General features: G+C 37.6%; 6 protein-coding genes and 1 long non-coding RNA gene across 16 annotated transcripts; 4 read left to right on the plus strand and 3 right to left on the minus strand.

The window, feature by feature from the left end:
- The first annotated feature begins 50,415 nt into the window (after positions 1-50,415).
- On the plus strand, positions 50,416-61,683 carry LOC306856206 (fibroblast growth factor receptor 4). The gene is made up of 20 exons (XM_079395312.1): positions 50,416-50,988; positions 51,924-52,105; positions 54,143-54,324; positions 54,412-54,550; positions 54,781-55,044; positions 55,151-55,240; positions 55,331-55,497; positions 55,588-55,711; positions 56,418-56,608; positions 56,707-56,845; positions 56,936-57,129; positions 57,234-57,379; positions 57,466-57,587; positions 57,672-57,782; positions 57,866-58,056; positions 58,718-58,840; positions 59,163-59,233; positions 59,486-59,623; positions 59,706-59,811; positions 59,899-61,683. Exons 2-20 carry the CDS (start codon positions 52,015-52,017, stop codon positions 60,073-60,075), a joined length of 2,766 nt encoding a protein of 921 aa, XP_079251438.1. The 5' UTR covers positions 50,416-50,988; positions 51,924-52,014; the 3' UTR covers positions 60,076-61,683.
- Positions 61,684-84,946: 23,263 nt separating this feature from the next.
- On the minus strand, positions 84,947-93,545 carry LOC306856042 (zinc finger protein 346-like). The gene is made up of 7 exons (XM_079395010.1): positions 90,541-93,545; positions 90,068-90,171; positions 89,014-89,103; positions 88,777-88,924; positions 88,244-88,459; positions 87,254-87,353; positions 84,947-87,164 (listed from the first exon to the last, which is right to left on the minus strand). The coding sequence occupies exons 1-7, from the start codon at positions 90,659-90,661 to the stop codon at positions 87,029-87,031; spliced, it is 915 nt and encodes a 304-aa protein (XP_079251136.1). The 5' UTR covers positions 90,662-93,545; the 3' UTR covers positions 84,947-87,028.
- Positions 93,546-93,570: 25 nt separating this feature from the next.
- LOC306856043 (uncharacterized protein) lies at positions 93,571-109,770 on the plus strand. 2 transcript variants are annotated; one of them, XM_079395011.1, is made up of 18 exons: positions 93,571-94,178; positions 94,455-94,530; positions 94,633-94,757; positions 95,226-95,471; positions 96,429-96,911; positions 97,598-97,658; positions 98,361-98,446; positions 105,960-106,346; positions 106,563-106,808; positions 107,476-107,537; positions 108,033-108,148; positions 108,238-108,293; positions 108,451-108,661; positions 108,821-108,878; positions 108,988-109,096; positions 109,181-109,229; positions 109,316-109,361; positions 109,460-109,770. In XM_079395011.1, the coding sequence occupies exons 1-18, from the start codon at positions 94,071-94,073 to the stop codon at positions 109,611-109,613; spliced, it is 2,679 nt and encodes an 892-aa protein (XP_079251137.1). In that variant the 5' UTR covers positions 93,571-94,070; the 3' UTR covers positions 109,614-109,770. The 2 variants fall into 2 exon arrangements, with proteins under 2 accessions (XP_079251137.1, XP_079251138.1); XM_079395012.1 differs by lacking the exons at positions 109,181-109,229; positions 109,316-109,361; positions 109,460-109,770 and having other exon boundaries at positions 93,581-94,178; positions 108,821-108,882; positions 108,988-109,039.
- Positions 109,771-115,701: 5,931 nt separating this feature from the next.
- LOC306855946 (uncharacterized protein) lies at positions 115,702-129,040 on the plus strand. Of its 2 annotated transcripts, none has more exons than XM_079394919.1 (10): positions 115,702-115,838; positions 118,524-118,784; positions 120,671-120,845; positions 123,221-123,457; positions 124,055-124,170; positions 125,189-125,336; positions 125,467-125,519; positions 125,649-125,746; positions 125,848-125,998; positions 126,400-129,040. In XM_079394919.1, exons 1-10 carry the CDS (start codon positions 115,818-115,820, stop codon positions 127,732-127,734), a joined length of 2,595 nt encoding a protein of 864 aa, XP_079251045.1. In that variant the 5' UTR covers positions 115,702-115,817; the 3' UTR covers positions 127,735-129,040. The 2 variants fall into 2 exon arrangements, with proteins under 2 accessions (XP_079251045.1, XP_079251046.1); XM_079394920.1 differs by lacking the exon at positions 115,702-115,838 and adding an exon at positions 117,950-117,995.
- Positions 129,041-134,984: 5,944 nt separating this feature from the next.
- LOC306856211 (drebrin-like) lies at positions 134,985-212,418 on the plus strand. Of its 8 annotated transcripts, none has more exons than XM_079395330.1 (14): positions 134,985-135,124; positions 186,501-186,556; positions 188,478-188,590; positions 189,537-189,626; positions 194,453-194,599; positions 195,304-195,381; positions 199,546-199,697; positions 199,785-199,848; positions 200,153-200,263; positions 200,556-200,670; positions 205,755-205,862; positions 207,648-208,102; positions 208,322-208,427; positions 209,922-212,418. In XM_079395330.1, exons 1-14 carry the CDS (start codon positions 135,042-135,044, stop codon positions 209,972-209,974), a joined length of 1,731 nt encoding a protein of 576 aa, XP_079251456.1. In that variant the 5' UTR covers positions 134,985-135,041; the 3' UTR covers positions 209,975-212,418. The 8 variants fall into 8 exon arrangements, with proteins under 8 accessions (XP_079251456.1, XP_079251460.1, XP_079251457.1 ...); XM_079395334.1 differs by having other exon boundaries at positions 200,210-200,263; XM_079395331.1 differs by having other exon boundaries at positions 199,785-199,842.
- A 77-nt stretch (positions 212,419-212,495) lies between these two features.
- LOC306855679 (proline-rich protein 7-like) lies at positions 212,496-224,922 on the minus strand. The gene is made up of 3 exons (XM_079394484.1): positions 224,575-224,922; positions 222,379-223,118; positions 212,496-217,791 (listed from the first exon to the last, which is right to left on the minus strand). Exons 2-3 carry the CDS (start codon positions 222,677-222,679, stop codon positions 217,355-217,357), a joined length of 738 nt encoding a protein of 245 aa, XP_079250610.1. The 5' UTR covers positions 222,680-223,118; positions 224,575-224,922; the 3' UTR covers positions 212,496-217,354.
- Positions 224,923-237,777: 12,855 nt separating this feature from the next.
- LOC306856265 lies at positions 237,778-240,505 on the minus strand. Its single transcript, XR_013782991.1, has 3 exons — positions 240,460-240,505; positions 240,235-240,272; positions 237,778-239,250 (listed from the first exon to the last, which is right to left on the minus strand). It is a non-coding gene; the product is annotated as an uncharacterized lncRNA (long non-coding RNA).
- Positions 240,506-241,347: the final 842 nt, after the last annotated feature.

The following is a 241,347-nucleotide window of genomic DNA, read 5'->3' on the forward strand; positions in this document are numbered from 1 at the left end:
GAGGGCGTGTTTGAGGTTAGAGAACCGTTATCGTGTCGACTGACGACGTCGTTAAACATGTTTCTCGCTAGCACCTCAAAATGAGATTTGCGAAAGATGTCAAAATGAATGTGGAGCTGACAGAGAAAGTGTTTCAGCGCTGTCTGTGGGCCTGCTGCTTTCCGCTTCGCCTGAACAGCGCCGCACCTGACAGAAAACACGGTCAAGTTTCCCAGCCTCGCTTATAAACTATATCATCTTAATATGGTTTCTCTGTCTGTTTTAAAACGAAGGAATACATATTTCTCAGTCAGATATGTCAGGCTCTACATTTAGCCTAATTCAACACACTGGCATCTGAAATATTGCACACTGTCTGAAATGAATGATTACTAACTAATATGAATAATTTGGTTTTCTGACTTTTTTTTTTCCAATAGTGTTGAAATTTGACCAATATTGAAAATCATTAAAATTGTATGAATTCTTAGTTATTAGGTCCAAAAATAATTAATCAGTTAGCTAAATATTGATGAAGTAACACAATTTAATGAAGAAATTTGGGACACAGTTTCAGTAAAATATGTCCTTTTTCATTTTAGGTTTCATAATATCTATATTATAAAATCTATTATTCTGCTATAAAAATGAACAGTAGGTATACATCTTACATTTGCAATTTTTAAGTATTTCACAAATTCATCTCTGTTGTGCACCTCTATACCAGCACTACACCTTATATTTAGTTAAGTAGGCCTATTGGTTTTTGTTGTCATGTAAGAGAAATTTACCTTTAATGCTGGGGCCTACAGACCCATTGCACCCTATTATTTATTTATATTCATAGGTAACAAATATAATTTTACTATTTTGCTAACTTATAATGAATAACTTAATAATAATTTATAATTGTATATAATAATTGTAATTATAATATATTATTCTTTTCTGATAAATTACTACCACACTTTTAGTAATTGTAAGCCAAAACGCATTCTGCTCTTTCTTACGCCCCCTAGTGGTGAGTCATTGTTGTCTTGACCTATTACCCTTCAAAAATCGTTCAGTAGAGCTTTTCTCCTTTGGTGATTAGATGACAAGACTTTTGTTGATTTTTTTGTTGACTCATTTGGTGTATGAACAAATAAAACAGAACCTGGATATTTCACTTTGACAAAATGCAGTTAAATAATTTTCCTACACTACAAATAGCCTACACTAAAACGTTAATCCAAGAACTGATATTAATAAGAAATCACTACATCGTTAGGTTAATTTTAAGAAAATATTATTATTAGACAAAGGCATAATTTGTTATGTGTTAGACAGTGCTATATTTTAATTGACGGCCTACATAAAATCTCCACAAACTATCATTGTAGTAACAAATGCTACTGACAGGGGGCAGCACAATCCAGCAAAAGAATTTCAGAGGCCCACTGCCCTATTCCCTGTCCCAAATGGCGCACTTGATATGGATTTGCATTTTCTGGTGCATATGTCAGTTAGGTCTACAGCAGGGCTAGGCAACGTCGGTCCTGGAGTGCCGATGTCCTGCAGAGCTTAGCTCCAACCCTGAAAAAAACCTGCCTCTAGCCCTAGTAATTCTGAAGACCTTGATTAGCTTGTTCAGGTGTGTTTGATTAGGGTTGGAGTTAAACTCTACAGGACAGCGGCACTCCAGGACCGACGTTGCCTACCCCTGGTCTACAGCATCATATTGATATATTTTACATTTTATAATTTATGATTTCCCACATCAGTGCTTCCTTAGTGCAGTGGACTAGTTCCTACGTGACAGTGTTACCGAAAAGGTTAAGAGGCACTTAGGACAGGGCCATGGAGTCTCCTCATGTTGGTGAGTAGACGCTATCCTACACGTTACGCTAGCATAGAGCTGCTGATCTGATTGTCACCATCTCTCAAAGAGAGTTCCGGAGGCCCGCATGTCTGAGTCTGCGTGTAGAAGCCTTTTCCTGTTGTTTGAGATTCCTCTCTCCACCCCCGTTGTTTTCCTGCTTAACCTCTGACCCTCGCCATCCCAGCTGACAGCTGTCTTCATTTGTGACAGCTCTGTCCTGCTTTTTATCTGTCTCACTGCTTCCCTCCTTTTCCACATCCTCTCTTACTCAATTTACTCAACTCAAACCAGTGTCGATAGCACGAATTGACATGAGTGGTTGAGAAATTAAAATAAATGACTCACTCAATGTTTTATTGTACATCCTGTATAAACAAAGACTGCAGCTTTACAGCACAAAGACTTACAGAAAGTAAATGCACAGCAAACTGTTCACTTCTGGGCAGAGGAACTTAAACGGCAGAGCTTAATCCTGGTTTTAAACCAAAAACGACATAGTTAACGATACATTTCAAGTTTAGACCTGTAATTTGACTTTATGTGGATGGGGAAATTATATTTTGCATGCTACACTTGAGCCAACTGACTGTGACAAATGACGTCTTAAGCTCATCTTGAGTAGGGTTACGTCCTGTCTTGTGTTTGGTTATGATTCAGAGTGAGTTTCAAACTGTTGCCATGTGTTGAATCACATTCAAGCAGAGAGTCATTCTGTCCACTAGATGGAGTCAATCACTCTTTCATAGATGATGTATCTGCAGGCCACACTACCAAGATTATTCTGGAGAGAATACTGACTGTTATTTCTAAGCATTCAAACTGTCAGCATATATCCATTTTATTCATAGAACTCGTTTAGCAAATTTGAGATTTCTGTGAAGAAGACATTTTTAGTAAAACATGCTTAGAAAGTGGTAAAATTGTTGGATATTATTCTGTCATGGGCTAGAATCAATGAGTGTTTTCTGCCCTAAAAACAGCATAAACCCCACCCCAAAACCAATTTCATTGGTGAACTCCATTACACGGTTACCTGTCAATAAAGATTCAGTTCAGAGTGCAGAATTATAATGTATGGATCCGAGTGAGATAAGCAGTAATGCTATCTGTAAGGATGTTCTACCAATGTTAGGTTAAGGTTAGGGGTTACTATTTATTTTAGTGTTGTTTAGCCAGTCAGCATTGACATGACCAATGAAGTCTTTAGAATCAGCTGCAGGGTGGGGTTTGTGCTTAACTGGTTTGAGGAAATAAATAAATGATGCAATGAATTGTATCTTAGCATTTTATCTATAATTTTCCCTAAACAAATAAAGTAAATTATGCCATAACGTGACTAAACACTGTAGAGACTATGAATCAGAATCACGAGGTTAAGCCTCGTTAGAAGGCAAATGTAACTGATAAGATTAGTGTAACATTTCTATCATGCATTTAATATGTTGATGTAAATTCTTAGTTATTATTGACATACAATGATGGGAATCAATATGCAAATGAAATTACATTAAGTTTGTAACCTTGGAGAAATGTAGGTGTTCTTATACTGATTATTTGAGAAAGTTCATTTACTGGTTATTTGAGAATGAGGTCTGATATAAAGTTGTGTTTTCTTTAATAATTTATTAGTCATTTAAAGATCTGGAAAGGAAGAAATACCATATGTGTGCTCTCTATCACTATAAATGCCACAATATTGAATTTAAAACCATTCAAATGCAGATATCCTCTATATACTTACATTAGGAATAAGTAAAATCTGGACGGATGGCAACAGTTGCCAAGGTAGGATTGATCAGAAATATTTTCAGAATAGCAAAAGCTCATTTTTGGCAGCAAAATCTCCACTTTTATTGGTTCATGTTTAACCATATTTTTAATACAGTTTAAACATACTGATTCAACACTTAGCATGAGGTTGATATGACTGTACACCACAGAGAATTAAAAACATAACTGTTCTTGACTGCGTCCCGCTCACACTAGAGTACCCTTCTGTTCTCATCACTCCAGCACTCGTCCATAAAAAACAAAACAAAAGCGGGCCTTTAGCTGAATGCCAAACAAGGCACAAAACCACACAACCGTCTTGATGAACCAACTCCCACTTCTTGTCATGGGAGACCATTAAAAAAATGTCATTTCAATTACCCCTATTCTGTGCTATCCAGAGCTCGGGTCTTTCATTATGGACACTGACTTGCGCACATGCACACACATAAAAAATGTGGTGAAAAGAAGAGGAAGTCTTGAGGACTTTCAAAGCACCATTGCCGGGGAAAGCCTCTTGTGCCCGGAGAATGGGAGCAAGATGAATAACACGCACAGGGAAACAGCCGCCCGACACAAAGTGAACTGGAGTAGTCCATTCTAGTCGGGCGAGAGGGTCGACTTCTTCAGGGAACGGGAGGTGCGGGGGGAACCCGGGGGTCCTCAGGAGCCCAGGACCTGCTCTTAATGAGAAATTCCTGGGGATTTGGAGGGGCGCAGAGGTCTTCATTTTCTCACTGCGCCCAGAGGCTCCTGGAAATGGGAGGTGTGGGCTTCTTTTGAGTATCTGTGGGGTGAAGGAGGGGAGCGCTATTGAGATGAGGATGGGTGGGGGGTGGAGGTATGTGGTGAGATTATGTATATGAGCTTGGGGCTCACATGTGGACCGCCACCTCTCATAGCATGGGTGGGGGGTGGGGGGCTGGGGCTTTTTGAGAAGGTGGAGGTGTCCCTCTGAGAGCTAATTCTCAGAGTGTCTAATTAAAAGAATAAGCACGAAAGATGAGGAACCTCATGTGCAGCTGGGCCGCCAGGAGCTCCGTTAAGAGGCCCTGGGGCTCCTTACTTACTTACTACCATACAGCGCTGAGGGCATCTTGGCCCGAGCCCCGAATGGCAGGGCCGGACATTGTGTGAGGACAATTGTGGAGCTCCTGCTCGGACTGAGTACAAACAAACCCCACTGGGGCACTGCCGGCTGTTCGAGGCTGGGGATGGAGTCCCCCTCTGGGATGCTGGCCCTGAAGGACCTCTGCATGTGGGATGGAGCCAGGACACAAAGCCCAACTTGTGGCATGCCACAAAAATTAGCTGGAGACTTTGGCGATTCACATCTTTACAGAAATCTCTTCATGGAGCGTATTTGCAAAAGTTTAGCACTGTAGGTGGTGAAAAATGCAGAGCTAATGACTATTTGTTGGATTTTGAGATGCAGAGCCACTTGTAAAAACCATCTTTATTCCTTACAGTTTGGACTGTTATTTCGACAGTCATGTCTTAGTCCCTGTAGTTTAGCAAAGCCGCTAACTCTGAGAAAAGGTCCGGGAAAAACCAGAGACGTTCTCAGACTTGATCCTCTTTTAGCTTTGTATGCAGATGAAGGGTATCTGAAGCATTCTTTTTCCATGTTTAACTATCCATCTTTGAGTTTTTGTGCACGTCAAAGGACAGGCTTATAATTCAGAACCCCTAATTTAAAGGGATAGTGAAAATTCTGCCATCATTTTCTCACCCTCATGTCCTTCAAAGCTCATATGACTTTCTTCCTTCTGAAAAGAAGAGAAGAAATTAAAATATTTTGAATAATTGTTTTTTTTTGGTCCATATTATTAGTTAATGCAATCTAAAACTTTCAAGCTCCGAAAAGTGTATAAAGGTAGTGTGAACTACCTGCTGTATTGTGTGTCTTCTGAACTGATATATTCACTTTGCATGATCAACAGATCAATATAAATAATAGCAACATGAACCTCAAACGTCATTATGTACGAGAACCAATGAGGTTTGTAACAAGCGCACATAGACCCATGTGATGTTGATCAATGTTGAGATTTGATTGGAGCTTGAAAGTTTTGGACCCCATTCACTTTCACTGTATGGACAAAACTGTTGAAACACTTTTTAAAATATCTGCTTTTTTGTTCCTCAGAAAAAATAAATTCATATGAGTTTAGAACATTTCTGGGTGAGCTACTCCTTGGATTTAACTTTACATGTTTGCATCAATTATAATATATTTTCTGAGATTCCATGTGAACGGACAATACTCAACACGGCCGAACAAGGCTGACAAGAAAGCTGACCAGAGCAAGTCAATGGTCTGAGTCAATGGAAATGCCTATTGATATCTCTAATCACTCTTATTTGGACGTGCACTTTGCTCTCTCTCAGATCTCAGCTGACCTGGTTTGCCTGAGCTCGGCCCATCTCCAATGTCTGCTCTCCAGGCCAGAGCAAAGGGCAGACCTGCGAGGCAGGACATGACGAAGGTGTCTCGGCAACGGTCTGCCCTGTGGGATGAGTCTGTTCACCCCTCTTTCGTAGACAAAAGCTAGAGGTCTCAGTTTGGCCTCTGTACAAAGACACTGTGCTACTCTTGGCAGAATTATAAACATCCTTTCCTTTATGTGAGACACTTGCCGATGGTTAAGGAAGGACTGGAATAAACAGCACCAAGATGTTCTTCCTCTCCTAAATCTCATATGTCCAATTAATTAGTTTATTAAGGTGGGGGAAAACATGTGCACCTCCTCTCGGTTGTTTCCAGACAGGTTTAATGTGCATTTAAGGCTGAACAATGGCCTGCTCATTCATATGCAAAAGCGAGGTATATGGAGCAAGCCAGTTTTTGTGGGCAATGACTCAGACACCGATTGAGGGGCAGTGGGGCATGACGAGAGGCCCTCCCCGTATCTGCCTGTCGCAGCTCTCTCTGCTCCGAAAAAAAGAAAAAGGTCTCTACCCGGTGGGGTGAAGTGGGGGGGGGGGGGGGGAGGACAAAGAGCACAGCCGTGAAATGGCGCTTGTAAAAGACTGGCACCGGCCCCCTCATTGAGATGTCAATCTAAATCGTGATTCTGTGGGATGAGGTCTGTCATATAGCTGTTGATGAGACAGTAGAGGGTTTAGGGCGGGTCACGATCTGATGCTGTTGAGAGCCTCTTCCTTCCCACCGTTCAATCCAAACCATTTCGGGATGGTTTGTACTTTAGTATTTTATTTTGTTTGGTAAGTCATCCTTTGCTTTAATTACAACAGCACTCAAGTTCCATTAATGTCACAAGTTTGTGTAAACGCCATAGTCACATTGTCTAGCATGATTTGAGAATAATCATCTTGTACTGCAAGAACATCTGTCTGACAGCAGAATCTTAATGTTGAAATTAATGTTTTTTTTTAATTATATGTGTGTTTAATGATTATTGTGACAAATTAATATTCAATCAATAATAAATTCAAATATGTGTATATATATATATATATATATATATATATATATATATATATATATATATATATATATATATATATATATATATATATATATAATTCTCAATTTAACAATTATTTCATTAATTAAACTTTTTATCTAGAAGTTTTGATTTTGAATCCTACCTTCTTTTTTTTTATTATAGTCTCAGACTTTTGGAACCTGACTGTATTTTCAACATATGTGACCCTGTCTGTGAAATCAGGCTAAAGTCTCAAAATCTAATTTTGAGATAACAAGCTTTAAAGGTTGATTTCAACCATTAATTTCAATCTTTGACATGGCCGTACTCAGTCAATATAAAAGATATCAAGGTTACATTTTCACAGAATGTTCTTTAACTTATGAAGGATGATTTTATGGAGAAAACAGTAAATGACCAAAAAAAAAACACACAGACAGGGTCACATATATGTCCTTTAATCTATCTTTAATATTTGATCGTATTATTTTTGTACTTATTGTTCTCCACAACACTGATAAAAATGGGAATGATTATTTTTGAGGACAAGATGAGAAAGTTAGGTAACTGGGCAACATTTAGGAAACTCCTGTTATATGCATTCTTAATTAATGTAATCAATCTCTGCTTGTTGATTTTCCATTACACTGATGTAGTCATAAAGCCCAAATTGGATAAGTTATTAATATGTGAGCTCTAAGACAGTTTTATTGCAACCAGTTCTTTGAAATCACTAGAGTGTGACAGGACCAGTGTGCGTGTGTGTTTCTGAGAGAGACAGAGATGTCAGTACAACTTGCTTCAGAACTGAACCTGATGGACAGAGAGACAAAGGGACTGTGTGTGCATGATTGAGACAGAAAGACAATATAGATGTTCCTTAAGGCTATAAGAGCGGAAGCTGACTGACAGAAGGCGGTAAGAATGTTGGACAGAAACAAAAGGAATAGAGGCCTTGGAAGACCTGCAGAAACAAAGCAAGATTTTAGTACCATAGCTTTATGTAAATGTCTTTATTTGTTTAACTTAAAATGCCAGCTTTTGCATGCAAATTTGCTCTTTGTGTGGATCAAGGAAGACGGAAATAAAATGACAGATGTATAATAACTCATACTGAATAAAAAAGTTAAAAATGAAAAAAGCTCTGTCATCATACAGGTACATCTCCAAAAATTAGAATATCGTGAAAATATTGTGATTCTGATTCTGAAAAAGGTCAATATTTTTTGTCACTCATTTCAGGAAGTGAAACCCATATATTATATAGATTCATTACACATAGAGTGAAATATTTCAAGCCTTTATTTCTTGAAATGTTGATGATTATGGCTTACAGAGAATGAAAACCCCAAATTCAGTCTCAGAAAATTATAATATTACACAAGATCAATAAAAAAAGGATATTTTAAACAGAAATGTCAGGCTTCTGAAAAGTATGTTCATTTCTATGCACTCAATACTTGGTTGGGCCTCCTTTTGCATGAATTACTGCATCAGTGCGGCGTGGCATGGAGGCAATCAGCCTGTGGCACTGCTCAGGTGTAATGGAAGCCCAGGTTGCTTTGATAGCGGCCTTCAGGTCATCTGCATTGTTGGGTCTGGTGTCTCTCATCTTCCTCTTGACAATACCCCATAGATTCCAGGTCAGGCGAGTTTGCTGGCCAATCAAGCACAGTAACACCATGGTCACTGAACCAGCTTTTGATACCTTTGGCAGTGTGGGCAGGTGAAATGAAATCAACATCTCCATAAAGCTTATCAGCAGAAGGAAGCATGAAGTGCTCTAAAATTTCCTGGTAGATGGCTGCATTGACTGTGGACTTCAGAAAACACAGTGGACCAACACCAGCAGATGACATGGCAGCCCAAATCATCACTGACTGTGGAAACTTCACACTGGACTTCAAGCAACATGGATTCTGTGCCTCTCCACTCTTCCTCCAGACTCTGGGACCTTGATTTCCAAATGAAAAAATGCTAAATTTAAATTGATCTGAAAAGAGGATTTTGGACCACTGAGAAACAATCCAGTTCTTTTTCTCCACAGCCCAGGTAAGATGCTTCAGACGTTGTTTCTGTTTCAGAAGTTGCTTGGTAGCCCTTTTCCTGAAGACGTCTGAGCTTGGTGACTCTTGATGTACTGACTCCAGCTTCAGTCCACTCCTTGTGAAACTCTCCCAAGTGTTTGAATCAGCTTTGCTTGACAGTATTCTCAAGCTTGCGGTCATCCCTGTTGCTTGTGCACCTTCTCCTACTCAAATTCTTCCTTCCAGTCAACTTTGCATTTAACATGCTTTGATACAGCACTTTACTTTACATGTAATAAATCTAAAATATATGAAAGTTTCACTTTTTGAAATAAGTTACAAGAAAAAATTAACTTTTACACGATATTCAATTTTTTTTAGATATACCTGTATGTTTTGTCAAAAATTAAACATAAATTATGTAGCAGTGACAGTTTTGTTTTGCTTTTTAATTTACTTTATAATAAAACATAATTCTGCATCACCAAATAAAAAACAGGTTTCTTGAACACTCTCCCTGTATGCCATTCGGTCAGACAAATATAGTTCTGCCCCAAAATCACACTGTTGGTCAGGCTGCTCAGGATGCTTTAACAAACATAACATGTTTCAGCACTGCAGTACTACATGTTTTCAGAGAAATCAGCCTATTAATGGCTTAGTTAACCAAAAATATTGTGACTTTGGCTTTTAACATTTCCTTAAATTTATAAATGCACAAGTAAAAGTATGCTTATGGTTTGAGTTTTTGAATTCACCTCTGAAGAAGGTGATTATTGTTAGTGTTCCTGTTGATGAATCTTGTGTATATTGATCTTTTTTTTAAATTAATTAATTAGGTAATTGATTAATTTATTATTATTATTATTTATTTTTTTTAATTTTGCAGAAGAACAATTTTGTTACAATGTAAGTTCTGCCATGATAACTCTCGAAAAATTTAGCATGGTAATATACATGGCACAACTCTGCACTATACATGGTCTATGAGCATATAAGAAATTCTGCAGCTGCACATATAAAATTTATATGGACAGGTGGAGCTGGGGAAGGTGGCGGGTTTATGAAGGGCACTGCACCTGCTACAGCAAGCACTGGCCATGTATTTGAATGTTGAACAGCAAGCTTATTGGCTGCTCATGTGAAAGAAACTAATAAGCTATATGCCATGTGAATAATGATGTGATTATATCAGATTTAGTTAGAAACTATCTGCCTGCACCATCTAGAATTTCATGACAGAACTCTGTAGTAATGCTTAGGTTAGCTTTTATGTTTTTTTGGTCAATTACATTTGAAGTCACTTTTTGAAAACATTATATTAATTTACTTCATTTAACTGTAATGTAAAGACCACGTTAGTTGAATTTGGTTTTGCAATATTACTTTAACATGGTTAACTTACTCAGATTACAAGTTTCCCTTTGCTGCTTATCTGAAAACAGTTTTGCAGCTTGCCTTCTGATGGTCAAGGTTTAGACTATGGTAGGAAGACCATGTTCTGAGCCCACACAAAAGGGCAATGCCAATCTCGCCATTCTCACAACCTTTGCCTTGGAAACTGACACTATTGGTCATGATGACACTATTCATCATGTCACTCATAAGGTTTGTTTCAGGTCATTGCCTCCACTAAAAACAGGGATGGTTCATTGGCTTCTCCCCTTCTTGTCTTCCCTTTCAGGGTCTGCAGTAAACAACCAGAGGGTATTTAACCACACTCATTGCCCCTTTATGCAAACCTACTTAAGGCTTTGGTTTCATGATATATGAAGAAATATATCCAATATTGTAGTTTCCAAAACACAAAACTGGCATGAGCAATATATGTTTCCTTTTAATTGTATGAAAGTTGTTTTTTGCCTTAGTGTCAATTCATGGACCCTTTTGAACATTTATGTAACATTTATCTTGCTTCTCGTGTTACCTCTTTTGTTTCAAGTCATTGCGGTTGTCTTTTTTTTGGCTGATGGCGAAAGAAAATGTTTCTGTTTTAGCACTCACAGTATAAGAAATTAGTTTGTTTTGAAAGTTGTGAATACATTAATTTTTTCCAGATGGCCTATAAAACCATTTCAGTTTTAAATGAAAATTGCCACACCATTTTGGCATAATAACCCAAGTGGGAGGAAATGTGAAGAATTTTTTGAGAGGAAAAAAAAACTTTAGTAAACATTTAAATGTACATTGAATTTCTGTGGCCTTGACTTTTGTGGTCACCCCAACTTTACACAGTGAGTCTTTCTCTGCATCAGCATCATCTGAGGAGAACACCTCCATACAAAATGTGGCAAGTGACAAGAGCTTAGAAACAGGGACATGTGGAACAACTTTGGTTGTGGGCACGAAAACAAAGAATATGTGTTCCTGCTTTTAAAAATGGAAGGCCTATATTTTAGAGTAGGGTTTGGGCCTTCGAGAGCAGCTTGTTTGTTTAGGCTGGAGGTAGTAATGTGGTAGAGGGAAACCAGGGAGACATGCGAGGAATGCAGCCAAAGCCTGATTTGGCCCCATCAAAGCTGAGGCCTGCTGCCCAGGACACTGCTGCCCTTCTCAGAGCTGTCCTCCACCAATGCACCCCTCCATACACAGAGAAAAAGCTTCTCTGATGGCCCTCTATGGAGCCCAATGGCCTCTCAGAGTCTGAACAATGAGGGACAGTGTGAATGGATTGAGACCGTTAGCCTCCCACTATCTGTTCATGTCTCGCTTCAGGCTGAGGAGGGTCTCCGAAGATGATGAAGCTGTGTTTGTTTTTCTAGAAGGTGCAACATTTTTACATATGGTATTCATTTATCTGGCACAAAAGCTACAGGGATCTCAGGGTGACAGCATCACATTTATAATTTACAACATTTAAATGTATAATTGCATAAAAACTGCATTGAAATTAACAATAAATAAATAAAACACTCTAATTTAACTGAAAAGATTCAGCTATCATTTAAAAAAGTAGGGTAAATATACTGTGAATAGATTCACATTAAATCATCTGTTCTTTGAGAGTAGTGGATATTGGGAATCATATTTTGTTTTTTGATCCGAATGAACTGATTCATTTAAATGAATGAAGAGAAAAGATATTCCAGGAGAGTTTTGAACATAAAGAGAAATCATTTGTTTAACCAATTCATTTTGAATTGTCTGAACAGTCAGTTCACTAAATTGATTGTAAAGCGAATGGACATTCTAGAAGGGCAGTGGACATAGGGACTTATCTTTAAAATCATTTTGAATCACTTTTTATCTTATGAGCAATATGAGTTATGAGGAAAACTTTTCAACACTGAAAACAGCTAAGATATTGTCTTTCTACTGAAATTTTTTTGAAAAGAAATATAACTTTTAGATTATTGACACTATAATTTTGCCAAGGTTTTGTCATGATTTGCAATCTGGAAGTCAAGACTAGTTTCCAAAGTCAGAACCATCTGCAGATTTTCCCTTTTTTTATTGCTTCATACAATGGCTGCATTTAATAGCCAAAAAAAAAAAAAAACAGGATATGTCCACATCCTTTGATTGTCTTCTGTGATACATTCATTTGGTTTTTGAAGACAGCATAGATGTTTTCATTGCTTTCTATGAGATCCCACTATCTTCTGTGGGATATCCACTATCCTCGGTTGGTGGTCAGCTGGTTGGTGTAATAAATGTATGTTTTTGAACAACCTTTGACTTTTACTTTTGAAATTAGTATTATAGTAATAAATATTCCCTTATCACCATCACCAGAATTCTCTTTATTTTGTAGTAACTCATTAGAACATTATGCTGCCTCAGAAGCCTGTCGTTTAGTGTACGATCCCCAGTTTCTTTCTCTATTTACAAAGTCTCTCTATTATCTCTATTTACAAGGCATTTTGAAATCTTTTCAGATTTTAAAAGTCATGTAGTTTGTTCTAGACAAAACCGGCCCGGACAGTTGGCTACATGCCAGCCATGTTGTCACTTTGCCAGCCAGCTGAACCTTGGTGGTGAATAGGTTCAGGAAGATTGGAAGATTTCAACCTTCCCCCTTCAACACCGAAGGAAAAGCCAGGGATTTCTTGCAGAGTGTGAGAAAAAAGATTAATGTTAAACCAAAGGGCTGAGCAAACACATCTTAAGGTTAAGACACAGCTTCTGTCTGAGCATTTAAGCAAACATACTGTGTGCCGTCTCATGTGGATCCGACAGTCTGCCATGTCCTCATGGTCACTAGCCCAACTGTCACCTCTCGTTGTAGCGCCCACCGCCGGCAACGTGCCCGGGAGCACCAGAGTCGACGCCGTTTGTTTGGCTCAGGCTAAGAAAGCATTGGCAGTTTGTTTTAATTACCCCCATGCTGGGTCTCCTCACTGGGCTCCGTATGTGAAAGCTGGCCCTCACCCATCACCCTGCCAAACAGGGGTCCAAATCACTTGATCTGAGCTCTCTGCACCTGAGGAAAATAAAATAAGCAGATGAACCATGCTTTTTCGGTTCAATGCCATTAGCGCTTATAAGAAAACATTTTGTAATGTGAATAGGTTGTTATGTGCACTTTTCCTAAATTCCACAGGTCACATGTTGTTTGTTATATAAAACAATATAACCTTTAAATGGGCACATTATGTACTTATTCACATTTGTATCTTGACCTTGGCCCCTGTAATTAATAACTTCCATGACACAGAGATGCATAGGTACAAAGCCTTGACCTGCAAATAATAACAGGATCTCATGGATGTAGATGAAACTGCATGTGGTCTTGCCTTCTGGCTCCAAATTGCAGGGGTGGGCAGTAGCTTTGATATTTGTGGCGATGTTTGAGGATCAAACAAAACCTCTCGTGCACCTCATTCGACAAGCTTATCTAACCTCTTTGAAACCTGAGGCTTATGCTACGCTAAACTAGCAGTGCCTTGCTTTACAGGTCTGGCTAACTGTTGGCTTTATGTAACTATTAAAATCCAGATGGAAATCCAGAATTCACATACCAAAATGAGCAGTGAGGGCTTTCTGAACTCAAATTTCAGTGTGATATACACTTTATAAGATAGGTCTCTTACGTTTCAGAGTTCACTCAAAAAATGAAAAATCTGTCATTATTTTCTCAGCTTGATGTAGTTCCAAACATGTTAGACTTTATTTATTTTGTGGAGAAAGGAGATGTTTTGAAGAATGCTTTTCTCCATTCTTTGACAGTTTATAGCAACCACGGGCTGTCGAGCTCCATAAAGGAGTAAAACAAGAACATATGACATAAAGTTCCAAGTCTTCTGATATGACAGCTTTGCGTGAGGAACAAAATAAAATGTAACTCCTTATTCACTCTCAAATCAAATATAATGTCTATGTCACAGTGTAACTGTAATATACACAGTGTACTGTAGCATCAAGATGGCGCCGCGCATGGCAGCCATTGTGCTTGGCTCTCCAGTTGTTGTAGTGTTTTTGTTAGTATTTCCTGTTTTTTGTTTGTCTAACACGGTCAGTTTCACCAAGGAAGAACTGCTGAACATTCGGCAGAACACTCCACAAAATCTCCAACCGGTTTTAGATTATTCAGATGTTTTGCTGAACATAGTAGTCGGCGGAGCTGCAGCGCTGTTTAGATGCTTCAGGACGTGCAGACGGGGGAAGCGAGCCGGCGTGCTCGTGAAGCTCAGACAGCGTAGATTTTGAATGCCGTTGCCCAGCATCCATCTGGAGAATCTCCGCTCTCTACCCAACAAAACGGACGAACTCCTTCTGCTATCCCGGTTTAACAAGGACTTTTCAAACTCTGCTGCTCTGTGTTTCACGGAAACCTGGCTGAACAACACCATCCTGGACAGTGCGTTACATCTGCCTAATTTCACGCTGATCAGAGCAGATTGCGACGCGGAATCAACGGGAAATCACGCGGCGGCGGGACATGCTTTTACATGAATGAGAGGTGGTGTACAGATGTAACTGTGTTAAAGAAGATGTGCTGTTCAGATCTAGAAACGCTTTTCATCAACTGTAAACCTTTCTGCTTGCCGCAGGAGTTTTGCTTGTTCATTCTCGTGAGTGTCTACACTCCACTGCAAGCGCACGTGAGCTCAGCTTTACAGAAACTCGCTGATCAGATCACAGACACAGAACAACAACAGGACTCTGTTTTAATCATTCTCGGGAACTTTAATCCCGCAAATCTCTCCCGTGAACTGTCAAAATACAGACAGCATGTTACATGTCCCACCAGAGACAGTAATATACTGGATCACTGTTACACAGCGATAAAGGAGGCATATCACTCTGTTCCATGAGCAGCTTTAGGACTCTCTGATCACTGTTTGGTTCATCTCATACCGACCTACTGGCAGAAACTGCAATCTGTTGAACCTGTATTAAGGACTGAAAAGAGATGGACTAATGAGACAGAGCAGGTTTTACAAGCCTGTCTCGACCTTATTGATTGGAGTGTTTTTGAAGCTGCTGATGATCTGGACGAGCTCACAGAGACTGTGACATCTTATATCAGTCTCTGTGAGAATATGTGCATTACTACCAGGACTCATCTAACTTATAACGTTGACAAACCGTGGTTCACTGCAAAACTCAGACAGCTCCGTCAGGCCAAAGAAGATGCTTACAGGAATGGGGACAGAGTCTTGTCCCAATCTTCAGGCCAAATACACACTGGAAAAGGAGATCAAAGTGGCAAAGAGGAATTATTTTGATAAGCTAAGGATCCAATTCTCTTCCAGTGACACGGTTTCAGTGTGGAAAGGTCTGAAAGACATCACCAATTACAAGACACCATCCCCCAGCACTGTGGAGAATCAACAACTGGTAGACTATCTTAATGAGTTCTATTGCAGGTTTGAAAAAAAAAACATTCACACCTCCTGCAACCCCCCTCTCCCCCACACATGAACTGCAAATAAGAGAAGATGACGTGCGCCAGATCTTCAAAAAGAACAAGAGAAGGAAGGCACCAGGCCCAGACGGTGTGACACCAGCCTGTCTGAAATCCTGTGCTGACCAGCTGGCCCCCATCTTCACACAGATCTTCAGCAGATCACTGGAGCTGTGTGAAGTCCCCTCATAGTTCAAACGCTCCACCATCATCCCCGTCCCAAAGAAACCCAAGATTACAGGACTTAACGACTACAGACCTGTGGCTCTAACATCTGTGGTCATGAAGTCATTTGAAAAACTGGTTTTGGCTTATCTGAAGGACATCACTGGACCCCCTGCACTTTGCCTACAGAGCAAACAGGTCTGTGGATGATGCAGTCAACATGGGACTGCATTACACACTGCAACACCTAGACTGACCAGGGACTTATGTGAGGATCCTGTTTGTGGACTTCAGCTCGGCCTTTAACACTATCATTCCAGACCTCCTTCTGCCCAAACTAACTCAGCTCTCCGTCCCCACCTCCGTCTGTCAGTGGATCAACAGCTTCCGTCAGACAGGCAGCAGCTAGTGAGGCTGGGAAAATTCTCATACAGCACCCGCACCATCAGCACTGGAGCTCCTCAGGGTTCCTGGGCACCACAATTTCTCAGGACCTGAAGTGAGACATGCACATTGACTCTATTGTGATTAAGGCCCAGCAGAGGTTGTACTTCCTTCGCCAGCTGAGGAAATTCAACCTGCCACAGGACTTGCTGAAACAGTTCTACTCTGCCATCATTGACTCCATTCTCTACACTTCAATAACTGTCTGGTTCAGCTCAGCTACCAAATCTGACATCAGAAGACTACGGAGGGTAGTCCGGACTGCTGAGCGAATCATTGGTACAACAAACCTTCCCACTCTCCAAGAACTGTACTCATCCAGAGTGAGCAAAAGGGCTGGTAAAATCACTCTGGACCCCTCACATCCAGCACACTGCCTCTTTGAACTGTTACCGTCTGGTCAACGCTACAGAGCTCTGAGCACCAGAACGACCAGACATAGGAACAGTTTCTTCTCTCAGGCAATCCATCTAATGAACACTTGAACTCTTAACAATAAACACTATCATACTTTTTATTTTTATTTTACACACATACTTACATACTTAGACTTCAAATTTGCACCTAACATACTTGTACATACTGAATTGTCTATTTTGTATATTGTGTTTGTGCTATTTGGCACATTGTCCATTTTTGTATATTTGTACACTTATTTAATTTTTTTTACTATCTGTATCCTGTCCTGTTGCTGTCATTCTGTAGCACTGTGGAGCTACTGTCACTAAAACAAATTCCTCGTATGTGCAAACATACCTGACAATAAAGCTCATTCTGATTCTGATTCTCTGGTTCTAATACTACATTCCATGCAATAAATTAATTTTAAACCTATTTATTTGTTTGTTTGCAGCAGCATGAGAAACTAGCTGAGGAAAACAGACTCATTTTTATTGACAAAATAATTTAGTTCATTTATTTTATTATTATTATTAATCTATTAGTTGGAGAGAGAATTTAAGCTGGCATGGTCATGTTACAACATACCCCATCCATAGTGTGTATGGGGCATAGCATAACATTTCACGTTAGCTTCTTTCCAGATATATAACTATAATTATGCACTGCATTCAAGAAATAAGACCACATATTTGTACCAGAAATGCAAAATAAAAGAAAAATAGTGAGTAAATAATGACAGAATTTGAGTGAAGAATTCCTATAAAATTATTTATGCTAAGAGCATATAGGCTATGTTTGTTTACATAGAACATAGAATTGTGTAAATACAATTAGCAAATGTTCTTAGCATTCATTTTAGCAAACATACATGTTCCTAGCATTCATGTTAGCAAATGGACATATTAACCATGATTTTACTACAAGTAAAACCAAAGAAATCATGGTAGTTAATCCATGGTAACCACAAATTAACCATGGTTTTGCTATACTAACCATAGTTTAACCATGGTATTTGCATTAAAACTGTGGTTGTTCAAATGGTAATCAATACACCAAAAAACCATGGTTTCTACAGTTTTAATATGATAAAAACATGGTTAATGTTTGTAAGGCATATTCTGTAGGTTATCTCTGTGTGGAAAAGGCCAGAACATCCTGTATTGTTTATCCTAGTACAACTGAAGTGTTTTTTACCCAGAAGTCATGACGTACCCAAATGCTTTTTATAAGACTACACAGAAGCCATAAAGGGACCCTGGGGCCATTTGAGAATCATTGATAGATGCTAATTGAGACACAGTTCAAAGATCTGGCTTGGATTTTATTAAAACCCTCACAGGCACTAAAGCCCTTATCATATCCAGTCATTTGACCTCCTTTAAATCCAGTTTTATGCACACAATGTAGGCAAGGCTGGGCACTGCGGTTACACCAGAACACACACACCAAAAAAAACATTTTTAAAAACGGGTAAAAGAAGCTTCCTGTCCGGTAATTACACACTGGTCTCGGAGACCACAGTTTGGAAATTCAAGTTGTCCGTCAACTTCCCCAGAACAGCCTTTGCAGTTGGGAAAACAGGGAGGCTGATGAGCCCCTCCGTTGTTTCCTGTTCTGGCCTGCCGGGCCAGACGCGTGCGAGTCCTTAGCACATGTCCGGTTTACTGTAACGGCACTCATTAAGACTGGAGGTACGCACAGGAAACAGGACATGGGCCCGTCTCTCAGCATTCTATTTGTTTAGCGCAATCTGCTGCACCCCAACCACTCTCAGAGAGAGAGAGAGAGAGAGAGTGAATGAATGTATGCGTGTTGAAGGAAGAAAAAAAAATGTTTCCTGGTTTTAAGCGAATGTGACTATTACCGAGGTATTAATGCCTGCAGATTGCATGCTTGTTCCTGCCCCCACATCCGCCCGCACTTCTCCATCCACAGCCGTGAAATTGGGACCATGTGTTCTGTGCACTGCTCCAGTCCGGCAACAAGACACAGGGCTGTTTTTCTTTCTCGTTCCCTCTGCCGGAACTGCGGGCTCGGGAAAAAGTTGCGCTAAACACACACACATACCTCGTGCTTCCAATACAAAACACACGTTCAGTGTCATTATGTTGTTGGTGGGATCTCAGTGCATGTATTTTCTTGTAATTCATTTCAAGGAGTGCCCTTATTTATGTTTGGGTGTTATTACTTTAGTTATGGAGAACGTTCGTCATTATCTTACCTCGTCCTCCCTAATTGTAAAACTGGTTGTATTTTGAACTCCTCCGCACTCATGCTAAATATATCAACTGCTTGGAAGTGGTTGGAACAACACATGTATCAATGGATCTGTGATAGTTTGGCGCATAAATACAGATTTTTTTGTGATGATATCACATAAGATCTTTCTCAGTCCTGATAGTATCGACTTCAAAGAGGTTTTATGGGACAGTTCATAGAAATTCCATGTCAGCCATGTTTTGTTATATTAAGAGCTCTCAGCGGGGGTGTGAGTGCATTTTAGGGTGCTCTTGTTGAGCGTGCGAGGTTGAAACTTGACCTAAAAAAAGATTAGAACATGCATATCATAGACTGACATTTCTAAGTTGCTGGTGATATTTCTTTTTTAACCAGCTGTGGACACATCGGGCCTTGTGCTGAGAGCTCAGATTGATAAATTAATAATCTGGAATGGGAGTGCCGTTGTATTTGTCCTCACAGTCTATAGACTTTGATTGCGCTGACTTGTTTTGTCCAACATTGGTTTTCTTGGGGGAGTGTGGGAAGACCTCGGTTTCCCAGCATGCCAGGCAGTGATGCACACATGGACTCACATACGCTGGATTGATGAGCTTCGTAAGAGCACCATCACCCCCAACCTCTCACATCTCTCAGGTCAAGCTCTCTCTCCTTACCTCCATCGTTCTCTCGCTCTCCATATGTTCTTCTGGTTCAGGCATATGTTCCCACCTCAGTTTCCTTTTCGCACATGAACTTTCAACCTTCCTTTAACAGTGATTAAAATAGAAACAGATTTGAGCTGAAATCAATCTCCTCCCACTACAATAATGATTAAGGAATGTGCCAGGATTGAGTAGGCTAGTTAATAAAGCTGTTGCATTTAGCTAAAGCACCTAGAAACTGTGATACTATGTTAATGTTATTTTCTATCTATCTATCCATCCAGCTATCTATCTATCACTCATTTATTTATTTATTGTTAAGCAACCTGATTATTCACTGTAAAAAATAAAACTGAATAAAGGCCTTTCCACACTGAGCGCGGAAAAGCGAAACGAATTTCAGATGCGATGACACGCTGGAATAAAACAACAGCTTCCTATGGATGCTTCCACATAGACCGCGAATATTCACGCACCGAAAATGCGAATGTTTTTTTTTTTCGTCCAGTCCAACGAATCTTTTCAGTTTCGCAAAGCGAAAACACGGGCCGTCCAATAAGATTTGAGTTAAGATTATGTGACCGTAGCAGCTGCTGTTGCACAAAAGGGTGAGAATGGTGGCGCTGTTTCGAAAAAAGAAGAGTATCCCGGTAGTAGTATAGTGAGTAGTATAACATTTCTAATAATTCTCCACTGAATTATGTGATCTGTAGAGCACCGTCCGTTTTCTTCCGCGTGCGCGAGTGTTATGAGTCAGAGCGCGTTCAACTCTCTAGATCTTCCATATTTAAACAAACATAAAAAATAGAGAGAAATATTTTTCTGCACATGAAATATGAAAGCAAATAGACATGATTATGAAGATATATTTTCTGTATGTGTTTTGTATGCAGCTCATGGTATTTTTTTATAGCAATAAAGGATGTTTTTGACAAATATTAGCAGTGTAGCGTTATTAAACATACAAAGAGTGCATGTGTCTGCTTATTATAATCAAAGTCAACTGTAAATCACAATCGGAAGTTATTACAAGCATTCGATGATGGTTTAAAGTGGGTAAGCAAATACATTAATGATTAAATACATTTTCAAGTGTAGTTTGATGCTACTTCTAATTATATTTTAGGATAGCCTATTCTTGTAAGCATTATAGATAGTTTGTGTTTCTGGTGTAGAACCAAACTTTGTTTATCTTAATTTAGATGTTAAATCCACATACGATACACACATCTGAGGAAAAATACATCGTTGGCCAGCGCCCCCTAGCGTGCAGGTGAGAATTAGCAGAAGGCGAACATTCGTTTCGCGCTCGGTGTGAAAGCAACGTTCGTCGGCCATTCGCCTCGCTTTTTCGCATCGCACTCAGTGTGAAAAGGCCTTAATGTGGTATGCTGTTTCTGGCATTGCAAATCATTAAAGGGTTAGTTCACCCAAAAATTAACATTATGTCATTAATTACTCACCCTGATGCGCGTGGTGGCGTAAATGCTGATCCAGATCTAGCGTGAAGATGTTGAACACAAGGCAGGTGTTCAACGTCATTTTGCTGGATCTGGATCAGCGCTTACGTCATGTACTGTCCTGAACGCATGTCCGCAACAGTAGGGACGAAAATGTGGAATACAATCATTATTTTTGTTTTCTTTGCGCAAAAACTAATCTCGTGGATTCGTAAAATTACGGTTGAACCGCTGATGTTACATGGATTATTTTACCGATCTCCTTGCTACGTATTCTGGACATGGGAACATTTCAGTTGTGTTGCTGTCTATGGAGGGTCTGAGAGCTCACAGATTCAAACAAATTTATCTTAATTTGTGTCTGACGATGAACGGAGGTCTTACGGGTTTGGAGCGACATCAGGGTGAGTAATTAATGACATAATTTTCATTTTTGGGTGAACTAACCCTTTAACTAAATAACCTTTTTTTGTAACATAAATGCAAAATAAAAATTGTGATCATAGCAGTCATATGTACATAACTGATGACAAAACAACTATTTAAGTAAAATATCAAATTTCATGTTTCATACTGGAAATCTACTTTTACTGATTTTTACTGTAAATTAAATAATTGCTCACTTTGATCTAAATATATATATATATATATATATATATATATATATATATATATATATATATATATATATATATCAGATCAGGTATGTATAGCTCTTTATATAACAAACCAAGTTATTTTTATAAATGTAAATTATAGAAGTTTTGAGAACATTAGCTTAAAATCCTCTAAAATTTAAATGATCGGCACAGATGAGGACGGAGACATGCTGGAGCTTTGATATCTGCAAACAAATGGCCTCTCTGATATGACCCTTTCACTAGATAAGAGCGAGGTCACAGGAGAGCATCTCTTAGGATTCATCAACCCAGGAGGGAGATAGATAGACAGAAAGATAGATGAATGAGAAAGTGAGAGATTGACCAGCATCCACTCCCTGAAGCCCAGCGGAGATCTGACCCCTCCACCTGGGTAAACATTCAGTCTTGATCAGGGGGCTCAAGAATGCATCAACCAAGAGACGCGGACTCAGGCTTGAGGGAGGCGAGACAGTGTATTTGGGGGGTCACTTCTCCACAGGAACTGCTAGCTATCTGGAGGGTCAAGTTTATTTTTCTTGTTTGGTTTGGTGAGGGTTGACGGGGTTTTAGGAGGGGCGACAGGGGCAAAAGGTTGGTCAAGGGTTGAGAGAGAGGATTGTAATACGCAGACCAGTGAGGACAGGAGATCAGACATTAAAGTGGAATAGCATAGAATCATCTGGTCCGAGTCAGGATGTAGCCAAACAGGAAATACAACAAATGCTTAGTACTTAACACATGTCCTGGCTCTTCAACTTATCTCTGTGACTGACGTAAAGCTCATCTTCTGCCAGTCTTTACAGGCTGGGAATCATTTCATGTTGAACAATGATGAAAAGAAACAGAGTCACTGCAGAAGCAGATGTTTTTTCTGAAATGTTTATAGTATAATAATTCAAGTATAATAGAAAAAGTTATGAATTAGTTTTTCTACGATACCTAGATCATGAAAGGACCAGACTAGGTCTACATTAGAATGCTGTATTTTGTAACACACTGGAACCATAAACTTTCAATTTTTCACTGATGAGACCATGGTGTTTTTTTTATGCTTCTTATTTGCAAAAAGATTTAGCTTAAAGGCTTCCTTTGCACTATGGATATCATTAAATGTTTACAACACTTTCCTGACTGTACAAGAGCAATATTACTAAAACAATAAACACATTACCCATAATCCATGTCTTAAAAACAGGAAGGTCTTTAATGTTGATTGACTAAATTCCTTGGATGATTTACTTAATACGTATGATGACTGTCTAATCAACAATTCTCGTTCTTCCGGGAGCATTTTATACACTGCACAAAAATAATCTTGTTTAGCCTTTGAATTAAGATTACTTTTCTTTCCCCATTGGCAGATATTTTTGCTTGTTTTAAGCACAATTGTTTTAATTGTGATATTTGTTTTTCAGAAAGCAAGACACGTAATATCTTACGTCATTTTACTTGTCAAGTAAATGCATCCTTATTCAAGATTTTTTTTTTTTGAAAACAAGACATCATTTTTTTCAGTGTATGTCAGCTATTGTTCTATTTATGTCTAGTTTATTTCTCAGATTTTTGAAGAAACATCCGAGACAGTTTATACTTTAAAGAAATATAATTCCTCGACAGGTATATTTTATCATTCTATGACATTATTTTGTCATTGTGTATGAAGAGTTATACAACTTGTCTATGTAATTTCTTCTAGCCACAATCAGTAAACTGAGACCTGGGTTTTAGATACAGTTCAGGTCATGGGAACATGAGGCTTTTATCTTTAGGGGTTTGCTTGATTGACCACGGCAAAACCCAGTGAAGGATATAAGGGCTCCTTTTGTAAGACTCTCATTAAACCATACCGCCTCCCCAGTGTTGTTTTATCCTCCTCGTCTCCTGTTTATCTAACATCCTATCCCACTGCTATGGAGAACACTATCCCAAAAGCCTTAATCCGATTCTCCTTTGCCATAGAAATGACATTGGCAGATAAAAACAAAGGCCTATCTCTGCTAGGTACCTTGTAGGGCCAGGTCATAGATAGCTGATTTTAGGACAGTGTGAAGGTTGTCTTCCAGGCCTTGAGACAGCACTTTATGCACTGTAACAGGGTGGCTGTAGTGTCCTTTGAATCATCAACAGGGCTTTGACTTTGTTCGGCAGCGGCCCATGTTGCAGTTGTGTTTCTAATTAAGCTGGAAAGATGGAGACAGACAGGCTGCCGGTTGCCTCTGGTACTCTGGTGTGGCGCTGCTGTAAAAAATTTATTCCCCTCACCTCCTTGCCTACGCACAGTCTGTGACCCTAGTCTTTCATTCCTGTGCTGGAATTCGGGTTGAGTTCTTAGCGCTGTGGGTATTTGTTAGTTGTCATACTTAATTTTTTAATATACATATATAAATTATTGATCTTACTTGAAGCTTCTAATTAAGATAAGTCACAAATGTGACATGATGCTGTTAAGGGATAATTAAGAACACATAATCTGTCAAATCAAAGTTGCCTGTATTATGCTAATCATCTGACTGTATATGCGTAGTTCAGTGAGAAGTTTACAGTGACATTTACTCTGACACCAACCGACAATTCAGCAAACTTAATTAGAAGATTAGAAGTCTCCTTTTTCTTATCCTTTCTCTGTATTTCTGCCCTGCTATGTCCTCTCCCCCTTTCATGCATCAAAGACCCCCTTATCTGCCCCCCTGAGGTTCTGCCACAGGGAAGAAGGTGAGTGGACATACTGCAGCTTATCTTGTTGGGGAGGCCACGGCGATAAGGCTTAGCTTTCGCACCCATCTGGCCAGTTTCATGCTGACCCTGATTCTCCCACTGCTCAGCCTGTGTCACCCATTAAAATGAGAATATAGATTACATCAGACCTCAAAGTATGTAAGCAGATTTCACTCTTTGGCACCTCGAGCTAAAAAAAAAGTTGAGAGTGGCTGACCATAGCTTTCCCTCTTGAAATCTGGCACATCTTTGAGTGAATTTTAAGACCTATAAGATTTTTATTGTACAGTATGTCATTTCCAATTAAGATGTATTTTTTTCAGATTATGAGAAAAGAAAGAAAAAAAGAAAATGTTATTTAATAGTTTCATTTGTATAATTAATTGCTTCGAGAAAAATTATACAATGAGGTCTTGAAAACTGTGTTCCTAATAATAAAAACAATGCAAAAATTATAATAAAATAGTTTTTGATGACCTATAGCATGTCACTGAATATATAATATCATTTTATAATTTTGTCTTTGCATGGTTACATATTCATTGCTTTCTTTCTACATTGCAGTACACACTTTTATACAAGTCTCATCTTATCTCTGATGATGTGAAATAGGAAACAAAACTAAATGCTGACCGATAATCTATTTCAGTGTTTGCTTCCCATAAGAGAGGTGTCTTTGTCTCACGCACTCTAAAATCTTCTCGACCACTCCTCTGCAGGACTATCTCTGTTGATATAGCTCAGTGAGATCAGGCCTAGCACTTGGAGCCAAGCCGTCCCGCACAGACTCCTATCCACCCCAGCAGCCCTGATAAAACGGCACAGCAGAGGAGGGCTGCAAAGCGGCAGGACAGCATTGATAATGCCTTTGGGAGAAATCACAGGAACACATGCCCCCTTTGATAAAACATGCTGTACTACTGGAGAGCATCACTTACCATGTTCACATATCTTACAGTCCTGGCAGCTGAAAATTACTGGTGAGTGGTGACGTAATGGCTGCAGTGAGCTATTCCTATATCCTGCTCAGGAATGTACAGTAGATATGAGATTTACCTCTATAAAACCAGTGTATATATATATATATGTTACACTGAATGTAGGATATTAAGGGGGCTTTAATCTTTGCTGAAGCCAACGCCCTATCTAGCTTAGCTTGTAAAACAATTAGATGATAACATTTATGCACAGAAAAAGGTTTATTAGGCTACAGGGAGTACTTATGCTCTTAGAGGCGAATAGCTTGTTGTGTATTTTGGAATGAACACACATCGTTTTTTTAAAAGAATATTTTGTCTTCTGCATAACAATTGTTTTCTTGACAGTTTGAATAGCTGTGTGATGAAAAACTGTTTTTGTGCCAAAAGTGATGTGATGCAACATACAAGTGTTTAAGGATTGCGAAAAATCCCAATTATTTTGGGTAAAAATAAAATCCAATTATGTGACTACATGACACATCTTCAAGTTGTTTTTGTGGGCAAAACCAAATGTGACATCAAATGCACTGAGCTATAGATTGTGGTTCACTCAGAGACCAAAATAGCACATTTATTGTGAATAGAGTTGAAAACCGTTAAAGTCCCACCCATGTTTTATAGAGTCGAGAGGGTGCTGTATTTAATTCAGGAGCCAAAAATAATAGAACATGAATGTTGCCTTAACGTGCTACCAGTGGACTGGTGCTACATAGGCAAAATAAATGTATTTGAGGGGGTTCACTACTATTTTTGTTTTTTAAATAAGCCATTTAGGCTATGAGTCTCTAAGTCTTTTGGTGGGCCAAGAAAAAATAGCTGAAATGTTTGTTGACACCACTCTTCTACACCAAACCACACAGTTGGGTTTCTTAGATGGCAGTTTCTATGCTGTAGAGCTGCATTCAGGGCCTCTGAACATGCTCTCAAACCTTCCTTGTCAAGGGACTTTTCAGTAGTGGGTCTACATTAAATATACCTTTGCCCATAAAACCTGGAACTGAAGTGAGATGGCCTCAGTTGAGCCTTGTATCCAGTCACTCAACTGAAGGAGGGAGAAATGCCTGGTGTGAGTAGATGTGGTATAACCATGGGCATGCCCCTGTTCCTGCCTCGTCCAACCTACCATTCACTCTGAACATAAAGCTCCTTCTCGTCGTGTGCAAAAGCCACAAAACACTTGTTGTGTAGCACCCTCCCTTTCACCGTTCTGCCCACATCACACTCTTCCCCAAACGTTTAGGACCAAAAATAACCATGAAGAGTTTCCTGTGTGTTTAAGAGATTCTTTGAGATTTTGTGGAGGTTTGAGGGTTGTGCAGGAGCTAGCATGAGTTAAATTTGCATTAAGACAAATAAGAAAATAGTTCAATTACCATGTCAGAAACTTTCATCATTTACTTTCATGTTTCGTTCCAAACTTGTATAAACTTCAGTCTTCCAGTGGGAAAAAAACTGAGACTTTTTTTTAAATAATGTTTTCCATTGTGTTTCACAGAAGTAAGAAAATAATAAATGAGAGTGAATAAATGATGAAAGAATTTTCATTTTTGGATGAACTACTACAAACGTGTGCTGATATTCAGTACTACAGCACAATTGCTAGTGTGAAATTGTTTACAGACAACAGTTCCATAAACAAGATCTAAATAATAAAGAATATATATAATAAAGTTCCAGAAATTACCTTCTTAATTTGTATATAAAAAAATTTATAAAAACTGCTCCTGCCTGCAGCCAAAATTACTCAATTTGCTGTCCTTCCACTCTGCACTGCTCACATACTTTGGTCTGGAATGCCATTAACACCAAGCATCGCAGTGCTCTTATATTATATCTACATAAATATCAGTATCAATATTTCTGCTTGGTCAGTCAGATTAAAAGACTGTATATAGCTGCAGAATTATATTTAGAATTTAGAATTAATCATAATTTGGGTGGTGATGGCGCAGTGGATAAGACACATGCCTTTGGTGTAAGAGACCTGGGTTCGAATCCATTGTGAGACACCAATGTGTCCCTGAGCAAGACACTTAACCCCCTAGTTGCTCCAGAGGCGTGCGACCTCTGACATATATAGTAATTGTAAGTCGCTTTGGATAAAAGCGTCAGCTAAATGAATAAATGTAAATGTAAATAATTATAAACAGCTGAATTTAACTAAATATTAATTTTGCATTAAATTAAGACCTAAAATGGTGCACAGTTTTTTTTAGAATTATGAATCAGTGTTCATTTACAGTATATAAATACCTGAATTAACCAATTCAATAAAATAAATCAGACTTTCCAACGCCACGTATGAGAAACAGAATAGTTTAAGAAAGAGCTTTTGAATTTATCCACAATTATCGCCATTCACACCAGTCAAAAGCAGAGCATTTGCAATATGCAACAGAGCTTTTTTGTTGAAGGTGAAATAGTGTGCTTATTCAGGATTCAGCCAAAGGAGCATGGAATATTCTGATTTACTGGACCAAATAAATGTCTGAATGCAGTTAAAGTCAGCTTGTGTAGTTTTACACATACTAAGGTTGCTGGAATTTTGTCCAACTAATGAATGTAAAGCTTACGTTCATGTAGGAGGAGGGTTTCCCAAAAGTTTAAAGTTGCATAAAGTGTATTCCATATCATCTCCTTTGCTAACACAAGTTCACTCTAGTGGTGACTTACGAGATGTCAACCCCTAACAAAGCCTGATTGTTTGAAAGAAGTGTTAATGTCATTCAGGAAGATCACAATAATCTGCCAATTCAAATGATTGACTTTCTTTCTTTTATCCATCTTTCCTCCGCTTTCTTTCATTTAGATTCTTGTGCACAAAGACCTCTTTGAGCCAGGAGCGTTCAGTCTCTACTGCCCCCTAAAACTCAGGGAGAGGTTCAGGAACTATGAGGACTTTGTGGAGAGGCTTGAGAAAGCGAGAGGAAAGGAAGCGAGGAGGGAGCTCCGGAGGAGAAAGAGGAAGCCGTCTGACTGTAATTTACAGCCCTAATAAATCCCCTCTCTTTAGCCTCTAACCCCCATATCTGCCCGCCGGCTCCCTAAAAACTTAATCACTCCCTTGTTGCCCCATCAGTAGTCCTCGGCGAGGCCTATGCTGTCCTTGTGCCCCACTGCATGAGGCCAACATCGGCCCTACTGTAAAAGCAAACAGCTTCCTCATTATCACCTGTCTGTGCCACCACATTGGCCAAGAACTGCGGCCCCCTGAGTGATTCAAACAGATGTGGATGCTACCCCCATTGGATTTACTTATAGTGATAGTAAAGAATTGGTGTGAACCATATGAGTTTGAGTTTTGATATAACACTATGCACACGTTTTCGAAAAAGTGCAATATTGTTGCAGCTTTTCTCTTAATGGCCATGCTCAAATGATGGACAAGAACTCTGTTCCATGGGGTGGAAGAGCAAATCTGAGAGGGTAAGTTAGGGAGTTTGGCGCTGTCTTTATCCTTCTCAAGTTCCGCTTTTTTATCTATGAGCTGTTAAACGGAGAGGGAAGGTTTTCATTAGGGTCTGGCCGGGTCTGGGAGTTCCACTGGGAAGCAATGATGATCCATCCATAGCCTCAATCCTCCCGTCTCCAGGCCGGAGAAAATCAAAACACCGCAAATAACATTTACCCCTCATCCTGATTACGGAAATGATTACAGAAATACGAAATACAAAGTGGTTTTTTTCATTAGAAGTTCATTGACATGCCCTGAAAACGTCCTGTGGTCATGAGCGAGTTTATCTGCTGTACTTTCTCAACATAGAGTAAAAGGTTTCATGAATGATTCACCAAGCTGAGAATGTTCATTATAGTGTCTGTACACAAACAGAAAGACAAGACAAAACAAAGAGGTTTGTGGATATGCTGTAGTTAAAAAAACGAAACAAAAGAATAGTCAAACAAAGCCAGTTTACTTTGCAGTTACTGGGAGACACTTAACTGTGTGGAAACGCAGTTGCCAGGACAAACAAGAAGTGGAACATAAATCACCGTAAGTGTCGCATTCACACTGCATTTCACAGCCCTGCAAATTATCGAAGACAAACCACAGTTTATAAAACGCGCCAAAGTTGCATTTAAAGTGCGGTTTAAGGGGTGATTACTTATTCTCGACATCAGAATTTCATCTAACATGTACATTTCAAATTCTCTGTGGTATCTGAGGTCTGTAATTGTTTGAAAACAGATCATGGAGAAATTATTCAGTTGCATGCAATTTTGCTCAGACTACGTCAATGGCACTCATATTCAGATATCCAACCCCAGAATTTTCCCTTGTTTTTCCTTAACAAGGGTCTCAGGGGCACAGACTAAGGTCGCCTTTAATTAAGTGAAATGCAGGGTTCAGGAGTTACTGTGAATACTGTCTGCAGTAATATCACAGAGCTGCAATTTGAGAGTTTCTGTAGACCTAAAGCCGAACCACTATCAAATCAAGATTATAGAATCAGAATCATCCAAATGAGCACTGATTCACATATACGCTGACTCAATGGATTCTCAGTGACGTTGTTCTGAACTATTGTAGTGTTCAATGAAGTATGTAATTTCATGGACGCACATACCAGAAGGTTTGATTTGTACCTGGCTGCACAAATTGTCTGCGGACTTGGCAGTCACAGGGTTTTCTATTTGTCATTTTAGGTTTGAAAAAGCTTGGTCAGTTATTTTCATATTTTTTTTAGCAGCAGCATTCAGTACTGCTATACATCCTTCCTCTTTATCTTTGTGTCCTTAGTTGCTATCCTATTTTAAGGAGAATATATAAATGACATAACCAGTTATATGTGATATAATGGAGATCTGTTCTTCCCCCACATCCTCTCCCCTTCCGCCTTCAGCTGTCTTCATCTGCCAGTTCTGACACATTGACTGCTTATTTGAAATAGACTTCTCCAAGCGCCAAGAGTCTTACCCGCATGCCCCCAGTGCCAAACCAAAGGGAGACAGTCAGCATGAGATGCATGTTTCAGAACCAGATGCAAAATCATGCTTCAAAGCAATTGAAGGACAAACAAGCTAATTTGTGACCCGGGATGAGCAAGTTCAAAGAATTTTGTGCTGTGGACAATTTGTTAGCAACTATTGAGGTGTTAGCAATCATCACTCTCACTATATGGACAGTAAATTTTAACAAACCTCTAAATCTAAGTACTTTGATGCCAAATTTGTCCCCCACTGGTTGCACTACAAACATAAATGAGACCACACATTATGCTGTGCGCTTGTTGATGACAGGTGTGTTGTTAATTTTTATAACTGATCGGAAATGTTGAAAAATTTATATTGACACATTAGGAGGGAATGCTATTATAGAAACACATGGTATGAAATTTGTACATTTATTGCAAAATATGTGTACAAAATTTAAGTAGTTTGAGAGAATAGGTAAACTGATTCTATCACATCATTCGTAGTGCTTTATGGGAATAGGCAGGTGCTAGAATGTTTTTTTTTTTCGTTCAGAATTTACCCATGGAGAAAATTAATGGGGTTTTTACTTCAGAAAACTGACTGTTGCACTCTTTAAAGAAACCAAGAGTAATTCATCCAGTGCTTGGTTGGTGTTGCTCAACTGAAGAATTCAAGCTGTAAGTGCCACATGTAGGGTCACCATCAGACTGTCTCCCTCACAGAACGAAGTAACCACAAGCCCCCTGAGTACAACATCCAGGAAACACGGCGACCACAAACACACACTGAACACGTATTCTTCTCTCTTGTCTCTCTCTATTTCCAATTCTGAAGTTTTGTTCACTTAAGGGAAAGCTCTTGTTCTCCTTTTTAACCTTTCTCTGGCCTGTGGTTCTGTAACTTTGCAGATGTTTGTGGATGTCAATGAAATCAAAATGTATTCCTGAAAATCTTTTTTCTTTCCCGCTCTCCCTTCCCAAATTTTACTGGAAGGAAGGGCAGAAAAAATGAAGTGATATTTTACCCTTGGTTAGATGGAAGAGCAGGACAGGAAGTTATGGAACCTGAGCCAGTGGAGGCTATTCAGGGCCGGATCTTAGTGTTTTGTGGGTTTGTGTATGTATGTGTGTGGATAAGGGAGTCAGGATCCTCCTGTAGCCAGTTAATTCCTCCCTTCATTCTCCACACAGATTCCACAAACAGCTGGCACTGCTCTTAAATGTCATCAGCATTTATTGGAGAATGTATCTGCTTATTAGTGTCAAACGGGAGCGATTCAATGCGGTCTGCTTCACTTTCCTGGACTCGCCGTCTCTCTCCTCCAAGTCTGTTAGATGAGATAAATAAGGGCCCTTTTTGGTTGAACGGGAAATCATGCCGCAACCACATCATGTAGACTTTTTAAAATTAATTTTGGGGTAAAATGGTCTCTCTGAACTACAAAAATCATAACCGTAATAAAAGTGTTGTCTGTAAATACATTTGAAACTTTATTTAACTTCAAATGTACTTTATTTTGGATGGTTGCTTGTCTCAGTGATATGCTGGTCTCTTTATATGGTTTTGGCCCTTCCTTCAGTGTAACTCTTAAAGGGGTCATCGGATGCAAAATTCACTTTTCAAGTTGTTTAAACATAAATGTGTGTTGGAAGTGTGTGTACACATCCATCCTATAATTATAAAAATCCACCCAGTGTTTTTTTTTTTTAAATCCCTGTTTTTAAAATCTTCTTTCTCAAATCAGGCTGTTCTGAGATTCCTGTCAGAATGACATAGTTCTGTACAGACCACTAGTGATAGTGAATAGTTGATCGACACGGCCGTCTTACCTTAGACTCACCCTGAGTGAACTGAGTGAGCTGTAAACAGTCCAACGGTGCAGGGGAAGACACAATGTCTCAGATTAAGCGATTGAGGCGTTTTGTTTTTGGATGTAATAATGAATATAGCAGTCGTAATTTACTCCTGACATCTGAAGACGCAGAGGATTAACGTTATTTTCGCTCTGAAGTGAATGCGCTGATCCCCAATCTGCCTAAATGCGTCTATGTTCGCGTCACCAAATCACCTTTCCTAATAATGTACTAGTTAGCCAGTTTCGTGGCTGAAGTAAAAAGTACTGCTTGTCACCCCACAGAAGAGAGGGGCGGGGTCAGCAGAGCTCATTAGCATTTAAAGCAACATGGACTAAAAATAGCTTGCTGAAAACAGAGCTGATTTTGACAGGGTAAAAAAGGTGTTTTTTTACACTACCATTGAGAAATTTTAACCAAAGTATGTTATAGACTTTTAATTAAAACCCTAAAGAATTATATCAACTTGTGCAAAATGGGCATCCGATGTCCCCTTTAAATAAATAAAATATTAAAATAGCAACTTAATTACATCTCTCAAGCTGGATGTGTTACATGTCAAATTTAAATTGGGTTATTGGACAAAAAAACAGTACCAGTATATTTAATATATACTGGTACTGTTTTTTGTCCAATTGTATTCATTGAAATCTTTATATTTCAAAAAGTGGCATCTTTTGATGTGGTTATAGAATGTCTTGTCTTTTAAAATGTATTTTCTTTCAGTCTCATTACTGAATGGATGTTTGGGCCACTCTGGCTTGTTCCAGCAAAGCTTTGTTCTGTCAGTGTGTAAAAATAAAGACACATTCAAAGCGCAGCCAATGAAGCTTTGATTATGTCGTCTACAGAAATACGAGGGTGTTTTTATTACCTCTTTTTAAGAAGATGAATACAAGCGTCAAATATGTGAGGGCGCTGCTCAGCTATCATCTCTGCTTAACACATGTAAAGATCAGTTTGATCTCCCTTTTCCATTTTCATGTGCAACTAAGAAAATTCCGGAAAAAGACAAAAATGGTATGTTTACAATTATCACTTTCCCTTCCGATTCTGTGTTTGTTTTCTTAGCCAGCACGAAAATGAGGTTTGCTTTCTTGGAAGAACTTTTTCACACACCTCTAATCCACAGACTAGTTCCGTTGTGAAAAATCCTGAATGAAAAAGCCACAAAGAATGACTCATTCACTCAGTATGACTACTGGATGACTACTGACTGGCCGGATGTCATCATGATGTTGAAACATCTGTCTTATTCTGTCTTACAATGTGTGCAAGCCATGTCAGTCTGCATGTCTTCGTGAATTAAATTTGCCAGGATTTTGGAATGATTAGTGTTTTCCTAAGCTTTTGACAAATTAAAATAAATCGTTCACTCATTTACTCACTTGTTTTAAACCCATTTGCTGTTTTTTTTCCCACAATGAAACACAAAAGTAGAATTTTTTTAACCCAGGTCCAAAAAAAGTGTACATTATAAAGAAAATAACAGTCATATAAAATAATAATTATAGTCATGAAAAATGTTATTTTAAATCTGTATTTCATTTTTAATGATTTTTAACAAATGTTTCCCTTGAATCATATGGTAACTTCGAAGAACATCCAAAAATCCTTTAATTTTGATTTTTAAAAATCATATAAATCCATTAATCTTGCACTAAACTAGCATCTAGCCCCATTTGCACCAATAATTTTATACACACACACACAGGAACCTGTTTTGCCAGCAATCTGGATGTTTACTTGTCATATGACAAGCCATTTAAAAATTGTTTAGTCTTAAAAAAAATCACCTTTAGTTTTGCACAGAAATAAAATAAAAGCATATGGGGTTGGAACTATAATAATGTCTGAATATTTGGATAAACATGCCTTTTATGACACATTTATTGTCTAATACTTATTTATTTGGGAAACTGCACCCAAACCATAGCTTGGTCAAAATATTCAACAGTTCCCAGTCGCTACTTGTTGGAACTTCATCTTGAGTCTTTAAGTTGCTTGTGCAACATTAAGATAAGCAGGTAAGCAGTCTAGGTTCTACTTATCAGAGCTCTAGATCAGCCTGTAAATGCTCAACAGTGAGATTAGTCTCTAAGTTTGCCAATTACTTTATCACCGGCCTCTCTAGTTTGTCAGGCAGCACTTAGCATGGGGTCATTTCCTCAAAAGTGGACGGCAGCATGGCGCTGCAGTCGGCTCTTCTGTCCGTTGGCTTCTACGTAATCCCCAGGGGCCGCTCTCTGCCTGGATGAACAGCACCACCCCTGGCCTTCATATCCAGACACTCCCTCCGAATCCCGGGGTGGAGGGGTCGGTGACAGGAGTCCATTGTAAGGGATCAGCCGGATCCGAAATGTTGGCCTGCGACTGCTGACATCGCCACAGCCCACGTCTGTCTTGTTATTAGACAGGACTTTCACTACACGGGTGTTGAGAGAGGGGCCTCAGACAACCGGCAGCTCAACACTGAGTTTGTGGTTTTAAGGGAGTCCAATAAATTTAAGTGGATACTTATGGTGCCTCTGAGTCTATGGAGCAGGGACCGAGGGGTCTAGACCGAAATGTTAATAGATACATGTCTATACCAACAGGATGCAGGGAGCACTTTTTGGGTCAGCCAACTACAGACTTACATTGAGTTGTAAACAAGGTTTTGCTTGATTTTGAAGCTAAGCGTAAATAGAGGGCATTGATCTAGAGAAAAATAACTGTGGCCATATGAGGTGTTCTGCATTGTAAATGTTGTGGAATCTATAGCTCTCCAGATTTTTTCTGTCAATAAGCAATCAGGTTTTTTTAAGGATTTCTGCAGAAATGTTTGGAAATTATTAAAGATCAGCACCTTGACCTCATTTATATACATTGTAAATTTCATGATCCCAACTTAATTTTCTTGTGATCGCTACAAAACAACATTTGTTTTCTTGAGATCTCAAGCTGTGATTTCAAAATAACAAAATTTGTTTCTCAAGATCTCAACTCAGTGCAATAAATATACTTCTGGGTCATGGACAACTATGTTTCTTTTTTATTTTGAAATAGCTCTGGGTTTGCCAGTGATGGACCACATACAAATTGGTGTCCATCATTCAAGAATGGGACTATTGCCATTAGAAATGTCTGCATTCTTTGTGGCTGACCAGAGAAATGGTGAGTGATATATATATGCAGGTACATCTAAAAAATCTGAATAACGTCAAAAAGGTCAATATTTTTTGTCACTCATTTCAGAAAGTGAAACCCATATATTATATAGATTCATTACACATAGAGTGAAATATTTCAAGCCTTTATTTCTTGAAATTTTGATGATTATGGCTTACAGAGAATGAAAGCCCCAAATTCAGTGTCTCAGAAAATTTGAATATTACATAAGATCAATAAAAAAAAGGATATTTTAAACAGAAATGTCAGGCTTCTGAAAAGTATGTTCATTTCTATGCACTCAATATTAGGTTGGGCCTCCTTTTGCATGAATTACTGCATCAATGCGGCGTGGCATGGAGGCAATCAGCCTGTGGCACTGCTCAGGTGTAATGGAAGCCCAGGTTGCTTTGATAGCGGCCTTCAGGTCATCTGCATTGTTGGGTCTGGTGTCTCTCATCTTCCTCTTGACAATACCCCATAGATTCTCTATGGGGTTCAGGTCAGGCGAGTTTGCTGGCCAATCAAACGCAGTAACACCATGGTCATTGAACCAGCTTTTGATACCTTTGGCAGTGTGGGCAGGTGCCAAGTCCAGCTGGAAAATTAAATCAGCATCTCCATAAAGCTTGTCAGCAGTAGGAAGCATGAAGTGCTCTAAACATTTCCTGGTAGATGGCTGCATTGACTGTGGACTTCAGAAAACACAGTGGACCAACACCAGCAGATGACATGGCACTCCAAATCATCAGCTTGCGGTCATCCCTGTTGCTTGTGCACCTTTTCCTACCCAAATTCTTCCTTCCAGTCAACTTTACATTTAATATGCTTTGATACAGCACTCTGTAAACAGCCACACCTTTCAGTAATGACCCTCTGTGACTTACCCTCTTTGTGGAGGGCGTCTATATTCGTCTTCTGGATCATTGCCAAGTCAGCAGTCTTCCACATTTTTGTGGTTTCAAAGAACAAGAGATACCCGGAATTTATACTGTAGGGATGGTCATTAATTGAAACTCAAATGTAACTATTCTAATATTTTGAGATACTGATTTTTGATTTTCATGGGCTGTAAGCTCTAATGATCTAAATTAAAACTTAAAAACCTTAAAAATATTTTACTTTGCATGTAATGAATCTAAAATATATGAAAGTTTCATTTTTTTAAATAAGTTACAAGACAAAATGAACTTTTTCACGATATTGAAATTTTTTGAGATGTACCTGTAATTTCTCACAAGGGTATTAAGTTAACATCACACAAAAACACTGAGATCATAAGAAAATAATACATACTCTTTGGGCTTTCATATGCATCATTGTGATGGAAACAGTTTGAATTTTAAATTGAATTTTTAGAATGACAGTGATACTGTTTTTGAAGTAAAATGTGCTAACAGATCCCATAATGCAATTTATCTTATATGACCTTCTATTACCTGCATGATGAATGAACAGAGAGTGATATCATCCACAATTATTTGATTTGACTGCCAAAAGGCAATATTACACAAAATTAAATCAGAAGATGATAACTGGACGTCATGTGACAGCTGTTTCTGTTTGAAAGCATTGCATATGACATTCTGTCTTTCATAATTTTTAGTAGGCAGTATGAAAGCTTGCATTCTGTGTTGAACATTACCATTGTTCTGTATTATGTATACTTAAGCATCTACCATAACATAAGACATAAGTTCCTCTGTCCCTCTTCTCTGTGTGTGTATGTGTGTAAAAGTGTGTAAGGAGGAACAAAAATCACATTGAGTGTGGAAAGAGCAGCGAAGCAGAATGAAGTGCCGTGCAGGATATACTCCTGCTGTCCACACCGCTGAGAGGGAAACACAAAGAGGAAGTGGGAATTCAATCAGCTGCCTTCAAGGTCCGTTTGAGCTGAAAGAGCCCCCACCTAGCCCTCAATCACTACCGGAGGATTCTGACTCAGGCTCACTCATTGGATTGGTAATGTTCACTCAGTTGGTCTCTCTCTTTGATGCTCAGGACTGAGCTGAGGTCACATATAGTTGCTTTAATCTAAAACGACTTGTGCTTATTGCAGGGATAGTACACCTGGATCAACCTGGGGCCCCAAATTTTGGCACTAAAAAATATTGTGACACTTTCTGGTTGTCAAACATTAGTGAATCATGTTGTGATGAACCTGCTCAAGCTTGAGGTGAACTGACTTCCTACATCCACTAAAAATCACCAGTTGATAATAAGCCATAGCAAAAATGCTCTGAAAATGACATGGTTCTGAGAAAAAAGCTTGTGCAGCATTTGTTCGCATCAACATTTTAAGTGTGGACATTTCACTCAAAAATTATTTGACCAGCTTATGTCATTCCAAGCATGTACGACTGTCTTTGTCTGTGGAACACAAAAGAAGGTATTTTGAAAAATGTCTAACCGTTTTTAGACCAGAAAATGACAACCAGCGGGTGAAGTGTTATTTTGGATGACATTAGCTTTCATGAACAAAAACAGTTAAAACATTTTTCAAAATATCCTCTTTTGTGTTCCACAGCATTTTAATTTTGAGTGAAAACCATCCTTTTATGCATCTAAATCCTCTGTTTTTGGGACCACTGTATCCTTGAGGCTTCATAATTAGTTCTAGACTGTTTTGAAAAACGTAATCATTTAATATGAGTCTAAAATCTCAGGACATTAGAGTATTAGCACAGTGTAAAAAATGAACGATTTAACACTTATTTGATAACTCTACCGTTCTCCCATTTCCTTTTCCCAGCCATCTTTTTTGTTTATGTGCTGTCATCACACGGAGCATTAACACATCATCCAGCCAATGGTTAGGAAGCTGAGATTTGCCATGTTAAACACAGCAGCTGCCATCACTTAGACTGCACGACCTACGCTTTCCCCAACGGTGTATTTGACCAGGGAAACATGGCATTCTAGGACCTTCCAAACAAAACGTCCTGAACTTAACAAATCGGCCTGTGGTGCTATTTGAGCATCTGAAGCTATTTCACAGATAATTAATAAACATAATTAGAGGGTGAATTGAAGGCTTCTCGTGCACTGTACCCTGACTTGCATTTCGTAATCTGCGTCACAGTGCATCGCAAATGCCTGGAATCACTTACAGCCGTATGTAAAACAACACGGGAAGGAACACGTGGCGCACGGAAACGATATGGCTTTCTGCTCAGCTGAGATCACAGACCACTACAGCGCAATCAGTCAGGCCATCACAAGCCACAAGTGAACGGCTAGCTATTTTTAGGCTGGCATAGGGTGGAAGGCTCGACGGGACATGAAAAACATCAAGATGGTTTTATTTCTACATCTCTGCAACCCAAAGCATTCCTTGTGAGATTTTCTTAAAATGATAGATCACACAAAAATAAACATTGTCATCGTTCACTCACCCTCATTTTGTTCCAAACCTGTTGCTTGTGAAAAGAAGTGTGCTTAATTGTATTGTGCACATAATAGTATATTTTAAAAAACCTGTACTACAGATAATATTAATGAAATAAAAAGGCACTTAAATGTACTTAGCCATAGTACACTTTGATGACTGTTTCATGACACTTAAGTAAAAAGTTTTAAAAATTGCACTTTGTTATAAAGTTTTATTTTAAAGTACGACTTTTACAACATTATGTTTTAATAATAATATTTTGTGTACATGTTTCAGTAGAAATAGGTAGTTTACCATGAATGCTTGTCACACTTTAAACCTATTTCAAAGACTACAGAATTTAGACAACAGAAAATTATAAGATTACATTTAATTGCCATTAAGCATTTTTAAGAATAGTCATGGCACTTAAGTGTATTATTTCAACATATATTATTTTCATAATAACTACTTGTTTCAAATAGTATGCTAAAAAAAAATGATGATGATTTTTCTGTGAACTATCCTTTTAAGTGATGTTCTCTCATTCACCCAGTAGATACACTAAACTGATGCTGTTCATCTCACTCACATAGCTATGATAAAAAGGGTCCTCTATGGTGAATTTGGCTCACATTTGTCTTCTGCAAAACACACATTTTTCCATAGAGGCCACGGTATTGCCAGGGGGGTCATCCTTTTCAGCATGATGGAGAGGGTCTACATCCGACTGCAAACACCTTTCGGGACCCTGGGGTCGGTCCACAGCTGTGGCCCTGTCATATCTGTCAACAACACATCACGTACACTCTTACCTTCTGTCATTCTGGGGCCCAAGCAGTAGGGCTTACTACTGGTTCGTAAAATCCCTGAATAAATGTAATGTATAAAAACATATTTATCCAACATATTTTTACTAGTCTCAACGAGAAAAAAAACAAAAAATTCTCCCTGTCATGGTAGAATAACCGTGACTACCTTTAAGACATTTTCAGAAATTAGATTTCATTAAACAGATTATCTACAAATAATCATGTGCCTTATTTCCTTCTGCCCCGAATTATCCCATTTGAGACCGGTGTCACTCTCAGGGGCCTGCCCCTTTAACCTGTTCTCCATAACGTCCAGAAAGACATCAGCTCGGCTCCTAATGAGAAGTTCCATCCTTCCAGCCGCAGGGCACTGATATGTCTCATTAACCATGCTTAGCTTGTCACGGTACACTAAGCTGCTTAGCTGCATATACCTGTAATTTCCTCTCCTTTCAGCTCAGGGGTGTCTCTACGCCCCGTTACCAGAGGGGGCAGGAGACTGGGAGGAGTGACTGAATGGAGCCATATTGTGCGATCTAAAGCAGCAGAGCCATAAACCGGGCGACAATATAGCCAGCGCCTAATTGTTCAGTTTAACGCCTGGCGATTACTGAAGCCCGTAAAGTCAGGCGTTTCTCCCCCTCTATCTCAGACCACACAGTGCGAGTTGGGCAGATCAGCAAAAGCGCCCTTGCTGTTTCTCATTTCGCTAGCAGGGGAGGAGAAGGAGGACTCAGGGGAGGCCCCAATTCATTTAGGCAGGGTAATAAACACTAGCAACTAAGGGCATTAATTGACCATTTACATGGATAGGTCGTGAATCATCGTTTTGTTGTTGGAGAACATTAGCACCTTGTTCTGACATTAGGCAATATTTTTCAGCATTTGGCACCTGCACTTGATTTTTATTGACATCATGTTCAGCTCAATTGAAGTTCATTTGTATAGCACTTTTCACAATGCATATTGTTACAAATGTATATCATTTTTCAAAATCACAGTCAGGAAGTATTATCAGTCAGAGATGAGCGTGTCAAAGTAATGTCCATATAGCAGTATACAGCTATAAGATAATACAATGTGGTTAGTAAACATTATGTATTCAGCTTTGTATGTCCAAGTTGGATCATGTGTTACATTAGCTAGGAATTGAAAATATATGGAGCCCATTCATACTTCTATATATATATGAAGAGTTCAGATGCAAAAGCCTCTAAGTGCCACCTGAAATTTTAGTCTAAAATTAGCCGTTTTATCAGGCTCCTATGTTTAGGTTCAGTAATTTTACTCTAATAGCAATATATAGGTCCTTTTCTATGCAATTAAAGTGAAATAACTAAACATAAATATAGGAGCCTGATAAAAATGCTCATTTTAGAAGAAAATTTAAAACGGCACTTACAGGCTTTTGCATCTGAACTCTTCATATATACTCACTACTATGTTAACAGTACATGCACTCCGTGAGAACTGAACCTGTGATCTATATATTGCTATTGCCATTTAGCTGCAAGTTAATGGACAAGGGGGATGGGAAGTATCCCGGTTAATAAGTGCATTTAAATGTACTTTTTTTGTTAGATTTTGGTCAGAATACAGAAATATTTTGTGAGTGTAGTTGCATTTTGCTATGCAAAATCCCTCTAAAATAAAAGCGTACTGGGGGAACAACAATTATTTTATTTTTTTTGAACTTCTGGTTCCATCGTTATATGATATAACATATACCAGTAATACTCCTTTACTTACCTTTTGCTAACAGGTGGCTAAATGGTGCTATAGAGATTGTCGAGGACATTACGCCATCACATCGGACAGGAAAACCCATCTACTCACTAATCCGCTTTTACAGCCTCATTGTGTTTATTGCACTCCTGCAAACTATTGTACTTCAAACTGTCAGGGAAAATGACTTTTAAATAAAGAGTTGTCGGGAGCTCAATGGTGGCGACACTGAAGTCATGAGACCACTGTGTAGTTTGTTTATAGCTTACATTTAGCATTTTACTTCTGGCAATTGTATTTAGGCTACAAAATTCATAAAAGTTGTGTTTGTAAAGATGACATTGATGACCCAAAGGTGTAAGAATAATAAACTTTTGTTTGCTACAGAACTTATTTTCTGCAGTAATAATAATAATTAAAAAATCCACTTGGGTTTTTTGCTGAGGGAACCAGGGTGATGCTAATACGTTAGCATTCCATTATGGCCCTGGCTTGAAACCTACCAACCAATAACCTATTAAAAAGTGATCAATCAATCATCTGTGATATAAGATACATCTAAGAGACTTTGTCTTCAAACAATTCACTCCACAATTCCTCACATTTTATGCAAAGACAGATGAAGGAGCGCTCTGTTTGCGCAGCTCAAACGCCATCCATGTTTGCTCTTCCCTAAGCAGCTGAATCCATACTGAACACAATGGTGCTGACATCATCAGTGGACCTTTGGTCTTTCTCGTTCCTATATCCCAACATCTTTCCCTGAAAATAAAAGAGGACTGGACTGGGAGAAAGTAGTATGATGATTTAGAGAGGAATTTCTTAGGGTTAAGGTTTATCGAAGAGGGTTTTCAAATGTAATTTCAGTTTGGTAAACTGTAGAACAGGAGCTGCCATTGATGTGAATGCGTCTTCTCCAGAAGCCTGTGGTAATTTGCAGGGTGTATTGTGCTGAGGTCCTCAGCCCTGGCTTGGAGGAGCTCTCATTAATGCAAGAGGCGCTGTGCTTCCTTTGTTGTGCTAATCAGGCACAGATGTGGACTCCCAAAACTGCGGGAAATCTCCAGGGAGAGTGAACCAACAGTCAAGGCCTAACACACATACTGAGAGAGTGTTTATTTGTTTTTCTTGCTTGTTCATACATGGTAGGTGTATGGTATGAAGGATAAAATTTACAGGTAAATATTAAAGGGTATTTTGTAATACCCTTATTTTTATTTTTTTCTAATTAAAGCACACCTAGTCAAGAGTAAAACAACATTTTTAAAAATATTATATATTAAATATTAAATAAATCAGTAAAGCATAAAGCAAAGCATACCATGTGTGTGTGTGTGTGTGTGTGTTAGATTTAACACAAACTCAAATATATATAAAAAAAAAATATATATATATATATAAATAGATATATATATACACACACATAATTATATATTATTAATATTTGCTTTGTTTTGTGTGTGTGTGTGTGTGTGTGTTATATGGAATAAAAATGCAAATCAAAATAAATTAAACAATAATTATTAATATTACATTTGAAAATATAAAATAATACTTAATAAAAGTCCTAATTGTAATGATAAGCACAAGCCTTTTATCAAAAAGACATTTTTCTGTGCATTTTAAAACCATTCTAAAAGCTTTTTCTGGTCCAGTCTCACACTGGCGCTGTCGATTGAAACCCTGATGCAGCACTCCAGGTGGCACCTGGTCCCTCCTGTCTCTGTTTGGAGTGTAGGTCCTTTTGTCTCCCAAACCGTGACTGAAATCTCAAAATCCAAACATACCAAAAACCTTCACCCCCCCAGGAACCCTCCCCCTTTGTCTCAAGAGAATGTGAAGACGGTTTGCCTCTCTCTTCTGGAGATGAGTTCAAGAGCAACACGCCACTGAGCGTTACGGTCATGAGAGCGAGATATGGAATCTCCAGAGGGTTTTAACGACTCCTGGTGAAGACAGTCTTCTTCTTGGCACCCACCCATGGCTTCCTGAGGTCAGGTGTAGATCAGGGGTGGGAGGGCTTTTATAAGCAAGATTATTGTGTTGTTCTGATCCATACATACACACAGCAGGCACATCTGTTGCCTGCTGGTCAAAACACTGGAGGGCGGCTTATTGAGATAAACTGTTTCAAGTGCTTAGAGGACATCAATCATCATTACTAACTCCTACATACATGGGCACTGGTAGATAGTAGAAGATATGAACTTCATAAATTTAGTAGACAGCATACTGTGTAAGCAATTGAAGAGTTCAGATCCAAAAGCTTCTAAGTACCATTTGAAAATTTCTTCTTAAAGAGCATTTTTTAGACTCCCATGTGTAGGTTCAGATATTTCATTCTTCTTTTTATTGCCATTAAAGTGAAATAACTGAACTTAAACATGGAGCCAGGAAAAAAGTCTTCAATTATAACTCTTCAATTATAGCTGGCAATTTCAAAATATCCTCTTTTGTGTTCCACAGAGGAAAAAAGTCGCACGGATCGAGAATGACAAATGATGTAAATGATGACAGAATTTAATTATGGGGGCAAACTATCTCTTTAATTTGGCTGACACATGAAATATTTTCCGGAAATATTGGTTTGGTGGAGGTGAATTAATTTTATTATGTGATAAGAAAGATACATTGGAGTGATAGAAGAGACACTTAAACATCCCACAAGAAAACAGAACTATTTTACACAGTGGCAATTTCATAATTTGTACGAAAATGGACAATTCTTAAAAATTGTAAACATAGAGGTCGACTCCTAAACCTGGGGGTGCAGATCGCACAAAAACATGCCACTGAGATCTTATAAATTCATACAAATTAACAATCAATTCGCCTAAATGCACATCAAATGGTCCATTCCTAAACACACAAATGGTCCATTCCTAAACCTAACCATCAGTGGGGCGTAAGCAGATCACGTGAAAACTTACAAATTCATATGAATTAGCCACCAACTTACCAAAACATAAAATAGTAATGAATTGCCATGAGAGTGTGTTGCATTAACAGCTATGCAGCACATTTAGCAACCAGTTTAGTGTTTTTTATACAAAAGTCTCTGACCTCAGAATGCTGTTATTGATTAATGAAATTCAGGCTCAACTAAAAAGCATTAAATGTGGGTAAAAGAATGGCAGTCACTACTATCAGCTGCGGCTACTTGTGCCATTCTACTTGGAGTAGAGAAATCTTCATTCAAAGGGTAGAACTGAAGAAGTAAAGTCTAATCTCAGCACATCCTATTGTTTACACATGAACCACCGTTAAAAGAAACTCTTCACTTTATCCCGCAACAATGTGTCAGATGAGAGAAAAGTGAAAAGCTGCGAGCTGAGAGGCAGGCTCAGGGCTCCCCTAGAATCCTCAGAAATGACGAGAAGCTCTTAATCAGGCCAAACAATGCAACCTCCCGCTCCTGCTTTCTTCAGCAGCCCGATCTAATAAGCGGCAGAGAACTTTGAGCCGATCCCCCTGGATTACCTCTGAAGATAGGACACAGCAGGAAGCCCTGGAGAAGAACCCTGGATACTCCTTAATTTAAACTGGGGAAGGCGACCCTTTGAACCCCACAAGGCCGGTCCACAAAGAGGGTGGTGGAGCCAACAAAGGATAGTGTGACGTTGTCAAACAGGCTTAATGTCTTCATAAGACACCTTCCTAATGAAAAAAAATCTCAGGAATCTGTCACATTCAGTTGAAGCACATCATCGAGCTAATATTCACTAGCTCACTTTGATTAATTAAAATTGTCAGTTTTAATCTGCCTCGAACTTCAGTGTTCTTTGATTCTGGCTCAAAAAACATTCAATCACGAATGTTGGACGTCTCCAAACCCTTGGAAGCGGAGAACACTGGGTTTTCAAAAACACTGAAATCATACCTCGCACTGCAGATAGCCTGAAAAGGGCAGTTTCTCTGAGATTTGGATGATCTGAGAAGATCTGGTTACATATAATTCCAGCTATGTTATTTCTCCTTGCGCATGTCTTGATCCCTTTAGCGCAAGCTTTATGAACATAAACACAGACTTCAGAGTTACTGCCTGGGTGCACTGTTTCTGTTTTCAGCTGTAATCAATACTCCACCAAATATGGTTTTGTTTCCGTGGAGATAACATCTATAGCAATTGGACATAATCCTCAAAAGAAAGGTCCTCAGATGAAAAGCTTGTCAGAATGAATCAAAATACACACCTGCTGACCTCCTGAGTTCATCGCAGCTCGGCCTGTATTTATGGAACGTAATCTCTTGATTCTTTCATATGTGCAAAGTTTATCAAAGGGCTATCGTGCTTAGTCACTTGGGTGAGTAATTCTGCAGAATAAATCAGACATGCACAAAAACATGTGTGCGTATGCATAAGACCCGATATGTTGTATGCAAGTACCTGTCATGGCTATATCAGCGTCTGGAGTGAGAGTGTGAATTGCCTCTTGAGAAGAGCTGTTACACTTACACAATGGATTGTTTTAATGAGACAATGATGCATTCACCTAATTCACTCTCACAGAATTGGAGTTTTAAATAATGATTAACTAACCTAACGCCTAACCCACTGAAATTCTCTCTGCAACATTAATGTGGAGAATTGTTGTAATTTTTTTCTTGCCTCATATAAAAATACGACCTACAAATTCTGATCATTCCAAAAAATTAATCTATCTATCTGTCTGTCTGTCTGTCCGTCCGTCCGTCTTTTTTGTGTGTGTGTTTTTAGTTTTGGAAATGTTGAAAATAAAGAGATTATCATATTACATTGTATTATATTGTATTAAATAAACTTTGTTTCTTTATCACTGTCAGTTTGAATGCACAATGGCTTCCAAATGAAATATAATTTATTTGAATAAATGCATTTTTAAATTATATATTAATACAAAAAGCATATTTTTAGTGTAATGTGTAATGATGTTATATTTTAGAATGAACAATTATAGGTCAATAGGATATTTATTATCTTAAAGATTTTAAAAACTAAAACATCTAAGACTGAAATTAGTCACAAAATAACGATTAAAGGAAGTCGTTGTTCTTCAAACAGATTTTTCTTTTAAATGTGAAGAAGATTCATTTCAATTTCTAATTACTCCTGGCGACTTGAAACATCTGATAATCACATGCATTGATTAACACATATGCTCCCTCTTTAAGAAATCATTTACACATTCTATCCGATTCATCAATAGTGTGGAGTTCAGGGAAGGTTCATCTAAAGTTACCCTCATCTTTAATGAAAAAAGAGAAAACCAGAGAAGAAAAAAGAGGGACCCAATGAAAACAGTGGCTGCCGGGATATCCATCTCTGTAAAAACAGCTGGGTGTGTGACCCTTGCAGAATATGTTTTGGCAGCAGAAGTCAACTTGCATTACAAAGTAGACCTCTCTGTCATACCATTGTCTAGCCTGGTTTGGCTAATAATTAACACAAACATGAGACAATAGCCTGGGACCAACAAGTGATGCAGTTAATGAGCGACCAGCCCCACCTTACATTCACATGCTCTGTTACTAGGCCACTCATTGGCTGCAACCCTGGCTAATTATTCACAATGCTGTCTCCCCTATCACAGCCATCAGTGGGGCTGCTCATTAGCATAGTTATGCAACTATCAATACTTCAGACTCTTTCAGGCCTCCCAGCTGGCCGAGGCGTAAGGACCATCCAGCGTATCAGTAATGTAATGAGATAAGAAGGAGGTGGGGAGGAAAAGGAGAATGTTGCTCTTGATTTGTTGCCAACATGCATGATGGGAATGTGGTTCTCAAACAGAGCGTTACCTTTGACTTTGCAATACACTAGAGCAGGGATGTTTTCATTAATGACTCCCCAAATATGGATTTTTTTGTTTTTTTTATATATATAAAGCTAATTATATTTCAAATGATAAATGCATGTTTGTTTGCTTTATTTCTTTCTAATGTGATTTTATATACCATATATTATAAAATGTGTATATAAGTCTATCCATCTATACATCCATCTGTCTATCTATCATCTAACAATATGTATATCAAATATCTATCTATATCTATATAAAACACAGCAATGTCATATCATTGAACTTAATTGAATTACATTTTTATTCATATATTTACTTTCTTCATTGTTTTTATTTATCTTTAGAAATTTTCCCTGGTTTAAAAAGTACTTGCACTAGAGAAGTATGAGTTGTTTCCTCCGTAAAAAAGGCTTGAAGTGTCATAAACATGCGTTTTGATGCATTATGATCAGTGTGTCATACATTACTGTGCTCTATTGCTTTCAGGATTGGCATTAACAGGGACAATCACATTAAAGCTTAAACTAAACCGTGAATAGTAAAAGTCCAAAATACTTTTTAAAATTCGGAATATGCTTTAATATTCTGGTGTAATGCCATTCTGAGGTTCTCTGTGACATTTTGGAATGCAATACAGTAATGTTAAGACAGCTGCTTGCACAAACACTCGCTTGTAATTGCTTGTGTATTGCCCAACACCGTTATGAACTTTGGACCCACCTGCATCACATTAGGCCAAACAACTAGGTAGAATAATGTAGTATAAACATCAACACTGGCTGCAATAACATCCTATCAAAATGCATGCATATGACTGGAAGTGTAGGTCTTTTCATTGGAGGGAAACTGAATTTTCCATATGCAAAAGTGTAAAAAAGTGACAAAAGTGCAAAGTGTATTAAAAAACCAGACCAGAGCGATGTTTCAGCCCATGCTCTCTTCAGTGCTCATGAGGCAAAAAAAAAGCAACACCACACTTATATAGGTACAATTGCAAATTAATGACAGCTGATCTTAATCAATGAGGGATAACTGTCATGCCAACAATTTCCCTTTACAAAAAAACATGCAAGATCCATCTCTTCATTTAATCCTGTTGGGGTTAATGATTTCAACTCAAAAAAACTCTCTTTGTAACAATTTTCTATCACAGTTACCACCTCTCCTATGCACAAGAACTCTCTCAATGCTCAGGAATTTGAAATCAGAAAAAGAATGTTTTGCAGACTCAAAATTACGAAAAACCGGAGAAGTGTGATCCTGTCTCCTGATAGCACTCATTTGTTCAACAATTTCTTTTTTTTTTTGTTCTGAGCGCACACAATTCCTGCTTGTTGTATTTTCAAGCCATGGATTCCTTGCATAGTTGAGAGTGAAATTATTATGTGCAATTATTAATGGCTGAAGTCATTGGTGTTCTTCCCAGCATACTGCCCTCTTGAGCTTGTTACCCATCATGACCTTCATTTGCAGCTTCCATTTTTGATGTTAATTTATTCATTTGGGCTTTTAATTCTGAAAAAATATATATATATATGTTGAATCTGCATTGTGTTGTTGTTCATGGTTGTTTTTTTATATATACATTTCTGAGGACTAAACACTAGATATAATTGTGAAATAATTTGTATACCTGATTACCTTGGTCAGCCAAAGCTTTGGGGGGAGAGTTCTTTTGAGGGTACGGTTAGAAGTGGATCTGCAGGGCCACGAAGAAGATTCAGATAATAGGCTTTAATGGGGCATTCACATTCAGCAGGCTATAACAAAGACCAGGCAGTGGGATTTGGGAGAGGGGCCGATTGTTGCTCCAGTGTGCTTTAATTCCTGGTCTTGGAGACACAAGCTGAGGACGATGGTGGGGGAAAATCTGGCATTGTTCAGGGGAATGTCAGCAGTTTTTTAGGGAGGCCAGAGGATCACGTTAGAAAAAGTAATTGATAAACAGACAGAGGGAAAGAGCGGAATGGACAGTGAGATACAGAAGCAATCGAAGAAAAGACAGGAGACCACAAGCTTTTCAATATGCAGAATCTCTCTTTTATTCATCCAAGTTGCAGAAAGGCAGCCACTCTGCCCAGCGTGCAACAGTGCACTTGTACATAAAGAGCTGGAAGGCGACAGTACACTGAGCAGCACACTTCTTCCTGGCCAACTGTGTCTGGCACGGTTTCTAAATATAAGGACCATTTAGAATGATTTGTAGAGAATGCTAAATATTCTTTCTACTGTTAAAATGTATTATCTAATATAACTGGATTTTTGTGTTTTTAGTTTCAAAAATGTTCCTTGTATATCATGCTATGACAGGATTTTACAGGGATTTAAGTTAAATGTGTATTTTTTTTCTCTCTCTTTTCCATGAGTGATGTGTAGGCTTTGGTCAGCATAACTCGTTTGATCATCTTTATCAGTTAGACGTATTCGGGTGAAATGAATGTGCACTTGATGTGTGTAAAATGAAAGGTGTCAGACTCTGAGAGAGCTTCTCCTCTGGACTTGTTATACACACAAACCGTTGATGAATGAGAGAAACGGGATCATTTCAAACACAGTGTTTCCCTTAAATCCGCCTCGTAAGCCTCACTCTCTCCGCCTCGGCTTTAGTTCATTATAACACCTGCACAGTCCCGGGACCTTGGCCATGATCAATTCTCTTACAGCTTTCACTTTATCCAGCTGTATAATAGACTATAGCTACATGTGCTACTTAAGCAATAGCAACTCGAAATAAAAGTGATTAAGTGTCATTTACAGCTGTTGAAATCTATCTGTCTGTCTGTCTGTCTGTCTGTCTGTCTGTATGTCTGTCTGTCTGTCTGTCTGTCTGTCTGTCTGTCTGTCTGTCTATCTATCTATCTATCTATCTATCTATCTATCTATCTATCTGTCTGTCTGTCTGTCTGTCTGTCTGTCTATCTATCTATCTATCTATCTATCTATCTATCCCACTATCTATCTAATAAATAGCATATGTTGCTGGGGGATTTGTTTTTGTGGGTGGGGGATTTAACACCCCTCTTCCCCCTCTCTCCCTCTGGTTTTAGTCCATTGTTGTGAACCTTCCCCTCAGAGTGCTGCTGTATCCCACTGCCAGTGAGACTTTTGCTCTGCCCCAGAGTGTAAGCAGTGAGTTGTCAGATAGAGACTCCGCGGCACTTCAGTTTTAAACTGTGTGGAGCGAATCATTCTACAGGAACCCAAGCGAGAGAGAGAGAGAGGGAGCTGAACCCCACTCCACTGTCATTACGCACAAATCACATTATTCATGTGAAAAAGACAGAGGGACGCTACAATGTGTTTGGTATTGGATGCTTTCCTTAACACAATCTAAGGCAGGAGGGTGTTTTTTTTTTTTGTTTTTTTTACATTTTGAGAAGCAAAGGAAACGGTTTAAAACCTTCGTGTCGTTCATTTCTGTGGATATATATTGGTTTTTGGACTCGGGAGCGCTCACGAGCACAGCGCGAGACACGGAGAAGCTCATCAAAGGAAAGCAGCACTGGACTTTGAATCTGAAGATTAGTAGTCTTCCCTTGTACTATCAGCCTATTGGTTTTATTTTTATGGATTTACCAGTGTAACTCAGACTTTCTCAAAAGTTGCTTATTGGATTTCCAAGGATAAATAACTCTGGAACGGCGAGGAAAAAAGGACACATGAATGTCTCGAGGGCCAACAAGATCCGAGGGCACTAAGAACTGCTGGTACCTGATCGAACCTAACACGCACCGTGCGAAGTACACGCGAAAATAGGTACAATTATTATTTGCGGTAAAACTGGGGTCAGATTAGTTGTATGAATATTATTTTTATTGATATTTATTAAATAATCAGTTGCTTCAGATACATTAAACTGAAAATGAAACATTTTTCAAGGACTTGCAGTGATCAGTTTTATAAATTAAATAGCCTAGTGTTTAGTCTGAATTTCCCTAATTTAATGCGTATAATTTTATTCGTGAAATACACATTATTATTCATTCATCTTGTTCAAATCTGGTTTCCATTCATAATTAGGCTATGTATAGGCTATATTTTTGTTTCTGGTCGGATTTAGGTTTATTTGCGCTCAGAATGACTTTCATTAACCAAGTGGTTTCACACTTGTAAATGGATTTATTTAGCTTAACCAAACTCTCACTTCAGTGTGAAATTCTCGCATGTTTTGAGAACACTTGTGTATCCTCGTACCCGGAGAGCTTGGCGTTTGGTCTTATTTATCTCTCATGCTGAGCAAAATAAGTATTTTACAAACACATTTGGAGTTGTAATCTCTTCATTGTAGTCTACATGAATTGTGGCTAAATATCTTAAATGTTTAAAAGTTCTAAATTAGCCTGCTTTAATATCTATACTATATATATGGAAAATTATCTGTTGCAATCTTAGATGTTCCGGATACAATTCATGGGTTTATATAGAAACTGCCTATTAAAAGCATGTTGTACAGGTCCCATTCATAAACTGTCCTTAACTGCTGAGCATTTGTAGCAGAGGGTTATTCATGTCCATGAAGGACGTAGACAATGTCCAACATGATGTAGATGTGCAATAGGCCATTCATTTTCAAATGTGGTTTGGTGGGCAAGGTTGGGATGTGCAATGCATTATGCATTTATGTCATTTTAAAGGTTCATCTTTCACAATAGTATCTGTGAATTGTAAATCAGCTCTGCTTTTTTTCTCAGGTTTGTGACTACACTGAGGTTGCCAATGCCTGGAGTCAGCATTTGAAGCTGACCAGCTGTCTCCCACACTTACAAGCATTACCTTAGCAAGATGTTGAGCATCTTTAAGGTTTTCATTATCGTCTGCTTAACGGAACTGGTGTTTTCAAGAAGCATAACATCCGGGAAGGTCCGGGCAAAAGGTACGGATTTAAATGATACATTTTTATCTTTTAAAATTCATAATGCATCCATAATCTGACCCTCTGTAATGAATGGTTGGAATATATGATGAATTATTCAATATATGATAAATAGAGCCGAGCTGATCGTGAAGAATTTAAGTCCAGGGGAAGTTGGAGAGGATGTAATCGTTTAGAGAGTAAAACAATCCCAGTATTTCCTTGAGCCATAAACAGTGCTACCTGATCCTGCCAAAGCCCCGAGGCTCGGAAGTGTAAATCTGTCTGGCCCAGTGCCAGTAACAGGGGATTGTGGGATGCTAGGAGGGGTGGGAAAGATGGGTCTCCTATTTAATTGTACAAACACTGGGTTGTCTATATTTTGTACCAGCCAGGAAGGTATCTGATTATCTCCGAGAGCTATTAAGACTTTCACAGAGTTGGATTCTGGAGTTTTTTTGTGTGATAAAGCCTCATGCATACATATGTTTTAAATCACAGTATTAGCCATAAGCTTTATGTCGCATTTTGTGTTGGGCTGTTGATATGCTTAGCCTGAGTGCACCGCTCTGAGTTCTAGAGAATGAAGGGAACAGATGTAGTCATGGCCTAATGGTTAGGGAGTCAGACTCGTAATCGAAAGGTTGCGGGTTCGAGTCCCCGGCCAGCAGGGATTGTATGTGGAGGGAGTGAATGTCCAGCGCTCTCTCCACCCTCAATACCACGACTGAGGTGCCCTTGAGCAAGGCACCGAACCCCCAACTGCTCCCCGGGCGCCGCAGCATAAATGGCTGCCCACTGCTCCGGGTGTGTGTTCACGGTGTGTGTGTGTGTGTATGTGTGTGTGCATTTGTTCACTACTCACTGCTGTGTGTGTGCACTTGGATGGGTTAAACGCAGAGCACCAATTTCGAGTATGGGTCACCATACTTGACAATACGTCACGACTTTAAAGACTTTAGACCCTTGTGAAGACTGGGGCAAAGTGTTCGTTAAAAGCATCTTTCTCTGAACACTTGTGAGCTACAAACAGTGCTAGGAAGGCGATAAAGGTTGAAACCCCTGTCGTGCAGCCCAACAACGCCTCACTAAGTTCCTGCCAGGAGAAATTAAAGTCATTTGACAACTGCAATACTTTAATGGACAAAGCCACCTAGACAAGTGAGAAATGCAGAGCTAAAAGAACAAGAAGAGGCAAAAATGAACTTATTTAGGGGGGGGGGAGTACAAATATGAACATTTCATAGTAATAATATGATTTATCTGCAGTTAAGTAATATAATGCCTTGATTCCAATTCAGAAATCACACTAGAATCATTTGTGGATTTCAGAGGTTATAATAAACATTTTACTGTATGCAAATTTTTAAAGGGCCTTTATAAAAATTTCAAAGTTTCAAAAAGGAAAGGTAGTTTTCCAGTAGTTCATTAGCAGTGTACGACACTTCAGGATTGCAAATCACCCACTTATGATACCGTTAAACCTAAAAATGTGTACTGCATGGGCCTGAAATCTCAAAAAATTATATATTTCCCTACAAAATATGTATTTAAGATACATATTATTATGTAAAGTTTGCCTATTTTTAGTGTGCGCATGTGTTTGTGTGTTTTGTTTAGCTCGTCCTTTATTTTCCTGCTGACCATTCACACCCTCTTCAGGGTCAGATACCGGCCAGGCCCTAGTTTTATTCAGTGAAGTTCATTAGTGTATTGGTGGAAGAATGTTATGCTTCAGTGCTGGAGGTGACATTGCTTGGGTAGGGAGCGTTCTTCACTCAAACGCTCAAAATCACATTCACCTCCGGGCCGCAAGGAACACTGCTGTGAAGTCAAAGTTAGGTCATTCTCAGCTGAGAATTGTGTTTCTGTTCTCTCTTTTGTTTGTGGCTTTGTTTGCCTGATTTGCTCCAAAACAGTGGTGATCTCTGTGAGAAAGGCTCTAGTTAGCAATTAGCGAGAAGTTATGTTAATTAGATGTGTTTATTAAATGTGGTTTATACTACAGACTAATTACAGTAGTAGTTGTTCAAAACCTTCCTTTCTCCGTTCCGCCAGATATCCGAGTTTCACGACCAATTCTTATTCCTGGATTTCCTGAGAATGCTACTGTGTTGGTTGGAGGACATGTGAAGTTGGTGTGTAAACTCCACCAGCCAGCCTCAACACGTCTCCAGTGGTTCAAGAAGGACAGCAATCGCCTGGGGCCTGATGGATCACCAATTCTTACAGCGCTTACGGTGAGAAAGTGATTTAAAGATCCTCTATTATGCATATTTTCTGTCTTCAGGAAAGAGGGAGTAATGTTACATTTGTTCCCCCTGCAGCCTCTTCTTGAGAACCTCTCCAAAGTCAACATTCTTCCTTTAGTGAATGTCACCATGGAAGATGCTGGGGAGTATGTATGCAAAGCGGAAAACTCAGTTGGTCAAATTACTCGCTCTGCCTGGGTGGAAGTCTTATCAGGTAAGCCATATCATCATCTAACCTTCTCATCATCAGAGCAGATCTTCTGTCATTCTCTGACGGGTCAGCCAGGTCAGCCATTGGTGTTATATTGCCATGAAAACGGGTTTATGAGTATTTAGGAGGACAAAACTGACCACTAGAGTTGAAAGGTCGCATTTAAGAAGTAAACTTGAGTTTAGTGTGATAATGTTGCCATTAGTAACTTTCTTTTTCATGTTTTGTCCTAGAAATTTCTGAGGACCCAACTGAGGAAACATCAGAGCATCTACTCCTAGAGCTTGGAGATGTAATAAAACTCCGTTGTGATACAAATCGTCCTGGAACTGTCCAGTGGTTCAAGGGTGGTGTACGGGTGCAACACAATGCCCGTATCCAGATAAGGGCAGCAGTCATGGAGATTGCTGATGTCACCTTTGAAGATTCGGGAGTGTATGTGTGTATGCTACGTGGCACCAAAGAGGCTCAACGCAATTTCACTATCACAGTGGCAGGTAGGTTCTGCCACATGCTGACCTTTAAGCAGATTTGTAGTCTTCAATAATAACCTTTCTATTGAATGCTCATGTAATAACTTGAAAACTTAATGCTTCTTTACAGATGTTGTAGGATCAGGAGATGACGATGAGGACAATGGTCTTGACGATGCTGGTCCTGAGACCGAAAATGACCAGGTCTACATCTCCAGAGGTTAGTATTCATTGCAAGTTCAGTTGCATTCAGTTGCATTTCAGTTTTAGAGTGATAGCTTGAAATGTGTCATTGGTTTCTACGTTTTAGCACCATACTGGACTCACACTCAAAGGATGGAGAAGAAGCTCTACGCAGTCCCAGCTGGAAACACTGTCAAATTCCGCTGCCCTGCCACAGGGAGCCCTCTTCCCACTATTCGCTGGCTAAAGAATGGCAGAGAATTCAGAGGAGAGCACCGGATCGGAGGCATCAAGGTGGGAGATTATTTTTGTCTTTTGTAGACTTGCCAATATATTAAGTATCACTTCATGCTCAACAAAAGTATCACCATTTTCTGTTCATAGCTACGACATCAGCACTGGAGCCTGGTCATGGAAAGCGTGGTTCCATCAGACCGTGGGAACTACAGTTGTGTGTTGGAGAACAAATATGGGTCCATCGCTCACACCTACCTCTTGGATGTGTTGGGTAAGAGGGCTTCTGATTGCCTGCTCTAGACAGCCGCCTGGCTCCACGAGGAGTCATCGCAGGCTTGCCATGCTTAGCAAATGTCAGAGGCAATAAACATCAAATCAGTGAGATCCTGTACCAGCAGCTCAGTGGCGTCACATAGCGAGACAGGCACCAAATGCACCTCAGAGAGAGCCACAGGGCACAGTGCTACACCACAGGCACCAGGGTTCACTCGGGGCTGTACATGTCTGTACAGATATTTAAGCTCCGCACTGGAAGAGGGCAATAAATATCATCACAGCGGGAGAATGTGGAGTTGGGGCTGGCATCAGTCTGTATGGTACGTGCCTGGAAGCGCTGTGGGTTGAGGCGTTCAGACCAATTTTCTACCTGACCTGTGACAGACCTGTTTGTTAAGACTCCGGCGTGGGGTCAACTGCTCTGTCCTAGCAGGCAGGGGGAAAGAACAGGGAATAAAGAGCCCATCAACTTCAAAGCAACCCAACACATGGGCCTGGCTCTAAAAATCCTTTAATGGAACTAATTAGTGAGCGTTGATCAGCTTTGGAAGTGCCGCTTGTCTATCCCTGTGCCATGCTCTTGAATGTCAACTTTCATAGGCAACATTATTTTGTTGGATGTTGAGAACGTTTGAAAGAACGGTTAAATATCTTACAGATATAGTGTAGAAAAGTAAAGACCTTCCAATTTCTTTTTTCAGAACGCTCTCCACACAGGCCCATCCTTCAAGCTGGTTTACCCAAAAACACTACAGCTATAGTGGGTGGAGATGCCCAGTTCTTGTGTAAAGTCTATAGTGATGCCCAGCCTCACATCCAGTGGCTAAAGCACATAGAGATGAATGGCAGCCGTTATGGGCCTGATGGCATTCCTTACGTGAAGATTGTGAAGGTATTTAGCAAGTCATCCATTATATTTTCCAAAGGTGAAACATATCTGTGTGGAGAGAACAAGCATTAAAAAGTTGATTGTTTCTTCCAACTTTTCAGACAGGAAGCTTGAACATGTCTGAAGTTGAAGTCTTGTATCTTACCAATATCACAATGGAGGATGCAGGAGAATACACCTGCTTGGCGGGAAACTCTATTGGTTTCTCTCATCAGTCTGCTTGGCTTACGGTCTTATCAGGTAGGTTTGTATAGACACATTTATGACACAAATCCTAAAAATGGGTTGAGACTCAGAGGTACAAGTAATGAAAACTTGTCAATTCCACAGAGGAGGATGTGGCCAAGGAGATGGACCTTATGGAAGCCAAGTACACTGACATCATCATCTATGCCTCTGGGCTCCTGGCTCTGGTAATGGCCATTGTAATAGTGGTCCTCTGCCGAATGCAGGTTCATCCCAGTCGGGAGCCTTTTGATACTCTCCCAGTGCAGAAACTTTCCAAATTTCCTCTACGCAGACAGGTAAGATAACACTTCTGAACAAACCTCATGTAAATTCCCCAAGAACATGCTATTCAAAAGAACTTTATGGATTCTAATCCTGTATGTTTTGGACCCTATCACAGTATTCAGTGGAGTCCAATTCTTCTGGAAAATCAAGTGCGTCATTGATGCGGGTGGCTCGTCTTTCCTCCAGTTGTTCCCCAATGCTGGCTGGAGTTATGGAGTTTGAACTGCCTTATGACCCTGACTGGGAGTTTCCAAGAGAGAAGTGAGCAGTACCAGCAACCATAGCTGTAAAAAATTTCCTTTTATATGATGCTAAACTAAATATTTATTTGAATTCTTTTGTGCCAGTTTGACTTTAGGTAAACCACTTGGAGAGGGCTGCTTTGGTCAAGTGGTGAGAGCTGAGGCTTATGGGATAAACAAAGAGAATCAAGATCAACTAACAACTGTAGCTGTTAAAATGCTAAAAGGTACATTTGTGCTTTTAGCCATTGTATTTAAGTATTGAGCATTTTTGAATTGCAGACTAAGAAGGATTATTTGGTCATTTTCAGACGATGCAACTGACAAAGACCTGGCAGACCTCATCTCTGAGATGGAGCTAATGAAGGTGATGGACAAGCACAAGAACATCATAAATCTTCTTGGTGTTTGCACACAGGATGGTAAGTTAAACACTGTGGCATCTCATGGTTGCACAAATTCATTTGGCCATTTGACTTAATTTCAATGTATATTTCTGGTTCAGGTCCGTTGTATGTGCTGGTTGAATATGCATCTAAGGGTAGCCTACGGGAATATCTCAGAGCACGTCGACCTCCTGGCGTGGACTACACCTTTGATGTGACCAAGGTTCCTGAAGAACAGCTCACCTTTAAAGACCTAGTTTCCTGTGCCTACCAAGTTGCAAGAGGCATGGAGTACCTGGCCTCCAAAAGAGTAAGTTGCTCGCAGGGCTCAATTAGCTTCGTTTTGAAAGCAGACCCCCACATCTTATCAACACATCCCTTTGTCTGACACGTGATGCCAAGCATTCCTTAGTGGAGTGGTGTTGTGTCGTGTTTACCACTGTGTCCATCCTGTCTATGTGGGCTTTGTCCTTTTTAGCACTGCCATAAATCTGTTAGCAAGCAGGCGCTCGGACCCGCCTGTGCACTGGATTGTATTACTCGTATTTTGTGGCCTGCTAAGAATGCAGTCGTCTGAAACCCCTCCATTAAGGGCCACAAACCAGGGGCCATTTTTGTCCTCTTTTTCAATCCTCAAATACCACTAACTATTTAAAATGAAAACCAAAATAAACTTAATGACATGCATTTACATCAGAAACCAGCTCTGTGTAGTCCAAGTCTATATAAAGTTGGGGTTGTTTAAACTTTTGCTAATGTTGCTCACTATATGTTGATTCAGACAGCATTCCTCATATAGAAAGTAGTTTGTCATTTCTGTTGGGTTTTCATCTGGTTTGCGGGAACAAAACTCTAGACTCACTTTGAACATGTTTATCTACTTACCAGAAGTGGAAAAGAATCACCAAAACATTGTTTGGGTCAATTCAACTAAATAGAAATCTCTTCTTCTTGTTTTTTTGTCTCAACAGTGCATTCACAGAGATTTAGCAGCAAGGAATGTTCTTGTGACAGAGAACAATGTGATGAAAATTGCAGATTTTGGTTTGGCAAGAGGAGTGCATCAGATTGACTACTACAAAAAAACCACTAATGTAAGTAACAATTCAATTCAAAACTATATTAGAACTGTAGCTAGACGTTTTTTTTGCTATTTTGAAGACATCCCATTTGTAAGCAGGGCTGTATGACCCTGTTTGTGCCCGTTTAATAACTTAATGCCTTTAAAGACAGATGTGTAATGTGTCCATGCTGATTGGCAGACAGCTTAATAGAAGATGATTAGGGAAAGGGGGGCGGGGATAAGCAAGGAGTGGGCAGTCATATTTTTGTGGATCAAAAGGAAGTGGAGTTCTTTGGCTCAGCCTTTGTGGCAGCTAACTGTCCCACTCACAGCCCTGTTGTTTCCAATTTCAGGGACGTCTGCCAGTGAAATGGATGGCACCAGAAGCCTTGTTTGACAGAGTCTACACACACCAGAGCGACGTGTAAGTCTGGCTAATCATTACAGCTATGCCAAAGAATCAGCTGAATAGGGATCTCCCTGGCTGGAATGTCGGCCCGTTCGGATTTATCAGAATGTACCAGTACAGTTTAATCCTGATGCTGGATGTTTTTAACGGCTAAAATATATGGCCTGATGACTAAAAAAATTTTCTCAACAAGAAGATTGAATTTGTATGGCTCAAGCTGATTACCCTACGTGATGCAATGACATTTTTGGTCTCTTGTTTCCACAGTTGGTCTTTTGGAGTTTTGATGTGGGAGATTTTCACATTGGGAGGATCACCATACCCTGGGATACCAGTAGAGGAGCTTTTTAAGCTGCTGAAGGAAGGTCATCGAATGGACAAACCTTCCAACTGCACCCATGAACTGTAAGCATCAATCTGTTCGCTCAAAAACATGTTTAACGTCAGTCTTCAAGGTTATGTACTTACATTTAAATTGCTTTTATAGCTACATGAAGATGAGAGAGTGCTGGCATGCGGTACCAACACAAAGACCAACATTCAAACAGCTTGTAGAAGAACTTGATAGGGTGCTGGTGTCCATTTCTGATGAGGTAAACACCTATTTTGGCAATAGTTTGAGTCCTAGAGTCTTGTTTTATACCCAAACCTCTAAACCATTTGTATTTTTACATTTTCAGTACCTGGATTTGTCCACCCCTTTCGAACAGTATTCCCCATCTTGTGAGGACACCTCCAGCTCTTGCGCTTCAGACAATGATTCCGTGTTTACCCATGATGCTATGTCAACTGACCCATGCCTTATTGGCTACCACGATGTGTGCTCTCGGATGGACCTGAAGACGACAATGCGATAGTCCTTTTTGGGCACAAGCTTATGGACATCAGATCTTACTTGGAAACACTTTTATGAAAAGCGGTACAAGGATTTTCACCTTTGTTGCTCTGCCTAAGAACATTATAACAATGCTTGGCACTATGAAACTTGGTGATTGGTAATTTTCACAGAGAAACAGGACCGAGTCTGGTCATGAGCTTTTTTGCATAAAGTTTTTATTGAATGGGTGCTGCTGTATGTAGAAAGCTATGTTGGAGCAGCACACAAGAGTGTTTTCAAACCAGATTTCTTTTTTCTTTTTTTTTCTTTTTTAAAGAGAACATTTATTTTGATATAAAAAGCAGATAGCATTGATAAAGATAAATATCTCTCTATATAAAATTATTCTACTTTTTTTTTATTTAAAGAACTGTTTTAAATCTCAGGATCTTGCATGTTAAAAATTGCTGTAGTGGCAGCAAAGTGCCAGATTTTTTATTTCCTGTGAATACCTTAAAATATTTTATGTACATATCATTACAGAAGACAATTACATTTTATAAATTATTCTAAATGATATAAAGTGAAGGTGTTACTTAGGTGAAGAAATTATGTAAATCTGTTCTGAAGCTATCCCTGAATGATTCTTCATTTCATTGACACATTTACAATAGCTATTGTTCGCTGCTCGTACCATTGTACACTGTCAAGGCTAAACCTCTGAGCACTCAACTTCCTGATGTTCTGTTCATTTCATGCCTCAGCGTTTGGTAAGCATGGTTTGCCGTGGTCTTCTCCCCAACCATTCATCTCATTCAAACTGCATCGCATCGCTTCCATTGTCAGCACTGTACAGAAGAAAAGGACTCAACTGAATGTGAAATGCCTTGATATTGATTGATTTCAAATGATGAATCCTCCATTGTTTGGCTTTAACCTTTTAACCACTCCAGTTTGTTTGCGGGGTCCAGGCATGGGCCTAAGTGGACAATGGTCTCATGCAGCTGTAATGTGTGTGACTGCTGGCTAGGGTGATTGGGGGGCTGTCTAAGGCCTGTGTGCAAATGAGAAAGCCCCTTATTATGCTAATGGCTCCAGCTGCCCATCTTTATCCTGCATCTTTTCATATACACATGCTAATTCTGGCCTTTCTAAACAAACTCAGCAATGTCCTTCAGGGAATGCAAAACCTCATCCCACAAGCTGATAAGAAGCCAATGCCTTTTTTCAAGTTAATTTACCTTGTACTCTGCATTCTTAGCCAGGGACGCTCCTACAGTTCCCTTTGGGCACATTTTGGGACAATTGGTGCGCATATTCCGAATGAGTATGCGAATTGATTTCCCCAATGTGAGCAGAACTATTCAATTCGATTTATCACCAGAGCTCAATCTTCTTTTCAGGCAGCTACAGTGATGTATGACCTCTAAATAAGAATCAAACGCGTAAGCAGTCCATAACACCTCCAGAATTGTAAGAACACATTTTTGTGTATGAAATTATAAACCATATGACATTCCATTTATGTATTCCTCATTGTAACAATCAAACAATGTTATTATAAATTTCCCCTCAAGAGAGTTATTTTAGAAATATTTAATTTATTTGTTTATTGTTCGTTTTATAGTAAATAAAGTATAATTTAAAATACTGGCCCATATTGTCTGTGTGAATGTGATCAAATTGCAGAAAATGTCTCAGATCTTTATTTCTATTTAACAAGGTAGTTATTTGTTCTTCGGACATCAAATCAACACATTATTTCGTGCTATATTTTTGTACTATATTGTAAACTGTTTGTATTTCGATCTTCAATCATGCAGATTGACTTACTGATCCCACCTCAGTGTCTCCCTCTAAAAGTTTAGACGCATATCTACTGCATCACTGACTTATCTCATGTGTAACAATCCATTAAGAGACAAGCAGGACAACTATCACTAGTCCAAATGTGTCTGTCTCTCCATGGAAACAATCTCAGCCAGCTGGTCTTGGTTAGATAAGAGCTTGTCCACCAAAGAGTGGGAGTCTCTCATCTTTGCATCTTTAGCCAAAGGGCAAAGGCCCAAGCCAGTCTACCAAATGCCATGAGCTGCATCAAGCTCTGGCTTCCTACTTCATTTTTTCATAAAATAGGGTGACCAGATGTCCGTGATTTCTGGGGATAGCCCCTATTTTTGTTGGCTGGAGCTGTCCTTGGAAATATCCCTGCCAAAATACATCAGAATTGTCCTTGTTTTTTTTGTCAGCAATCCTTTAGAGACTTCAATTAAAAAATTGTCACTGAATCATATTTGATGTTGAGGTTCAGTTGTCTTTCAGTAAAAGTTAGTGGCAGCTATTTTGTCTTTATTGATTAGTGTGTCTTAAACTGACCCCATTCCTTCTGCGAGTTATTACTATTTTGAAGTTGCCTAGCTGCCGAGCTGCCAACCTCCATCAGCACAATTGCTCAAAGTTCAATTGTTCTGATGATCAAGGAACTCTTGGTTGGCAGCAAGCAGTTGGGGTCAACATCTTCCCCTTGCTTTTTCTAAACTGAGGGTATACAGTTGATGGGTTCAATCATTTGAACCCATGACCTTAGCACTGTTAGTACTATGCTTTACCTACATTAATAATGCTAAATAATATGGTAAATGGTACTGTGAAAAAGAAGCGCACCTAATTGAACTGAATGTGCACTTGCAGTATACTTTAGATCCTTAAAGTATATAAAAACTGCATTTTCAGATCATATATTACTTTAATAAAGACCACTTAAGCGCACCTAGAATACACTTTTGTGACTGTTCCTTAACACATTTACACTTTGTAATAAAATGTCACATTAAAAGTTGACCCAGAAATTTATATTTATAATGAATGTTTTAATCTTTAAAGAAGTGCACTTATTTTTTGTGTTAACATACTAAAGCACAAGTAGTTGATTATAGCTTTAGTGTGTTATTTGATATTACATTTAAAATATTTTAAATACCCTATTGCAATCTACATGTGTAATTTCAAAGACATTTTTAAAAAATAGAATAGCTTTAATAGATATGACATTGTTCAGTTTACCATAAATGTGTGTCAGTACATTCGGCTGTATACTTTTCATTTCAAAGACAATAAGAAATTATAAAATCACACATAAAGATCAGTCAACAGTCATAATTAAATTCTACTTATTAAAAAAGAAACACTCTACAGAAAAGTTCAGCTGATTGCATTTAACATGAATTTAAACTATAATATATTTTTATTTAATTGTAAATTACAAGCAGTTAAGTATCCAAAACATTTATTTCAGTTTGCAGTTCAGTATATATTGCTTTAAAGTATATTATTCCATAGTAAGTTATGCCAATCTTAATATGTATTTCTAAATGAAGCATATTCTTTTTGTGCACGTGTAGCCCTGAAAAGTACATTATTATGTTACATGCAACATGGCATAATTTGTCAATCTTCTTATCAAAACCTCTTGAGGAGTAAAATTGCAAATGAAAACATCTTTATGTTCATGTTCTATAGACACTATGTCAATGTCATTTTTATCTGCAGAAACCAGTGTTTAGTGTAGTAAGGCCAGCCAGAGTAATTATGTAGCAATTACTTAGAATATTACATCAGCTGTTTGCCTTCCAGTATCCTGTTCCAATTAAGGTCACACACTTACAAAATCGTTCTTTATTTGGACAAATTCCCTCATATAGACCTACTTTGTGAAGAAAAATGAACTAATGAAATACACTAACGAACATTAGACTCATTCGCAAAATCAACTCTTAGGGATTCTTACAGTATATTTAATCTTGTATATTTTCTCTCAACATGATGTAAAGACTCGCTGTAGTTGGGTCATACTAAACGTTCAGCAGTTCATAGTTAATGTTCAACCGCTTAGCCTTCAGCTCAGCGCTCCGGACGAGAACACAATGGCTTATCTGTGTGTGTGTGTGAGTGTGTTTTCTCTTTCTCTCTATCTGCTGATCAAGGGAAGTATTTGAACACTTGTCTATACACAGAGCCTCTGTGGATGGTGGATAATGCCTAGAAGTGTGTGAGGCCAGGAAGTGTGAAGGGTAAACATCCCCCAGTAAATGGCGCCATTTTATTTGGGCTCTTACGCTTCCACACAGGTTTGGACTGCTTCACTGAAACGAACAGTCAGAACTGGCCTGGCAAACATCAGATTTTATGGTGAAGATATACTGCTTTTAGATTATATGGTGGAGTTTGACATTCTGCCTAGTTAAACTTGACGTCAGACTCATCTAGTTTTCCATGAGGACTTCAGGACACTAAAATGTAATGTCTTGAATAGGCTCAAATTTATGTAGATTGCCTTAACATCATTAAATAATCTCTCATGTGGGCTTGACTTAATTGATTAGTTTTACTAACCCTAACTAGTTTGCAAGCAGACATGCTGTTTTTTATCATGTAATTTCAGTTGAAATGGCTTAAAACAACAAAAGCTGAAATCGCACAAAAGATAAACTAAGAATTTTTGAGATTAGATTCCCAGCATGCTGTGCAACTAGATAAAAATTGTTTATTCTATAAAGTTAACTGTTATGTTGTTCGTTTTTGAGAAAAACTAAACTAAATAGAGACTATTATTATGTTAGCCAACACAATCTCATGAGAAAACGTAACTATTTTACTTGATAATTACGTATGAATTATAAACGAACATTAATGAATTTGGTAACACTTTAGAATAGGGAACACGTATTCACTATTAACTTTTCCCTCAATAAATTCCTAATTTGCTGCTTATTAATAGTTAGTAAGTAGGATTAGGGATGTAGAATAATGCATTAATATGCGCTTAATTAGTACTAATAATATTCTAGTAATATGCATGCTAATAAGCAACTAGTTAAGAGACCCTAAAATGACATGAATTTTTTCAATGTGATTTATATAGAAACATGATTTTTAGGGGGAAAAAAGTTAGCATGAAGCTCCACCCCTAAACCTAATCATCAGTGGGGTATCATATGAAAATGTATGGATGAGGTTGTACAAATTCATACAAATTAGCCACAAATTTGCCAAAATGTAAAATTATTACGAGCTGCCATGAGAGTGTGTTGGCACAGCTGAATCACAGCCTTCATTAAGAAACTTTTTGCATGTGTTTATGAAAGCTGAAAAAAAAATTAATAAATGTCAACAAGAAAATGCATTAATTTTATTTAATTATAAATTATATAATACATGATTAAATATAGTAGAAATACAGTAATATTAATTTGTCAAATTAATATGATTTTAGAAGTCCTAAATAAATCATTTTAAATAAAAAATTAAATATAGTATTTTTTAGACAGCTTTTCAAATATAAAATATTTACGCATGTCAATAAAAAAAAGGGGAAAAAAGTGAGATTTCATCCTCCATTAAGGCTCCCGAGAGCTCAAGGGCCAATTGTGGAAAAAAGATAAATGTCTCACAAACTTTGTAGGCTACAGGAGAAGCAGGGCGCTTGCTACACACTGGATCACATATCCCAAAGCTAGACTGTAGGTCATGGACAACAGCAAGCCTTGAAACTAGAGACACAGGAGGAATCGAGGGGACAAATCAACAGTCAGTGAAAGAAGAAGAGCACAAGGACGACGGAAGAAGGGGGAGCAGAGGGAACCACGAAGGAGCCGTGGGCCTCACAGACCCTCATAACTCCTTCATATTTTTCTGGGGGGTTATTTATTGCTCTGTAATTTTGGAGGTGCCGGGGGAGTGTAATTGATTTGGCTTGGATTTCAAGCATGGGAGGAGTGGGATGGGCCCCTGCGATTGGAATGGGGAATCTGGGCCCCTTCACCGCCTCACTTCCCTTCACAGTCTGCCATGATCTCCAAACCAACCCACTTTATCAGCATTCCCACAACAAGACGTGCGACGGCGCCTATTAAACACCAGTCTTGTAAACCAGCCAATGGTTTCAATGACCTGGAGCGGCACGGCAGAGGGCGATGAGAAAGGGTAGAGGGGTGATTAAATGTTTGTCAGTATCGAATGGCTAAACCAACACAATATGATCTTCCACGCAAACACTTGAGCTAAGGAGCAGCCCGCATGCCAGGGGCACAGACTGGGATCCAGCCCAAGACTGGGCAAAATGGTAGCTTCCAATCAAGAGTGTAACAGAACCAGTTACCAGACACTGAATGTTGAGGCATAACAAACTGTCAAACTTTTACTTGAGACCCAAATGAAGGAAATGTCTGTGCTTTAATGAAGTGGCAACAGCGTTGACAACATTTCAGCTCTTTAGTGTGCCTAAACATTGAGAAGTTCTTTTTAGGCAAGCCAGTCCACTTGGCTCTTTTCTTGTCATGCAGTTACAGCCCTTACAGGAAATACAATCTTCAAAATTTTAAATCTTCATTACTTTTTTAATCTGCTTTCTGACTGGGGTCCCAGGCCCCAAAAAAATGTTTATCGAATTTGAGATCATTAATCATTTCATTCTGCTTTCTAAAGACCAGTGTTTTATTGTTAACTGAAGCTAAAACTATTTTTGAGGTATTGAAATAAAGCTGGAATAGCTTTCTTGGAAGCTTAAACTAAAGAAATGTTGCTTTGGCGATTAACTGAAATACCCTGAAGGGTCACACTTTAGAATAGGTAACACTTGTTAACTATTAACTACAACTTTTCCCTCAATAAATTCTTAATTTGCTGCTTATTAATAGTTAGTAAGGTAGTTGTTAAGTTTAGGTATTAGAATAAGGCATTAATATGTGCTTAATTAGCACTAATACATGGCTAATATTCTAGTAATATGCATGCTAATAAGATGTAACCCGTAAAATAAAGTGTTACCTTTCTTTCTTTCTTTCTTTCTTTCTTTCTTTCTTTCTTTCTTTCTTTCTTTCTTTCTTTCTTTTTTGTGGAAGTTTAAACTGAAATGAATTGAAAAATATATTTTCTTTAGGTTTAAACGTAAAACAGTGAATGGAAAAAGATCCAGTCAACTTAAAAAGTTTTTAGTTTTTTTTAAATAATATTTCTTTTTATCAGGGTTTAGCACAATAACAATACCTATTAATACTTTTAATTATATTAGATTATATCTTATCATATAAGCATTTTGTTTTGTAATATCATGTTTTTTATACATATATACATAGGAAACGGTCCCTCACAAAGGGTTCATCATATTTGTCTTAAATATTTAATTTGTCAAAAAGTGTGTAAACTCTTGTGAAAGACCAGATGTGGCCTTTTTCAATAAAGCAATCAGCTCATTGTCTTGATGAATGTTTCCTGCTTATATCACTAAACAAGTGTGAAGGCCAAGGCAAATGCCGTGCTGACAGGATATACCATTTACAGCTGAAAATAAACAAAGAACTTCATTCACAGACTAATTTGTAAATCTGTCTTTTCCTTTAGAGCACATTCCTTTCTTTTCCATTTCAGCTTTGAAAGAAAATTGATCAGATTACAGGGTTTAAAATGTCATTCACTGCAAAACATTTCTCGCAGTCATTTGGTCTTAAAAATACCCTCTGGTTCTTCAAACCACATTATAGAAGTATCTCCACACTGATGCTATTTTGTGGGCCAGGCTTTGATCCATGGCCATATTTATGTGTGTAGAGGGGCGAGCACAGGCTAAAATTGCTTAGGCAGGACTGCAAAGCCACAAACTCTTCCAGATTCCAACGCTTGCCTGTTTACTTGACAGCATTCAATCAGACGCTTAGCTTTCAGATGCAGTGAACAGCCAACAGGACTCCAAGTTTTTGCAAATCTGGATCAGTGACTGTCCATTAACAAGTGTGGAGCAATACGGATGTCGCCACCCCTTCCACAAGCCCTGCACGCTCACAAACATGCTCGTAACCCACCCATCTCAGGTAATTGGCTGTAAGGTATTATCTGCCTAATTATCAAATAAATCCCGCTCTTCCTCTGTGGCGCTGCATTTACACAAAACAGGAAGGGGGATTAGTGGGGGTGCGCTGCCCTCAGATCCGGAGCCCTGCAACTCGCTGCAGGAAATCTACTCAGCATTCAGCACACACACACACACACACACACACACACTGTTATAAAATTAGAGGGCTTGAAAAAACATGTTCTAAATTGTTCTCACTCAAAATTAATTGTCATACAAAAATGGCAGTTAAGAAGTTTAGTTGTTCCAGATTTTGGTCATGCTTTAATCTTAAATCAATGTTTTATTTTTACAACAGTGGACACTCACACACACACACACATATATATATATATATATATATATATATATATATATATATATATATATATATATATATATATATATATATACTCACACACATATATATGTAGGAATATATTTAAATATATATATATATATATATACATAATAGGGCTGTCAGTTTAATGCGTTAACTTAATTAATTAGTTATGAAAAGATAATGTGATTCAAATTTTTAACACACTGGTCTGCCCCCAGACCTGTACGCCATCTTACATTTCATACAGTTGACTGTTAACAAATATGATGCAGGGCAACTACTCCATAAATGCAGGGGGGGGCTCCTGTATGAGTAATTACTTTTTAAACTTTGATTTCTGCCCTGAATGGGTTGATGATTTTGGCTATATACACTGCCACTTAAACAATACATTGGATCTCAATGAACATAATATTCAAGTTGAAAATCTTTACTTATATTAATTTGTAATTCATTGTGAATAAAAATTATAAGAATTATGAGAATAAAAGTGACAATGGTCAATGAAAGCCAAAATAATCAACCCACTCAGGGCTGGATTCAAAATCACAACAGAAATCAAAGTTTTAAAAAATAAAATAAAAAAATAAAAGTAATTACAGGCTGTTTCAACTTGCATGAATTTCCTCACAGCAGCTCATGATGTAAGACCTGGATCAGGGAGATCTCCTGGACAGTCTGGGGTGCTAATTGGCATCTTTGGATGATCCTGTATATAATATTCCAGCGGTTCTCGATTGAATTCAGGTCTGGAAACATGAGAGCCGCCAATACCTTCATCATCCAAAAATGGCATACACACTCCGGCCACATAAGGTCAGGCATTGTCATGCATCAGGAGGAACTTAGGGCCCACTGCACCAGTATAAGGTCTGACAGTGGCTCTGAAGAGTTCATCCCGCTACCTAACTGCAGTAAGTGTACGGTTGGCTAACACATGGAGGTCTGTGTGACCCTCCACAGATATTCCTTCCCAGACAATCACTGGTCCACCTCCAAACCAGTCATGCTGGATGATGTTCTCCATGGCTTTTTCCAGACTCTTTCACATCTGTCATCTGTGAAGAGAACGGTGCGCAATGATGGACCTGCCAATTCTGGTGTTCTCTGGCAAATGGCAAACAAGCTGCATGGTGCTGGGCTATGAGCACAGGTCCCTCTACAGGATGTCAGGCCCTCATGCCACCCTCATGGAGTCTGTTTCTGACAGTTTGGTCTGAAACACGCACACCTATAACCTGCTGGAGGTCATTGTGTAGGGCTCTGGCAATGCTCCTCTTATTCCTCCTTGCACAAAGCAGATACCAGTCCTGCTGCTGGGTTATTGCCTTTCCACAGCCCTGTCCAGCTCTGCTCATGTAATGGCCCATCTCCCGGTATCTCCTTCATGTCCTTGAAACTGCTGGGAGACATAAAACCTCTTTGCGATGGCAACATGTGCAACATGATTGGGTTGCAGGTACTGCCTCATGCTACAAGGAGTGACAAGGAACCTAACAAAACACATAACTAGAGACAAATCTGTCAGGAACGATAAGGAGAAAGCAATTGTCTATGGCCACCATCTGCAAAATCATTCTCTTTTGGGGGGTTGTCTTGCTGCTGGCTTTCCAGTGCACCTGCTGTCACTTTCATTTGCACCAAAGCAAGAGAAACTGATTCACAATCACTTATACTTCCAAATTGAAGTTAAAGTGAACATGAGCGATTGTGAATCAGTTTCTCTTGCTTTGGTGCAAATGAAAGTGACAACAGATGCACTGGAAAGGCAACAGCAAGATATATTAAATATAAATCCTATATTGTGCATATCTGCCACATAGACCTCCTGCAAAGTTTGAAGACACTGGCCTTAGATTAACAGGTGGATTTAAATTAACACCGCGTCTCAAACTTTCCCTATTCTTAACCCAGAGCCAGAGATTTCTCAGGAGATGAGCGACTCTCTCTGTGTTGAGGGGTCTGCTGAACATCTGTTGGATATCACACTGGGGTAGCAGAATGGGAGAAAAAGGCCGAGACAGGGTGAAAGAGGGCCCTAACTCTTTTTCCTCTCATAGGCATTATCTCATCCCATGAGCACTCCCGCTCCATCCTTTCCTGGCTGGCTTCATGCACAGAAGCATTATGCGCATCTGTCACCCATTAATCGGCAAATTACGGAAGAAGTGAGCGTCAAAAGCCATTAGAAGCAGTCTGTCCCTGGGGCTCTCGGTGCTGTCTCTCTCCTTCCTCGCTTCACCTCTGTTTGGAATTCCTTACAAATGAGAAAACTTAAACTGTAAATATATTCTTAAATTATGCTTAATAAAACCAAAACCTTCTACGTCATTTTTTATTTATTTTTTTGTAGATTTACTATTATGAGATACTGATTTACTACTTTTTAAGTCTAAAAAAATGGCAGGTGAGTGGGATTAATGCTTTTTTGAGGACAAATAGGCAGGCACTGGAAAAATCTGATTTAGTCCCATTTGTCCGCTTCCCAGCATGCACTGGGGTATGAATACTTCATATGGTTGCTTTTTTTTACCATTTGCCTTTTTAAAAAAAAAATGATTTGTCAAATTTTGAAACATCTTGAGACGTCATGGTGCATTTGTTAATGAAATTGTTCATATTAAAATTTATCAGTACATTGAAACTGCTACAATAATGGCAAAAGTCATGCAAACTTGATATCAGGGCATTTAAATGATATTTAAAATGAATCATAAATAATAAATACATTTAAAAAAATAACAAGCAAATGATTTTTATTTGTTGATGTAAACTTATTCCATTCAAAGCAAAAGCAATTTCGATGAAATGCAAACATAAATAAACAAATGATTACTTCACTGTAAAAAAAGAAAGAAAGTTGAGCCAACTTAAAATTTTAAGGCAACCAGCTTCAGCAGATTTTTGAGTTTTCTCAAATTATTTTTTTAGGAAATTTCAATTTCAATTAAAATAAGAAGTTGAGAAAACTCAAAAAAAAATGTTTACAGTGTTCCAGGCATTATACTAATCAATAATGAGTGAAATATTCTGCACTAATTTTCTGTAAGTACATTGAGTGCCACAAAATGCTGTGAGCAGGTAAATGATCTCCAAAATATTAGAGGTTCTAAATGGCCCTTACAACAATATATCTGTCAGCAATAAATCAGTGTTTTGCCCTGTTCTCAGCACTGCCGGCTGGAGTTTGTTTTTATGTTGCCACTAAAAGTGTCCCTCTTGATTCACTGTTTCACTTGTGCTGAGCTTTTCCCAAGAGTCATAAATTCTCAATAAAGTCAAAAGCACAATGTCCCATTGGATTCAGAGTTGTTTTGTAGTGTTGTAGGGCTTACACTGGCAATGTATTACAGATCAGACAATCAACCACAATAAATGTCAAATAAATCTCAGATATCAAAGGCATTTCATTTGCAAAAATTCAATCTGTCTCATCTAAAACTTTCATCGTTTTCGAGACATACAGTCAGAATGTGCCAAGTTCTCAGAGCTAATAATGTAACAGAGTTTGGTAATTCGATTATGTTCGTGGCCTACAAGAAAATCCTTGTTTAAAGATTGCTTTCAAAAGGGAACTGTATTGTGAAATGTTCTGGGAAGAGGACAAGCTCTTATGCATGATTTGTAACTTTAATTAAACAAAAGAGATGCTTATATTTTGCAACACCAAAAGCCCTGGCCAAAGTCAATGGGAAAACTAAATTAAGTGCGCCAAATTAGTTTTGTAGAAAACAAACACAAATATTTAGAATTATGTTTGGATCGCTGTTTTCGCTCAGATAAGAGATAAAACACACTCAAGGGCAGATTTATGTCACGAACCGAACTTCGTTTGAGCTCTTGCACAGCTGTGCGTCTGAACATTCATTTAGCCTCTCAGAGGAGCACACCAGTAATAAAGGTCTCAGGGCAAGAGGCCGTGGAGGATTAAATTGTCCTTGCACTCCCATATCACCATAAGACCAGAAGTACTTTGCCCCTTCACTCTCTCAAGTGCTCTGTTGACAGAGAAAACAGTGCAGTGGAATAGAAGCCAGAGGAACTTCAAGACCCAATTGCAGGTCTCCCTCAGTGTTGGTGGGTCTTCTGGCTTGACAAAGGCCCTCGTTTCAGGTAGGGCATAGCGGTAACGTCACGTCATAGAACTGTGGGGTGGAGGGGAGCCACGGGGAGGCCGGCAGTGGCTCAAATCGCCCTTTCACAGCACGCAGGGAACAAAGAACCACTTATGTAGCTAGCAATGACAGCTGAAAACATCTTTAAGCTTTGACTATGGCTGTGTGTATGATTGAGAGTGACTGTAGAGACGCTGACCACTAAAAACAGCTATATGGCAATACAATGTGTAGATACAATTCAAAACAAAATGTAAAATCTAAAAAGAAATACATATATTTCACTATAGAAAATGCTCCATGTCCTGACCCAAGACCACTCACAGAACTAATTCCAAAAAAGCCCACTTGTTGTAAGTGGAGGGATCTGGCCAACTCAATTGAAGAACAGCAGGCCTCCATGCGTGACCATGGCCACAGGCCCAGGTCTCACCCCTCCTCCACCACAGCTGTTGTTTTGAAGGTTTATCTCAGGGCTACAGGTCAAGACTCACAGACCAGCACAGCAGACTCAATGTGGTCTTTGTGTGTGAATGGACAGTAAGGTCTGCCCTTTGGCTTGGCGGCCCAACAGCGGGGCAAAGGCCCTTCAAGTCTATTCAAACGGAAAGCAAGATAAAAAATCAGGGCAAATATTCTACTATTCAAACCAAGAGCACTGTGACTTTCCATACCTATAAAATTATTTTCACTGCAGTCAATTTATGTGCTTTAATTCAAAGCAATCCATCTTATAAGGGGTACTATTGGAATACATGTTTATGGATATTTTATTATCAAGATTTTAGTTCAAAATTTATATGTATAAGTGCAGTTAGTGCACTGTAAAACTATTTTTCAAATCTGTAAATAAATTAAAGATTATTAGAGTACATTGTACAAGAATATTTTACTTTCTACCTCAAAATTTCATGTTTATTTCAATGTTACTTGCTGTTTCTTAATAATTGATTGTGAAAATTACAAGCCAAAAAAACAAGAAAAACATCTACACCAGTTGTTTTTTGGTTTTCAGTTTGTATAATAATAGGTCCTGTAACTGTTCATTGTTTACCAAATCACCTTTTATCTTTTGCCTTGGTTTAAATAATTCTGCTGTGTGACAAGATGTGTTCCATGTCATAAATATTACATAGTCACAACAACAACAACATTAATAATAATCTTTCTTTCTTTCATTCTTAAATTAATTCAAATTTGTATCATTAATATTTAATATTACATTTGTACACTTTCAAAACTTTTAAAAAGGTACTAATATGTACATTAATGACTAAATGTAAATATAAATGTACACTTTAAGTACTACTTTGTACATTTAAGATAGGCTACTAATACTGTATGAACCATTTAGGAAATACAAAAATGTACATTTTAGCTTTTACCATCGCAGTGACAGGTTCTTCTTCTTTTTCTGAGAGTATACTAGCAATAAGCCATATGTCATATTATATTATATTGATAAACTGGCTGAAAATAATCTGCATTAATGCATATAAAATGTAACTTTTGACATTATTTCGATGCAATACTACAGCTCTAAAATGTATAGAAACAAACTCTACAAGACTCATCAAGTTGTAAGATGAGTGTATTGCACTTAGTTGGAGGAGACTGTTTTTGACCTTCAAAACGAACAGAGCAAAACCAGAAAGCATGATTCTGAAAGAAATCACTGGATTTTAAGAAAATGTAAAGTTCCGAGAAAATATCTGGAAATAGATTGCTGAGATCTGTGGTCAGACATATTTATGTAGTTTGTTCACAGAAACCATTTGGCAGTGACTTTGGATTCTCATCCATTCCAAACCCAAGATTCCTCTGCTGGTCACCGCTGTTCCCTTGACTGTGTTCATTCAGCAAGCTGTGCTCACTCATACTTTCTGACAATTACATATTCCTGGTGCTTTTATTGCTTTGGCCAGTAAAGATTATACAGCAAATCACTTCCTGAGGAAACGTCTCCTCCACTGACAGCGCTCCTGGAGGGACTTTCATGCTAATCTGGCAATCCTTAATGTTGCAGAATTCATGCGGCCGACATGGGGAAATGCACCATGAAACACAATAGCTCCAGACAGGAAACTGGAGTCCCGAGGAGGAAGAGGCAGAAAGCAAACACGGTATGTTTGCCCTCCTAAAGCTTACACCTTTGGCTTGCTCAACCCGGCTGAGTAGGGCAATATCGTGTTTTTAGAGGGGGTCCTGTCTCTACCCAATTTTACAGCTGGATGGAGAGCTTCAATGGAGTCTCTGATGCCGGGGTTAGACAATGAACTGGTAGCCAAACCGGCACGCCAACCCAGGATTTCCTGGCTTACGGCACAAAAAAGTTAGCCACCGTTGCACAATGAAGAATGAGTCTTGTATTGGGTTGATCTGACTCACAGTTCCGAACCGTGCCACATCTGTATGTTGGAGTTTACGCGAGAGAAACTCATTCATCCTCTTCCTGTAAAGGAAGTGCTTAACTGGTATTGCAAAGGGTGCTGTTGTGAGACAGTTGAGTTGGCAGTTCAAAGTTCAGTTATGCATAAGACTGTTCACAATAAAGGAAGACTTTTCAAAAAAAATCTAATTTAAAAGAACTTCTAGGAACTTGTGTGGAAATGTTTAGAAATTCACTTTTTATTCATGTTAGATTGATATGGTTTTGAAAAATATAATGCGGTAAAACTATCAATTAAAAAATATATTCATTAAAACTGATACATGTGAATGTACACATCTTCATAGTTATTTTAAATAAAAAAAAGTTCATCCAGTTTTTTATTATTATTATTATTTTGTTCAATCATGAAGTTTTGAACTAACAATGGCTTCGGTCAAATGATCAAGTATGTAAAAATATAATATACTCTTTATGATATCATATTTTGTCTGCATGTTTCTGTTTCTTAGTTGATTTTTGTAGTAGTATTTTGTAAATACATAAATATTACACTTTAGTTCGATAGTCCACCTCAGACATTCTAAGTAAGTTTGCAACTACATGTCAACTACCATTAGAGGTTTAGCAGACTAGTCTGTTAGGGTTAGGGTTAGTAAAATAAGTCGACATGTACTTGCAAAGTTACTTATAGTCAGTAAAGTGTATGTTGGGGACCATAAAAATAAAGCATTAGCAGATATTGACTTGTAGTTGACGTGTGCACAGCTACTTACAGTTGAAAGTCTAAAGTGGACTATAAAAATAAAGAATGGTTACACTTTATTTTAAGGTGTCCCTACATGTCCTTACTATATGTTAGGGTTAGGGATACTTGCATGCAATTATGCATAATTTATAGTTATTTTAATAGTAAGTACATATAACATGTAACAAGGATGCTTTAAAATAAAGTGTTACCTAAAGAACATTATGCCATGTTATTTAATACATTTTTCTTTTCAAGGCTTCATTCTTTTAGTACGCCTTTTTTCTCTTACGACATCAAGACAGACATTGTGACATGTTTTATTTTAAGAAAAAAAGGTGTATTCAACTGACTGAATGTGTGAATATCATTTTAATGTACTTTGGAATAAATAAAAAACAGGACAAAAAAGAGCATTCCAAACATGCCACTCCTGAGAAGAAACCGAAGCGGAACTGGCCTAAAAATCTCTTCCGCATTGGACTTGCATGGGGGCTGTAAAACCTTGTTAATGGCCTTTAACTGACGTTGTGCCAGTGTGCCATTCTCCAGGCTTTAGTGCTTAGGGTGTCTGCTGCCAGGAATTTTCCAGATTAACTCCTGATTTCAAAGAAAGGTCCCTGTGGTCTGCCTTTGTGCAATGCAATACGCTTGTATTCATTGGTGTAAGGAACTATTCATCCCTCTATTTTCATTCATTCACTGAATAGGGTCTAATTTTATAGACCCATCCTTCACCTGTTTCAATGTACTCATGCAAACGGCTCTTCCTCCCAGATTAACAAATAATTATGGATCCTTCTGCATTGCCAAAACCCCTAAAGCACAGAAAGAGCACCAAGGAGATTCTTTTAAAAATGTTTGCATCTCCAGCTAAGCATGATATCACCTGCATTCTGCTATTTCCTCATCTCTTCTTTGAAAGTCGACCAAATAGTTCACAGAGGGAAGTTTTGAATCTTAACGGAGAGGTGCGACAGCAATGCTCTTTCTCACTTTACCGGTCACTCTTCAGCTCCTCTGATCTCAGCAGTAACGGCTGATTGGGCCGATACCTTCATCCTTCCTGTCCCTCCCTCCTTCATCCATTCATCCCGTGCTTCCTACCACCCCTGGGTGAGTACATAAGCCTCTTAGAGGCAGGACGGAGCACTGAAAGGCTGCGGTGGAGGCTGGCTCTGTTTGTCTTGCGCCTGCCGTTTGGGTGGCTAAGCAAATGCCGGGGAGGGCTGCCGAACCGTACAGGCTCAACGCCTTTAAAAAGGGCCCAACAGAGCGACCATTGTCTGTGTGGAACAGGAGAAGTCACTTATTATAAGCAGAAAAGTGAAATATCCTTCCTCCACAAGTCTGAAAGAAGGCTAAAACCCAAAAGCCTAAGATGTGCCTTTTGTTTCACCCCATCCCCCAGAACAAAAGCGCAATTTGAGCACAACATCCAGCTTATAAAGCAACAAGTAAATTTTGGCCCTCAATTTCAAGTTTCCGAGAGGATACAGGAAATACAGATTTTAGCTTTTACGAAAGTTCATTTTATGAAACACTTCAGATAAAGTCTTTTTGAATGAGCCCAGTTTGAAATATACTAACAGGGATTCTGATTCATATATTCACAAAATATTCACAAAATATGGCGGTCTGTTCGCCACACGGGTTGAGATTCATTGACTGATTGATAATTCACAGTATGTGAGAAGAACAGTATGTCAGAATATATAGAAGAAAATTCTTAAAACAGCAGGCAAAAATACCTGGATGACCTACTTCTGCAGAGATTTTCCAAAGTGCACATATAACGAACACTTTACTTTCCCATGAGGCCACTAGAAAGGAGTTCTGAATGGCAGTGACATGACTGATTGTGTAAAGTCACATGATGCATGTAGCACATCCAGATTTCATTCATGCTGCACACATTCTTATATAAAACTTCAAACGTTTTAAAACTCTTTCATTACAGTTCAAGACCAAACCTATTTTGTAATATTAAGAAGTTTTATTATTGTTTATTAAAATGTTTGTGATTAGAAATCTACTGAGAGACACCAGAAGGAGTGTTTAAGTATAATATTTTCTCCACTAATGACAATAATGCAGCTTAATAAAGCCTTTGTGTACATGGAAATATAAAAGTAGTTTTAATGCATCAATTATGTCTTGTGATGTACCTTATAATGCATTGTAGAATCTCATGAATAATTGTAACCACAGTTAATACATTATAACACTTATTAATTAATTGTTTTAGTGAAGTGAAGTGAAGTGACATACTAGGTGACCCATACTCGGAATTCGTGCTCTGCATTTAACCCATCCAACGTGCACACACACAGCAGTGAACACACACACACCGTGAACACACACCCGGAGCAGTGGGCAGCCATTTATGCTGAGTTGGGGGTTCGGTGCCTTGCTCAAGGGCACCTCAGTCGTGGTATTGAGGGTGGAGAGAGCGCTGGACATTCACTCCCCCCACCTACAATTCCTGCTGGCCAGAGACTCGAACCCACAACCTTTGGATTACGAGTCCGACTCTCTAACCATTAGGCCACGACTTCCCCAATGTGGGTTCCCATTAGGCCACGACTTCCCCAATGTTTTAATGTGGGTTATAATTATATACTACAAAATATAATGTATTACAACACACATTACGAATAATTATAATGCATTATACCCATTAATAACCCTTTATAATGCATTATGCATAAAGGCTTTAAGCAAAGTATTACCAAATTTTTTATCTATTTTGTCAACTTTTGGGCATTACTTTTAGTAACGCTAAAACAAACAAAATAACAATATTTGCCTAAATAAATAATAACATCCTTGTGTAATTTTAGTGCATGTATGGTTTTTACACATTCATAATTTGTTCACTCTTCTCTCCTTGTTGATGCCAAACTGTTTATTTCCTGCAGTCAAGCTGTGTTTTCCAATTAATAGGGTCCCTATGAAGTGTTCACTGCTCCCTATTCCCTTAATCTGTAGAAGTCCACTTCACTTGACAAAATAGGCTGTGACATCATCACACAGATGAAACTTGAGCCATGCATATTAGAGGAGTTTAAAGTATGATGACATAATATACTTCTGTAAACAAATACTATACATTTGATCTTTGGATTTAAATAATCAAATACTTAAGAGACTGATTGGATCATTATTGCAGTGATTAATATGTTTCTGGCATGTTGTATGCTTGGCAACATTTTTTTTTTTACCAGAACTGATGCAGTAAAGCTTTTCATTTCTTAAACAGCCATGTAGAAAGACGTAGATATCCAAATGTGACAGTGTCAAGATTCACTAGGCTCAAATTGTGAAATAGTGGTTCAGTGAGCATGAGGAATGATTTGGTCACCACAGTTTCCTGACCTAAACCCCATTGAATGTCATTGGGATGTGCTGGAGTCAACGTTACAAAGTGGTTCAACTCTTCCATTGTCAATACAAGATCTTGGCCAAAAGTTAATGCACCACTTGATGGAAGTAAACATTGTGATTGCATAACATTGTGTTATGCAATGTTAATAAAGCTAAAAGTGGTCCAGTGAATTATTAGAGTGTGCAACTTTTTAGGACAGGCAGTGTAAAGTCGACTCCAGAACATCCAAAAGACTTTCAATGGGGTTAACGTCAGGACTCTGTGCAGGCCAATCTTTCCCAGTTTGAGCCTGATGGATCCTGGCATTGTCATCCTGGAATATGGACATGGGTACATCTTCTGACTTAGTAACTTGGTTATATTTTAACTGCAGTCACAATATTTGCATTGTAACTGTTCAACTTGCGCACTTTACATCCGTAAACAAAAGCCCAATGACTGGTAGGTAAATTTCCTTGTCCACTGTCTGTGATGAATCAATCTTCCTTTTTTCCCATGCTATTCACAGTGCCCTTCGAATCCCACTTATGGTGGAATACCCTGTGAAGTCCACTTTGTAGGGCACTTACAATCGAAGATAGCAACTGAACAAAAAACAGAAATTGTCCTTAGGAGAATCCAGGGTTGAGTCATGTTCCAAAATCCCTCCCAAACTCACTTTTTTAAAATTTCATTAAAATGTGAACATCTAGTCATTTTACATTTCTCCACATTTTTCTAACATTTTATACAAAAGCAGGGCAAAAGGTAGGCTGTTATACAGGAAGAGGCTCGGAAACACCTTGGCACTTCGTTAAGCAGGTAAGGATCTTTTCTGAACCAAAAAAGGGAGCTCATTCTCGCTTGCGCTCCATTTTCCAGCAAAAGGTGCTGAAGCTGGAAAGTCACTTTACTAGTTGTTGTACAAGCATCCAACATGCCAGCTGCCTTGAAAGAGAAGCATTGTCCCGGGCCAGTTCTCTCCCGGCCAGCCTGCTTTCATTATCTCACTGTTAAGGCCACTGCCACAGATGCTTCACATTGACTGGATCAAAGCACAAGGAACAGGTCCTGCAATGCAATAATGTGCATCTACAGAGGAACCCTGTTCTGGCAAAGTTCAATAGGTTAGAATATCAGTAAGATTTGCCATCTGACCGTAACCGCTCACCTGTTGTCTGGTCTAGATGGGATCTTAGACCAGCACTCTGTCTCTGCTTCTTCGGACACGTAAACTATCAAAATGATATCCATCTTTTGGTATGCTGTGGGAAACACCCCCTTTTTGGTATGAAGAAGAATAGTTGTCATCTTGAATAGGTTCTGAATGAATCAGAGACCCAGAAGAAAAGACTTTGTAACTCAAAATTGTACTTTTCTATGGGATGTAATGCACTTTACGTGACTTTTCAAATGTGTAAAACTTTTATATTATTTATGCACAATATGCCCCAAAAGCTGTGCCTTGCGGTGCCTATCATGTGAGAGGGGTCCTGACAGGTGGCTGTCCTAGCTGCCTGTTCACAGGTTGTAGCACTTAATTCCAGCCTGACCACTGCAGATTAAGTGTGTCCATCTGTCAGAAGAATTAGGAGTAATCTGCAAGAATTCTCAGATCACGGAAAGGTTTGGTTTGTGGGGTAAAAGGAGGGCTAGAAAGGAAGGAGGGCCCAGAGGGCAGAGGAAACTTTCATTGGGGTGTAATCTGAACCCCTCAGCCACCTGCATGGTCTCAGAGGCCAGGAAATGGAGTACATGGGTCTTTCTTTCAGCTCTCATGGTGAACTAATCCTACTTGAGAGTTGCATGCAGACATATACAGCTTCCCTCATGGGACTGATGCAGAGAGGGGTTTGTTTAGGGGTGGTATGAAGTTAACTGCAATGGCTAACAGCAACTCGTTTAGAAAAATCCTGCTAATGTTAGAAATGCCTAGGAGATAGTCTTTGACTCTACAATATTTGCTTATGTCTCACTTAAAACATGTGAGTGTCTTTGCATTATGTGCCTAAATTTTAAACCAAGTGGCATTTATTTTAAGCCTCAATGATGTGAGGATCTTGATATCTAATGAAGAAAAAGGCCTCAGTAAATGTATGAAATTCTTGAAAAGAATTGATTTGTTAATATTCATTTTTTATATTTGAACAAAACTGCTTATTAATATTTGAAAAGCTCTGCCCGAAATATGATACAGCTAACATGCTAAAACAGACCCTTGTGACTGTGTGCCATGTAATAAAAAAATCTGAAATTTTTATCTTTTTTATGGCAACATAAAAAATAAACAAAAACATGTAAGAACATTTTGATTAAGATTGAAAATTTCATTAAATTGAAACTTTGACTTGAAAAAGAAAGAAAGAAAGAAAGAAAGAAAAAGAAAGAGTATACAGAAGAACTATGAATACACAGTACATGTTTAAGAATTTGCCACATGCTTCAAACTTGTATAACATGTAATTGACCATAAGAAAGAACAAGCACACTTTTCAAGCAAAACATTTCATAAAAATGTTTAGTTATTTTTTTGGTTTGTTTGCAAGCTAAAGCAGTCAAAAACCTAAAAGTCCCAGCCATCAGGCAAACAAATGAATGACCCTCTCTTATCACCAGTTCAACATTCTCTTATGTTTGTTGGATTATGTCAAGCAAACATCCGATTTGACATTATGAAACAGCCTTTTTGTAACTGCCCATGAACGTCTGGTTGTGTTAATTCCTGGAAACATGGCTCTAGGGAAATCATGATTCTGATTTTTTTTATATATATATATATGTTTGAGCTGAAATAGAACATATCTTATAATATCTGTTTGTTTCTGGAGGATAAACACATGAAAATGATTGCAAGACCTCAGGAGGAAGGCTCAAACTAAGCTTTTGTTCATCCAGGGTGAAAAATGTGAGCCAACATCTGTGTTCATGTCCATTTCTAATGTGTCTATGAAAGGAGTTTTTTATCATTTTTTATAATTAATATTTTATATTATTATATCAGTGTTATCCATTATTTATTAAAATATTAAAAATAAGTCATAGTCTTGACAAAAATCATATTTTTTTACAATGGATTTATGTATTTATTAAATGTATTTTTAAAGTAAAGGTAATTTAAGGCAAGACTTTATTAATCACAGCATTTCAAAACAACTGTTTTGAATTCCATTTTTTTTTTTTTTATAAAATGTGCAAAAATGAGGCACAATCTAAATGAATATGCACTAATTTGCACACATTTTAAGAACAGAAATGCTGGTTCAAAACTGGTTCTTGTGTCATTATGTTGGCATATTAGAGTTAAAGGTTTCTCATTTTATCTATCCATGAATTAGAAATTATGTGTTATATAAGTCAGGGCGAATTATATATGTTCGAACCATTTTGTAAAAACTGTAATGTTTGGTGTATGTAAGTGCTAATGAAGTGGCTCAATGCACGAAAAGACCATTAATAAATAAAAAAGGCCTTTAAAGATATGAATTGTATTTGAATTATAGAATAAATATTTAACCATATATTTTTGTTGTTTTTCCACTAGTTTGAAACAAAACATGCCCAAGATCTCAAAATGACCAGTGCAAGAAAAAAAAAAGTATTTATGTGTTTATCTACTGTTATTTTCATTTTATTTTATTTTATTTGTTCTTTTTGGGGTTTGTCAGGTCACTTGAAAAATTGTGTATGTTCCACAGCATTTATTTATTTATTTTTATTAATTAATTAATTTTAAAATTTTTGTTTGTAGTTTTGAATGAAGTGTTGATAAGTAAAAGACAGAATTTTTATTTATTTACTTTAATAAGTGTCCCTTTATGAGAATACTTACGGGATTGCGTTATTAAGAATACCTTCATGATTCATTACATGCAAGCCTCTATAGCTTTTTTTTTCTAGAGTGTTAATGTTAAGGAAAAATCATAATTATTTTGAATGTTTTAACTCTCATGGATGTTATACAGTTTGGGTGTGTGGACAGTCAGGATTCAGGAAATAGGGGTTGTGGGGTTGCTCATGGGTGAAGAGAGAAAGTGTTGCTGAGGGGCATGTGGGCAGCAGGAGGCTGTATTCTCTGTTTTGCCTGTCACAGTTTCAGGGGGTTATTGTCTAGGATGGAGACATCCGGAGGTCAATGCCTCAAACCCTGTGTGAGGCAGGGAACAAAACAGCCCTTTATAAGAACAGACCAAATGGGAATCACAGGTGGCAGGAATGGGCTACATCTATATGGAAATGAGCTCACTGTTCTCAACGTCCCTCTGCAGCCACTGCTAATTTGCTTGATGCGCTGCTGGCCGCTTATTTTCACATGGGAGGTGAGTTGTTGGGTGGATCTCACAAAAAGTCCAGCAATTTTTTGTAATTGCTATTTTCTGAATGTTAATTCTCCTTAATATAATTTAGCTTTTAAAAACGTATTACATAGCATAAATTAATGCCAAATACACCCATTATAAATACTTTTATTATGTATTAAATACTTTAAGGAGAAAAAAAAATTATATAAAAAGAAATAGGACAGTTTGCATTAGGTCTATTCTGTGCAGGCCACAAAGCTCCCAAACAGCAAATAAAGGATGAGTACACAACCCAAAGAGGGTTTCAGCAAACAGTGCTCGGTTCAAACAAGTGTCCATGTGGCCATTCAATACACAAGGGCATGTTTGGAAACGCGAGTGTAAACTTGAATGGGTCTGCCAAAGTCCAGCTCTCATTCATCAAGTTACACTCAACATGACCCAAAGCTCTCTGGGCCTCATTTTGGATGAAATATAGGGGTCAAACTATGAAACTACAGACTATAACCACTAAAGTTACAGCACACTGCGCTACAGCCAGCTCAAAACAATCCTCTTTTCACAGCAAGGTAATTCTAAACGTCTTTGTCGGGGCAAATTTGTAGAGATTAATCTGTCATCCTCGTAAATAACTGCAATTCACAGGAGAGCTAAACCTAACATGGTGCTAATATTTCTGCAGTGAATATACATACGGAAAAGCTTTAAATGATGGTGGGTGGAGTTTGTTGGCCTCACACAGGGGAGTCTATGTTTCAGCATGCTGGGTAGAACATAGAACTGGGTTGTTTATACAGTATGGCACCTCACCGGAGGGGCAGTACCCCTCGCTCTCAGTGAATGGAAAGCACCAAATACCTCCCCCTTCGAGTAAATAGATCTTATCAATGAAAATAGTCAGCTCTCCTCCTCACTGCCCTTTTATGAATGGAAATACCTGACAAAAACAATCCCTATTCATATTTACAGCACATGAAGGATATAGAAACTGTATATAGTGCTGTTAACTGCTTTTGTTTTAGTGGAGTTGATTAATTACCTCTGTTTCAGTATAAAAACAAAAAAGGTTGATAATAACAGTGCCAAAAGGCATAGGGAATTCTATGAAGTTGCTAACAATCCATACTTGATTTACAGATGGTTCTAGCAACACTATGAAACAAAACGAATAACATTTTTATAGACTTTGAGAGGTCTACATTAATACAAATGTATATCAGAGAAGATTTATCAGAAAAGAAAATGTTATTGTCCTCCATTCACCAAAAGCAGTGATCAGGAAAGGGGCTAGCATGTAAAGGACGCCATCTAGAGGACAAGATCTGAATCCATGCAACCTTTTTTGAAGGCATCATGGAAAAACTGTATTTTATATATATACTGCCTGGCCAGCGAATAAAAAAAAATCATTGCCTTCTGGATTTAAATAAGCAAACACTTCAGATTTTAGGATTGAATCATTATTACAGTAATTGATATTTCTGACGTTTTGTCAACAATTGTTTTAACCCTACAACATCATGGTTAAGAAATTAAAAGCTACACTGCATCATTTAGGGTAAAACAATTAATAAATAAAAAATATAAAAAAGGTTGCCAAACATGCAATATGTCAGAAACATTAATCACTGCAATAATGATCCCATCTGTATTTGCTTATTTATATATAAACTAGGTAGAAAATGTTCAAACAAACAGGTCATTCAGAAGTTAAACTATACACATTAAAATGTTTAAAATGGCTAGAATTCAGTATTCAGCAATTTGACAAGAGAGTTAATTTATATACAGAATTCTTAAAGGTACAGTAACAAAACTCAGGGTGAGGTAGGGAGACGTAAATATTCCAAAAGGCTCTAGCAAAAGTTAGCAAGGTAGCTAACATTTCTTATGGCAGCTTTATTGAAAAGGTAAATAAGTAGATGGAAAATGGTGAACTTATATAAATGTGGACTTCTATAGTGAAATGTAGAATAATAAAAGCTGCCCTGTTGAAGTATGCATCTTATTTTTAACATAGCAGTGGCACAGCTGTTCTAACTGAAATGTGCAAGGCTTTTGGTGACAGGCCATTTTTGTTTGTTTTAGCTGTACAAAAACAATTACACTTAATAGCTTATTTCAGCATTGAAAAATAAGCTGCATATGAGAGCAATTTGTGTGAGTGCATGTATGTTCATTTAACCAGTCTGAAATACTAAGGTTTTTGGTTTGTTTTTTTTTCTCTCAAAACATTTTACTGGATGAAAAGTAATGTACATCTCTTTAGGCTCACACTGTCTGTTGAAAAAAATTAATTGACCAATAAAAGCGAAATGACAACAAAAACATATATGCTACCATGTTTGAAGGCCTTAATCCAGCACATTATTGCTGTTGTGCTGCTAAGAGGCCCTTAACATTGCAATTTGTCAATATAACATTTCAGGCTCCCACACTAGGCAACACTGTACTTACAGTAGTCCTTTTGCTGACTTCTTTTGGGTTCACTGACAGATTTTGATGAATCTGTATTCATTCCCAACATACATCTATCATAACAGACTTGGGAGAAAGAAAAAACTAGGCCCTTTCGGTTTGAGAACACACAAAGATTAATGGTCACGCTTCAGTCTTTCACAATGACTTAAAAAACTGCCCCTAATAAACATGAATCATTTTGTAAGCTTAATTATGATGGTTCTAAACACTCATTGAACTATTGCTGATTTTACATATTAGCATTAGCATCAGTCTCTTGCACCAAGAACAATCTGCAATGCACATTGCTAAAATAAACAATGCAAGCCATACATTACACATATGCTCAAGTCATCGAAAACGTGTTGCATTTTTGCTTCATACTTTACATTTTCGCTTTATAAGTAGAGTGTTTTCACATGAATCCTGAACAGAGGCTTTCAACTTACACGTACATTTATGACTAATCAGCTTGTAGTACTAGTTTGACTTTGTTAAACAGTAACACCAGAATATACTGCAGGAATCTATGCCGTGACAATGTCAAGATGAAATTTGTACCTAAATATAAACTAAATAAATAAATCACCATCATCTGGCGCTAATTTCCTATAATTGGACCGCTTTAATAACTGGGAAAAGTTCAGTTTGGATGTTAGAACTGAAGCACTAATTTACCTTATCTTAAATCTCTAGTAAGCGTATGAAATTACAGTATACTTCCTACTTACAGATTTACGTTTACATGGAAATGAGCCATGAAAAATGAAAGACAACTAATGTCCAGCCTAGAACAAACTGAATAAATCACTAAAATTGGTTAAAAATTCATTTTTTTTTCCTTTCAAAATTGACATAGAAAATCTGAAATTAAGAAACAAAGCACTCTAAGCTCCCAAAAAACAAACTTTCCATATGTTGCACACTATCAAATTTAACAGCTTTGAACTTCACAGACATTAATTTAACAAAACATGGAGCTTGAGCAGTTAAAATAATGAGCAACAAGTAAGAGTATCAAACATATAGACAAAACATCTCCCGAAACCCCCTTCAGGACCTGCATCTGTATGTGGAGATTGTGGAAATGAATTTTTGTAAACCAAACAAACACGTAACATAACACTAATAAACAATACTAACACTGGAAAAAGCAGCACTCTTAAGTTTTGCCTCCTTGCCTTCGGTTTTGGAGCAGGAAAAAAAACAAAAAAAAGTTTGTGGTCCCTCAACTGTGTGTGAGAGCGACAAGAATGAACAGGAAAAGATGTAGTGTGGTGAAAAGCTGGCCTTAGGAGATGCACAGTGCAGACACACATTGACCCGTGCCTAAACAGAGGAAGCTTGTCACAAATGAGAAGAGTGCAGCGCAGTCTGACAGTGTCTTCTCACTCATAGCCCTCGTTGAAGCTGTCCCATTCGCCCACGTACTCTGGTCCTTCCTGGTTGGGTGGATACTGGAAATTGGGCTGGTAGCTCTCAGGGGGGCCGGGAAATGCATTTGGCCCTTTCTTGAGTTTGACGCTGTCAAATGTGGGAATATGTTATTAGCCGACCAACAAAATGGGGAAATCTTTTCAAGAAAGCTGTTGAAAGCAGCATGTGGTACTCACTGGTTCTTGTGTTTGGAACCGCTGATGTGGGCCTGGTACTGCTCCACGGAGTTCAGCTCAATATTGCACACAGTACATGGGTAGCCCTTCAGTGTGGAGGCTGATAAGAATTGCGACAAAAACAAAGTGACCACAAATCCTCAATTTCAAGGTTAAAATGGAGTAAGTGTTATACATAAGTGTATCAACTAGCGCTGTGTTGACAATACTGATGAAGTGATTGAACCAACATTCAAAAGATCCATTTTTGAGTCTGTTTTCTGATGATGTGCAATAAGCTTTTGTTCCTTTTAGTATGAAAAAGTCTCAGCTTTCAAATTTCTGACATTTTATCACAAAATTGAAACAATAAATACAGTTTCGACGCTGTTTAATTTGTGCATGACAGACTGTAGCCACTTCAGCTCAAATGGTTTTTGTACTTCGATATTCACAGACACCAGTACATATTGTGTTTTAATTCACGGTATAGTCTACTTGTGCTTTATTCACCCAAAATTAGCCAAATTCCATGGCATTCTGCATTACACTGTAAGTCCCATATTTATGACTGGATTCTGTGATTCCATCTGCATTACTGTATGCATAAACACGCTGCATTTGAAATATAGCTGCAACCCGAATATAGACCTTAAACATAATTTGAGGTGCATCTAAACATGGTCAATGCTATTCCTTATGTTTTGTGCAACTTGTTCAAGTTAAATTTGAAGTTAAATCAACTCTGGTTGATTACCATAATTTTGTTTTTTTTTTATAATATACTTACAATGTAAGTTTGCAAATGCAGTAGAACATTCACAGAATTGTGAAGTGTGCACCTTTGTTAAAGCACTTCATTGGCTTAATAATTTGTATTTGAATTATATAAATTATTCTATTACTAAATAAAAGGGGAACTTCTGGCTGTGTGTTACTGATGTAATTCCCACTTAAAGTCCACATCAAGATCTACAAATGTGACAGTGAGACCCACTTCTATGTTCTGACCTGGTGCAGAGGACGGCCCATAGGTCTCCATCAGCTTCTGTTTAGTCAGGTGTTTTTTATGTTTCTTGCCATTGTAGTGCTGCTGAGCCATGAGTGGATTGTTGAAGGAAGCCTGGCAGATGGAGCAGAAGCGGTTGGAGTCCAGCTTTGCTGGCCCCTGCCCACCTTCAGGCAGCCCTTCATCCTTCTTCACCTGCACTTTGGGCTGAGGTAATGCTGGAATATGAGCCAAAACACAGCAGGTCAGCTATTCAGCGTGAAACAGTATGAAATGCATTATCATCATCATTTAAAATGTTTTTATGAAAATGTGTAACAGAAAATATTCTCAATTGCTTTGCATTTGTGGCATAAAATATACTTAGATTTTATTAAAAATGAAACCTAGGAATACTGTATAATGCATTACGAAAATACCCAGTACAAAAGAACTGATCGCAGAGCAAGTCTAACATGTTTTTACAAGTGTACAACTCATTCTGATAATTCCAGGAGTTTAAGCACTAAATGTGATGATAATCAAGTCTTCTTACCAGGAGTCGGCTGACCAAAGGTTTTCAAGCGAAGGTTTTTGGAGTGAACTTTGCCCTGGTAATGTGACTGTGCCACTACCGGAGAAGAGAATGTCATGTTGCACACACTGCAGGCTTTGTATTTGTCCCCATCGTCGACATAAATGGTCTGCAAAACATAACACTAGCCATTAATGCCGGATCTGTGATCCAATATTCAATAAGTCTCCATCACATCTGGCCATTTATCTGACTTACGTCACCTGAAGGCTTGAACCGCTTTGCGATGGGCTCTTCATTACTATGAATGCTCATGTACCGGCGTACCTTGCTCTCATGTTTTTTGCTCTGCAAGAGAAAAATAAATTAACATTAGAAGGTATGACATTAAGTAAAGAGCTTTTGTCATGAGATAATTGTCATGAAACATTTTCCAAGCGTTATTTACAAAGCAATAGTCAGTTATCATGCTGGAAATAATACATGTAGCATGTTTCATCAATGTTTGGGTAGAAAATGTCTTACATTTTGACAGTATCTGATCAAATAATGAGCAGAAGTTAAAAATCATGGGTGATGTAACAAAATGCTGGAACTGGAAGGTCATGTTGAGCACACTTCACTGTTGGATACAGCCTGACTTGGTACCCACAGGCCTGTCCCAATACCCACATACCCAATACTGTCCCTTTTAAGGGAGGTCAGCTTACTGGGCGACCATCTTGGGAAATCTTCTATTTATTTCAATAGTATTTATTCTGTAACGAGAGTTTGTTTACTAGAATTGTCATATTGTGAACACAAATGTTTCTCATTTATTGTAATTCAAGTGGCTCGACTCTGCTATATTTTGTCTCTGATAGTACACAGAACCTTTCCCTGTTCCCTTACAAAAATCTTTTGTTATAGTAAAAGTGTAGTAACCATATGTGTGTGTGTTTTTTTTTTTTGGCGCATTGATTACCATTTGTATAGCCACAGTTTTACTACAAATACCATGGTTAAACAATGATTAGTGTAGCAAGACGATTGTTAATTTTAACTATAGTAACCATGTTTTTTTTTTGGTTTTATTTGAAGTAAAACCATGGTTAATTTTCGTAAGGGTTGTAGTCTGGTTCTTCAAAGCAAACATACATCAAAACAGAGCATACTGCAGAAGTAGTATGAGTAGCATGCTAGTATGCCATTCTGAAACACTTGAAATCAGTACTATATAGTCCCCAAAACCCCGTTTTGTACTCTATTGGCTGAGGGACAAAGGAAATGATGCGATCATTTAAACTTTGTCCACGTGAGTGTAAATTCATACCTGGTAATGTGCAAGTTTCTGGGATTCTGAGATTAAGACAGCGCTACACACTTTACACTGAGAATCAGAGAACAAGTCACTGTGCTCCTTTATCATTCGGTTCACTGAAAGAAAGCTCAGCATCAGAAACAGTAACTACAAAGCGGCATTTCATTGTCATATAAAAGACACGCATACAAAACTGCTTTGAGGCAAAGTATGCAACGCTGAAATCAAATCTAAAATAGACTTTCTTTGCATTTAGGTACAAAAAATCAGACTATGTCTTACATCGACCTTGGATACGCTGCTCTTCCTAGACACTAAAGCAGCAGTCCTAAGAGCACTGAGGAGCTTGAGCTATGCTACCATGCTTTACACTCCCTCACACTCTCAGTCGCAGTACATTCTAGGAATAAATGTCATGTTTTGCTTATAAATAATGCATTGAATGTAACACCATTTATTCTGAATGAATGTCGCCGGTCTCTTACCCTCGGCTGCCCCTGAAGGTAAATATGGAAAATCTCCATTCGGCTCTTGCTGCGCCATGATGTTTGCAGGAGGCGGTTCGCGCATGCGCAGACGATACATGCGCTGCACAAGTCTATTCATATATCCTGTAACCCATTTTTTTTTATCTATTTTCAAACAAATATGTGAGCCATTTATCCTACATTCTTCACAAAATTATATCTATACACGTCTACGCAACCACTAAGCAATGCAGATGACGTAAGGATCCGTATAGGGGGTAAATATGTGTCTTGCTGCTATGCGAGTTGGTTTATTTTGCTAAGAAAATCGTTACGTTACTTTCTAACATGGAAAGTGAAGCTGGCATTCTTTTAAGTTACGTTCTATCTCCCATCTGGCATTTTACCAGTTTTAAGTGTTTAACATTAATAACTATTATTAATGCACAAATGAACAATCTTAATTTCGCTTACAATTTGACAAGAATATGTAATTATTTGCACCTCAAATCTTTTACTGATTCTGGGTGTGATTAAAAGTGCAACGTCTAGTTGGAGAATTGATCGGTTTGTGGAGTCGAATCCTTTCAGGAATAACAACTCACTGAACAACTATTTTGTTGTAAGAGTAAATTCAATTTAGTTTCGAAATTACCTTTTCTATTTCGAAATGAAGGGTTTTGTGAGCTGAATTTTGGCTTCAAATTGAATTGGGACCCATTATGTTATAATGAACATCCTTAATGGATTAATAAAAAAAGTGACTATGACTTAAAATTTATTGAGATGACTTAAATTTTATATCCATCAAATTTAGTGGAGTTTTAAATCCCTGTTTTGTTATTAAAACCCTATATATTAGTGATGCGATGTCATTTTAATGCAATTTTTTTATGTAGTTAATATCACATTCTTATGTGGATTAAGTTTGTCTTTAAAACCTAATAAATGTTGTAAAAATGTTGTAATTTTTGTTATTATTATTATTTAGTCATTTAGACGACAGAAGCAATCTTAAAATTAAGCCGTATTAAGTGTTTATGGTTTCCTGCGGGAGGAAAACGCTTAATGAGAAACTTTGCATATTGCGTTCATATTCTGCAGTTCTGGACGGATTTGCGGGTCTTGTCTTTCTGTTTCTCCTACAGATGACTTGCAGGACCCTGTTCGTTATTGTACTAAATTAGTTTTAATCGTTTAACCCCCACAGCGTCTTGTGTCGAATGCAAGTGACGGAGAGTGCAAGCAGCGATTGAAAGAAAGTGAAAGTGAAAGTGAAGTGACATACGGCCAAGTATGGTGACCCATACTCGGAATTCGTGCTCTGCATTTGAACCCATCCAAAGTGCACACACACAGCAGTGAACAAACACACAGCAGTGAACACACACACACACCGTGAACACACACACACACAGCAGTGAACACACACACACCGTGAACACACACACAGCAGTGAACACACACACACTGTGAGCACACACACAGCAGTGAACACACACACACCGTGAACACACACAAACAGCAGTGAACACACACACAGCAGTGCACACACACACACACAGCAGTGAACACACACACACACAGTGAGAACACACACAGTGAACACACACACACAGCAGTGAACACACACACACAGCAGTGCACACACACACACACACAGCAGTGAACACACACAGTGAGAACACACACACAGCAGTGAACACGCACAGCGTGAACACACACACACAGCAGTGAACACACACACAGCAGTGCACACACACACACAGCAGTGAACACACACACACAGTGAGAACACACACAGTGAACACACACACACAGCAGTGAACACACACACACAGTGAGAACACACACAGTGCACACACACACACAGCAGTGAACACACACACACAGTGAGAACACACACAGTGCACACACACACACACACACACAGCAGTGAACACACACACACAGTGAGAACACACACAGTGCACACACACACACACACAGCAGTGAACACACACACAGCAGTGCACACACACACACAGCAGTGAACACACACACACAGCAGTGCACACACACACACACACACACACACAGCAGTGAACACACACAGTGAGAACACACACACAGCAGTGAACACGCACAGCGTGAACACACACACACAGCAGTGAACACACACAGCAGTGAACACACACACACAGCAGTGAACACACACAGCAGTGCACACACACACAGCAGTGAACACACACACTCAGCAGTGAACACACACAGCAGTGCACACACCCGGAGCAGTGGGCAGCTATTTATGCTGCGGCACCCTCAACGAAACAACAAGCTGTTCGAATTGTGCAAGTTTGCTCATTCTTTAATGTATTCCTGTGATATTGTTAAATCTGCCCCCTAGCATTTTAAATTCTTTTGTATTTGTTGTAATTGAATTTGTATTGAATGTGTTGACATTCTGCGCAATAATAATTAAAAAAAAGTAAAAAAGAAAAAAAAGAGTGCAAGTCAGATGCTGCGTCTGTGTGCCTACTTATACTACGCCCTCAAAGGATGTACTCTTTTGGTGAAGAAAAAGTACACACTTTTGAGGGTGTAGTAGAAGAGTAGGCAAGCTTTGGGACATACTATCATCACACAACTGCGTCTTTACCGCTCTGTCGCACCCTGTCACTGTAAACTGGCCTGTCAATCATCTTGTCACAGTTAACATCCTCCACATTTCATTTCATTTAACTTCCTACTGTATTAGAGAGAAAAGAAGTAGCTCGTTGATCTGCCAGTCGCGGGTCTTTCATGCGGAGAATTCTGCTCATATCTTCTGCATAATGATGCATTTAAACGTTAACGACCAAATGGATGTTTATAAAAGTTCACATTGCGGTTGCAGATGAAATATAACACGGATAACAATAAATAAATATTTTTTACCAGGTTAAATGTTGATTATTAGTAACCCAAACCCCTTAATGTAAACCTCTCTAACTAACCGTCGATCGCGCGCATCCGCCACGTTTGTAGTTTTTCTAACGAGTTTTATACGTGTTTGTAGTTCTGGACCGAATCCTTCTCCGAAGCGCAATGGATTGTGGGCAATTTTAGAGTGTGCACGGATCCACACTTCAAAAATCGACCTGAAATAGTAGACCATCCGGGGACTTTTGACATACTCTTTTCACCATACTACGCTTTGGGACACACTTATTGTAATTTCACATACTATTTAGGATGGATAGTATGGACATTGGGACGCAGAGAGAGAGAGAGTGCAAGTGCAAGTCTGCAGCCAGACCCTATTGAAAAATCGTGCTAGCTCGCGCGCTGTCGGTTGTGACGTAAACGTCTTTCCTGTTCCCTCATGTCACGTGACACGACAACAGCTTGTGAAGATATCTTGAAATCGAAATACTTGTTTTTCAAGCCTTCGACCGACGGAACTAACGGTGTATTATCGAATATGAACATTGCACGTGTTCAGTAAAAGTTTGTGAGCAGTTAGCATCTCAGAGAGTGTGTCCAGAGGTGTTCACAGAGATAATTAATGTTGTTGAGGTTGCGTTAGGATGCCCCGCCGGAAGCGCACAACGGATGAAGGCGGAAGAAGAGCGAAAGTCAGCAGAGTGGAGCACAACGAAGAAACCCTGGTCATATCTGATTCTGAAAATGAAGAGGTACTGGGTATACAGTAGGCAGCCACATACTGTGTTCGGCTTCGTTTGAAGGTTTATGTGTGTTTTAGGGGTTGTCTAAATGGGACCGCAACAATTTTTCCTAAATAATTATCATGGTTTCTAATAAATATCACTGTTAGTGCCAGATATTCAGTGTTGGGTATGCTGTGCTAGTTTCTTTTCCTGTAATATCACCAAATGGAACTTGCAAAAAAAAAAAAAAGTAAGATTTTCCAAACATTCCCCCATCTTAAAATTAGTCTTTTTTCTCCTCAGGAGGAAGATTGTTCATTTAAACTGTCCTCTCGGACAGCCCGGTGGAAACGAAGGGAGAATCAGTCTCAACTACAAGGTACCATAACTCCGAATTTCACAACAAATCATTCATTTTGATTGAAAAGTTATGTGTGCATTTGATTCAGACCTGTTTGGGTTGTTCTGCTTGTGATTTCAGACATGACAGAAGAAGAGATGCTGGGCCTGGCTATGAGACTTAGCGCTCAGGAAGCAAACAGTGCTGCCCAGAAACAACAGCACGAAGACAACAACATACAAAAAGCCACAGCAGAAAGTCTTAATGTTGGTGAAACATTTGTTCTCATAAAGGCTGTAATGCATTATATGACGTTTAAAATTGGAACAGATTTGAAAACACTAAGCATCGTTCACTTTTGTAATTTGTAAATGGAGAAAACTGAGCGTCATCTCACATTACTAGACTTTGTCATTCCGAAAACATACAAACAAACTCACTTAGAAACATGTGCCTCGTTGCTGTGAGATGCATGAAAAAAACTATATAAGTTCTAACAACATCTCAAAATATCAAACATTTCACTATTATACACTACGTGATTTTTAGTGAAATCTGTCAACTCTGACTGCCCAAAATCTTCAGACTGGCTCTGACTTTCATCAAGTAGCGTTGACTTGTCTAGACTGCAAAAATTTGTGTAGTGTATTCCAGCCTTAAAAGTTTCTTTTAGAAGTTTGACTAGTCAAAGTGCGGGATGGTATTAATAAAAAATGCTGCTTGTATTTCTGCAGGCAAGCACTGTAAAAGCATCGGACGGTCAAGATGAAGCAGCCAGGTCTACAGATCAACCACAGCAGAATGTAACAAATGCGATACCACGCTTGAGGCGAAAACTGTTGTACACCGGCCGAGATCAGACACACAGTGAGAATGAGAGGGTAACGATTAGTCCGCTTCCAGAAATGCCTGATCTATCACAGGCGACCTCCTCGCAGAGTTCTCCAGCTCAGGTCTCCAGTCCTTCTGCTACCACTCAGGTTAGTTGTTATGAAACGGCTTCACATTTTATCAAATTATTGTTTTCTGCTTAATCCTATAAAACCTTATCATATTTCATATGCACACTTCTAAGGCCCCTAAAGGATCAACTTTATCAAAACTTTGCTGATCTGTTGTACACAATCTTCTACATGCCTCCTGTTGTCTGATTGCGAGTTTAAACTTTATTAGGCCCTTTATTATAATTTTAAAACTATCCCTTTCAGTTTGTGGTACACATCTTTTTGCTGTGAAATCTTTATTGACGTTAAATTTAAGAGTAAAGCTTATATTGTTAATAATATATTAAGATAGATAAACAACTTGGGTTTACTGGATTATCCATACATATTTTTATTTTAGTAAAATCATATTTAAATGTAAATATTAAATATGAAACATCAGATTTTGAGGATTTATACATCTCTATGTCAGTAATCTATTGCATTCCATGATATGTTTTGCCCCCAACAATAAAAACTACAGAGCTTTGATCATAAAGCTAAACATTTAAATATCATCTTACTTGGACATAAAATTGGGTGATGTAGAGTGACAGCTGGTGTTTATATGCATTTTATGCAAGTAGTCTGCTGTATCTCTCAATTTTGTTTCATTACAAGCATTATAAAATTTCATCTTACTCTTTAGCTATATAAATATGAGAAACACCTCCAAATTGTATATTGATCAATAAAATACGTTTTTTTTTTCTTCTCGGGTATGAGCTCCATATTCTCATTTTATTATACTATATGAGCTGTAAAATTCTAATGTATTAAATATGATACTCGGGAAAAAAAGAAAGAAATGCACATATGCATACTTTTCAAAGAGTATTAATTAAAAAAATATAATAATTGGGCATGGACATTTTTTTGGTAAAGCTTTACAGGATTAATTACTAAAGTATTAACCTTCCCCTTTGTTTCCCTTATGCTCATGCATATCCCTAGGACAAGACCTCAGATAAACAGACAGTCATCAGCAACACTCCTGAGCTCTTCAGATCTGTCTCCGATTCCCAGTCCCAGACATCCCCTCTCTTCACCTGGCATGGCAGTTTCATTCGTCAGGCTGTAGTATGTGTAGAGAAACTGAGTCAGGACCTCATCCCGTCAAGCACAGACTCAAAATTTCACACACAGGACAGTGTTGCTGCTTCATCCCCCAAGCAGGAAGATTCGCCCTTTTCCAAATTCAAAGTCTTCACTCAGAAAGACTTCAAACGAAAAACTGATTTGCTAGAGGACAAAGACTGCTGTAAAAATACTAATGCAAGTGAAGACGATACTCAAATATCTGATGAAGATACTCATTTACCAACACAAGTTAGCCAAGATTTGAGCACAGGTCCAGATACGTGCCTTTCACCTTGTAGAAGATCAAGCCCCAATTGTGTGCCTAAAAACAGCAGTGAAGATGTCACTGTAGCAAGTGTAAGTAGGACATCTTAGAATAAAAGGTTTTGCAGGTACACTACTGTTCAAAAGTTTGGGTTTTGATTTGACCAAAAAAAAAAAAAAAAAAGTTCATCAAGGATCAAAAAAGTAAAGACATTTATAATGTTGCAAAACATTTTTATTTAGATAAATGCTGTTATTATTAACTATCTTGAACATTTATATTAAAATGTAAAAACGATTCAGAATATTATTGTTTTACTGCATTTTTGATCAAATGACTACAGCCTTGGTGAGCACAAAACTTCCTTTGAAAAGCATTAAAAAACAAATCTTACCCCGTAACATTTGAATGGTAGTGTGTATTCCTCAGAGAACTGTATTATAAGTCGCTTGTATTTGTAGAAGGCTAGCTTTACCTTGTTAAATTTTGAATGGATTAATCCTTTCTAATGTTCTAATCATTTTAAAAAATGAGTTTTACTTAAAGTTGCACAATCCTGCTACTTGAGACCTACCCAGGAAGGTAAAAATCTGCAGAAATAGTATGGTATCTTTAAATGCTTGGCATACAATGTTGCTGATTCTCTCACCTACTGTATATGATGCATAGTATGTGAATTGGGATTTGGCCTGTATCTCTAGAGATGAGATTGAGCACCCCTGACTGACATTTTCTTCTCTGTTTGTGTTCTAACTCTATTGTGTGATCATTTGAACAGGAAACCCCTAATCTAAAGCAAGTGGAGGATCAGACCACTCAGAATGCAAAATCTGACACTGGTATGCCATTTCTTGCACTACTCTCCTCTTCATGTTTGCACTGTTTACTGAGAAGAACTGAGAGTTTGTAGTTTTCAAATTATCATCTTTGTCTGATGCCACTGCACAAATATAAATGAACATGCATGCTTCATTTCCAAGTGGTATGAGGATGCACAGGTTCTTTAAGGCCATATAGTTGTATCGAACTAAATACTTTAGCATTTAGTAAAGAATCAAGGCGATTTTAGTTTGAGTTCTGGCAACAGAAAAGCAGTTTCTTAATGCTTGAAGTTGCATGTGTGGTTGACCCACTGTTGCTGCAAGACTTAGCAGTGTTTTGCAGTATTTGGTACCACACAGATTGAGTTTGGTTCCTGCCGACAGGGCCTGTCAAGTTATTGGGTTCTCTGTGCGATGGTTCCATACAAATTAAAATTCAGCCAGGCCATTATTTTATTTTATTGTTTTAGAAATACATCATTTAGTTTAGCAAGGATGCATTAAATTGATCAAAAGTGACAGTAAAAATAGATTTGTGCTTCAAATAAATGCTGTTCTGTGAAACTTTCCATTCATCAAAAAATCCTACAAATGTTTTTTTAAAGTCTAAGACTTTAAACAACACAAACTTTTGAACAGTAACGTATGATAGTTATATATGTGATTTTGTACAGAATGCTTGAATTAGCCCTAATAATTTCATTGTGTTTTAAACTGCAGAAACTGCTCCAAGCACTTGGAATGAATTTACTAGTCACATGGTCTTGCATTTAACAGATGAGGATGATGATGATGCCAGTGAAGAGGTAGGTACTGTACTTTTATAGTTAGTAGTTTGTATATTAAAAATAACTGCATGTTTAATGGGCTGTCAGCTGAACAGAGGGGTATTACATATTCAGAATATTTGGTCATATTCCTATTGGCTCATTCCGTGTCAAATCAAACAAATTTCAAAAACTTCCCCGGCTCAACTTTTGGATTTTGCTGGTGTTTGTTTTTTCCTGAAGAAATACAGACATTTATAGTGATGAAAGCCAAAATATTAAATGTCATGGATGAATATTGATTTAGTAATCCACTATTTTGTAGAGGGGGGTTACAAATGGCAATTTTCACCTGAGATTCAGACATTCTGCTTTAAATACAGTTAGTGTCAGCTGTATACAAAGTAGGGGTGTAAATCGGATGGTTCGTCACGATATGATATCGATTCTCATACCCAGTGATACGATATTTGCCGATACCTCAAATTCTACGATACGATTACGATTCAATTCGTTACAGGAGTGTATCGATTGATATACCGATATTATATACCTATTTTAAACAACCATCTACATTTTTAATATCTCACAAATGCAACCAAAATATATAACATGAACATTTATCTGAAATTTTCACATCCTGTACCTCAATTGGGACATTCACACAAAAAAAATAGGCTTAGCCTTTTTTTTTTTTAATAATAAAGAAAATAAGCAATTGGAAAAACAAATCTGGCTGCTACTATGGGCTCAGTGCTAAAAACTTTTTTACAGATTTACCAAATTACAAGCAATAGCAGAAAATAAATACAATAGAACAAAGACACAAGTTCAATAAACAGTGCTTTTTAGGTTTTCAGCTCAGTCTAAAATAAATTTTCAGGTACGCTATAGAAATGTAATAATCAATTGTAAAATAACTGCATAGTCTTCACTGTATAAATTACATATAGATTAATCATTTTTGATGTTACAAAGGTTAATTAGTCGGGAGCAGTGAGCACTTGTATTTTTCTTTGACAGCATCAGATTTATTATTAGTTTGCTTTCCCTTTAAGAACAATGGTTGGGGGGTTGTCACAATGACACAATGATTTTCCCGTGGACCATGCCCCTTTTCTTCTGTCATATACAGGTCCTTCTCAAAAAATTTGCATATTGTGATAAAGTTCATTATTTTCTGTGATGTACTGATAAACATTAGACTTTCATATATTTTAGACTCATTACAACACAACTGAAGTAGTTCAAGCCTTTTATTGTTTTAATATTGATGATTTTGGCATACAGCTCATGAAAACCCCAAATTCCTATCTCAAAAAATTAGCATATCATGAAAAGGTTCTCTAAACGAGCTATTAACTTAATCATCTGAATCAACTAATTAACTCTAAACACCTGCAAAAGATTCCTGAGGCTTTTAAAAACTCCCAGCCTGGTTCATTACTCAAAACCGCAATCATGGGTAAGACTGCCGACCTGACTGCTGTCCAGAAGGCCATCATTGACACCCTCAAGCAAGAGGGTAAGACACAGAAAGAAATTTCTGAACGAATAGGCTGTTCCCAGAGTGCTGTATCAAGGCACCTCTGTGGGAAGGAAAAAGTGTGGCAGAAAACGCAGCACAACGAGAAGAGGTGACCGGACCCTGAGGAAGATTGTGGAGAAGGACCGATTCCAGACCTTGGGGGACCTGCAGAAGCAGTGGACTGAGTCTGGAGTAGAAACATCCAGAGCCACCGTGTACAGGCGTGTGCAGGAAATGGGCTACAGGTGCCGCATTCCCCAGGTCAAGCCACTTTTGAACCAGAAACAGCGGCAGAAGCGCCTGACCTGGGCTACAGAGAAGCAGCACTGGACTGTTGCTCAGTGGTCCAAAGTACTTTTTTCGGATGAAAGCAAATTTTGCATGTCATTCGGAAATCAAGGTGCCAGAGTCTGGAGGAAGACTGGGGAGAGGGAAATGCCAAAATGCCTGAAGTCCAGTGTCAAGTACCCACAGTCAGTGATGCTGGTGTTGGTCCACTGTGTTTTATCAAGGGCAGGGTCAATGCAGCTAGCTATCAGGAGATTTTGGAGCACTTCATGCTTCCATCTGCTGAAAAGCTTTATGGAGATGAAGATTTCATTTTTCAGCACGACCTGGCACCTGCGCACAGTGCCAAAACCACTGGTAAATGGTTTACTGACCATGGTATTACTGTGCTCAATTGGCCTGCCAACTCTCCTGACCTGAACCCCATAGAGAATCTGTGGGATATTGTGAAGAGAAAGTTGAGAGACGCAAGACCCAACACTCTGAATGAGCTTAAGGCCGCTATCGAAGCATCCTGGGCCTCCATAACACCTCAGCAGTGCCACAGGCTGATTGCCTCCATGCCACGCCGCATGGAAGCAGTCATTTCTGCAAGTATTGAGTGCATAACTGAACATAATTATTTGAAGGTTGACTTTTTTTGTATTAAAAACACTTTTCTTTTATTGGTCGGATGAAATATGCTAATTTTATGAGATAGGAATTTGGGGTTTTCATGAGCTGTATGCCGAAATCATCAATATTAAAACAATAAAAGGCTTGAACTACTTCAGTTGTGTTGTAATGAATCTAAAATCTATGAAAGTCTAATGTTTATCAGTACATTACAGAAAATAATGAACTTTATCACAATATGCAAATTTTTTGAGAAGGACCTGTATAACAGCATGTGTTTATAGGCAGCTGTCCCTTTAAGACCGAATGCATGGATCCAATATACTGATACACATGCTATTTCTTTCTAACTTGTTTTCGTTCACTGAAGATGAGTGACTGCGTTATCGAGAATGATTGTTGAGACGTCCATTTTCACATAATTCTGTATGTATGCGTCTGTTCAAACACAAGGAATGCGAATGAAGAATGAACTCGGTGTTCGCGCGCGCTTAAAAATCTGTGCGCGGGCGCCGTGTCCGGCAGCTGTGGCCACAGATCAGCGCACGGACAGTGAAATAAGTTCTATTCGCCTCGTCTTGCGCTGGAATGGTTTAAAATCACTCGAATGTGTAAATTGGCAAGATAAAACACATACAAATGATAAACGTTCACTGTATGATGGTTCATTTTTGCAATTAGTCTGTTAATCACATGCGAACCGAACCTTGAGGTCTGGTTCGTACGGACCACGGATCAACTGCGATCAGTTTCACAAACACTACTATGATTACACTCACCTTTTAATAATTAGTGTGTGACTAACGTCTCCTCCACTATAAATTACCAGACTGTAAATGAATCGAGTGACGTCACTGAAAAGCTGCAGCCGTGGCGGGGATGATTTTTGGTGTGGCGGGCCGCCACGGCAGAATGAATGTAGCGGAAACACTGCACAAAAAAGCGGAAGAGAGCTCAATTGACCATATGCACGGAGCGCTATTTAGAACTTCCGGATAAAGATAAGCCAGCTCGTAATCTTCCGGTGAAGCTCATTTGTGCTATATATAGGTAGAGACTCTCACAGAAACCTCTCCTGCCTCATTCTTATCAGAAACTGAGAAACAAAATAACTGCAACACCATAAATAATGATAGCGGAATTAACATACTGTTTTATGTTATTAAAGAACATATAAATTTATATGTAGAGTCTGGTAGCCTAATCCCAGAAAGGTATACTCAGACATGCAACTGTACATTTAATGCTGACAAATAAACACTATCGTAACTGTTTAGGCAGTTAGGCTAATCTCTTAAATGACATCATGTTATTCTCCATAATCAACATCTTACACACATTTTTTAAATCTTATAAAATTTTAAAGCCTTTATTGTTTCTCTGTATTTATTATAGCCTTTATTATTTCTTATTATAACTCTGTGCAGTAAAAATCACTTTATTAAAGGTTCACTATTCATTCATGTTTTAGACTTCTCCTTATTTTTATATTTTAGACATCCATCAATTAGTGCTGAAAAAAAAATTGCCACGCTGGTGAAAACAACACAAGACCGTGCTACCGCGATTGTCAAGAGCAGTGTTTAGAGTCCCGCAGCAGAGAGCCGTCAGCACAGCTGAAGAGTTCTGCATTCATTTACGCACGCAATAGGCTAAAAGCTTGCCGCAAAGCCCCAGCAGGTAATTACCATGAATGTGTCAGGGGAAAGTAATGAGATATTTGAATTATTTACTAATAAACTAGTGTTTTCAGAGTCCTTGTCGCAAGGATGAAGTTGCCGATCCTGACTCACCGTCTCCTCATTAGATGCGCCTTTAAAGCTTTCTATAGCCTAGATATGTTTATCGAGTCTGTGAGGCATGTATTCGCTAGTTTTGGTTCATTTTTGTGAAGCGCTCCTGTTCAAGACGAGACGGCAGTATAAAAGCACATCGTTTTTGTTGATATTGTGAGTGCACAAATAAAAGTAGACTTCACTTGTCATTTAAAAAAACCGACAGACAACAGCCTATAATGCTTAATTATTTAAATACCTACATAGTTAAATACAAATTAAATAAGTTGGTACAGCAATTAAGTAGTGCATTCAATATTTTGAAATGTTTAGATTTAATATAATAATTACATTAGGGCTGCCACTAATGACTATTTTTATTTAGATGAATCTATCGACTAATTTATCGATGAATCTAAATGACTTTACAACTGATCAACGCACAAGTTCAAATGTGAACCAGTGAAGTTTTGGTCACTTAATATATGCACTTGCATTTCACACAGTCGAATATTAGTTGGATTTGAATTGAGCGAGAGTTTTGCTATATCAATTTAATATCAATGATATGAAGGGGATGTTTCTGCTAACATGAAACAGCCGAGAGAGAGAGATTTATATTTAATGCTTTTTCTTTGGCTGAGTCTGAAATCTGAAAACAATCTGAAAGAGAGAGAAATAATAACGTAATTTTTAATATTACTTTGACTGTTAGAATAACACTTTACAATAAAGCAACATTTGTTGTATTAACTGCGTTACTTCAGTTGTATTTTTTTCTTCAAAAGTCAAAATGTAACCTATGTTCCTGGTTGGTTATTTGTTACATTTTTAGACATTGTGTTTGCACTAAAAAGATAAGAAGATTTGAACATATTTTCATCTTATTACTTCAGTTACCCTATTTTTTTTTCTCCAACATCAAAATGTAACTTATGTTCCCTGTAGGTTTTTTGTTACAGTTTGATACAAAGGTATTAAGATATGAATTGGTTATTATTATTATTATTAAAATTGTTTTAAATTCACTAATCTTTTGAGGCTGGTCATTTGTTACCTATGGTATCGATTTAGTATCGATACCAAGGTATTACATTCTGGTATCGTACCGAAGCTAAAATGATGGTATCGAGCCATCCCTAGCGCAGTGTAGACATGGCTGTCTGTGTGCGTGCGTGCGCTTCAGATGTGTGTGCAGAAAACGTCTCACACAGCACTCGAATGTTCCGCCAACAATCCCGAGCGTCTTTAATGCTCACCTTGTGCCTTCGGGCAGTACTTATATCGAGTCCTGCTACGTGAGTTTGAACGAGAATGCACGCGTTGGCGATAATGCATAGACAGACGTTATGTGAAAATGTGGACAGTGCCGATATCAGATATCGATATTTTACGCGTGGCATCGATGCATCGTATCCTCAGACACCGATGTATTGATCCATATCGATGAATCAATACACCCCTAATACAAAGTGACCCACATTAGTTTTCAGCCGCTAAAAATAGGTAATATTCAACAATCTGAAAATGGAGCCTCATTGAGATCCACATGTCTCTAGAACTGAAAGATGTAGGGCCTTGAAAATTAAGATTCTAAAAGAAAAGTTTATTAAGAACTAGAATCTAAAATCATATTACGATATCTTTAATACTTCTTGAGGTATAGGCATGCAAACTTTGAAAAACTATATATATATTTATGGCATTCAGACAGGTACAGTTGAAGTGAAAAATTTACACACACCTTTCAGAATCTGCAAAATGTTAATTATTTTACCAAAATAAGAGGGATCATACAAAATGTATGTTATTGTTTATTTAGTACTGACCTGAATAAGATATTTCACATAAAAGATGTTTACATATAGTCCACAAGAGAAAATAATAGTTGAATTTCTAAAATACATACACTTGATGTTAATACTGTTGTTACCTGAACGATCCAAAGCTGTTTTTTGTTTTTTTAGTGATAGTTGTTCATGAGTCCCTTGTTTGTCCTGAACAATTAAACTGCCTGCTGTTCTTTAGAAGTTTTCACGCCCCGGCTCTTAATGCATGGCTTTTCCTTCTGGAGCATCAGTGAGCGTTTGAACCTTCTGTAATAGTTGCAAATGAGTCCCTCAGTTGTCCTCAGTGTGAAAAGATGGATCTCAAAATCATACAGTCATTGTTAGAAAGGGTTCAAATACACAAAAATGCTGGAAAACCAAAGAATTTGTGGGACTTCAAGGATTTTTCTGAAGAACAGCAGACAGTTTAAGTGTTCAGGACAAACAAGGGTCTCATGAACAACTATCACTAAACAAAAAAAACACAGCTTTGGATCGTTCAGGTAACAACACAGTATTAAGAATCAAGTGTATGTAAACTTTTGAACAGGGTCATTTTTAAAAATTCAACTATTTTCTCTTGTGAATTATATGTAAACATCTTTTATGTGAAATATCTTATTCAGGTCAGTACTAAATAAACAATAACATGCATTTTGTATGATCCCTCTTATTTTGGTAAAATAATTAACATTTTGCAGATTCTGAAATGTGTATATAAAGTTTTGACTTCAACTGTATGTATATCTAAAAGGGCATTAAGCTATCTTTAATCCTTTGAGTTACAGGCATGTAAACTTTGGAGAAAAAAAACCTGAAAAGTGCTGTTTCCCCATTTTCGAATGGTCACCATTGGCACATAATGCAACAAAGATTGCTAAAGTCAACAGATTTTACTATCAGACCTACCGATCTCTGTGTAAAATAACATAAAATAAAATGATGCCGCCATCTTTCTGGTCATTTTTACCCTCTTGTAATTTGGCTCAGAATCTCAGGTGAGAATTGCCATTTTGACCCCCCTCTACAAAATAGTTGATTACTCAGTAAATATTCATCCGTGACATTTAATATTTTGGCTTTCATTACTATACATATATGTCTTTCTTCAGAAAAAAATATTAGCAAAATCAAAGATTTGAGCTGGGGACCTCTGGTTGAGTTGACACGGAATGACCCTTTTATGTAAGCCCTTTATTGCCATAACCAGATTGAGACAATGTTATGGTTTCTAGAGCTTTGAACACAACATCTGACATATGCCTCTACTCAGAATTGTGGGTCCGGATGGCAACCATAAAATGAACATTCATTCATTCATATCTGTGTATGTCCAAACAAAAAATATTTTTTGTGACATTAGATATAAACAGATAGAAAAAGTACATGCATGTCATAGTTTATTGGGGATATGCTTGTTACGTGTATACAGGAATATTCCAATAGCTATAGAACATGTTAACAGCAAGGTTTAACCAGAATATCGTTCTTATGTTGTAATCTGTTGTCATTTCCAGGTTCTTTCCCCCAGCCCACTGTTTTGCAAAGAAAAGATTTTTAAGCCAATCAAGACTGAGCTTTCCCCAACCCAGTCCTGCATCTCTCCAGCTACCGTCACAATCTATTCGTCTACACAAGACACACAGATGTCTCGGTCTGTCCTGGAAGAGGACTCAAAAGCATCCAAGGGTGTGGAATTCAAACCCTCCCACTGTAAATCTCCACATTGTTCAGCGGAAAAAGGAGAATGCACTATCTCTTACTACTGGGGAGTGCCTTTCTGCCCCGTGGGCCAAAACCCGGACGAGTACATACGTGTGATCATGTGTCAAATGGAGGTGTACGAGAAGAGCCTGAAGGAGGCCCAGCGAGAGCTGCTGCACAAAGCAGACTGGGGACAGCCAGTGAGTGACATCAGCTGCATTCATTCAGTCAAAACGTCATTTACAGCAGTTATATTCAGGGGCATAGGATCTCAAACTTACCAGCTTTCCTCATGAAGATGAATTATGTGACGTATTTACAATTGTTTTATGGCTGCCAAAACCACTGTAACAATATTGTTTTAATACAATATTTTAATGTAGATTGCCCAATGATATATTCTTTTTTTAATATAGGTGTTTCCTGGCTCAGGGAGGCCGTTTGGTGTAAGGAGATGGAAGCGCCACAGAGCTCCTCAGCTGTCAGAGGATGAGGAGGAGAATGAAGAAGAGGCAGAGAAAGAAAATAACAGAACAGAAGTAGAAGAAGAGAAGGACGAAGCCAAGGAGGAGTCTGTGGTGGGGTCACAGGAGGATGCTGAGTGCGGACCGAGTGAAACATACGTAGTTTTGTCATCTCCAGAGACAAAAGATGAGCAAGTGGTTAGTATACTGTTCTTGATATCACTCTTAACTCTGTCATTGGGTTCGTTGTAGATTTAGGAATGTCACCATTTGAAATGATTATGTAGTCAGATTTTCAGCACGTCTGCTTGGATCCATGGCTTTAAGTAGCTTCTGTGAATATATTTTTTTTTAGAAAGATATGTTATTGATATTATATGCTGTATCCTCTGTAGAGGGACATAATTATTTGGAAAAAAGACACTATAGGCAAAAACAAGGTTTATATTCACCGATCAATTTTCAAGTTCCAGGCCTTTTTTTTTTTTTTAGAAAACTTTGTACAAAGATGATTCTCAACCTATGAATGATATTACAGGACGATTTGGTATGCTATTTTACTTTACACAGTATGTTTAAACTTTGCCATAGTGGATATTCCTTTTCTATGCATTGTATCTATACATCGAAAAAAAGGGTATTAATGAGAGTAACAACTTGGCAACATTTATATAAGAATCTCTTATTTCTCAGGAATATATTTATTTATTTATTTAGAGAAAATATATTTTTTTACTTGTATATTGGTGTAATACCATCATCAACCACAAGATGACGCTCCATTTATTATATGTACTGGAACAAAGACCAAATGTTAAGAATGTTGCTTCACCTGTTACTGATAGCTTGTTTGCTTTCTCAACAGGAAAAAAACCCTTTCCTCAGCCATGAGGAGCCTGTAACTGCCGCTTTAGATAAACCTTTCAGGTAACCTTGTAGGTGTCTCGTTCCCTCAACTCTTAGATATAGTTACATTAAAAAGAGGAATAATTTTTTTCCACAAAAAAAAAGAAAAAAACACGTTTGTAAATTGCTCTGGTGTTTATATTTCCATCAAAGTAGATTTTTGCAACTTATGTTACACATTCCATCCATTGAAAGAATTGGGTGATGTATTTATGTCAGAAGCACAGTCAGCATCAAATTTGCTGCAATTACTGCTATATATATATATATATATATATATATATATATATATATATATATATATATATATATATATATATATATACACACACACTTTTTTCAAACAAAGAATCCTGCAAAAAAAAATAGGTTGTACATTGTGTAATGTTTGAGTTATTTTTGAAAATAAAGATAATGACAGGAAAAGTGAAAGTGGACAGGGTTTTACTTTAGAAAGAAAGGACACATAGCACCACAACAGTTTTATAAAGCTGTCCTAACACATCTCATTTATAGGAAAAGTGCTCCATGGGGTACTTCAGATGAAACTCAAATACAATGTTCAGCTAAGCAGGAGGAAAAAGAGGCCCAGAATCCCGAGCCTTGTGAAGAGGATGTGATCATTTGTCCAGGTATGTGACTCAAGTTTCCAGCCCTTCAGAAGACGACGATACCTTTTCCTCTGATATAAATGTAATTTAGTTGCATGTTCTTCATGCAGAGACTCAGATGACTCAAAACAGCACACCAGAACTAATGGGGACCAGTCCTGCACAGGTACAGTAGCACCATACAACTCTGTTCCAATTCAAATGCAGCATCCTAAAAAGAACCTCATACAACAGACCATATAGACTTTCATTTACAGCCAGACAGGATCTGAATGAATTTCAATAAGAACTTCTAATTTTAAATGAGCTTCCCTCATTCACAGCCCCAGTCTCACGCTGACAGTGAGGTGATGGAGGTAGAGGAGGGAGGAGGTGCTCCTGCTGTAGAGGAGGAGATGATGGAGCAAGAGGCATCTCTTCACAATCAGTGGATGGAATGCCCCATGTGCTCCAAACTCTTCCCCTTTAGCAAGATCGAGATGCACGCAGCTTACTGTGATGGCGAAGCAGACCACCAGGAAGAGCAATCACAAGGTTAGCTCTCTAATAGCACTTTTTTAACTTTTCAGTATGCAAGTAGATGCAAGAAAGAAGACCAGTCGAATTCAGCATGTATATATTATGATGCCAACATTACTGTTAATTGTGGAATAGGTCAAGAAATTTGTGAAGTGAAATGTTTTGTTATTGTAGTTGTTGCCCGAAGGAAAAGGACCAAAAGACATTTTGATGAAACTCCGCAATCTGGCAAGTAGGTACAACAAACATTCAAACACTAAAAGATAATTTTGATCAAGTTGAACAAATTAAAATAGCAGTGTCATAAAAATATATTTTTTTTAATTGTATTTTCTTTGCAGATCAGCACAGATGGAGAAGTGTTACATGTGTCAGGGATGTTTTACACTCCAGGAGTATCCAGAACATGTCAGTTTGTGCATGGGAAAGAAAGAGTCAAGATCTAATCAGGTAACATCATTTTTAAATGTCTAAACTTTCTCTGAGAGGTTTTGTATTGTGTTTGTATCAAGTGTCAACGTACTACTTTTGCAGGAAAACGGCCTGCTTTTTGCTCTGGACCGGACAGAACGGAGACAAACTGGTGTGTAATCTTTCTCATTTCTAGTGTTTATGCCAATAAAGCTTGACAGATGAGGGCTTTTATTTCATTCAATTCTTTACTTACAGGCACTGGTGAACCTGGTCCATCTGATGTTTCTTCCACAAGCAACTGGTACAGTCCAAATATTGTTTGCTAAACATGTTTAATGTGCATATGCACATTCACGTTTATCCAGATCAACATTAATTATTACATTAATGGTTCCCCAGTGGCCTTGCTGATCCTTCTGAAAGTGTAGACTGCTCAGCGATGACTTCCTGTACCAGTAACACCTTCACTTCTCGATCAGAGAACACTGACTGCCTTATTGACTCCTCTAAGAACAGCCAAAGACTCTCAAGAAAGAGAAAATTCAAAAAATAGTGTCAACATACTTTTAGTAACAGTTGTATCTGTGCTTTTCAGTGCCTCTCCATTTGTATGGCTTTTTATAAAATTAAAAATGCACAAATGTATATATTTAAGTCTTTGTTGTCTTATAAAATTGCATTAAATAATATTGGCACCTCATGAAAAGTCTAATTTGATCTGTATGTCTTTATATCGTTCATCTGCCTGACTGCCAATCCATATAGGAGTATATGTGGGGGGGGGTTTCTCTAAGGTGTGGTCACATTTACTGTTGCTTAGCCAATTTTAATCGGAAATCGTTTTTAGTAGTTTATTTAAACTTATATCAGTAAGTTTTAGGATCATAGGTTTTGTATGATTTGTATGCAGAAATTGTGGTAATAGCGCCACCTTGTGGAAGTTGCATATTGCAGCTTTTCATTATAATTTACATTAGGTAATATTTACTTCATACAAGCTGTTAAGATTTCAGGGCTTTTCCTCTCCAGGGGTTCTTTTTAATTCTTACCTATTTATCAAAAATTAATTCTCTCTAATGCTTATTTAGGCTGCGTTTACTTTATTAAAATACAGTAAACAGTAATGTTGCATATTAAAAATGCAAATAACTTCCATTTTAAGATATTTAAAAAAAAAAATGTATTCCTGTGATGGCAAAGCTGAAGTTCATTACTCCAATCTTCAGAGTCACATGATCCTTCAGAAATCATTCTAAGCAGATTTGGTCCTCAAGAAACATTTCTTATGACGGTGTTGAAAATAGTTGTCTGCTTGATATTTTTGTAGAAACTTCTAAAGAACAGCATTTATTTAAGAATGTATTTTTAAAAAATAATTTTAATTACATCTATCACTTTTGATGAATTTAGTAATTAAGTGATTTACTTAATCCACAATGTACATATATATATATATATATATATATATATATATATATATATATATATATATATATATATATATATATATAAACCACAACAATTATTTTATATATGGTGTTTAAATATATAGCACATGACTGGCTCTCAGTATATGTCACTTGACTCCTTAAAACAGATTACAAGAACAAAGATGACTAAATTTGTCTGTGTCTTGCTGCTCTGCCCTGCACATGTGCAAATGTGCTCGAAGAAAAGAAAGCATATGGAGGGAAACACGAGGAATGCATGTCACAGAGTGAGGGGGTGGGGGTGACGGCTCTCTGTGGGACAGTTCTCATTCAAACTGCTGTGACCCAGATATAGGGATTCATGAGCATGTCCTAAAGTATGGACAAAACATACTTTTTGTGGACCCAATATCTGCAATTGACAATAAAATGTGGTGGCAAATTTAACACAATTTAAAGATTGTATTTATTTTATGCTTAAAAAATTTACATAAAATCATATTTTAATGATACATTTTGTTTCATTAATTTTTTTTATCACTTTACAATAATGCTCAATTTATTAACATTAGTTACTGCATTAGTTATCACAAACTAACAAAGAACATTTATGTATTTATTAACCATTTATTAAGTATTAAGCATTTATTCAGTCAAGGTAAAAATCTAAAAATATTTAGATTTATGTTTAGACACCGTTTTAAAAATTGATTAGTATATGTAGATCAATTGCCAAGATTAATACATTTTTAGGTTATAACAAATGCATTAACTTACAATTTACAATTAATGATCACAAATTGACCTTTACATTTCCTTTATTGATTTAGTTTTTAGTTGTTGTTTTTTTAATAAGGTTTTGTTACTTAAATATTTTAATATGATATAATTTTTTTAAACCTAAACTTTAAAGTAAAGGTTAAATAAACAGGCTTAAAGAGCTAGTAAGTGTAATTATTAAAGTAATAACTCTTATGATGTTTGCTGGTATTATTGCAAAGCCTTGAAACAAGTTCCCATATTATTGGACGCTGAAATATGCTAGTAGCTAGAGGAACTGTATGTGAATGATTATGCATGCAGAAATTCTTGGAAATGCTACACCCTAATTTCATTTTAGATAACACCGAGCATGCAACGCTATCTTGTCAGACACAAAAGTAAGGAGTATCCTGAAGTGGGGAAACCAAAAGTTGGTACATACGTTTTAAATGAGGCGTGCATGTCTTGATTTAATTAAAGTCGGCATAATTCACAGAAAAGTTCAAGTTTGTGAAGTATATTCTATTCTGAAAAATGCTGAAACAAAGGCTTCTGTGTTGTTGAATTTGGAATGGGTTTAGCTTAAAGCATTTCAAATCCAGAATGAAATGGGTCCAGTTTTGTTTCATTGACAAACTAGATTATCGGCCAAGGACTCTTCTGCTCTGTTTGGCAGAAACCCAGAATCCCTGTGTCCTACAGCCTCTAGGGCTGCTGCCTCTGACTTGTGGGAACTGATAAAAAATAAGGAAGCTCATGCATGAGTTGTTAATACTGAGCAGTATTTCTTGCAAGACTGCAAACTTAAACATGAAGTGTCATATTTCATATTTCATTGCCAAGAGAGTGCTGAAAGGAAAACTGCTGCAATATGTTGACATTCAAGCTATCTGATTTCAGGATGCCACAAACGTCCTGAGAAGCTTTGTGTTCCACTGGGTCAAGGTCCGTTTTTAAAGAAATTAAAGTAGCTTTAACTCAAAAGTACCATCGCTATGTTGTTTTGTCCAGTAAGCATTCCAGCCATTTCAGCCGCTTCCTGTGGAATGTTTCCCCTCTCTGGCACTGCTGCCTATAGGCTCTTGTTTATTTTTGGTATGATATCATTTTCTCTACCTAAATTAGTTTAAATACTTTACCAGCCCACCCAGTGCTGTTTACCTATTGCAATATTAGTGTGTGTTTGTGTATCTATCTATCTATATATAAGTGCTGTCAAACGATTAATCGCGATTAATCGCATCCAAATAAAAGTTTTTATTTACATAATATATTTACATTTAGTCATTTAGCACAATTTAGCATGAGGACAATAGAAGCAATCAAAACCAACAGAAGAGCAACAACATACACACACATATATACAGTATGTAAACAAAAATGTTTATCTTGGATGAAATTAATCACGATTAATCGTTTGACAGCACTTATCAAGGCATTTTCATTATGCATACTTCAGATTTTTACGTATATTTTATTAAAAAACTGCCCATAAATAAAATATTATAGCCTTTTTACCTTCCTTTTGGAATATGAGGAAGACTTCAACTCTGCTGTGGGCAAACAGATATGCATGTAAGCATGTTATAAAATACAACCTGCGTGAGACAAATGCCAGAATATATAAGCAAAACGAAACATCATAAATCTTTAATATTAAATGGCTGCACAGACAATGAAGACATTTGTTCAAACAGGTGGTTTCTATCAAAAGTTTCTCTATCTTCAAGATTTCCAGGTTAAAACATTCATTTCAAATGTCCATAAGAAACAACAGAGTTAATTTCTGTCTAAGCCTATTAGAATTGTTTGCATCTACTGTACTGTATATCTTGAGGCAGCCAGTAAGTTTGATGGTTCAGGGATTTTAATATAATAGTACTTGGCTGTACCAGAAAAAAAGGAGGCAAATTTCCTGGTTTGGGATCTAGGAGGACCTAAATTACCTGATTCTGTGTTTAGGGTAACATGCCTGAACTGAACCACAATAAATGTGCGTCAGAGAATTTGTATGCATGCATGCATTTATTTATTTATTCATCCGTCCTTCTCCTAACATGCATTTTCCACATTTGCCTGTTAGCATTATTTTGGGCTCTTGTTTAAAAAGTATCCTATTAACATCATGGCATTGGTTGAGCCAGTTTAGCAAATAGGAACTGTATGATGCTGCAATTGCTTGTAGATAAGTTTAAGTGCATGTTATTTACAATTAAATGAAAATGTATATATTTTTTTTTATTTAGATGAATTTGTTGAATTTAAGAGTGCTTTTCCGACCAACTTGAGGACCTTAAATACGTATATTTGTACATTTATTGTCTTGTTTTTTTATTGTCAAATTTTTTGACAATTATGGTAAACTAAAATATATTTTAATGTAATTTCTATTGAAGCTGGTATGTCGTATTTTTAAAAACTATTTGACATTACACGTTTAAAATGATGAAGTTGCACTTTAGTAAATTTGAACTATACATTAACTTTAAATGTAATATTGAATAGGCCTACTTTACATGTGCTTTTTTGCATGTTAGTTCAAACATCAAATTAAGTGTACTTCTTTAAAGCATGACAAAAGATTATTAAAACATGATTTTATATAATAAAACGGTTCATTTCTCATCATCACAAATTTTGAAAGCTTAAGTGTTACAAAAAACATATTCGTTGAAAAGTATCTCTTTAAGTGTCCCTAATAGCCTAATATTTTATCTGGAAGTGCAGTACATTTGAATTGCATATTCAATACAATTAAGCATAAATTTAACTTTTTTTCAAATACGTTATTGAACAATTTACAAATCAACTTCGATGCAGTATTTCGAGAATGCTGAACGTCTAAGCACTTCTCAACTGTCATATCTCGTAGACGTTTAGGGGTAAATAGACTGACAAGAATTCACAGAAAATGAGCAACAGCTCTCCCTTGAGGTCTTTTAAACGCAGTGTGAGGACGAATGCTCCAGCTTCCTGTGTTCTTAAAAGGCATTTTACTTTTACGATGAACTCCTCAAAAATAACTTAATTTTGAATATTGTTTAAGAAAACACATAATTTCATTACGTTAATGTAGTTTGAGCATTTGTGCTGATATGCAGAGCCATATGTGAAACAAGAAACTATAGTCCTGCTATGGCACAATCCATAATTCCTCTTATTTATTATTATATTTTATGAAATATAATTCCTTTAAAACTATTATTTGAATCCAATATTCAATTACCCATTTTATACATAATATTTATACCACTATTATTACAGTTTTGTGCAAATTTGTATAAAGCTTGTTGTGGATAAAACGGAAAAGCGATCATATTATTATTAATCATAATGATCTTATAAAAAACAGATCCATTTCAAAATTGTTGATTGATTTATTTATTTTTAAGCCATGCATGGCTCCGTGTCTGAAGACTATATTTTAAAATGCTTTTAACATAGATGAAAAATTAAGGGTCGCCGAATAGAAAAACTATGTCCAGTTGCATCACATTCACCAGACATTCTAGAATAAAAATGCAAGTGAAAGAGACTGTTTGCAATAGTGGTGTGACCTCCTGCTGTCTGTCACATATCCTCTCAGGACTGATGGGGGACAGCATTTGTTCTGCCGTAGCGGTGTAGTCAGATCATGGGGGAGGACACATGCCTCCAACTATGGGAAAGAATCAAATTCTCAATAGTATTTGCAATCAATATTGTAAACATTGAATTTGTGTGTTGCCATCCCACTTGAACAATGAAGGTTTCCTGCCACTATTGTTATGTTTCATATCAAATTATTAAATATCTATATTTAATATGAGGATATGTTTCCGACGAGTCAACCATGTTTTCATCCAATTCAGCTTTATGATATCAGCAAGAGCAGGAAAAATGAACATTTCACAGCCATTGTCTTGTGGAAATGATCACGTGCACACTCCCCCTGCTGGAGAACAACATATTTTAATTTTATATTGTTTATTATATAAATATTTTAATATCTATTTTACATTTTAAAACGGGTTCATCTAATTCAGGAAACGACTGTGCTGGCCAACAAGACTAGTGTTTAAATGTTTATTTTCAGAGGAAATATATGATATGTCAAACATTATATAGCTGCTATTGTATTATTTAAAATAAATAAATAAATAAATAGCATTAAAATAATAAATATTTCACACTGTTAATGTAAATCACTCTTAGCTTGGTGCATTCAAAATGAGCTCTTTCATTAAAAATCAACACGCATGCTCTGTACTGTAGATATAGATTTTGTCTTGAAATGCTGATTTCAAGGCTCCATATTGAAATTGTGTTGTATTTACTGCTCGCTGTTAGTCGCTGTATTAAACTAAACAGCGAGCATGTTTCCACAAGCAATTTGATATACAATGCACAACATATATTAAAGTTCTTTTGGCAAATGGAGTTAAGCCACACCTAGATCCTGCCCTATTTTCACAAAAAAGCACAGCTTTTCTTCAGCTACGTTTATGTGTGTGCCGGTGCTGTTAGTACCCGGCTGTGTAACTTGATAGGGGGCATCGAGAGGGATAAGGGAATGTTGAGTTGCAATGGAGCAGAGTACGATACAGGTAAACTGAATTATAACTTTAAATTGTTACTTTATTGCAGCTCGAGACGGTCGCCGCGCGAGCTTGAAATTTGCTTCTTTGTTTTGTGAAAATTAAAATCGTTATTTGTTTATCTATGCTCCCTCTACACGTCGTGATATTTGAATATTTGAATTGATTTCTACCCAATCAAGCCAACGCAGACTTGAAAATATTGTCTCGTATTTCGACGGGAAACTTTTATTTGTTTTGAAATATATTTGAAATTTCCTCGATGCGAAATCGGGTTTGTGTCAAATTTTATTGTTATATCAAGAACGCGTGCTTTTGATATTTCGATTTTTTTCGTTAATGATTAATTTCTTTGTGTCGTGTTGACTACCTAGATTGCCCCCCCACCCCCACATTTCACATTTACCAAACAGATTTGGTTTTATTTTCTATTAAAAACAATACGAATCCAGTCCTCGGTTTTAAAGGGAGTGCTGTATTGTTTTTATTCACAATCTGTCGACGCATATTTTCGATAAAATCTCGCGGATATTAAGCATGATTTTAAAATGACGTGGTAATAACTTGTAGGAAGAGGTAAACTTGGTGAAGCTGCTGATTTTCTTTGAGACTAAGAAGTTTTTTCGTCATGCTTAAGTTATTTGGTCGGTATATTACATTTAAAATGTTGTTTAGTCAGTGTTGTTCCGTGGCTTTTAATATTAATATGATTACTCGTGTTGGCTAGAAATGCTAGGCTATACCAGTACATTTTTTTGAAATGATATATGAGACTTTTATGTATGTGGCAGTAGGAAGTTGCTTAAAATATGTTGTTGCACGTATTGAATGAATACCAGTATTATTAAGCCTCACAAAGCACCCGGATTGAGGATGTTGTTTATCACTGTTGTTATTTAAATTATTATACGTATAAAATATAGACATTTTGTATCGACAGATGAGCGTATTGTCATTTGCATACTAATAAATGTAAACAATTTTGGGCACATTAAAAGCTCCAAGGTCATTGGTTATTATATATTTGCCTTTCTAAATCTTTCTCAAGCTCTCCGTGTGTTTAGATTTGGGATGATACATTCCTTTTGGTGTTTGTTGGAGTACATAAAGTAAAAAGTTGACAGTCACAGACGTGTATTGTGGTTTTTAGTTCTCTTTTTTTACCAGCAGGCGCTCGACATGTGGACGCCGAATGTTGTGGCTTGTGATTGGTCGGTTTTTCGGTGAATATGTGGGTTACCGGTGGGGGTGATGGACCTATGACTCTGTATTACCTCGTGAACGCGTCCTGTGATTGAGGCACACTGTAACAATGGAAAACATATGATATACAATGCTGTGCATGTGCTGATCATGTCCCTTTCGGAAAAATGAAATAATTGCATGTTGCATTGTTTATAAAATATTTATTAATGTTTTAATATTTTAAATACAAACAACGAAAACCAAAAGATCTTGTATAGATAGTTCTTGCAGACTGCTGTGATTATTATTTGTAATGTTTTTGCAATGGAAATAAAAAACAAATTATAATATTGTAATCTCTATTATATATATTATCCATACATACACTTCCCTCATAAAATATGAATTGAATTAGTTTCAGATGAATGAATTCCTGTGAGCCTTTTGTATTATTTAATATTTTTAAGTAGTTTACTTTTATTTGGTTTTATTATTTATTTTTGAGCTATTTTAGTATGCTGATGCAATAACAATAGCTTGTTATAAGGTATTAAAACAACGATAATAATACAAGTATTAAGACACACATATGTAAAAGAATATATTTAAACCACAGTATTATACATTCATGCTTTTAACCCAAAGAATTTTTTCATTTGTATCGACTGAATTATCTATGGTATGTTTAAAAAAAATAAATCAGTCTTCATATGCGTCTTTAAATATTTAATGTGTTTGTTTGTGTTATATAGTGTAGCCTTCAGTGAGTCACATTTACTGTCCATTTTAGTTAGATTTTATATTTGATAGCAGCAAACCACATTTTAGCACCATCATTATAGAAATTGTATATTTTACTTTCCATTAAAACTTTCCATTATCTTTGTGTTTTTTCCGTTGCTATCAGGCCATTCTTAAGTAGATTAATACATTGGAATGTGTTTTCAACCATGGAAACCAATGAAGACCAAGCAGTTCTGAGTAGGTTATGTGAATGATTAGTTCCTGTGTAATTTACCCCTGCTGTATAGTATGTTTGGGAATTTAACTTTTTTTGAGCGACAACACTGATAAAAATCAGATAATTTTTCCTACAGCTCAGCTGGTTTGAGAAGACTGCAATGCTTACTGCTCAGACAGATAATTTGAATCATGTGAAGGGTGTTTGCATGTGTGTGTTTGAGCTTCATAGGTCGTATGCATAAGTTTTCTTCAAGAGCTCTGACTGTTATGAAGTGTTTGTGTAATGACAGCATTTCTATTTGCTTAAAATACCTGCTCAGGAGCAAATTCCAAGTGAACTATATGAATTGATAAGTTGTTTTTTAACCATCGGCTGTTTTTAATGCTTGTGAACTTGTGTAACCTATAATTTTTGAGCTCTGACTCATTATTATTGAAGGTATTCTAAGCGAATGTGTTATTTTCTCACACAGCTGCAAAAAAGACTTTCTGTTGTTCTCATATGTGCAGGTTATTTTCTAACCTATTTGCTTTTGTCTTAAACAGTGGTTAGGTGCTCCCAGCTGCCTTCGAGGGTCCTTTGCCTTCTATAAGTCAGTGGGTTGCAAGCAGGCGTCTGGGGGTCCAACGCAGGTTTGGAAGCTTGGGGAGTTCTACTTCATGCGCTGTGGCCCCCAGGAGCCGGTGTGTATAGCGGAGGTTACATTGCTGTGGGAAGATCAGACGCAACGCCGCCTGCTGGCCAGTTCTAGGCTCTACTTCTTACCTGAGGACACCCCGAAGGGCAGAGCAGTAGAGCACGGAGAGGTGAGAGATGGGGAAAAGTGACATAAATAACCTTTGGCTGAAGGAAAAGAGTGCATAGGTCCATCCATGAGCACCAGATTACTGTATGTTATTATCCTGAATGTAGATATACAAAATATTATATATATATATACATATATATATATATACACACACACACACACACACACACACACACATATATATATATATATATATATATATATATATATATATATATATATTTAACATTTTGCAGTTGTGTTAATAAAAATAAATAGTACTCATAACATAAAGCCCATAAATAAAGGAAGAAACTTACAGAGATTCAAAATCTGAAAGAAACTACAATAGTATTAAAGTTTGTAATGATTCACATTTTTTTATTTTTTTTAAATAAGTCTGTTATGCTCATCAAGGCTTTGTTTTTTATGGGAAAATAGAGTAAAAAAGTATTATTGTGAAACATTATTACAATTTATGAAAATGTTTTCTGTTTTAGTAGAAATATAACTATAACTTTCTTCCTGTGGTGGCAAAGCTGAATATTCAACATCCTAATTCAGTCTTCAGTGTCACATGATTCTTCAAAACAATCAGTCTAATATGCTGATTTGGTGTTCAAAAGTAATTGAAATATTATTAATGTTGAATCAGTGAGATATGCACACATTACATTGATCAAAAATTGACGTTGAAGGCATCAATAGAATCTCAAAAGATTTGCATTTGAAATACATCCTGTCATTTTAAACTTTCTATTCATAAAAGGTTCCTGAAAAAAAAAAGGAATCACGGTTCCCATAAAAATATTAAGCAGCAAAAACTGTTTTCAACATTGATATTGTTGTTATAATTGTTAATATTGTTATAAAATTTCTTACAAAAGGCTATTTTCTTGCCAAAAACTACAATAACAATGAACAACAAAGCTCTTTAAGAAAAACTTTGGCCTGTTAAAGTTGGTATATTAAAATATAAATAGATTAAATTATAAATAATGCAAAAAACATACAGAAATTGTTGTATTTATCTGCAATATATTTAGCTTATTTATGTAATAATGCCTAATTTTGTCTGAGGACATTATCCACACACATGCATGGCATTACACTTCTTATGTTTTCCATATTAACTTTCTCTTGAAAATGGCCTGAGCTTGATGAAACACAAAAGGGACAATGTAAAACCGAATCCCTCTTTCCGTTTTGTGCAAATAAAAAACTGCTGTTAAATGTTTTAACTAGCAATAAATTGAGATTGCTACTCCAATCGCAAATAAAGTTACTCCAAACACTTGTAAAATGTTGAAGAGTGCTAGAATTAGTAATGAACATAAACTAGGTCATTTATAGTTGGTTAGGTAATTCCGCTATATGCTGACCCAAAGTGTCAAGACTCCTTTCAGATACTTTTATTTGAAAATGAAAGATACTTATTCTTTTGCTGTATCAAGTAGCCATGCCTAAATTAGAAAGCATTTTGAACAGACTCCGTGTCCCTTGTAATATTTTACTTATTAATAATGTGTTTAGATCCCATTTTATAACAACATAAATGAGTAAAGAGAAAGCCTAAAGCTTTTCTTAGTTTCCATTGTAAACAGTTGAATTTGAGAATGTTGCAAAGATAAGCATCTAAATGTCAACAGGGCTTTTAACCCATTTTTTTTTTTCTTAAGCAGTTTGGGTTGGTTGTTTTTGCCTGAGGTGACGAGTGTACTATTGTTAACTAATATAACATGAGACAAAGGGAGAGGCTTCTCTATAGCATTAACTAAAGGTGTTAAAATATTTCAGGCCATTAAGCAAAACCTGGTCCTGCCTGTAAGCTCATGTGAATGTATAAGATCTGTGGTTTCATGCTATAGACGTTTGCTTGGTGTTTATATGCATTTCTGCTTGCAGGATGAAGTCCTCGCTGTATCAAAAAAGATTGTGGTCAGAGTGGAGGATCTGGTGACGTGGACTTGTCAGGAACCGCCTCAGTGGAAGCGCAGCAGTCAAAACATGCATGGGTCTCAGAACTCTGATGGGTCACAAGATGCTAGTTATCCACAGGAAGGGAGAACGAAGACTGAGGGTGAGTAACAGATGGAAAATCCTGAACTGTGTGTGACTGGTTTTTTAAAGAATGAAATGTCAGTATGAAAGGTGGGGGAGAAACAATTCTAAAATGTATCAATTTGGCTCATGAATATTGTCAGTTGCAACATTTTTGTCTTTTTCTTAGTTTTATTTCAGCTTTATTTTGATTAACGAAAAAGTTTGTTTTACCTAGCAATAAAAAAACACTTGATTCAGAAAGTAAAAATCACAAAGAACATCTTGCCTTATTTTCTTATAAAGCTAGTGCTGTTTGAGGGCTTTTGTCAGAAAGTGAATAGAGAGAGTAAAAATAGCCTATCGTCTATTTCTCATCCCAAAATCAACTCAACCCATCACATTGGAGTAAGAAGCAAGTAACGTCCCTTTTGCGTCCCTAAGAAATAATCAAACATAGATTTAATGCAACATCAAATAAATTTGCAATTTAAAAACATAACAATAGTATGTATGCTTTCATCAATATTACATAAAAAAAGTTAATTAAATATTACCTTAAATTATTTAAATAGCATTTATGCTGGTAAGGGTAAGATATGATTTTTCTTTTTCGGCAGGACATTTAATTTGCAAATTGCATATTGTTCTAAATACGGTCTCTTTGTTAAGCAATGTTTTTGGCATAAGTATGCATTTTTTCTATAAAATATAAATCATTTTATTGATGTCCCCTGATTTCATGTCAGCCCTGTTATATCAAAAAACCCTTGTAAAATTATCTACATTCAAGTGACATCAATTCTACGAGGTTACATCATTTCTCAACGAGGATTCCAACACTTAAAACACAAGCATGCTTCTCTTACTCCACTATAATACTCTATTTTTAATGATTTATGAGGCTCGACTGAGGGGGGGCCATCATAACAGGAATGACATAGATTAGGTGTCACTCTGTTTTTAAAAATTGTGTAAAATGCAAACGTTTAAAGGTCACCCTGGCTGTATTATTGAGCTAATTGCTATAAAATTCAGTGGCATATGAGCATGAGTTACATTTTAGTTAGTATTATTGGTATTGTTACTATTACTATTGTTGTTAAGGACTGGATTGGATGATCAGTCTCAATAAAACTTATTGTCAATAATGCATCCATGTCCAGAAAGTCAAAGATCTGATTATCTTCCTTGCCTAATAATTGAACCAGATCAGTATACTTGAAGTTCTGTGAGGGGACACAGGCAAACAGATGGACGCATCATCTAATTACAATACCCTTAAAACATTAGATCTCCTAGAAATGTAATGTGCTAAATCAACAATGAACTGACTTTAACTGAAAAACTGACCGTTTACTGTTGTCAGACAACTATGTGGAAGTAAGTGCAAAACAATATAATGCAATTTAAAATGGTAAAACTGTACAGTCTTATGTAAACAAATATGTGCAGTGTGCTGAAGAGTGTGTGTCCTGTCATCCCTGTTACTCTGGTCAGTCCTGTGACTATGACGTCAATCCTGTTACTGTCATTAATTTAATAAAAATGGTCAAATAATTATATTTGATACAGCCTTCCAGGTTTTCCCATTGTAACTTTAACTATATTTTATTTTGGACAAAGCCCTTTTTTATTATCTTACTTATAATTTATTTTTTTTCCTCAATTGACATGTGATCACCCTCCAAATTTAGGATGTTCTTGGACATCTGAATGACAAATATAAATATTTTTAAAAATCCAAAATTTGAAACAATCCCAGTGAAAAGAGGCACTAAAATGCTGCTCATATATGTTAAACTATCACATAGTTCTAATTAAACTATAGTATCTAGTAACGATTATGTCGGTAACAGGGTTGACAAAAATTTCAAAATATGAGGTAGAAAAATAGTCATAAATTACATAGTCTGAGATGGCACAATACAATTTCTTGTCATTTTAAGGTGTCTTCATTTCATGGATATTTAAAAAATGTTTATTAAACTTTATTTTAATTTTTCCAGAATGACCCTAGATCAGTTTCCCTGTCCTGAAATCCGCATGCCCTTAGAGGTTCATGATGGAACTGCAGGGTTTTGTGAGATTTATATATATATATATATATTGCAAATTCAGAGCGCGGTTTGACATTTAAGGTAGCTTACATAAAAAATAAAACTTCCTTGTTTATAATATTTTGCAAACATGACAACATTGGAGTCTGATAATGTAACAGAGCCCAGAGGTTGTAGATGATATTGATATCGGCCATATTTTCATAGTATTTCAATATATAGCTAAATAGTATACATTAATTTGCCTTCGAACGCGACAGCTGATCTGATTGTGATGGTACTGATCATTGTTTTACAGTAAATAAATTGTTCCTAAATATATGGACTGACACTTTTGTTTTGTGTTCTCTTGCAGATGAGCCTCTAATATTACAGCAGAAGGTTATGGTTCTCAGTTACCCCCAGTACTGCCGCTTTCGTTCCCTTCAAAGACGTGTCCCAGATCAGGCTAGCTCCCCTAGTCTGCAGGACCCTCACCTACTGGCTTTGGGGGGGATAAAAGTGTCTCTCGACACCACACGAGTCCTCTACTGCCGGGATACTTTCAACCACCCTACTCTTGACAGCAATGCCAGCATACTGACACAGCTTGGTGAGTGTTACACTCTTGATAGATTGTGACCGTAAACTTTGTTGTTATATGGTAGGCTAATGCAGTTGTCAGTGTGCAAGGTCCAAAATTTAGGCGTGCTAGATGAATGGCTACATGGTACAAGTAAATGTTAATAGAAAAACTTTGTCATGATAGAAGTTTTCTTTGGTAGACTATTTGATTTGCTCAAGATCTGTTGTTTTATGTTTTCATTACTTGATTTGTTTACTTTGTAACATGCTAGACTTTTACCTTTACTTTAGTTATTGCATGAAATATTTGATACAGTGTTTACTTAATTGACACATACTTAGGCCACATGCCATTTATTTGAATTCATTCATATGAATATTTAACTAAAAGTGAGTGTGTTCAATAGTGCATAGTTTTTACCTTGTTATTGTCATTGAGAAAAGTGCAATTTCACTTGTTGTTGTATTAATACTGAAATTTTGCTATTGTGACAACTCCAAAATATTTAATAATGTCCACACTACATAAAACAAAATGGGACTTTCACTTTTTGTGAAATGAATTTACAAATGTCATGCAAGTGGAGTACTGTTGCCCTAAGGATGCTTTACGTTTCTGTCCCAGGATGCTCCTCTCTCAGTCTGAAGGGACGACCTCGTAAAAGAAAGGGCAGGGATGGCAAAGATGCTGATCAGCAAAACCATAACCATTTATCAGAGTCATGGATGGAAAGGATGAAGGTATGCTGTGGAGTTTTGCAGCACAATTTGATCCACAGACATCTTTATGGAATGCAATTCTGATGGCTAAACGGGATGTTTTAAGATTTTGAACAAATGGTGAAGTATACTGTGACGTCACTGTGTGTTTCCTGTTTTATTTTAACTTTGATGTCTTGACTTCCTTTCACACCATTTTTTTGTCTTTGTATCTTTACTGTCACAGTCTTGTTCATGTCCCAGATGGCCAATTTCTTTAAATATAATTTAGTTAAAATACTCAATTACTAATTATTTGTTATTATATGATATTATTTGAAAGAGTCTGATCTGGTTTAAAAAACAGGTCAGAGATTAATCATATTACAAAATTTGATTTGAAGCAAAAATAGAAAAACAGAAGAGGTACAAGGCTGAGTAGTTCCAGTAAGACAGTGACATTTATGTAATCCAATTGTGTTTTGAAAAATATAAGCATATACCATAAAAATACCTTATTGGGGAACACTGCTTTTTCATGCTTTACCTATAATATCCAATATTAACTAATGAAAGGTGAGTAGCTACTTAGCTAATGTTTGCTAACATTGCTTAGCTAGTCAGCCTGCAAACCTTCAAAACAACCCTGATTAGTGGGTATTATGATTTATTTTAAAAGTTAAAAGTATACCACAGCTTAAAAACTTCTAGTTTATGGTGGGTCCATCTTGAAAGATTCATGAATTGTCTATAAAAGTTTTTAACTTGACGTCACATTTACTGTTTTTCGGCATATTTTCACCCATGAAATCCACTTATTTCAATAGAATCCGTTAAATCTAGAATTTTGCGTGTAAACTCCAGATTTCCCAATAGCTTCAAGATGGACACACTGATTCGCCAGAGTGACCGACAGAATGCTGCTTGGTTTAAATGGGGGAATTATGCTTCATTAACAATAGACAGTAGATTTTTTCTCTAATGTGACTGCACCTTAATGTTTCTGTTTAGCACTTATTGATAGAAGGATCTTCTAATGTGTTGTAACTGATTCCTGTAGGAGAATGTGATGGGCAGTGTGGAGATGCATTCGGATGGGAACTGGCTCCCACATCCAGAGGAGCAGCTCTTCTTGGATCAGCTGAATTTCTTTATGGAGCGCAGGGGTTCCCCTATAAGCAAAGTTCCCAACCTTGGTTTCAAAAAGAGTATGTATGACTGATTTTATATTTGGAAACTGAGCAGAAATTGAGCACCAGTCACTTAATAGAATCACTTCTATGTATTTCTTCTAATTTAACTCCATAATTAACCAAGCTGTCTTCCATTTGCCCACAGTTGACCTTTTCCTCATGTATTCAGTTGTAAAAAGGCTGGGGGGCTATGAGAGGGTAAGTTTAGCATGTCGTTTCATTACTTGGCCCTGCTGAGTAAGCTGTAATCCATCATAACAGAATGAAAGTGATAGCGGTGATCTCAGTAGTGTAAGTGAGAGTAATTGTCCTCCCCATCACCTGCAGGTGACATCACATCGTTTGTGGAAGACTGTGTACAATGAGTTGGGTGGAAGTCCAGGCAGCACCAGTGCTGCCACTTGCACCAGGAGGCATTATGAAAGGTGAGCGTGAGGCTCTGATTACAGCAGCAGTTAATTCCTGCTGTATCAAAGGGCTTCGTTCAACTAACTGATTTCTCATTTTCTCTGTTGTTCAATTCTAGGCTGATGCTCCCTTATGAACTGCATGTAAGAGGAGAAAACGCAGAACTTGGCAGGCCTAGAGCTACATTTGTCTCACCCACTACCATCAAAAAGACTGTGCGTGGCAGAGGGGTGTCAAACAGTCCAAAAAAGAATGCAGTTACCAACCAGGTGAGGATTTTACTTATCTGTAGCACAAGAAAAGAGAAATGCTGATGGTTTGTTGCATGCAAGTACTCTGAATAAAATGGTTAAAAACCATAAAGCCACACAGGAAGAGCATCTTGACTGACATGTGATGTGACGAATCATATTTTGTTTTGTTCAGGTGCTGTTTGTCTGATATACGTTATCCCACACTGCTGTATAAAAATAATTAAATATTTGTGCAGTGAGGTTTGATGTCAGGACTGATAAAAATAGCTGTGTCTCTTACTCTCTTACTCTCAGATTTTGCGTAATACCAACCTATCATGTAAGATCTTACTAGGTCAGGAAAGCATTGTCATTTTTTTGTGTCCTATGCATCAGAAGAATGAAAATTAAGTTTCTTTTCTGTGCTACATTTTCAGGCCTCACCAGCAGATGGTGCTGTTGTTGTACGAAAAAGAGGAAGACCACCTGGAAAACGCAATTCCAAGGTTCTTTACAAAGGCAGAGTTGGAAGACCGCCCTTGCACCCCAAACCTCCCTTAGAGAAACCAGCAAGACCCCATCAAGAGATTGTCCAGCCATTGACTATTTTTCAAGAACTGAAGTTCACCAACCACCTTCATGGCCAAGGTCTGTCGCTTGTATCCTCTACACCGGTGCCCCACCAACCCGTGCTGGGGCGAGACGTGAAGATGGAGTCTGTAGAACCTCAAGCTCCTTCCTTCCTGTCAGTTCCTTGCAAATTGATGGCAGGTGGTTCCCTTGAAGGATTCAGTCCTACTAAAGGACTGTGTCCTTTAGACCTCTTCCGAGCCCGCCTGGGTCTTAATGGAGCGAGTACTCATGAGGTAACTCCTCAAGATTCTTCCACGCGCCACCAGACAATTATGGTGCATCAGCCCAAAGTCAGTACGACTGAGAGTCCTGAGAGTCCCCAACACCAATGTTCAGGGTGTAGCTCCGATGCCTCATCCCAGAACGGAGGACTCTCCTTAACTAGAGCTCCCCTACCCCCTCTTAGGATCCTCCCGCTGGACATCGGCTGTAGTCTACAGCTGCGTCAACTGATGCGCACCCGGCTTGGCTCGGCACATATGAACACCTTCACCAAGCGACTTTCTGAAGTTCTGGCTCAGGATCTCAGCAAGACCTCCCATCCCAATGGAAGTATTCCTCAAGACCAATCCCTCCCGCTAAACCTGAGCAAGCGAGCCATTACCAAGTGGTCTGCTGGAGACGTGGAGCTCACAGAACTGCAGAGTCAGGAAGACCAGTTAATTACCAAAAGGCCAAAGATGGAAGCTGAGGATCATGGAGTATCTCTGAAGTGGAATGGCACGTCCCTTCTTGTGCCTTTGAACCAAGATGAGCCAGCTGATCTTAGCTCTCCCAGTAGGGCCAGAGCTTTAGTTCAGGACAGGACCAGTGTGGCTTTGACTCTTCCCGAAGCCACTTGTTTCACCTTCGTGCCCAAATTAGATGTCCCCCATGAAAAGCCCTCCAGTATTGGTGCTTCCCCAGACACTCTGTCTTGTATTTATCACCTGAATCAAGGGGAAGACAAGACCAGCGCAATTGCAGTGACATGTAAGAAAGAACCAGATGGTGCAACTCTGGATCCAGATCTAGAACCTCAACCAAACAGTGACCTCTACTCACAGTGTGTACCTACTGATGACGTCAAAGAGTCAGACACAGTTTCCTCTCTCAAAGTACTCTCTAGTTCCCTCCTTTCCAAGCCATCAAGCTGTTAGCATGCAGACATGGGAGCGTTACTAACGCTTCTGTACTTTATCACTCCTTTCTGTTCTGCCTTCCCCGTGGACACGTTTGTGTTGTGTATGATCAAAGAGACAGGTCTGCAGATGCGCTGCTATCTGCCAAGTACTTGCTTTTAAAACACTACTAAACTTTGAACTGATGCAGGTGGCCATGGTTCTACCAAAGATAAGGTGCCTTGAAGTTGATTAGTCTATATTTTAGTATTTTTAAGTCGAAACATATGCTGTAGTTAGTGGAGCATCAAATGTCCAGCCAATAAAGGACACATGACTCGAAAGACTCATGGAGCATTTAATTTCTTTTTTGAAAAATACAGGTATTTAAGAAAAACAAGGACACAGAATCTGGGTTTGGTTACTGTTGGATCCAGATATTAAAAACGCATTGTGACATCATTGCAGAAGAATTGGTCAGCTACTGTATTTTTTTTTCTTAAACATAAATGCTTTGTTTATAAATGGTAATTTTTTTTATTTTATGATGAAAGCAGTGTCATTTTGTGGGTGTAAGTCGTATTCTTTTATTATTTATCTGTTTTACTCCTTTATCTCAGTTCGTCTTCACTGTTCTTAGGCAGTGTGATATTATTATTTTTAATTTTTTTCTTCTCTTTGTGTGTATTTGTTGAACTTTGCTATTTAAGAAAAGGCCACCGTATGACCTCTGTGCTGGATTTGATCATATTTTACAAATTTTAAAACAATGTACTGTATTGTGCAAATAGTATGCATATTTTGGGTCCCAGTGCAAATTTCCTTTTTTCTATCATTTTAAAAGTGTATTTTCTTAACATGTAGTCATATATTGTAGAGTTACTATTTGTGACATCTATAAACATCATTGATATGTGTTTACAAAGAGACTGTTGTGAAAAAATGGGTAACTTAATTAGCTTTTCACTCCTCCTTTTAGACTGATCTCTCTTAATGCAATGTATTTCACAGGTTTACAGATGACAAATTATATTTTCATAATTTACTCTCACTTTGCTATAGTGAACAGTAATTAAGTGCTTGTGTAAAACATTTGTATGATTATTCTCTATGAAGCTGTCGGTCGTATTTTTCTTTCATTTAATTTCTGTTCTTGAAAGGCAGCCAAACAGAACGCTAATCCCTATTTAATGTTAATGTATAAACTGTTGTAATGCCACCAGGTTACTTTTTTTGTTTTTTTCTTATTTTGCATGCTTATGCTAATGGAACATGGACTCTGTGACAAATCGTCATTGCAGACATGTTTAAACACTGAATATTTATAATAAAAAAAATATACTGACATTGTTATATTTTTGCTGAAATATGATTTTATAGTAAAAATAGCGGCAACACTTCAGTTTAGGGATCAGTTCTCACTATCAACTAGTTGCTTATTAGCATGCATATTATTAGTATATTGACTGTTTATTAGTGCTTATAAAGCACATATTAATGCCTTATTGTGCATTTTAGATCCTACTCCATACCTAAGCTTGACAACTAGGTTACTAGCTATTAATAAGCAGCAAATTAGGAGTTTGAGGCAAAAGTTGTAGTTAATATCGAGAATTTGTCCCCAAACGAGAGTGTGACCACAAAAGTTACTGTAAAAGCATAAATTGTTATCTTTAGTGTTTGAAGCTTTCCATGTTAATTTTTTTTTATGACAGTGGGCTCTGATGTCAAATTACTAGGGGTTTTTATGGTAGTAAAAACTGCAGTAACTGTAGCCGCCATGGTAATTTTTGTAAGGGGAGGGAACTCTCTTCTGCATTGGCTGAGACCCTTGCAGCATTCTGTGACCACCAGGGTGCGATATCATCTTATGTTTACAAGGCCTTTCAACAACCTCCTAACTTTCAAACTGCCTTCAACATTCTAAATTTCTAACCAGCATTTACTACAAAGATGTTAATATTAATTTTTAGACCAAATTAGTCAAAACTGACCGTCATTCCAAACAAAGCAGAGAAGATGGTGATATCGCTCAAAGATCACTCATTGCTTGAACGGATTAGGTCAGCAGTTTTCAGCAAATGCTTCAGACAAGAAAAAACATTAGACAAAGTCTTTCATGAGAGGATTTTTGTTGTACGACTGAATATATCGAATATATCTCATGGGTCTTTCCGCTGGTCAGATTCGTTGTTTTAACTTAAAAGGCTCTCCGTGGGTGTCACTTTCATATGTCTGGTATGTGGATTGTATTTTCACAGAGCTGCTGTGATTCTTTAACCCTTTCGAATCATCTTTCATCTAACTAACTCTTTTCAAATATCTGAAATCCAAACTTAACAGTGAACATGAAAGTATTTCATTTAAATAAAGACTTGAGGCTATATAAGTGTTATACATTTCCTCTAATACTCATTTGCATTATCATTGGATGTTTTTACTTTTATTAAACAATTATTTTGATGTTGGATTTTACAATATTCATAATGATAATATTGTAGCCGTCTGTTTTACCCCTTGTTAAGGAGTGTGTGTGTGTGGAGCATGAATAAGTAAAGGGTTGTGGTGGTGACTGGAGACCACTGTCAGCACTAATCAGATTTCCTGGAACCATGACTGTTCTCTTACTGTTCAAATAATGTCATTTGAATGCAAAATGACTTATCCTAATGCATCAGATCATCTTAGAATGCACAATATATTCATTAAAGTGCATGGACTAATTTTCCTTAGTATGTTTTACTGTGGATATTTTTTCAGTTAGCAATGTAACATTGTAGAAATGACCTTTTCACATTTTATATTTATAATTTGTATTAATTTTATGATATAATTTTATAATTGTAACGTTAAAATACAGAATATTTAACAGAAGAATACATTTTACTGTAAAACATTTTTACTGTTTTTAAACTTTAAGGAATGGTGTGTAGAAAATGAAAAAAAATCTCTGAAGTAAATTTGAAGTGGCCACAGTCAGATTCTTTGTTTAGCCAATCATGGCGCTTTCTGTGGACAGTCCACAAATGGCAAACCGGAAGCTAAGAGTGTGATAGATAAACTTCCATGTGTTTGGTGGGTTTAAAATTTTTACAATTTATATCAACAAAAGTTGTCCTAAAACGAATATGAAAATGGGAAAGTGTCCTGGGAAATATGCCTTGCTTGGTTTTGGGCTTATCGGGTAAATACAGTATAGATTTCTAGCAAAGAAGTGCGTGTCTAAAGGTGTGGTCACATTAGAAAAACATCACTATGAATCAATGTTTTTTTTTCAATAAATCGGTTGAGTGAATGATTTATAATGACTCGTTCATCATTGTGGTTTATCATTGTAAATTGCTGAAATGTTTGATGAAAAGTACCAACCTCTAACATACTTTTTACAGTACGATCTTTTAATAATGCATTATGCCTGTCATTTCACGAATGAAAGACTTGGGAGGTGAACTAATTATTTGCATTTCTAATACTTTGGTGTTATAATGATTTCCTAATTTCAAATTATGATCAAGGATTGTGTATGTGAAGGTGTACGGGGAAGGTGGCTATTGAAAATATAACATTTTAACTTGATTCAAATGACTGAATAAAGAGATTGAATGAGAGAGGCAATAAAATGCTCCAAACATCACATCAATAAATTAAAGGGATAATTCCCCCAAAAATGAAAATTTCACCCTTAAACCACCCAAGATATAGGTGACTTTTTCCTTCAGTAGAACATTTTTAGTTGAAACTACAGTGCCCTCCATAAGTATTGGAACAGTAAAGACAAAATTGCTCTGTTGGCTGTGGAGTCAAGACATTTGCAAATATGATTAAAAGATGAATATGAGACAAAACTACAGAATGTCACATTTTGTTATTAGCCATTTCAACACATATATGTTTTACCAAATATAAAGAACAGCACTTTTAGAGTTCATCCCACTCATTGATGTGAGCAGAAGTATTGGGACAGTTGAACATAAGGCAGATATAAAAGATTAAAAGCTATTATTTAGTTGCAGATCCCTTGCACACAATCACAGCAGTGAGTCTGTGACCCATAGACATCACCAGACTCTTGGTCTCATCCTTTGAAATACTTTTCCCAGCCTTTAATGCAGCCAATTCCTATTGTTGCTTGTCTTGGGGAGTTTCTGCCTTTACTCTCCTCTTCAGCTGGTGAAATTCATGTTCAATCAGATTTAAATCTGGAGATTGACTTGGGCAATCTAGGACTTTCCATTTCTTTGCCCTTAATGTATGATGACAGTAGCAGAATGAATTTGGCTGATCCTTGACTGAACTGGCAGGGTGTTTTGGGTCATTGTCCTGATGCAATATGAAGCACTTCCCAATTAATCTGGTGGCATTTTCTTGAATATTGGTGGGCAAGATGGTTTTGTACCCTTCCAAATTCATTCTGCTACTGTCATCATACATTAAGTCATCAGTAAAGTTGAGAGGGCCTGTTCCAGAGGCAGCCATGCATGCCCATGCCATGACACCACCAGATGAGGCTGTACGCTTGGGATCATTGCAGTTCCCTTTTTTTATCCACATTTTTGCTTTCCCATCACTTAGATAAAGGTTCGTCTTTGTCTCATCGGTCCATAAACACAGTTCCAAAACTCTTCTGGCTCACCTTTGTGCTTTTTGGTGCTGGTCAGAGGTCTTGCTGTGTAGCATCTGTAATTCTGTGTCAAAGTCTCCTGAGGACAGTAGATTGTCAGAGCATCACCCCAGCTTTCTAGAAGTTGTTGGTGATTTTACAGACACGTCTTTTAGGGTTCATTTTCACAGCTTTTATGATTTGTCTGTCATCAACTACTGGAGTTTTCTCAGCCGATCAGGTCGTTGTTGGTCGCTGGTGGTTTCCAAACTCTTGATTTCTCCATGCCCTTTGTTTTTGCTAGAGCTCTAACCGACTTCCTCTTTTCTTTTAGCATCCAAATTGCTTGCTTTTCTCTCAAAGTCAGCTCCCTTGTCTTCATCCTGGTTTGTGTGTGTCATCATCGAATGCAAGATTCAGAATACAGAAGTAATGGATATAACTGATACGACACATTCCCTGCTTTTAATATCTGAAGAATGAATGCAACAGGACACAGCTGATCCCTTAGAAAGACCTGTGAGGCAACTGTTCCAATACTTATGCTCACATCAGATAGAGGGATGAAACTCTAAAAGTGCTGAACTTCTTAGCTGGTAAAACATCTATGTGTTGAATCACCCAATAATAAAATGGGACATTCTATAGTTTTGTCTCATATTCATCTTTTAATCATATTTGTACATGTCTTGACTCCACAGCCAACAGAGCAATTTTGTCTTTACTGTTCCAATACTTTTGGAGGGCACTGCATGTTCCGTAGCGAGTCATAAAATGAAAGTCATTGGTTACCGTCACTTTGAGAGTCAAAAAAGCATATACAGGCAAAACAAAATTAATACCCGTGGCTGCTGATGAAATATTGAGGTCTTGTTTTGTGTTGCCTGATTTTAGTAGTCCAACTAATTTTTTTAATTTACAATTTCATGGTGCATTTTTTTTTTCAAATGTAAATGTTTTTATTTATAGTGTTTTTTTTATTATTAATCGATTTATTTTTATGCATAAAAAAGTAAAAAAAGTCACAGGGCCCCTTTATAACATAAAATCCAATTTGCAGCATTGCTACTTTGCAGTATATATTGAAATTATAATTAATAACACGCTAAAGAGAACGTCACTAGAGTTGTTAAACCCACTGTAGCGGTTAAATCAGAGTCTTGTATTGTGTTCACAAAGTTGTATTGCTGAATGGCAAAGCTCTCCTCACATGCCTCCTTTTGGATGCCTGCCGAGGCTTTGCCAGACAGATGTCTTCCCTAAGAACAATCCTCATCACCACTGAACATAATTGCTACCTTTGTAGGCAGGACCAGATGAGTGAGAAGAATTAATTAATGGTAACCCATTTAGTGGGCAGCCAAGGGGAGGGGAAGCTCTGGGGCAAACAGAGATCCTGATTGGATGACACTGCAGAGGAAGGTGAATGTGTGTGTGTGTATTTGTGTGTGTTTGTGGTGGTGGGGGACATTAATGTGAAGGCTGGGCTGTAGGAGGGTGAAGGGCTAAGCTCAATAGCTTATTTCTCTCTCTCTGTGTGTGTGTGTGTGTGTGTGTGTGTGTGTATTTCGCAGCACCGAAAATGTATGTTTGTGGGTCGTGGGATTAGAAATGCTCCCATTGTTTTAAGCCAGAAATAAAGAACTCTGCTGGAAGTGTGTGTATCGTGGATGAAAACTGTGCTCTAGTTGAATACATTACACACTGACCCATGCTGTGACTGGCAGATCCTGGCCTTGTGCCATGATACAGGATTGGACGGAATCCATGGAACTCTAGGACACTGCTGTTAAGAGGATGTTAAGTACAGGATACTATAGGATAAGGTGTGCATTTGTTTACTATTTAAGGGATGGTGATGTTTCCACCACAGGATATCATTAACGTTTGACTTTGTCCTACAGCTTATTACCCAGAAGAACAGTGCAAGATGCCGTCCCAGTGCATCTGACATATCTGAAAATTACTTCACTGTACAGCTCTATGATTTATGGTCTTTGCTCTAATGCTGTCACTTTTTTGAAACGTTAATTTTTTTGACTGATTAGTTAAATACTTTTATATTTTTTTATTTAACTGGATATATAATGCATTATATACATTATTGTGTAAATAGTTACATTTATGTATAAAATAACGGTTTTATATTTTAATCTATTTTAAAATATCTATTCTACTGTAATGATAAAGCTATCTATTTTTCAGCCATTAGTTTTCAGTGTTACATGATCCTTCAGAAATGATTCTAATATGCTGATTTGGTGCTTAAGAAAAGAAAAGAAAGAAGAAAAAACATATTATTATGAATTTTAAAAACAGTTTGGCTTCTTAACGTTCGAGGACACTTGATTCAACATTTATTTGAAATAGAAATGTTTTGTAATATTATACATGTGTTTATAGTCATTTAAGCATTGGTCTATGTAGGCTACACATGCATCAGACAACGTCTTGGTCTTTGCTGGGTCTCGTGACATAAGTATCGGGTTTTTTAAATATGGCCTGTTAAACAGTTTGGCTTTTTATTTTTATTTTTTCACCCACTTGCCCTGCATTGTAGCTGTATTGAACGTTAGAACGCACGGAACACTGGGGCGCTAGGACCGCGCAGCGCAGAGCAGCAGCAACAGCAGCGTCTCTTTGTTCGGCGTGCAACATCTCTCCTCCTCTTCTCGCGCTCCGCAGTGACTCTCGCGTTCCTCCTCATCACTGCTACACTGGTCTGGATGATTGCAGTGGCAGCAACATGGCTGTGAATCTCAGCAAGAACAGACTGGCCCTCTTAACATCATACCAGGATGTTATCAGCGAGACGTCGGCAACCGACTGGTGAGAAAAATAAAACCAGACTTAAACAAACTCCTTTATTTTAGTATGGTTTTAGTGTGTTGCATAGAAAAGAATTAAACTTGCATTATATCTGTATGCGGATGGGCGCACAGACTGGGATGCATGCGTCTGGGATGAACGCTGAATCTCTTGTTCTACCTATTCCTGTTTTTTTTTCTTCTTTAAAAAAAAAAAAAGGATAAATCGATTTATACGCCTTAATTTAATCTTTGATGGTCTTGGGGTAATTGTGTTTTAATAGTGCATACTTTGATACATTTTTAACCGTAAAATTACACGTTTTTAATTTATTGGCATCTTTCTCTTTCGTATTTGCTGTAGTCCTCCTATCTACAGTAGGTTGCAGTTCATGCTTTGACCTCCAGAGAGTTGTGCAAGGGATTCTGTACTGTTTGCTCAGTTCAAGGGAGTCTACACTATAGCACTTGTGATTTGCCAGTTAGAAAACCATGATCATCATCATGTTAAACCCAAATATTTGCAGCTTTCTATATTAAACATCTATTGCAGTATATCAAGGCTCACAGAGCTCCTTTCCATTTGCATGGCAGGACAGAGATGGGCGAGGCATCCTTTTATTATGCACTCTCATCTTTATCTTTTGTACTAGATGGGAATGGTACCTCTGTTATGAGAACTACTGTCTCAAAGTGTTTGAGCTCTTTGTATGGTGTATATGCTTTTTGAATGGCCCTCGTGGCTGTGTTCTCTGTACAGGATAGTGAGGTATCTCAAAGGTCCCTTTGTGTCGAAATGAAACTATGGATCATTGGTAAAGCGTTGTTGATTCAGCACCTCGGCCTAGAAGTTTGGTTTGGATTATTTTCAAAAAATGTTTTATTTTTTATAGATACTTAGTACTATAGTACTTTTATTCCACACAGCATTTAAAAAAAAAAAATCATATTACATCTTTATTCCAGGATCTTATGTGTTCATTCATACCATTTTAAAAGTTTAAGTAATGAAGAAGCAGTCTGTCACAGTTTGAATCACAATCCAGTGTGTATTGTATCGCAAGAAACTTGGCAATATTTTACCTATTAAATAGTTTTATTTATAAATATAAATGTTTATTGGTCATCTGATGCCCTGCTTTCTAGATATCAGTCTTTAACAATTATCATTGAATTGAATCCATATTGGCTGACCGCTGATGACAAGCATATGATCCAAAAGAATTATTCTCAAATTCCCATTCCCTTAGTTAGCAAAATACCAGATCTGAAGAACATCAACTGTTTGAGCTGAATGTCACTGTGCAAGTAAAAATAGGTACAATGTCATGAAAAAATCTGGACATAGAATCAATCACTTTTTTTCCAGAAGGATACAGATTCTTTCATTTTCACTGAGATGTTTGATTTCTGCATCAACACTGTAATTTGCTTGATTATATGATTATTGCTTTGAATAAACCGATGTCCCAGAGTTGCCCCTTTATGCATGCTTGACGTGAGGGCAACAAAGACAAAGACTTTCAGCCTCTGTAAACAGCTGCCTTCCTCTATATTCACCCTTAAACTTTGGTCCAAACAATGCTCCTGTTCTACGTGCGTGAAACCACACGACCATACCAGACGCAAACACAACTCTCGCCTTTTTCCTGTAAGCAAATCTCATAATAGTCTTTATACCCACATAGTTGACCTTATCACCGAGTGTGGCTGTCCTTGTTTGAGTTAACTCACATTCCTCTTCCTGGTATTCATCCATGTGGCGTTACAATGCAACCAATCCCGCGCTGTTGAGCCTCTGTATCTGTAAAACCTTAACACAAGGCAAACTCTGTGTTTAAAGGATGAGGTCAAGCCCACAGGGTCATCAACACTTTACTTACCACCATTCAGTGCCAACAGTACCTCAGGGTAGGCTTCAAAGCTGAATAGATAAAGCATCGGACATGGAACTCAAGTTGTCTTGAGCGCACGTGTAAGGTTGGAGGACGGGTTCCAGGATGTTCTTGATAGGGCAAGAGCTGTCATCATTTGATGTGCGGACTGGAGGGTTTAGAAAAGACAGGCTTTTGAAGCTGAGCAAGGAACGGTGACGCCAAGCCAGTTGGGATAGAGTTGGATATCATAGGACTCTCAAATATCAAACAAGAATTGTTGCAAAGAATGTTCAGGCTGCTGATCTGAAGAAAGCAAATGGATATGTGATCCTCAGACCTAATGATGTCTTCAAGAATAATTATGTAGAATGTACAAGCTAGTGGAGTATCTTCTGGTCACCAGTCACTTTATGTCAGATCTTTAAATGCTTCTTAGGATTCTGGAAAAATGTTTCTCCCAGGGTTTCTTACCTCATTGCCTTTTTCATATGTCCATAATTCTGTAAAGGATCAAATGTTTGGATTTATTGATTTCAATCAGTAGTTATTATGCAGCATTGCAGCAGTGATGGACCTGCATACACTGTTTCATTTGTCTTAAGTGCTATTGGAGATTTGTGGGGACCCAATCACACTGCAGGGCATCACAGCACAGGATGTCTTGTGTAACACTGCTGTAGCAAAAGGCAGGAAGAACCCAATTCTTACAGATCTATCGAATGTAAAGATCCATTATTGCTTTTATAGCAAATTCAAGTAATATAACTAGAGCTCTTGCAAATCAAAAGAGAGATTCCCATCTGAAATTTAATGTGAGACATGGAAAACATATTTGATTAAGCAGATCTAGATCTAGACTAATCTTCCTGTTCCATAGAAGAAAGCAAGTTATACATGAGGAAATGACATGAGGGTGAGATTATGAATTTTCATTTTTGGGTGAACTATCCCTTTAACATTTGCAAGCGTCATTCTCGCTACTCAAGAGCTTGGCTTCTTCTCAGAAGAACATTTTATTGCTTGTTCATTTTGCAGGAAGTCTGTTGTTGGCCTCTGTGATTTGATGGTAACTGACATCTGACTTTTGTTTGCAGACTTTGGTGTCTCAGTAAGCTTTCTTATATTGAGAGCTCTTCTGAAACTCTGAGGTGACATGTGTGGTATTACCATAGTTGATTTATTTGAGCAAAATCCTCATTGCCTTCTATATGAGAGATTCAAGAGGTCTCATCTTGTAGATTTTCTTCCTTCTGGTTTGATCTTCCAGAAAGACGACTCCACAAATATGTTTTTTAGAAGCAACGTCTTTGTGCCACACTGGTGCACTGCAGCTTGTGTCTCTTTCCAAATGCAACAGACAGCAATATTTGCAATTTCCAAAATATAGCCACTGCCTCTTCAGCTTGAAGAAATTTGCTCTTTCTGCTGAGCTCGAGCCTTTTTGGTTTTTGTTTAGGTCTTCTGAGCACAAAGAAAGCACATGAGAGCCCCAGAGACAACTCTTCTGTTTGCATTTTGCTGCCAAGAAATGTCGGGGAAACCACAAAGATGACTGGAAATTTAGAGTTTTACCAGACTCTATAAAATACAATTTCCCTAAAAGTGTGGTGTGAAGTCCAGACCTCATCCTCACCTCGAGGGAGTTTATCTCTCTAGAGTCCCACAGTCTGATGCCTGCATTCCTTCTGCATCAGGTCACTATCTTAATCATCAAGTCATTTATCTTGCCGAACCAGTGCTGGGGAAGCTACATTACAGCTGTAGCTTGCCAAGATACAAGCTACTCAACATTTAAAGTACCATATTTACTGGAAAAGAAGTTGCACACAGAGCTGGGTAGATTACTTAATTGTAGTCTGCTACTGATTCCAAATTGTAGTTAGTAACATAATCCATTACATTACTCATTTTAAGTAATATAATCTGACTAGTTTTAGATTACTTTTGACCTAACTTTGACCTTAAATAGGATAATCTTGTACCGTCATGTGACCATTAACCAATGTCAGAGAACCATGAACATGCAAATGTGATAATTCATTATTAAAAAAATAATGATTTTACAATCTCAAGGGGTACTTCAAGTAAATATAGGCTATTATGTGAAAGAGGTTCAGATGATTAAAAAGTTTGGGAATCCCTGCATTACATGTACATTAAGAAATAATGGGAATTTGTGACCTTCCAAAGACAGGAACACGTGGGTAAATAACCTACAGAGTGCTAATTCAAATAAAAATGAATTTGTTCATCAGTAGTTGATGCAGTGTTGAAACACTTCTTAAACCTGAAATGAATTTTGTAAATCCAGTGGTCAAATGCTGTGAAGCCACATGACTAGCGGCTGGTCTTTGTGTGGTCTTTTTGTCCACAAAACTGGAAGACTTCCTGAATGTATATAAGCAGTAGGTTATTTTAAAAATTAACATTTAAAAGATGAAAAAGAGGAATTAGTGAGAATCAATATATTGTGGATTATTTATTGATATTCTGTGAATAATGTGTAATCAATAAAAAAAAGTAACTGTATTCTGGAGTGTTTTAAAATGTAATTTAATCTAATTACAAGTACTTACTTTTTGGAATCTGATTACATAATCCAGATAATGAGTTACTACTCGGCTCTGGTTGCACATGAATATAAATTGCATTGTTAGTAATATGAAGAAAGTCAGGAATGCTAAAACATGTTGTACACAATATGTTCTGTGCGTGTGCCATTTTGTGTGCGCTTTAAATGCATGATGTTCATAAGTCACAGAAAATGTACATAATTTAAAAAAAACTGTACGGTAGTTCAACTAGTCAAGCTACCCGTTTGAAATAGTTGACTAAAAGTAGATAACTACACTGAAAATATAGATATAACTGTATATGAACAGTGAAGATGCTATTATTTAATTCCACGCTCAGAGCATTTATCTCACGTTTTGTATAACAATATGCAAATTAGGCTGACCACAATAAATGTAACTTAATTTGACAACATGCAATCAGACTAGAAATCAAAAATAGTGACAAACATCAGCATTTAAGTAAATATTTCACATCAAAAATAAGACACGTGGGTTAAAAGGAATGAATGAAATGTGCAAATTAATCAGTTTACTAAAATAAATTGAACTTCTTGATGCTACACATGAGACTTGAGGTCTAGTTGGATATACTTAATGCCTGCTCTTGCGTTGGTCTGGTGGTAGTAAACCTTAATACTCAGAGGGTCAAGAACTATTTTTAAATACCTGTGTTAATAAACCGTATGCGTTATTATTTGGTTAGCTGCTTTAAACTGACTTTAGCTTACTCATCCAGATTCTCATCAAAATATCGCTGCAATGCTGCACATATTTTTGTATTGAGCACTGCAGTCTGACATCATTTTGAAATGTAATGATGCATGATGTAAGTGTTTATGTATAGCATGTTTCACGCCTAATGCTGTGGTGTCTCTTTAATCAACAAGCAAATGGCCATTGCATGGGAATGATATATGAGTCACATGTGGTTTCCTTTTAAAAATTGATTGAAAACTGATATTTAACGTAGCCGTACTCTTCTTTAGAATGGCTAGTAAGAGTAACAGTTCGGTTGTGATGCATACTGAAAGAAATGCAGCCTGACTGCAGTGTAATTGAAGAAAGTGCATGCAGTGTTATCACTTTCCAGACATAGTGGTGTGCTGTGTGGGTAGCTGACACTTTGGCTTCTCTCTTAGCTTCTGTGAAAAGTGAAAGGCAGCTGATTCAGATCATGGCTGTCTATTTTTCCTTCAACTCGCCTTGTGAGTGGCATATATTAATAACAAAGACAGCCCCTTGCCTGGCTCTTGACCCTTGACGTTACAGAAGTGCAAACATCCCAATTGTGATAAGATCCAGTCCACAAAATTCTCAATTTGTATGTGTTTCCAAATTTGATGAGCTGGTAAGGATCATTGAACATTCAAATTTGTATTTATTTATTTTAGAAAATGCAACTTACTTTGTCAAAAAATAAACATCTGTAAAAGTCAAAGCTATAAGTAGGACTTCAACAACTAATTAATAGAAATCAATCATGGAAATAGCTGACAAACCTTCTGCAATATTTTTTATGCTTATAGATTTAAAAATTGTTTTATACATATAAATACTACTTATTTAATTTAGCATTTACTGTATGAAAGTGAGCGTTGTATAATATGTGAAATGTTGCTTTTTAACCAAAGTTACAACTACAGTTACTATGTACATGCAGACTGACCTTTGCAGAAGATTTTGAGAAGGAATGAGAACTTTTTTGTGGGAGTTTGAATTGAATTGAATTGAATTTATTTATTTGATCAGGGACAATGCACAAAAAAGATTAGTCTAAAAAAGAAGAGATGTCATGTGCCAGGTTATAGCAAAAAATTCTCATTTCCACCCGCAGTCCCTGGACATTGAAAACAAACAGTCCCTGTTTGTTTTCATAACCTCGGTAAATGTGATTCCATATTTAAACTATTGAAAATGAAACAAGACTGAAAAATAGTTTTGCTCTGGCTGTGTTGGTTGTGGTTTCACTCTATGATTTCAGCTAATGATTTTTCTAATGGTGGTAAACTGTTGATTTACTAGTTTGTAGTGTTGACAAGTAATGTCAAAAGGTGGAGACACCGCATGGAGGTGATAACAATGGACAAATCTTATGATTGTTTTGGCAAAATTAAAAAATCATGTACTTTGGAACTAAAATAATGTCATATGATCACGTGAAACTAGCACATTGTTTCTCAAGGTGTTTAAACTTCTACACTGTAGAACATTAATGGCCATAAAGTTCCATAAAAGGATTTTTTCCTGGACATAACACCAAATTTTGTTCAGACGATGTTTATGAAAGGCCTGAGTTGATGTGATTCTTCTCAGATGTTTTTCCTTGTCATGGGGCTGAACATCTGGCAGTACCTTCTTTAGAAGTGCTCTTTCATTGGATTAACTGAATCATTGAGAAACCAGTAAACAGTGATTAGGATGATAATACTGAGACAACACTTTTACATCTGGACAGAACGATAGACTGAACCATGAGATCATACTTGGATGATAACAACTCCACCAATGTGCTTTGGATGCACCAATAAACTAAACGCTTGAAATATATCTACTGGTGATAAATTTGCTACTCAAAAAGTGCAACCCAAAATGCTTGCAAGCTCCAAAAGACCTTCAAACCAGCAAGTTGATATTAACAAAGGAAGATTTATCCAAAATTTCATCAGACAAAAATGAGCTTTCAGAGAGTGAGATCCCACTGGGTTCTGACCTGATGGAACTTCCCATCAGGAAACTCTTCCGCTAAAATAAATTTCCCAGTTTCCCTCTGGTAACAGCTACTGACATCCCTACATCAAAAAGCTCTTTGTCTTTTGACATGGGTCTGTCCATTCATTTCAATTTTGTTAGTTGGTCTAATTTTAGACCAATGTGTAGTGGTCACTATTGCTGAATATTTGTGATGGTTCACTTCTCTGTTTAATCTGTAATTCTTCAACTAAAGCTGTTGACAGAACATGGATCTTGGAAATAAGTAACTAATTGTTCAAACATTTCTCTCAGCTTTGTTAAAATAATCTCCCCAAGTAGTTTACTTCTCTAAGTAGGTCTAAGTGGATGTACAGATGCAATTTTTTGTATATTGTGAAAAATTTCAATGAATTTAGTTGAAATGAGGCCATTCTCATATTATACAGTCAAACATGTACAAGTTTAGGGAATTAACTTGCAAGATTTAAAACTTTTATTCAGGGCAATGTAAGAGCTTCACTGGCAACACCTCTTAGACGTAGACTAGCGGAATATCATAAACATATTCTCTATTCAAATAGACATGGGCACAGTTTGCTCAGATTATGTAACAGAAGAGCCGATTTAGCAGTTTTTGGGTCACTTAAGTTTGGTCGACTGGAAAGTGAATCTTTTTTTTAGTCTATGGGATAAGTTCTCTCAGTGAGAGCATTGAAAAACAACACAGCATTGATAGTTTCATGTCTCATATCACTTTGTGCTCACTTTTCACACTTCGCAGTAAAATTATTTGAACTTAATTTTCATATATTTATTTATTTGTAAAGCAAACTTGTAGTAAGTGAGATTACTTACAGTCTAGTTGTCATAATTGCAAAAATAAACCCATTAAGGACCCCCGTATCGCATGTTTTGCGATAATGACTGGCTGGCTGTACATTATCACTTTCTCACTGAATGTCTTGAAGGTGTTGATTAGTGTTTGATCTCTACAAAATTACACTCTCTGCTCAAATTATAAAAATACATCTCGTGCGTCATTGTTTTTCCATTAAAAAAAAAACATTTTAAAGGGGACCTATTATGCGTTCGCGCACAAAGCGTTGGTATTGATTCCTAAAAATTTAGGGGACTTTACCGATTTTTTTCTTGTAATATTTCCTTTTGAAAATTAAATTTAACCACAGTGTCCATGGCTCAGATGGGGGGAGATTATTGCGACTCCTATGTTCGTTAGTGAATCCCAAAACACAACACTTGTAATGAGTGAGTGAAGTGAAGTGACATTCAGCCAAGTATGGTGACCCATACTCGGAATTCGTGCTCTGCATTTAACCCATCCAACGTGCACACACACAGCAGTGAACACACACACACCGTGAACATACACCCGGAGCAGTGGGCAGCCATTTTATGCTGCAGCGCCCGGGGAGCAGTTGGGGGTTCGGTGCCTTGCTCAAGGGCACCTCAGTCGTGGTATTGAGGGTGGAGAGAGCGCTGGACATTCACTCCCCCCACCTACAATTCCTGCCGGCCGGAGACTCGAACCCGCAACCTTCGGATTACAAGTCCGACTCTCTAACCATTAGGCCACGACATCCCTGTGTGCCTCTTTGGTGCTGACATTGTATATATCTCCAGTTATGGCAGACTGCAGCTTCTCACTCAGGTCTGTGTTTATGCCATAGACTGTAAAAAAAGATGGACGACGCGTCTCCGCTTCCTTCCACTATAGAAAAGTGAAGCGAATACATCTCAGTATGGCCGCTGCAATCTTGAGTAAATGACGTCATTTGGAGCCCGAGTCTGCGCAGTAGAGATTAATTTGGAGCCAGAGTCTGGGGCTGTATCCGAAATCGCCCCCTATACCCTCAAATAGTGCACTATTTGAGGGGACAGCCATTTTAAGTGGTGTTCGAAACCATAGTGGATGTTCTCGAGTGCACTCATTCAATCCCACAATGCACCGCAAAAACGAGTGTACAAGCGATGTACATTCAATGGCTAGAGAATCCCCAGAATGCACTGCGAGAGTCGCACGCCGAATGAATTCCCGCGTCTCACCAGAAGATGGCGCCCGCAGCTGAATCATCCATTCATTGATTTTAGAAGCGCTCGTCCACGGCGTAATACAGTAAAGGTACACAATTAATTGTAAATTGACTATTAGGGTTTATACATAATTTCCGTGACTGAGTTCTAGATAAATCCTTCAATCTTACTATTGGAGCTGCCCGTATCAAATGATTATTTAACAGGAAGCAAACTATGCAAAAGCGGCAGTCCTTCCGGTGCACTTAGTGTCCGAATTCACTCACTCGTTTTCATTCATTCCTTCAAGTGAACTATATGAGTGGACTAATGTAGGGAATAGTGAATGAGGGTATAGGGGCGATTTCGGATACAGCCTATGTGGTAGAGTCGTGAGGTGGAGCCGCGGAATCAAACTCCTGCCCAAACTCCCGCAGACCCAATCAACCATAACGACACGCCCCATTTTTAGAGCAATTACTAGCTAAAATCAAACTTACCACAAAAATGAACAATTGAACATATATCAGCGTGATAACAACTATACCTTAAATGACCAAAACCATATTTCGGAAAATTGTATTGGAAGTGTAATTAATATTTTTATTTAGACTGAAGTCCCATTCGTTTACATGGAGAGGGCGGGGTTTATGACCTGTACTGCAGCCAGCCACCAGGGGGCGATCAAAGAGCCCACAGCTTCACTTTTAAGGACGAGTGAGACACACCTGGTTTATGTTAATATGACAGAGGCTGTGTCCAAATTCAGGGTCTGCATCCTCCTTAGGATCCTTCCTACCCGGTTGAAGGAGGAGGGATCCTCCGACGTCCGCAAAACCCGGAAGTCGGTGTTTGTGAATTTGGACAGCCTACCCTTCTTTCAGTTCCCTCCCTTACCCGTTGCTCATATCCTGTCGCCTAGCAACCGTGACAGCGCCAAGCAAGAAGCGGGAAAATGGACAAACAAAGAGTTATTCTCCTCATTTTAATTCTTTTGGAAGAAATAAAGCAATTAAATAAATTAAATACTTTCTTTGCTCGTTGTCGGAGAGTTTTTTATATCAGACTACAAGACAGTCACATCCAGGTAAGCCATTATAGCCTATTTTTGTTTGTTTTTAAGTATTCTACTAATTTCTCCTACAAATTCATTGAGCCGAAGCATAAACTTTAGCTTGTTTTGTCAGAGAAACTCCTCTCCCACTCCGCTACCGCTCGCTTCGTCCGCCATTACGCTCTGCCGAAAAGAATTATGGGATAGGTAGGACGGGAAAGGATCCACCACACCCATCCTTCCAATTCGGGGAAAAGGAGGACGTATTTGTGGGCCGCATTTGAAGGATCCTACGAATTTGGACAGCCTTCGTCGCGGCGCTGTGACGTAACATCCTTCAAATGAGTACTCCGAAGGATGCAGACCCTGAATATGCGTCACAAATGGGCGGGACGTTTTCCTCTCGGTGACGTGAACAGAGGGACAATCTGAAACAGCTCTTTTGGAGAGACTGTTCATGATTTATTGGTTTTATAAAAAAATTAGTGGGTGGATTTTTAACATTATAGGCTGGTTGTTTTCACACACTGCTACCACACAACTGTGTTCAAACACCTTATAAAAGTGATTTTTGCATAATAGGTCTCCTTTAAGTACTAAAGCTAATAACTGTCAAGCATCAGACAAGTAGTTGGAAATTGTCAAGAAAGCGAGCTACATTACTAAATCGGCTCCATAGGTTCACTTGTAGCACCTATAAGTGGACATCATTGCATTACTGAGATTGGATCTATTTTTAGAGTTGCTCTTCATTCAAGGTCATTCATCTCGCTATAGGCTCTCAATGGGGAGTCTCAATAACCATCTGCATCAGTTAAAGCTCAACTTTCCTCTCTTAAAATGTCAAGTGTCGGTGACATTTCTGGAAATGATCAGATTGAGTGAGAACTTTTGTGGACTGAATGTGAGATATGAAATGCTTACTGAGTTCAATAGTACTTTGCAAAACAACGTATGTTCCATGTAGAGCACCACAATGAATTTATTTCTCTTTCCGAAATCGTACACTCAGTTCTCATCTCACTCACTATTCGATTTGAGTGTATTAATAAAAAAAAAAAAATTCTGGGAATTTGTTTTGTTTTGTTTTCCGCCCTGGATTCTATTTTAGAATATCTTATTTTAAGCCGAGAGCCGGTCGTAATGGCAACAGTTGAAATCTGTGCTGAAAAATGTTCTCTAATCCTTTTTGAAAATATATATTTATGTCTCTGACGGGGACCAGGCTCATATTAGTGGATGAGGCTCAGGGATTTTTGGGAAATGATTTGCTTAGCGTGGGTGTCGGTTGAAAGCTCAGAACTATCGGAGACAGGGGAGGAGAGGTGGGCTTTGAATCTGAATTCCATCATCAGGAGCCTTTTATCTTTGAATACTTTTCCTACGGTGGAGCCCGTTCATAGAGCAAATGAGAGACAAATTTGGTAAAAGCCGTACTCGCCCTGTCGTTTTAAACATACACTGATATTTTTATTAAAATGAAGGTTTTGCCTGTTCAGAGTTGTGAAGATATCTGCCAAATTCTTCAAATAGTAATATTTTAATTTCTAATGCAGGTGGCCATTCTATAATGTCATTATAGTTCATAGAATAGTTTTGAAATTTCATTGGATTTTTATCTTAATTGTATTATGTATATAGATTTTTTTAGTTTCAGTTTAGTTGTAGTTATTTTTATTTTGTTCTCTTTGTTTCATTTTGTATCTTTGGAAAATGACTAGTTTTAGTGCTTTTAAAAGAAAAAGAAGTAATTATAAGGACTTATTAACTGTCATCTGTTATAACACAAATTCCACGTATAACACACAATGAAATTTGTCAATGAAAATATTTTCCCTGCTCTCTGTCTGTGTTTTGTTAATGATAATAGTCTTGAATCAGCATACCTATATATTCAGTTTGAGAAATGGTTAATTAATAATTGCGTATTAGTTGCTTGTGTGGTTCTGTTCTGACGTAAAAAGCTACAAACACATACACAATTTGTTCTTACTCTCCTTCTGATGATGAATCTAGATTATTCTAAGCACATGTTTATGCTTATAATACATGTCCTAACCATATACAGCAGTGGTCTCAAACTCAATTCCTGTAGGGCCACAGCTCTGCAGAGTTTAGCTCCAACCAGCTCCAAATCACACCTGCTTGGAAGTTTCTAGTGACCCTGAAGACCTTGATTAGCTAGATCAGGTGTGTTTGAGCAAAACTGTGCAGAGCTGTGGCCCTCCAGGAATTGAGTTTGAGACCAATGATATACAGTAAAGGCATGAATATAAATCTTTAATTAAAGCCAATTGTGGCATTCTTTAAACCAGCTCAATTATTGAAACAAACTGAGCTGTAACACCAATCTATAATCGTTTTTCTAACTCTGGAATAAATATGACTTATTATAGAGTCACTTAGTTTTTCAATTTCTAATATCAGTCTAAAATTAATATTTTGGCTTCACACTTTTCATGTTTCCAATGCCACTGGGAGTTGGATTTTTGCCTAAATTTAGGAGTGTTAGTTTTACGGAAAAAAAATAAATGCATATTTATGCGCAGTTAGTGAATGAGACACATTGTTATTTACACATGCACAGATTTCTAATTTAAAGTGTCAGATATGTTGATGTGAACAGCTCTGTGCACTGTATAGTTAGTTTTGTGCAGTTACAAGTGGAGGCTGGCGTCGCAGTGAGCCCCAAGTGCCCCTGTGAAGTCCATCTGGCTGTGTGCTTAGCCTCGCTCTCATCCACAATGACATTCGCTGTGATTAATTCTGAATCCTGCAATGAGAGGAGTTTGCTTACCAGTCAGTTGATATAGGGGATTTGAGGAAGAGAGCACAACCCATAACTCCTAAATGTGCTCTGAACAACATTAACTAGCAGTTTTAGCTCACCACAGAGGCCAGTGCTTTTAGACTTTTTTTTTTAGCCAAATATTTTTTTGCTCAGAGTGTCTATTTACACTAAGTGCAAATAGCCCGTCTTGTTGGCAAAGGTTATTTACACTAACTCCTCCCACTAACGTGTGATTGAGTTAGTGGACACTAAAAAAGACGTTATTTCAACATCAGTTTCAGTGGTGTAGACGGTAAGTGCATGCTTTTTGACAAGATCGACCCGAGTTCGAGCCCGCCTTTTGCCGAACTTCTTTCTCCCTTTTCAAATCTCATATCGCATCAGAAAGGCATTTATTTTCAATAAAAATTAAGGAAATAATCAAAAAGTGGAAAATAAAAGTATTGGGTAGGGACAGGGACTGCACACACTAAGTGTAAATTTTCATATCATCCATGAAAGTTATTAAAATGCATAGTGATGCACCAGAACAAAAATATCTGAAAAACCCAAACTAAAAATGAAGTTTCAGTAATTAAATTAATTGAATAATTGAACTCAGTATGTTCAGGGTGTCGTGATCGTTTTTAAGCGAAGCGAAAGTGAAAACAATTTCCCAATAGTTTTAATACCGATTTTCTGAGCACGCCCTCATCTTCTGTTGTTTGGACAAATAGTTTCGTCCTAAATATATATGGTTAAAATTACAATCAAGAACTTTGCATGTTACTCAACACATTAAATAAGTGTACTTAGCATGACAAAATATTGTTAAAACAATTTAACATATCATGAAAATGTACTCTGGACAAGATATGATCTGCAAGTTTTGTAGATTTGAAGTAGGCTACACTACAAGTGCATATCCAATACAGTTATGCACACATCTTTTTTCATACAGTAAGTACACACAAAAATCCATTAACAGTATTCAAAGACGGCTCCAGTTTCTATCCCTTGATGATTCAACTCAGTAAATCAAGGTCTTGGACTTACTAACCATGTTGAGAGGGCACAATTTGTCTAAAGGGCACATTTTGGCAGGCAGGCTATGTATTTAAACAAACAGGCGGCCAGACAGGCTCCCAGCCTGGAGGGACAAGATAGCAACCATAACATTGGAATCAGTACATGAGTATATTTAGACCAATGGCAGTCATTTGGTCAGTTTTGGACACTACCTGTTGGCTCCGACAAGCTCTGTACCTGCCATTGAAAGTAGTCTAAATCCCTGAACACTCTAATCTGTATCAGTCTCAGAGAATTAAGGACACTGATTTACACAAGTCCCCACATATGCAGGAATGACACAGTTAAAAAAAACACACGCAAAATGCATATGAGTAATTTTACCATTTAGGTCAGGTTCTTTGGAGCTTCCGGGGGAATTAGCCTAGTCCTTATTAAAACATTAGATGCTAGTGAGAACCCTTTTTATGTCTTCTCACCCAAATTATATTGAAATGGGTTCAGATCAGGCAATTCAGGGATTGTTTAACCACATTAATCTGTACCTCAAGTGATTTGTACTACTAGTTTTGGTCTGCTTGATGTTATATTTTAGTGGAATAGGAGATATTCTGTGACAGGGGATTAGGGAATTGGGGACAGATTTATTTCCCCACACCCATAGTGCAGCAGGGCAAATGTTGAAGTGCATTCAGAAAGCCTCAGTTGAAATTATTGATCCAGAAAGCTGCAACCTAATTGAGCCGATCAGAATTGAAATGTCACAGAAACATGAATATGCATAAATGAGTATTAAAATGCTCTTTCTAGTGCTTTAGCACTTAAACATAACAATTCTGGGTAGCATATAGAATCTCAATCAAATTCAGACGTTTATTTGCCTAGTAAGTTTGCAATTGTAAGGAATATTTAGATTGTTATAATAAAGCACTGACAATACTTTACAGAATGAGCATTTGTAAGTATTGTAAGGTTTAGTCTATTTATTTAAAAAATAATCTTTTGTACCATTATAAATGTCTTTTACATTCGCTAACAGATCTGTACTGAATAAAAGTATTAAAGGGATAGTTCACCCAAAAATGAAAATTCTGTCATTAATGACTCACCCTCATGTTGTTCCAAATCTGTAAGACCTTCGTTCATCTTCGGAACACAAATTAAGATATTTTTGATGAATTCCGAGAGCTCTCTGTCCCTCCCATTGACAGCAAGGATCCTAACTCGATCAAGGCTCAGAAATGTAGCAAGGAGATAGTTAAAATAATCCATGTGACATCAACTTCAACAAAAAACTGACCCTAACGTTTGAATTACGGTGTAAACCTATAAAAAAAGCCTATTTGTACGCAAGTTGCTGGAAGCTATTGTTTAGTGACATTATCATAGTACAATGATTCCAAGAGTATTATTTTGTTATTTACAGCAAAGTGAGACAACAGGGCAGCAGCTGGTACAGGCTGCGTCAATATATGCAGTTGAACTGAAATCAGGTAAACAATCGATTCTTTAGCAGAGGCAATGGCTTAGAAGCAATAGTGCCTCTGCAGCTGGAGATTGATTGTCTTTGTGTTTCGATTCCTGTGGCTGGTGCCTTTCCTGCTAATTATGGAGACATTTTACAGTTGAGAACTTGAGAAAGAAGTGATAACCCAGGCTTAAAAAAATGGATGATAGGGAAGTTAAGCTAAGAGATTTGGAAGCTAAAATGGAGATTTAGGAGGGGAAAGTGAGACTGAGAGAGTGTGATCTGCGGATATAAGAACGATTGTGGATGTTAGCTGAAGCTGAGTTTTGCTGAGGTAAGCACACTGCCTAAATTGATGGGGCAGAGAGGGCACGGGGGGATTGATGGGTACAGGCTTATGCCAGGTCGTAGAGTTACCGCTCTGATCCGTTCTTTCTGGCCTGATATAAAACAACTGCACCCAGACAGTATATCCAAATCTCCCCTGCCTGATTCATCACTGTTTGTTCTGTCTCTTGTACCGGGTACAACTTAAAGCCCAGCAGATAACCCACCCAATGTCCAATCATGACTGGCTGATTATTTTGCTCTGACTTTTGGTGGCCGTGCTAAAGGGCTTTAGCAGGGAGACAAAACTGCACCAGGCCACGTCATTCCTGGCAAGGGATCTCTTTTCTGCTCTGGAGGGGGCAACCGGATTGCCGCAGTGGAATTTTAATACCCTGCAGGCATCAATCAGTCGGAATGGAGCTTGGTACATTCCACCTATGTTTGCTGTTTCCTGTCTCCCTTCTTGGTCATGAATTGGTGTTTGGTAAAGAATGCCATTTGGACTTTTTTTTAATAATTACCAAGAACATATCAGATGTTGACCACAGCCATAAATATACACAATGTGCTCTTTTTTTCCAAGGTTGCAGCCAAAGTTAAATTATTTGTGGTTGCATATAACAGAGTTTCACTTTTGCAGACCATTGCATTTTGAGTTTCAGAACATCCTTAAGATGCACCATCCTCATTGAAATCAAATGGATTCTCTGACACAGCATAAGTATAAGGGGCACTGACAAATAAAAGTGAAGAAAAGGAAACTTTTTTAAAAAATGTAATATGTGCGAAAAACTTTTATTAAAAAAAAATATATATATATATATATTAGGGATGCACCGAATCCAGGATTCGGATTCGGATTCGGCCGAATCCTGGGCTTTTTGACGGGGTTCGGTTTCGGGCTTTATTTTTATAGATTTATTTTCCACCGAAACCGAACCCTAGACTTGCACTACGACGTCACACGGCCGTTGATTACGTGAAGGTGTTTACATAGGACCCGTTCGAATGTAGTAGGCTGTAAGAATCTGAAAATGGAACTCGTAAGCAAAAAAAGTTTTGTTTGGCAGTACTTTCAACCAAAAGAAGGCGATTCAAGTCGAGCTTTATGTTCAATTTGCAATGCCAATTTATCTCGTGGTGGCAAGGACCCTAAGCAGTACACAACATCGCCGATGTTATAACTAAGGATGCGAGTAGGATTCGGTATTCGGTTTCAGATTCGGCCGAATCTTAAACAGTGGATTCGGTATTCGGCCGAACCCCAAAAATCTGGATTCGGTGCATCCCTAATATATATATATATATATAGATATATATTTTAATGACTCTCAAAATGTCTACTGGTGTAACCATCAAGTTAAAAAGATTATTTAAATAAAAAATAAAAGGCTTTTTTTATACAAATACCATTAATTAATAATTAATATTTGAGGGGAGTCACCATTATGGATGCAATAATGGTGACTCAGTTTAATAATCTAATCTTTCCTTGCCATAAAGAGGTCAAAGATTTTTTTTCATGTTAGTTGCACCACATCACATTTATGATGATATGCCTACAAAAAATTTAATAAAAAAGTGTAAATGTGTAAATTAATTATTTATTTGTATTTGTAATTAAATGAATTAAGTTCTACTAAACTAAGTTCTACGAACTAAGTTGATTTAATTTGACAGGCATAAACAAATATGTAACTGCTTCAGTGTGGAATGGTTAATAAATAATATAATAGTTAATAGATTAATAATAATATGTTCTGAATGGAAATCAACAGCTTCTTTGTGAGAGAGCAATTTTTTGATGATGGGGCTTTAAATGTATTCCTCTAGCCTGCAGAGCTGTTAACAAGCATGTCAGAAACTGAGCCAGTGTAAGATCTGCACAAAATAGATACCAGGTACTTCAATGGGATAACAGAATGAGACAGGTTTTTCTAAAATGAGAGTATTAACCTTCCTTTTGGTGACACATTGGGCCAGCATGAGGTTATATAAACTAGGACTTCCTCGTTCCTTTTCATAAGGCTCAAAAGATATGCTACTGATTCTTTTGTTCACATTTTTCCATCTCCGTGAAAGCCAGCAGTGTTTTTAGGAATTGTTTGAACAAGAAAAGGTCTGCCAATGTTGAAGCCTTTCCTTGTCCTGGAATAGAAACGCCACAGTGGATGTCTCGCCTTCATTTCATGAGTTAAGATCTGTGATTGATGCGGCTAAAGGACTCTGTCCTTGCTAAATTTAGCTGTGAGGCGACCGGGACAGTAATTGAAAACGGAAGAGGGATGCTGCATTTTTCTTTCTCAATTTGGATTCAATTTCTGATCACCTTTCTAGATAAAAGTATACCTAATAATAAAAATAACCAAGGATTTACACAGTTCTTCTCAACTGGTTTTCTTCTAGGTTTTATATGTGCCTTCTTTAATTTTACAGCCTGACAAGCAAACTCCTATTTAATATAATCTTTCTTTTGATGCTGCGTGTTTTTGTTCATGACTTTTCTTCTACTTAAAGTCAAAATCACACGTCAAACCAACAAAGAACCAAAACAAATTGCTGTTTGACATACTCTAACTCATGTGTCCATGTATGGATCCCATAACAAATCCCTCTTGTGATGAGAAACCTCATGAATAATCCAGTCCTGAAAAGTAAGGATGTTTCATTTAACCCAGTTTTAGACCTACAGGGCCTGAGATTAGGAGTCAAGTCCATCCAGATCCATTTTCCCTTAGGAACGGTCTGGAAGCTTCTGTGGGTGTTTTGCGTGGATAACAGAATTTGCCCCTGATGATGGAGGCAGTTTCACAAGAATGGCATCAGCGCTGGCCTGTGATCACAGCGCAGAGTTGGACAGAATGGAGTGTGAATCTCTCCAACTCCTACTGACGGCACTGGTGACATATTTCTGAGATTTCAGTGCCCCAGAAACACATGAACATCATAGTGCATGGTTAAAATAAGAAATTGAGGTATGTGCTCAACAGGGGCTTTTATTGGGGTATTGAATAGTGATGAACCAAAATGACATTTTTCAAAAAACAGAAACAACTATACTTTCAGATAATATAATATTATAGAAATAAAGGGCCACTTTAGTGTACTTAAAGTACTTAAAGTGTAATTATACATTATGTACTGAGTAATATTAATTAACTACATGTACTTACTATATGGCTAGGGTTAGGGTTACTTGCATGTAATTATGCATAATTAATTGTTATTATAATAGTAAGTACATGTAACGTATAAGGACACCTTAAAATAAAATGTTACCGAGGAAGTTTTACTTTAAAGTACATTTTAAATCATTGTTTTATTTTCTTTTGTGATTTTAAGGTACTCTTATTTTAAGCACATGTAAAGTACTTGTTTACTTAACGTAAATATTATTACATGTACAAAGTTGCAGCATCATCATTACGTCATTACAAATGTATTTGAATACATGACACATGAGTGTCAATAGAAATAACATTAAAGTATATCCTTGCCAACACCAGGCACTACTGAATATGATACACTTTAAGCCTTTTTGGATAAAATAAGCATCAAATCAACAAATCTTCAAAATAAACAAATCAGCTTGATCTGAAGCTCTGAGGAATTTTGTAATTAATGTTAGGGCAGCACACGTAAGGAGAGGGTTTTCCAAAAAGCCCTGCTGAATAGTCTTGGTTGGCAGGCATACAAAGAGTTTTCCCACCTGTTTCTTTCTCTTTCTCATTCACCATCTCGGCCCGTCTCTCTTTCTGTTTCCATTCACACATTTGGCACATTTATTTTCATTTTCACTCTCTTTCTGTGCTTTCCCAGGCTCGGCACTTGCTCACAGCTATGCTTTTTTGAAATAAACATGTTCCTGTCAGTCTGGACAGGAGTAAAGTCAGGAAAAAATGTCACTCATGCACTACCCCCACTAAGACTCAACTCGAAGGCAGTGGCATAGCTCATTTGAGTTTTAGTTGTTTCAGGCTGTCTAATAATTTAACCTAACCTCAGTGTATCTCAATGTCATGTTTGTTTTTCTAGTGGTTCACGGTCAGACAGTTTTCTAAGGGTTATGCAAGCACATGACACAGCAATAGCAATGCAATAGACCTTAGTCAGTGTAGAGGATATATGTAATGTGAGCTGAATGAAAATTAGACTGCGATGAACAAAAGTACAGTTTGATCAAAATATCATAATGTCTTCCAAATAGTTCGACCAAAAAGCATGCTCTGTCTTCATTTACTGTGCTTAATTGTATTAAATGCGCATTTGTTGTGTACTTTAAATCTTACAAGTATACTATACTTGTAGATAATATAATCTTAATAAAATAAAAGACCACTTAATTTACTTAACTGTTTCTTACAGTAGCACTTACAGTAAGTACACCTTAATAAAGTGCACTTTGGAATAATATTAAAATGAGCTAGTTTGTCAATTTTATTTTAAAGTACATTTTATATCATTATGTTTGAATAATCTTTTGTCGTGCTTTAAAGTAAACTAACAAAGTAAACACATCTTGATTATCATTTTATGGAAGAACTGTAACTGCTGAATAACGGTAATGTGTTATTCTGTATTACATTTAAAATGAATGTATGTTAGACATTAAATTGCAATCATTGCAAATGTGTAATTACAAATATATTTAAATATGTGTGACATACACGTTTCAGACCATAAAGTGTATTTTAGTTTACCATAAGTGCTTACATCCAAATACAATCAAAATCATTTAAGATGCAATACTTGTGTGAGTCAAAAAAAATCACTCTAAAGTTCAACTAATTGCATTTATTATAAAAAATGTATCATTATTTATTGGCTTTGTAATTGTTTATGTTCCATAAAATAAAGAAATAAACACAGGTTTGAATGACATAATGGTGAGTAAATGATGGCAGAATTGTCATTTTTAGAGTGAGCTCTAAAGAAAAAAAAAAAAGCCCTTACTTGCCAAAAATCTCAGTGACCAGTGATTTAGCATTTAGCTTTTCTTGACTGTATTAGTACACCTGATGATATATATATATAGTTATCCAGTCTTGGCAAAACACTCCCTTAATCTGTTTCAAAGCTCACAGAAGCATCGTATGCATCCAGAATTAGCTAGAGGTCCTTGGGAAGCACACAGTGGCAATTTTTGGGACAAAACTCCCACTGCTGACCTTATAGTGTGAATACTGTGCTGGTGACCAAGAAACAAATCTGTGTCAAGCCCTAGTAGAAGCAGTCTGCTGACTCACATATTACCATCTCCTCCCTGAGGAAGGACCATCCTCAGATTTTCACTAAACGTAATCCCTTATATATTCAGAGGAAAGACTGTTTTCACCAATGTAATCCATATGCATTGCATCCTGTTTTTCCTAATAGCTGGCTAGTACACATGGGCTGCAACCACAAGCCAAGTCATCTGTGGCTTCAACATGTTGTTTTCTCCCTCTGACAGATGGCTAGTCAGTATTCAGTGTGAAATGGTGGTACAAATTGTGTTTGTTTGTCATTTGGGCTATGCAGTTTCAATTGCTGACGCTGGTGAAATCCACAGAGGGCCACTAGCACAAGCTCTTGTCACTGAATAGTACTCAGTGCAGTCACTATATTGGTCTTCCTCCATTTTGAGATTCTGCTTTGCTTCTTTTGCTTTTAAACAGTAAACGCTGCCTTAAAGGAGCCAAATGGTACACTTTTGTAAAGATTTCTTGCACCAAAACAGAATTTGTTTTAAATGTACATTTTCTGTTTTGGCACTGTACCTTTACGACTTCTTAAAGGTAAAGTAGCTATTTTTTGATTGGTTAAACTCTTGATTGTTGATCAATAATTCAGTCTCTAATTGTAAGAATTAACAGAACTCCAGCACTCAAAGATGGCCGAAAATAGCTGGTGCTATTTGTGTTTGTTCATAAAGTTGTACAATTTGCTCAATCATTAATTTTGCAGTCTGTTTTTACGAAGTCTAAAATGTGTGAGCTTTACAACACCAAAAGTCGCCGACTCGCCAGCCAATTTAAGAGTTTTATGATGTGTGACTTAGTCAAACCTCCTGTGGGTATTGTTCCTTTTTTCACAGAGGTGACTGTTAAACGTTAATGTAGTTAGTGGACAGATGTGCTCTGTGCTGGATTTATGTAGTTTCAGTGGACATGGCAGAGGGGTGAGTGGGTTGACTGAAGCATCAGGCTATTTCTGATCATCCTTTGTTGTTTCTTTTTTTTCTTACTCGCAGCTGCATCTGCCAGTTCCACCTCATTGTTTCCCTGTGACGTTTCTTTTGTGTGTTTCATTGATGAAGTGGAAATGACCCCTGCTGCTGTGCTATGAGCCCACTCACTAGTGGACATCTGGACAGTCACGGCTGCACTGTCCACACAGATGGTCCTTTCAGAGTGTCTATTGAAAAGGATTGCAGGCCAGCGAATGCAATGACATTTGAGAGGCTGATGAAAGCTCAAATCTTGCCATTGATCCTGCAAACACACTCCAGCAAAGATTTTGTGTACCAGTAATTTAGTCTTATTTTCCAGTTGAAATATTCAAGAATTCTTAAAACATTTTGATTTTGGAGAGAGAGAAAAAACAAAGAAATCAAACCTCACTTTATTAGATTTATACTTTGGCAATGGGAAAATATAATTACCAGGTACCATAGGATTATTTTATTGACTACAATAATTACATTTTTTAAATCTTTTTTATTTTAATTAATTATTTTGTTGCACCAAATTAAATGTTAATGTACACACTATTTATTTAAAAGCACAGCTAAAAGATTTAATCATCATGCGTGTTAAAATGAGACTGGTAGGTTGGGTATCAGTACAGATTTCCGGATTCAGTTTGTGACTCACAAGGTTTTGATTCAATGTGATTCAAATTTCAATTTCAATGTTTATTTTATTTTTATTTATTTATTTTCTAAAATATGAAAGAAATGAATCAGGATGTGAATTATACAGTGCAGTCTTTCGGACTGATTTCAGCGTTATCTTTGAACAATTTAAAAACTGGCTCATATTTATTTCTGGAATCAGGATATTAAGAAAAAGATATTAAATAAAAAGGTAATGCATAACCAAAAAATAATTCAACTAGTAAAGTAGTCCCTCTGCTTTAAGAATGATTTTGATTTTATAGTTTAAATAACACAATTGTCTATGGATGAATTAATTGATTAGGTTAGTCCTGCAACAAAATATAAGCAGCATATTTCTGCTGCACATTGCCCCGTATACAGATTATGACTGTAAATACAATTTTCGCAAACTTATTTTCAGTGATAATCGACAGCATTTCTTTTAGGTTTATCTTGGAAACCATTGCACCTCATGATTGCCTTTTTACACCTCATACAGGTGTTGTTGTCTCTTCAACTTTATAGACGATAACAACATTATTCAGAGTGCTGCCTTGGATTGTTTTACAGTATTTCTCTGCTTTGGTGTAGAAAATGAATTTATCAGGCCTTGGAGTTGAAGATGGACGGCTGGCTGTGGTTAGATTGTGCAATTATTGTACAGTCCAGTTAAATATTCTTGGTGGTGAAAGGCCCAATGTGTCTGGTTAGTGCAAAAGGCCTGTAGACTGCATGTCACACATTGCACACATTATGATACTGTAACCTGCCTTGTTTGATTAGTGTTTGCTGCTAATAACAGAGTTTGATGTGCCATCAGGCTGAATGATTCAGGCATTTGTCAGCAGTATAGAGTAATGCTATTATCAGAAGAGTAAAGGAAAGCTGCCAACTGCAGTTGACTGATAATGACTTTCGTTTATCATGGAATCTATATCATGGAGCATTGATCATTTCCTTTACAAATATGCCTTCAAACAATGCTATATGAGTGATTCACAAAAATGGACAGTGATGCTGGCTTACAATTGTTTGTGTCCACACACTTTCAGAGTAGCTGTTCAGCATTGAGGCCCCCAAATAGTTGGTGGGAATCCGCACTTTTGGGGGGCCCCTCATGATCATATGAACCAATTAAATGAGTGAAATTTGCATTTCAATGAATAGCCTTTGCTAACTGGTTTCCTTTGATTGGAAACAATGATTTTCAATTAGAACTTATCACTTAACTCATACTATATGTCACAATTGAGATGCATCTATATTAAAATTCTACACTGTAAAAAAAAAAGGGGGGGGGGATGCAATGCAGCGCAAAATTATAAATCCAGGTAAAACATCTGTAAAAACAAAATTAAATAAATAATAATAATACCGAAAATTCCTTTGTATACATACAGTATATTGTGTCCTATTTTTTTAAAGAAATTATTCAGAGTGTATAGATACACTATATAATGTGTATAGGCTTTCCTGTAGCTCAAATAGTAGAGCATGGCGCTAGCAACGCCAAGATCATGGGTTCGATTCCCAGTGAAAGCAAGAGCTGATTAAAATGTAGAAACTGTAACTTGAATGCAATGTAAGTCGCTTTGGATAAAAGCGTCTGCTAAATGCATAAATGTAGATACAGGTAATTATTTTAATGTTATGGCCACTAACTGTAAATGGCTGATATATAAAATATAAATATATGTATGTGTGTATGTATATTTATTATATTTTGTACAGATAAATAAAAAAAAATAATTAAATAATCAAATAAAATCAAGCACTAAAAATATTTTTAAATGCTTTACGTGAATTTATGTATCAAATTTGTATTTATTTTTTTATTTGAGAAAGATTATTTTAATTAGTGTTTTTGAATATTCACTTTAGATGAGTGTTAGATGATGGCAAATGTAATCTAAATGTAAAATAGGGGAAGTAAGCATGCACAATTAAATATCAAATATTGCCCGATATATTTAATTTCCTAAATGTTTTTGTTCTAATAATTTGAAAACAATATGAGGAGGGCTGAAGGTTTTTTCTTTTTTCTTTTAAGACCTTGAATCTTAATGAGATATGCAAGGGCGTGAATCTCTTTCATGTCGTCTATACACCCACTAAAATTACCAGACCAAACAACTCAAAACAATGTCCACTTTAGATGAATTAACAGTGGCACAGTTACTGAAAAATGGCTGCACATGTTTATCATCCAGTGAATTGTTTTGGAAAGCAGCTGAGAATAAGATGACAAATGTCTGTCATGCAGTAGAGTCCTGCAGATGGTGTGGTTTGGAAAAAATGTTTTAAGTGGAACTCAAGCGCCAATAAGCAAATACTGTAATTATGTTTTTGTAAGTGGCAGTGCTTCAGTTGGGCCATTCTGATTAGAAAAAATTATAAAAAGAGATGAAATGATTAGCACCAAGTAGAGACTGGTGTGGAGGCAATAATCATTTACTTGTCTAAATAGTCAAGAGAATGTGCAATACAACTGTGACTTTATTATTTAAAAAATATTTTTTTCCCCTAACCTTTCATGCTTAAATGTCAACCAGCCATTATATAGTCTGGCCACAGGTTCCAGTGGCTGTGTGCACTTGATACATTCCAGTTTTACTTTCTTTGCATCGGCTGAGCGTCTGCACAATAAATGAACACATTGGCATTTGGAATCCAGCACAGAAGTTCAGTGGTCATGCTTTCACATGCACTTCTTGGCTAAATGTCACTCTGCAAGAGCTTGTCTTGGAGCTCTCGCTTCCCATATGGAGCCGAGCTTGTTCTGGAGGCTTTCACGCCTTCTTCCTGGAGCTTTTTACAGTCATCTCCAAGAGGAGAAGAACACAACGTTTCTGTGAGCTGCCACCTATCTTCTGATGCATTAACTGGCCTGCTAAAGAAGACAAGAGAATAACAACTCCAATTCTTCAGAACCATATACTAAAGATATTATAAACCTATTTCTGTTTCGGTTTTCTTTTTAAAAGGGATAGTTCATTCAAAAAATTATGATTATGTCATTAATTACTTCACATCTTCATAACCTTTATAAGTGAAACTTGTTTCGACAGGGAGAATACAATTGGACCCAGAATAGAGCCCTGGGGTACCCCACAAGTGAAGAGAACTGAGCTTGATGAAAATTCATAAATTTCCACAGAAAAACTACTATTTGTGAGATATGATGCAAACCAATTTAACACAGTATCCCATGAATATCCATTTTTCATACTGTACATTGTAATTTTGTGTTACCTAAATTCACTGATGTAAATTGTTAATGTTTTATATATATTTTTTTATTTAGACAAAATAGTATAGAATTTTGGTAACACTTTACAATAAACTCTCATATGTTAACATCAGTTAATGCTTTAACTAACGTGAACTAGCAATAAACAATATATTTTTACAGCATGTTATTCTATATAAGCTATTTATCAATTATCGCTTATGTGATTTGATCATTTTTAATAGATGGCAATGAACAACAGATACAACATTCAACTCTAAACACTGACAGCTGAACACCAGTCTTGGAACTTTTTTAAACCATTGTGAGGGTGTATTTGTATATAGACAGCTTATAGAGGTTTGTCACCTGTATGACAGTTGGTCCTTGGCAACACTGATGCGAACAGGTTCGCTGCCCTCCCACTGAAGGGTCTAATTGCATGTGGATAAGAGCAGGTGGCACAGTTCTACACTTCACTAAGGAAAATGTCAGAGTAGCTTGACTTCACCCAGTAAATGACAACATGGATGACAACTGGAACCTGTACAGTGTGGGTGTAAAGCCTTCGTTGTCCAGGTGCGAAGAATCTGTCCTGCATATAATAGTGGCCTCCGTCATCTGCCACCTCCTTCAGGCAGTGGAACTATATTTGGCATCCTGCTAGAGTGCTGCTGAATTATACAGCTTTTTTATGCCATCAAGCTAAGTGGGCCCTGCTGAGCATGTTCAAGTTATTGGCCCAAAATTAACATCAATATTTAGCTCAGTTACTCTTAAAGGGATAATAAACCCAAAACTGAAAATTCTCTCATAATTTACTCACTCTCATGCCATCCCTTATGTATAGGACTTGCTTTTCTCTGTGGAACACAGAGATTTGTAAAAAAAAAAAAATCCATATAATGCAAGTGGTTAGCTCTCTCAAAGATTACACTCCAAACAAAAACCACGCAAAACAAACACAACGGTAATCCTTATTACCCCAGCTGATGAATCAATGTTTTGTGCACTGTAAACTCACGCAAAATTGGCAATTTTCTTTGCACATCAAGTCTTGTTCGACTTGTACAATGTGTGTAGGCTACATGTGAAGAATTGATTTCACAAGTGCAGACTTTTACAACATGATGGGTTGGCCGGAAGTGATGTTTTATAGTTTAAATAATTCAAATATAAATTTTCAAATATAAAAATCTCACATACACCTACATAAATAAATAAATTCACTTTAGAAGACATTTATTCATCAACTGGGGTCATATAAAGTAGCCTACTGGTTTTTTAAGTGTCAACTTTGAAGGGCCTTGCATTATATAGACTAACAGAGATGGATTATTTCTCTAAAATTATCTTGTGTTCCACAGAAGATAGAAAGACATATACATCTGGGATGGCATGAGGTTGAGTAATCAATGAGAAATTTCTAATTTTTGGGTGGAGTTCCCCTTTAGAAGCTGGACCTTTGTGAACAATCCCTTTAAGCCCACATCACAGCTGTAACAATAATGACATAAATGAACACTTTCAGAGTGATTTTTTTATTTTTTTATCTGATGAATGATAGCAAATCAGAATCAATTGACTTTTAAAGAGCTTGAACATTTAAAGTGGCGGACACATAACTGCAGCACATGCTTAAACAGAATGCTATGTACATTGATGTAGATTCTGTCATTATAGTTATCTTTATAGTTATCATTCTTGCTGTGAACCGGACTTAAATCTCTCTTTTAGATATCAATTGTCAACTGAAAGCCATAGCCGAGAGAGACTGGCATACTTTTGCCTGAAGGAAAAGCAAATGATTAACGTGACTGGCCTGATTGTTTCGCTTGTAGGGTACTGACCTTGCAAGACAGCTCTTGTATTCTTCTGCTTGAGATAAATAACACTTGTATTATTCAGATCAAGCACTTCAGCTCAAGGAGCTAACTGTCTCCCCAAAGACCAACCAGGCTTTTTAATGGCTGTCTGAAAAGATTTGAGTGTCCTAATCAGAAATAACCATTAGCAAGAATCGTCCTTGTCTCTTGTGACTCAAAAGAAAAAAAAAAAAGAATACTAATCTGCTGTTAGCAATAGTATCGAAGCACATCATCACCAGGCATAAAATGGGTGATATGGAATGTGACTATGACCTCAGCAACAACAAAACCGAACCGCCTGCTTGTGCAGTGACATCATGACCACATGACTGAGACTAGGGCTTCTAAATTGGACCAAATGTGGGATGCAGCATGAAATAAGAGAATTTCTCTAGGAAAGTATTAAAGTTTAACTTTCCAACTAACTGCCCCTTAAATACAGTATTAATATTAAATGTGTTTTGCTGTTGGGGATTGGTACAGGAACTATGTGCAGCTTTCCAGCATAGTACAGTTTCCAATGCTGTTAATTTTTATGAATACAATTTTCAAGAGATGATACATGTTTTTATATAGTGCCCTTGTGAAAAAGAAGTGTGATTAATTGTATTGAATGTGCACTTGTGGTGGGCTCAAATCTTAAAAATAAAATAAAAAATATAATATTAATGAAATAAAAAGCCACTTAAGTGTAAAGAGAGTACATCTTATGACTACATATTTAGTAACAGTTGAGTACAGTTTTAAAAAGTACACCGACAATGTCAAATTAAAAGTTTTTATAGTGCATTTGAAATCATTGTTTTAATAATATTTTGTTGTGCTTTAAAGAAATATACTTTTATGTGTTGTCTTCTACTGAAGCACAAAAGTAAAAAAGTACTTGATTTTAAAAACTGTAGTGTGTTATTAAATATTGCATTTCAAGTAAATACATTTTAAATGTACTTCAGCATTACAAATTTGCAATCATAAAATTATTTCAACACTTGACATACAAGTTTTAATAGAAATGACATTACATTTTATTTGTCCGAATTGCTTGTTAGTACATTCGGCATTACATTTCAGCCTTATTTTAAAGACAATATTGCAATATTTCATCTAAAGATCCTGTTTACTTCAAAGTGCTTATAAATTCAAGTTATGGCATTTATTATAAAATTAATTTGTAATACATTTGTATCTAATTGCATATATGCAATTAAGTGTCAGCAAACATTACATCCAGTTTGCACTTAATTCTTTTCTTTAAAGTATAGTTTTATGTAATAAGTAAAACGTATGCAAAAATGTTCTTCTTTTTCGCAAGCGGTGGCAGATCAGCCATGCCGTTAAGCCTAAAAATGCATTTGGGTATGCACCCTAGATATTAAAACTCGTTAAATAATCAAGCTCTTACATCACTGCAGCAAAGACATAGTGTCACTTCATGTGGGATAAAATGGACTATGATCTCTTCGAAACAGAACATTCCATTTTGCGGCCTTGCGTGAAAGGATAAGTTTCATTGTCTTGAAACCTGATTATCCAAAGGGAATTGGACAATAATTTCATATGAAACCTTGCCCAGCCATTGTAGAGTGAAGCTGGCTTTTTCCAAAGCAAATGAGAGACCTCAGATTAGCTCAGTAACGGTCTTCTTGGCAACAGCCTGGAAACAAGCCTGTCAGCTTGGTTTTGTTTGCCGATTCTGTCCTCAAACCTTGTTTACAGCTGACCATCTGCTATTGGTGAGGCTTGGCCATATCCTGCACATTTCAGCAGTTAGTTTTAGTTCTGACACTGAAAAGGAGCACAGTCATGCTGACTCCAGAACAACAGGAAGCTGAGGGAATAAACACTTAGAGGAGCGCAACACAGTAAATGCTTAGAGGTGACGAGGTGAAATGGAAATGACTGCCGCAATAAACTATGGATAGGGCTACAAGTGAAATACATAAAAGATACTGAATAATGGTCTGAAACTGTACTGTGACACATCAGATTGTCCTGTTGTCAAATTTAGGATTGTCATGATACAAAAAATAGGTGAAACCAAAACATTTTGAGTCAAGACCTGGTTTTAATTCCAAGACCATATTGTTATGTCTTGGTCTTGGACTCGGGAGCATGTAGACTCAGTCTTGACTTGGATTCACCCCTTTTCGGCTCTAGGTCTTGGCCTGGACTTGAATGAGCTGGTCTACTCTGTGGCCATCTTGGCAACATCCCTGAGCAGCAATTTTAATGAATGGTCAGTCTTCCTCTCCTTAAACTGTCTTTGAATGAAAATTAGTGACTAGGTTTAGTTTGTTCATAGCATTTTTTTTCAGTGAATTCTTGTCCAAACTGATGTTTTTTTGTTGTTGTTTTTTAAAGGTTGCCATTCAAACATGTCTTTATATTCCTTTATTAGTGGTCACCATTGGGTGATGGGAAACAACCGATTAAAAAGCACTTTTGAAAAGTGATGTGTGCTTTTTTTTTTTTTTGCAGAGGTAGGCCATGAAAATTGGTTAGAAAATCATTAGGGCTTGTCAAAGCCACATTGTAAATACATAAACATTTCTTAGCACAACAAAATCAGTGGAACATTAAGTTGTTTCTACTTGCTGCTTAAAAATTCTTAAAGAACTTGGTAAATTTAGCATTTCAAATCCTCACAAAATCTTCTGTACATCCATTTTTGTTAGGTCGATCATGGTTGGTGTAGGTTTAGGTAAAGATGATTGAAAGTCACCCGAGTTGGTGGCACAGAAGGACTGCGATAGCAATGGTGACCTTGCTCTGGAGATAAGACACCTGAGATGTTAGAGGAAGTTGTGTTTGTGAATTTGAGATCCTCTCAGTTTTAACACCTTTAATCCCACAGACATTTCACAAGATTAGATTAACCAGTCGGATGCTTTTCACACTCCTCACATTGTCTTACTTTGTGGAATAGATGTGCACTTAATTATGTTGAATGAGTACCTGTAGTTTAGTTTGAATCTTACAAGAATATATATATATATATATATATATATATATATATATATATATATATATATATATATATATATAAAAAAAAATTCAAGTCTATGTTAAACACTGGCTGACGTACACTTTTAAAAAGTGGAATTAGTCAATGTCAGATCCATTTTAAATCATTTTGTTTCATACATAATACATAATACATCTTTTAATAATCTTTTGTCATGCTTTAAAGAAGTACTTATTTTAATGTGATGACTATTGCAAGTATTTATGGTAAACTATGCTTTAATGTAATTTCTGTTGGAATTTACATATTTAAATATTTTTTAACATTTTGTACATTTAAAACATGTAATTTACTTTAATTATATCAAATAACAGTAAAAAGTAATTATAAACTTATATATATAAAGATGTACTTTAGCCTTGTTTAAGCAGATCGTATAGAACTTTTAAGTTTCGCTTATTGTATTTAATATAAATTTAAATTATAATACATTTTCATTTCATTGTAAATAAACTGCAATTAAAGTATAAGTACTAGTAAGTATAAATACAATGATTAATACTCTGTACTAAAGTGCATTTCTATTTCACTAAGTTTCTATAACCTCAGAGATGATCATTTTGAAAGAAGAAATACGTTTTTGGGTGGATCTCCTTGGGAATGCCATTATTTTCAGCATTGTCAATGGTGACTGCGGACAAACAGGCAGCTGTACCCACAAGCATGGAATTAACTTGCACTTTAATCACTTTCTTTGTTGTTTTTTTTTCTTTGATGTGGCAGTAGCACAACTTGTTTAAATGAAGAGTGGTGATGCTCTTTTATGCAGATGAACAGCCTCATTTAAATGACAATGTGAGTTTGTCAGCTGTGATTGGATGCGGCAGAAGTCACGCCTAAATGATCCTGGACTGACAATTAGATTTGGCATTAAATGACAGACATCTTTTTCAAATATGTGCATTTTCTTATTTTAAATCCTTTAAGGTTATGGTACATCCTGTATTTTTTATTTTATTTTACTGGACTGATCTACACTGTTCCAAGAATAGATATTCATATCTCTCTTTGGATAAAATACAATACACACACGCCAAATACACACTGGAAAAGGAGATCAGAGTGGCAAAGAGGAATTATTCTGACAAGCTCAGGAACAAATTCTCTTCCAGCGATCCGGCTTCAGTGTGGCTAGGATTAAAGGACATCACCAGCTACAAAACACCACCCCCCAGCACTCTGGAGAATCAACACCTGGCAGACGACTTAAACGAGTTCTTTTGTCGTTTTGAACGATCACCCCACACCCGCCCAGAACACCCCTCCACACAACCATTCACACCCCCAGCAACCCCTCTCTCCCCCACACCTACAATTCAAATCAGTGAAGACGATGTGTGCCAGGTCTTCAGGAAAAACAAAAGAAGGAAAGCACCTGGTCCAGATGGTGTGTCACCAGCCTGCCTAAAAATCTGTGCTGAGCAGCTGGCCCCCATCTTCACACAGATCTTCAATAGATCACTGGAGCTGTGTGAAGTCCCCTCATGCTTCAAACGCTCCACCATCATCCCCGTCCCAAAGAAACACAAAATTACTGAACTTAATGACTACAGACCTGTGGCACTAACGTCTGTAGCCATGAAATCATTCGAAAGACTGGTGCTGGCTCATCTGAAGGACATCACTGGACCCTTACTGGACCCCCTGCAGTTTGCCTACAGAGCAAACAGGTCTGTGGATGATGCAGTCAACATGGGACTACACTTCACCCTGCAGCATCTGGACAGACCAGGGACTTATGTGAGGATCCTGTTTGTGGACTTCAGCTCTGCTTTTAACACCATTATCCCGGAAACCCTTCAAAATAAACTAACTCAGCTCTCCGTCCCCACCTCCGTCTGCCAGTGGATCAACAGCTTCCTGACAGACAGACAGCAGTTAGTAAAGCTTGGCAAATTCACATCCAGCACTCGAACCATCAGCACTGGAGCTCCTCAGGGCTGCGTACTCTCCCCACTGCTCTTCTCCCTCTACACCAACGACTGCACATCTAAAGACCCCTCTGTCAAGCTCCTGAAGTTCGCAGATGACACCACACTGATCGGCCTCATCCAGGACGGTGACGAGTCTGCTTACAGACAGGAGGTTAAGGAGCTGGCTGTCTGGTGCAGTCTCAACAACCTGGAGCTTAACACACTCAAAACGGTGGAGATGATCGTGGACTTCAGGAGAAACCCCCCTGCTCTCCCCCCTCTCACCATCATGAACAGCACCGTGACTGCAGTGGAGTCATTCAGATTCCTGGGCACCATCTCTCAGGACCTGAAGTGGGATATTCACATTGACTCCATTGTCAGGAAGGCCCAGCAGAGGTTGTACTTTCTTTGCCAGCTGAGGAAGTTCAACCTGCCACAGGACTTACTGAAACAGTTCTACTCTGCCATCATTGAATCCATCCTCTGTACCTCAATAACTGTCTGGTTCAGCTCAGCTACCAAATCTGACCTCAGAAGACTACGGAGGGTAGTCCGGACTGCTGAGCGAATCATTGGTACAACCCTCCCCACTCTCCAAGAACTGTACTTATCCAGAGTGAGCAAAAAGGCTGGTAAAATCACTCTGGACCCCTCACATCCAGCACACAACCTCTTTGAACTTTTACCATCTGGTCGACGCTACAGAGCTCTGAGCACCAGAACGACCAGACACAGGAACAGTTTCTTCCCTCAGTCAATACATCTCATGAACACTCAATAAATAAACGTAAAACACACAACTAATACATTATCCATTCACCACACTCACTTATTTTATTTTCTCATTTCTAATTTGCACATACTTGACCTGTACATACATAGTCGCCTATATTATATATTATATATTGTGTATTTCTTTTTTTTTTTTTTTGCTGCTTGTACATTGGTCATTGGCTATTTCCTGTTATTTTGTTTCATTACCTGTGTCCTGTCCTGTTACTGTCCTTCTGTTGCACTGTGGAGCTTCTGTCACTACAACAAATTCCTTGTATGTGTAAACATACTTGGCCAATAAAGCTCATTCTGATTCTGATTCTGATTCTGATAACTCCATGTAAGGCTTTTGAATGATTTCAAGCGTTTATTTCTTTCTATTTCAAATCAATGCAATTTCACTGCCGGTTCTACATTAATAGGCCCTTCGAAGAGGCGTGGGTTCCCTAATTATAGAAACTCTTGTAGAATAAAGTTATTTTAGTTATCACTCATCCTTTAGCTGAATGAAACAGATGTAACTACGTGTGTGAAACAGGCATGAAAAACCTCAGCTGTTAAAAAGACTAATATACACTGTTTATGTGTGCACATAATGTGTGTAGTATTTCTGAATCTAGAGAGTTTGAGTAAGCAGTAAGTGCTGGCGAGGGTATTTATGGCTTTCACAGTTTGAGTCAGAGCAGCGCTGATGCTGGATGGGATGTGACCCGATCTCCATGAGGACCCTGTGACCCCGTTTCTGCAGTAATGCATCTCTGTATGCTGTTATTTATGTGTGAATGTGTGAGCTGGGGTGAATATGTTTAAGTTGACATTTTTCACATTTTACATTTTTATTGTGAGGTATTTCAGGATATTCAGTCAGAACAAAAGTTATTTCTGAACCAGATTTTTTTTTTTTTTTTGGAAGAATATGATGAATCATGTACAGTATCCATCCAACCATCCATATTTTTGATACATGGATTGGTAGTGTATCATTTTTATCCACAAAACATATCAAGCAGAAAAAATCTTGAGCACTAAATCAGCATATTAGAATTATTTCTAAAGGATCATGTGACATTGAAGTCTAGAGTAATGGCTAAATCACAGGAACCAATTGTGGTTTAAAGTGCCCCTATTATGGATTTTTGAAAATTACCTTTCATGCAGTGTGTAACAGAGCTCTAAGTGAATGAAAACATCCTGCAAAGTTTTAAAACCCGAAAGTGCACCATGTATAAAGTTATTGTCTCTCAAAAGAAAGAGCTGACTCTGAATCATTGAAACGAGTCGTTTATTATCCGCCCACTTGTTTCTTGCGGAGACCTGGGAAAACTTGATTTTCGCGTTGGTCTGTATGAAAATGCAAATTCATTCTTTGCCACTAGGTGCCGCTTTTGATACGTTAAAAATAGCTGTTTCCCTGATAAAGCAGCACTGCTTTATCAGGTATTACAGGTATGATGAAATGGAAATGAAATCGACCAATCGGACCAATCACATGCAAAAAGGGCTTTGGAAAAATGAATCGTTGAGCAAATAAGGTAAAAATAAATGCATATTGTAAGACAATGAAAGTGTTTTTTGACCTCGCATGCATGATAACCTGTTGTTGGGGACTCCCAAAACCAAAATATGAACCTTTCATAACCCATAATAGGGGCACTTTAAAATATATTGAAAACATTTTTTAAGTTGTAATCATGTTTCATAATATATGTTTTACTGTATCAAATAGCCTTGATGAGCACAAGAGACTTATTTAAAAAAATCTTAATTATTAAGCTTTTGGCCAGTAGTGAATTTGGATGTGTGCCAATGTGCCGTATCATCGGTGTGACAGATGCCTCTCCACCCATTATTGCTTCACAGTCACTAGAACCCCCTGGAGTGACTGAGTTGTTTTCATGCATGTTCTGTTGTGGAAAATCTTCATTCCCTCGCCCCATCTGCGTATGCTCGTGTGTCCCTGTGTCTCCCTACCTTCTAACCTATCGCTCTGAAACTCAAAAAAGGAAAACTTTGCAGAACCCATGTAATCACTGCAATTACAAATAATTATTCCTCACTGTTGCACTGAAGTGGTAATTAAAGCAGATAGCTTTGCAGGTGACTTGTACTGTATTTCCTCTGAGGCGGCCTGATTTATTGATACCAATAGCATTTTCTCTAGCAGCACATGGTCATTTCCTCATGGATTCCAGTGCCTTGCTGTACCCATGACTATATAAGGGGATTTTCCCAGCTTCTCCTCCCAATGCTAATACACTACTACATACTCAGACTGAAGAAATACTTTTGGGTATTTGCCATCCCTGCTCAGTAACTCTCTCCTAGTCTTACAGCGCGATGACTAAACAAGCCGAGGGAATGATGTCACCACGTTCTAGCTGCGGGTCAAAGGGCATCATAACTCAGATACACCTCCTCCCAATGTCTGGCTGTCACAAACAACTTTACCAATTACATCCATTGCTTTCTTTTCTTGCCTGGTAGAGTGGTTGATCGGCCTCTGGAATAGTTTGGGAATGTACCATCCAAAGTTATGTAGCTCAAATTCCTTCTTCACCGCACTTTCGAACAGGCTGCTCCTGATTACAGGCCATAGATTTTCCAGAGATGTGCATATGATTCACATGCCTCATAGGCAGTCTCTAATGCCTCATCACTTCTAGTTTATTTTTTCGGCATGTCCCTGAAACAGGAGCATAAGATGTGAAGTATTTTAATCCAGTAAGAGCTCAAGAATTTCCCCCGTAGATATCTGGATATCCTGAGAAAACTTTGTCTTGGCTGACCACACTTCCTATGGAGATGAGAATTTGATTGTATTTATCTGAGTTATCAAAATCTCCTTGTCTCGAGGACAGCATATGGATAAGTCTTCATTCATCGTTCTTCCGGGAAACGTCATGCATTTGCAGCTTGCTGTTGAGGAGGTTTATTTATACTCTGTGGCGTTCATACAAACCAATGATTGACTGAAGAGGTGTTCATCTTGGTGACATTTTGGTGTTTGTGCTACAATTGATTGTATTTTCCATTAGAAGGCCAATTACAGCCAAATTACTTGGGAGCCACTGGATCCTAAAAATCAAACAGAGCCATCAGATAACATTGGGACACAGTTCACACTGTCCACTGTCACAAATTAGTATGATATTACTTATAGGGATGTAACGATACATCCTGAGCCGGTTGAAAATCAATAAAAAAATTTAATGATTCAAGTCAGTTGATATGTTAAAGGAATTGCAATACATTTGGGGGTGGGGTTTATATAAATGTATCTCTGAGGGGAACTGACTGTCTTCAGAGAAGTTTAGGTGTTATTTTTTTCATCTTGCATAGTGAAGTAGTGTTGCAGCACTGCTTTGTTTACGGCATTAACCAAGGAACGCTGTTTCACTGCTGTTCCATAAGCGCCACCTGCTGTCAGAGAATGAATTTGTGCTCTCATTCAGCCCACCTGCTACTTTTTTTTCATGCAGATGTTTTATGTAGTATAGTTTCACAAAGCTAAGGTCAGACCATTCTGTTTTTGCTTCAAATTTCAAAATTTTACAATCTTAATTTAAATGAAAAACTGCTCATGCTGCATTTTTGCAGCATCTTTTTTTGGATCGTGATTAAAATGCTGTGGTGGCCTCTGATTTTAAAAGGAAAGAGCACAGGCAAATCCTGTTTTATATGAAAAGATTTAATTTGTATTATTTATTTTATTTGGGATTTTTAGTTTTGTTATTTGACATTTCAGTTTCTGAATTTTGTCTGAGAAATAATAAAAGGGCACCTTTTCATTTCAATTTGTCTTAAATTTCATTTTGTTAAATAATTGTGAGAAATCATATTGTGAAATCAGTATCATGAATCATATATTGTGAGTTGTGTTGATTGTTACATCCCTAATTACTTTATAAAATTGCCAGATTTACTTTTCTAATAGGACATTTTCTTTCTTAAATATGTTGTTATTGTGTGTGATTGTTGTATAGGCCTATTGCTGCAGATTTGAGTCCTAGGCAAATTTCCTGCAAAGGACAATAAAGTATAAATCTAAGTCTAGCTCAAAGTAAATACACCATACAGTATCTGTTCTGTTCACATAGTTTTCTGTTCATTTTTAAGCTAGTTATCAGAAATTACTTTTAAACGCTATTCCACTTTCTTGATCTGCATGGATAAGAAGTGCTTTAATTTAACTATTAGTCAAATCTGACAACTTTATTTTTTTACTTTGGAGTAAACAGCGCAGAGTTAATTACCCAATCTCTGTCAAAACTTTAGAATTGGCCTATAGCAGATTTCTTACCTTGTACAAGCTCATGCTGGTAATCGTATGCTTTGTTCTCTTACCGGCAATTCACCAGTAATGTTACAATTTCTTGAAAATTGCTGGAGCTGATTTTATTTTTATTTTTTGGTATTATTCAAAATACCAGTAAATCAGTCTTTTATTTCACTGGTAATTTTCTAGAAAAGGCTGTATGTGTAAAAAAGGGCCAAGGTTTTATATGAAAGCATCTCATAAATACAATGCCTGGTTGTCATATCTCACATTCCTTTGCAGTGATATAAAGATTTACTGAGATCTGCATTTTTTCTCATTGAATAATATCCCGTTTCATTTGGAAATAGCTTTCATATTGACTGTAATGTTTTAATAAACAAAGAAAGAATTGAAATCATTCATACACCCCTAGTGAGTTGATTTACATCCTGTCACTATTGGAAATGTTTATCATGGTTTGAGTTGCAGACTAAAGGCCTTCATTAAACACTCTTCACAGAGATGCTGAGAGATGCTGTGTGACTAACCCCCGGCCCAGTATGTCCTAAACAGGGCCAACAAACCTGCAGTCCTCAGCATATTTTTCCAGTCACTTATTTCCTTTGCAACAAGGATCCTTATGTAATGATGCGCAGAAAATGAACCAGGTTTTGTGATCATCTTTCCTGGAGGAATATTTGTCATAGTCAGCATAAGGCTTTTCCACCCATGAGGGTTTTTGACAAATGTATTTTCCATATGTGTGACAAATATGATCCACCTTTGCTTGGTTTGTCAGGAAAACACGGCGCATCAAGATCTGGAATGATCATTAGCTTCACAAAATGCTATTGTTATTACTGTCACAGTCATAATTTCTGAGCGTTACACAGCTGCTGGGTATTTCCAGAACATTAGCAGATAAATCTCCAAAAATATTCCCAGTCTTGAGAGCAATGCCTAGCAGCAAATTATGGCAGTTCAGCAATTTTAGGCACTGCATAGAAGAACAGTATTCCCCTATGCATTTGATGGGAATTTTTGGTTGCCATGACAACAGTGTGATATCCCCGTATATCTTGATGTTCTGTGTATGAGTAATGTCACCTATGTATTTGCACTTAAACTTAGAGGCCTTCTAGAATATTAAAGTGATGTTTCATGTAGCAATTTTTTATATATATTTTAAAGTCATAGACACATACTGTATGTACACTGTGAACATGTATTTTGCAACTCAAATGAGCTGCAGTCTCCGATTTTGATTGTGCTCGACTGGACCTAGTTGTGACAAGTCATCTCAAGACAGCAGCTTGCACTCAAACTGACAAATAGACATCGACCTGTACATGCATATACACACAAATGTTGTGCTCGAATGAAAATGACCTACTTGTTCGGGCCACAAGAACAATGGCTCAATCTGCAGTTTGATCAAATTTCTGGGGACATTCCACTCCATTCCAAAGCACAAGAGATGTTTGTAAATCACATGCTTTTACGCTGACGCTGTTTTGTATAGTCTGGTATCGTTTTGTCTCTCACAGATTTATATGAGGGCATAACGGTGTATATTTAATTTCATTAGCAACTTGATGCCTTGATGACATAATTTTCCTTTTTGGGTGAACTAGCCCTTTAAGAAAGTTAATCATCTGTGGGGTTGGCACCCCATATAATTATTATTGTGGTTATTTATTTTTTTGTATTGATTCCTGCTACCCTAGTTAAAAAGTAATATATTTAAAATACATTTATTTCATACTAAGTACAGTTCAAATCTATTAACATATTTACAGACAAATCGCTTGAGACTTACTGATATAAAAATTATAATTAAACTTTAATTAGAGTGCTACTTTTGGACAATGCACATTTCTTTATATTAAGAGTAAAATGTGTTTTAATGTCACTGTTAATGAGGATTGTATGATCTTTGAATAATATCAGTCTTTAAATGCAAGATATTTAAAGTGTGCCTGAATTATACTTGCAATAGTTCCACTTTAGCACAATCAAATATACTGTACTTTAGCATATCTTTAGGTGGACTTCAGCACTACTTCCGCACAATTAAAGTGCACTAAGTATAAAATTAGTCGTTCCAATTTAGCAGACTTTAAATATACCAGTTTAGTATACTAAAAGTACAATTGCAGGGTATTTTTTATTAAGTACATAGATAAGTAAATGTAGTATACATGAAATAAATGTATTTCAAATGCATTTTAGCCAATTTATTTTCCACTAGGGTAGTTTGGTGTCTAAATTATATCTAAAATGTGTAATTGTTTGAGCTAAATTTAAGCATTAAACTTAACATTATTGCTATTTCGCTTTATTTGATATTACAGCCAAACTTATAATATAATATTGTATGTGTTATTATAATATTTTAAACCAAAAAAGCTGCTCATGGGCCTGCATGCATTTCACTCATTTTACCAATGAAACATAAAAAGTGTGTGTGTGTGTGTGTGTGTCTATATATATATATATATATATATATATATATATATATATATATATATATATATATATATATATATATAACATCCCAAAGGTGCTCTATTGGATTGAGATCTGGTGACTGTGGAGGCCATTTGAGTAAAGTGAACTCATTATCAAGAAACCAGTCTGAGATGATTTGAGCTTTGTGACATGGTGCATTATCCTGCTGGAAGTAGCCATCAGAAGATAAGTACACTGTAGTCATAAAGGGATGGACATGGTCAGCAACAATACTCAGGTAGGCTGTGGCGTTTAAACGATGTTCAATTGGTACTAAGGGGCCCAAAGTGTGCCAAGAAAATATCCCCCACACCATTACACCACCACCACCAGCCTGAACCGTTGAGACAAGGCAGGATGGATCCATGCTTTCATGTTCTTTAAGCCAAATTCTGACCCTACCATCTGAATGTCGCAGCAGAAATCGAGACTTATCAGACCAGGAAATGTTTTTCCAGTCTTTTATTGTCCAATTTTGGTGAGCCTGTGCGAATTGTAGCCTCCGTTTCCTGCTCTTAGCTGACAGGAGAGGCACTCGGTGTGGTCTTCTGCTGCTGTAGCCCATCTGCTTCAGGGTTCGACGTGTTGTGCGTTCAGAGATGGTATTCTGCATACCTTGGTTGTAACGAGTGGTTATTTGAGTTACTGTTGCCTTTCTTAACCAGTCTGCCCATTCTCCTCTGACCTCTGACATCAACAAGGCATTTTTGTCCACACAGCTGCCGCTCACTGGATATTTTCTCTTTTTTGGACCATTCTCTGTAAACCCTAGAGATGGTTGTGCGTGAAAATCCCAGTAGATCAGCAGTTTTTGAAATACTCAGACCTACCTGTCTGGCACCAACAACCATTCCATGTTCAAAATCACCCTTTCTTCCCCATTCTGATGCTCAGTTTGAACTTCAGCAAGTCGACTTCACCACATCTAGATGCCTAAATGCATTGAGTTGCTGCCATGTGATTGGCTGATTAGCAATTTGTGTTACCAAGCAATTGAACAGTTGTACCTAATAAAGTGGCCAGAGTAAAGTATTATTATATTATATTGTATTTTGTTTTGTTTCAGACAAAAACTAAAATATTTTTCCCACTAGCCATCACAGTTCTACACACATAATGGGTTTAAAACACATGTGTTTCTGGTGTGTTGAATTGGCTTGTGTTACCTGGCAAACACACTGCATACTACGGTGTGTGTGTGTGTGTGTGTGTGTGTGTGTGTGTGTGTGGACCACTGTGAAACATCTTATTGCTGTTGATACAGACTGGAGCATGAACACACCCCTCTGGCAGCAAGACGCCTGTGGACCAGCATCACCATGGTAACGGCAGGGATGCTGCTGGCTGTCCTAATGATGCTCTGTTGGGACTGGAGGAGAGGGCAAGCTTTAACTTGTTCTGAAGTGAGGGTAGAGAAGAGTGTGTGTGTGTGTGTGTGTGTGTGTGTGTGTGAGTGTGTGAATGCATGTGCATTCGTAGCTGTATGTGTATTCGTAGTGTAGCTGTATGTGTTTGTGCACACAATCAGCTGAAATTACACATGGACTAAGATTATTGCTACTTAAGTATGTATGGTTTGTGTGTACATCCATCTAAATTTGTCATGTGCTTTGTCTGTATGCCGTCCTCCTGTGAAAAGCTCTCTCAGCAGGCTGCTGGGACAGTTTGGCTCAGGGTAGCAGATGTCTGTAGTGGTTCACCTCTTTCTCAAATCCAGCTATTGATTTTCGTTTTTTTCACTGTCTCATCACCCCTCCCCCATCTCCCCTTCCTTGTCTTTTTCCTTTTTTGTGGTAAAGGGAGGGGGCTTCCTGTCACAAATAAGTCAGCGGCTTTTCACTTCTAGCAGTAAACACTTTTGCTGCAGAGGTTGATCTTAAATTATTGATTTTGGGATTTTAAGATAGTCTGAGGAAAACTGTCTGGGAAAAGAGAAGGTGATGAGACTCACTCATGTCTGATTGTATTAAAGAAAATGATTCCTTATATGTTTTTAGGTTATTAGGCAATAGTTAATGCGTACTTGACATAAATCCAACATCATTTTTTTAGGTTAAAATTAATATAAATGTGTAAGAGAAAATGTATGTCCTGTTTTTCCTTTAAATCCTTTTGTAATCATTGATATATTCTTTCCTTTTTTATTCAATGTGGAATTTAATAGCGATGTTGTGAAAAAAAGGTCTAATTCTCGCTATTTACAAACCATTAACTACCAATTTGTCTCAATAAACTTCTAATTTGCAGCTTATTCATAATTAGTAAGGTAGTTGTTAAGTGTAGGCATTGGGTGGGATTAGGGATGTAGAATATGGTCATGCAGAATATGTGCTTTATAAGTACTAACAAACAGACAATATGTTAATTATAATAGGCATCTTAATAAGCAACTTTGATATTGAGAATTGTTCCCTAAAAAAATCAGTCCTCTAATATTAGCTGATATTAGTGTAAATTATGCATCCCGATTGAATACTGGTATAAACTGGTGATGTAAAAATAGCATGTGTATCCCATTTACAGTGAAAACAAGCAAATCTGCCAAAAAAACATGGGCATGCTCCCAATTGTACTATTGCTCAGCAACAGAATCTCCATTTTCTTATTTTGAGAAGTGTGAATAACAGGACCCTATGTGTGAGTATATGTGCAATTTTCACACATTGTATAGAGACTTGCCGGCCTGGTTAGGAATCCCTTTGTCATGCTGTGTTCTGCTGACAGCTGTCAGTGTGGTGGCCGCGTGTCGCCCTGACCCCTCTCAACTCATGACCCATCCTCCCCGACTCCTCTCCTCCAGCCCACAGGCTTACACTGCCAGATGCTTCCATCTGCTTCTTTCTCTATGCCTGCCTTTCTCTTCCTCATCTGTTTTTCCCCTCTCCTTCCAGTCCACAGACCTTTTTAAGAGTGCATGCCATATTTAATTAAAGGGATAGTTCATCCAAAAGATATAAAAATTCTGTCTCCATATAATTTTTTTTTTAAAGCTCCAAAGGTTTACTAAATAAAAATATGATTAATAATAGTTTTACTTTGCAGTACAGCTATAAAAATTAACATACTTCTCTTTTGTTAGCTTCTCATTACAAGTTTAATTACTTGATTAAATCGCAGCCTTTGCAATGTGATAATCACACTAAGCCATACTGTACTTTTGATTTTTAATTTTTAATTATTCATGCAGTCCTGATTTTTTTGTGAGATTCACACATCTTCAATCACAAGTGACTTTTTAGAAGAGTGTCGTATAGGCTTGCCATACTATAATTCACTCATTTATTTGGATTAAGCCCCTCCCCAATTTCTTTTCATTTCTTCGTACAAATTTCTACATCATGCCAGAATAACGTTTTTTGTTCAATGTTGTCTTTTTCAATCACTGTTTTCTGGGGCATTACAGATTATCTGAATGAACATCTGTGCAGCGTGTTGGGAATAAAAACTCCTATCTGGCTGTGGGACAGAGGTGATGATTTATTGCTGGACTATAATCCAGCATCAGCCCTAATCAAGTGTGAGCCGAGAACGAGTACTGTTCTATTTCAGGCCATTTCTTTATCTTCCGCACTTCCTCGCTCTTTGAAATACATGTTACTTTCCCCTTTAATGAGCCTTTCCTTTTTTCTCTCTCAATTTGTGGTCCAGTTAAAACGTCTGTTCTTCAGTACATCAAACGTTGTGCATGTATAAATGCACATGGCTGATGGAGCTCAGTGTGGCCTATAAATGGACCCATGTCCTTCCATGCACTGTGAGAATAGGTGATGTAAACTCTCATATTGTTTTTCCAATCATTTGTCACTCATCTGCTCCAATTACACAACTGAAAGATATATATTTGTGCATATACCAAGTTTAAGAAAATGTTTTATATACTTTTATTTGGAATTTATATGATGTATGATCTATTTTTATACACTACTGGATCTCACTAAAAAATACCAAACAAACAAACACAAAACTTTTACCTAAAATGGCCCACTGTACTGTAATACAGTGTTGCTGGTGTTTTTAGGTTTACTGACGTAATGGATTTAAAAACTGTGGTTTAGGATTGCATCTTTTCTTCATCTGAACTCGCTGTATCAGCCTCTTTTAAATGATGATATTTTTATTTCCTTTGATAATTATATTTAGATAGAATCTACCGCCCACATTTGATTCGCATCCACTGAATTTAATAGCATGAGCTTCTCTGTGGCGGGACGTTTTGCTGAGCTTTCTTATTTTGCAGAGAGGCAATTGCGTCACAAGAGAATGGTTAGATGGTGTGTGTGTGTGTGTGTGTGTGTGTGTGTGTGTGTGTGTCAGCGTGGGTGTGCTTGTGTTGTGACCTGTACGTTTTATTTTGCAGTGATTCAACAGTACATTTTCATGGTAAATATTTGATATTCATAGCTCATTTTAGTACCACTGACGGACAAAAATATGCACACTTTATACATATGGCCGATATATGCTACAAAACATTTATTTTATTTATATATTTAGTTTTTTTGAAAGCTGTACTTGAAATTTCTTTTCAATAAAGCATTAAAAAATGCAGCATGGTTTTTACAAAAATATTAAGCAGTATTAGCAATATTAAACAACATTTTTCAACATTAATAATAAGAAGAAATGTTTATTGAGCAGCTAGTTGGCATATTAGAATTCTGAAGGATCATGAACACTGAAGACTGGAGTCAAGGCTTCTGAAAATGTAGCTTTGCCATAACAGAAATAAATCACATTTTAAAAATAACAGTTGTTTTGAAATGTAATAATATTTCAAAATATTTATGTTTTTACTGTATTTTTTATCAAATAATGTATTGGTGAGCTTCTTTAAAAGACATAAAAAAATCTAACCGACCCTAAATTTTTGAACATTAATATAAGCCAGCAATCTAAAATGTCAAATATAGTTCAACTTATCATTCTGTCACTAGTAGAGAGCTTGCAGGAATGGATCGTGATAGTCAACTAGTTTAACAAGGTTAATTTAATGAGGTGTTTTCAATATTCTCTAAAACTGAACAATCAACAATATGGTATAGGTAAAATGTGAATATTGTACCTTTAGGGACAATAAATAAATCATAGTATAAAAAAAATACTATGGAAGTCAATGGTGCCCCAGAAATTTCTTCCTTTGTGTTCAGCAGAACAAAGACATTCATACAGGTTTGGAACTTCTTGAGGGTGAGTAAATGATGACAGAATTTTCATTTTTGGGTGAACTATCCCTTTAAGGGTTCATATTATTACCTCAAGATACTAATAAGGTTCTGCCCCACTGACAAGCTAAAGGAACCATTGTTGTATATTTTTCTGAGTTTGTACATCCATATTTTACATTTGTATATACTACTTTTATGTTGTTTGTCGGCCACTATTCTACAATTTATATCAGTATCAGACAGTGCTCTTCCCCAGAGCGCACCTGATAATATTTAATGAAATCTTTTTTCCCATGTCAACATATTAATTTCCTATTAAAGTTTTTCTGTCGCAAACTATTCTTTTGCCTTTTCTGCATAACAGGAAAGAAACTTTCAGTACTGCTTTAAGGGACACGTGCACTCAATTTAGAGAAAATTACCTGAGTCTTGTTTCTCATAGAGGCAAGATGTATTACACATGTGGTATCAGTTTGTGAGGCCGTAGGCAACATTTCCCAAATGTTTGATTGCTTTGGCTTCCTGGAAAAAAAGAGCCCTGCCATGGGCATGGGGCAGATTGGACACAGCGACCCTCTGAGAAACAATCGAATTAGAAGCCCCTGCTTAGGCGTGCGGTAATTTTAATGACATGGTTGAGAATGAATGCTGAAGCCTAGAATGGAATTAATTGCAGCGATGCCGAATTGACCAAATTCCGTGCACATTCTTTTCTCTTCCTTTGGGATACCTTTTAATTTGGCCATTTCCGTGTCTGCTATGTAATCGACGATTGAGAACAGTCAATCGCAGATATATATGTTTTACTTAAAGCATTCATATCTTGTTAGGGTCAGTGACATACAAGAGTGTTCAAAATGAAAATTATATTTAAAGAAAATGTGATTAACACTAAAAATGCGCCAAGTTTTTGTATTCATCATATGGTTTTAAATAACTTTTATTTATTAAAAAGATTGAATGTAAAGAACAAAATAGTTGAGTGTACACATCTTTTCCTTATTTTCATTGTTTGAATATATATTTTTGGAAGGTAAAAAGTATTTTTAAAATGAATATTAGGACGTTTTAGGGGGAGTTTACTGTACACCCCATGACATTTTATAACCTGAACTCATTTTGCCATGTCTGTTAGAAGACTTTCTGATTTTGATGCATATGAAGAGGGTCTGCAGGTGCCCCCTCTATAATGTCATTACCATTTTGTCATGATATCGTATTGTTTTTTTTTTTCTTCTGCATGTTGTGTGCACCACATTAATTTTATTGGTCGCATCACATGACTTGATTTAGTCAACAAAAAAATGTTTTCAAATATTAATAAGCATTGAAGCAGTTTAAAATGTGGACATTATGCCAATAAAACATTATTCCAAACTATTTAAATTGAATTGCATTTATTAAATAATAAATAAATATAAAGTAAATAGAGATAAATATAAAGTAAAGTAAAAAATAAAGATAATATCAGGATGGTTGGTTCACTCTGATATTTTGGCTTTGTGTCACTAAAAATGATTAAAAAATTTTGTAGTTCAGAAATTAAAATTATGCTAATCAAAGAAGACATATATTCAAGTTATTGTATATGGCATCACTCTAGCAGGTTATGTGGTGTTGATATGGCGAGAATGCAGCAATATTTCATTCACATAAAAGGGAATGTTTTAATTAGCGTGGCTACAGAGATTTTGTTCTCATGATTCCCACCCGGTGAGACAATAGAGGAGGCCTCCACTCAGGGGCTTGATTAAATCGTGCTCAGCTTCACTCTGGGCTCGTTGACGCTCTGAGCCATGTTTCTAGGTCATGAGAATCTGTTATGAATAATAAAATGAGTCTGCTTTAAATGGAATATTTATAGAAGTGAAACGGCAAACGCTGCACCTCCTTCCCATATTATTTTCTCAGATATAGTTTCTGTGACACTGACATTTGCGGTATTTCTTATTTACTAATATTTGCCCCATCTTGCATTCTTTACCATGGCTGTGTGTTTTTTTTTTTTTTTTTTTTTACCGTTATGTTAGCTGGGGGGATCTTGAAACAGACTGTGAATGAGCCAGGGACCTAATGACTCAGGCTGGGGCCCCTGACGGGAACGGTGATATTTGGTAGTGAGGAAATGGTTTGGGGAGAGGTGATGAAAGAGGAACTGATGTCGGAGTACAGGGAAGGTGAAGGCGAGGGTTGAGGATTCTGCCCTAGATGTTTAATTGTGGGACCACTCAGACAGAAAACAATTAGAGCGTAGTCAAGTAGGTCTATTTTGGTGCTCTAGGCTATATATTTTCCAGAGAACACATGATGTATTTTCAGCTCCTCTATAATCAACATAATAATTGCAGGATCCAAGTAATCACATGTGATGGATTGGATTCTTTCAACTCTTTCTGTACTGGATACACATAATCCATGACCTTGCACTGGTGGCCAGTGTTATTCTCCTTTCCACATTATTATGTCTTTTATGCTCCGTGATAAACCACAATCACATGCACAACAAAAATAAACATTACAGAACGCACATAATGTCCAGTAGAAGTCTCAGCAGAACCATATTCACTCACTCTAAGAGTGGAGGCATAATCTGAACTCATTAGAACACTTAGTATCAGAGGTGTTTTCTGCTTAGGGTCTCTCCCAAGCAACCCTCTAGCAATGCTCTGGTAACCACCTACAGATTTCCCTCAGAATGTGTTAATATGGAGTTTTTCTGGAAAATTCTGTCTGATGACAAAAAAACATTTACAAAAACTAACTTATGAGTCATAAGTTATGACTTAATTGATAGTGTTTTTAATAAATGTTTCAGTCGTGTCTCCTCAGAAGACTGTGAAGTACTTTTACTATTTTTTACCAACTTTATGAAGCATCAAAGTATTGGTGGAATGGAATTTCAGGAAGGACAGAAATCTCTCAGGTTTCATTCAAATCTTCATTTGTGTTCATTAAGGTTTTATGGGAGTTGATTTATGGCACTGAATGAACTATTTGAGTGAACTACCCCTTTAAATAAGCATTAGATTATGACAAAGGTCATTTAGCATGCACATTTAGTTATCCACTTTCAACCAGCACCAGTGGATTTATACAATCTGTAATATGGTACCAATATATCTTGAACCGCTATTTTTAATGCACATGAATTTAATTAAAATACATATAACATTATTTTTAAAAGAACTTAACATAATGTGCATTGGATGCTGAGGCTCAATTACAAAAGCTATGGTAATTGTATGCAATTTTGTCACACAGTGAAATGAGGAATAGTTATACCCCAAATAAAAAGATCCAAATCAACCCTGCTGACCTTCAACCACACAGTTTCTCTGTTGGGCTATTTGTTAGTTTTGTTCTACCACTATCAACACGTAACATCATAATTCATATTTCAGAAGGGCCGTACAGTAATTTTACCCTTGGCTGCAGCCAAACATTGCATAGCTTTGAGATATCTTTTTCTCTTCCAGTGCTCTAGATTATTTGCATATGATTGTTTGCATTATAATATGTGTCTCTTTGTAAGCCTGTCAGTTAGGGATGTGCACGAGTACTCGATTAATCGATTACTCGAACGCATCAGCGACGATCGAGCATGAAAACGATGATCGATTGGCTCTAAAAATGCATTTAAATTTTTTTTTAACTACTTTCATTCTTTCTGATTGGTTATGCTGGTATTTGGGCGGTAGTCTGATATTTGATTGGTTATGGCTGCGAGAAGTTGCGGTCTAGAGACAAGACCGGCACACAGAGCGAATATGGCTTCTAAAGCGCGCAGCAACGGGAGAAGCGCATCCACTACTTTCTGGTTGGCACGTAGTTCAAGCTCACATGTATTTTGTGTAGATAAATACAATTTGTAATATAACATTTACATATTGTGTATCTAGGCTATGTGATTAATTTTATATACAATGCGTCATGTAGAAAAAGCGCTTCAGCTTCACCTCACGCTGTTATTTCTTTTAAATGTTTACTGTATTAACCAGTATTGATGGTGATTTTTAATAATCTGTGTTAATTTAATTATTTTCTGAATCCTGTCATAGTTTTATCAACAACGTTTTTAACAGGGCTTTAATTAAAATATCAATTTCAATTCAATGTCGCTATGACGCACACGCCCCGCCCCTTGCTTAAGCTCCACCCCCGATTAATCGAGTACTCGTTTCTCAAACCTGTGGATTACTCGAAATGAAATATGACCAGAAATGCCCATCCCTACTGTCAGTATAATGGCTGATAAAGGCTGGAGGATAGTGTTGGGTGAGGGAAGTCCTGCATTTTGGATTTGCGTCCCACTCCATTGGCAGGACCCATTACAGTTCGGTGTTTAAATCATCCTTGTGCTTTGGACACGATTTTAGCTTTGCAAATGCAGATTTACAGACCAAAATATCATAGAGACTAAATCAGCCACCTAGCAACACTCAGAACACCCTAGTAACCAATATAGCAATTTGCTAAAAACACTTTGAAGACTTTAGTAACCAAATAGCAACATCACACAATGGTGACTTTCACACTGATACAATACAAATGAGTACACTTTAGCATAATTAAGCAAAAAATATTAATAAAACATAATGATTAAAGTAAAAGTTTTAATCTGACATTAATACAAAGTGCACTTTTTAAAAGTGTATTAGAAACAGTCTTGAAAGTGTACTCTCTGTAAGTACACTTAAGATTTAACGCACGCTACAAGTGCTCATGTTATACAATTAAGGTTACACAGTTTCTACATCATAAAGTTCTTGTTTTAAAAAGATTTGGGACAATATTCTCAAAACACCGTACAATAGTTCATCTTAACAGTGAGACACTATTTTCAGCCATTTCCCATGCTTCATGTTGTAGCTTATGGCAGTAGAACTTCTGTTCTTCTCTTTGTTGTCTTTACTAGCGTAGCACCAAACTCCTGCTCATTATTTTTCAGTGATGGGGAATGAGATTAGCTGTGCACTACATATGCAGATGATTATCTCCGTTATTTAAAGAATTAAACATCAAAGCCTTGGCATGTTAGAAACGCTGGGGTGTGTTTTATCTGAGCATACACAATTCATTAATATCTCTAGATATTGGTTTGGAATGCACAGTTGTTACCAGAATTATTCTGGCTTTTGCAGTTAAGCGTGAGACAGGATGAAAAATCAGTAATTACATTTTTATTAGAAGCATAACAAGTACTAGTGCTCCATATTTTATCCTCCTACACAGAGCTTTCAGATGACAGAGGATAATGCCATTTTCTCCTCCGAGCTAACAGCATCCTTGACCCAGAGTGCTACTTTTTCATTAGTTTGTTTTATTGTGTTTTGTGTACAAACTCCTAACCCTAAGTATTAAACCAGGCCATGTAACTTGTCCCAAAGCAATTGTACTACGGACATGAATGGTGCTTCAAATCATGCGACTTGTTTAGAAGAGTTGTGCTGTTACTGTTCTATATGGCCAGAATTATGATTTTTCTAATGGAGGAACAAAAAATGATGGTCACATTATGGCCAATAACTGATAAAGGGCAATTATTTAGTTTTATCCAATAAAAGTTTTAATTAAAAAGAACTAAAAATCAGTTGTTTTAAATGTGAATTTAGGCATCACAACATTATAATTTGCATATGTAAAATTAATATTTATTTTGAGATTTGCTAAAGTTTATATTTATTATAATAAATGTCAATTGAAAATATAAAGTATATAAATATATAGTACAAATATGAATACAAAGTGTAAATTATCCATTTTAATATTGACCAGTAATATAGTATTAATACATTGTGCATGAGAATGTCATTAAAGAAAAAAACTAATAATTTAACATCATTCATAATTGTTAAAAGTGTTTTTGATTTTTATCTGTATTGTATTGATTTATCAATGTTATTGTTTTTTTTGTTTTTTTTAATGAATGGTTGCTTTACTAAAATGATTCCTCTTTCTGTTTTGCAGGGCCTTATACACATATGAAGATGACAGTAACGATTTGATCCTGTCTGCATCAGGAGGTAGGCTACATCTCAACATACTTCCTGTCCAAATATAGACTATCTAATAATAACCAACCAGAATGTAGTCATGCACAAGCAATAACGCTGTCGGCTGTGACTGATGACATTCATTTGCATTGTTGATGTACCATGATTGTGCTAGCGAATGCAACTGTGCGATTGTATCGCGATAGAGGCCAAACGCATTAAATGTGATATTAACACTGCTAGTTTTGTGCACAGACAAACGTCTTCATTCATTTGCAGCATATCTACTGTAAATATTCATAAAACTCAATGGACTGTAATCCTGCCATCCAAGTACAGATCCCATACACTGGAGGTAACCGTCACTCAGCAGTTCGAATCTCACTGCGTTTTCAAACTATTATAATGCATCAAGCTGGAGGAGGGAAACCTGTCATTTCATACCGATGACAATCATTTAGTCTTTGACTGATGGAAGGTTATTATTAAGGGCTGTGTTGATTAGCACAGAGGACACCATTCAGAAGCTGGATTTGTTGTGGAAAGCCTGTTTGCAAGAGAATGTTTATTTACAGTGCATAGTTAGACTTTTTTTTCTGAAGTATGTGTGTCTAAAACCATAATTTTGCTGCAGTTTTCATAAACAATATTATATCTTAACGATGTTAAAAATACCAAGCACAATATGAAAATTAAAGCTGCAAGCGGCATTGAAAAGGGCCCTCGCACCCGGGCTCACCACCACCCCGGTCGCGTTAAGAAAAACACTATGCACTTAAAGTGGAAAATATAGGAGGAATATGTCAAAGTCATCAGTGGTGCTTGGGTCCTAATGATGCCAAGCAGAGCAGGGACATTCATGCATTCATGCTATTCTTGCAAACTTGTGAGATATTCAACAAATGACAACATAACCAATGAAAATATATATATATAGCTCAGCCAAACAGATTTCAAAGGCACAATTATCCAATTTATCCAAGTGCAATTTCAAATGATCAGTTTAAATGACCAAGAGTGGTATTTTATTTAGATCAGTTTAGTGTACACAGAGTTAGGGAAAATTGCACCTTGAAATCATACACATGGAATTACATTTGTATGTGGGTAGTAAGTAGTGGGCTTATGTGTCTACTGCTTTGTGTAATTTCCTCTTTCCGGAGCAGGAAAGAACTTCCACCAGACTGTGTGTGTGTGTGTGTGTGTGTGTGTGTGTGTGTTTAAGTCTACCAAACACTCTCAAGAGATCTATTTCTGTCTATTGTCACATTTATACCTCTCATGAGAAGCAGTAACTAACCGATCAGTCATGGTTATCATCATGGGTAGCCAGCACACATGGTGATTAAATAGGAAGCATTTGCAACAGATTCAAATGGTATTTTATTAAGAATTATTTTGTAATTTATTATTATTATTATTAAATATTTATTATATAAATATTGTTGTTATTGAACACAACTACCATTATTAAGTAGTAAATACTTGTTTTAAATAGTTTTTGTTTATAGTAATGTATATATTAACATACTATGTGTTTAGAGAATATCTTAATTTATTTTCAATTAAATACATTCCTTTTCTTATTCCAGTGGTGTTTTAGTTAGACCTTTAAAAAAGATCAACATTTTAAAATGTATTTCCTGAAAACAAACTTATAATATAACTTATTACCTTATAATAATATTTCGGATGTTTAAGGATCTTTGATATTTATTTATTTATTTTGCAGTATGTACTAACTAAATAAAATGGGTCTAACTAACAACTATCTTACAAAGGCAGGAAATCATTTTCTGATGGAGCCCACACATAAGCCCCCACAATCCTGAATTAGTAGTTATGAAATGACTTGATTAGATGTACTATTACTGTGTGGTCATGCCAAAATGGGCAATATTCTGCTAAACAGACTTTTCTTTCTGAACAGTGTGATTGTTGTGTTTCACAGATGGCGGCTTGTTAGAGATTGCAGTAAACTTCGATAACACCCGGATCATGTACGGTTTCTGCAGCCTGAAGGAGCCCAGCGCAGCCCTGCCACGCTACATCCTCATCAACTGGGTGAGATGACGCAACAACCTGCGTTCAGTGAATTTCGAAAGAACAGCGTTAGCAAGAACACTGGCTCTAGAGGTCAACACAGCAGTCAACAGTCTGTCAACATCAGTGCTGCCCTGAAATCAGACATGCATTCTTTTATCCTACAAAATCAGGAAATAATTTTGTGATGGTGGTGGGAGCAAGCCCCCACAATCCTGAATTAGTAGTTATAAAATTACAATTTTGCTAAAAATCCAAGATTAGATTAGAAGACACGTTCTGTTTGCTTGTGGTTAGGCTGATATGGGCCAGTATAACGGTTAGTGGCTTGAAGGCGTTTAGATTTTTTCAAACATGAGTTGGATGGCAAAAATTGTGGCTGAATCACTCGATAATATTGCTTAGAATAGATAAAATAATAGAACAAGCCTCCAGGCATGATTTTTGCTCTATTTAGATCATGCATTTTGAAGCTGGCACCATTTTAAAGTGCATGCAATTGTAAAAAGCGAAGTACCGGCTGTTGCACAGAACTCACGAAAGACACTCTTAAATGCTTTCATTATTTTCTTAATTACAAGCATGTTTTGGACTTTGTATTCTTAGTACTCATCCCTTTATGTCACAGCAATTATTTTAAATTGTGTGAGCTTGATTATTTTCAATGAGTGCTGATCAGAGCCTTTTGTTAGTTGAATTATTAAAATGGCAGTATCTCTTTAAATGTATTATTGCCTTGGAAATGCACATCATGGTTGCGGTGGAGTACAATATCCACCTCAATTTAAAGTTTAAGGATGTGATTATCAGGTTTTTGTTTTCTGAATGCAGTCGTTGTTACTACCTGGGGGGGGCAATCTGAGACAATTATATATTACCAGTATACTCTGAAGTGTGCTAGACTTTTTTATGTATACTCTGCAGTTGTGTTCTTTGAATAAACACATGTATGCCGACGTGTGTTCAGGTTGGTGAAGATGTGCCTGATGCCAGGAAGTGTGCCTGTGCCAGTCATGTTGCCAACATAGCCGAGTTTTTCCAGGTGGGTCTTCCCAAGGTAAAACAAACATCTTTTACTTCTCTTCTAAATTAGGTAATAATCCATTTCAGAGACGCATGACTCCATTGTCACTGTCATTTTCACATCATCTCTGCTCTGAGCATGCGAGGAGAGTTATCTGTTAGGTTTCTAAGTCATTTTTGTCACTTTTATTCGAAAATTGACTGAAGAAAAGGAAATGTGATTCATATAAAACTATTTTCTTTGTTAGTGTTGGGATGAATCTCACAAAACCTGGTCCAGGGCAGGTTGAGTTCACCACAAAATCAAATCAAAGAAATGAGAAGTTATACTTTAGAGAATGTCTGTAATTTATGCATAATTTTATCAAAATAATTGTGTACAGACAAGATGATTTCCATTGGTTTGGGAATCCAGTGGCAATCAACATAGAGAATAATGAAAAAAATCACTACAATTGTTGGGGAAATGTGGAATTTTTTTATTAAATTATTTTTAAACATATTTTATTTTTTTCAGTGAAATATGACCTTAAAAAAAAACAGTACAAAATTATTTTGTGAAAAGTGTTGTTTACACAGTTTTTTAAAATTAAATAAACACATGTAAAATTATATTGAACAATGTTTTTTCTTTTTGTTCATTTATATTTACAGTATATGCATAAAATCAACATTTTAGTTTTTTGTTTTGTTATTTTATCTGTGAAATACCTTAATAAGACAACAGTACAAAATCATAGTAAAAAAAATTATCTAGACATGTTTTCACAAAATAAACGAGAAAATATTTCAATTGAATCATTTTTAAAAACATTATTCATTTTTATTTAGAGTGTATGCATAAAAAATGTATTCTATTTTATTTTGTTTCTTATCAGTGAAAAAAAAAATAGCGGACCTGGACCTGTTTTTGTGAAATTCACCCATTGATGTTTTTCAGAAGTTGTTTTGAAGTGTAAATTTCAAGCATTGACTCATAATGCATGAATTCTAACATAATATTTTTAGTAATACCACCATCTCGTCTGTTGTTGTTTCGGCTTGCTGGATGGCTTTGCTGAACAGCATGCCTCTTTAGCTCTGCTGCAATTCAGTCCTGTGCTCCAGCAGATAAGAGTAAATCACAAGTCATGTGGGTGCGCCAAAGAGTCTTGGGGGTTTGCTGCATGTGTGTGTATGTACCTAACAGTTAATAATGTGCAGCAGAAGATGTTTCTATATGACTAACACGGTCCTCTTCAGGGCTATTGTGTTGGAGGTGTCTGTCGGTTTGAGGGATCTGAATGGGAGGCCGCTCGCCTTTTCAAATCTCTCAATCTCTTCAACGTGGGTGCGTGGGCGAGAAAAGGAGAGAGAGAGAATAGAGGTACTGAGGTAGAGAAACTCCACGATGAAACATCAGCGAGACGACCAAGAGATTGGGCTTTTGGGTTGAAAGGGAGACGCTGCTATCAGGAATGAATTGATCTAAAGTGCTAGTCAACTCATCAGCTGCTCTTTTTGAGCTACTGAAAGACCGATGGCAGCATTCATTTGGCTGTGTTAGAGGAACACGCATGAACTAGATATAGTCGGTTGCTTGATGTTCTTACAAAAGCTTAGTTAGAGGTCCAGCTCAGTATGCTGTGATGCTCACACAAACGCTCTTGTGTGCTTACAAGCAAACAGAGGAAGTGCTCGTAACACCAAGTCTCAGTCATTGTTTAAATAAGTACAAGCTAGTAAGTGGAGAGAAAGATAGAGGGCAAGTTTTTTTTTTTTTTTTGAGTTTAGGATGAAGTCAAGTACTGCCGAAAGAGATGAGTTTTCAGTTGTTGCTTGAAGATTGCCAGGGATCCGGCGTTCCGGATAGGGGTGGGAAGATTATTCCACCAGCCAGGAATGGTGAACAAGAATGTTCTGGAGAGTGATTTTGAGCCTCTCTGTGATGGTACCACAAGGCGTCGCTCACTAGCAGATCTCAGACTTCTGGAGGGGATGTAGGTTCGTAATAGTGAGTGGAAGTAAGAGGGTGCTGAGCCTGTGGTAGTTCTGTACGCAAGCATCAGTGTCTTGAACTGGATGCGAGCTGCCACTGGTAGCCAGTGCAAGGAAATGAAGAGAGGTGTAACATGTGCTCTTTTGGGCTCGTTGAAGATCAGTCGTGCCGCTGCATTCTGAATCATTTGTAGAGGTTTGATTGTGTTTGATGGCAGACCAGCCAGAAGAGCATTGTAGTAGTCCAGCCAATAAAAAAGGGTTTTTTAGTCTATTTGTAGATCTTGATGTGTGTGTATTTGCTCTTAAATTACTTCTTTTTTTTTTTCATTTAACCTTTATTTAACTAGGGTAACCCCTCTGACATTAAAAAATAGGTGTGTTTGACTTCATGCAGCGCCGCACAGACCTATCGGCGAGAGTAGCCGCTTGCAGTCGGGGCCGGAATTGAAAGCGAAGACGTGAAGTCAGACTCGTTCTGCTCCTGGTAGTGATGCTCTTGTGGTGTTTATAACATGCGATATTTGTCAAATACATGGACGTTTCAGAAATGTTTTCATGAGCAACAGAAACACTTTTTATATACTGTTTAATACAGGGCCATGTGTTCAAGAATAAAGTTCAACATAAACATATACTATTTAAATACTAATGAAGTGGGGGTATATTTGCTTTTATCAGTGTTTTTTTTATTAAATGTGACTCAGTATAACATTGCGACTATACAGTAAAAAAAAATGATTTGTGAGCAGTATTTTTTTTTATGCAAAAATTATACAAAGGTTTGTGCAAGCATATACAACTCACAACAAGTACAAAAACAAATAAACAGTCATAAGAATATGTAAAGTGAAACAATTCATGCAAGGGGTCAAATTAAAACAATTTAAAGTAAAAAAAAAAAGCTTTCTTGCTTTTTTTGTTCTTAATTTTATCTAATGTAGTACCATATTTTTTAATCTCTTTTATAAAATCAAATCAAAGTTTGGCTTAGCTTTATTAGATTAAATTAGTCAATTTTTTCACATGAATGTGATATTATCCAAGTAACATAAGATTCGTGAGCAATATTGGATTTGAAGATGTTAGAAGCACACGTCATTGTTCTCATGAGGTGAATTTGGCCAATCGTGAAACAGCTGTGTCGTCATCAGCGCTCTTGCAGTCGCTCTGGAGAAACTGCGCCAGCTGAGTGAGCCGGTGTCATGAGAAACCGAGTCCCCCCTTGAAATCAGGTCTGCTTAGGACCCCGAGTGATCCCACTGCCTAAATAAATACAGATATTAATGTAAAAACGTATGGCTTACTATATAGTGCATAAAAGAACAAATTAGTGCATAATGAAACAAATTAAACATAATTTCTTACACTTGATTAACTGCTAATTAATAAATAAAAGTAATAATATCCTATTAAGTAAAAAAAAAAAAAAATTGTTAATAATTTTATTTATAAAATAAAACATTTGACATTTAACACTTAATTTATAACATAATAAAAAGAGAAATTGGGAACACATGTAGGATGAGTACAAATTCCTGTATAAAATAAGCTATGCAGCTAATCTCGAATCAGGCTGCTCTCGAAACGCTCTTGCGGTACTTTGATGCCACACGTGACAGTGATGTGGCGCCGGTGCCGGTGTTGTGCTGAATTCTGCACCCCTGCCAGATTATGCACCCCTTCGTTGAAGTCGCTGCCTGATTGCCTAATCGCAACCCCACCCCTAATCCTAACCCCTCCCCCACACCTACTCCTAAACCTACCAATACTAGGGGGTGCATAATTTGGCAGGGTGCAGAATTCGGCACAACACCGGTTCAAGTCGGACAAATTTTCTAACCGGCATGCACTGCTTCAAATCAGCCGCCGATCGGTTTGCATGGCGCTGCATGAAGTCGAACACACCTAATATCTTTTACAAGAATGTTCTGACCAAAATGGGCAGTAATACAATCAGTTTCATCTCAAATTTACAAAGAAAAAACAAGATGATTCCAATCGGATGGAGCTGCATATATAAAAGCCTTTCTTACGCTGTACAGATCAGACAAAAGGAACAGAGAGAGTATAAAAATTTTGAGAAAGATGGAAATATTTCTTAGCATTTTTTCAGTTGAATAAGACAACAGAGATATGAAAGCAACACCTGCAAGATGGCTTTATAAATGATTAAATACCAGTGCATTTTTCTTCTAATGGACAAAGAATGCCAAGTTGCTAAAATATAGTTTTTTTAAGTGTGTTTGTGTTATTTTTTTAAATAACCATTTTTCAAACATTTCCACACTGTTTTTTTTACTAAATAACATAGTACATAGAATAATATCTAATGATTTATGTTTATTTTATGCATTAATATTACAATACCATAGTCTGTACTGTAAACAGAAATATTTATATTTTTACTAAAACATTTTAATCAATAGAAAATGCCACAACTGGACAATTATTACTGCTTTTAAATGGTTAACAGAAATTAATCAGAATGAACAACTCCAAAATTACTTCTTTTTAAAAAAAATCATTTTGAACAGACAGTTTGAACTGATTCACAGAAGTGAATCCAAATTACCAACACTTCATGATTTTTGCTGCTGAACTTTAATTAAGAAACACTTTTTAAACGGCCATCTTCTCAAACAAGGAAGAATCAGAAACTTGTCAAGTAGAGTTTGCCCATGCCTTCCCCACCGATGTCTTCTGGAGTAGCCTGATGCTTTTGTGACTTTCTTCTTTTGTCTGACTCTTCTGGGACAATCGGGCTGTATGCCATAGTGACTTAACAAAGTGCTGATCATTTAAATGCACGGTTGATGCTGGTTGCCAGGTGATGTGTGTGTGTGTGCAGCAGTACTACTGATGCTCTTTTTCTCTCTCCAGGGCGTTGACGTCATCATGAACGCTAGCAGCATGGACGACATCGACCCCTTAGCCATCGGACAGAGGCTGACCAATGGGACGGCTCCAGTGGCCAGTCCAGTGCTAAACCGCCTGCGAACGAAAGACGAGGAGAACGCAGAGAACGTTGTGCGTGATTGGTGACAGAAGGGCTGCTTAAGGGTTGAGAGAGGGGCCGGTGTGTGTGGGCTTATTTACGTGCATACGGACACTACTGGAAAGGGGTCAAATCAAGTTGTCTGTGAATGGCTCTCTAATAGTGTGATGTCTGACACAAGGGCACAGCCTTGTTGCTGTTTTTAGAGGAAAGAGCTCTTAGAGCCGCATTGTTGATACAGAGGAACTGAAACAATGATTCTGAAACACTGAGTTGATTCACACACTTTTAAAATAACTAAGATCCTTCCGGCTGTTTTGCTCACTTATCTGAATGATGTCATTACAAGTATTGCAAACCCTAATTTTGTATTAGTGTATTGTAAAATAGCATTTCAGCCAAACTAATTCAAGCATGAAGTGTAATGTTATCTCAAAGCCAGATTTTACATCTTAAAGTGGTAACACTTTACAATAAGGTTCCATTATTAGCATTAGCTAACATGAAGTAACAATGTTAGTTAATAAAAGTGTTATTTGTTCATTTTTGCTAGTGTAGTCAACTTAAACAATAATGTAAAGTGTTACCTTGTGTGTGTGCTTTCTAGCTGATTTTATGTTTGGAGAAGAAACAAACTGTCTCCATAGTTTCTCCCTTAGATCAACATCTTTGTCCTTAGTTAGCTATCCAATTAAAATGGCCAGTACTCACACTTCCCCTTTCCTCCTGACCGTAGGGCACCACCTACCAGAAAACAAATGCAGAGATCGAGATCAAGAAAATCAATCGAGAGGAGTTCTGGGAACAAGCCAAGGTAGCAATTTGATTCCTTTGGCTTTCTGCTGTAAAGATGCTTGACCTGAGACTCTTCAGGATGGCAGTGTGAACCACTAGTTCTAGCACACAATGTTTCGGCTCAGCTGACTAGTCTCTTTGTTTTAATATTATGAGGAAGTGGTTCTGTCAGATTTGTTTGATCCCGTTAATTTACTAGCAGCTTAAGTAGAATACTTTCTGCTTTCTCGTAGCTCAATAAAATTGTACTCTCCAGGTACTAACTTTTATGTCTCTGGGGTTTTATTAAAACTTTCTTGGGGCATCTTTTTTACTAACTTTTTACCATGCCTACTACTACATTCTTTATGTACAGATTTCAGTCCTAATTGGTGAAAATCTATTATAAAAACATTGCTCTATTTGAAAACTATAATAATCTTAACAGTAAAATATAAAAAGGTAATATTTACTGAGTGGAAAATATGTGACCCTGGACCACAAAATTAGCCATAAGTCGCACGGGTATATTTGTAGCAATAGCCAAAAATACATTGTATGTGTCACGTTCCCTCTCGGGACACAAGGAGCGAGGAGACGTAGGAGTTCCAAATAGCACATTTATTGGAGAGACACACACAAGGAGACGAGGAGCTTGGGGAGAGACGAACATCAATGACGTTTAAGACCGGACACAGGGGCTAGGAAACACAGGGATATTAAACACTGGGAAATTAGCAAGGAAGAACAGAAACAGGTGTGGGGCAATCACATGCAGGGCTGGGGACACATTAACTATTAATTAAAGGAACGAGGACAGGAACAGGAAGGCCAAATATGGGCACGAGAGGAGGGGAAACACAAGACAAGGACTGACATTACGCCCCCCTCCGGAAGGCGTGTCCTCACGCCTAACACCATCCAATGGGGAGGGGGGGTGGGCGCTCTGGAGGCCTCCAGGGCGGTGCCCGTTCCAGGGGCCATGGCGGGTCAGGAGACTCGGGAGGCCATGGCGGGTCAGGAGACTCGGGAGGCCAGGGCGGGTCAGGAGACTCGGGAGGCCAGGGCGGGTCAGGACACTCGGGAGGCCAGGGCGGGTCAGGACACTCGGGAGGCCAGGGCGGGTCAGGACACTCGGGAGGCCAGGGCGGGTCAGGACACTCGGGAGGCCAGGGCGGGTCAGGACACTCGGGAGGCCATGGCGGGTCAGGGGACTCGGGAGGCCATGGCGGATCTGGAGACTCGGGAAGCCACGGCCTATTTTTTTTCGGGTCGTGTGGCCTTGGTCCTTGGCCCGGCCACACAGGCTGTGACCCTCTTACCCCCCCCCAAAATTTTCTTGGGGAAGCTCCCCCCTGGGAGCCACAGAGGAGCGGACTCCGTCGGGCGCTCTTGCAGCGCGGACTCCGTCGGGCGCTCTTGCAGCGCGGACTCCGTCGGGCGCTCTTGCAGCGCGGACTCCGTCGGGCGCTCTTGCAGCGCGGACTCCGTCGGGCGCTCTTGCAGCGCGGACTCCGTCGGGCGCTCTTGCAGCGCGGACTCCGTCGGGCGCTCTTGCAGCGCGGACTCCGTCGGGCGCTCTTGCAGCGCGGGGCTGGATGGAACCAGCGGAAACGCAGGAGGGCACGTGCGTGGAGCCGGCACGGGAGGGCGCTCGGGAAGCGCGGACACTTGGGGGCGCTCTGGAAGCGCGGACACTTGGGGGCGCTCTGGAAGCGCGGACACTTGGGGGCGCTCTGGAAGCGCGGACACTTGGGGGCGCTCTGGAAGCGCGGACACTTGGGGGCGCTCTGGAAGCGCGGGGCTGGACGGAACCAGCGGGATCTCAGGAGGGCTGGACGGAACCAGCGGGAACTCAGGAGGGCTGGACGGAACCAGCGGGAACTCAGGAGGGCTGGACGGAACCAGCGGGAACTCAGGAGGGCTGGACGGAACCAGCGGGAACTCAGGAGGGCTGGACGGAACCAGCGGGAACTCAGGAGGGCTGGACGGAACCAGCGGGAACTCAGGAGGGCTGGACGGAACCAGCGGGAACTCAGGAGGGCTGGACGGAACCTGCGGGAACTCAGGAGGGCTGGACGGCACCAGCGGGAACTCAGGAGGGCTGGACGGCACCAGCGGGAACTCAGGAGGGCTGGACGGAACCAGCGGGAACTCAGGAGGGCTGGACGGAACCAGCGGGAACTCAGGAGGGCGCTCTTGAAGCGCGGGGTTGCGCGGGTGCTCTGGGCTGAGGACAGCAGCAGTGCTGGGAAGAGTTGGGTGGCCGGAACATTTGGCAGGGCATGTGGAGGGTCCTGGCGAGCGGTGAGCTGGTGAGGCCGGGTTGTTCTCGGGTTGGGTTGGACGAAGATCAGTTTGACATTCTTCGACTTCGAAATCAATGCCATGTACATTGAGGACATAATTTATCAGCCCGATAAGAGAAAAACTGGACGTGGGGATATCGCAGCTGATGACATCCTTGTCCAACCCAAACCGAAAACACACACCGAGTGAGGCGTCAATCCAGCTCACCTCGTTGGAAAGCTCAAGGAACTCCTCAACATACTCTACCAACTCCCGACCATCCTGCCGCAGACACCAAAGCCTGTCTTCAGCCATAGTGTTGTTGTGGGTCCGGTCTTCTGTCACGTTCCCTCTCGGGATACAAGGAGGTGCGGAGACGTGAAGGTTCCTATAAGGTTCTTTATTAGAATCCAGCAGACAAACAGGGATCATGGGGAGAGACGAACATCAATGACGTTTAAGACCGGACACAGGGGCTAGGAAACACAGGGATATTAAACACTGGGAAATTAGCAAGGAAGAACAGAAACAGGTGTGGGGCAATCACATGCAGGGCTGGGGACACATTAACTATTAATTAAAGGAACGAGGACAGGAACAGGAAGGCCAAATATGGGCACGAGAGGAGGGGAAACACAAGACAAGGACTGACAGTATGGGTCAAAATGATCGATTTATCTTTTATGCCAAAAATCATTAGGACGTTAAGTAAAGATAATGTACCATGAAGATATTTTGTAAATTTCCTACCATAAAGTTAGATTTAAAATTGAGTAAGATTCTGTTTTGTTTGTTGTTTTGGCCTTGCCCCCTCCTGAAGCCTTTGTTTCTGTGGTTCCTTTATGTAATAAAGCAAATTTGCAGTGGATCTTTTAGTGGTTGGCAGTGTTCTTTAGGGCTGGGACTGGGATGAGAGGCTCCATGTGGACTTTCCTTTCATTTTGTGACGTATTCCTCAATTCCCCTAGATTAATTATAAAACGGGAACGTAACAATATCAAAAATACATTTTTGATTAGTAATATGCATTGCTAAGAACTTAATTTGGACATCTTTAAAGGCGAGTTTCTCAATATTTAGATTTTTTTGCATCCTCAGATTCCAGATATTCAAATATTGTATCTCGGCCAAATATTGTCCTAACAAATCATACATCAATGGAAAACAGTTGATGTATAAATCTCAATATCAAAATATTGACAGTTTTTTTGGTCCAGAGTCACATATCTATGTTGATTTTTACAAAAAGTATGGCTGTTATTGTCACTATTGTACTAACAACAATTTTGCACAATGTTTTATAAAAGGTAGATAAATTTTTGCCAGTGTAGATAAATTTGAGACATATATGAAAAGAAAATCAGTGTAAATACCACAACAGACTATTCGTAATATTAATTATTATTATCACATATTTGAATAAACTATAAATGTAGCATATTAAAATTATTAATATTTTTTATTATTATTGTTTTGTATATTTCATTTGCAGCATGAAATTAATTAATAATTATTTAATTGTTTGCATTTAGGATACATACAATTCTATAAATGCGATACATAAATGCCTAAAATATTATTTTCAATACAAAATTTTAAATAGTTAAAGGTATGTTGAAAATGACACATTGCTGCTTCATAAAAATCCTAGAATTCTTCTAGTTGAAGAAACATTCTGCAAATTGCAGTGGGAGAAGGTAAAATGGAGACTTTTATCATTTAGTGTTTTTCCACAAAATAGAGTATTGCGTTCTATAATGTTTAGATCTATTTGTATCCACTGAAATGTGAAACCAAATGCATAGATTATAAATGAAATAAGGAAAAAGAATAAGTATAAATGTTATTGTGGTAATCTTATTCTGACTGTAAATTCGTTTCACTGATGTTTTACTGACATGTTCCTTGTTTAAAGCGGGAGGAGGAGTTGAGAAAGGAGGAAGAGAGAAGGAAGGCTGCAGAGGAACAGCAGCGCTTTGAAGCGGAGAGGATGGAGCTGGAGAAAAAAGAGCAAGAGGAAAGAGAGAAGCGGTACCGTGAGAGGGAGCAGCAGATCGAGGAGCAGAGGTAGGAATGGTGCCACAGTGGCCAACACTGATGACCCTCAGCCATATATGATTATAATGCTATCTGTGTTTATATACGTGGTCACAGGAAGAAGACGCAGGAGGAGGAAGAGGCCAAAGAGAGGTCAAGGAATCAACCCTTGATTGTAAGAGTGCGTATGCTTTGCATACAGTAAACCAGGTTTGGTGTTTTAAGAGATGCTTTTATGGCTTGAATCATCTACAGAATGCTTGATAGTTTATGGGTTGTAACCAGAAGGTAACCAAAAGATGACCTTTGACTCGTGTGTCTTCTTCAATAATATTGTCCTGTAATAAATGGATAAATAGTTTGGGCAGCACACAGACTTGAGAAGTATTTACACAAAATCAGAAGTATTACACTAATCATTTGTAAAGTAAAAAGTTACAAACAACTGCATGTGAAGTAACCCACATTTAACTGATATTTTAAAGGAAAAGTTTTTGCTGCCCCCTGCTGGAAATAAACAAGTGCATTCATCCACTTCACAGACAGAGCCCAGCTGTGAAGACCCTGCCCTGGACAAAAAGGAAACAGAGGTTCAGGTGGGTTGAAACAGAGCTTGTAAGGCCATAGGTTCATTTCTCATATAACTATGTTATGTTATGATGACAGATATTCTGCTGGGGTTTTCATGTGGGTCAGTGGGATTCCTCATGCTATTTCAAGACATTGTGTTTCTGTGTGTGTGCAGTCAATAGGATCTTCAGTCCGAGAACGGACCGAAAAAAATCATTCTTACCTGCAGTTATTATTTGTCACAACATGTATTACTCTCTATTATCTGTTTATCTATATTATGTTTCACCTTGTTTTCCCGTGTTAATATATTTATAGGAAGCAGCAGCCATCATTGCCCAAAGGCCCAGTAACCCACGGGAATTCTTCAAGCAGAGAGAGAGGGTCACAGCCAACAGCGTGGACATCTCACCAGTCACCACCCACAGGATCGGTAAGATCATAGTAAAAAGGTGGAGAAGAGAAGGAGGAGGGCATATATGCTAAATCCTAAGCCTTTGTTTGTCCTGCTTCTTGCTCTTCACTTGTCTCTCAATCTGTCATTTAATGTGAATTAAACAGCACAGCTCAGGAGAGACCATCTGTCTCAGAATGTGCTGAAATCTGTACTCTGAATCGTCATGACAGATTTGTTAGGTTCATGGACAGTTAAATTATGTAGATAGATATACCTTTATATATTTATATAGAGAACATGGTTTAAAGAGGATCTAAACTTCATATACCCCCAACAATTAATGTATATATATATATATTAAAACGCAGTTATAAATGTGAGAATGTTTTGAATTATGTATCAAAGTGTATATTTAAATTTTTACACTTTTTGGATAAATGATGGACATACAGTATATATAGAGAGACAGATTATTTAAATGTTATAATAAATGTTCATAGTTAATTTGATTAACTAAGATGCCTCTTTGTGGCCAGAATCTAAGCTAAACCAGCTGAACACCAGTTAGGCTAAACCAACTAAAATCATCTTAAACCACCTCCGGCTAGTCGTTTTGATCAAAACAAATAGTACAATAGTACAAATAGTCATTTTAAAGACCTAACATTTCTGTGTACTAATGTATTATGCCTAATAGAATATTAAGCATACTAGCTTAGCAACATGCTAACAACTTGCAAACTCTATTGGAATCTGTTTGTTAATTGTGCTTTGCCTAAGTCACACAGCTCACTAACTGATGATATTTCTTACTAAAGTGACTAGTTGAGAAAATGTTTTGTTTCAGCTTATTTTCGACTTTCACATCAGCTTCAGATACTAGAAGTTGAGTAAATCAATGATTTCAATACTTGCTGGAAAAGCGACTGGAAATTTCAAACAAGGACTGCAATGACTGAGATAAACCATCTTAAACCAGCAAACCACCATAGGATAGTTTAAGTAGGGATTTTTTTCAGCAGGGATGCTGAAGCAAGGATTGCTTTACTGTCAAAAATTTTATATTGGCGCCATTTTCTGAGCAACATTATTACTGGATGATTATGCAATTTCAATGTTTATTTAAGATCATAGACTTTTCAGTGTTGGAGTGAAAGTCAAACTCTTCACTACCATCTGAAGGACACTGAAACAACTGCTGCTTTATGTTCAGAGGGTGTGAGACCATCACACTAACAACTGTTTTCTTACCTCTCTCCTTCTACCTCACTTTTTTTCTCTCCATTTCTTGGTAATTTCTTTTTTTTTTCTTCTGCTCACTCCATCCTTTTGGTTAACACATCTGTTTGATTTCCGTTTCGATATTCTGTCCATTCCATCTATCCTTCTGACGATCCTGGATCTTATTTAACCTCTACCCAACTGCTGCACATCCATCATTGCTTCTATTTTGAACTCGCACCTCTATATTTCTCTAATCATTTCTCTTTTATACATATTTCTTCCCCTCTCTATCCCTGGATTTCTTTCCTCCTGTCTATCTGGTCTGGTCTTCCTCTGTCACACCTGTGTACGTCGCTCTATGTGTGTGCGTGGGTGTCCGCGTGTCCCACACGATGGTCCTGTCTCCTGTTTACCAGGCCGCTTGGACAGTCCATTCTTGAGGCAGCAACACAGTCCATCCGACTGCAGCTCGCCCCCTTCTCACACTCCGCCCCATTCACGGCGGCAGCCAGGTCCACCTGGTAGGTACTGGACAGATCTTGCTGAGGGCTACTGCATCAGCATAGGATCACGAAGTCACCAGCCTAGCCTCTAGCCACCTTCCTCACTGAATTACCGTATTTCTTTTGGCTTCCTCAGCAACACTGCGCTTCTGAGAGCATTCAATGTGGCTGCACTGTACCAGATGCACCCTGGTCTTCCAGTGTCAGTATGTGCTAGTATCAAAGGGATAGTTCACCCTCAAATTAAGCATCTGTCCCCATTTACTCAACCTTGTGTCGTTCCAAACCCATGTGACTTAGTTTCTTCTGTGGAACACTAATGGAGATGTTCTGAAGAATTTCCAAACTGCTCTTTTCCCTAAAATGAAAGTGTGTAATGAGAGTGTGTAATGCTCCAAAAAAATACAATGTCTTTTATTTATATTAGTGTGTGAAATATATGTTATATATATGTGTGTGTGTGTGTGTGTGTGTGAAACGCAAGTTTATCATAATCTCTAATCTAATCATTTTACATATATATATATATATATAATATATATATGTATATGTATATGTATGTGTGTGTGTGTGTGTGTGTGTGTGTGTGCGTGCGTTTTTGTGACAAATGAGGACATAAATTTGTATAATGACATAGGTATTACAAGGAGAATGTGACTTATAAGGACATTGCCCCATGTCCCCACTTTTCAAAACGCTTATAAATCATACAGAGTGAGTTTTTTGGGGGAAAGTAGAAATGCACAGTTTACTGTGAGGGCTAAGTTTAGGTGTAGGGTTGGTGTAGGGCAATAGCACATATAGTTTGTACAGTATAAAAACCATTACGCCTATGGGATGTCCCCACTTCTCACAAACACAAACATGTGTGTGTGTGGTGTGTATTTTAACAAAACTATGCAAAACATGCATTTACAAAATAGATCACTTCATTCCCACGTTAAATGTAATTTTTTACATATTGAATAGTACAGTTCAAAAAACTTTTCTCTTCTATACTGCATCTCATTGACTCATCTCCTTTTGTGTTCCATGGGAAAAAAATTGAGTCTTCTGGTTCTGAAACAACATGAGAGTGAATAAATAATGACAGAATAAAATGTTTCTGTGGATTCATAAATTAGAATTTAAGTATGAACTGAAAATTGTCCCACTCTGGACCAGGTTTAGGGTGTCCTGATGAAGACAGAAGCACTTTTTAAGACACTGTGTCCTCAGCTCTTACAGGTTGATGAACTATATGTCCGATCTCAAGTGACCATCTCCCCTTCTGTATTCTTGTATCTCAAGTAACCTTCCGTTCTAGCTAACTAGACTACGGCCTTCTCAGTGTCACAATCCATTTCTTTCAATGATTTGAACCATACTGCCATCTTCTCTGGGTCCACAGTCCATATTTGTGTTCTATACTTGTTGTCCATTGACTTTGTATTTTGCACAGGAAATAATGAGTTTGTGTAATTTTGAAGCTATGCCATGGACGTTTGGAGAACTGAGACAAAGTGATTCTTTTGGTTAGAGAGATCTGGTTGAATCTCACCAATGTTACTCCCCTCATGTCCCCCTTCCTCTCCTCCCATGCTCTTTCTGACGGATAACCGGCGGCCCTGCCTGTGCTTCCTTCCGTCCTGTTGACCTGTGAGTGTATGCCACATTGCACCCGCATGTGACTGTGGTCTCTGAGCCCTTGGGCTTGCGTTCCGTGGACCTTGTGTGACTATGGTATTGTTTGTGATCTTTGTGGAGCTGACCTTGTGGTGTGTTTGACTGTAAAATTAAACAGCAACACAAGGACAAATGGCGCCTACAATTGTCAGTGTGTGCTATGAGGACTAAACATTGGGTGTGTACTAACATCCAACATCTAAAGTTTATCTAGAGTGATACAGTGGATTGTACTTTTCAGAAATTTGAATTGTCACTTGGTCTGTACAACTGTTTTCCTGCTATCAGTTTTTATGATGGTCATTGTGGTTTCATTAATTGTGTTTGTTATGTCTTGTGAGGTCTTCCTTCAGCTGTAGCTGTATTAAAGTGGCTATCTCCAACATTTGCATCTCAGTTTTTTGTTGCGTTACGAGTTGGTGACTTCCAGTGGAAAAAGCTCAGAGGTTGCACTTTCAGAGCTCAGGAGCTTATGTATGCTTCATCCATAGCAACTTTGTCTCAGATGTTTCTCCTGAATTTTCTAAAACAGAATTAAATGAGATGATTCTTGACATACAGTAAGAATTAGCTCAGATAATTTAGTTTTGAATTAATTTGAAAACTATTTGAGTTCAAAAATGAAATCTCTGACTTTTGATTGTAGACTTCTTAAAGGGGTCATGACATTTTTTTATTTTTTTTATTTTAATATGGTATACATTATTATGTTCCTTGAGGGCCTGTGGTTACAAGATAACTATTCGTTGATGTCTTGCGCTGGAGGCTGTCATATGCAATCGACTGCGCCCGGGTGACGTCACCTTGCACCTCGGATCCAAAACTAGCCATTTTCTGAGGGTTATTACATAAATGCTTTTTTTAATTGATGATGAGGGCATTTTAAGTTATTTGATACAGAAGATCAAGAAAAATTTGGTTTCTCATGTCATGACCCCTGTAATCTCTGCAAATCTGAGCATGATTTGTAATAGTTTACAGTAGATCTTCTGAGAACATATATGAGATTGTAAAAATTTCAATTTGCTCTCTGTTAAATATTATTGTCCAGGAGAAACAATGGAGATATTAAAGAAATCTCAACTGTGGTTGTACTTCCCAGAGGGCTGGTGTGTCATTATTTAGATATCCTCAAAAATTGCATAAGACTAATAGATTTTAGATCTTTGCTGTATGATTACATCTTGTCTTATATTGACCACCTACCTCTTAAAACTCAATTAATTGAATATTTTTTTTTTAACTTGTCAGCTTGCTTTAGCTTGTCATGAGATCGAGAGGTCAACCTTTAGTGTTTCTGTATGTATCATTTCATAATGCCATGACACATTGGTGGATGCATATGATTATACATGCTTAAGTGCTGTTTAAAACATTTTATTAATAAAACATATTTATTGTGCTGACATTTGTAAGAGTGTGTGCATGTTCAGAAAGCATTTGGAAATGTGTGAACTCATTTTCTGCGCTGCTCACGGTGTTGTGTCTTCATGGTCACGTTGGCATGTCTGTGTTTTATTGTCATGATCACTGACGAGGGCGCTGGGAACGATGCACTTTTTTCCAACAGACAAAACACTGCTTGCTATTGTTTGGCATTGTTAGCGAGCCTTTTAGACTATCTGCAAACTCTGCCATCTGTGTTGTGATTGATATTTTGGCTGGTAGGAGTTGTTTGAGATGTCCTTGAGCCCAGATCAAACGTTTACATTCTCTTTGATGTCTCAGATGACTCTACTGAAGGAATCCTGGAGCGCAGCATGACCACTGGATGTACTCCCATCCCCAAAATTGCCATTCAGGAGGAAAAAGAGGACTTCTTTCGAAAGGAGTTTGGTAAGGCCTCAAGAACAAGGGAGCTCTTTTGACTATTTTCTTTTTGATATTCGTTTAGTGTTTTTTCTTGATTTATATTGGGTCGGAGCTGTGGCCTAGAGGTTGGCACATTATGCTTATGTGGGTAACATGAGTTTGAATCTTACTCGGGATGTTTCCTGATCACAAGCCCTTCGCTTATCTTATCATTAACAGTTACCTACCTCTCAATTAAAGTCTCAAAAAAGGGCAAAATAGTGATGAAAAAATTACAAAGCAATATTAATAATAAATAAAGGCAAAATGGCTGAAAAATCCTAAATACAATCACTGGTAATACGAATTAATGGTCTATGAAATGTAAATATATGAAAGCTTTGTTGCAGTTTGTCATTATGCAATCAAATGTGTTGATACAGTAGATGAAAACCATTTCGTTTATTGACACAAAATCCAAAATCTGCATCAAATTTGGTGAAAATCAGCCCAACAGTCTAGGAGGAGTTTGAAAAACTAACTAAACTAAGTAGGTTTTCAAATCAAATCAAAATGGTTAATTATGGCATAACTGGTATCATAATTGTTCTTAGCATGGTCCAAAGAATCTATTAAGACCAGTCTCATGACAATAGGCAAATCTAATCATAAAGCTATTAGCATTTTTTGTTAATTTCAAACTTTCAAACTTTCCGAGTACCTTCAGGACATGGTCGGTGGAAAATTGGGTTATCGTTCCACTTGGTATGTTACTCCAAATCTAAAAACACCAGCCTTATGATTTTTGTTCAAAAATAATTTAAGTCATAGTATTATTATGCTACTTAATATTGTATTTATCATTAGTTTGTTTTATCCATGACACATTCTTGCTACCAACTTTTTGCACAGAACCTGTTTCAGCTGAGTGCTTTTTGAAAGAAAGAAACCAGGGACATACAATGCATGCATGTTGTATCTGAAGCAGCAGTGAAACAGATTCTTCCACAATGTCCTCCACAAAATGAGTTAAATTTACAAGGACTATTTGGGTCGTAAAATTTTTAATCTCAGTTTAATAATTTACTCAGTTGGGAGGCTGTTATTGCTCTCTCAGAATCATCTCTTGCATGCAAACTAGCCCCTATGATGCAGCCTGGGGGTCATTTGTTGTCCAGGTTGTGTTTGTCTTCACAGCTGACTGATTTTTTTCAGCTCATGTGTGTAAACCCTGCACTAAATGTATTTAAGAAAAGCACTTCACTGGGGCTGAATTTACTGCTCATAATCAGAACAGTAAGAAAACATACCCATAAAAATCATTGATTTTTGCCATGAATACTTCCTTAAGACGAAAGGACTGAACTGAAGTGTATTTGATGTATATTATATGGTGTTATGAATACCTTTAAACATTGTAAAAAAAGTGAAATCAAGCAGCTGATTTTACCCTTAAAATGATTTTTGTTCACCCAATATTTTCTGATTGAATATTTCATGTAATCACATGGAACAATTTATACCCCAAATTTATTTTGTGAAAATTTTAACTTGATTTAACTTGAACACTAGTAAAATTTAATAAATAGACATTCATTGTCACTTTAGTTAAATCAAAAGAATTGATTCAAATATTATCTGTAAAATAGATTCATATAATTAATTTTCTTTAGATGCAACAGTTAAACAAAAAAAAAAACACTTTTGGGCCCCCTGGGTGTTTTAGTAATGCATTGCACATGCATTGCTGTTCTTTGGAGTTAATTGCACAAAAATGTTCTTGCACAATATAGTTCCGTATTTCTTAAATTTTCTTTTTCTTTCCTCCAGCCTTTGAAACTCCCAAGCAAACTCCAGTGCAGGAATCCAGCTTCGTCAAGACCTCTCCAAGTGTTTCCCCCCAGCCCAGCAGCACCGCTCCATTATCCAGCACAGACGACAGCCTGCTAGACTTGTGGGACAGTGGCCCAGCACCCGCTACGGCCCCCTCCCAAGCCCCCAGCCACATTATGGACCTGATGGAGGACACCCTGGAGCCTCATCTTGCCAGCTCCTCCCCTGCTCTCCCGCAGCCTCTCCTGACCTTCGATGAGGTGCCTGACACCCCCTACTGCACAGGCACAGAAGACGACCCCTCCAGCCTGGTGGATGTGGCCGGACCCCACCAGATGACCCTGAGTTACCAGCAGGCCCTGCAGCATGCTTCTGGCTCTGACAGCCAGGACCTGGATGATGGACAGCTGCTGTTGACCAATGGAGACACGCTGCTTAAAGAAGGGACCCAGGTGAGCAGAACTCAGTGTTAAAATTAACAATGCAATGTTATCTTGCCCCTCATTCTCCAGCATGCTTTATATACTTATGTAGCCCATGTTTTTTGCCACTAGATGGCAGCATGGTCTCTTTTGTGACATGTGACAAAACACTAGCTATGTTCAAGATGCTTCATTTGCATGAAGCTTTATATGTTTACATATAGCCATCAGATGTTTGTGTTTGTGCAGGCCAGTGAAGGCTACTTCAGCCAATCACAGGAGGAGGATTTCGCCCAGTCAGATGACTGCACTGCAAAAGTCAACCCAACACCAGTTTTTTATAACAAACCACCAGGTAAGATCACAGCAGATTGAAGCACGTGCAATTATTTAATGAACACAAAATAACTAAAAATTTATAAAAAATGATATAGATATAAAAGCAATGATATAAGCAATAAATCAAAATTATGAAAAAGTTACTAAAACTTCAATAAAAATTGAAATAAAAATTGAAAATGTAAAAGAAGAACTAATTCAAAAATTTTCCCCCATTTTGATGTATTTCATTCAAAACCATGAAGTTGGGGTGAGACATAATAAAAAGGCTTTTCCCTTTTTTTAAGTAGCTAATATCTTTTAGTTTATATTTACATTCTATTGATAATTATGTTTATTAATGAGGAGGTAAATTATAATTTTAGACTATTTTATTGGATAAATGTTAGTGTTAGAGATACTATAGTTTTTATTCATATTTTGAATTAGTTTTTAATTAATATTTTCTGTTTTTGTTTTAATTTGAGTTAGTTTTAATAATCAAGTTGTGTTTTTGTTTTTATGTTTTTGTCTTTATAGTTTATATTCATTTTTATTTTAGGTTTAGCTATTTTAGTACATCAGGTAAAACTAAATGAAAACGAAAAGCAGTATATATTAGCTACATTGTATAGGCGTTATTGTCCTTATAAACACGTTTTCTGTTCCATTTACCTGTTGTTAACACTAGAATGTGTGCTGTGTGAACCGGCCCCTGAGTTTGTAGCTTAAATTTTTGGAGAACAATACATTAGATATCAGGGATATTATCATAAAATCTAAAATTATTTAAAACAGATTGTTAACCGAAATAAATCTGAAATAAAATTTTAATATACAATTTTGCCTTGGCAACTAACTTAAGTTAAAGCACTAAAATTATTAATTGGAAATACATAAACTAAAAATGAAATAATTACTAAATAAAACTAGTAAAAATGAAATAAAATTTTATTCAAAATATGAATAAAATAGTATTTAAATAATAATAAACTTGCAATGCTGGATGACAGACATAAACGAAAAGCAACAAAAGCAAAATTTTGATTTTATGGAATTTTATGGTTCCTTAAAGGAGTAGTTCACCTTCAGCTTGTTTCCAAGAAAGAAAAAAAAATTGTTTAACGTGATGTACTAAAGTAAAACTGAAAAAAATACAAATAAAAACTTATAGACTTTAAAAAAACAAAAACAACTAATACAAATGACTAAAAAAACTTTAACAAAGTCAAATGAAAACGGAAAACATAATTAAAACTAATTCAAACAATTATTTTAAACTATTATAGTATCTCAGTGATACTAAAATAACTTGACAGCCTCAGAAACAAGTGGTTGAGATACTCACCAAAAATTCAAAATGACATATGGATAAATAATAATAAAAAAAAATTTACACTTGAGATTTTCTTTTCTTCCTCAGGTGTATGAATAAACAAGAAAAACAAGCAAATAATTACTTCTTGTTACATCACTTGGTTGCCTCAGAAAAGATCCTAATATAACGTGTTTGTCTTATTGTCTGCTGCAGAAATCGACATTACGTGCTGGGATACAGACCCCGTGATGGAAGATGATGATTAGGAGCGACTGAGGGAAAAAGAGACGACACCTCTATGAAAACTTATTTTACAACAGTTACAGAAGTCTTGCATCAAAATGTTTTAGATAAAAAAAAACAACTACAAAAACAACATTAGCCACAGAAGAAAAGGACTCGGGTTATTGTTAAAGATGCCAGTGGGTATGAGCGCTCTCGGTTTGTGTATGTGTGCGTGAGTGTGTTTATTATTTATTTCCATCTTTTTTTTTTTCTATGCAGAGTATAGCACAGTGTGTCTCCAGCGCTCACCTGTGTTGTATCGATCCCTGTGCCTAACAGGTGTGTGTAGTAGCAGATTAGACCGTTCTGTTTTAGTTTCTATCTCCTTAATTAACACTGAGCTCAGGTCTGCTCAGTGGTTCAATCAAGTTCCCTACAATCTTAGTTGTTTAGTTGAATCACAAGTGTTTGAGTGTTATGCCCACAGGGGCCTTTGCTTTGAGTGTTATGCCCACAGGGGCCTTTGCTTTGAAGACTCGATCAGTCAGGGACGGTCAAACCCTCACCTCCGTCGAAGCAAAGGCATGTCAGAACTGGATTTTAGCTTCAGTTGAGTCAATTGTATTTAGCAAACGGAAAATGAAGGGTTTATGTGATTACGAAACAATTTTGTGTTGTGCCAATTATTTTGAGTATGACGTGTTGGTGTAACGGCCTTTTAGGACTTTAGCGCCAGGTGGCATATGTATATTTTGACTACATGTGAGACAGTGTGTATAAACAATGGCTGAAACTGACATTTTTTTTCTGGAAAAACTGCAATAGAGTTTCGATTTGTTGAGAAATGTAGGCAATATCAGTCGTAGTGGACTCCATTGGGAATTGTTTTAGTTATATATTCGGTAGTGTGCGTATTTGTATCATTATTGGAATGGGCTCAGGCCTGAAACATACTCTACGTAAGTATGCAAATGCTGACGCGAATACAAGTGTGTAGTCCCGCTGTACATATTGGCATGCGACCTTACTGTTGTTAAAAGATCAGTAGTTTAAAATGAAAATTTTGTCATTCCGTTGTGCAGAATAAAGTAAGTCATACAGTTTTGGGAAAAATGAGGGTGAATAAATGATGACAGAATTTTCATTTAAGAAGCCAAAATATTTACCTTCAAATCACTATTATTCATATATCTAGCTAGAAACGTGTAGCTTACCGGGGTTCAAACTGTCACTTTATTATGACAGTAGTCAATGTATTATGGTCGGTTGTGTCTTACAAAAGTCGGTTTATGCTAATGCTAGCTATAGCACCCCATGTGGCAGTGCTGAGAATGCTGTGCTTAGCGTTCAAACACATTTTAGCAAGCTGCGACGAGTGAAATCAAAGCATTTGCGTTCATTTACTTGCGTAGAGTATGGTTTCAACCTTTTTTTTTACTTGATTTTGAACTTTTTAAATTAGTTTTATGCTCCAAGGGAAGGAAATTCCTTATAATCTCAGATTTCAAGCCACGGTAACTCATATTATTGAAATATAAACTTAATATGACCTTATAAGCTTCTTTTTATGTTGTTGCTAGTTAACCCAGGACTTTCTTAAGAGTAATGTGACCTTAGCAAGTCCAACCATTTGTAAACACATTTTTATGAACCTAAAATTACTATAAATTTAAAGAAAATGTGGATTTGTAACAGACTTTTACACAAAGACAAATGCAAGGACACGTCGCCTTGCTCAAGGGCAGAACGGTGCGAGATTATCTCACTTATTCAACTCTGACTCAACCTGTAATCTTTGTTGTACCAGCCCACATCCTTAACTGCTAAGTTAGCACCACCCACTGTCCCGGCCTTGACTGACCACTGTCTTCCTCATACTTTTAGTCAAGTTGTAAAGCAGCATCTTGGTTTTACAAAGGATTTTTGGAGTGGAAAAGCAAGCAATAAGACTAAACCAATAGTATTGTTCTGTAAATAGGTCTAATTTTATGCTCATGTAAAATGTACTACAATCACTAACATTGATTCACCACCCATGAAAAACGGGGGTTGGCGTACGTTTGGATTGGGTTTCTTATGTTTCTTTGGTGAGAGAGAAAAAGGTCGCTCAGTATGAAACCTAATAGGAAGTTACCCGCATCTTTAACAGTAACTTAGCCCCTTTTGAAATAACTTCCATGTATTCCTGTTCAGCCTCCTACCTCCTTAGTAGTGATTATTACTCTCTTTCTCCCTCAAACTACTAGGAGACTACTACTACTACCACTACTATTATTACTATTACTACTACTGTTCTACTACAGTAATTTCTTCTTTGCCCCTGAAGCAAGGCTTAGCGACTCCTGAAAGTTCTTTTTTAATTATTTTTTTCTATCTCTTCCTTTTTCCGTCTGCTTCTCACACGCTGTTTTTGAAACAAGCACAAGATCTTTTGTGACATGCCATGTGCTTGTGTATGTTAATAAAAGACTTTAAAATCCTTCAGAAAATTGTGGAGTTGTGTACGATTTTTTTATCTGCAACAAAACAAACACAGAAATGTTGAAACGCTGTCATAACTTTAGACTTTGTACCTCAGTTTTATTAATCAGATATCAGGCATTCACTGGCCGTTTGTGTATTGTGTATATTTTTAGAAAACAAACCAAAATTACTCATATGAGCATGGAAATACTGTACATAGCAGCTATGAAATAGTACAGCTCCGACTGTAGTGTGGCCGCACACACAAGCACACTTTGCATGCTACATGAACATTGCATGAAACACTTTCACAGTTTGCCATTCACAGTTCATGTGACGGAGAAAGAAAGTGTGCTATGGAGAATTTGGAGTGTAAATTTGGTGTCAAATCGGGACAAAACTGGTAAGAGTCTGAATTGAGACTCTTACCAGATCAATAGAGATTGCTAATTTGCAAACCACAATCCATTTATCATAGTGGATGTGAGAAGGCTGTGTACCAGAGCAGTGACGGTGCTGCTCACTTCATCTATGCAAACAGATTCATGCGGCTCTTCTACGGTCTCTTAGCAACACATTGCTGGAAGAGAGAAGACAGTTTACATCTCTGTCTTTAGCTTCTGTTGTGATATAACTGAATCTAGAGAGTAAAAGCAGAGTCATTTTAAACAGCAATATTCTCACAAAATAATCATCAAACCTTTCCCTCAGATTAATTTAGGTATTTTGGGGCTGTAGCTATTTTTGAATGCTGTAGTGTAACCTAGCATGATGTTTTTGAAATGACAGTAAAGTGCTGTAATTTTAATTGATTGTCTCTCTACATTATTGTATTTTAGTCTGTTGCAAAAATATGAATATTTCACCTGAACTGATCAATTTTTTAACAACATTACAGGGCATTATTGTCTAAATTTCAAATAGAAATAAAAACATGGTGTACTTTGGCCTTGAAATTGCACTCAAGGTAAACTTTCACTGTCAAATTTTTCAAAAGAATAAATTTTTCCACTTGTTTCAATTTCCAATATTCAACACGGACACACTATTTCATCCTCGTAGGTAGTAATCAATATATTCTTCATTTAATTGCATTATGTAATTTAGTCAGGGTTGTGGGACGTATGATTCCTTTATGCTTTTGTTATTTTCGGGCGGTCTAGTAATGGCTGCGCAATTAAAAATAATGAACCAAAGACATCACTATGATGTAGTAAAAGCATTGTGCTGAATGTGTGCCCACATACGCCGATAATTGCTTTTTCACATTTCCAAAATGGATCTTATTTTAATCAAATGTCATTTGAAAGCTTCCAGTGCATGCAAGTAGTTTTATGCCAGGAAGCTGACAAAGACAGCCATTAGATGGACTGAGGTAGAATCGTTTGAGGGCATGGAAACATACATAATAGAAGTGATGGCAATAAAAAGGAAAAAATTAAATCAAGCATTTTCACAATGTAACAATCACTATATTGATGATGAAAAACAGCCTAGCAAAAGGGATTCAGTCATTCTAACGCTGAGAAGCACCAGTTTATAAATGGAGTTTGTTGAATAAATGCCAGAAATCCCACGTGTGGCTGCAACAACAGCAGGGAGTAACGTGGGCAACATGGTGATGCATGAAAATGTTGACAAATCCTATTCACAGGTCATTACAAACAAGGTCCTATCTTCAATCTGACGAGCACTTTAGGAGGATGGATTTCATATAAAAAAAAAAAAAATCATTCTTCATACAGAGATTCAGAATCGGTAAAAAAGAGAATAGTACTATTGGCATGAAATTAAAGGCAGTTCCTCAATGTACCCGCATGGTCTAATGCATTACAGGGGTCATGAACTGAGAAATCAAAATTCCCTTGATCTTTTGACATACCAGAGGTCATTGTACTATAAAAACATCCTGTAAGTTTCACAACTCAAAACTCTCGTTACTCTAAAAACTGCTTGTATTGAAGCCAGTCTGCCAAAACAACAGGTTGTGGAATGTGCCACTCTATGCTGTAATAGTGTGGCTAAACACCACCTCGGCAGAGGAAGATCAATGCCTGCTTCTACATCGCTAACTCTTTAGCCCCGCCCACCGATTAGGGCATATAGTCTAAACGAGAGCGGCAAACGCAGGTCTATGCAGAAATCAAACGATAAAGATGTTCCGAATAAAACAAGAAGCTGTGCAGTGCCAAGTTGTGTAAAAACACAACACAGTTGTGTCTTTGCATTGCCTTGATTCTGATCATAACATTAGAAAAGAGTGAATGAACTTAAGTTTTAATGATTTAAAGTTCCAGACCGTGTCAGTAAGAACTTGGTCCTATGTTCACTTCATTTTACCGTGGATTCATTTAGGAACAAAACACCATGCTGTGCAGACTTTATAGGATTCGACAGTAATGTCCGGCTTTATAGGATTCGACAGTATTGCTTTGTCTGAGATCGTTTGATATGTACTAAGCATTTTTACCTAAATCACAGCAGCATGAAGGATGTACTGTCAAACATACAGAACTGTTAGCCTATCATAGCAGTGGGCGTTTACTTGCGAATCTACACTCAATTACTACACTAAAAACATGACAGAAAATAGCCTATTAACTTCTAAATTAGGATGTTTTTTTATATAAAATTCTCGAGGGACCACAGAGAACAGTGCAAAATAATAAAAAAGGCAGCTCATGACCCCTTTAAGCTGTGAGAGACAACTTTTTGCCAATGGACATTACAGACATGTTTCAAAAATCGCAATTCTTTAGCCAACTTCCTTTTGAGGATTTGAGATTACTTTGAACCTTTTCTGTCCACCCCCAATGTTCAGGCTGCTTCTCAAGAAAAGAACTGGCAGAAAATCCAGAAAGAGATGCCAGGTATTGTTTCCCAGTTTATGAAACATTTTTGTACAGCTGAGCAGCATTGTGTACAGACCAACCACTGTCATTTCAACATGTCTCACTTCTGTATTTTACCCCGTGTCACAAAGGCAGGGTTTGAAATGTCATTTGTTTTATATCAGTGAGCCGCAGATGATAAAGGAAGAAGAGATGAGGTGAGGGGCGAGGTGTTGGTGGGCTGCAGACATCTCCCGGGAGCCATGGCAACAGCATTCACATAATAGCTGCTGATCTGCATCAGGCGGAGATGCCACAGAGAGCAAGGAGGATGACGAGAGAAAAGAGAGTATGATGGATCTGCAAATGAAACCCTGAACAAAGCTGAATCATCCTGAACTGATGGGGGCCCCAAAATACAGGTCCTTTTCAAAAAATTAGCATATTGTGATAAAGTTCATTATTTTCTGTAATGTACTGATAAGCATTAGACTTTCATATATTTTAGATTCATTACAACACAACTGAAGTAGTTCAAGCCTTTTATTGTTTTAATATTGATGATTTTGGCATACAGCTCATGAAAACCCAAAATTCCTATCTCAAAAAATTAGCATATCATGAAAAGGTTCTCTAAACGAGCTATTAACCTAATCATCTGAATCAACTAATTAACTCTAAACACCTGGAAAAGATTCCTGAGGCTTTTAAAAACTCCCAGCCTGGTTCATTACTCAAAACCGCAATCATGGGTAAGACTGCCGACCTGACTGCTGTCCAGAAGGCCATCATTGACACCCTCAAGCAAGAGGGTAAGACACAGAAAGAAATTTCTGAACGAATAGGCTGTTCCCAGAGTGCTGTATCAAGGCACCTCAGTGGGAAGTCTGTGGGAAGGAAAAAGTGTGGCAGAAAACGCAGCACAACGAGAAGAGGTGACCGGACCCTGAGGAAGATTGTGGAGAAGGACCGATTCCAGACCTTGGGGGACCTGCGGAAGCAGTGGACTGAGTCTGGAGTAGAAACATCCAGAGCCACCGTGTACAGGCGTGTGCAGGAAATGGGCTACAGGTGCCGCATTCCCCAGGTCAAGCCACTTTTGAACCAGAAACAGCGGCAGAAGCGCCTGACCTGGGCTACAGAGAAGCAGCACTGGACTGTTGCTCAGTGGTCCAAAGTACTTTTTTTGGATGAAAGCAAATTTTGCATGTCATTCGGAAATCAAGGTGCCAGAGTCTGGAGGAAGACTGGGGAGAGGGAAATGCCAAAATGCCTGAAGTCCAGTGTCAAGTACCCACAGTCAGTGATGGTCTGGGGTGCCATGTCAGCTGCTGGTGTTGGTCCACTGTGTTTTATCAAGGGCAGGGTCAATGCAGCTAGCTATCAGGAGATTTTGGAGCACTTCATGCTTCCATCTGCTGAAAAGCTTTATGGAGATGAAGATTTCATTTTTCAGCACGACCTGGCACCTGCTCACAGTGCCAAAACCACTGGTAAATGGTTTACTGACCATGGTATTACTGTGCTCAATTGGCCTGCCAACTCTCCTGACCTGAACCCCATAGAGAATCTGTGGGATATTGTGAAGAGAAAGTTGAGAGACGCAAGACCCAACACTCTGGATGAGCTTAAGGCCGCTATCGAAGCATCCTGGGCCTCCATAACACCTCAGCAGTGCCACAGGCTGATTGCCTCCATGCCACGCCGCATTGAAGCAGTCATTTCTGCAAAAGGATTCCCGACCAAGTATTGAGTGCATAACTGAACATAATTATTTGAAGGTTGACTTTTTTTGTATTAAAAACACTTTTCTTTTATTGGTCGGATGAAATATGCTAATTTTTTGAGATAGGAATTTTGGGTTTTCATGAGCTGTATGCCAAAATCATCAATATTAAAACAATAAAAGGCTTGAACTACTTCAGTTGTGTTGTAATGAATCTAAAATATATGGAAGTCTAATGTTTATCAGTACATTACAGAAAATAATGAACTTTATCACAATATGCTAATTTTTTGAAAAGGACCTGTACATCGAAATGCCTCTGGCAGACTCTTCAGACCACAAATGACTCGCATTGTCAGTGTTCATCTCCGAAAGTGGTCCGGACGTCTATTTTTGTGGCCTCATACCGCTGTGCTCTGACCCAAAAGGGGAAAGGCTGTGGGCAAACCATAGTGTTGATTAAGACCACGGAGTCCCCGCAAGCCCAAGTCTGTGTGAGTTCGGCCCTCACGAGGCATGGTGGCGATGGCAGAGGCCTGAGGCTCGACAGGCAGGTTGTTGTGGTTAAGGTCCATGGTGGACAGGAGGTGCCCAAGTGAGTCCCAGCGTCTAGCCGAAGGTAGGCGTATGAGGGAGTAGCCGCCACATTCTGGAAACACAGTCACGGGGGCCATCTTGCTGGTCTCGGACTCCTGGTGCTCCCTGGAGGACCTGGATGAAGGTTTTGTGTAAGTTCCTCCCCTGGGGTCCGCCAGAACCTCACTGTAAGGGGGTGGTGGTTCCTCCATCAATACAGCCTCTTCGTAACAGGGAGGTTTTCCAAAGACATCTGTGTCTGCTGAGAAAAACAAATGGTTCACTAAAGAACAGGAAGTACACTGCACGCTGCACCAAATGTGCAAGGTTTTAGTGACTAAGTCCTTCACATTTACGCTTATAAGAACTATTGCCTCTGACCCCAAGATATTGTGGCCCTTTCATTTTCCAAGTCAGCCCAGACATAATTAAATATATGCAATCACACAACTTAACAGATAAAAAACCTCTTCATGAAGTTATCAGAGGACGTTAGCCAACATAAATGAGGACTATACATTTTATCAGGAGAGGGTAGAAGAAATGAAGCTTTTATCATTTCCTCCAAGGTCACTTCTTACTCCTAGATGAAAGCTAGGATAGATTTTCTCCTGTGGAGGGAAGTGATAAACCAGCATATTGAGGTCAGAGATAAGAATGTGTTTGGCTGTGACTAGGCAGTGCCCCCCCCCCATCAGATGTGTTTTTGCCAGAATGGAAGATGAAAGCCAACTGGAAAAAAAAAAATCTTGAGTCCTAGAGTCCAGCAGTGCCATGTGGAAGCACTTAGCTTATAGGCTCTTCTTAATTATCATGTGTTCTGATATAGGACTGCAGCAAATGGAGGTGGTGCTTCTTAAACTGCACTGCAAACCCAACTTGCACAGAAAACCAAATGTTGACATTTTCTGAAGACAATGTGTGCTTGCCCATGCAAAACTCTATGCCAAAATGCACAAAAAGGTTCTCAGTGGTTGTTAGCAGGTGACTAAAGCATTTTTAGTGGTTGTAAGAGGATTGGTAGGGTGTTCTGGATAGATAACACATTGCTATGCTGTTAGTAGGGAATTTGAGGTGGTTTCAAGGGTGTTGCTAAAGTTTGCTGGGTTGTCAAAAGAGCCTAAAGGGTGGAATACATTTTTGCCCAGATTTGGAGTTTGGCTGCATCAATTCTAGCTGCCAAAAGTGAAAGTCGGTCTGCAGATTTTGGTCAATTAGTCAAATTTTGACAGAAAATTGTATTATGGGCACAGCCTTTTTTAGCTTCAGACTATGATTCCTTGAAGTCAGAGGATATCAAACATGTTTGATATTTTGAGCCGATTTTAGAACACACTTATTGTTTTCATTTGTCATGTGTCCCCTAGCAACAAGGCACATTTCTACAGTATGTCAGTTTGTTGTGTTCAGAACGACTTGAAAGTATGTGTGATCCTCAGTACTTTAGTGCATGATGCCTAGTTGTTGCTTTTTATTTTTTTTTGGTAGCCATTTACAAAGTCAGCAAGGGTTTCATACCTAGTGTTTTAGATGATGTTCAGATTTTAAATGTTGTGTAGTGACTTCTAGCTTTTTTAGTCTCAATCATATTCTGATTCCTAAATATGGCCATTCATACATTTTTCAAACCGTTTGTCCCATGTAGGGTCGGGGGTAGATATGGCCAGGCCAGGCGAAAACAATAGGTCAGTTCCAGACACTCGATCGTGTTCAAACCTGCTTATAACATTAACAAAAACTACAATTATCTTTAATTCTCAAGGACAATGTTACAGCAGAGAGGTCCTAGATGTGATTTGGAATTTATTAATATACAGTATTAAATACATTCTTTGGGGAAAATTTACTTATCATAGATGGTGGTTTAAAGGTATATTATTTCAAATTTCTTTATTAGAATATCAACTCAACAAATTACAACATAAATTTTATAAAATTATCCTCCCATGGTATTACTACTACTACCCCACTAAACACTTCCCTCCCTCAACAACTTATAACTTCCCGAGGGGGTGGAGGGGGAGGGGAAGGGGGAAAAAGAAAAAGAAAGAAAAAAAGACAGGTAAAAAAATATATTAATAAATTAATTAATTAAACACATTGTGCATAATTAACATAACACAAATTAAGCATGAATAAAATTTGTATGTTTATATATTAATGCTCAGCTTAAGTATCAAGACAGTTAGCCAACAGATAATCTAAAAAGGGGCGCCACACCTTGTCAAAGGTCAAGAACCTTCCACTTTAAAAGGATGAGACGTCTTGCTAGTAAATTAGTAAAGGCGAAAGCCTTTTGGACCGTTACTGAAAGGTTAACATCTACTGCCAATCCAAAAATGGCCAAAAGTGGATTTGTATCAATATCTATTTCGAAGACATCTTTCAAAGTTTTTAATATTTTAGTCCAATAATCAAATAATTTAGGGCATTCCCACAACATGTGAATGAGATCTGCTGGTGATTGCTTGCACCTATTACACGCATCACTGACAGAGGGGTATATTTTAGCAAGTCTAGCATTAGTATAGTAAACCCTACTTAGAATCTTACATTGTATAAGCCCATGCTTGCGTGAGGTGTGAGTGACCTCAAGAATACGCTCCCAGTTTTCATCAGATAACTCAAATCCCAAACTCTCTTCCCAAGCACCTCTGACCTGATTTGCAGAGCCTGAATTAATATTGTGAATCAGATTATAAATGACAGAAATACAATGTTTTGAGTGTGGTTCAAGCTTTAAGAAGTCATCCAATGGAGATTCAGGGGGACCATTTGGAAAATGAGGGAATAGTTTTTGCACAAAGTGCCTGACTTGAAAGAAACAAAATAATTGGGAATAAGGTAGATCGAATCTCTTAGAAAGGTTATTAAAGGATGAGAAAATAACGCTCTCATAGAGATCATCAATGGTCTTTATGCACTTATCGAACCATATTCGGAACGCCTCATCCTGGATGGTGCAAAACAGTGGTTTTTAAAAATCGGAGAAAGGACAGAAGACCTATGCAAACCAGTGTACTTCCTAAATTGAGTCCATATCTTAACTGAGTGGGATACTACTAAATTTGAACTAAAATTGGCAGGTAAAGGTAATTGACAGGATATAACAGAGTTCAGAGAGAGGTGTGCTGAGGACTGTTCTGGGTAAGCCCAAAAAGGGAGTTCAGAATTTATATTGTTCCTCCAAGGTATAATATTATACCTAATATTAAAACAGTATAATAAAAATCACTGCAGATTCTTTAATACTTTAGATTAAATCAAATACAGTTTTCTCGTACGGTGCCCAACGCATCACAGGGGACACAATGAGCCTGTTGTTGTAAAGTGATACAAAGTCTCATTAAAGAGCACAATTCTTTCTGACTCTTACTCTTTTGTGAGCTGACTTATTACTCAGACCTTGTTTTAATGTGTGGTCATCCATCCTGTGTGTTTGGCACAGGTTTAAAGGGACATTCTTCACCCATGGCCAGGGATCCACCAACACTGGCCTCTGCCTGTCTGCCAAAGCACATGATTAGCCCAGCTCTAATGCTGCTAGCTCAGTGCTGTACTCGCCTGCCTACACAACACCCACACAAGACTCACTGTTACCATGTCATACATGAAAGAATGCAGCTCAGCCTGCCTTCGCTGTGTGAGGTGTTTTGAGTGGTACAGCTCAAGATGGACTATCGTTGTTGCTTGAAACACAACATGCTCAATGTATTAATAAAGGGTAATAAAGGTGTAGCATCCTATGTTTGGTTATTGGATTTTGCTGACTGCTATATAAAAGATGATAATACTAAATTGGATTGGAAAGATCGCCAAGTTCATTTTGACAAGTTTAAAAAGCTTTTAGGTTTGAAGGTTGTAAAGGCATTATGTACTTTAAATGCTTTAACATCTAGCCTATATAGCATTATCGTTAAATAGGAATTTTAATCAGGTTATGTCTGATTATTAAGACACGTGGAGCACTAAAGTTAAAACAGGCTAAAGAACTGTGTGGAGTTTAATGGATGTAGCTTAAAATCTCTAGTAGAGGTAAGAGTCAAAAAGGTGAAATGTATTTTAAATAGTGCTGTCAAGCGATTAATCGCGATTAAACACATCCAAAATAAAAGCTTTCGTTTACATAATATATGTGTGTGTACTGTGTATATTTATTATGTATATACTAATACATACACAAACAATGTATACTTTGAAAATATTTACATATATTTACATTCATATAATGTATATTCTTTATATAAATATATAAACAACATACTTTTCTTAAATATATACATGCATGTATGTGTATTTACATAGACGTATTGAATATACACAGTACACACACTTATATTATGTAAACAAAAACTTTTATTTTGAATGTGATTAATCACAAGTAATTGTTTGACAGCACTAATAAAAAAAACCCCCAAAAAACCTGTAACCTCAAAACCTTTACAAGTCAACATGATTACAAATGTATTCTCACAGATTCATTACTATGACACATTACATATTAGAATGAAAGGATGTAAGAACTAAATGAAAATTGGCCAAGGGCACATTACAGTGAAAGATAATTTACTAACCCGTAAGCACAAGCTGGAGAAAGACATGTCGAAACATTTGTCATATCAAAAGTCTAGTCCTATTTTGAGTTGTATTTACCTATATCCTGCTACAGGTTCATTTGTCAATAGACCTAAGTCACAAACCTCAAATATTGATTTCATGTAATCTTTATGGCATCGATCATTGAAAATGTTCTTCTGAACCATATCCTCTGAAAATATGGTAATAGTCCCCATTTCTCTGACTGCAGACAAAAATGCATTGAATGATTGCGCTTGTTTAAACATCCTACCTTCAGGGACAGTCCAGTTTGCCTGAGGGAGAGTGTGTGTTACAGACAGCTGTGGAGACATCATTTGAATGGGTGGGCAGAACTGAGGGGGCTCCCTGGGAGGATATCCCCCTCCAGTGCACTCCAGAGGCTCCATCTCCAGCGCCCGCAGGCACTGTTCCCTCAGCCTCTCTTCACGCCGTCGCTTTAGCTTGCGCTGGGCGAAGCTGCAAAAGCAGCAAAGCATGACAATGAGAGCCCAGATCAGCCAGAAGCCGGCAAAGCATGCCAGAAACGTATAGGTGCCCTGCGACATCACCATGGTTATCACCTTGATGAGGTTTGGGCCCTCCAGGATCCAGTGGGAAGATTTAAAGTCTGATTATGCTGTGGAGTTCACTCACCAAGTCTCATAGCTACCATATTTCTACAAATCCTGTGGTTTAAAACCATTAAGAGTCTATCCAAGTGTTTGCTGAGCTCATTTTCTCAAAGTTAACCACAGGTCAGTTTGAATTGTGTTCCATGAAAATGCACGATGCCCAATATAATGCAAAAGGGAAACTGAAGAGGCACTTTCCGACGGTCTACCAAGGCCTCTTTTACAAGAAGAAATGAATATCTGCAGATGCTCTTTTCCTGACAGCTGGTGCAATGAGGGAATGCTAAAGTCTCACAGTGCCTGGGTCTCCTCCTGTGTTGTGATTCTCCGCTGAGCAGATCAGGGCTCTTCAGATCTCCAGAGGACATCGGCAGTCACGCTGCTCAACAAAGGGAAAGAACATAGAAGGGGGCAACCATCATAAGTTATGAACTTGTCATATTTTCAAAACACAGACCTTTAATATTTCACACACAATGACCAATTTCATAATTAACCTCAGCTGTTCAAGCACAACTAACACAATGACTTTAGGGGGTAAGTATCAATTTCGTACATTGACAGAGTGGGAGTACACAGTTTTCCAGAAAGATTGTGAGGAAATGGTGTTCACAGCATGAAGTTTCATTTACTTATGTATTTTGAGACGCTTGAACATTAATGATGGCTTTCAACATGGCACCTCTTCGTCTGTTAATGGTAGCTCTCGACTGCCGACAAACAAATATGCCATTTTATCAATTAGATTAAGACAGCTTATATAACCAGCTCTGATCTTGTCTGATCTATTAAAGCTTTTTCCCAACACACATTTACAACTCTATCAAATAAGATCTTGGTGACCTTGAGGAAATAGATTCAGTCTTTGTCCTGCTTCACTGGCATTTTCTTTTTGGTGTTCCTAGAGTATGTGGTCATCCATTTCTGACTGCATCAACATACTGCCTTAAAATTCATTCAGTTATGTCATCTTTGGAGGACATAACCTATAGATTACCTGAAAGAATTACCAGAGCTGCATTACACTGGAGACAAGAATCGCTTGATAAATAATGACTGATTCCTAAAATTTTACTTGTGAAACCCCCGATTCCTGATTTAGTGTCCGTTATGTTTAACATAACTACCTACCTTGGTAGGCATTCAGAATGGTCAGAGAACTCTATTAAACACTGGCTTTTTTTTTTTTTTTACATGAATGAGGAGGAGGCTGTCATCACCTCTTACTTAACTAAAGAAGAAATGTGACTTTGCCTAACCTCAATAATGTCAGTGTCATTGATATAAACAAATAATGCATTGCATAATATTGTACGCGTCTTTAAAAAAAAAAGGCTACATGAATAAATAAATACTAGAACATTCACTATTTGATTAAAATTATATAATGTTTTATGATATAACCGAAGTCATTTCACAAAAAAATAAGAGGACGTGGTGCAAATTTATTTAATAACATCATTGAAACCGCGTATTTAATGTTTGGTAAGCTTATATCTTCAGTCCTTACAATAAATGAACAAATACATAAATAAACAAACCAATGATGCCCATCGTTTAATATGCATGCAATGATGTGCAGTCTCTCAGGTGATATTTGTGGAAAAATGTGCGCAATTGGAAATGGCAGATGAACACAGTATTATATATTACGAACAGTAAAAATAAATCAAGGACATGAAAATGTTAACTTATAAACGTCTGCATCACCATTGAGCTTTTATTAGGCGTATACTACATTCGCTTTTTCATAATACCTTTAATACCTTTAACCACCAATACATTACATGTTCGTAATTTTAAACAAATACATATGCCTCTAAGCTCGTACTTACACGATAAGCGTCTTCCAGTCACGATGAGTTCATTTTTATTCGCGTGACACCGTTTCAATGGACTGGACGTGACTCAATCCAAATAAAGTTGCGGTAGTTGTCAGTCAGTGGCACAGAATGTTAACAGCAGACTTGCTCGTAGAGGAGTGTGTTCTTTCGTATCTTCACTAATGTTTACCTGGATAAACAGAAAGCGTTTCGAGTTCCGCGTCATTCCTCGAGGTCTTGATGCGCGCGGTGGTTAATGGACACCTGTAATTGACGCGCGCGCTTCATGAAACACCCACATTGACACTCCGCGCGCGATGCGCTACTGCTGTCACGAGGACTGTGTATCAAATTGAGAATAACGGTTCTCCAAACAAACTGACATGATCGCTCCTCCTTTTTAACTGTTTGTAGAACAAAGCAATCGAAATGGCACGATTTTGTCTGAATAGGCTTGTTTGTTGTGTGTTTAATGAGATCAGTAATCTCTTCGGTTGTTGGTGGTGTGACTATTTAAGGTGTAGGCTACTTAATTATTTTTAAACATTAATTTCCACATGGACGGTTGACCTTTAAAATACATGAATATAAATTAATACAAATACATTAATGTAAGATAAAGATTCTGTCTGGACTCCGGACATATAGGCCTATGTTTCAGTAATCAAAAACTTTCTGAATATAGAAGATGTGCAAGAAAATTCTGCATAGGAATGAACATGGCCAAGAGCATTCTGTATTGGAAAGAACATTTTCAAGAGCATCCTTCATAAGAGAATATGCTCAAGAATATTTTGCATAGGAGAGAACATGTTCAAGATCATTATGCATGGGAAAGAAAATGCTCAAGAGCATCCTGCATAAGAGAGAATATGTTCAAGAACATTTTACCTGGGAGAGTATGTTTATGTTGTTCATGTATAGAGAACAAGCTCAAGAAAATTATGCAAAGGACAAAACATGCTCAAGAGTATTTTGCGTAGGAGAGAGCATGCTCAAGAACATTCTGTATAGGATAGAACATGCTCAAGAACATTTTGCATAGAAGTGAGCGTGCTCAAGAACATTTAGTATAAGAAAGAACTTGCATAAGAACATTCTTTATAGAAGAGAACACAAACAAGAACATTTTGCATAGGAAAGAACATGCTCAAGATACTCCTGTACAGGAACGGACATGCTTAAGAACATTTTGCACATAGAAAGCAAAAGCATGCTCAAGAACATTCTTTATAGGAGAGAATATACTCGCAAACAATCTGAGAACATTCTGTGTAGAAAAGAGCATGTTCAAGAGAATAAAGGAGAGAAAATACTCAAGGACATTTTGCAGAGACTAGAGCGTGCTCAGTAACATTCTGTATTAGAGAGAATATGCTTAAAACATTTTGAAAAAGACAGAATTATGCTCAAAACATTCTGTATAGCGGTGTTTCCCAACCCTATTCCTGGAGGCACCGCAACAGTATACATTTTGGATTTCTCCCTTGACTGACCCATCCATTTCAGGTCTTGGAGTTTCTACTAATGAACTAATAAGTTTCTTCGGGTGTGTTTGATTAGAAATAGTTTGGATGTTAGCGATGGGTTGCCTCCAGGAACAGGGTTGGGAAACACTGCTGTCTAGATTGCAACAGCAGCCTTTGTTCCTTAAGGAATTTTTTTTAAAGCTCAAAGGTGAATCACAATCACCAAATTCCTGCTGACTGACAATGGACACTCCATTAGTACCATGCACAAAAATGCTGTTTTATTGGCTGTGTTATTTACCTGAGACCAATGTCTGTGTTTAATTTTAGATCTAGTCTCTCTACACACACTTCTCACTTTATTTCAATAATTCTGGCATGCTGTGGACACCATCAATGCCTGTGTTCATTTTTGAAAGTCTTGGGCAAAACCTCCTTGAAGCAGTCTTTGTTTTCATTCTGAACAACAGCCTCTCTCCTTGCTGGCTCTGTGGATGAATAAAAGACATCAGAGAGTCTGGTTTTGCCTTTTATTTTCAGACATCACATACACATACATTCTGTGTAAGGCAGTTTGGAGACATCAACCTTGAGCTATGAGCGGTTTCTTTAGAGAACAGGAACATGGAAACATTTTCATACCTAAACAAGTAAACCTATACATTTTATCACTTCAAAAGCATATCTCTGTTCTGTCCTTGGGTGCCTTCCTTGTATTAAAGATGCAGTATTTTAAAGATTCAGTTTTGCACTAGTAGCCTAGTCATGAGGAAATATAATAGAAACACACATGGATGTATTATATACATGTTTGTTACATGAATGTATAGTAATTTGTATTTATTTTCAGAAGTATATATAATCATAGCTTAATCTCCTCTTATACGGTCATTTAGTGCCTGATTAGAATACAATATCACTTTGTATGGTATCTGAACAGTTTTTATTTTCTTTTTCTTTTAAAATCTGTTAATTAGTGTCTCTATGAAAGACCTGGATAAAACAACTCAGATTATTTTACAATGTCTTTATGTACTTTTTAAAGCACGCAAATGTTAATCATGAACATGTTACAAAAATTAATGGAAGACTTATGGATTTGGAATGACATGAGGGTGAGTAAATGAGGACACAATTTTCATATTTTTGGGTGAACTAACCCTTTAAAGAGATAATAATTAACCATTTCATGGATCATATAAATATACAGTATAGGTTTCTAATTACTATGTGATGTATAGAAAGAGAGCGCGAGAGAGAGAGAGAGTGAGAGATTAATATATATACACATAAAGGACTTGTATAAAACATAATGGTAGAGGTTCCATTTACCACACACTATTTACTCACCATGGCTTAAAGTTTGAGTCATTTTCTTGCATTATCCCACAGGAGAAAGGCAATGTCATTCATTCTGAATGGGGTAAGTGGTTGGTTTAGAAAAAAATGACACCATGATCTCGAAGGAGGCAAAAGGTCACTCTTTCTGATTGGCTGACCACTTTCTGCCTCATGTGGTGTGCCCTCAATGACAGTAACTGACCCACAGACGCTCTGTGTGACGGATCCCATGCCAGCAGACTTTGAGTGTGACCCTTCCTCACAATACAGATACAATCAGTGACACACTGACTCACACACTTGAGACAACGAGAGCTATTGTCCAATGAGTAATAGCAAAAATTTCATCGTCACAAAGGCCTGCTTGCGTTTTTCTCTCTCTGCTTTGGCAATATTCACAGAAATTTTGCATGAGCGTAGTCTTGAGATAAGTCTGAAAAGTAAGCCTGCCACACATATCACAGTAGCACTTCACACTGATTTAGACAGTGTGCCTTAACCTTGATTCCTTGGGAGACAAAATGGTTTCACTCTCTTAGAAAGAAGTAAAATTTGTTAATGATCATTAAGAATTGTAAAGGTTTCAAACTTTGTCCATTAGTAGATGGGTTATTTGTTGGTTTATAATTTACAAAGGTGGCAATAACTGACAGAGTTTTCTCTAGTTCTGCATTAATTTGACCTATAATGTAACAAAAGTAACAAAGGATCTTATTTTCCTTGGTTTATTAAGACATGGTTTATATATTTTACTATGGGCATATTTTTGTGAGTCATATTTTTTCAGGTTTTTTGATGAATAGAAAGTTCAAAAGAACCATTTATTTGAAATAGAAATCTGTTGTGAAATGAAATTTTTTACATTATTGACACACTATTTTCCTTTTTTAATATTGTGCAGTTGCTTTGACACAATTTACATTGTTAAAAGCGCTATATAAATAAAGGTGACTTGACTTGACTTGACTTGACTTGTCTTGTACAACCTGAATTCCAGAAATGTTGGCACTTTTTTTTAAAACTTGTATAAAATGAAAAGGCACAGTTGCCTTGAATTGAGCCTGAGTGCGATTATCCCCCCTCCACACTCCCCTGCTGGCCTCCACTCACACTAGCACTAAACATTCCGGGCCGGAGCACGCTTACGTTATGTGCAAGATAACGGAGAATCCCAAATAAATTTGTAATTTATGCCGTGCCTTGATTTTCACTTGTAAGCTCATTTCAAATTTGATGCCTGCTATAGGTCTCAAAAAAGTTGGCACGGGGGCAAAAAAGGGCTGAAAAAGCAATAAATTTTGAACAACTAATTAAGTTAATTGACATCAGATCTGTAACATGATTAGCTATAAAAGGGATGTCTTAGGGAGACAGAATCTTTCAGAAGTAAAGCTGGGCAGAGGCTCTCCAATCTGTGAAAGAGTGCGTAAAAAGGTTGTGGAATATGTAAAATTGCAAAGGCTTTGCAAATCTCATCATCTTCAGTGCATAACATCATCAAAAGATTCAGAGAAACTGGAGAAATCTCTGTGCGTAAGGGACAAGGCCAAAGACCTTTGTTGGATGCCTGTGGTCTTTGGGCCCTCTGATGACACTGCATCACTCATCGGCATGATTCTGTCATTGACATTACTAAATGGTCCCGGGAATACTTCCAGAAACCACTGTCGGTAAACACAATCCGCCATGTCATCTGCAAATGCCAACTAAAGCTCTATCATGCAAAAAGGAAGCCATATGTGAACATGGTCCAGAAGCACCGTCGTGTCCTGTGGGCCAAGGCTAATTTAAAATGGACTGTTTCAAAGTGGAAAAGTGTTCTATGGTCAGACGAGTCCAAATGTTACATTCTTGTTGGAAATCGCGGTCCTCCGGGCTAAAGAGGATGGAGACCTTCCAGCGTGTCATCAGGACTCAGTTCAAAAGCCAGCATCTCTGATGGTATGGGGGTGCATAAGTGTATACGGTATGGGCAGCTTGCATTGTTTTAGAATGCACTATGAATGCTGAAAGCTATATAAAGGTTTTAGAGCAACATATGCTCCCCTCCAGATGATGTGTATTTCAGCAGGACAATGCAAAACCACATGCGGCAGCTATTACAACAGCATGGCTTTGTAGTAGAAGAGTCCGGGTGCTGAATTGGCCTGCCTGCAGTCCAGATCTTTCACCTATAGAGAACATTTGGCGAATCTTTAAACAAAAAATATGTCAAAGACGACCACAAACTATTTAGCAGCTGGAAACCTATATCGGGCAAGAATACAATCTAAACAGCTAGGGCACAAAGTAATGTATTAATAAGGTTTATATATATATATTTTATTTTATTTTTATTTTTTACAGGGGTTTTACTGTATTTTGAATGTTTCCTGTGCCTTCCCCCAAAATCTATTGTATTTGTACTAAAAATATTTGCGTATTCTTTTTGATAATTCAGAGTATTTTTTTTGAAAGTGCATTTTTGCCCACTGCTCGATTCAGGATTACTTGTTCACTGTTTGCTTCAGTTCATGTCTACAGACTTTGTGTTACAAAATACAGGATTTCCTCTGTTTCAGCCATTCAGTTGCAGACTTGTGTTTAGGATCTTTGTTGTTCTAGAGGACCCACTTTCTTTTAAGCTTCATCTTACAGATGGATACCCTAATACTCTTCAAGTTCAATCTACAATTCCATAGTGACTACAAACCACCCAGTTCCTAATTAAAGGTGGTGTTTAATTTGTCTTGTCTTTTCAAAGTACATTTATCCAGATGTCATGAAGAACATAGCCCAGGATGGCAGAAAGTCTGTGTTTTTAAGAGAAAGATCTTACAACTGATTTTTTTATTTTTTATTTATTGAATTTATCTACTTTATGAAGCTGATTATCACATAAGGTCATATTGTTCTTTGAACAAAGATTGAACTCTGTATCAACATGAATCTACAATAAAGTTTCTTTTGCTTTTTGTTTTGTCTGACTTTTATGTGTTTTATAATTGTGCTCACATTTAAGGACAAACTAATCACAACATCACTCCTGGAAACGATCTGTTCCATGAACATCATTATCATATTAAATGAATATCAATTTATGAAGCGGTTTGGATTATATGGTAAAGCTGACACGAATAAAATCTTATTTAATTACACTTTAAAATCTTAATTACACTTTATTTCAAGGTGATGTTGTTGTTGCAGTGAAATTACACAAATAAGTACTGAGTAATATTAATTAACTACATATGAAGAGTTTATTTGCAAAAACAGATATCATGTTTTTATTGTGTTAGTTAGCTGTTTTTTTATAGTTATTTTTTAACCTAGTCAAAATAACCCAACTGCAGTTTGATTGAGATTAATTGGACTGCACAATGAAAAAACATGATTTCTGAGAATTGTTAAAAACGGAGTTATCTGTTTTTGCAAATGAACTCCTCATATATCTACCATAGGTTTAAGGAGCTTTGTTTATAGTTAGTTGCTTGTAATTATGAATACTTTAATGTTATTACTGTTGTCAGTACATGTAACTGTCATGATTTCTGCCTTATGTCACCTGGTTTTTGTGTGGACTTTTAGTTTGTAGTTCTGCTTGGTTCCTGTTTCCCCTTGTCTTTGGGTTGATTGTTCCCAGCTGTGTCTTGTTTGTTAATTACCCTCTGTGTCTATAAGCCCTTGTGTTTTCTGTGTTCTGTGTCTGGTCTTGTCATACATGGTGGTTTGGTGTGCTCATTCTGTTTCCTGGGTTGCTCTTTCTATTCCTGAATATGTTTGTTTTGTTAATAAAACTAACTTTGCACTTGGATTCAGCTCTTTTTTTTTATTTATATTTAGTTCATTTCATGTTACAGTTACATGCAAATACATCACCTTAAAATAAAGTTTACCCCATCAAGTTAATCTATCACATCTTCTATGTAAATATGACAATTAGGCTAATGTTCCTCAAATTACAATGTCACATATCATTTTATGTAACAGAAACATGGCCTAATTAATCACTATTTTGTATTTTTCATTAGTTTTTTCAAATTTTGAATTTCAACGTACAGCAAGATTACTTATTAGCTAGCATAATGCTAGCCAATCAGCTTGCTAAATTAGCATTTTTGTTCACATAATTAATGTAACAGACACTTTTATCCAAAGCAACTTACAAATGAAGAGCACAAGGAATTTATCACAAGAAAGCCAATCGGCATGTTAGCTTAGCTACCATTGCTATAAAATAATAACTAGAAAATCTATTTTGATGATCTAGATGACAATAATGCTGATGATTATAATTTACATTATAAGTGGCTACTTCTTGGAGTCCAAATGGCATAAGATTTCAGGGGAAAATTCCAAGTGGCATTACGTTAGTAGACCTTTAAACATATAGTTCACAATTGGAAACTGCTTTTCCAATAGCTATCCCTCAGTACTTCATGTTCGCTTGTACAACCTTGATTAGGTGCAGCAGAAATGCTTTTCAAACCTCTCACCGTCAACAACCCCCTCCCTCTGTGTTCTCGCTAAAGGCCCTTGAGCCAGATGCCATGTCTACACCTCACAGACGGTGTGTGATGGACTCAGTTTCACTCTTCTCCAAATGTTAAAAAATCCAGAAGAGTCTATTTGCAGCATTATTTATTTCTTTAAAATCCCTCTTAAAGATCGTTGCCCAGCAACAGAGAGAAAGAGTGGAGAGGAGAGCGAGGTACAAGGGAACGTGGACGTGCATGGATGGTTTGCAGCCATGAGCAGCCTCAACCCAACAGGAGATGGTCTAGAAGAAAATGGCACTCACGATTTGAGCTGTGTGTAATGAGGCTGAACTGAGACTAGCGTGCTGCATAATAAAAGTGACATTACCTTTCATTAGGATTGGATATCAAGGTATTGAATGATCAGAAGAAGCCCATCTGCTGTTTATCTGCCCATCTGACGTAAAAAAAGAAGGGTATCAAAAATTTAGAGACACCATTACTATCATGCATTCGATAAGTATGCAGTAGTGGCCCACTAAAGAGTCCAATTTGGTTTCGTCTGTCTGTTACTCTCATTTTATAGGATAGTTAGGATAGTCATCATTTAGTTAAAACCTTCATGAAATGTTTTGTGAAACAAAAAAGGAGATATTTTGAAGAATGTTGCTGCTTTAGTGACCATTGACTTATGCCCCCAAAAACCTGTGACATTTCTCAAAATACCTTCTTTTATGTTCTACAAAAGTCAGGTTTGGAACGACACAAGGGTGACACAAGTTCATTTTTGGATGAACAATAACTTTAAGGTGATCATTGTATGATGTACCGAAATATGACAAAATCTTACATCACTAATACTGAAAGATTTGAACGAAATTCGTATCAGTTCTTAAAGACAAGTTTTGATATTGCCTTGTCTAAATGTGTACAACAGTTTTAACATTTTGTTCTTTAACGGATAAGTAATATCAAGAGTGCTGTTGTTCCATTGTTTTTGTGCTATTTCAGACGAGCCAGGTCTCAAAAATGTTTGATATTCAAAAATTGACTTGGGCATGCATATGATATGCAATTTGTTGGCATGCATATGATACGCAGTTTACGTGTACAATATGATACGCATCTACCCCACAACCCTCCCAGCAGGCACCGGACGTCAATATGACGTCAGATTGACGTTGGACCCCAACGTCGGAGAGACGTTGTATTTTGGTTGAAAGTGAAAATCGGGTTGACGTCGGAACCCAACGTCAGATTGACGTCGGAACCCAACGTCGGAGAGACGTTGTATTTTGGTTGAAAGTGAAAATCGGGTTGACGTCAGAACCCAACGTCAGATTGACGTCAGAACCCAACGTCGGAGAGACGTTGTATTTTGGTTGAAAGTGAAAATCGGGTTGACGTCAGAACCCAACGTCAAATTGACGTCAGAACCCAACGTCAGATTGACGTCGGAACCCAACGTCAGATTGATGTCAATCTCCGACGTTGGACAGACGTTGTATTTTGGTTGAAAATGAAAATCGGGTTGACGTCAGAACCCAACGTCAGATTGACGTCAATCTCCGACGTTGGACAGACGTTGCATTTTGGTTGAAAATGAAAATCGGGTTGACGTCAGAACCCAACGTCAGATTGACGTCAATCTCCGACGTTGGACAGACGTTGCATTTTGGTTGAAAATGAAAATCGGGTTGACGTCAGAACCCAACGTCAGATTGACGTCAATCTCCGACGTTGGACAGACGTTGCATTTTGGTTGAAAATGAAAATCGGGTTGACGTCAGAACCCAACGTCAGAATGATGTCAGAACCCAACGTCAGATTGACGTCAATCTCCAACGTTGGACAGACGTTGTATTTTGGTTGAAAATGAAAATCGGGTTGACGTCAGAACCCAACGTCAGATTGACGTCAATCTCCAACGTTGGACAGACGTTGCATTTTGGTTGAAAATGAAAATCGGGTTGACGTCAGAACCCAACGTCAGATTGACGTCAATCTCCAACGTTGGACAGACGTTGCATTTTGGTTGAAAATGAAAATCGGGTTGACGTCAGAACCCAACGTCAGAATGATGTCAGAACCCAACGTCAGATTGACGTCAATCTCCAACGTTGGACAGACGTTGTATTTTGGTTGAAAATGAAAATCGGGTTGACGTCAGAACCCAACGTCAGATTGACGTCAATCTCCAACGTTGGACAGACGTTGCATTTTGGTTGAAAATGAAAATCGGGTTGACGTCAGAACCCAACGTCAGGCTGATGTCAGAACCCAACGTCAGATTGACGTCAATCTCCGACGTTGGACAGACGTTGTATTTTGGTTGAAAATGAAAATCGGGTTGACGTCAGAACCCAACGTCAGATTGACGTCAATCTCCAACGTTGGACAGACGTTGCATTTTGGTTGAAAATGAAAATCGGGTTGACGTCAGAACCCAACGTCAGGCTGATGTCAGAACCCAACGTCAGATTGACGTCAATCTCCGACGTTGGACAGACGTTGTATTTTGGTTGAAAATGAAAATCAGGTTGACGTCAGAACCCAACGTCAGAATGATGTCAGAACCCAACGTCAGATTGACGTCAATCTCCAACGTTGGACAGACGTTGTATTTTGGTTGAAAATGAAAATCGGGTTGACGTCAGAATCCAACGTCAGATTGACGTCAATCTCCAACGTTGGACAGACGTTGCATTTTGGTTGAAAATGAAAATCGGGTTGACGTCAGAACCCAACGTCAGGCTGATGTCAGAACCCAACGTCAGATTGACGTCAATCTCCGACGTTGGACAGACGTTGTATTTTGGTTGAAAATGAAAATTGGGTTGACGTCAGAATCCAACGTCAGATTGATGTCAGAACCCAACGTTGGACAGACGTTGTATTTTGGTTGAAAATGAAAATCAGGTTGACGTCAGAACCCAACGTCAGATTGACGTCAGAACCCAACGTTGGACAGACGTTGTATTTTGGTTGAAAATGAAAATCAGGTTGACGTCAGAACCCAACGTCAAATTGATGTCAGAACCCAACGTTGGACAGATGTTGTATTTTGGGTGAAAATGAAAAATGCAACATCTATCCAACATTAGAGGTTGAGGTCAATCTTACATTAAGTTCTGATGTCAACCTGATTTTTGTCAGCCTCCAACAGTGGACAAACACTGCATTACATCCCTATCGAAACTGGCCATTACCACATTTGTTATCAACCTGTGAATACAAAAGGAAGAGGAGTTAAATGTCCAAATAATTAATTATACATAACACATTATGAACCGCTTGTTATAGTTTGTGTTAGGTTTGTCATATCTAATGTAGATGTCACATTGGTTGTACTGTGGTGCTAGATGGAAGATCATGGGCCCACCCAAATTGCTATGCTTTTATCTTCTGAAGACAAAACTGATATTGCGAAACCTAAAACCTTCCTGGTGTTAATGCTAAAAGGCAGTGAGGAAAAATCTCTAATCATTCACTTGGGTCTGTTGTATGTACACAAAAGTGAGAGAACAAACAACTGACTGAGCAAATTATGACTCTTATATGGTACCAAAAGCAATGTTTTGGGATATTTCACAGTATGAGTTCAGTAATATCAGCAGTCTGTCATTATTTTGTAAGTTGGCAATATTAGCACACATTTGCAAACAAGGCTTGACATTAACATAGAATCATCCCGTATTTAAGGCATATGAATGGTATTCCACATTACATCGATATGAGCGTGGTTTGTCCCATTTTTTTATTTACTTCAGTTTTATGTTTTTTGTTTGGCAACCGTTACTGCCAGTCATTTGACCGTTTCTTTATTTTTTTAACAGTGTAAAACTTACTTTATGGATTTTTTACTGACCAATTAAATAAAGTGATATCACTAAACCGTGTACAGAGGAACACTGTCCTTTCACAGATTTTCCTAGATTATTATGATCAAACGCATTCAATAAAGTGCTAAAAGTAAAATACTAGCCTAAACGTTCTACAGAGAAACACTTCTTATTTTACAGCTTATTAAAAAACAAAAAATTATAGTGTTAAAGGATGCTGACAATTGTAAATTAATAAAAGTTTTATTTTGAAAGACAAAATACAAAGTCTCTACATATACTGTACTAAACTGAAAATGCAATCATTCAGTTTTTGAAGTAAAACAGTGCAAATTTGAAAGGAAATACATTTCAAATACATTTCAACATTTAAAATACTGCACCAATTAACAGAACAGTTTGATGAGAAGTTAATGAGTTGAATTAAATATTCTCAGCACAAGAAATACAAAACATCTACAAGTTTCAAACGACTATTAATTCTAAAGGCTGGATTACACTACATGACTTTTCAAATCTGAACAGATTTTTAAAACACTAGGCATCATACATACAGTCAGGTCCATAAATATTGGGACATCGACACAATTCTAACATTTTTGGCTCTATACACCACCACAATGGATTTCAAATGAAACGAACAAGATGTGCTTTAACTGCACACTGTCAGCTTTAATTTGAGGGTATTTACATCCAAATCAGGTGAACGGTGTAGGAATTACAACAGTTTGCATATGTGCCTCCCACTTGTTAAGGGACCAAAAGTAATGGGACAATTGGCTTCTCAGCTGTTCCATGGCCAGGTGTGTGTTACTCCCTCACTATCCCAATTACAAGGAGCAGATAAAATGTCCAGAGTTAATTTCAAGTGTGCTATTTGCATTTGGAATCTGTTGCTGTCAACTGTCAAGATGAGATCCAAAGAGCTGTCACTATCAGTGAAGCAAGCCATCATTAGGCTGAAAAAACAAAACAAACCCATCAGAGAGATGGCAAAAACATTAGGCGTGGCCAAAACAACTGTTTGGAACATTCTTAAAAAGAAGGAACGCACCGGTGAGTTCAGCAACACCAAAAGACCCGGAAGACCACGGAAAACAACTGTGGTGGATGACCAAAGAATTCTTTCCCTGGTGAAGAAAACACCCTTCACAACAGTTGGCCAGATCAAGAGCACTCTCCAGGAGGTAGGTGTATGTGTGTCAAAGTCAACAATCAAGAGAAGACTTCACCAGAGTGAATACAGAGGGTTCACCACAAGATGTAAACCATTGGTGAGCCTCAAAAACAGGAAGGCCAGATTAGAGTTTGCCAAACGGCATCGAAAAAAGCCTTCACAGTTCTGGAACAACATCCTATGGACAGATGAGACCAAGATCAACTTGTACCAGAGTGATGGGAAGAGAAGAGTATGGAGAAGGAAAGGAACTGCTCATGATCCGAAGCATACCACCTCATCAGTGAAGCATGGAGGTGGTAGTGTCATGGCGTTGGCATGTATGGCTGCCAGTGGAACTGGTTCTCTTGTATTTATTGATGATGTGACTGCTGACAAAAGCAGCAGGATGAATTCTGAAGTGTTTCGGGCAATATTATCTGCTCATATTCAGCCAAATGCTTCAGAACTCACTGGACGGCGCTTCACAGTGCAGATGGACAATGACCCAAAGCATACTGCAAAAGCAACCAAAGAGTTTTTGAAGGGAAAGAAGTGGACTGTTATGCAATGGCCAAGTCAATCACCTGACCTGAATCCGATTGAGCATGCATTTCACTTGCTGAAGACCAAACTGAAGGGAAAATGCCCCAAGAACAAGCAGGAACTGAAGACGGTTGCAGTAGAGGCCTGGCAGAGCATCACCAGGGATGAAACCCAGCGTCTGGTGATGTCTATGCATTCCAGACTTCAGGCTGTAATTGACTGCAAAGGATTTGCAACCAAGTATTAAAAAGTGAAAGTTTGATTTGATTATTATTCTGTCCCATTACTTTTGGTCCCTTAACAAGTGGGAGGCACATATACAAACTGTTGTAATTCCTACACCGTTCACCTGATTTGGATGTAAATACCCTCAAATTAAAGCTGACAGTCTGCAGTTAAAGCACATCTTGTTCGTTTCATTTGAAATCCATTGTGGTGGTGTATAGAGCCAAAAATGTTAGAATTGTGTTGATGTCCCAATATTTATGGACCTGGCTATATACTGACTTTGTAAATCGTGACAAAGGAAAACTGGGCATCATACACAACATGACCGAGGATCATACACTACCAGACTTTAAAGTTGTTCCGAGCACAACAAACTCACTCAGAAACATGAGCCTTGGAGACGCGTGACAAATGGAAACAATATACGTTCTAAAATCGGCTGAAAATATCAAACATTTTTGATATCCTCCAACTGGATAGAATCTGAGTCTGAAGCTAAAAAACCGGAGTCTGTGACTATCAAATCTACAGACTGGCTCTGACTTTCGGCAACTAGTGTCAACTTCTCCAGACTGTAAATTGGCGGAAAATCAGGACAAAAAACGTGTAGTGTATTCCAGGCCTAATTATATATGATGCCCAGCTTTCCTTTGTCATTATTTACAAAATCGGTAAGTGTATGATGCCTGGTGATTTAAAAATCTGTTCAGATTTTTAAAAGTCGTGTAGTGTATTCCAGGCTTAAAGGGATACTCCACCCCAAAATGAAAATTGTCATTAATCACTTACCCCCATGTTGTTCCAAGCCTGTAAAAGCTTCATTCATCTTCGGAACACAATTTAAGATATTTTGGATGAAACCCGGGAGGCTTGTGTCTGTCCCATTGACTGCCAAGTAAATTACACTGTCAAGGTCCAGAAAAGTATGAAACACATTGTCAGAATATGTTATGTAATGTTATGAAGCGATGAGAATACTTTTTATATAGAAATACAACAAAAATAATGACTTTATTCAACAATTAGGCACCGTAACGTCTCCTCTGCATCAGCACAGCGCCATTTTGGAGATTATGCCCTGGACGCAAAACACATACACTCTTCTGTATCAGCCTTGACACAGGGATGCGCTGTTTCATCCAAAATATCTTAAATTGTATTCAGAAGACGAACAAAGCTTTTATGGGTTTGGAACGACATGGTGGTAATTGATTAATGACAAAATTTTCATTTTGGGGTGGAGTATCTCTTTAAAACTGTTTCATTATTCAGATGTAAATTTGTGTAAACAAATTTCCTGAAGAGGAATTCTTGAGAAGCAATTGAAAAAATTAGGGTTAGTATCATAATTTTTTTATTTTAAAAAGATTGTGCAGGGAACTGTACTTTAGCTTGTATTATCCCAATCAGGTTTATAGTGTTTTTATCAATATTCTATTGACCCTTTTGGGCTCCAATATAGCTCTGATAATATATGTGGAAAAAAATTACATTGTATTTTAATCCTGAATACTAGCTACACAAGTGTAATAAAAAGTAAAATCAAAACATACAAATAAAGGTCCATGATTCTGCACCAGAAGTGACAGACACAGTAGATAAAGAGCAGTCCTCCAAATCTGAAGTAATCAGCTGGATCCTTGCTGCATCTGGGGGTTAAATAAATGCAAAAAAAAGACACAACAGATTTATTGAAAAGTCCTTAAAAAGGAGGATTCCATTTGTGTACCTTTTCTTTAAACAACATTTGACATTATGAGATATTCTGACTAATTTAATTATTTAGCTGTGACCTAATGGTTAGAGAGGCAGACTTGTAGTCTGAAGGTCATGGGTTCGAGTCTCAGTCCTGGCAGGAAACCCACTAGTGTAAACAGGGCTTGAGGTACCCTTGAGCAAGTTACAAGTTAAACCTACTTGTAATTATAAACACATTTACATTTAGCAGACGCTTTTATCCAAAGCGGCTTACATTGCATTCAAGTTACAGTTTCTACATTTTTATCAGCTCTTGCTTTCCCTGGGAATCGAACCCATGATCTTGGCGTTGCTAGCGCCATGCTCTACTATTTGAGCTACAGGAAATACAAATAAAGAAATGAGTATTCACAACAAATAACTTTTCCCAGATGTAAAAAATGGCAATTATTTAGTACACTAAAAAAAATAAATATAATATTTTTATCAATTGCTAAAATGCTAATACCTGTATATTTATAACTAATAAAATTATTAATCTGTTTACACTGCTTTTCTATCACACGTCGGTGATGTCTAACAAATGTACTTGAGGAGATCATTAAATTACTCAAGTATCTTCATACTTCATCCACCTTATTCCTAAACGCAGAAGTAAGCCTATGGGCGAGACTTCAAGTTCATTAGCCTTAAATAACAATAACAACATGCAGTAAATAGTAAAACTGTTTGTATTACAAACCAGTGTGTTCATAATTAAGATAATACACTAAAATAATATGGTATGACAAACCAATTTGCAATATCAAGCAGCAAAACGAGCAGTTCTGTATAGCTAAAAAAGTAAAAATATCTGGAAGCAAGACCCATAAAATCTATAAATGGGCCATTTTTATGTGAAGAATAAGGTGAATATGATGTCATCATTTACTCACTTATGTCTTTTCCAACCTGCATAACTGACTTTTTTTTTCTGTGGAACACAAAAGAAGATTAAAAAAGACATGAGGGTTAGAAAATGATGAGGGAGTTTTGATTTTGAGTGAGCTAAACTCAAGAATTAAGTTTGAATCAGAGTGGTGCCTTGGTGCACAGTTTGCCTGCTTTGCCCATGTTCACATATAACGGCACATGATCATTAAAGTATTATGAATACTCACTTTTACAGAAGATCATATGGCAGAAGATTTTCAATCCCAAAACCTCTGGACCATGAGAGGGGAAACACACACACACACACACACACACACACACACACACACACACACACACACGAATATTTAACAGGTTTAATAAAACAATAGTAATTGTTGACTTACTGACAGAGACAGACAGGCTTACAAAAAGTTTGGCTAACGTTACTCACCAGCTTTATACAAACACTTAGCAGTAAGTTGGATCCGAAAGCATGGTTTACATAGTATTCTTAAGGTGGTTTCATGATCTCTCTGTTGAACACATGTCAGTTGTTCATGTTCCAGAGTGAGACATTTTATTTGACAATAAAATAACAATATTGTTATTTTTACTATTTCATTCTGTTATTAAAAATAAGATCAGCAAAAGGCGGCCTTCAGTACTTAACTCATATTAAGGTCCAGCTCCCGCTATTTATTCTGTCATTCATGTATATGTATCTATTACATAAACCTCCAGAACTTGTAGTACTAACGCTACGCGGATATATTTACATTTCGCGATATAAAAACAACAACAACGAGTCACTTTTAATCATTCCCAAGACATTGTCACACAGCCTTATCTGGACAGTATTAAAACATAATAACAAAACACAGAAACAGATTATGTCATCGCGATTATCATATCACTTTAACAGTAACAAAAAAACAATTATAAGAGGTACTTACCTTCTGTGTTTCCATTATGTGTCCATAGCCATTGTGTCTGTGTTCTCAATCGACACCGCATAACTCAAAATCGGTCAAAATAATAACTCATCTGTCAGATATGAGACAATCATGTGAAAGCCATTCCTAGAGCACTGAACGGAGCAGGACTGCAGATAAACAGAGCTGCAGTAACGACTG

The sequence above is a fragment of the Barbus barbus genome, assembly GCF_936440315.1.
Source record: "Barbus barbus genome assembly, chromosome: 36".
Classification (NCBI taxonomy): domain Eukaryota; kingdom Metazoa; phylum Chordata; class Actinopteri; order Cypriniformes; family Cyprinidae; genus Barbus; species Barbus barbus.

Coding starts and splice junctions, on each gene's coding strand:
- LOC306856206 (XM_079395312.1), top strand. CDS start 52,015: ATGTTGAGCATCTTTAAGGTTTTCATTATCGTCTGCTTAACGGAACTG. Junction 52,106..54,142: donor CGGGAAGGTCCGGGCAAAAG/GTACGGATTTAA, acceptor CCGTTCCGCCAG/ATATCCGAGTTTCACGACCA. Junction 54,325..54,411: donor CAATTCTTACAGCGCTTACG/GTGAGAAAGTGA, acceptor TTCCCCCTGCAG/CCTCTTCTTGAGAACCTCTC.
- LOC306856042 (XM_079395010.1), bottom strand. CDS start 90,661: ATGAATAGACTTGTGCAGCGCATGTATCGTCTGCGCATGCGCGAACCG. Junction 87,354..88,243: donor TGGGCCGTCCTCTGCACCAG/GTCAGAACATAG, acceptor AATTCTTATCAG/CCTCCACACTGAAGGGCTAC. Junction 87,165..87,253: donor GGTTCCAAACACAAGAACCA/GTGAGTACCACA, acceptor CACATTTGACAG/CGTCAAACTCAAGAAAGGGC.
- LOC306856043 (XM_079395011.1), top strand. CDS start 94,071: ATGCCCCGCCGGAAGCGCACAACGGATGAAGGCGGAAGAAGAGCGAAA. Junction 108,294..108,450: donor TGGGGACCAGTCCTGCACAG/GTACAGTAGCAC, acceptor CCTCATTCACAG/CCCCAGTCTCACGCTGACAG. Junction 109,230..109,315: donor GACAGAACGGAGACAAACTG/GTGTGTAATCTT, acceptor CTTTACTTACAG/GCACTGGTGAACCTGGTCCA.
- LOC306855946 (XM_079394919.1), top strand. CDS start 115,818: ATGGAGCAGAGTACGATACAG. Junction 123,458..124,054: donor CAGCATACTGACACAGCTTG/GTGAGTGTTACA, acceptor TTTCTGTCCCAG/GATGCTCCTCTCTCAGTCTG. Junction 124,171..125,188: donor CATGGATGGAAAGGATGAAG/GTATGCTGTGGA, acceptor TGATTCCTGTAG/GAGAATGTGATGGGCAGTGT.
- LOC306856211 (XM_079395330.1), top strand. CDS start 135,042: ATGGCTGTGAATCTCAGCAAGAACAGACTGGCCCTCTTAACATCATAC. Junction 200,671..205,754: donor AGTCACCACCCACAGGATCG/GTAAGATCATAG, acceptor TTGATGTCTCAG/ATGACTCTACTGAAGGAATC. Junction 208,428..209,921: donor TTTTTATAACAAACCACCAG/GTAAGATCACAG, acceptor TGTCTGCTGCAG/AAATCGACATTACGTGCTGG.
- LOC306855679 (XM_079394484.1), bottom strand. CDS start 222,679: ATGGTGATGTCGCAGGGCACCTATACGTTTCTGGCATGCTTTGCCGGC. Junction 217,792..222,378: donor AAACTGGACTGTCCCTGAAG/GTAGGATGTTTA, acceptor TGTTTTTCTCAG/CAGACACAGATGTCTTTGGA.